Here is a 240005-nt window from a genome sequence, read left to right as displayed (position 1 = left end):
TTTCGACATCTTTCAGCTAGTGCTTTTTCCTTCGTAACTTCTTTCCTGTTGATCCCACGCTCTTTCGCTGCGTTTTCTGAGTTCCTTGGGGTCCAATTGGTCGGGAAAGAGTCATACGAATCAATTCTGAGACGAAAAATTTTTTGGTAAAAAAAAAAGGAAGGTTAACCCCTTTGTATTTTTGGCGAAAATTTTCGCGATTTTGAACAGTGCTGGAATCAATTCTTTCAGGCACTATTCCGACGTAATTTTGCGAGAGAAATCGACTGGGCGCAGTCCCAATACGCTGCGATCAACGCATCGAAAGTTACGACCAAAAAACGAAAACCTGAGTTTGTCCCATTTTTCAGCTGGTGCTTTTTCCTTCGTAACTTCTTCACTGTTGATCCCACGCTCTTTTCGCTACGTTTTCTGAGTTCCTTGGGGTCCAATTGGTCGGAAGAGAGTCATACGAATCAATTCTGAGACGAAAAATTTTTTGGTAAAAAAAAAAGGAAGGTTAACCCCTTTGTATTTTTGGCGAAAATTTTCGCGATTTTGAAAAGTGCTGGAATCAATTCTTTCAGGCACTATTCCGACGTAATTTTGCGAGAGAAATCGACTGGGCGCAGTCCCAATACGCTGCGATCAACGCATCGAAAGTTACGACCAAAAAACGAAAACCTGAGTTTGTCCCATTTTTCAGCTGGTGCTTTTTCCTTCGTAACTTCTTCACTGTTGATCCCACGCTCTTTTCGCTACGTTTTCTGAGTTCCTTGGGGTCCAATTGGTCGGGAAAGAGTCATACGAATCAATTCTGAGACGAAAAATTTTTTGGTAAAAAAAAAAGGAAGGTTAACCCCTTTGTATTTTTGGCGAAAATTTTCGCGATTTTGAAAAGTGCTGGAATCAATTCTTTCAGGCACTATTCCGACGTAATTTTGCGAGAGAAATCGACTGGGCGCAGTCCCAATACGCTGCGATCAACGCATCGAAAGTTACAGCCAAAAAACGAAAACCTGAATTTTCGACATTTTTCAGCTAGTGCTTTTTCCTTCGTAACTTTTTTCCTGTTGATCCCACGCTCTTTTCGCTGCGTTTTCTGAGTTCCTAGGGGTCCAATTGGTCACGAAAGAGTCATACGAATCAATTCTGAGACGAAAAATTTTTTGTTAGAAAAAAAAGGAAGGTTAACCCCTTTGTATTTTTGGCGAAAATTTTCGCGATTCTGAAAAGTGCTGGAATCAATTCCTTCAGGCACTATTCCGACGTAATTTTGCGAGAGAGATCGACTGGGCGCAGTCCCAATACGCTGCGATCAACGCATCGAAAGTTACGACCAAAAAACGAAAACCTGAGTTTGTCCCATTTTTCAGCTGGTGCTTTTTCCTTCGTAACTTCTTCACTGTTGATCCCACGCTCTTTTCGCTACGTTTTCTGAGTTCCTTGGGGTCCAATAGGTCGGAAGAGAGTCATACGAATCAATTCTGAGACGAAAAATTTTTTGGTAAAAAAAAAAGGAAGGTTAACCCCTTTGTATTTTTGGCGAAAATTTTCGCGATTTTGAAAAGTGCTGGAATCAATTCTTTCAGGCACTATTCCGACGTAATTTTGCGAGAGAAATCGACTGGGCGCAGTCCCAATACGCTGCGATCAACGCATCGAAAGTTACGACCAAAAAACGAAAACCTGAGTTTGTCCCATTTTTCAGCTGGTGCTTTTTCCTTCGTAACTTCTTCACTGTTGATCCCACGCTCTTTTCGCTACGTTTTCTGAGTTCCTTGGGGTCCAATTGGTCGGGAAAGAGTCATACGAATCAATTCTGAGACGAAAAATTTTTTGGTAAAAAAAAAAGGAAGGTTAACCCCTTTGTATTTTTGGCGAAAATTTTCGCGATTTTGAACAGTGCTGGAATCAATTCTTTCAGGCACTATTCCGACGTAATTTTGCGAGAGAAATCGACTGGGCGCAGTCCCAATACGCTGCGATCAACGCATCGAAAGTTACGACCAAAAAACGAAAACCTGAGTTTGTCCCATTTTTCAGCTGGTGCTTTTTCCTTCGTAACTTCTTCACTGTTGATCCCACGCTCTTTTCGCTACGTTTTCTGAGTTCCTTGGGGTCCAATTGGTCGGGAAAGAGTCATACGAATCAATTCTGAGACGAAAAATTTTTTGGTAAAAAAAAAAGGAAGGTTAACCCCTTTGTATTTTTGGCGAAAATTTTCGCGATTTTGAAAAGTGCTGGAATCAATTCTTTCAGGCACTATTCCGACGTAATTTTGCGAGAGAAATCGACTGGGCGCAGTCCCAATACGCTGCGATCAACGCATCGAAAGTTACGACCAAAAAACGAAAACCTGAGTTTATCCCATTTTTCAGCTGGTGCTTTTTCCTTCGTAACTTCTTCACTGTTGATCCCACGCTCTTTTCGCTGCGTTTCCTGAGTTCCTAGGGGTCCAATTGGTCGGGAAAGAGTCATACGAATCAATTCTGAGACGAAAAATTTTTTGGTAAAAAAAAAAGGAAGGTTAACCCCTTTGTATTTTTGGCGAAAATTTTCGCGATTCTGAAAAGTGCTGGAATCAATTCCTTCAGGCACTATTCCGACGAAATTTTGCGAGAGAAATCGACTGGGCGCAGTCCCAATACGCTGCGATCAACGCATCGAAAGTTACAGCCAAAAAACGAAAACCTGAATTTTCGACATCTTTCAGCTAGTGCTTTTTCCTTCGTAACTTCTTCACTGTTGATCCCACGCTCTTTTCGCTGCGTTTCCTGAGTTCCTAGGGGTCCAATTGGTCGGGAAAGAGTCATACGAATCAATTCTGAGACGAAAAATTTTTTGGTAAAAAAAAAAAGGAAGGTTAACCCCTTTGTATTTTTGGCGAAAATTTTCGCGATTCTGAAAAGTGCTGGAATCAATTCCTTCAGGCACTATTCCGACGAAATTTTGCGAGAGAAATCGACTGGGCGCAGTCCCAATACGCTGCGATCAACGCATCGAAAGTTACAGCCAAAAAACGAAAACCTGAATTTTCGACATCTTTCAGCTAGTGCTTTTTCCTTCGTAACTTCTTCACTGTTGATCCCACGCTCTTTTCGCTACGTTTTCTGAGTTCCTTGGGGTCCAATTGGTCGGGAAAGAGTCATACGAATCAATTCTGAGACGAAAAATTTTTTGGTAAAAAAAAAAGGAAGGTTAACCCCTTTGTATTTTTGGCGAAAATTTTCGCGATTTTGAACAGTGCTGGAATCAATTCTTTCAGGCACTATTCCGACGTAATTTTGCGAGAGAAATCGACTGGGCGCAGTCCCAATACGCTGCGATCAACGCATCGAAAGTTACGACCAAAAAACGAAAACCTGAGTTTGTCCCATTTTTCAGCTGGTGCTTTTTCCTTCGTAACTTCTTCACTGTTGATCCCACGCTCTTTTCGCTACGTTTTCTGAGTTCCTCGGGGTCCAATTGGTCGGGAAAGAGTCATACGAATCAATTCTGAGACGAAAAATTTTTTGGTAAAAAAAAAAGGAAGGTTAACCCCTTTGTATTTTTGGCGAAAATTTTCGCGATTTTGAAAAGTGCTGGAATCAATTCTTTCAGGCACTATTCCGACGTAATTTTGCGAGAGAAATCGACTGGGCGCAGTCCCAATACGCTGCGATCAACGCATCGAAAGTTACAGCCAAAAAACGAAAACCTGAATTTTCGACATTTTTCAGCTAGTGCTTTTTCCTTCGTAACTTTTTTCCTGTTGATCCCACGCTCTTTTCGCTGCGTTTTCTGAGTTCCTAGGGGTCCAATTGGTCGGGAAAGAGTCATACGAATCAATTCCGAGACGAAAAATTTTTTGGTAGAAAAAAAAGGAAGGTTAACCCCTTTGTATTTTTGGCGAAAATTTTCGCGATTTTGAAAAGTGCTGGAATCAATTCCTTCAGGCACTATTCCGACGTAATTTTGCGAGAGAAATCGACTGGGCGCAGTCCCAATACGCTGCGATCAACGCATCGAAAGTTACGACCAAAAAACGAAAACCTGAGTTTATCCCATTTTTCAGCTGGTGCTTTTTCCTTCGTAACTTCTTCACTGTTGATCCCACGCTCTTTTCGCTGCGTTTCCTGAGTTCCTAGGGGTCCAATTGGTCGGGAAAGAGTCATACGAATCAATTCTGAGACGAAAAATTTTTTGGTAAAAAAAAAAGGAAGGTTAACCCCTTTGTATTTTTGGCGAAAATTTTCGCGATTCTGAAAAGTGCTGGAATCAATTCCTTCAGGCACTATTCCGACGAAATTTTGCGAGAGAAATCGACTGGGCGCAGTCCCAATACGCTGCGATCAACGCATCGAAAGTTACAGCCAAAAAACGAAAACCTGAATTTTCGACATCTTTCAGCTAGTGCTTTTTCTGAAAAACCTGAACCTAAGTTCTTGCCATTTTTCAGCTCGTGCTCTTCTCGTCGTAGTTTATCTCCTGTTGATCCCACGCTGTTTTCGCTGCGTTTTCTGAGTTCCTGGGGGTCCAACTAGTCAGGAGACGGTCATACAAATCGAATCTGAGACCAAAAATCTTTCGATCGAAAAACGAAGAAAAAGATATACTAAAATTTTCGAGGTTTTGAAAAGTGCTGGAATAAATTCTTTCACGCACCATTTCGACGTAATTTTGTGAGAGAAACTGATTGGGCGCAGTATCAATACGCCGCGTGCAACAGATAACAAGTTCCGAACTAAAACGACAGATTTCTACTGTGATACTTCTGCTGCCGATCCTACGCCTTTATAGAACTCTCACTCGCATTCCTGAAGGCACAATTAGTGCGAAAAGAATCCCGCTCAACGATCCTGAGACGAAAAGTTCTCGAGTCCTGAAAATCGCAAACAGGTGAGGCTTGCCACAACCCAAAGCCCTTTCGAATTATTCAGTACATGTGTTGCGAATTTCAGGAAATGCTGAAACCGATTCTTGTATACCCTACGTTGACGCAAGTCTGGGAAACGAATGCATTGCGCAAAGTTCTGGTAGGTTTCGAGCATCCAAGCAAAACTCACGGCTTAAAAACGTCAAATTCGCACCTGGTTTTCAAAGCGGTGCAATAGGAAAATCACAAACCCATAGCTATAAAGGTTCAGTTCTAGTTTATTTAGTGTGCCTTAGTTCTAGTACAAGTGATTGGGTGTCAGTGTAAACTACATATACTTCACCAAGTTTTCGAATAGTTCAATTATAATATGCTATACTATTACATTATACTAATAATGATATATTATACCAATAATTTCTCTAATTTCATATCGCTGGATTTAATTAGCATAATATTTGCAAAAATATTGAAGTTCAACATAAGAAAAGTGCAATATAATGAACGTACATTACATGAGACTTCTGACGACTATGTAAGGAAAAAACACTGCGATGTACATTGCCCTGCGCAGAAAATGAACAATGTGGTATAAAATTATCATCATTGTAGTTTGTAAGCGCAGCTTATGTTTTAGCCTGCGTACAGATGCAATGCACCTCTGCAGGATTATGAGTTGTATAATATTGTATGGTTAAATAAAATGACTAATACTAACATAAATTTCTCTGTAATTTCTTTGTATCTTCTCAGGTGTTGGTCTCTCGACGCTCCAAATACCTTTTTTTCACTCTTTGAGGTCCTGTTAGCCAAGAAAGTGTCGCTTGAGTCGATTCTGAGACGAAAAGTATTTGGCTCCAAAAATAACAAAAAAAGTAGGTTAACCCCTTAGGATTTGTTCATTAGAAACTAGGCCGATTTTGAAAAATACTCAATTCAAGTCTTTGGTGCACAGCCGAAGGATAAATTTCCCTTGTAATTCTTCTGCTGTTGGCCGTAAGCTTTTTTCGATGTCGTTTTCGCATTTCTGTGGGTCCAATCAGTCGAAGAAGAGCCCTGCAAAACGATTCTGAGATAAAATGTTTCCGGGCCCTGAAAATCGCAAAAAAGCAAGGCTCACCCCTTTGAATATTTTCAGTCGGAATTTGGCCGATTTCGAAAAATAGCTTAATCTATTTTCTGATGCACTGCATGGAAGTAATTTTTCCCCGTAGGCCCTCTCGATGGTGACAAAGTATACGATTGATTATAGTGTCCTTAATTGCGATATTATACATATCAATTATTATTCCTTAGGTGCGTACGTTGTATGATAAAATGTATCTATCGATGTAACGTGCATACCCCTATTCCTCATTCTTATACCTCAGTGTTCGTCCTTCGTTTTTTGGAGCTTCTACAGCTAACTAGCCTGAGCAAATTCTCGCACAACGCGGTGTCATTTCGCTCGACTCACCCCATGACACTTTTCCTTTATCTTTCACTGCTTATCGTTAGACTGGACACATCAATGCTAGGGCATTTCACATATGATTAATAAACTTTAAAGGAGTCTCGAAAATGCGAATCCTAGACTTGTAGAAAACCTGCACCTCGCGAATCCTTACATGACGATACGAATACTCGACATTACGATCATTACACTACCAATAAGTATATTATTCCCCATTTTTGTGACTTGACCGACCAATTATCTCATTAGTAGCCGATTTTTGTTTCAATCGATAGTTTATTTGCCACATAAGATAACATTATGTTTCTTTTTTTTTGTTTGAAGTGGAGCTTTATACAATAAATAGATGAGATGAACGATTAATTTTTAGACTTTTGGAAATATCTCGACAGAGGTTCGAGGCATCCAAATTCACTCACAGATCTTTTTCGTAGATCGTAAAAAGGTACACAAATTTGCGCTCATGAATATTTACAATCAAACCCATATTTGTCGAGAAAAACGTTTATTGTTCATCAATTAGATATTCTACTCCGGAATATGTACCGTCCAACTGACCTAAGGAATTACAAGTCATCAGGTTTCTTTGTTTGTTTAAACGAATGAAATCTAGATAACAAGAAAATTCGACTTTCAAAATTCCGCATGCGAAATGGCGATACATACTTCAGTCAACGTTTTCTTACAGTATTTTATGATATCTTCAGTGTGCCTGATTGTTATGGACATTTAAATATGCCGCATTTCGAGTGCCTCTGTCGCAGCGTTGCCTGGCGGATTACTTTAGAAGTACTACCGCAAAATCGCGGTGTGTAATATAGCCAAAACCATGGCCAAAACGTATGTAAGACCGTGGAAAACACAAAGAATAAGCACAAGCTACTTTCTCACCTATTCTTACATTGTGCCCACGAGCATCTCGCTGGTAACTAGCGCCGATCTGGTGGCCACTTACTGCGTTCTCATACCTTTCAACTTTCCAAGTAATCGGAACCCCTCGCGTGATCCATGTCCTATGGTTGAGCGGCAGGAGCAGCAGCAATATCATAAATGAATATACATCCACGGATATTATGACAGATAATTTTGTGAAAAGACCAATTATTCCTTACAGATCCTGTTGCATTCAAAATTAATAAAAAAAAAAAAAAACGAACTCAAGGACAGGATTTTAAGCAAGGCTTCCGAAAGCAGACGCGCAACCGTATCTAATGGCCGGAAATGGATTGTGAAGTCACGTGTCACGTGACCCGAAGCGGTTGGCGTCGCGCGTCGCGTCGAGCGATCATCCAATGGGACGTAAGCCGGGGGCTGGACGAAGGTTACGGAGTGTAACGAGTAGGGTTGGGATTCAGTCGTCGCGTATATATCTGTTAAGTACGTGTCAGGACAACGGACGCGGCGTAAGCACCGCCGAGTTGAATGATTCGATAGTGAGTAAAAGAGTGAGTAGGATCGAACGTTTGTAACATTCAGTGGGTGTTAAAAACATACGGGTGAAAAATCAAGTAAAAAGATAGCAGGTAGTGAGAAGAGATAAATCGGTGTGCTAAGAAGTGGTCGATCCTTATCAAAAAATGTCGACGAAAGCCAGCAAGAAAACCGTTGTAACATCGTCGAGCGTCAGCTCGGTCCAGTCGCCGACGCCGAGTACATCGACGCCCGTTGGCCGCCGCCCGGGAAGCCCGCTGAGCCCGACGCGTTACTCGCGTCTCCAGGAGAAGCAGGATCTGCAAAATTTGAACGACCGTCTAGCATGTTACATAGAAAAGGTCCGTCACCTGGAGGCCGAAAACTCGCGGCTCACGCGAGAGGTGCAAACTAGTCAGGAGACGGTGACGCGGGAGGTGACCAACATCAAATCCATGTACGAACACGAACTCTCCGACGCTAGGAAACTGCTGGACGACACGTCGAGGGAAAGGGCAAAACTTGAGATCGACACGAAGCGTCTCTGGGACGATAACGAGGAATTGAAAAATAAGTACGGCTTGAACTTACGGTTTTTTTTTTTTACAGCTCATCGATTTTACAGGTGCATGCAAATATTCGTTTCGCTCTACCCACCGGCCGCTCGCTCACGGATAAATATTACTACGTCCGTGCGTCACGCGCAGTAGCGTAGCCAGTAGTGTTTCCCTGTACACTCTAAAAGAAAAAAAGGGACCAAAAATATTCAGGTTACGCGTTACGCCGATCGCATGCCGGTATCGAGTCGGCCATTGATAATAAACGAAGATCCGCATTTTTATCGTTGTTTGCTCACACTTTATGAAGCGTTAAATGTTTTCTCCCGATTACGAGTTACGAGATAGTCAATAATTCGTCTTCGGAGGCTGTCGAAGAAAACTACACTCAAATAAATAAAATCCTTAAAATTCTGGTGAGAGAAGCGCATGCGCTCCGGTGAAATGTGTGATGTATGTATGTACATACATTTAACGCGGTGTCCAATATTTCGACGATTACGCTGGCCAAACACGCAGGGCGCGTCCCAATATTTACCTGGAATTTTATCGATCCATCTCCGTGAAACGAAAAATGAAAATAACCGGTGACGTCACTGCGGCGTGTAGTTGCGTCACACCCTCAAATGAACGCGACGTTGATGTCATCTTTGTAATCTCTGATTCAAAAACATTCGCTCTCACCCGGTTCTCCGGTAGGAGACGCGCGCCTATGTTACGTGCACGCGTCTATGTATTTTCAAGAACTTTTAATACTAATATGGCTCTATGTCATAATTCTAAGAGGCATGTTCGTGCCTTCTCAATGACTTTCAAGGCGAAATAGAACCTAGGACAGAAAAGACGGAAGGAAAGAGATGGCACAACCAATGTCCGCGAATTCGCGGCATGCGCGATCGACTATTTCGAGCCGTGATGACCGAATCCGAGTTTGTTGGGCATTGAGTAGAATCGCGGGGAATCTGTCCGACCTTACGCTCGTATCGGAACATCGGCATGTGTGTATCCTGTCGGAATGCGAGCGAGGTACCGCATAAACCGTAAAGCCGTAGGCGGCTTTCCGCGGTGACATCACTGCCCACGTTGGCTCATCGTCATAGCAGCACGGCTAAGGACGCGCGAGACCCCGGGAGGCCCCGCTCGTCACATGGAAAAGTATCCATACACACACGCGGCGTGCCCTTCCTGGGACTTGGTATATTTTAAACTTGGATATAGCGAGCATAAATACGTTAGAAAAATCAACACACGCTATGATGATTATGACGATGTTGGTGAGAACCATGCACGCATACCTATACGAATAGAGAAAAAAAAACCTTGAATATTAATAACGATGATTGCATTCTTGTTTATACCAAACTTTTTTTCTGTATACCTAATAAATAAATCGTAGGCGGTTATGTGCAATAAGCTTGATGATATCTTTTTCTCCCCTCTCTTGTACATTTACAGTTTTATGTGTACAACATTGTTACGCAAACAGCAGCGACTTTTTTTTTCTGTTGTACTAAACTTTATTCAATTTTCGTTTCATCTTCTACGTATATCTTATATACGTGTCCTCCACCTAGTTGTATATATATGTAGGTCTACGCTTTCGACGCGATACGCTCACCGTATGCCTGGGTCTGGTTACAAGCCACGCTGTTGCAGCACCTGTCAATATTTCTTCAATTCTCTACACTAGTAAATATTATGTACTGATATCGACTTTGCAGTTTGTGAGCTTCTGTGTTGGAGTACATGCAAAAACAATAAACACGAATAAAAGTGAAAAGACGACGACGAATAAAGAAAAGAAGAGACGAGGAACTAACTTCACGGTCTTTGCACGATTCTTAATTTTTTCTGGAAAAGATCTTTGTTTAAAATTACGTTTCACTCTGGAATGGCTATTCAAAACATACTCGAACGCGTTAAAAATTTCAATCTATTTTTTATCGATATATGCAGGTATTTTACACTATCGGTCCATTGAGGAGTCTTCTTTATTCCACGAGATTGAAGTTAGTAACGTTATCGTAAAGAAACATTGGGAAAAAATCACTATTTTCATATTTTACAATGACTTTGAAGGAACGAAGGTTTCAAAATATGAGTATATTTCGTTTTATTAGGGTTTACCTCCTTATAGGGTCGTTACGATAACGTTACTAACTTCATCATGGCTTTTCCCCGCGTTTCTTGACCTCGTCTCAGCGGAGTGAGGCACTTGACATTACGTACGTTACGTTACGTGAATGCGTGTGCTGTAATACACTTCCCACAACGCTAAGTATTGAGTAACATACTCTTCAATGCTCCGTTAATAACTTTATTGAAATTAAAGTTGGCATGAACTTTCATTGTATATCTTATCAGCGATGAGAAAAGATATAGCTGAGGTAAGTCATTACAATCCAAACGATTAACACTGCGATTGTGTGCGGCTTATTTTAACGTTAATGGCCGTTATGCTATATCCTCAATTAATATGGAATTCCTGTTTTTTTTTTTTTTAATTTACATCTCCGTTTACGAGTGCTCCAGGGAAAAAAGACTTTAAAAAAAATACAGTGCATGTAATTTCAGTTCGTCGTGAAAGAGTGAAGCGTTACCTGAATTCTGTAACCTTGGCCTGGCTAGAAGCAGGAGAAGGAGAATGATGACGCCGATATACGAATATATGTCGACGTCTACCGGGAAACGGTCGATAAAAAGTGTTCCTTAAACTGGGTCAATCGTTCGAAATAGCAAATCACCCTCTCTTTTCTCTCCCTTCGATTATTTATTACTGTTCGTATAAATACACGAATACCCGAGAAACTTTCGGTAGCGTTGTCGCGTTTACGATCTACTTTACTACGTTGTTCCCCTTCCGCGATTTTCATAAATATAATCGACCCGCGAAAAAGGGACGACCATAATTATAATCATTAATTTTTGTCCCTCTTTTTCTTTCAGACTCGAAAAGAAAACCAAGGATCTACAAATAGTCGAGAACAACTTGATGATCTACGAATCGCGTTGCGGGGATTTGCAAACAAAGTTTAACCAGTCTGCAGCTGAGCGAAAAAAGCTCGCGGAACGAGAACGGGAACTCGAGAAGGAGGTTGAACGCCTCCAGGCGCTGCTCGATGACGCGCGAAAGCACCTCGAGGAAGAGACCCTTCAGCGAATCGACCTGGAGAACAACATACAGAGCTTGAAGGAGGACATAAGTTTCAAAGATCAAGTCTACCAGCAGGAATTGACCGAGACACGAACGCGACGTCAGGTTGGTTTCGTTGCCGCGATTTTGCTGCACCTGCTTGCAAAAAAAAAAAACACCGTTGCACTTGTTCACGCTAATTCGTTCAGTCTTCATTGCAGGTCGAGATTTCCGAGATTGACGGGCGCCTGGCCGAGCAGTACGAGGCTAAGCTGCAACAATCGTTGCAAGAATTGCGCGAACAGTATGAATCTCAGATGCGCGCCAATCGGGAGGAGATCGAATTGCTCTATGAGAACAAGATTAAGAACCTGACATCCCACGCCCAACGAAACAGCGGTGCGGCGAGCCTTGCTGTAGAGGAGCTTCGTCAGACCAGGTCCCGTATCGACGGACTAAATCAACGCATTAACGAGCTCGAGGCCACAAACAACGCGCTCAATTCTCGCATCAGGTAAAATAACGGCTCTCAGGTCGTAAACGCAATTTAGCACGTTTCAAGGTCTTTGCTCATAAAGCTTCGTACAAAAGACGACAGTGAAAATTTCTCTCACCTTGCGTTCATTTTTCGCTCTCAACCATTGTTTTAGAATTTTGTAAAGGATCGGTAAGTCCTGTAGTCATTCATTCAATTTTATAATTGAGAAAATGGATAGATCTCGTATAAAACAATTCACCGTATTTTATTACACTCCAAAGTTTCAGACTCTTTGTAAAATAAAAAAAACCTATTGAATCATCAAACTTCAAACGAAGCATATTTCACTAGCGCAATGAAAAATGGTAAATATACCTTGAAACATGATAATTTCTTTCATATTATGACAGAGATCTCGAGAACTTGCGCGAAAATGAGCGTGCTCGGCATGCTGAAGGTTTGGCCAGTCTGGAGGCTGAGCTGGCAAGAATGCGTGACGAGATGGCACAGCAGCTGCAGGAGTATCAAGATCTGATGGACATAAAGGTGGCGCTAGACCTGGAGATAGCCGCCTACCGAAAACTGCTAGAATCAGAAGAGGCAAGGTAATACGAAAAAAATTGGAAAAAGTATTTTAACGAATGAAAACCAATTCAAAACCGCAATTACCTGTATATTTTTTTCCAGGTTGAACATTACACCGATGCAATCGCCCGCTTCGTTATCCAGCGGAAGAGGAACCCCATCGCGCAACACTCCACTTAGAGGTGGTAAAAGAAAGCGTACTTTGTTGGAGGAGAGCGAAGAGCGCAGCAGTAGTGACTATAGCGTATCTGGAACTGCCAGAGGCGATATCGAGATTACTGAAGCTGATCCACAGGGACGTTATATCAAACTTACCAACAAGGGCAACAAGGTGATTAAATTTAGAAGCACGAATGTCAATATATGTGTACTGGTTGTACACTGAAATTTCAGGAAATTTCGTACTGCATTATTTACACTTGCTTCACAATTTGAAATTTCACTTAAAAGATTGTTATCTAACAGTAATGTGCAATACCGTGTGTATTCCGTACAAGAAAAAGTTCTGAAAGACCATGCAAGAATGAGTAATTGATGACATTTTCTCACCATATATTTCGTAGGAGATAGTTTTGAGTGGGTGGCAGTTGATCCGCAAAGCTGGAGCACTAGAGACGAATTTCAAATTCCATCGTAGCGCAAAGGTCGATGCAGGAGCGACTGTGACTGTTTGGTCAGCAGATATCGGAGCATCTCACGAACCTCCGACCAACCTTGTTATGAAGGGACAAAAGTGGTTTACGGCAGATAACATGACTACAACCTTACTGAACAGCGAAGGAGAGGTGAGTTATGAGCAACAACAGATGAATGATGATAAAGTAAAAAATCAATCAAATTATGTATAATTTTCCCTATTCAATTATCATATTGCTTTATTACATTTCTAGGAATTGGCAACGTCCGAACGGAAGCGGCAACAGCTGTCCAGTACCTTGTCGCGACACAGGGAAAATATTGGGTTTCGAAACTCAGAGGATCTTCACCACCAACAGGTATTACATTTTGATGATTTTGAACATGTTATACGTGCACAGAGTGTGGTGTCTCTGAAGTTTCCTTATTATTCCTTAGCTATTTATTTATTCATTTGTTTATTTATTTACCTCTCTTTTTTTCTATAATGTATATTTTTACACTTTATTTTTATTAATTTTTTTACCCTCAAAGACAATGTGGCTACGCAATTTATCAATTTTATCCGCGAATAAAAGAGAAAGAGGAGGAGAAATTTGTGAATCACGCACACACGGGATAATTCTGGCAATTATTGTTATGTTGTGTTGTGTTACAGTATGTTGATTAACTTAACTTTGAAAAGAGACATGTACATCGTACGTGAATGATTAAAAATCTTCTCGCCTTAACATTATAACAGTTAAATTTTGACGGAAGCCACTATATTAATAACTGGATTCATTCACGGAGTCTCGTAAGTTTCGCGGAAACTGGATAATCATGGATTGGTTACCCAATGATATGGCATTACCCTGGACGTATGAGGAAAGTTTTTTTTCTCACCACTTTGAAACTTTTTGCAAACTTAATTTTTACTTAATTATAACTCATACATAAACCACACGTATGACATACACACATTTACACACTTATCTTATACGTAAAACTAGTAATTATTAACGAACTGACCAAATTTTATTCGAAATATTTTCAATTATTGATAAAATGAAACACCCCTATGATACCATCCAATGAGGAGGGGTGATGTCTTATCAATGTTCAATTCTTGTTCCATAGAGAAGATATCTCTACCCGTATTAATGATCGTGAGGGCGCACAGCTCAGGCAGGCGGCCTATGTAAGTTGTTATTCTAAACTCTCAGATGTTCAGCTGTTCAGTCATTTGTCTGCAATAATAATAATAATAATATCAACAATAATGAATAATAATAATAATCCATTACCACACATTATTATTATTGTAATAATTTGCAAATAATATTAATTTTAAAGTTTGCTTAATTATTCATTATCAGTAGCTATTTTTTTGTTGGTCCATTTCTTGGCACTGCCGTCATACTTACGCCGCTCTCTCACGCTTTACTAAACCTTATCATTACATAAATGTCTTTTTCAATCTGTCAAGCTTTATTTCTATTTCATTGCGCATACGCATATTATAGTATTATTGTGATCTTATTTTTGCACTTTAATATATGACGTTCATTTTCACCGAAACATAACACGGGATAGACTTCTTTCGATGTTTTTCAGAAAAAGCGTAATTAGACTTGACCAGATACATTTTTTTCTCAATATTTTTCTTGGCGACATGCAAGTTTGAACTACTGCATTTTCACATGTAATAAACAATCTTGTCAATCGTATTTATACCCACAAACAGCCATTTAGGTATTATAAGACAGTTACTAATAATTCATACGTACTCAGGCAAATTACAAGATTTCATTCTTGGTTATAAATTGTAAAATTTTGAATGATTTTAGAAGATAAACATTGGAAGACGTTGATTCATTTCGTACTCAAATATTTCAGCGTGAAAACTTTCTCACACAGCATCTTCGCTTTAACCACATTGTCTTTAGATTAGACAGAAAATAGAAGAAGAAGGAACACTTACGTAGCTGTTGTGACAGTACCAACAATATCAGTGGAAGCAGCAGTCTACGTCGTCTTCGAATTTCTTATTTTTAATTTTTTTTTCACCCACCATTTTTGAAAATCGCTAGTGCATAGTTGTAACTAACAACATGTACGTTATTTCAATCACCATGAACGGGATAACTGTTCCTGTGCATCAATCATGCACAGCTGTACTTATGGTTATAAAAATACGGTTGTCAGGGCATGCGGGGCTGTGGTATAATTTTGCGGGTTTGAATACGTGTCAACGCGCGTTAATACACATTGATTTTTTTTATTTTCAATAATTTTGATCCAATAACTAATAGGAATGAATCTATTATTTTTCTGTTACAGGGTGACCCTCAGGGTGAAGAACGCTGCCGCATAATGTGAGAAAAAAAGGGGGACGTGTTATTGGTATAAAAAAACCGACGAAAATAAAACAAGAAAAAAAAAATTACCGCAGGGCTTTTTTAATATCTCTTTACTATAAGTTTAATTAGCCGCGACTTACCGTACCAGCTAGGACGGAATTTGCTGAAATGAAAGTGGCGCGGCGCCCTGAACCTTACCGCCTTAAAAAACAAAAATATTTTATCAACAATGCTCGTTGCCAGTGATCCTCGCTATTTCCATTATGAATGTAAATCGCGAAAAATGTTCGATTAAGTAATAACAATAATAACGCTCACGATTGTTATAATTTTTGTAGATTCATGATATCCCGAAATATAACGGGGAAAAAGAAACATTTAATTTCGTGAGAACACCGGTTTTCGCTGGCAGCGAGAACAGTTAATTTATACCTATTATATTGTATCTCATAAATACAAAACCTTAGAATAATAGTTTAAGGTGTCGGTACGAGATGATTGATTGATCAAAACAGTAAAAAATCAAATAGGTAATTTGTAACAGATTATCTTATTCATATAGGCTGTAAAACAAAATCTGTTTTCTTCGCTATCATATAATTTCTTCCTTTTATTTTCTTTTCACCGCATAACTGCACCACAATTATTAATGAAGTCCTGAAATCGTCATCTGGTATTTTACCAATCATCGTTGTGTTCAAAAGCTTGATCAATTAATTAACAAACAAAAACAACTAATCAATTGTTCTGTATTGGTTGTGTGGTTGGTGTTATCCTTATTTTTCCCCGCGCTGTGTACCACGGTTAGTCTAGTAATTAGTTTTGATTTTTTTTTTTTTTTAATCTCCCCGTCATTTGTTTTAAAGATATCTTTTTAAACCATCGACTCAATTTCCAGTTACGTCATGGAGCACTAATTATCACTATCAGTTAAAACAAAAAACTCCAGCAATTTTTCAATCTCCGAACTACGCCACTTATCCAAGTGCCACAGAGAATGAAAAATTGCACTTTCGGAAATTCAAAAGAAAAAAAAACACTAAACGCAGCACGGTTTTACAGTAAAGAAAGAGAAGAACGTATAGTTATTAAAAATGAATATATCTCTTAATTAATACAAATAATGAAAACTGAAAATAATAGTTGTACCAACGTACGAATCTCTGCTGATGTCCATTGTCTCCTTAATAGAACGTACTATGATGTAGCAAGTTTGTAAAACTATTATATGAGTATTGTTGGTTTATTGTTGATTAATTCTTCTGGCTTAGCCTTCCAACCACCATTGCCCTCCATATAAAATAATGACTCTAGTTGTAGAAGTTGCGTACTAGAAGCAGTACAGTCTATCCAAAATATGAACACCTACACCACGCACACGCAGCACATTATTGTGGTAGATACACGAGGCACAATAAACATGGAGATAACGATGAGAGTAGCAGTAATGAAGAAAGAAAAAAAATTAAGTAAATATGAATTACATATACGTTTAATGCATTTATTTAGTTTCCGATAAAACTATATAAATATATATATAGTATACAATGTATACATATATATGTATATATATAACCATAGCTTCCTTTTAAGATTTGTAGCGAGATTAGGAGTTTTCTTTGTATAACCACTTTGCAAGTTTATTAGATTTCAAAGAATAAATAAAAAAAATTAAAAAACAACTAATCCATTAACCGTACAAATATTTTCGTAATTTTTATTTTTAATAATAATAATAATAATAATAACTGTAATGATAATGTAAAGCAAAAATTATTAGTTTAATAATATATAATGTTAAGAAACTATGATTGATGAAAAAAAAAAAATTTTTAAGAATTGTATTCATATTATACTAAAAATATACGTATATAAACACTTTTACATTTGTGTTCAATGTTCAATTCTCGTTTTTGTAAGTTACCTTGATTCGAATGTTAGCTCATTTCTGTACTGAGAAAAAATGAAAAGTTATACGTCCCCGCCTCCTGTTTTTCACGTATGATAATCCCACACTCTACAGTGTATCGTGACACTTAATATCTGTGCCCGTAAGTTGTTTCTAACGTTTAGAGGTACGGCGATTATCTTTAAATTTTTATTCCTTTTCTTCGGTTTATTTTTTAATGACGTTACGCGAGCGTCATCTGCAATACTTCTTGACGTATATTCTATACTGTGAAAATCATATGCACAATAAAATTTCAACAAACTTGGAGGGATTATATGACGATTTTTTTTAATTATAATTTATTAACGAATTAACCCTGTTCCTCAACATGTACTTAAAAAATAACCGACTGCTTGAGACAAATTTTTAACAACATATCAGTGGGGAGAAGCTTTGTTAAAAAAATAATTTAACTAAAGGAATTTTTGCCAAGCTGGTTGTAAGAGTGGTTACGATAATGGAAGAAGAGTTGGTGCATGAACATAGAAATTTCGCAGACATTTGAAAGAAGAATAAAGGAGACAGAAAAAATCTGTTGCTTTTATCTGCAAAACACTTAGGTGAGTAACACAATAATTTACACAAACAATCTCTGTTCAAAATGTCGGATGGATGAATCAGGTCTGGTCTAAATATTATAGAGACCGGACACAAATCCCGTATAACATTTCGATAGGACCCGATTCTTTCATCCAACATTTTAAGCAAGGGTGCCTGTAACATGTCAACATCGTTATACTGCTTCGAGTTTGACATATATTACGTATATTCATACACACCAACTTCGATAAGAGACATATTAATTCACACGCACGCACATACACGCGCAGGCAAACAACGAGACATAATGACAGTGAAATATTCTGACTGTATTTACAAGAGGTAGTACAAAGAATAACTGGATAATATTGATATTACACGTATTCTTTTATACATACATACTCTAATAAGTAGTAGTAGTAGTAGTAGTAGTAGTAGTGGCAGTAGTAGTAAGTGTAGTAGCAGTAGTAGTTGTAGTTGTAGTAGTAGTAGTAAGCGGTGAACAGATTACACATTAATTCGAGGCACGTGATATTAAGGCATTTCTACAGAGGACAGATGATTTCTTAGACGTATAAAATATAAATCCCGAATTTTTTTTTTTTTTTTTTTTTTTCATTTCGGTTCGTTATTTTCTTTCCAAATTCTTGCATAACAATCTTCGTACGTATTTTTTTTTTTTTTTTTTGTTTTCTCATATCGATATATAATTAGAATAATTGTATTATGTGAATATAATTTAACGTGAAAATATTTCGCAAAGATGATCACGATTTTTTACGTAAATGTATAATACGTACGTGTATAAGTATTATTTATTCATCTAGTATAACAACTGCGAGCAATTTATTTTATACGTCTATAAACATTAATTATGTTAGTGGACATCACAATGAAAATTATACAGGTATAATATATCAGTTTATCGATGCAGGTACATACATTACACCGAAGGTTGGCTATTTTTTTTGGACATACCCATATTACACAACGTGTGTATATACGCGCAAACGCTCGCAATTGTATATATTATATATAATAACACAATTGTACGCGTCGGGGTATTTATATATGATTTATTATGTATTATAACAAGAATTATTTCTTTATAGTCTTTAAAATTCTATGGTCACCTCGCTAATTAAACGATATACTCTCCTCCCTGTACAATCACTGGTTAAGTATGTAATAACAATTATCTACCGTTGATTAAATTACTCTACCGCACCAATCCAACATCATTATACTTTTCAGTTTCATATTTTGTCACGTTACGTTATACGTTGTATATCAAATCCCACCCACCCCACTTTCATCAAACCTCAAATATTACTTCGATTATCAATTTGATAGGTATATTAGTATTATTGTATCGTTATATCAATTGTACGCATATCGACTACAATAATGTGCAGGATAGGCTATACGAATTACATCGTGTATTATTACGCTACGGAATTAAGCCGAGCTGTCGCAATATCGTATAAAATAAATGATGTCATAATTGTTTAATCTCATATTTCTAACTTTTCTTCGCTGCTTCATTTATCCTGGAATGCAGATTATATTACCACCGTAATTCTTACTAAACCACGTAATATGTATAATATATTGCGTAACTTTGTTAACAACAATAACAACAACATCAACAACGGCACAACAAATATATTAAACACAGACGCGTATACACGAGGTTGTATCATGTATGCGATGTAAATTCGTTTCACTGAAGAATACCGAGGGGTGCAGTTATTTTTCTCAATCGTTACGTTTTCTTTAATTCGACCGCATGTATTTATGTACCATAAAACATACCTATACACATAGGTATACATATATATATATGTTATAAAGAACCTTTGAATATATACCGGTGAAAATATATCTTGGTAATAAAAAAAATATTCCAAAAATGAGAAATTTCTGACCGTTTTCGACAGATATAGAGATAAAGAGAGAGAAAGAGAGACAAAGAAGAAACAAAGTTTCATTGTTTGACGAGTTTTTATTACCAAGAAATTCTCTCTCATTTTCTTTGATGTGTTTTATATATAACATTCCGTCTGTCTGAGCGTAGATGGACGAGATAATCTGATTCTTCCAAAAAAATTCTCCATGTGTTTTTTGCATAAAAAATTATTGTTAATATACGTAGGATAACACAACTATTTTTAACCTCGGGCTATTAGTCGAGGTAAGCCGTTCGAATTTTCATTTGCATCCAATCGTCGTGGACTTTCGATGTACGTGGCTTATACGTATGATCGTTATCGACGTTTGATTTTCACCAACTGAAAACACGCGTTCACTTACCAATCGACTCAGAACAACGAGTTTTATCGAGAAAAATTTCACATAAAATCGTGGCAAAACGTTCTGCGGGTAATAACGCAAATTAATACCGTTGAAACGAGTTCCGTTTAATTTTTCACCACCGAAAGTTGAATCGCGATGTTTCTTCAGACGGTTAAAATTCTATGATAAAAGTTTAGGTTTGTCCGATGTCTTGCATCAAATTACTCTCGATATTATGACTTTTCATTGCAGAGGTAAATATTCGCGGACGGTGAAAGGGTACAAATGACGTTGAAAATAAGCGCGGTATCACACTGTAATGACGGTATAATTATTACTATCTTCCTGCGTATCGACGTAATTGCCGAAAATTTGCAAGGTTTGAACGAACACACCCCGCATTTTTCCATTAATATCGAATGATATTAAAAGCGTTATGATCATAGCTGGAATCCTTACGTATGCATTTGTATTATCACAAAATTGCTAATTACATTTAATCTAGTATTGTGTGATATGCTTATTACATACATATGTATATATATACATATATATGTATAATAAGTAATCTATCACGTGTGTATTTCTTCTTTTACACTGAATAATTGGCTGTGCAAAAATAAAAATAATTTTGTTTTCTCTTCTTTTTTTCCATTAAATTTGCATATCGATGAGATGTTCAATGATGTTGCGTACTCGAACTGTATTTAGATATACACATATACTTGTGCATATGTACGTATTACGTATTTATATTAGTTGGTAACAAGAGAAATGAAAGAATGACCGAGAAATAAAATACTGCGTTATATAAAAACCAAGTAAAATGTATTCTATATGGGCAACATCATAATAATTATATATCATTATGCTGATACATCGAAGTATAATATAGATGATGATAATGCGTACGCGTGTTTTACATTAGTAAAATTTATAATAATTGTAGACGTGTCGTCGAGTGTGTGTGTGTCAGTGTGTGATGTTTTATACACATGTACATACACGTATATTATGTACCATATATATATATATCATATATATATAAGAAACGGATCGTATTTGCTAGTCATGCATTAATACACACACACATATATACACATACCTGCGTATGCATATTATTACATCGTTTGCCGAAACAATAGTATACCATACGTACAGGCATTATTAGTTATAATTTCTTATAAATCGAATCCTTTTTTTTTTTTTTATTCTTCGCAACTCACTCCGTATGCATATGCATAATACATGGCAGTAAAATGATTAATTCGCTGGACTGATTACGCAAATTGGCAACAATATACATATATGTACCTCTCTATCTATTACGTGTGCATATATAAATGTATTTATGTGTAATGTATATTTGTTAAATCGTGTTGATCAGTAATAATAATAATAATAATAATAATAATAATAATAATAATAATAATGATAATAATAGTAATTGGGTATAATCGAGCACCAAAATGAGATACGTACAAATAAAGAGTTGCGATCTTACAGTTACGTTACACTTATACTACAAATATTTATATACATATACATATATATATATATGGTACATATATATATGCATATATATATGCGTTTGTTTCATTAAATTCAAATAATAATAACAATAATATTACCGACGTAGTATTATATCTGAATAATAATTAATTCACCGATCAATCAGTCAACCAACTACATATAACATTCATTTAACCAATCAATCAATCAATCAACCAAAAGATTCGTCCACTATGAATTAATTAAATGACACGTGATTCTTGTATACATACATGTACATATGGTATGTAGGTACGTATTATACTATACTAGTAATCAATGCATTAGTTAATGGGGATACTTTAATCTTTTATCATCATCTCGTTCATTATTTTTTTAATATAAATCTGATAGAAAACAACGAACATTGTTCTTCACGATACAACGGCTGAGAATAATTAGATACGGTATTACATGCATTATACGCGTCACGCGGTGAAGATGTCCCGTAGTTATTGTTATAGAAAATTTAATGCATTTAGTATAATATAATACGCTATTACAACAAACAATTATTAGCTGGGATCTGCAGTTATATAATTAATAATGCGACGACGACGTCTGACATGCGTCTTTTCTGTCCGCGACGAACAATATATTATTATTATAATTATTATTTATGACAACAATGATAATAATAGTTGAAAGAATTAATAAATGACTAATGAAGAAAAAAAGAAATCTAGAAATTGAGTCTTCATCTCGAGCGACGGACGCTTGTTTCGCTTTTTTATCACCTTCCGATCTCCTGATAATAATCATTATCATTATCATCGTTACGTCGTTTTCTGCACAGTGGATATTTATTATACATATACATATATAATCTAACGGGGTGCGAAACAAAAAAAAAAAAAAAAAGAAAGCGCGAAAGAAACTACAAACGAACAAAAACTGTGTGTATCACTTAAAAACGTAAATTCATTAGACATTAATTCATTACGATGGCACTATATGAGTTGTTGTTGTTTTTTTTTCTTTTTCTTTTTTGTTTTTTTTTCTTGCGTTATTGTTTTTATTATAATTACAATAATTAATAGTAGTAATATTTTTGTTTCTCCTTTCTTACCGCGCAATTATACACTAATTTAACATGTAACTATAGTATATTTTTTCAACGTATTCATTATATATAATAAGCATCGCATCATTTATGCTTCTATCTCAAATTTTTATATGTATATATATATATATATATATATATATACATGTGTATATATATATATATATATATATATACACATATATATATATATATTGTACAACATAGTAGTGACAATAATAACATCATCATCAACAACAATAATAGTAATAATAATAGTATATCGCCAATGAACATTGACCGTGAGGAATATTAGAAAATCTTTTTTTCATCATCGTCCGCAAACTTTCCGTATGTATATAAATACGTATACATCTGTCGCGTTTTTTTATTTATGTACACACAGCTATGTAACATGACATACTGTCATTGTGATGTCGATTTTCGCAATATCAATTAATGAAATAAAACGCGCCGGTTACAGTTTTACATGTATTATAATCTATCTGTCTATCTATCTGTCTATCTATATATATATATATATATATATAGGAATCCGTGTATATGATATATTTATTTATCAACGTAACTGTCTAATCGTGTATAATAAATGTAAAACGAGTTATTTCACTACACCTTAGCATATATACCTACGTTATGTATGTACAGATATGTTTCGGGTATGTTACGCTCTGCAATTACGTACGTGCACCTAACCCAGCCAACCTACTGATACAATACCTATCGTTTCGTTTAGTTTCGTTTCTGTACATAAATTACCCCTTCGCAGTATTACATATGTGATTGTGAATGTTGAGATAAATTCCCGACTAATTGACCACGCCGTTGTTGTTTTTTGTTTTTTTTTTGTTTTGTTTTTCTTTTTATTTTTATTTTTTTTTTTCTAAATATTATTTTACCCCTTTTCTTTCTTTCCCTTTATTTCGTTCATTTAGCGCATAATTGCTGCATCATTAATTTTTCGCGTTTCTGTTTTCATTTAATTTTGCTACACGATCTTTTTTTTTTTTTCTTTCCTTCCACACCTTTCCCGTTATTCGTATGCGTAAGAAAAATATTAAACTTGTGCCGCGCGTTGCTAATTTTTAATTTTCGTCTTTATTCAATTGTTCATCATCATTATCGGCATTATTATTATTATTGTTGTTGTTGTTGTTATTATTATTATTATTATTATTATCATCATCATCATCATCATCATCATCATCATCATCATTATAACTTATGTATATTACGATGAATAAATTTGTAAACCCGAGAACAAATGACATCGGTGACGATCGATGAAAATCACACGTTTGTATCATTTTTTTTTTTTTTTTTTATATATATATATATATATATTTTTCTTTTTTCTGAGTTTTTTTAAAACTGTTTTTATAGGTATAACATTCACTAGTATTATCACAACTGTTATATAATATTGACGCCGATATTTAGACCAGGTTCATGCAGCGCTGTATACGAAGATATTGTTGCATTTGTTTATTCATATATTGTATATTATTTTGCTTTTTACTTATAAAGAATATATACAATTGTTGAATATGTATAAGGTTGGTCTCTTCGTTCGTTAATTGTTATGCGTATTGTACCTATCATTTCTTTTCTTTTCTTCTCTTGAATCTGAATATTTCACCGAAGAGAAAGAGTAAAGGCGTTTTGTTTTAGCGACTAAATGAGAATAATTACAAATATCAAATGGAATATTTCAATTTCTTTCGTTTTTCCTTTTTCCTGGATATTTTTACATACTTTTTCGATAGTTTCAAATTGTTTATTCCGAAGGTTCGAAAAAGGGTGAATTTTCGGGGAAAGTGAAACAGATGGAAAAAATGACTGTTCTATCAACGAATCCGGAAATATTAATTAAAATGTGAACGAAAAAGCACAGCAATAAGTTTGCATGCGTGTGGCAACAATTTTCGTTCAAAATGTATCTTTTTATTGTAAAATTTTGTAACATCTTCGTTTCCGTCAAAGTGGCAATAACCGTACTGTAGAAGTATAGATCGTGTGAATGTATTTGTTTGAAAGGCATAAGTTACCTAAACTGAGCTTATAGCTTAAATTATTTTACACGTTATTATATACGCAGAAAAAGTTTGCGTCAAATATAATTATATTCATGCTTGCATAAGTGAACGTTGTGTATCGTGATTGCAGTTATACTTGGTTTTCTTTTTGCTTTGTGTACACTACCATGAATATAAGTAAATTTCAAGGTGTTGGATATGAAAAAATTTGCGCAAGTTTACTTTTACAATAGATAAAGACGTATTGATGGAGTGAAAAAACGACCGTTGATATCATCTTCCACAATTTCAATCGCTGAGAAATGGTAAAGAATAGTGCAAGAATAGCGGTAATGCGAACAAAGAGAATGAAACGTTTTTCGACTTTGGCATTTGGCATGGTTTTGCGGCTGGGAAGAGATAAAGAAATAGTGAAAATAAGAAGAAACATATATAATGAAATAAAACTGCGATAATTACAAAACTCTGTATTTAATATCGTATCATTAGTGGTTCAATTTTTCACCATTGGGAAAAGATTTGTCAAACTAACGCGAACGTTGCATCTTTGTTTCGCGCGACGAACTTTTTAAATTATAGATGTTTAAACTCTGGTTTGACTTCAGAACTGCGCGAACTAGAATTATTTACAAATGATATTTTAAACTTTGCCACCAGAATATTAGTAAAAAAAAAAAAATAATAAAAAAATAGGGTTGAAAAAAACAATCCCAAGTTCCAAAATTTGTCCGAAACGATGTATTGTGTACGGACTAGACGACGAAATTTCATTCTACGCATATAATATTACACATACGTGTCGACTGTCGGTGTATTCTACATAGGAAACTTTTGTGAAGATAGAAAATTTTTTTTTAGAAACTAGACGGAGGCGTTGATTATATCTTAGATAATGTATAGACTTACTGTTACTATTATTATTATTGTTGTTGTTGTTGTTGCTATTATTATTGTTATTATTACTAATAATTAGCTTATAAATTTCATTCAATTTTTGTTTTATGAAAAATAACGATTTCTTTTATACTTGTTTTCCTTCTTTGTTTTTTTTTCCCCGCCCCCCCTTAAATTTCATGTATTACGTTCTTTTTTCTCTTTTTCTTTCACCACATGAGAGAAAAAAAAAAAGAGAAGAAAAGATAAGTAACGTTGGTTTGAGATTGCACTTTGTGATCGTCTTACAAAAATTTGCAATAAAATTTTCATTTTGTACACGACAACTCGATGACTATTTAAACCCTCTTTTCTTTCACACACCTCGTTACCTTTCACTCAATTTTTCACACTCTTGTTCTTTTTTTTTTTTTCTTTTTCCACACACCAAAATCGCTTCATTACGGTACAAAATACTTAACGTATTCTCGTAAACAAACCTCACCGTATTTTATTCACATACACGATATGGTATACCGTAATTATCTATCTAACTATATATATATATATATATGACAATATACTTATATATTTTACGATCTGTAATTCTTTAATTCTGTCATTATAATTAGATATATATATATATCTAATTATATATATATAATAATAATAATAATAATAATGTATGTATAACGTGGTTAATTTAATTTAATTTAGTAAATTTCCATCTTGTTTTTGGTTTATTTAATTTTGTTTCATCTATAATTTTTCATCACACATAGGTAATAGGACCAACGTTTTTTTGTTTTTTTTTTTTTCTCTCCAATTTTTCATCAATTACTTGGTACGTGATAATTAGTCGTTATTTCTTCTTCTTCATATCTTCTCTGTATTTTTGTTTTTTTTTTTTTTTTTTTTTTTCCATACACGATACAATATAGTATTATATATCTCTATTACGTAAACGTACGACAGGAGTCGGGAGGGCCACAAAAGGTGTCAGGCACTATTATTCAAATACCTGTGTACTCCGCATAATTACCTCAAATTTTTTTCTCTCTCTCTAACTCGACAAAAAAAAAAAAAAATATACATTTATATATATTCGTGTGTGTTACACGTATGTACAAATAAATGTATATTCTTCTCTTTTTTTCGTAACAGTAGCAATAATAATAGTAATAATAATGATAGATATATAGGTGTAAACGTAATTAAGATTTCAGAAAACAATCTCGCAAGATTATGCCAACGCTTGAGGGGAACAAATAATTTATATCTTTGGTCAAGCTGCTGCCGTAATGGGACATGCGTGGATAAATGGTAGAAATGAACGATTTCACGGGGTATTTAATTTTTCTTCACAAATGTGACAATGTATGCTGTAAAGGTATTTTCTATTTCTTTTTTCATCAGAAGATTGAATCAAGCTTGACACTTCTCCATTTAAACCATCGAATTATCTGAGGGCACCCTTAAAATGTGATCAAAAATTCAACATTGAATAATTGAAAAACGAGATAAACAATCGTAAATCAATTGCTATTCAAAAGTGAACTGAGCCCCTTGAACGTTCAACGTCGAGGCGCAATCTTGCGAAACGTGCTTCTACAAAAGTGTTTCCTTTCTGTTTGTAGTTTTACAGACATTAGAAATTACAACTGCCTAAGCAGTGGTCTGATGAGAAGAAAAACAAATTTTTCATCTTAGTAAATGACTTGTTTTTCACTTATATTTACTTTTAAACATTTTTTTTTTGTTTTTTCTTTTTTTATATTCTTTTCATCCGTTTATACTTTTTGTTTATATATGTATATATATAAAATGTGCAAAATACTCGTGGAAAATGTATAACTCTAATATATTGTATCTGTATTATATATATATATATATATATATATATATATATATATATATACACATACATACATTTATTTTAATCTTTTTTCTTCAAATTGCTAATTCAATCAATTATCTCTCTCTCTCTCTCTCTCTCTCTCTCTCGCTCACACTCTGCCTTTCTCTCTATATCCCTCTTTTCTCTTTCTTTAAACCCTTCAACAGTTCACATTGATAATGATAATCACAAAAACATATGCATATATACATATATATACATACATATACGCACGTGTACTTATCTGATAATCTAAACTCTGGTTGATTTCGATTTTGTTGAATCAATTGTTAATTGTGTAACGCGCATTTGCGTGTGTAATAATTTCGAACGATAATCATACTTATATACCAATGTCAAACAAGGTATCGAGTGTGTGATGCGAATCGTAGTTTTTGAAAACTGTCAATAACTTAATAATTATTACTATACTTATTATTTGATATGAAAACTGGACAGACGCAGGCTTTCGTGAGAAAAGAGATAAAGAACAATAATAATAATACTAATAATAATAAAAGGTAACGCATGGCACACGTATTGCACTTTTTATTTGTTTTCCGCGAAATCCATATAAAAATTATTTAAAATTTCATCTTAACCGTAGAAGCTCATTCATATCGACATTGTTCAAAACTTTCTTTCCATCTGACTGCCAAAATATCATTTCTCACACGTTTCCTTCTCTATCCGTTATTCCTTGTATTTCAAATCTCTGTATGCCAGTCTAGCAGTAATAGTAATATCAATAGTGATGATGGTAGCATACGTGATCGAATTTTTTAAAAATAAAATTCTAACGTCCTATAAGACAGATGAAATTATTTATTCTTCGTCGTTTCTTTTTTCATTATTTTCCCTTTTTCCTTTTAAACAACGAGTTCAACCGAGAATTTGAAATTCCTTTCCGGAATATAAAAACAGAATACAGGTAAATGTGTAAGACGATAGATGATCGGAAACACATTAATTGTAAACGGCGATTTAAAAGGATTTTAATTGCGATTTTGGTTCTGTTTTTATAAATTTTTCTCTTACTGTTTACATTAGCAGCGCCGTGTATTCATCTGAATCAACACCAATCAACGGAATTAACAATTACAAAAATATGTGTGAGATATTTATACAATATAAGTAGTACACATATGTATGTATATCTTATATCCGGTGTACATTGGATATCTGACTGGTTCTGTCCCCGCAACCAATTTTATCGAAAGAGAAAATAGAGAGAAAAAAGAACATACAAAAGTTTGTGCGGATATACTATATATGTATACATTGAACAACGTATTGCAAGCTTTGATAATTGGTCTACTAATCAACTCTTGGTAATTATATTTGTTGTTATTATTATTAAAACTTTCGATTCAAATTTCATTCATAAACCTACCTACACAATACGATATTCGACCATTACGATACAGGTAATAAGAGAAGAAAAAACAACGTCATTTTCCAGGATACGTTTTTGTGTGTGTGAGCCGTGATATTTTCTCGTTTGTATCTCTCTGTGCATATATCTGTATGCATGTAGGTATGTATCTATAGATATCCCGTGTACAGAGTGTGATAGCACAACGTTATGGTTGAAAGTTATACATAATTAAATGTATATAAATATATAGGTACGCCACCGTAACTATTGTCATAGTCGTCGTCGTCGTTGTCGTCGTCGTCGTCGTCGTCGTCATCGTCATCGTCGTCGCGATATTACTACTATAATATACGGCAGAACGGCGAAATTTATGTAACAACACCATCGGTAATAAATGTAACATATATACAAACAACACCTCTTATTATATACATGAAAATATAATATATATCCATCGTACATATTTCAACATTATGGCACCACAATTTCATTAGATAATCATTGTTTTTTATTTTTTATTATCTTTGTTTTTAATCCCCTTCATTTGTTCTTATGCGAATTATCTTCCCTCCTACCACCTTCTTTCTTCCCTGAAACATTTCCTCATTATCATCGTCAGACAAAACAAATTAAGGAGGTCGAGAAAGAAAGAAGAGACAAGAGAAAAGGTTAAATCTCTTTAATTTACCTTTACGTCACCATAAAAAAATCCGTGCGATTTTCACTCGGATCTCGCGGGCGCGCGATCTATACACGTCTTGTATTTTTCTGTGTATATACCGTGTTACTATAGAAAAAAAAATTTTCTTTCATTCTTCTTCTATATCATCTTTGTCATCTTTCTCTTTTAGCAATCTAACATGCGTGTGTGTGTGTGTGTGTATTCATTCATAAAAACGGAATTCCGCACCTGTCCGCATTTGCGTATAATACGCATGTATTACACATACATGTGACACGTTCTTTAGAGATAACAGCAGAAGGAAAAAAAGAAAGATAAAGAAAAGGTGAATCGCGCGTGCTAACTACAACGTACCGTCGTAGGACGATAGAGATTTGTGAGAAATAAGCCGATTACGATGCTGACGCAGCGGCTGCTGCTGCTGCAGCTGCTGCTGTTGATGTTGATGTTGATGTTGATAGTAATGATCGTGATGATGATGATGATGATGATGGTGATGGTGATGATGATTCTGCTGCTGCTGCTGCTGCTGCTGCTGCTGCTACGGGGTGTAGTACTAAGTGGCCCATCCCTCGGTGATCCTTGGCCGTTTCATTAGCGGTCCATTTTCATAGTCGGAACTATTTCCGCCACTGCCAGCACCACCTCCACCCCCACCGCCAGGATGACTCGACCTTATATCACCGACACCGCCAGCAGCGCCAGGCGATGGTAAATTCGTCGGTGTTATACTGCCAGAATGAGATGGAGGCGGGTTACTGTTAGGTCTGCTCGAAACTAAGTTCAATGTCTGTGGCACGCCCCCGTGGGGTCCGTGATGCGGCCCCCCGCCTCCACCTCCTCCACCCCCGCCGCTCGACGACGGACCAACGCCGAGACTCGAGTGGTGGATCGACCCCGGGTTACCACCGCCCGGACCTCCACCACCGTGAGGGTCCCGAGGAGGACTTATTGGCTCACTCTTTATTTTTACCGGTAGAGGCGACGTCGATGGTGGCGGTGTACTGCTAGATACCGCCAAATGCGGAAGACCACTGCAACCGACAAGAAAAGAGGGACGCACGTACGTGCGTGCGTCAGTATATGCGTTACTTGTTGTCACAAACTTTTTTTTTTTGTTTTAATTTCTTAATTTTTCTTTATTATACCAATGTCTGTTAGTGCGACTAGCTTATTCAGGATATAGAAGGGATGATTGGCCGGACCTTTTTCAACGTATGAATGGACGATTGGTGCATCGTTGGGATTGTTGAGAACTTTCACTTTTATATATTTTCGTCTTTTCGGGGGATTTTTTTTTAATTTTTCATACAAAGATTCAATTTTTTCGTACAACTTGGGAAAGGCTTGTGCTGTGCGCTGGAAATATTTTTTTTTCTTGTTTTTTTTTTACATACGATTCCCGTTTACGATGATTGTACAGAAATTATGGAAACTTTTGCAATCGGTATCAAGGAGAAATAGTTATACGAAATACTCTGTAAATCATAATTCGTACAAGTAGAACATAACAAGGAAAACATGTCTTTGTTACGGTTGACGATTTATAAAAAAAAAATATACATGTAGGTATGTACATGGGCACTAAATTATAAATTTTAAATTATTAATAAAATTTATTGATGTGACTTTCCGTTTTCGTTGTTACGTAGCAATTCCGATTATAAGATCGTTCTAATTGAAAAATAAAACATGAAGTTTTTCAATCCCTCTTGCAATGATTAATTCCATTGTTAGCTAGTTTTACAATGACTGTTACAATTTTCAAATTCTTAATATCGACGTTCACTCTATTACTATTACTACTACTGTTCCCGTGCAGAATGTTTTACAGGTGAATTATAAAATTACCGTATAGATTAATTTCATGAAAAATGTAACGAAATTTAGTAAAAATTTGTAAATTTCAATATATATGTATATTCATTCCAAATTACACGAAAAAAAAACAACCGCAATTTGAGGTCCTCGCATATAATCGAATCATTGTAAAATCCCCCGGGACAATCACTCGATTGTAACAAATAAAAATAGGTAAATGAATCGTACGTCGAGAAAAGGTAGCATGGATCATATTGAGGAAATCGTTTATGTGCGGAATTGGGAAAAATGTTGAATGTTGAATGATATTACGATAATGCATGCGAATAGATGGGTATGAAAATTTATATGTTGTTTTCCGCGTTTGTGGAGTCCACGAGCCGAAGATCAAGGATCAGTGTTAACACGGACGTGAATAAAGTAACGATGAATGATTTACCTGATGCTGGACATGGTGGCTGCCGAATACATTGACAAGTCATCAACGTACCTCTGGTGGGACCACGCCAGGCTCCCGAGATCCGACGAGTAATCGGTCGGTCCGAAACTGGAGTATCCAGCTGGTACCGAGGGTGTCTGCAACGCCACAACCGGTGTGTTTAGTGCAGATTGCGAATGCCCGCTCTGAAAAATCGTTGATATTCAATGTCACGGCCGATCGTTCAGGGCTATTCCCCGCAATTTCGATCCCTCGCGGTACTTTCTTCACCCCTCAAGATGTTCATCCCTATTCCTGTATCAATTGATATATACACACACTCACGTCGTAATTGTTGTCGTCCGACAAGGACTGTGTAAGGGGTGCAGGTATAACGACTCTCAGGTTGGCTCTGTGAGGATGAGGCGGCGGGGGAGGTTGCGGCGAATGCCTCGAGGAACTGCCTTTGCCTCCACCCCCGCCTCCGACGCCGAGCGCCGGCGATGGTCCGGGACTCGGTGAACCGCCGAGCGGCGACGCCGACGGTGGATAACCGTTGCTCATATCCAACATCCCTCCCGATGGATATACTGGAAATAAAATAAAAATACCCACCATTTTCATTTGAACGCCGAGTAAGACGCCCGATCGTTTCTTGCGCTCTATCATTTTTTTTTCACCCCCTCTCGTCTATTGTACTCAAAATTTTATCGGATTTTCTTATTGTTATGCGCAATTGATACCTTATACGCTGAAGAAAATTTCATTCGTTATGGTCGATAAAAAAATTGTAATAAAATCGGTATCGTTACAATTAACGATTTGAATATTTTTGGAATGGCAAGTAAATGCGTTACAAGTAACTATTCGGTGAAGTGATTACAATTGTTAATACTACATTTTCTCAGTTATTCAGTTTTTCAGCTAACCAACATCAATTTATCGAAATAGTTACAAGAAATTTCAATACGAAAGACTACGATAAAAGATAACAGCAACTCGTACTATGATTTTCTGATAATAGCCATCGAACTAATTTTCATTTCGTATCCTTCCTGCAAAACTATATTTTTCGCTCATGGTATGAAATGCAAATAGTTAATAACCGTACAGTAACCACAATTATGAATACCTCTCTGTGCATAAATTTACGTACATACTTTACCAATTTCCAGCTTCAATTATAAATATTTAGCCGACGCGGTCTCAATAATAAAAATGAACGACAAAAAAAAAACTCATTTCTTATTTCTTCCAACAAAGATCGACAAACCTGAATCTGTTTCAGACGACGAAGGTCTAGGTGAGATGCTGGTGTGTGCCATTTGTGGACTGGAACCCAGTAGAGATTCTCCGTAACTGTTAACCGGCACCGAGACGGGTAGCGTGTAATTAGACTGTCCCATAACCTGATTAAAATTGTAATAATTACAACAAATTGCGTGTAGAATTTATTTATTAATTTTCTTTCTTTGCTTTCGCTTCACGCTGAGAAAAATTTCATTTGTTACAGTAACTAGAAAAATTCAGCAAAACAGGTATCGTTAAAAAAGCTGTTTGAATATTGTTGTAATTACGAAAAACGAGGTACGCCTAAACATTTTGCCCTATCGTCGATCCTTTTTTGGTAATTGCAACGCAAAATCAGTTTCTGAGGTTTACTCTACTTCTTTAGACAAACAAGGCTTGAACGTTAATTTGTTGTTGCACAAGCATTAAATTTTCGCAGCAGTGACAAGAAAATATAGTAACAGTGATCGTAACGAGAAAGAATAGCAACGTATACCAGACTTTCCGGTAACAGCTAGAAAACTGATTTTCATTTTCTACCTGGAACTGTATTCTCCGATTTTGGTAAAAAATGAAAATAGTCAAGGACTGAGCGGTAACCGGAAATAAAAATTTCACTCAGTGGAGCTAATAAATTCTATTTTCCCCTCGATAATTCGAAATTAAATATTCTTCAACTGACCCTCGTGCCGTTGTGCTGATTCCTCTGCATCATCATTTGGAATTCCTCGTCAATTTTGCTGTACTTAGCCTCGGTCCGCGGCGTGAGATTATACTCGGCAGTATCGGGCTCCGGACTCTCGGGCGACATCGCTCCCTTATGCTCCTTCTTGTTGAGTGCCTGCAAGTGTCAGCAGACAGGTTCACGTGACCACACCGCCCGAGGGCACTCACCATCACATGCATGTTAATTTTCAGCACAGAAACCCCCGTCCCTCTCTGTGTCTCTTTCTCTTTCTCTCTCTTTCTCTCTCTCTCTCTCTCTCTCTCTATCTCTTGAAAAAAAACTTGCTTTCAGTTTCTTTATTATTTCTACCTCTCGAACCCCTTGGAGCGTAAATATTCATCTTATACGATTATTGTTAGTGTTCTTCTTATTTTCGATAATTAATACTTTCAACCGTGAACAATTAGACAAGTGTGTTAAGTATGTAAATACAATAAGGTGGAAAGGGACACACGCACACACGCACATTCGTAATCAAATATAATTAATGCACCCGGGTTACACCGCATGCATATTGTATATTGTTTGTTAGCCTCTCTCTCTCTGTTTATTTTCCCAGGACTTAGACAGAGAATAATGGAACTGAGTCAACTCACCTCGATTATATTCTTGTTTGTAAGCGATTCGTGGGGCTCGTTGTACTCGGTGTACTTTAGGAGGACCTTGTCCATGTCTGTGCTTGCGTACTGGTACAATTTGTTACTAGAACTGAATATTATCAGCGCTATTTCACAGTCGCAAAGTACCGAGAGTTCGTACGCCTTCTTCATAACGCCGAATTTCCTCTTATTGAACGTCACCTGCAAACCCAAAACGCGTTACATGATATTTAGTTAAATACCGAACGAATCGAGGTACGCGTTACGGGGAAAAAATGGAATCATTTCTCGATGGGTGAATAATATATAATAATAATAATAATAATAGTACGGTAGAACTATAAAAGGAAAAACCTCACCTGTCGATTCCGTTCATCCGTAATCCGGGATATCTGTATTTTCTTCCGACCCATTTTCGATATCTTCTTGGAATCGGCGGGTTATACAGACTCACGCTGTTATAATATCAGGTTTATGGATGGAATGTTGATAAAATCTGTAACAACAAAAGATCCCAAGAACGTATAGTAAAAGGTGTGAAATTTTCATCGCACAAAGTATGTAAAAATTTTTATACCATACATAATAAACCATATACGATTACAGAATCAAAAAACAACGATAATGTCTTTATCGTTTTTCAAATTGTATTTTGCCGCGATAATTATCCACCCCTGATATATTCCGTGGAACGCTACGGCGATAACACGGTGGTAGGTAGTTAGGTGTAACATACAGTCTAAACCTGGGCAATTCATTTCGCCACCTCACAGGTTACAGGGCAAGACGAACGTTTCTCGCGTTCTACGCATACTTGCATACATGCATGTAGAGAAACCAAACACACACACACACACACACAAGGATCGTACGAATGCACGTATAAAGATATTCCAAATTCAAAAACGTTGTTTATTACTTGGTTTACCTCGAGGTCGTCCGAGGAACTCTTTAATGGGTGTTAAACGACTGTATAATGCTAGCGGCAAACACACACATAGTATATACATATTATATATATAATATAATATGATGATCGTTCTCAGAGGTTCCCAACTCCTCGGATACATCCGTCAGTTTCACAAGACCGTGTAAGTACGTACGTATTATACGCGGAATTATGTATAAGCAAAGAGCTGCGAAAGTAATTAAGATGACAATTAATAAATAGACACCCTCCCCCCACCGCCCCTCGTTGGGCATTGCATTAATGAGAAAATATTAAAATTCGTCCTGAGGAAATCGTCGTGTTCGTCGTTACTCAATATGTTCCTCTTGTTTTTCATTTGACGATATTACCAAATCGTGACAAAACTTATTCAGTACGGCATAACCATGGCCGTATACTTAATTAACAGTCCTTGGCTTATACTTTTATTTCTTATTATTAATACCGAAAAAATATCGTTCTATCGTTAATATAATACAAAATGCTGAAATAAATAAAAATAAAAATAAAAAAAAAAAAAAAAGAAGAAAAACATAACAGCCAACATAATAATTCGAGCAAACTGTATCTAAGTGTTTTACAGCTATGCGAGAAAAAGTTCCACTGACAGTAATAATCACTCTATAAATAGTTGATGTTTGTACCGCATTTTATTGTCAATTTTAACATTCTTTTCACACACACACACACGCGCAGACGCATACGGACATCATTGACCAACGATATTCGATAAGTTATGCAACAATTTCCCATGAAGGTGAAAATTTTGCAAGAGAAGAATAAAGGAGAGAAAAAAAAAATGAATATCGGCATATTTTCGCGGTTCAATCAAAGCGAAATTCACCCCTCCTAGAGCTAAATAACGGATCAGCTGGAGAATATTAACAATAAGAAAAAAGCTGGGCGAAGAGAGTTTCCCAACATCCGATGCGACAGGAACGCGTCGTTTATTTCGCTCTACTGCACGTCCATTTAATAATAATTAATATTCAGGACATCATCGTCATCGCCGTCATGATTGTTTCTTTATTGATTTTGTTATATAAAGTCTCTCCGGGTAAATTTCTCCCCCTCCCCTCCCGCCGTAATCCTCTCGCTCACACACTATTTCTCTCTCTCTTTCAATCGCGTTCTCGCATGTTATTAATTCCCCTCCTCTTCATCGATAATACATCAAATTATTCGTTTCTACAATGTACATAAACGCGGTGTGTCTGGTGTATAATAAGCTTATTAAATAGGGTGAAAACGACGTAGTGCCGAGTTGCAAGCAGGTATAAGATATAGATATGTAGTATAAAATCAGAAATTCTCTCTCTCTCTCTCTCTCTCTCTCTCTATCTATCTTTCCTCCAACGATTGACCGACGACGTAACGTCGATAGGTATATGCGGAAGAGATACACTTTATTTTACATGTATGTACTCACACACACACACACATGTGGAAATTTAAATGCACACTCGGAAAAGGTATATATGATAGGTATAGAGTCCACCCATTTGCACATTAAAAGCTAGCATAGCACATATTGTAGATACGTATGTGTGTACGTGTATAATCGTCCGTACATGCAGAGGAATAGCTGGATACCGTACAGAGAATAGAGAGAGAGAGAGAGAGAGAGAGAGAGAAACTGGCGGGGTTTTGGATCGAATTTGGTTTATTATGCAGTAGGTTATAGCTATTACTAGGTATGACTTTCAGGCTCTCTCGGATATCTGGCTGCGACAACGGCGGCTGTCGGAGTGTAGGTCGGCGCAGTGACCCGGGCCTCTAGTGTCATTGGTTTTATTCAATTTTGCTTGAATAATAACTAAGTCTATACGAAACGATCGGCCGATCAGCCAGCCAGTCAACCGAACGAAGGAAGGAAAGAAGGAAGGAGGAGGGGAGGGTCTGTACGACCGATCAGCCGCCAGACGGGAATATTGAAAATTTAGGACGATCATCTCTTCTTGCGTATTATTCGTAAACGTGCGTCAATTCGCGTAAAAAACTAACCTTGCCTCCCCCCTCCCACAAAATTTAAGGCTGCATTGCAGCGAATGCGGACATTCGGAGAAGAAAAATAATTAAATGATAGTAATAGTCGCGTTAAGAGGATGCTGTGCGATCGGTTTTTACCGAACGAGTAAAACGTCGCTCGTTTCAATCGTAGTCAGAAACTGTAATTGTGCATCGCTGATCAAACAATGTCGCAGCCATTGGAGCAATTTTAGGTGCAATGAAAAAAAAAAATGTTTACTTTTCGCGGTAACAATGCCGGAAATTGATGTGTTTTATAATGGAATTACCTACCACTAATTGTTGCAGGAATACGTATTTTTCCTTTGTACACTTGCAGCGTGAAACAAAAACTGTTTACGATATCTTTGTACGGAACTCCATATGCTTGTAGAAGATACGTTTTCAGTGATAGTACGTTACGGACTTTGATAACGGAAAAAATAAGTGACGTTTAATACTCGGTCGGTAAAGATTAATTACAGGATCCTCTTAAGTAGGTATACGTATAATGTGTATGCATACATGTATGTGTACATATGTATATATATATGTGTGTATGCATACATACAATTACACATTGTATGCAAATGCAGCAGGCATGAGCAACCGTTTATAAATTAAGGAACTGTCTAATCTATATTAGTTTCAGGATTTACATTGTATAATTGATTGTCGATAAGAATCGGTTTGAATAAATTCTGCATTTTTTATACAGTCAAATTAATTGTCAGCTGATAACAGTAAAAATGCTGTTCGATCACTCGTGCCAAACTTCTAGAACGAATTATCGACCGTATAAAATTAATCATCGTCTACGAAGATTTAATTTATTCACTTTCCCCCACTCCCCGTTTTCCTTATTCCTCTATTGTTCTATTCCACCCGAATCAAATATTCAACTCTTTTCTGTGAAATCTTGGGATTTTCCTTTCCGCCGGATCGTTAGCGTCGATGATATTACCTGGTATAAGAGTTGGGAAAAAAAAATTATTATGCTTAAACGTCCGGATACTTGCTGCAGGCGATACCCGAGATACGAAGAACAAAAGAAAAATTTAGATTCACTTTCGTCGAAATATCCTGCTGTACGTACACGTATACATACACATTTATTTTACGGACATTTGCAATTCATGCCAGGGTGTGTGTGTGTGTAGTTGGTACGCCTTGCCTTGTAACGTACCGAATATCAAATCGTGTATAACCGACACACACAATTTATACACCTATGTACATATGTATGACGGAACGAGGAAAATCCCGTGCTCTGCGGCATTTTTATTATTATACACGGTGTACATGTATGTATAGATACACTCGTGTACATGCGTGCATATAACATTAATATTGCTTAAGAGTAAAAATATACGTTGTAACGTGTTAGAATTCGTCCACGCTATTCGCATAATTTCTATTCGCATTTATTTCGCCGATCGTAAAACAAATGAGCATGCGGGGGGCAAAACAGCGCTCCACGATTTCTGCCGGACCGCGGATGGCAGCGCCGAGCTTCACTCGATCGGCCGCGTGGCACCGACTCTCTCGCTATTGTCCCGTAAACAAATTAACATATTATTATAAATAAGTAAGGCTTGATTGTTTGGTCGAATCAGCGAATCAGATTTGCTCAAACTCGTTAAGGTGACGCGTCGCGGATTTATCTTTGGTCCTTTTGGCCTTTAACGTTTGAAATTTGAATTAGTGAACTCTTGTCACTGGAAAAGCATCGCGGATCGTACTTTGCGATCTTTATGCCCGTCGGGGACCCTTCAATACTACGAGATAAATTGGTAGTCGTGCAACCATTATCGGAAGTAGATCTTGAAATTTAAATTCGTGTCCTTAACTTCCTGTTTATTAGCTCAAGTAAAGTGTGATCATATAATTTCCGCGGGTAGCCCGATAAAAGTCTTGTCATAACTAACCGAGAGCCGATATAAACGTCATTGTCCCTCCTTCGTATCTTTAATACATCATTTACCGTTCGTCAGGTCCTTGTCACTAAATCACAGGGGCCAACCAATAGCTGAGGTTCGCAATTAATTATCCGTGTAACAACCATCCGACAGAGAAGATTGATTCTTTATCCTAGTATGTACGAGTATAACCATCCGGAGGTGTAGGTTCATTGTTACCAATACTTGTGTAACTATCCACCAACGGAAGTTTATTGATTATCTTTATAATTTTCCTATACCGGAAGTGACGTTGTTCCACGCACTCTCTTTTTTCAAATACACTTAAAATTTTGCCAGCTCCTAAACAGCTCCTACACCCTAACTCCTACCATAATACACATTCCTTGTTATCCTGTTAACTTGCTGAACAAACAAATATTAATTTCCCATCGCATAAAAATTGCCTGCCTTGCCTTGTCGATTTATTGCCTACGCTCACTCACCTAACCTAAGATCTATTCATATTCATGGTATAGTCCAAACGTCCTGAGAAGAATCTTGTCGCGCTTCGATTCTATATTTCCGCTTTGTTCTTTTCATTATTATCGCAGAAAGCAATTGGCACCCAACATCCATATTTTTTACAAAGCGCACGTGGCCAGAGTGTCGCAACATCTATAAAAAAAATATAACCCATCAACGTACAATTGCATATAAAACCGTTTGAATAATTATCATCCTGCGACCGTAACGAATCTATGTGAACGATGCTTTATTTACATGTCGATACATCGATTATTTTCATTATAGGTTTACTCGTTTCAAAGAAGAAAATGAAAAGTGTACGATTCGGAATTCCGCCTACAATGAACAACGAGTCATCGCCTTAATTAACGAAATATAAAGATTCATCTGATCCTACAATGTACAAAAGCATGTAATTGCGTGCGTATGTATAACCGTACATTTCCGTTACACGTAACAATCAAACAAAAGGGATGTGGTGAAGTCGAAAGCAGTAAGGAAGTTTTGAACGAAATAAGTGATACGTAGTGAAACGTTAGAATATTTTCTGTTACTTTGTTTTTCCCATTATTTTGTCGATATTTTACCAATGCGCATTCATTCGCTTAAAATACTTTCTTAAAAAATTCCTTGTACTATTTTTCGCTTTCGCGTTGTGTTTCCTGCATTTAAAAATAACAAAACACGTGCAATTCAACATTATATGGTATAAATTTAAAATCTCTGATACACAAATAGATTATACAAACACACACACACACACACACACACACACGCGCGCAGAACGAACAGAGATATTGCAGCAATTTACCACGAATACATTAGTTATTCATAAACTTGGAATACGCTGTGTAATTATGTGAGATTTTCTTACTTAATACCGCAAACTTCGGTATAATACTCGTACATGTACGAATGCCAATCTGCATCTAATACGTGGACATGCAATAATTGCGTTACATTCGCGGATTCTATACGGATACACGATACATACATCATACATACTACGACTCCCATGCATGCGTAGCAGAGTTTGTTGAAAACAAAAAAAAAAAAAAAATCATTTATCGAGAATAAATAAAAGAAAAGTAAAGAAAATTCATCGGGATGATAGTATATACGTTGTAATGTGGTATAATTGCTTAGTGAAAATAAGTAATTACTATCATTATTGTTGTTGTTATTATTATTACCAGTATTTGGGAATAATAATATTTATACAGGTTTTAGTGACGATGCCCATACGTTCTATTATTATTGTTGTTGTTGTTGTTGTTGTTGATATTACGCAATGACGCCGCGACGATGATACCATTTCACAGATAATTATTGTTCTTGTTGTTGTTCTTGTGCGTGCGTCGTATAAATTTATTTCAACATTATATTTAAGGATTTACAAAGATGCCGCATCGGCTCATCGCACCATCCTTATCACCACCCTGACCACCATCACACTATCACCATTATTACCTTCACTTGGGAATAACACGGTGTGCATCAAATACGTAAAAGAAGAAAAAATTGTTTTATATATAAATATATATATATATACATATATGTATATGTGACAGTCTCCTTTACACGCTGTTCTTTGTTGCAATTATACACGTACGCGCAGGTACATATGTATTATATACGTATATTTTTAACACCTTATCCGGTAGTTTGAAGGAATTTATTTAACACAGTGGTCAATATTGTTTATTTCTCTTTTTTTTTTTAATATATTTCAGTATAAAATATATAAATTGTTATTGGTTCTGTTTTATTATATATATATATATATTGTTATTTCCTTACTTTTTTATTCATATCTTTCTTTTCTTCTTCAGCTTTAGTTTGCGCAGCGGGAATTGGATAACTGCTGTCGACACGCTCGATGTTTTAAATCGCAATTACACGAGCGATTAATTCATTCATTGACTTGTCACACGTTACGGTTAATTCGACAATCATTACGATTGTTACCGTTATTTTTTACGCCAAAGTGTACATAAAATAGACGTTGTACAAATAGAATATCACACGTATTTGCTTTATTTTTAAATAATACGTATATTTTTTTCTCATCCCGACTAAGAACACTCGTTGGATTTAAATATGATCGATGGAAAAATTTAGTCTTGGATTATTTCGTCTTTCAAGTTTCGTTTTTTTTTTTCTTTCTTCCTCTTTTACTCTCGTTTAGCACGTGCAACACCACCAACCACCACCACCACCACCACCACTACCTCTATCCACAACCAAGGGTAGTTGTTACTCCTTTGTTTATACGTTTAAACGACATAAAACCAATAAATTGCCCACGTTTATCACGAAAGACAATCGGATAGTTTTTACACAGGTAAAAGCGACTAAAAGTCCGACGACAATGATAAAATTAAGAAACGAACAAACGATAATAAATGATATTATTATTGTCCGTAGATAAGTGTTCAGTTACACCCGCGTCGCGCACACCGCACACTTCTCGTATAAATACATGTCTATAAACCTCGTAGGTGTTTCTTTTTTTTTTTTTTTTGGATTATATATAATATCCGCTCCCGTATAACAACTGTTCTCTCGTTACCTCGACGATGCACGTTAGCTATATGTATATCTATCTCTTCTCTCTCCTCTCTTCTACATAACCGCGCTCGCGCGGTGACTAGATATGTGACTAGATGCACACTGCCGTAGCGGTTTTCTTAAAATACTTTTAACATGTGAGAGAAGTATCGGGGTAGCCCCCGGGGTTGATCCGCTGGCGATACTTGGTACCCCAAGTCGCCGCAACGCGGCGCCACAGTCGCCAATCTTCCCTCCCTCTATCCCCCCCACCTCAGCCGCCGAGGCGAACAACGCGACGATACACGTACGTACGAATCCCACGCGTCTCTCTACAATTGCATGATGCGTATACCTCGTTGTTCTTGTTTTTTTTTTTTTTTTGTTTTTTTACAAATGTATTTAAGAACAATAATTATTATTGATTTTGTTATTATTTTTGTTGCTATTGTTATTGTTAACAACGAAGGATCGGTTTTTAAAACGGGGCAAACCGCGCGCGCTCTTGTTTCTTGCCCTCCCCCCCTGAGTTCTAGTCAGGCCTGTGAAATAAAGATCTGCTTGGTTACGCTGCTGGTTTGGCCGGCGCTGCTACCGTTTGTGCTTCTGCTCTCTCGCGCCCTCCTCCTCATCCCCCCCTCGCGCCATGACCATCGCCACCGTCTTTCCGCCCGTTAGCCGCGCTCTGATTGGACGATAAGCGCCGTTACGTCACCCGCCGAACGGCCAATAAGCCGACCGGAATTATTTCCCCGTCCCGTCCCGCTCGTCCCGTTCCGTTCCGTTCCCTCGACGACCGTTTCTTCACCCGCGTGCTGTGCTTGAATGCGTGCAGCGACTTGCGCGCCTCACGACCGTTTTACGAATGTTCAACGACGCTCGCAACACAACAGCAGCAGCGCAAAGAAGACGTTTCGTTTCTAATCGCTGCAAGTTTCTGACTATCGAGAACACAGCGGCGAGAGAAAAGACGTCGACCGTCAGGCTGCAACCGGTCTCTTGTTTCTTTTTTCTTTCTTCGTTGTTTTTTCAACACCATCGCGATTTTTTCAGACACACCGATATCCGTGATACATTTACGCACATTGTATCGATTCGACAAATTTTCGGACCAATGGAGTTTCTTTCATTCATAAAATGCGTCGAGGAATTTCAGTCAAATGCCTGCCACTTTTCGGTATACACGTTCAATTGTTTTAGGTTGATACTTGCAGCGCGAAATCTAACACAATTCTATACTCTATATCTTTGTAATGTATCGGGTCTAACTTGAGGCAGAATTATTCTTGAACGAAGCGCTTGAATCATACCAAAAACTATGTATTCGAAGCATCTCATTAAGAAGATCCACGATTCTAGAAACCTATCCTACCATTTGACGCAAAGAAAAATTTCCTCTCACAATCAGCGGTACAGGCATATCTAGCACAGTGCATCCGTAAGCTATTAGTTAGGTATGCGCGAGAAATATAATTCGATTTGCAGTGGCCATTTCAAATGACTAATCACGTCGACGAGAGGTTCCGATCCTAATGCAATCGGTCATTCATAACGAGACTGTAACATCAAAAAGAAGAAATAACGCGTGAGAAACTTGTAAAACAACATACATCGAAGAAACGGTTCGAACGTCCCAACGAACGTGAATTCCGAACGGTAATTCGAACCCCTTCACGATCATTCCAATCTTCAACAATTTTCGAAATCCTTCCGAACATCAACCCCTTGATTATTTCGACGATACTTCCGGATTTCTATCATCGAATTCGACAATTAGATTGTTAAATCACAAAGTATCTCCGTCGTTATACGTCAGAGAAAGAGAGAGTTGAAAAGGCGCGTACAATTTGCAATACAGGTAATTAAGTATACGTATACACGCGTGAGCCGCCGCAAGCCTATGCAAAGGAGAGGGGTCCGAAACGCGAAAAGGGAACGGGTCGAGCGATACGCGCGCCCCCCAAGGACAGGAGTGAGAAGGAGGGAGACGGGCGGTTAGGGTAGGCGAGGGGGGAGGAGAATATCCCGAAGCTAAGGGACGGAGGGAGAGGCGACAAGGAAGATTTTCCACTTTGCGTCGTACCCAAGCGAACATTCCTTTGCCGCGAAACCTTTAACTAACCTTGGATTAACCTACGGTGTAGCGAGTCGCGCGCGTTACGAACGAGGAACGAGGAACCAACGGACGACGACACGCCTGAACCTCTGCGGCTTGCTTCGCCTCTGATCGATTCGATCGCCAGCCTTGCTCTTTGCCCGACTGCAACTGCTTCTCAATATTGCGCGGTCTTAAGGGCGGTAAAACCCGAGATGTATACGAATTTAATCTATACATATATATATGTTTCTGTCATTTGAAACGTTGAGGCTTTCTCTCCCTTTTAAATGGTATTTCGTTATTTTCTCCCTTATTTTTGAAAATACGAAAACTAATATTATAGAATACCTTTTAACGTATTTTTTTTTGTTTTGTCCTCAACAACTTTTGGTTGACATATTTGTTAATAAAGTCATTAGGTTTCGCGTTAAACGGTTTAACCCGTTTGTCTTTTTGTAACGATCTCGGGGGTTGATTGCGAAATTACTATCACCATTCGATTCAGCGTCATCGAATTATCCTTAGATCAAGTTTCCTGATTCATACACATTTACTGGCCTATAAGGTAGGAATAAAGAAATGGCACGGATTCTACGAAATCGCAATAGTAAATTCGTAGAATTCATGCTGTTTATTTATTTCTGAGTAAAACGAAAATGAAATGAAGCGTTTTTTTGTTGCTCAGAATTGGGCATAGAATGGGGCTGTCAAGTCATTTTTATACGTCGTAAACGTCGAAATCGATCGGGGCACCCCCTTAAAGGACGTTATGGATGTTACGTCGTTTCACAATCAGCCGTACAATGAAAGAAAAGCTACTTCTTGAAATTGATTTTACTGTAATTTACTTGAAAAACGAGTTATTGATAATCGAAGAAATTACTCGTATTATACTATTCTACGGAATAGGTACAACAAATAATTTCATCGAGTCGAAGTGAACTTTTCATTTTCATTTTGTGAAAATTAATCCAGCAAACCGTGCCAAAGTGAAATTGCATTAGATTTTATACACCATTATACACATGTATACATAAAATCAATAGAGAACTCTGATATATGTGTATAGTATTGTAATCCGAAAGAATTATTTACTGCTTTGTCGAAGTAACGTGACATTTCTTTCGATCGAATGAGATGAAATTATTTCGCGTAATAGAAGAATCACGGTCAATGGATGTTTTCAGTGATATCGTTTAAACGTACGCATCAGTCAGGGAAAAACTGGAAATATCCGGAAAATTGGAGAAACGTCGGAAAACTCCTATCATTGGTTAGAGTATTGTTCTTCTATGTTTGCAACGAAAAAAAACGACTTTGTTTACAAAGTAAATATTACTATTAAGCGCGCTTCGTGTTATACACTGATTCCATTTCTTTACTATTCACAAACGAAATAAGCAAAACCTGAATTGTGTAATAACAGTTCGCGATAAAACTATAAAATTTAAATAATTTATTGAATGAAACTGTTTTCAAAAAAGTATTTCAAAATCGAAAACGAAATTCCATGTTAATAAGCTTTTACTATTGTATCCAACATATTTCCGTTGTATCCAAGTTTTTCTTACCGACGTTTCCAAGTGTCAAAACCCCTAATTAATGCGCGTTATTTATTTTCTTACTTCTCAGGTGAAAAAGAAGATCAGGGAATCAGGGAAGTAGGGGAATATTTTTTTCAAAATCCATTGCGGCCATCCTTTGATATGTTTCGTGCACATATGTATATACACGGGGCGCTCGAAAGAATGAAAAATAATGGAATGTAGAAAAGAGGCATCACGCACACAGGCCGGATGGCATACGGACAGACCATATATAATATAATATATAACATACCTGTCGAGATTATACGCCACCGTACGCGTAATTATCCCGGTTAAGAAGAGAAAAATGAAAGAAGAAGTAGGAAAAAAAGGAGACCTTCAATTTGAGGTTTACAAGTATCCCGAGACTGGCAGATGCATCGGATAAACATGTATAACAGAGCGCGGAGCAATCCGGTTTGCTTCAAGTTTTCCCGAGTCCATGATCACCGCACCCGGTATACTACGATACACGCAGAGCAAAGTATTCCCATAGTTATGTATAATACATACTTCCAACATGCTTCTTCTCTGCTCAAATATTATCTACAAACACAGCGTCTAACTTCCATGATGACCAAGTCCAAATCAATGTGAAGAAGTCAGCGTTGTAATGTCATATGCAAATAGAAATATCTCAATAATGACTCTGAGTACAGAGTTACGAATCGTTGTTGTTGTTACATGCTATAGTCACATACTTGGATGTTATTTTTTTATCGATTCATGTTTTCTTTTCCTTTTCCTTTTTTTTTTTAAATGATTTTCTTCGAATATCGAAGCCGATAGAGCAAATTGGAAGCTGTTGGATTACTTGCTGCAGGTGCATCGGCACAGCGGAAAGGATGCAGAGTGAGAATATAATCGATCGATCGAGCAAATGTACCTGTACACACGCCGATACGTAGATCATATCGCGCACACACCCGGACGGAAACTAATAATTGACACTTTTGACGTTTGACCGATATCATACTTGTGAAAGCGCTATACGGTACCTATACACCCTCTACGTTATACCGCGTGCATTATACTTCGACAATAAATAATCAATACATCCGACGTATATTCCACGCACACATATATAAAACTTCGCAGCTGCAATAACGTGGATAAATAAATAAGAACGAATGTCCATTAACGTAAGGTACTTGTCCCGTGTATACACATACTAGTTGCATTCCACCAACGCACACGTGTGTGTCGCAGAAACTGCAGCTCGCGGTGAAAAGAAACAAGAAGAACGAAAGGCGAAGAGAATTAGAAAAATTAGAAGAATTGGAAGAAGCGGAAAAATCAGACCCCCGAAGGGAAAAAGTCCTCCTCCACACTACGTCAAGCGGACCCTTACGCTGCACGGTGTGAACGTTACAGTGTTTTTAGTCTCCTCCCGCGTTATCCGTGTACGTAAGAAACTCTGTCGCTTTAGGTACACTTGAGGACAATGAATCTGAGACGGATAATTTTTTACACTAGACAGTTACGTTGGCAACACGGAGAAACCTACAGCGCCACAGTCGGCCGAGCGCGAAACTAACTCAGTCTCGATAAACGTAACGCAATCCATGACCGTCGAATCTAACCTAAGAATATCGCGGGGATAATGACTTGTTGGATTGGCACGTATTCTAAGGTTAGATTCGACGGTCATGGGTTGTGTTGCGTTTATTGAGATTGAGTTTGTTTCGCGCTCGGCCGAGTATGGCGCTGTAGGTTTCTCAGTGTTGCCAACGTAACTGTCGAGTGTAAAAAATGATCCGTCTCAGATTCATTGTCCCCAAGTGTACACGAGTGTAGACGCAAGCTCGTCACGGCTAGCTGGCCACCCATCCGCACCCACGCGTCTCTACCACCCTACCACCCTACACCCATGGTGAGGTGTGGATCAACGTCGTCTCTGACCGTTAACGAGGGGTAGGTTGTACAGGCGATATCCGTCGCACACGCCTCGTTCCTTGTCCTGATCCTAATCCCGATATCCTCGCCTCCGCCAATTTGTGAGATGAGGATGAGGAGGAGGAAAGACGCTACCCTGAATTCCGGGTTGCATTTGCGCGTGTGGATGCGGGAGACGGAAAATGCCAGGTGGCCACCAAGCGGCTCGAGATCCATCCTCCTCTCTCTCTATCTCTCTCTTCCTCTCCTCCGCATCTCGCAAGAGAGAGAGAGAGAGAGAGAGAGAGACTTGGAATAAGTGTCACGCGGCGCGGCGTCTTGCGACGTATTCTCGTCTCTTTCCTTCTCTCATTCCTTCTATTCCTCTATCCCGCTCCAGACTTTGACTTCTTTCCAAAGTCGTCAACTACCACGAGTCACGGCTACGTTCGTCCTCCTCGTCCTCCTACTACACCGGATATCCGCTCATCTCACCCCCTCGACAATCTCTTCTACGCAGAGCTCCCCTGCGACAGCAGAAGCAGCGGCATAAGCATCGGCCAGGGGTCCGGGAGGAAAAAATTCTCCTACATTATACACCCGTGGTATAATAACTTTATTGAATTTTTTCACAAAACCTTCAATGATTCCTTTTCCGATATCTCACTGCTATGGGTATCAACGCATTTTGTACGGTGTCTACCTACTTGACCATTTCCCGGTTTTTTCCCCAGACGAAAATAGACATTTTTCCAGGACTCGTTTTCAACCTAATTTGACAAAAACAAATAAGAACTCACTTTTTTCACGCAAATTAGTTAAAAAGTAGACATCGTAATTTAAAACATTCCAATATTTCTTTCAGTTGAATTTTCCTTCGACTCAATTACCAAATGTATCAATAAACAGTCAAATTTCGAGATGACTATCGAAAGATTAGGATTAGCCATTCTTTAAAAAACACGAAAGTAGAAACATCGATCTAAGATTATCAACTGTTTTTAGTACTAATTTGTATTTTTCATCTATTTTGCGCAGTACTCAACGTCAATTGAAACAATTTTTAAATTTCCACAAAAAAACAATACTTTTCGTCACTTGTACCGTTTTCACGCCAAGCCCCTCGATTGCCTCGCAGATAATAATTTTCTACGTTTGAAATAATCGTACACTAGCGATGAAGAGAATAAAAAAATTTCTAGAACCAATCCTGCATTCCTTGACCTTTCCCGATTTTTCTAGACACCCTTATATCGCTAATTCTCCGTAAATTCTATGCATTGACGTACAACAAATTTTATTCTTCTTCTTCTCACTCTTCCCCTTGATCTATCTATCATCTGTTCTCACGCTCCTGCGCTAGTGACTTTAATACTGGTTAACACCACAATTATTTGAATCATATTTCTCATCCAGTGTGCGCAGGTATAACAACGTGTCAGGGTAAATAAATATCAATTTTCGCAACTCAATGTCTCTCCTTAGATTCTTCTCTCGCACGCTGCACGTCTGTGTAATATTATACCTATGTATTAATTCAGTTTACCGGTCCCCTTACTCGAGTTTGTTCATTGACGCGTTTCAACGTCGCGTCGTCGTCAACGATGTAGGGTAAAATTTTTCTACATTTTTCTTTTCCTTTTTGTTGTAATTTTTTTTTTTTCTTTTTTCTTCTTTTTTTTTACCTACGATATTTTATTTTGTTCACGCTTTGTGATATTCATTTTTATTATATAAGGGTAAAAAAATCACCTCAACAACAACACCAACAACAACAAAGAAGATACTAAAATGTAAGATGTACCTTTCAGGATGGCGTGAGAATACAAACTACGGATGAACAGGAAATTGATAATTGATGAACAGGAAATATTTCTCACACAAGTATTGCAATATATCAAATAAGTGTGAACATATGTGTATATAGTGGTTTGAATAAGGATTCTCGTATAGTGATTTTGAAGATTTAGGTGATTCTGTTTTGACGAAATTGTTCCTCTGGTACATGGTCGATGACAATGATTATGTAACGCAATAATGATTGTAATAAAAGAGAAAATTCCCGTATGATTCACGTATTTTCCAGCCTACTTACGAAATCCCTTTCAATTCCCGATTATCGAGGAAATCTACCCGTCGCTTGACACCCTGTAATATACAGGCACACGAAATTTACGAAGACATAACACGGCCGTTCGTTCGATTAATTGCCTATACAATTCACATCCGCTTTCCCTGCTCCGGGTCTCAAGCCCGCAGCGTTTTACGCGCGATACGAGAGGAGAAGTGTGGCACAGGCCATTTCGATTTTACGCTTTCAGGACGTATAGGATACATACAATATACGTATGTATTGTGTATGCGTGTATTGTACCTGAAGTGAAAGAAATATGTTAAATATGTTCAAGAAGAATGAGAAATAAAGAAAACAATCAACTAGAAACACGCTTTTGTTTTTCGGGGATGAAGTAATTGGGTATCGTACAGAGGATTAAAAACCGAGATGACGTTACCCACTGTGTTTCATTTTTAGTTGTTTTTTTTTTTTTTTTTTTTTTTTTACCTATTTGATTTGTGGTATTGACGCGTTCATTGAATATTATCAATGGGAAGCTTTAAAACCATGGGTTACGGCCAAGGGGGAAAACATCTCGTTGAATTCATGTGTCAATAGGTTTTTAAATTAGTTCTAATTCGCCTAAATAACGAAAGTTAACTGAGAAATCACCAAGTTATGAAAAATTAAGTGAAATCGATTTGAATTAGTTCGGATTTGTGTTGAAGAGAAAATATAGTTAAATAAAAATTGAAACACTGTGAAACACGCTTGAATTAGAATGGATTATCGAGAATGACGAGGAAAAAAAAAAAAAAAAAAAAAACGAAATTCATGAACTGCAATGAGTTAAGTTGAATCGAAGAAATTTATCCGAATTGAAAAAATTAATTTGAAATTAAAAAAAAAAAAAAAAAAAAAAATTAAATCGAATTAAATTTATTGAACTGAAACAAATTATCGTGTCAGTCAAATCTCGAGTTATTTCCCCCTCGGTTACGTCAATGTATTTTTCAATATATAGAAATTTCGACCTGTCCCATAGCATCGTCACCAAGTTACACATGTAAACACACACGCACACAGAGTTACAAACACAAACAGACAAATACCGAAGCGAACGTATATATTTCGCGATGAATAATCTACGAGGCACTTCGACCTAGATAACACACACACACACACACGCATATATACGAGTGTATATAATATATGTATATATATAATATAGATAATAGATATATATACACCTTGACCCGGCACCGGGAGTTCGCGCAGTTGGCTCGGTACCAGGATCTCTGAACATTGAGTGGCGAAGCGAAGCGGATGAAAACGAAGAAAGAAGAAGAAGAAGAAGAAGAAGAAGAAGAAGGCCACAACAGCAGGTCTGGTTTGCGTTACACAAATCGCGTCGTTGAGGAACGCGGGAGGACAGCACGCGTATTATACGTGTTTATACATATATACGTATATAAGGTACCCTCTGCCTGGACGATCGCATTTATATCTCCATACACACCCATATGCATAGAATATACGAGGAAAGGTAAGCGCAGCAGCAGGTTCCTACAATGTTAGAAAAAAATAGAGGAAAATTTTTAGTAAACGCCTATACCCGTTCATCTACGCACGTAATATACATATATAGTATGATAATTGAAAAAGTTTCACTACTTAAACTCCGCGTTGCAGGCATATACATGTAGACTAGCATATACATAGGAGAATAATTATACACACGCATGCTGCAGGCTAATGATTCGTAAACTGACAGTGTTAATCGAAACTTTGGTAGGTAAGTAAGAAAGTACGTGTGCATCAAATATTGCCACAGACGTATGCGTATGCGTATACAGTTAACGATCGAAGCGTTAGTGTCGAATTTGCGATAGAAAATTGGCCCCACTTATTAAACATCACTCCTAATTGGTACGCTTTCGTGAAACGGCTGATTACGGCGGTGTCGTGGAAGTAAATGCTAATCACTTTATTTCTTTCCGCAATTTCCTTGCATTTCCCGTTAGCGTACGTACGTGAGTACGTGTAATTACATCCTACCTTTAATTACACGCGTGAACTAAGTATACAACGTATGCTATATGGATGCGGGGCAATTATGCGAGTGCACTTTGCACTCCTTTCTCAAGCGAAAACTCTCCTCGTATCGCTACCAATTATCAATTTTACGATACATCTGTACGAGCCGTTACGTTTTCTTCGGTATTGTTCGTTCGGATCGTTTCAATGCGGATTCGGTTTTGTTTCTTCATTCGTTCGTACAAAGGTGGCGGCGTTTCAGCGTTCGGGCAGGTAAAAAGAAAAACAACGTTGTGTACTGTGGAACGAGTTGAATGGAATGGGGCGATTCGAAAATTGGTCAATTCGATCGTTATAATTGTTGCTTAACATCGTTCGAATGGATTTCATTGAGAATCTTCTCTTTGTCGTTGAAGTGTGGTTCTGAAAGTACGAGCGATTCGATTTTTTTTTTCTTTTTAATTAAATAAAAATCAACTTTCCGAATCATTGTTTTACAGTAACGTTGTCTTTATTTTGTTCCCCTCTTCGGCACTATCGTATCGCGAAAATTCGGCAGCGGATAATTGAAAATAAAGTATGAGAGTGAGTATGGAGGAAAAGAAACAGAGAATATCAAATAAGACGATAAAGAAGACGAAGAAGGAGGAGGACTTTGAAACTATGACGCGACGCCAATAATGCACAAAATAGAAGCGAGACTCGCGTAAAAAAACGGCGAAAAGAGAAGCACGAGTAGAGGCGGAACGACAAGGATAAGAAGAATAGGAAAAACGATTCCAGGAGGAACACCCCGTTATAATTTAATCGAAGAAAATTCACTCAATAACTGATCGATTGATGAATGCAATGCAATGTAATGTAATGTAATGTACCTATATAATGTTGTTTCACGTATACACGAATTGATGCAAGTAATAAAGTGAGAGGAAAGACGAAAACACAAATCGATGACTTGGCGAAATGAGATGAAAGAAAATGAGGCGCGAGATTTCAGAAATAATAATAAAAGAAGAAAAAAAAAAAGGAATAAAATCTTGAAAGAAAAACTAACGGAGTTGAATGTCGTGTCGTGCGCGTGGGTGTTGATTCGATGTCACACGTGTACCATGCAAGTACGTACGTGTACGTATATCGTAGGTATACGATCGAAGGATAAAGATGGTCAAGGTACGAAGAGATGACAGAGAAGAAGAAGAAGACGAAAAATATGAACACGTGGACCGCGATGTTGCAGCTACACTTGGCGTCGCGAGCATGATACTGAATCAGTGAATTTTCCTTTTGTCAACCTCTGTTTTTTTTGTCTTTTACTTGTTTGTTTGTCGGAAACGATACGTTCACGGGTGAAAAATTTAAGATAGATTGTAATAAAGCGAAGAAAAAGGGTTACAGAAGCTTTCTTTTCAATCTGTATCCGATTACGATATCGGAGTATGAAATAACGATAACCGATGTACGTATAATGAAACGTCTACGACAATACATACACGATGTAATATAAAAGTGACCATAGGTAACATGTACGATATTATCAAGTTGCGTTAGCTACGAGCGGCAAACTGAGTCTGCAGGTTCGTCGTCAAAGCTTTGATTATAAATCGTTTTCGTGTTTATCGATTCTTATCGTAAATTTTTTTCATTTTATATATATATTGAGTCTTTCGACAGAAGAAGAAGAAGAAGAAGAAGAAGAAGAAGAAGAAGAAGATGAAGATGAAGATGAAGACGACTGAAAGGGAGAGAAAGACAGATATATATATATATATATATAAAGAAGAAAGTGTAGATCAAACATACGTACATGTATTATACACGATATTTGTGTACACGCGTAGAAAGGAGAAAGAACGAGATATTGTATGCAGAGCGATGTTAAAGCGAGAGAGAGAGAGAGAGAGAGAGAGAGAGAGAGAGAGGGATTCGTGGACTACAATTTTAGCACGTATGAAGTATTAACAAACCGGGGGAAAAGGTACCAAAAATAATCCCTCTTCGATGAGAGAGTGAGAGAGGTAGGGAGAGGTTGGGGGGGGGGGGGGAGGAGGAGGAGGAGGAGGAGGAGAAATAAATCGGGGGTTTGCCCGCTACTGTGTTGCTTGCGATGCTGATGCCGATGCCGGTTATATCGCGCTACACTGTTTAACTTCTCGGTGTTGCCCCGCCGCGCTCTTCTTCTTCTTCTTCATCATCTTCTTCTTCTTCTTCTTCTTCTTCTTCCGCAGGGGGTTATATAGCTCAGACTAACGGCGGAAAACCGTCAGAGTGATTCGTTGGCTACGCACGCGGATCTCTCCCTACAAAACTTGTTACACCTCTTGCGCACGTTTCACACGGATATACATATATATATATATATATATATATATATTACACAGACGCGAGATAATCTAAAAATCGGAGAAAGGATAAATAAATAAATAAAATTCGTTAAGGGAGCGAGAGGGAGAGGGAGAGGGGGGGAAGAAACGGAAGAAAAAAACACAAAAAACAAACGAGAAGGGAAAAAAAAAAAAACACAAATATAAAGAAATCGATCGTTACAAATCATCGTCCGTCAGCATCGTTCGACAATCGTTATAACTACGTACAATTACTACATTGTATACCGAAGTGGCATGTATCTTGACGTAATGTTTCGTGATTAATAAACTTCACCTTTCGTTCACGAAGACTGTACCCGAGCACCTCGTTGTAACCGATCTCGATATCCGTTTAAGTTATTTGTTTTTTCGTTTATATGGCAAAGAGGGAAAGGGAGGGAGGGAGGGAGGGAGGGAGAGAGAGAGAGAGAGAGAGAGAGAAAGTGGCGACAAAAAAAAAAAAGAAAGCAAAAATAAAGAATGACGGAAAGAAAAGGAAGGTTGGGTGTCGTGTGATCGTACGATGTATCGAAAATCGGTATTACGTAATTCCGTCAAACGTAAACGTTGTATAATAATCGAGTGATCTCGTGGTCCCCAAGCAGCGCGGCATCGGGTAATCCGTAGAGCAGTAACGGCACGATTTTGATACGGATATAAATTTAAAAGAAATAAAAAAAAAAAAAAACCCCAAAAAACCAAAGAATAAGAAAAAAAAAAGGAATAATTCCGAAGAGAAGTTTAAGCCGCTTCGGCCGATCGTCGAATTTTAAGGCAAGACTTCTTTACGTCGCACCTAAATGGTATAATATACGATATTCCGATCGTTCGACTTTACAGTGTTATTTATGTGTTTATTGTAAAATATACGTATGCGCGTATGTGTGTGTGTGTGTGTGTGTGTGCGTGTGCGTGTTTGTACGTGCGAAATGATAATAGACGAAGAAATTCGCGAGTCGGTTATTTTTGTGGCACATCGGTATCTCGGTACACCGGACACAAGATCATGAGGAGCCCGAGATGATGTTGATGTCGATGATGACGATGATGATGCTGATGACGATGATGACGATGATGATGATGAGAAGCAAAAGCAACTGTGCGGATAGGATGGAAGTAAGTATGGAAGAGTAGCAAGTCAGGCAGGCAAGGCAGTCAGGCAGTCAGTAGTCAGTCAGTCAGTCTCAGGCAAGCTGTAGGACTTACCTCTGCTGTTTTTAGACCTCCACTCCCAGAACTGCACGGACGGAGCGCCAAGCCAAAACCAAAATACCACCAATATAGCGAGGGGGCACCGCCGCCGACTAACCTAGCTGACGCGCGCGATGGCGGCGCCCCGACGACGGACGTCGCGACGCCCCATCCCACCCCCCCCCTCCCCTTTCCACCTCCTCCACCCCTCCCCGCGAAGTTACTCGCGCTGTATCCCACCACGAAAACCTTCTTCATCTTCTTATTCTTCTTCTTTACCCCGCCCCCTATCTCACTTCTCCTTTTTTTTTTTTTTTTTTTTTCAAATATTGTACGTACACACACACATATATATATATATATATATATGATGTATGAACGGATTTTTTTAATCGTCGAAAGAATCACGGGGAGTAGATAAAAACGCAGGACAAGCTTCTGTCTTGTTTGTTTGTCCTTTTCCTTAACGTGTTTTGCTTACTTTTGTTTTTAGCAATTATTTTCTCTTTCTCTCTCTCTCTCTCTCTCTCTTTTAGAATTGGCGGAAAAACCGTGAAAATCGTATATACCTAATATACGTACTACTAGCAGACCGTTGCGGTTCTGCTAGTCTGATGTTTTCGAATGCTTCTTTGCGCAGGCAAAACTATCTGCGTAGTTTTACCTACTTCTAACATTATAGACACAGACGTGTTACACTGAGAAAAATTTCATTTTTTACAGTAACTAGAAGAATTCGGTAAAACAGGTATCGTTGAAAAAACTGTTTGAATATTGTTGGAATTAAGAAAAACGAGGTACGCCTAAACATTTTGCGCTATCGTCGATCCTTTTTTTGGTTATCCCAACGCGAAATCAGTTTCTGAGGTTTACTCTGCGTTTTTTAGTTAAACAAGGCTTTAACGTTAATTTATTGTTGCACAAGCGTTAAATTTTCGCAACAGTTGCAAGAAAATATAGCAACAGCGATCGTAATGAGAAAGAATAGCAACTGATACTAGAAATCTAATCTTCATTTTCTACCTAGAACTATATTTTTCGATAGTGGTAAAAAATGAAAATAGTCAAGGACTGAGCGGTAACCGGAACTAAAAATTTCTCTCAGCGCATGCTCTTCGCGGACAGTTTTTTGTAGAGCTCGTTGAAAACTTAAAAACTTTTGGACGTAACTTTTCACCATCTGTAAGAGTTCGTAGTAAGCGTGTCATCCCGTTCAGACTTGGTTTACAAATATCCTTATACCTCGAAAATTAATCAACTCGTAAAGGAATAAAGTCTATATCCTGGCCAGACGTTGTAGCTATCCACAGAGAAAAAAAGAATCAAAATCGGATCGGTAGTTTTGGAGTTACAAGCGAACTGAGAGACGCTGAGTTTTGTACACGTAGAGAAGAGAAGAGATTCGACAAAATCCTCATCCGGACTCGATGTGGGAACGGACACGAAAGAGTGAAAAAGAAAAAAAGAGAGAGAGAGAGAAAAGAAAATCGTACAGAAATATAAGTTAGTGTCGTTTGAGATTATAATTTTATCTATACAGATCCAAGAGTTTAGAGATTCAAGTTGATTTGATGGATTTTTATTTACAAAGAACGTAAAAAGAAATATTAAACGAACATTTATTTCTATTGTCAGTTTAATCGGAACTTTTTTTTTTACCTCTGAGTTCAAGTTAAAACAGAGATAACGTGAAATTATTCAAAGGTTTAAAATCTCAAATCTGTAGGACTCCGCGACATGTCGATGGACCGGATTTCTTGGAAAATTGTTTGAAATGTTTGACCTTTGCAAAAGAGGGTAAATAAAAGAGAAAAAAAAAAGAAGAAGAAGAGAAATTGACGATGAATATTATCCCACGTAATACCGAGATATGATAAGCTTTAGACACCATTTCCTTGAGAGGATAAAATCCCGAACTTTTCATCCTCCCTCCTCCCCTTGAGAAAATGACCAACGTATAACGCATTGAAATTTTCCAAATGAAAACATTCAAATCTCCCCATTTGCTCAAAAACTGAAGTCTAATTGATGCCTTACTTTTATTAACAAAAAAAGAATACCTCGCATCTTTAGAAATGTCCGAAATTTAGGTAAAACCATGGTAAAGAAAGCATACCTTTATTTTGAAAAGCTAACTCCTTCGAAAAACATTCTAAAATTTTGCAGTAACGATTTTTTCACCAACTTTTCGTCAAGTCAACGTTGCTAAACGAAGTAACCAACAATTTGCAGGATTATCGTGCCGCCGGAAGAAAAAAAATTTGCTTCGTTCAAAATTCAAACAATTCCGTGATTTCGAAGAGATGCGATGTTTCCTTAATTTTTTACTCTTCGTAAATCTATGATTCGTGACTTGAAACCGAATCGTGGTAAAAAAAAAAAAAAAAAAATTCAAAAAAGATCAGTAACGTTCCTTTCGATGTACAGATTCTAAAATATTGTCCAATTTCCCAAAAAAACTTGTTCAAAGAAATAATATCAAAACGCACCAGGTTTTCCTTTCATCGGCTATCGTTGATAAAGCTAATTTTTTCACTTTCAGCCATCGTAAAAAGAGAAAAAAAAAAAATTGAAAATAGTTAGACGCACGGTAAGAGAAGCGTAAGCGCAATGCAGCTTGTGGAAATTTCTCTGATTAGCGGCGAGAGCCGAGGAAAGGGAAGAGAAAACGTCGCGTTGCACCTTTTAAACCCCTGACAACGTCGGATATACACAAGGTGTACATACCGCACGACGTATCGGAAGACGGGGATTGGAAGCCCCGTGTATAATGCATTCCAGCCAGCATAACGAAGATTGAAATTGTTCGAAAATAGGATCAAGATTGATCTCAACCATCGGACATTTACAGGGTAGCCGATATCGCTGAGTGATATAAGGTATACCTATAGCTACAACTTCGTAATAATTGATGCTGCATAATCGAATGAACGGCACCGGCACCGTTATATAATACATACATATATATATATATATATATATATATACGTACATGTATGTGTATATATAGGTATGTGTAAGCTGAGCGATATGCAGTCGCGGAATCACAGCGTTGTGCTAAAAATTTCATCCAACGACGAAGACGACGATGCGGATATGCTTCGATATCCATTTTCAGGTACGTGAACGTACAGGGTGGGCCCAGCAAGAAAGAAATGGGACCGATTTGTGATGCGAATAAAACTGAAACGTGTCAAAATTAGATGAAAGAATTTAGTCATTTAGCGTTTGAAAATATGGTAAAACCTTTGTTCGTTGTTGAGATACGGCGCTCTTGAAATGTTTGGTTCTGAAACGGTTTCTGGGAGTGTGGAAAAAAAAAAAAAAAAATTAACAACGAAAAATGTTCGACTCAATTTTCTTCCGTAATTGTGATTCCAAGATTGATTCTAGCGTTTTAAAAATTCTCACGAGATCTTCTTGTAGAATTAGAATAAAAATACGAGCTTCGATGTGAAAATTCGGTGTTAGGAACGACGTCGTGAAAAAAAGTCGGGAACTTGATCGAAATTGATTCAGCCAATGACAAACCATCAACCGCCAGTCGGATGTAACGAACATTTTTGATTTTTCGAGACGGCGTTACGGCTGACATTTTTTATATCGGTTAATCAATTAGAACGTAACATTTTCAGTCGTCGGAGAGAATTTGTCAGCGATCCGTGAAAGTTTTTGCCCTTACTTCCGAGGAAAAACCGTCATTTCGCGATTTTGAAATTGTCTGAAATTTAGTAAAGCGAAATAAAGCAAAGCACAATCATATTTCTAAATCGTGCTGCCTTAAAAATCATTGTAAAGTTAAGAAAATAGTGATTTTTTCACCAACGTTTCGTTACGATAACGTTACTAACCACCTTCAACCCCGTTTCTGGTAGTAGTAACCGTAAATGGTGGACACGTTGAACCGAATAATAATTAGACAAGTTTTAAATATTAAAAATTAAAGAAATAAATGAAACGCACAGTGTTATAAATTTTTCTCAATCACTCGAACCAAAACAACTTCAATCCTTGAATCATAATTTAAGATCAAAGTTACGTCGAACATTCTTTAATATTAAATATTTCGTCAGTCTCCCAGCGACTTTTTAAAAACCCGATATTCAAGAGCGTGTATCTCGGCAGCGAATGAAGATTTTTCAGATTTTTTCACGCGATACGAAAGATCAATTCTCCTACTCTCAAGCAAAATAACGCGATCAAAAATCGGTCGACGCGTTCGTTATTTACTCACGTCGGTAAAATCGTTCCCGCTTTTTTATGCCCACCCTGTAAATGTACACACGTGAATTTGCCAAATGACGCACGATTCTCGTATTATATACGTGTATTATGACGTCTGCGGAACACTGCAAGGTGGGATAATCATCTCAATATCCCGCTTCCCGTTGAAAATTATTTCAGACTTTTATCGAACGAGGAAGAATTTTCAACCTGACGAAAATTTCATGCAGATGTAAAAAGGATTGATTAACGCGAGATAATGTGGATCGAATAATCGTGTGCGATTATACACGATATATAAGTATATAATAAATACTTAAACCTTGTTGTATCGTAATTATGTACATATTATTACGGCGATGATGTATTATAATAGGCAGCAGAGATTAAAGTGATATGACAAAGAGCGTTCGAAAATAGAAGCATCTCAAGTAGGTATCTATATAATCGCGAAAAGCATCTCCACTCTCCTTTTCCTGCTTCTTCTTCTTCTTATTCTTCTTCTTTTTCTCCTCCTCTTATATCTTATCTCGAAACTGATTCCGAGTGTTTGTTCGGTTACGACAGCTTTAATAATTTGGCGAAAAATCGTACGAATGAAAGGTATTAAAATACCGAGGTGTGATATTTTTAGACAATATCATACAAGCATATACATTATATATGTATAACCGAGTGACCTATAACCCGTTAATTCTTTCCATAACTGTACGACACCGCGTTATGTGTATATATATACTTCTATTTGACAGTTATACGATACTAGCCGCGGTTAAATTGACGTACAGGTATAACCTCTCAGCTTTACTCCGGGCATCCAGGTTATAGATATATACGTAAGCGGCGTTATTAAATCATTGAACAAATTAAATCACAAGGATGCTCGAAATAAACTTGGTTTAACCGTCGTGTCGATCTCTCTCTCTCTCTCTCTCTCTCTCTCTCTCTCTCTCTCTCTCTCTCTCTCTATATACATATATTATATATATATATATTAATAAACGAGTTAAGGGGTATTTTGTTGTACATAACATGTTATACAATCTAGATGATAATGCAGGGTTTTATAAGTTGAAATTTAAAGACTTGATTGGTATGAATAATAAGCAGAGATGATTTCAAGTGAATCAAAAAGATCAACGATCCAACATAAGTTTAACCATATTTCAACAATTTCAATAATCTTACTTCACTTCAAAACTCCAGTCCCAATCCATGTGCGGACTATTACGAAACTCGAACGATTCGAGGTATAAATTTCAAAGTTCCACGAGATATTTCGACGAGTTTGTGTAACTTCTAAGACTCCAAAGATCATCCGTGATTTGCAGAATCGAACTTTGTTTCTTTTTTTCTTTTTTTTTAGCGAATTTCGTGAGATTATTTCGCTCGTGCAACTTCAGGATTTCAATGATTCCAGGTGATTTGAATATTTCAATCATTCCGCACGTGAGTGGAAAATTGCATCGGTTTTTGCGAATTGTAAATTAAAGAAGGTCGAACGATTGCGGAAAATGATGTCTGAAATCGCAAGATATTAATTGACTTCAATATGTTATTTCGTGGTTTTGTTAACGTCTAGTCTATCAAGTGATATCCAATGATTTCTCAGCATTCCGACTAATGATCTCAAATGGCTTCCCAATCATTATTTTTTGACTAATTTCCGCGTCATTCTATCCGTTCTGATAATTCCCGCGAAAATCGCGTAGAAAATCAGTCTAAATCAATGAAAATCATTGGGAAACTGAAATGTTTCAATGAAAATCAGTAAATAAATCAAACGAAATCGATCTCAATGATTCAATGAATACAGGGTGGCGACTGAATCTCCATCACGAAATTCCCTGACTTTTTCAGGTTTTCGAGACCAAAGAAATTTTATAACCTTCCCTGAACAATTGGTATAAAATTGGCTATAGAAAATTGATGATAACAGTGAATAAAATTACACACGTTAAACGAATAAATAATTTCGGTTATATAATTCATATAATATTGTAACGTTTCAAGACGTTACGGAATAAATACAGGTCCGTGAGCTTATTCGTAGAATCAATTAAAGGCGAAAATAAGATATCGAGGAAATGCTTTTTATCGCGTAGTAAATGATTTTCGGTCTAAATTCTGAAACAGGACTGTTTTTACAATAATGGCGCTCGACGCGGCAGCAACCTTATTCGTTTCAACGCGACACAAAACGTTTATAAACTTCTTTTCATCTACGATGACTGCCAGGATCATTAAAAAGTGAGAGGTAAAACGGTCGATTTCACCCTTTGCGACAACATTATATCAACATTATATCTACATACGATATGATCCAAATGTCCGCGGGGATTATGAAACGATTTCAAAGAATGTATGAAAAAAAAAAAAAAAAAAAATATTCAATCCCGCTATGGTTTCAAAATTTTTTCGCACAATTTTGTTTTCCACCTCTCCTCCTCGTTCCTCTTCGCGCATTTTCAACATACGTACATGCATATACACATAATAATACGGCTTCAATTCGGCACGCGCCACTCAATAAATCTGTCCGCAAGCCGAGCGCGTGCTGCAGCCGGTCCAGGAGGGCCCCAGCCTCCGTTTCTCGCTGCTCTCGACCCCAGCCGCGTGCACGTCGCGTGTATGCCGAACCCCCTCTTCAATCACCCCCCCACCCCCCGCCGCCGACGCCCTTTTCAACCTCCTTCAACGTCTTCGGACTCCCGTTCCGAGGGTTTCGAAAAGCTCGCGAGGCTTCGCTTCACCTCCCCTCCCCTCCCCTCCCCTCCCTCCCTTCATTACTCGCCTCTTTCTCTCTCGCTACCTCCTGGCGGTATTTTTTTCTTCCTTTCTCTTTTCCTTTTTTTATTCCATATATATATATATATACATGTATACACAGCGTACCGTACGACGCGTATCGTACTTTTCACCTGCTCAATTCTCTGCACCCTTTTCTCATTCTTTTTTTTTTTTGTTTCGTTTTATTTAGTTTCAATCCTTTCGATCGCACGTTGCGTTTCTTAAAATAAAAAGAAAAGAAAAATTTCAATCTTCAGGCATTACGTCCGTCTGTTATCTTGTAAGGTTAGAAACAAGAATGTTATCATATTATAGATATAATTGGAACGAAATTTTATGTTGGAATAAATGTTTAAAATCTTTTTACCCAATGCTTCCCGCATTGCGGTATATTGTATAATTAATATGGTCACGGTCGCGTCCGCAGTGTATCCTGATTCAGCGGATAAGAATGCGATAAGGGACAAGTCAAAAGAAAATTAATACAAGACGGAAAGATGTAATAAATAAATAAATAAATAAATCGAAGTAGTAAAATGTATAGCGAATGATCCGCACTTTTGACAAGCTATAATACATTATTTTGGCCGAATTTATTTAGCACGTACTTGCGGAGCTTTGATATTTAGCTGCCTTACTGGCCGCACTTTATCACATAGTTATATGTATGCATATAATGTACTTGATTGTCATTTTGCCAAAATTCATTTGTCAATCGTTCGCAGTACGGATGTTACCGTATGTAGATTATGCGTCTTCTGCGCACACGTTGCTGGAGGTCGTATAATTCGCACAACGCGAAACGTGACATACTCGATGAAAAATTTGTGATATTTGAAAAAAATCAATTTTTAGACGAGATATTACGTAGAAAGCGCCAAATTGCGAATTTTTTTTTTTTTACGACGAAAGCTAAAGTAACGAAATCGCTTTACGCGCTTTCGGAACTTTTCAAATTCGGAACTTAAACACCGCACCGAGAGAAGACAATTTTTTCCTGAAACTCGACATTTTCCTCATGTAAAATAAAAATGCTGCATAGCAAGTGTGCCAATCGGATTAACCGTTGCGACTAAAAAATTTTTGTACCAAATACTCGTTTTACAGCACGTTATACTTGCAGAAGATGTTCAATCTCAGCTTTCTGCGTACAACGAATCATCGTTTCCGAATGATTAGAGTGTGCAATTTCGTAGACGTGACACAATATGCGTAGTAAAAGGTTGAAAACTTAGTTGAACACCGGTATTTTTCGTTCATCCGCATTACAGCATCGAAAACATAGGTATACAGGTTTATCTCCTGGGCCATGTGGACACGAGTATTGGAGTATGGGAGAGTATTAAACTCTTGTAAGGATAAATTGCAGAGACGCAACGAAGGTGGTGTAAACCTCGTCGAGATGAGAATGACGATGCTTCCAAGATTGTTTATGTACCCACATACGCGTACATGGATACATAATCACGAATCAATCACGTACGCTGCGAGTAGACGTTCCTTTAAAAAATTCACTTAATAACAGTGAGACGTTGAAGAACCATCGTCCGACCATCGTCACGATCGTCATTATTGTTTCCGGGGAATCCGATTCGTTCCATTGGTGTCTCGTTTCCTCTCAATATCCCCCAACGTTGCAACGCAACGCGTTTCTAACCCTAGGGAGAGAGTCTTTGTCCCATGGCAGGGAGCAGACTCGCTTCTTCCTCGGAGACGAAGGCTTGGATGCTAAATTTAAACCGGTAGCGTGGTAGGAACGGGTGCTTGTAGTCAGCGGTAGAAGAAGAGGCTGCTGCTGCTGGTGCTGCTGGTGCTGTTGCTGTTGGTTCTAGGTGGCAGAAGCAGAAGCATAAGCTGAGCTTGAGCAGCCGCCAGAAATCGGAGCACGTGCTCGAGGCGCAAATGACGCGAACCTCCGGCTCCCCGCACCCGGAACACCAGCATCGGCCGTCAGCCTTACCAGGGGGACCAGGGCTGCCTGGCCGCGCAGCCACAAACCCGGCGGTGACTATCAATTATCAAGAAGCGGCGTTTGCCCCGCCAAACCGCACCGCGCGTGCCCGGCCAACAGCCAGACTCGCGAGGAAGAACTTTCCAAGAAACTTGAACGCGTATGCAGAGACCGAAAGCTCTCGGACTTACTGGTCGACGAAAGTCGGAAATCGATGCTTTTTCGTAGTTTGAAATCGACCCGAGTTGAACTTAAGACTTAAGTCTGGTGAACGAGGGCTGGATTCTTGCATGGATATCGCTCAGAGTCCATTGAAAGTCACTCGATACTTACGGGTATTCCATGGGAACCCGGCCAACGGCTGACCCACGCCGTTTCTCATTTCGTGAACTGAGAAAAATTTCATTTGTTGTAGTAACTAGAAAAATTCCGTAAAACAGGTATCGTTGAAAAAACTGTTTGAATATTGTTGGAACTACGAAAAACGAGGCACGCGTTACCACTTTGCGCTATCGTCGATCCTTTTTTTTGGTAACCGCAACGCGAAATCAGTTTCTGAGGTTTACTTTACTTTTTTAGTCAAACAAGGCTTTAACGTCAATTTATTCTTGCACAAGCGTTAAATTTTCGCAACGGCTGCAAGAAAATATAGGCAACGGTGTTCGTAATGAGAAAGAATAGCAAGGGTTACTAGACTTTCTGGTAACATCTGCAAAACTAATTTTCATTTTTTACCTAGAACCATATTTTTCGGTTGTGGTAAAAAATGAAAATAGTTAATAATTGAGCGGTAACTCGAACGAAAAATTTCTCTCAGTGTGTTAAATTCGTTCTGCAATTGTCCCAACTCTGAAGGAGCGCCCTGAATTTTTCAAGTTTTTTTATTCAACTGCTCAATTATTTGTAAATATTTCAAGTGATTTTGAAAAGGACCTATTTTAAAATTGGCAAAAAATTATCAGCAACTCCATTTTCCATTCAAAACATTTCACGACCTGGCCCATGATGGGCCAATTTTATTCCATTTTTTTTTTTGGTCACTAAAACGTTGTTTCAACGGTCTGAAAATTACTGAAAAATTCTCAAAACTTGTATTTTTCAGTCACAATATTTCTAGACAGGTTCGATTATGGACTGAATTTTGTCCATTTTTTCGGCACATTGAACTTTCCTTATTTTATTTTTTTTTTTTTACCAACTTCATGATGAAATTGGTCTAAAAATGTTCCAAGTGAAAAATACAAGTTTTGAGAATTTTTCGGGAACTTTCAGACCGTTTGAACAACGTTTTAAAGAGTATTAAAAAAATATTTCAAAAAAATGGACCCATCACGGGCCCGATTTCGAAATGTTTGGAGAAGAAAATATAGTTGTGAAGAACTTTTTGACGATTTTAAAAACAGGTCCTTTTCAAGATCACTCTGACTATAAATAAATAATTAACCAGTTGAATAAGAAATCTGAAAAATTCAAGGTATCTACTGTTTCGAAGTTGGGACAATGGCAGAATAATTTTTTAACAAAATCAAAAAATGGTGAGGTTTAGACGTTGGATGAGTTTGTATGAAATTCCCCCTAAATACATTCGATACGGTAAAGTTTCGATCACACTGTATGATGATGAATTTCCGCATCAAGGACCAACATTGTTCTACAGTATCTCACACCGAGCAATTTCTAGAGAACACTTTTGGCACGTTACCCTGACAATGACTGTAAATCTGCACCTAAATTGCATCTTCGTTTGCTCGTACACGACGAAAATATACACGTTGCGACACCAAGAAAATCATCACCAAGAGAAGTTTATACAAGTTGAATTGAATGTGGTTCAACGCACGATGCTCAGAATCAAGTTTGGGCTCATTTGAAGTCCTCCGTACATTCAAAAAAAAAATAAAAATAAAAAATTACGTCAGAACACCTTGGAGCTTTTTTCTTCATTATCCCTTAGAAGGCCGGCATTTTTCCTTTGAAATTCGATATTTTTTAGAGGCATCATTTAGACGATTCATGTGACTTGTCACTCTTTTTGGGAACATTTCGGTCCTCCAAAGGTTAAAGCAGTCGTACTTGTATCAAGTGTGATAAAATTTCGTGAAATTCGTTCCAATGCAATCCAACCTGATGCGTCAAGTCATATTCAAGTTCTACGACCAAACTTCTTAGTTTGCATTCGTTTCCGACTCAATACACTACAATCCGTCTTAGTGGTCCAGTGCGGTCGCACCCTAGTCGCAGAAAGTGATGTCAAATCTAAACTTACATTCTCTCCTATGAAAACATTGGATTCGTTAGTGACTTGATAGTTAATGTATCAGGATTGAATCCCAATGTTTTCGCCGTTAATGACATTGATATCAAATCATATACCCAAGAACCAAAGACACAAACCGTACCACACTACGCAAATCATACGAAAGAAACTCCCGCAGTTCCCGTTGGACCGGAAACAATCCTCGATAAAAAAAAATCTACATCATCGAATCGACGAAGCAAGGATGTGACGTCAATAACATCGGTAACCAGCAGCATCTCGAGAGATTCTGCAAACGAAATCGAACCGCTCTCCCCCCGACAATTGCGGCATAAATATGAAGAGCATAACGGTTAGAGGGAAGTCTCGCAGCGATGCGTCCGTTGTCCTCGTGTCCCTTGAAGTATAATCTCAGTAGGAGGTTGAAAAACACATGTTGGGGCCACGTGTGGGGTGGAGACGTAGCAGCGCTGCATGGTCCCGGTGCAGCAAGACCATCACCGACACCGTCACCGTCACCATCGGCAACAACGGCTGGTGCCGTTTGGAATCGCCCCACTTCCATCTGCGTCCTGGTCCACCCCCGCCTTTCCTCGACCCCGGTGTACTTCTGCTCCTTCATCGTCAGCTTGACGGTAAGAAGAGTCAGTCAAAAGCACACGTTGCACCTATAAAACGACAGGGGGATTCGTCCCTTTTCCGTCTCATGGTTCGTTTCCCGTTGGGACCGATTTCCCGACTCTCGTCATCACGCGTGTAAGATAAAAATCGGTTGCGCTTCGTCGGCAGAACTTGCGTTAAAATTTTTCACCTAATGATGATTTCGGCGTTGCCTTCCTGTGCGTCTTTCACGTAGTCCACGCATCCACACACACACACACACGTACCCCTATTTCTTGTTTGTTGTTTCGACCCATCTCTGAGCCTCGCGACCGTTACCACGGGACACCAGAGGGTGATATCGACACGCGCGCATTCGGTTCGCCTTACCGGAGTTTGGTCTACTCCTTGTATTTTATAGCTTACGGCGAAGCTCAACATCGCCGCGGGGTGCAGAGATAGATGGATCAGTGATGGATGGACGAATGGATGGATATACAAGTTAAATCCACGGCTCGAGAACTTGCAAGACAAATTGTAATTCCAGCGGGTTCTTCCCCACTCCGAGTAGTAACAATCTTTTCCCTGCTTTACCACCGGTCGCGTGATTGGTGAACGATGTGTTTCATACATTCTCTCTGATCATCGTTTTCAATCGGTGGACACGGTGATTTCTTCACCGATTTCCGCAATGTCGGATCTCTGCCTTTAATTTGTTAGAATTAAAATTTTTACGACAAACAAATCTCCGCTATACATCGAGCTACGACGTGGTATATTACTCGTTGAAATTCAACAGTCAATGATATTTTTGACCATACACCTATACACTTGACTTCGCCAACGCTGCTCTAAACGCGGAATCAAGTCCTCAAAATAGTCAGTTCAGTGTCTAGGTCAGTTTTCACCGTAGTGTATAATAACCTGTACAGAAACGAAGCGTTCAAAATTCAACTCGGTTGGAAAAATTACGTAGTTGATCTTTGCTCGGTACCGCACGTAACGGACCGTATTCAAGATTCCACGTCACTGCAAAAACACGATGACGGTACAGTGAGCAGGATGACGTGACGCATCAATTGACCCCTTTCCTCTCTCAAATACACTTCAACGTTGAAGAAATAGCAACGACGGAGAAGCTTGCTAAGCACGGGATTGTATCGGAGTTTTCCGGTTCGAACCGCAGCTGAGGTTATCGCGTCATTTCACGCAGGCCACTGTACATACGTACATACACCTATGCACATACGTATACATACTCGACGTAGAATTTGCAATACCTGCGCCAGAGCACTGATTAACGTTTTAAAATATTCATATCCGTGCGAATACAATACAGCGAAGAGCAAAACGTAAAAAAATTTTAAACAGCTCTTATCGAATGAATTTCCGAACGAAGAAATATAAAAAAAAAAATATACATATATATTCTCTCTCTAAAAACCGAACGACACAACGTTCGGGGAAATGATTTTTCGTATACGTCTGTCGCGGTAAATGGTTGAAGAAAGTTCTTTACGGCGCACACACACACACACACATACATATGACTACGGTATATCTATTTCCAAGAGTCAAAAAATTCAGTCAACGTCGTATACGTAAGAAAACCGGCGTTGAATTGAGCAGGAAACTGAAAAAGCAACGGAAACGAAAGAAAGGGGCGGTGGGGGGGGGGGGGGGTGGAGAGGGGCGAGAAGTTTATTACCGCGAGGAACTTAGCACCGATATCGCAAAAGGCTAATAAAGCGGAATGGGCATCGCGAGGCAGTCCGGCGACAACAACGGCAGTTCGCACCGTCGACTCGAATCACTGGGACGGATCGGGGCGATTCGACGTTTACTTTAGGCGAATGACGACGGATAAACGGAAGGATAGACGTAAACGGAGACGAGGAATCGCAGTTTCGTACGGAAACCGTAATCCGAAACCTCGAGTAGGATATGGTGCGTGGAAGAAATAAAGAAAAGGTTTGCTTGGTAGTCGAAAAAAAAAAACAAAAAAAAAAAAAAAAAAAAAGAAACTACCGCCGAACGTATCTCTCTCCGCGCGTACGGGTGGTGTTCGGAAAATTCTTTCCTTATCCTCTCGACGCGACGCGAAGCTACCGCGATAACTATCGACGAATGGTAAATGCGTACTTGGGCATGAAATTGAGCCAAGTTTAAGCAGGGGTGGTAAGGGGGAGAAACGCGGCAGCATCAACGGCGGTGATTCAAACCTGAAGGTGACCCTCCTTGCCCCTGGGGCGGAAACTCTAGATGAGAAAAAAACCGCGAAATGCGAAACTCGGTGCTCGTGCATCTACGACTCTTCCTCTTCTCTTCTTCTCATCCTCCTCCTCCTCGTCGTCGTACGTCGTCGTCTGCTCACGCGCTAGTTTTTCTTCTCCTCTCTCTCTCTCTCTCTCTCTCTCTCTCTCTCTCTCTCTGTCTCTCTCTTTCCTTTCGGCATCTCGCGCTCTCTTCCGTCTCTTCGTCCGACGATGAAACGCGACACCCGAGAGTCCGTGTGCAGGACTGTGCCAGGAGACGCACAAGGGGTCGGCGCGGCGCGCGGGCAGACAGCTGTTGGGCGCGTGCGGCGTCGAACCTTTTAAGGCGCGATCATCGGACGCCCGGCGTCGCGGCGTCCTACCCCCTCCCCCACCCCCCCCACCAAGCCAACCAACTCCACGCGGCCACACGCCCGCCTCTCGATGTTTTCGTTCTCGTTCTCCTCGATACCGCACACCTTTTTCTCTCTCTCTCTCTCTCTCTCTCTCTTCCCTCTTCTCTCTTGCTCTCTTTCTCTCTCTCTCTCTCTCTCTCTCTCTCTCTCTTCCCTCTTCTCTCTTGCTCTCTTTCTCTCTCTCTCTCTATATACCTCTCTCCCCCGTCGAGATCAGCGACGATGACGACTCGTGAGCCGTACGTTCCTCCTCTTCGGCAGCCCGGTTCATCCGATTTTCGCTTTATACGCTCCGAAACTCGCCGACGATGAGGTGGCAGCACGTATCCGTTTACCCTAAACCGTTCGAAACCTTCTTACATCTCCGTCTTTTATGGATTATACGGTAGGTGGGTTTTGGTAGGGAGTTGCCAAGAGCCGCTGTTCATCGATATCCCCGCGTTTTCACGATGTGTATGATCTACATCGATTAACCCTACCTGGATGAAATTTTCTTTCCTCTAGGATTAATTATAAATAATATATATACATATATATATATATATATATATAGCAACTTGCGTAGCGCAAGAGATTATTATACCTATGTATCGACGTGTTACGTTGGATCATTTGATAAACCGTTTACACTGTGATGTAAAACATTCGTCTAATTATTATTCATTGTGGAGCGAAATTATTATTATTATTATAATATTATTTTTTTCCGTAAAATACACATCTACCTTCGTTTCTTCGTTTTTTTTTTTCCGCACGTCAATCGTGAAACATTATTATAAAACCGCGACAACAGAAATCGTTGCAGTTATCGAACATTATGCGATATTAGTATAAAAGACGTACATACGCAACGCGCAAAAGAAAGATAAGGGGGGGGGGGGGATCGTGAGGAAAAAAAAAACACAAGAAGAGATAAGAAATACTTGTGTTTCACTTTCGTGAGTGCACAAATGCCAGCCGAAGCTGAGAATTTAACGGTTTCCTGTGGTTCGTGGCAGGCAGCTCTTGAGATCAGGGATCACGACACATGTATGTATGTACGTGTCGTTGTGTGGGTATAGGTGTAATGCTTGAAAATGTATGCATGCGTGGAGCAGCAGCATGTCGTTTTGCTTGTCGCGAGAAGCGGCAAAAAAAATAAAAAAAAAAAAAACTGCTCGCCACCGTGATGCATAGTGAAAATAAATAAGAACGCGCAAGATAGTTCGTGTTATAAATGTACGTATAACTATGTAGTAGAAAGTAGAAGTAAACTTGCAAAAATGAGGTCGAAGTTAGTATATAATGAATTACGTAATTGTAAGGTATGTTATACATATACATGTACTTCGTAAGATCATTCGATTACCGTGCAATTACCGAAAATTTACAGAATGACAATAGTATGTGATGATATTCGAGAGAAATTCATTAATTTTCTGATCATTAAATAAATGCGATTTGTTAGAGATATGTGCGTTGTGTTTTTCTCCGTGTCATCAAAATACCCGAGAAGTTGAAAATTTTCCATTCAATATACACCACGCGGAATAATAAAATTTTAAGAGGATGCTCTACAGTCACTCTTTACCGACGGAGTAAAAATGTCGCTGTTTTTTTTTTTTTTTTTTTTTTTTACCAACTATTATCGAAGCCTACGCATCACTGACGTGAAAAAGTCTGCACTTTCCAACAAATTCTACACGATGTAACGCCGAAGAAAAATGTGCCAATGTATAAGATCGTAAGAAAATGTATTCCGGCGCGATGAATGGTAATTCGGTTACGGGAATTATAAATTTCACGTCATAAATGCTGGGTAGATTGGAAAATTTTCATTGATTATCTTATAAAAATAATTGAAAATCAACGCAGTCGGTAAAAACTGATTACACATATCGTCCTCTTAGAACATTACAACTCGACGAAGCGGGTAAAAATTTACTCTATTAATCTGACTGGGAAATCGCGAGTAAAGCGGAATACAAATATAGTCGGCGTATAACGATCCAAGGATGTACGGATACGGGAAGAGGTAATCGGGATCGAACAATCTTCCGCGCTGCTCCATATTAATTCGAATTTTGATTTTCTTCTTCCTCTTCCTTTTCTTATTCGCCTTCTTGAGCCGTTCATCCTCGTTCCTCCTCGGTCGAGCTGGTGCAACGGTAGCGGGGTATAAGACGTTGTTTTCCACCTTGCCATGGTAACGATCATGGCCACCCATGATCGATACGGGATATGCCCTGCTGGACGGCGAGAGAGAGAGCGAGAGAGAGAGCGAGAGGGAGTGAGGGAGGAAGAGAAGGGGGAGAGGAAGAGCGTGACGCACGAATGAACCGAGGCACGTGGTCCTGTCGCCACGTGCCACGCGGTGGCGGTTTAATTCTCTCTTAGTTTCTCTCTCTCTCTCTCTCTCTCTCTCTGTCTCTCCCTTTATCCCTCTCTCTTCAAAGTCGTAACAAAGCCAGCACAGCCGACATGAACAATAGCTTTTTAAACTTTGAACAATTAGGCCATTCGACCTGTGTATGAATGAAGAACAAGTTTTGCACCTTGCGGGTTGTTATTACGTAGATCGACAGGCGGGGAAAGACAACAAAAGAGGCTGAGAAAGCCGCCTGCCGAGTGCAGGTTTACGATGAATATGTTACGCAACAAAAACCCCGCCTGCCTCACCGATATTTTACTATCTCTACGACGAAAATCGCCATATTTGGATGTTTATAAAAACTTTTTTGGAATGGAATGATGACGAAAAGAGAATAAACGGCGCGAAACGAGCTTTCTTTTCCATATTCTCCGAATTCCTCGTTGCGAGGTAATTCGATCCTCTCGCGTGTCAGAATCAGAATATTCGTCAGTCGTCAGAGTATTGTCTCTTCGATTATTCCATTTATCCTCAATAATGTTCATTAACTGGTTCCCAGTGACTCACTATTGTTTCGGTATAAAAACTGAACGGGTTTTCTTTCTGTTGAAATTTCGTGTTTCTACGATCAAGGTGTCGTTTGTTTGCGCCTGTCACTTGCATAGTTAGTCATTGCCGCATAAAATTTTACTAGAAAGGAAACTCGGTCCGGTTTTGATTCTACAAAGAAAAAAAAAAAAAAAAATAGTGAGCCACTGGGAAACCATTAATAAACGTTACTGTACAGCAAAATAATGCATAAATGCCTCAACCTTCCGGCTAACTTTTTTGCGGTCCGAAATAAAATACGAGTTTTATTCTACAACATTCACTTGTTATTTGTTGCAGCCTACGCGCAGTAACATCGCCAGTCATCGTCGCATAATTCTTATAGAATTTAACTCGCATTTTGTTTTGGACCGAAAACAAGTTAGTCGGAAGAAAAAGGCATTAACGAACATTGCTATAGATGCTGGTATTCACAAAGTGTGAAAAACTCACGAATTGTCTATTTAAAGTTTTGACTATTGTGTACAGTTAAACATACCTCCCTTTCGTTCTAATAATGAATTTGTACATCTCATTGATTATTCTATTATTATTATTATTTTATATATATATATGTTTAAAATTAACCAACAGAGAAGAGAAATCGAAGCTTATGAATCTGCACGAGATTTAATCATTTAGTCACAGTTAAAATGTTTGAGTATAACTGGAATTAAAGGAGCTGATAAATCAGTTCGTTTTTAGACATGCCTCTTCTTCATTACTACTGCATTTAAAAAGGAACGGCTCTTATCTCATTTTGCATGTTGCGCACAGTCTGGCAGAGATGAAACGCGAGGGATGGATTGCTGATATTCTAAGTAATGAATGAAGCGTAAACGCATATACTTTTGCGATAATACAGCTCCTTTACAGTTGAAAACAAGAAGATAATAGACTGGAAAAAGTTTACATAGGATCAAGTCGTAGAAATTTGAAAATTGTCATTTCCTGACGTTCGCAGCCGGAAACCTTAGTCCAAATTGTTATACCTGTACTTGTCCCTCATCGTCTGCTTGCGATTGTATGTTGTAGGGGCGAAATTCCTTCAGAGTTATAAAAGCAGAAGAAGAAGAAGAAGAAGAATATGCAAATAAGAGCATCGGGCTAGTGGCGTACATTGCAATCTGTACAATCGGGTTGAACACGAAGTTAACCTGCTGTCGGTTGAAAGGTAATAAAAAAAAATCAATTTTAGGTCACGGGCTTGCCGACCGAGCTTTGTGCCGCATGTTTTCCCGTGGTTTGAATAGCGTGTGTATTCTTTTTATTCCTCTCTCTCTCTCCTCATCCTCCTCCTCCTCCTTCTTCTTCTTCTTCGTCTTCTTCTTCTTCTTCTTCATCTTCTTCGATTGTCGGAAGAGATAGAACGCCAATGCTACTGCTGTCGGTGATACTGCCGCTGCATTGTTATGGAACAAGTATTATAACCCGGTATCGCGGTATTTGATCAGCAAGGTCTAGGTTTTTTGTCAGAGAAGATCACCTAGCGCCGATGGACACACGATTATTTGATAAACGTACGTCGAGATGTTTTTATTTATTTATTTTTTCCTTCATCCTCGCACGAACGAATATACGATGTACGGTGCATAATACACAACATACAATAATTACGTAACGTGCACAAACAGCTATGAACCATCATCGCATATACCTGTACAACGCATGTGTGTACAAGTATTTTGCAACACATATATAACCAGTGTGTCCTCCTCACCCCGATTTACCAATCAACCGAAATGCGTTCGCGTGTATTTATCACGTATTATCATCGACGTGTCGTCTTTGCATCGAATACACTATACCGACACATGTGTTACACGGGAGGACGGCGATAAATCAGCTTCTTTCTTTTCTTTTCGCACGTACGCAGGTATGTGCATATCACGGGTTTTGTCCTTCTTTTTTCAATCTTACGTATCGTACGGTATAAAAACTTGAAGACCGTGAAAAAATAATAATCGTCCGTTTGAATTCGGCTCGACGATGTGAAAGTCGTCAAATTATTATCATTATTTTCATTCATCGTTAAAGTAATGATTATAAAAATCATTCGTATGCACCAAGCTAAAATGAGGCGCGACGAAAAATTATTCGACAGAATTGTTTAAGTCTTTGCTTCTTTGGAAATCTTGTAATGGATGTTTAAAAAAAATCTATATCGAGGATATTGAGTGATTTTTTTTTTCAGCATTAAAACCATACGTTGTGATAAGCAGGAGTATGAGAACCGAAAAAGGAAGCGATACATACTGTAAAAATGTAATTTTCCAACTGACGAATAACTGAAAATGTACTCAAGAAACTTCACGTAATCTATACCAATTTTAAACTTTGTCGTGAGACTGCAATTTTTTATTTCATCGAAAAATGTTATCCTACTATAACTTCCGGCTTTTTATTCACAATTTTCAACCGTTAGACCTAGATAAGATGTTTAATCTACGTTTTGTTTCCGCCAAGTTATCGCATTTGTCCGTCAAGGAACGGATATGAATTTTAAGGTATGTGCCTAAAGTAACTTAAAACAACTATCTGGTATTTGTTGTTTTCCTTATAGATACAATTGAAAGTCAAATGTAATTACGTGATAATAGACAGAGCATTGAAAGCGTTTTAAATAAGAAATAAGGAATATGAAATTTTGTTGTGATCCTGAAATGCAGAAAGAGAGGAAAGAAAAAAAAAAAACAAGAAACAATCCAGAATAACAATACACAAGAATTTTTTTGAACAAGTGACGTGAAAAAAAAGAAACAATCGTCGTATCAAAAAATCGCGGTTTTACTGTAGCGCGAATTACCCGTGAGCACATGTTCGCACTTATCTCGTAAAGTGATCGAAGACAGTGTTCTTCTTTATCGACGGATGTTTGAGTGGAGGAGCTTTCGAAAGAGCCTTGAAAGCTCGATTCTAGGTGGCGACGGCGGCCACGTTCGTTCAAAATAAATAAAGTAACGAGGAAAAAAAAATAAATAAAGAACGTATAATAATTATAATAACAATTGTAATAATTATAATAATGGCAGTAACACCAATGACAAAAAAAAGGCAAAAAAAAAAAACACAAAAAGAGAAGAAAATTAACATCTTGATTACAGATCAAACGAACAGGTAACGCAAATTTAATACCGTGTTATAAATTAACTGATAAACATCTATCCGCACATTTATCGTAAAAAAAATATTCTCAACTCCTTTCAGATCGTCACCTCTGAATCACCATAGCGCGTAAACCTTGTGCTTGCCGAACGATTAATTACGCTTCAACTTGAACTTGGAAATATTGAATTTAGTTATTCAATTGTAACTTGCAATACTCGAGAAACGTGATAAGACAGAAAAGAAAATCACTTTTCGATGCGAAAAATGTTAATGTGACCAAATAAATACTCAGATTCTAGAGACTGACACTTTTTTCCAAGTTTCCGACATCGGAACTGACTTACAGCTGAGTACAAATTGACTTCTGAAGGTGTATCGACAATCTGAACTCGACGATTGGTTCAATCGGATTCAACGCCTATCTCCACATTTCTTGCAATATGATAGAAGAGAACTTTTACAAACTGAATCGACGCCAGAGTACAAACGTAACGAATGAAAAATGTGTAACTGGTATCGACTGGCGAAGGATGGAAAAGTAAGATCGAACAAAGTTCTGAGACCGAGATGCACTCCGAGAATAAATTCGCTACGTTGGGCTGTTATTTTATCAGATAGAACGACGAAAGGGTGGGAAGTAAAAAAAAAAGGAATATAGAAACGCCATAAAATTATGGAAAAGAAGTTACGTGGGAGATAAATCATACGATGTATTGTAAACATAGTTTAGTACGGTGGCAAACAGAGGTAAGAGGCAAAGTAAACACCGTCGAGGAGTCAAGTACACGAACAAATTCGCTCTCGCAGTCATAATGACAAAACAAAATACAATCAGTCTTCAATCAACAAAACTACTATATAATAGTTGCAAAGTTACTAAGCTCGACTGCGAGTAACGGCGACGATATTGAAATTCTTCGAGACAAATGTGGAGCAAATATTGAGAAACGACGTGGGAAACGGGAGGTAAGCGACGACGATACTTTTTTGCACCAAAGTCGCGCGCGGTGTTAACAATCGATCTACACACATCGTCCGAAGTTACTCTGTTATGCGCATACGACACATGTAACTCGCAGTCGCTAGCATGTATCAACGTGTGTGAAAATAAGAGAACTTCTGCCGCTGGGTTTGTTGTTTGACTTGGTAAATTTACGACAAGCTCAGTCGTCTCCGATCCGACAATATTCACCGTCGTGAACAGGTAACTTGGGATATATTGTTCGTGAAAACTGTAATTGAAATTGTAGCGCTGCATCGATTATTGACCAATGATCGAAGCAATTTATCTTCAACTTCCATCAATTCCAGTTACCTCCTTTTTCCCGTATTTCTCATCCACCCAATAATCGACGTGTTTATAGCCGATCTGAAATTTTTCCTTATCCTCTCTCCTCTCGTATCTGGTGAGAATCATTATTTTCGCTACCTACCGAAAAGGAAACTCAATGTCATGCGTACGTATGTGTGAAGGCCATGTCGTTCCAACACGATACAACATGTCTACGACGACGACGACGACGACGGATCGGTACGCGAGCCGACGACGCCGTTGCGTGAAAAAGTCCACGGACAAATACATGCGTGTTGTAATGATTGTTACTAAGGTGTAGCAGGAGTATTGAGAAAAATTACACGGAGAACCGGACATGCGGTATCCGTGTACGAGCCGATGATATACGCGCATGTAAATATACGCGAATTTATGTACGAAGGCATAGGTAATACTGTATCATGTACATATCTTGCGAATAAAATGGGGGTCAATAATAAATAATACTCACGAATATTGAACGAGAATCGATTCTCTCCGTCGCAAGTTCCCCTCTGGTATAGGTGCACAATATTATCCTTTCGATTTTTAATCTGTCTTTCATGTATATAATAATATTTATAGTTAAAAACAGAAAACAAAAACTTAACACCAGGTTTTTTTTTATTATTATTATTATTGTTATTATTATTATTTTCTCTTAATTTTATATCACTTTGTACGTCAACATGTTGGAACCGTGTGAGTGTGTGTTTATTTATTTATTTGTTTTTAATATATTTTCAAACCTGCGTATATTATGTGTACAAATGTACCGCGTATATGTATATATACACATGTATATATATGTATATATATATATATAAATGCATATGTATGTATGCGTTTATGTGTATACCTATGTCTCCACTGTGTACACGTACGTCGTATAAATATATCGTTGTATATACACCTTGCGAATATGTGTATTATATATTATGTACGTACCTATATATATATATATATATATATATACATATACAATGTGTGTGTGTAATTTAAGATACGGAGAAGCAAAAAAATAATAAATATAATAAAAAAATAAAGAAATTAGAAGAAAAAAAAAGAACAACCATGATCAACGAGCTAGGAGTTTGATCAAAACCACAATTTTCATGACGTCATCGGGCGCGGGGCATGCGCAATTTGTTTTCGGTGATTTTCCACGTACATAACGCGCTCATAACGTACCACCACGTGTAAACTAACACAGAAAATTGTTTTCCCCTAGTCTACATAGCTGTCCCGCGAAACGACTCGCCCGCCTCTCGGTCACCTCGGTTCAGATTTTTCTTCAACTTCGAGACCGACTACGGAACGTCGACCGAAAACCAACCGTTCCCAGAGGCTACTTCCATACACTCCCACTTGTTAAGTGACGTCCACTGACGTCACCGATAGTTTACCTTGAACGCATGACATTGAGCCGCAGTCCGGCCAACCTGCCGTCGACAAATCCGTACGCGGATTTTCGTTGGACATATGTTTCGAACATACTTTTCGAATAATATTATACTCACGTTGTTGTCGGACTGGTCACGCTCAATTTGCACTATTTTCGTTTGTAAATATCCCTCGCGAATCACCTCGACAAAACTCACTGTTATAACACTCTTTTATTCCGGTTATTTACCCCCTTGTTACTTTTGAACAAATTCATTATTCTCGGGGAATTTGTAAGGCTGATGTGGGGGAATTTATTCGCGCGCGGCCGATTGCCGTATTCTAGAGATAATTGCGGTGCGGTCGATAAATGTGTATCCATTGCGCAGGCCTCGCTTAGCGCGGCAGAAATTCAAAACGTCCGATTTTTCGAACGACTCGTACGTGAACGCACGATTATTGAATTTTTTCGATACGATATTATCTTTGGCGTTGTCATTATTTAACACCACCATCAAACGATCAGAATTATATTACAGAGGGGATCTTTTGATCTCCTGTAATATACATACTCTTGTTTGTTTCTTCTATCGCCACTAAAGTTAGTCTTTATTCTTTAAATTCCAACGGGAAAAAAAGGGCAAGAAACTAACGACATACCTAAAGTCAGTTTAATATTAATCCACCTGGTTTCCAAATCGAAAGTCTATAAAATAAGAAACGTCTTAATGCCGAATATATGTGTAATACAAATTAACGACCAATCGATGGGTAGCTTTTTCTCGTAACATTTCTCAAAATTATACAGGCAGGCTAACTGTCACGATCTAATACAATATAATTTCATTTATCGAATTACAGTTATTGTCTTTTTTCAAACGATTTAACAGAGGGCCGAGAGATATAAGAAACAAATGCGAAAAAGTTGTGTGATCGTCGCGTGTATAATACCGGCGTTGTGTGAAAAAAAAAAAAAAAACACCCTGGTGAAAATATGTGAAAGATTAATTGTGCATATATACATAATAAATTTTTTTACCAAATAAATTTCTCGTGAACGAAGACGTAAGCAAGATCACAATCCAATTCTTTGACACGGAAAATCAAATGAAAACAATCAAACAAAACTGATAAGAAAAAAACCCCACAAACTACACGCATCAACATTTGCCTTAGAACCTTGTTACGCACGCACCGTTTATCACACAACTTACACCGCGATATATTTCTCAGGTATTGTAATCTCAAAAATTTGACCGGCGGAGACACAATACAGTCTGTGCTGAAAACGTCGGTCACCACGGCCTCTGCTGATGCAGGTTAGCTGACGGAGACGAATTTGTGCAGCTGTCGGTCGACCCTTTGAGGTTAGAATACTTATTTTCATCGGTGGATACCAGGGTGTCAGTTCACCGGGATAAATTTTTCAGGTGGTATCGCTATTTTTCTTTTATCCACCTCGAATGCGATGACAATTCAGGGCTCGGTGTGAGCTGGGAACATTCTTTCGTTGGCCTCTTGCGAAATGGCGAATTTGACGAACGCGACGAGCGGCGATGCCGAGTTCAAGGCAAAGGTGAAATTCGACCCTGAGGAGGACTGTTGCAGCTCGACCAGCCGCCTTGGGTTCGACCCTCAGACTATTCCTCCGCCCCTCGGATCGCTCACGATAGAAGAATGCCCCAAGAAGAAAGTACTCTTGTTGAAAACAATTTTGGAGCGAGATCTTGTCGCTGCTGACATAAAGTGGTCTCTCTTCGTCGCTGCCTCTCACAGCTACAGATATGACTCATGCCTCAGACCTTATCCCCCGATGTACGTTAGGAACGAATGCAAAGACATCGAGGCTCTGGTACGTCTCGCCTCTGGCAGAGTGCTTTTCGTTTTCCCATGCTCAACCGTCTGTCCTAATTTCTTACGCTACTTAAACTGCTTCGTCTTTCGCAGAGGGAAGCCATCCAAACCATACCTCCACTCTCCATAATCATTCGTCAATTAGACGAGCCTGATGTTTACGAGAACAACTCAGCTGCGGTCAATTTGCTGTACTGGGTTCTCGTTAGGCTTAGAGACCCGCAGATCAAGAGCGTAAACAAAGAATGCGTGAGTTCCAACTTGTAGTATTTCATTCCACCCATATGCTGTGAGATTGTTGAACATATTTATTTCTAAAGACGGCTTTTTCTAAAAATAAAAGACCTGAAATTAGATACACGAATCAAAAGCAAATTTGCAAAAAATCTAGCATTTTCAAATTTTTATGCCTCACTTCGCCGACAATGATGTTTCAGTATGACTCTGTGCTGAAGCGTGTTCCATCCGAAATGGCAGTAGCACCTCCTAATTTGATATTCCAAGTTGCGAGCACCAAGCAGTCCCTGTTTGAGGAGAGGTGGAGAACAGCTTCACAGGGACACACGACCCTCTACGCTTACCACGGCAGTCGACTTGAGAATTTCCACTCAATAATCCACCACGGCTTACAGCAGAACATGTGCAAGGTTGGCATAGTTGTTCTGCTTCAAGCACTTGCATCATTGTCGATGTTTATTTTGCTGCTTTTGTTATACTATCCAGAGATCTCTCTACGGCACAGGCATCTACTTCTCTAGCGAACTGGGTGTCAGCTTGCCTTACAGTCCTGTTGGATACGGATGGGGCGGCAGCATGCACGGCAGTCAATTGAGCTGCATCGCGTTGTGTGAGCTAATCAATCACCCTGACGTGAAAAGAGGGGATTCAGGTGAAGAATAATTTGTGTAATTCAGGGCATCTTATTTATAAACACGATAGCTTCAGTCCTAACTTTTTCTTTCTTATTTAGAGGATGCAGCAAGAAACACTGTAATCGATGCAATGAGTGGCAAAGTTCCAAACAAGTACTACCTCGTTGTAAATAGCGATTTAGTTCGTATCAGATATCTGCTGGTTTACAGCCAAGAGTTTTCTTCTTCAAGGTAAATGGGACTGATGAAAAAAACGTCAACTTCCTTTGCAGTTTAGCGCGCGAATAAAAGTCTGACTTTGGCTTTTCATCCAATCCATTTTGTTGTCTTAGCAACATTCTAATACTTGTCATTGCGTTTCGTGCATGATCAACAACAAAAATCCAAGCAGTTTCTCAGAGATGAATCAGATATTTTTTAATCACTCTTCATTGCTTTCAGGCACAAGGAAGGACGAGGGTTGGTTGCCTGGTTCAGAAGGCACAAGCTGCTCACTTTTGTTCTTGGCTATGTGGTTCTGTTGGCATCTGTCGGACTGACCCACAATAAGTACGTTGAAAAGTATTGCAGGCTGTTTATCCAAAAAGTTGGATTCCAGTAGTCGACTGGGTTGAGATTTATCACACCGTACTTTAACGATTTCCAGAGTTTATCATCCAGGCTGTCCTTAATACGAAATTCAATTTGTTTCACATACATTTATATGTACAGACCCTTAGATTGACACATCAAGGCCACCGATGGTGTCTGCTTCCCATGTTGAACAGGTAGTAGCAGATTATACTGTTGGCCTTGAATGGTTCAAAATCAATCTGAGGGTCTGTAGATACCAAAGGCAATCGAAGACTGTCATATCTACAAACTTTTCAAGAAAACTAGAAGCGAAATTTTGCTTTGTGACGTTTACACTACTTTGATATTAGTCATGATTATAAGCAACTTTCAGCAGCACTATGAATACTCACAGAGTCACACGCATCATTCAAAGCGAATTGATCAACGGTAGTTATGCGAAAATATGATTTTTTAAAGTATTATTTGAGCAGTTTTTTAATTATTTACATTGATATAATAATTATAGATGGAAATCATCAGATTCATACTGTGATAGTTGGTGACGCACGTTTAGTGCCTTGTTAGAGTGATTGGAAAGTTTTCTGTGACCAAATAGTCGTCCTCAAATACGACTATTAGGTTTACTTCGAACTCTGCAAGAATATAAATCAAATTAAGTATGATTCGTGTCTCAACACGATTATTTAAAATACCCTGTACACTTACCAACTTTGAAATTACTTGTATTCAATGTCGGGCAGGTAAACAGGCGTGGGAATATCATGTAAACTGGTATCGCTAGCCCAGTGCAAACGTTACCTTCTCCTATTTGTATATTTTGTATCTCCGTAGCTGTAGCAATAACAAGACGAATAACAAAAATTAATTTATGGAATAAACATTTTCAATAGAACCGCTAGAGGCTACCTGAACAATTCTTATTTCATTACCATCTCTAGAATATCCTTCCGCACATCCGCATGTTTCCACTCTCACCAACTGAAGCTCAATCGACTTTATGGGTACTTCGCAGTGTTCAATAATCACCTGATTTTAAAAACAAAAGAAAAGAACACATAAAATTGTGTTTTACTTGATGCAGGAAGCTCTGTATTTACCTCTCCGGTTAAGGGCTGAGTTAATTTACAGCAGACAGAGTCAAGTCTTCCAGATATCAGGAATTTTGGTACGCCAGTTCTTTCTCTGATGTTTTGAAGCGACTCTGGTGTTATTTTGTAAAATACTATTTTAGAGTGAGCTTTTTGCAACTGTAAATTCACCGGCTTATCTTCCATGATAAATTCCAAAGACTTGCTAACATCTTTTGCCAGGAAGCTTCGCTTGATATCGCAGCGAACCAAATACTGAATGCTGACGAATACCCCATGGTAAGTTTCGTACAGAGGTTTGTTGCCTCTTGGCTTCAGCGGCAACTCAAAAGGAATCTCAGTTTTGCCACTTGGTATTTTACCTGCTGGGGCTACGTCCAGCGTGTACTGCACCAGCTGGATCGGCTGTAAAGTACAAAAAACAATGTAAAAAGAAGATAAATGAAGAAAACGAAATACTAACCTTGACAGAGTTATAAAACGCCTCGAATATTCCAACATTTTTTGAGCTCAACTGAAGGTTCACCGAACCTTCCATAGTGAGGAAAATGCCATCGTGCTTAACATCAGAGTTGCATTTGAGCAGTATTATTCCCGACACAATTTCCTACGGGGTGTCACGAGAAAGAGAGAGAAGATAATGAATGTAGGCTTTTGCATGGTGTATTGCAAGTTGGAGCATAACCTAAAAATTTGTCAATTAATTATCGACTAACCCCTTCGTGATATATTTTGTTGGCTCTCTTGAGCTTGATATCCAAATTTATTGCCATTGTTAGGTGACAAAGTATCTATCACGCGTCAATTGGACCTGTATAAAATACATATGAATTAATATTTTGACAACTGTTTGGCAGCTGTTTAGATCAAAGTATTCGGCCCATTCGTAATTTATGCACGTACTTACAACTAGTAAAAAATGAAGAACTTTGCTTCATAAAAGCGAAACTACACTCTTCTATCATCATTGTAGAATTCGAAATTGTTGGCAATTGTAACTATGGTTTGTCAAATAAAAAACGAAAATATTAAATAAACTCTCGTTCTATGTGGAAATTTATTTCTTTTCTCTGTGATTCGTAACACCACTGAGATAGACACCTTAATCAAAATTGTGATGAAAAATTCCCACTAGTCAAAAATGCCAACAATTATTTAGTTTTCCAATCGTAATGTCATAATTTTCCGACGAATCGATTTGGAAAACTAATTCTCTCGTACGAAAGCACTAACCGCGATATCTTTGCGCAAAGTAGAAGTGATATTTCAATGAATTATTCGTTTTCCTACGATTTACGGAGTGCCTCGACGTTCTATAACATTTTTTCATTAAATTTTATAGAAAATCGACTTCACATCAAGGAGTACAGAATAATTTCAGCCGGTCAAAACGTAGCGTAGCATCGCCTTAGCTCAGGTGTGGCTCAGGTTAGAGGGAATATTTCCCCTTGCGAGTTTTATGTATCTCTACGCTTGCGAGGTTATTGACAGAGATAGCGTTTCTCAAAATGTAATCGTCTATCCAATGCATCGTTGTAAAAACAATGCAAAGCTTAAATCGAAAACGGAAAACGGAAACTCTGCAACAGCCAATATTATCATAAAGATATTGTTTATTTTCATGTACGGCATCATCCCCTGCCTGATATATAACGAAAAATAAAAACATCTGTTTAAGCGTTAACCTGACTCGGTGGTTCTTTTACTATTCACCCTGTTCCGGGCAGCGGACCAATCGTGTGATTTCTCCGATTATGGTCCGAGGGGTTAGAGCGAAAGGAAGGGGGAACGGAGAGTGACAGATGTATGGGACCCGAGACAGATGGAGAGGGACGAAGAAAGGAGAGAGACGATTTCCGTTAACCGCTCGCCAGTTGAAAGTTATTGGACAAACGAATTCAAACCGAAGAAGTCGTTGCTCGATTGCTCGGTGGTGTGGTGAATGCACAGCCGAGAGTTTGTTGTTTCTTGTTTGGCACAGAGCTGGATATACAGCGCAATAAAAGGCGAATTTTAACACTGTTATAGTTCGATATATAAGCTGCATTTACCATGGCGTTGAGAAGTCGACCGGCCCTTGTGGTAAGCAAAATTATTATTTACTTACTAACTCGTCCGCGCCACGTTATTACATTCTAAATATGAATCCGGCGTGCCAGTGTAACGGCCGTTTTTCATGACGACAGGGGGATTATGATTACGAAAATCTCGTCCCCTCCGACTTCGGATACTAGCGAATTTCATCCAAATCTCAACAACAGTCTAAGATTGCTTCCTCCGACTTTTATCTCACTTTTTGCAGTGGAAAATACGCCAACGGTGTAAAGAAAGTAATAACAAACAAACTCGCCCTTTGATCCCACTTTGAAATTTTTCCAAAATTCAAATAAATTTTGCAATCTCATTTCCCAATACCGAATTTTGATGACTTTAATTGTCTCGCAAAATGTATGCCCCCGAATTATCAAGCCGATTTCTGACAGGTCTTATTCATTCGTCTTTTCGATAGAATAATTTTTTAATTTCGCAGAATATTGGGAATCAGGAGAATGTCGCAAATGCTAAAGCTAAGGCCCTGGGTCTTGGACATACCAAAAGATCAGCATTGGGTGAGATAGGCAACAAAGTGAACAATTTGCGTGGCACAAGACCAATGTGCAAGGCAGGCATTCAACATGACTTGCCAAAGAAGACAACAGCGAAACCAGCCACCTTAGAAAGTCTGAAGCTGACGGAAAAGCCACACGTTGAGCTGGCCAAGCAACTCGTTAGAAATGAACCCTCATCCCCACTCGTCAGACCTTCGATTGAACAAACTCCACCGCCTGCACACCAGCAGCAAACACAACAACCGGATCAGGTTGAAAAGGTGTCGTTTTCCTCAGACCTTTTGATAGAGGACATTGACCAAGACGACAGTGGAAATCCCATACTTGTGTCAATATATAGCAATGATATATATGCACACCTCCGTGACCTTGAGCGGCAAACTCCTGTGGAACGAGAGTTCTTAACTGGGCAACAAGTCACTCCGAAAATGAGAAGTGTTCTTGTCGATTGGCTTGTTGAGGTTCATCAACAGTTCCACCTCACTCAGGAGACGCTCTATCTGACAGTTGCGATACTTGATCGATTCCTTCAGGTTTGATATTTTTTATAGTTGAAAAGTATCTGCTTTCAATTTTTTTAATCTAGAATGATGAGTGAGAGGCTTACTTTAGTTGGAAAATTTTCGGAATTTTGTTATTGTGTGAAACTGTTTGGCATCTATACTGTACAATTAATTTACCTTATTCACAGGCGTACAGGAGTATAGACAGAAAGAGGCTACAGCTGGTGGGTATAACGGCAATGTTCGTTGCAAGTAAATACGAGGAAATGTATTCCCCAGACATAAACGACTTTGTTTATGTAACGGATAATGCCTATTCAAAGCTGGAGGTCCTGCAGATGGAGATGGTGATGTTGCGAACTCTGAAATACTCTTTTGGACGGCCCCTGCCCCTGCAATTCCTGAGAAGATATAGCAAGGCGGGAAAGGTATGATAATTTCATTTGAGAGTAATTTTGTTCAATTCCATTTCAAATACCATATATTCTTCTTTTATAGGCCTTAGCAGTCCATCACACAATGGCTAAATATTTTCTGGAGCAGGGTCTAATCAATTATGACATGTGTCACTACCCGCCCAGTCTCGTTGCAGCTGCAGCGTTGTACCTCTCACTTTTGTAAGTTCATTTTTCAGTTGTATTGTTATATATTTTGCCAAAGTCAATTTGAAATTCGTTCATCCTTTATTCTGGTTTGCATAGCCTGATTGGTAGCGAAGAAGATGCAGAGGAAGGAAAACTCGTCTGGACGCCGACTCTAGTACATTACAGTACGTACAAAGAGGAGCAGGTACTACCAGTTGTCAGAGAAATAGCTTTGTATATCATAAATGTTGAAAAATCAAAGCATCAAGCTGTGAGAAAGAAGTACACCCAGTCAAAGCACATGAAAATAAGTTTGCGTTCAGAGCTAAAATCACCGACGATGTACGACCTGGCGACAACCAAGAGGCAAGACTAGACACGTGGTACTGTGTATAATGTGTGTGAGAAAATTGATAATATAATTTAAAGAAGAATTCTACATTCTTCCTTTAACGCAGGACACGGCGATATTAGTATTTGTCGAGCAACAAAATGTTGCTGAGCGTACGTCATTTCGCCTGTGCGTTATTAGATAGCTCAAAAAAAGAAACAATTTTCTTTTCAAATGCATTCGCGTTTCGATGAATGGAAAAGACTTCTTTTTAAATATCGATGGAAAGAGTGAATGAGTAATAGCAATGCTAAAATAAAGCGGACACAAGAAAAATAATTCAGAAGCCACAGACATTGATAAATTAAAATTCTTATCGCGATTAAAACAACATTGGTGATTTTTCATGCTCGAACTCTTTACAATTATTATTAATATTATTTTTCTTTGTTTTGATTATATATATATATATTATATCAGGTATTATACTATAATATTTTAGTTTTTATTAGTCTGCTATTGTAACGTAATTATCTTTTTATACGCGCACCACAATTATATTTTAATATTTTACGACAGAGAGAAATAAGAAAAACCAATCAACCAATTGGATGTTGATGTTCATGATACTAGCGCACTTTTCTCAAAAACTTGTGACCCCTAATGGTAACACGGATTTTGTGATTATAGCGATATAAGTTAGAAGAAACCATTTGAACAATACCGGTGAGTCTGTTGAAATAGTAGGTAACTAAAGCATGACATTGGAATGATTCCAGGATTTATGAATTGGCGTGATCAAACTATAACGTATCTACAGAGTGACCCAGGATTATCGCCCCATAGGCTATCAATGTATTCCTCGTGAAAATCTGCAACTGAAACATTTTTTATCTTAGTCATCGAAAATTTAACGCCTGAGAATTATAGACTCTTGAAATTTGCCGATCTGGTAGCATCTGATGACTAAATAAGGCTGGCGAAGCGTCATTTGACCATCATGTGCCCGACACCTGTCCTGAACAATCAGATGTTACCAAATTGGCTAATCTCAAACGGCTGTAAGCCGCAAATGACAAATTTCCTGTTAAATGTGAAAAATCTTTCAGTTGCAAATTTTCTTGGGGAACATATTGACAGCCTGTGGGGTGATAATCTTGGGTCAGCCTATATATGTGACGTCACGCTTACCTTGTGGATTGTTTCTAATTTTCTAGTAAAAATTACGTATTGGAATTCATTATCCGAACTGAGTCAGGTAATAAAATATTACTATCCACATCATCTAATGCTTATTTTTTTCCTACAAAATGTAATCACTTGTCTGCATGAATATTACTCAAAAATTAAATGATTGGTCGCTTGTCGCACAGTTTGAGGTCAATGAAATATGGAACTCCTTGAACCCTCCGTTGAACTTCTGCGTGTCCAGAGACGTGTCTATATTTGTACATATTATATGTGTGTTATTTTATTTCATTTATTTTTTTATTTTATTTTTTTTTTACTCACAGACTTGAAGCTAGCTATAATAGATAGGTACATACTTGTAACGGGGTTGAATCGAACCGCACAAAAATATAATAATCAGCCACAAAATTATTCTACATTAAGTATTAAATGAAATTAAATTTACTGTATGTTAGAATACGAAAACTGGTCTGTGTCTGGTAGAATAATAAATAAAAACCATACTTGTTTGAAGAGCTAACTACCCATTCATTACTTTTTCCCGATAAGATACAATATTTATGTGACCTAAAACTGCATGAAGCGAAGAAAAAAATTTTAAACGTCATCTCACTTCCCGCCATACTCAGATAATTGATACGTTAAAAATATCCTCTAAATATTTTTAAATAAGAACGATTTTATGTACAGACACGGCATGACAGAGGATATAAAAAAAGTTGAGAAACCGATCTATTGATTTCTTTGTTTCCCGACCGTTGAGCGATTAATCACGACTAATCTGTTTATTTTCTTTTACGCAATTTGTTTTTCTCTGCGTTCTAATGACAAGAGGGTGTCAAACTGGGCTGGAACAGTCTATAGCCATCGCGAAGTGATCGCGTTAAAAACTTAAAAATTGTAAGAAAAAAAAAAAAAAATGGATTTAAAGGCCGTTGTTGTTCCCGGCGAGGCACCGGAATCCGACGACGAATCTGTCAACGTGACAACGGTACGTAACCCTAAAAACCAATCGCGGATTACGGAAAATAAAAACGAAAATTACTGTTTTGCTTTTTCAGGGACCCGGTTTCCAGCCAAAACGAATTCTCAATCCGTGTGGCACGATTATTCCAGGGGAAGCGCCAGAGTCCGACGATGGTAAACAAAAACTCTGACCTAACCTTTTTCTTCCACAGCGATTAGGTCCGGATCTACGAGGCAATATCGTCTCTCACAGTGGGATGTACGTAATCGGAGTAAAAGCAACTGCAATTGTTGTTAAAGATGAGATCAATAACTGCTTCTTTTTGTCATCTTGGCTCTTTGACCGCTCTGGGAGAAAGTTTTTCTTTTTTATTCCTGCAAATATTACTTCAGTTATAAAATTCATTTTTAATTTTTTCTCAATTCTGTTTATCAAAAATTCCTTGTACTCAACTCTGAGAGGCAATATTTTGCACATTCTGGCTTTTCAATGATTGTTATTTCAAGCTCCAGTCGAACACTACAATACAAACTTGTTAATAGGAAGGTATTGAAATGTATTCCTTTCTGTTTAATTTTTCCTCCTCCTGTAACAAATAACAACTTTAATATTGAACGTGTTGAAAACATCGTAAATATTGATTTAAAAGAAGAATATACTTACCCCAGATGGAACTACCAGCTTAAGTAGCATAAGTGGAGCTGTTGAGGCGATCGTTTGCCCTCCTTATACGGAGGCCAGAGTACATAAATCAAATAGACATACATACAAGTACAACAGCTTGCTTCACAAGAAACTGAGTAAGTCTTAAAACCATTATTATCATTATTATGAAACAAAATTTGAAATTAAGAAATACCAAGGAAATAATGAGGCACCCAAAAAATCTGCGTGACTCGTTTTTTGAGTTGTCTTTGAAATTTCTGAATATCTCATTCTTATTGTAGTCACAAATTTGTATTCACATAACGATATTCCTGAATTAATGTTGCATGATTAATTGTGTATGAAATACCTGTATGCTGCAGGGGATTGTCACCAGATGCTGGACAAGGATTTGACTGAGATTTGTGAATCTGTTATTGGTAAAAATATTCAGGAGTTGACATCTGCTAATAGACAACTGCTAAGGAGTGAACTGACACTGCAAGAAGCTGCTAGCCAGCTGAGAGATGCTTCTATTCGTTCAAAGAACGTCGCGAATGCGCTTCTCAATGTTACAGAAGCAAATTTTTTTCATAGTATCAAAATCTGAGCAGTTTCTGCGATGTTTGAATGTAGTGGCGTCGCTAGATGATTGGACAGTAAATAAAATGCTTTATTAATGTTTTGTGTAGCATACACGGTATAATATAGATACACATTCATGTTTTACCCATTAAATATGTCGATTGTACAATACAATGTTTGTTTACTCACTTAAACACGGGTAACTAAGAAATGTTAAATCATTATCAGAGGCTTGATAATTGAGCATTTAAGTTTTATTATTGGCAGTTCTATTTATTCTTATTATTAACTAAGAGCGGTTTATTTTATTTACTTTTATTACTACTATTTCTTTTGAAACCAGTGTTTCCATCTAAAATTATAATTGTATTTAGCATTTTTTATTTTTACCGGTTAAATTATCGTTAGCTAAATATAAGTAATTATCGGTGTATAACGACGTGCTTGCGAAATTTAATTGTTAAATTTATAAGATTCTATCAAATATCACATACATCTAGAGTATGGTATTAACATGTGAAATGTGAAAATTTACGATAATGAAAATTACCTAATTAATCGTAGATTTATAAAAATGCTGTCTAAAAAAGAATTAGATACGAGGCTGCCAAATTCGATTTTTTAAATGCAAGAACGCCCTTATCGGGTCGGATCGATAATAATATACAGTATTGTATATATATGCATACCTATATAATTAAGTTTATTTTTTTTCTTTTCGCATTTAGTTTTCTATCAAATGTGTCTTTTTCTGGTATCAAAGGGTGCTAAGATCGGTTTATGGATCGAACAGCTAATTTTAGTGGAGCGAAAATTGTGATCTAAATGGGGGATGAAACTTTACTTACCTCTCAATATAATGAAATTCAGTCTTAAACATTTCATAAAACTTGGTATCAACTAAAACCTATCTCTTATAGAAATACAAATGTGTAATAAACATTTATAAAAATCATATATAATCCTAATCCTTGGGCCAATATCGATGTGGCTACCTTGCAAGGAAATTATTTTTACGCTCTAGCCTCGGCAGCGGTGGAATGATACTTTACTGGATATTTTGCAATGGGTCAGTACACTATAGCCGATTAATTCCTAACGCAATTCTATATAGGGTATGTTTACCTACACGATTGTGTGCAAAGTTGCAATTATTTATTCTCTCCGATAAAAGACGTACGATACCTGTAATGCAGAAGGTATGCCAAATATTATGAGCGTGTATTATAAGCTGTGATCATCCATTAATCATTATGTAGGACATAAAAATTGCCCATCATTCAGTCGGCAGATATCTATACACATATGAATCACAGAAACTTTACTCCCTTCCTTCTGCCCCATATTCATTGGGTAATTTGACGTGGAACTTCGGCTCAATTCCAGATGAAAATCATCGTTTGCTGAATGTGACGTCCCTTGTATATGAGACGTCTTCGAATGCGGTACATGTTTGCCAGTGTGAGGGTGCCGACCCCCCACATGGCCTACGCCCGCTCCATCTCTCCTCCGCTTGCATACATCTGCAATAGTGCCATTGATTCCTGCGCCTGTCGTTTCTCGGCTAAAAATCTTCCTGACGCCTCCTTCAGTTGCTCCAGGAATATCCTGCAGAAATTTTTTTCAAACACTCAACAGACTGCCCATATAATCACCCAACATGTTTTCTCTTCCCAAAAACTTCACCCATCCCTCACCTGTCAGGCACAATGTCTGCTAGACTTTCCGGATCCATATCACTTAGCAGTTCCAAGTCGTTTCCACCTAATAGCGAAATGTGGGTTGGATCTCCACGCAGTGAGGAGACCAGCGGCTTGATCTGTGCCCCATTCCCACGTTCCCTCCTTCTTGATGTTCCTTCTTTTCCACTATCCGTATCATCCAGCAGAACATAGCGTGATGTACTAGCTGAGCTTCCAGCAGCTGACCATCTTTGATGGCCACACAGGACCATCAAGCTTGTATTTCTCTCAAGCGTAGCAAAGTATTCTTCGTCGTCTACCTCGGTACCTACGCAATTCACACTTCATTAAGGTTCTCAATCACCAGATAATCGATATTTACAATCTAAAATAACAATACTTACCATCCTGTTCCAAAACAATGGTCAGGTGCTCTTCTTGTGGCAAGTCAAATCGGTTTCTAGCTATGGCAGTGAGTTCTTTTAGTGACGAGGCTGTAATGCCCTTGCGTCTTTCTCTCGCATGATCAATTATCTTATACGGGGAAGCTGTTGCTTGTACTGCCCCTGCAGTGTCTGACATCCTGAAATTAGATTGGCGTTGTATAAATGTCATGAAAATAAAATGTTCTGATAAGCCATAAGAATTCACACAGAGTTTCTTTCATTGCTTAGTCTTATTAGAAGTATAGTATAATAATTTCTTGATATATATTTGTAATGAAAAATTCAAGAATCTAGAAAGCTGTTTGGATAAAATTATATCATTGAAAAACGTGTTTGGAACATATTCTTTCAATATATCCTTATTCAAAGTGGCTCTCAATCGTTTTTTCACAAAATGTTTAATGTTGATAGATAGATTGGGTTTTATAATGGTTTTCCTTACCTTGTTTTATTTATATCACCAGAGATATGATATCAATATTAAAATTACCAAAGTGATTGTTTAGAACACAGTCCAATTATGGGTCTTTCACGTTCAACTTTTTACTCGATAATCACTTGGGTGAAATCACAGTGATAAACTGTAAATATATGTAAGGATAATATGACACTATTAGGCAATGAAACTTTCTCAATTAATTTTGAGCAAACTTCTGTTTAACAGGGTATTTTAATAGGATGACAATACACAATTTGGTGAGCACTGTATGAATACTGAATGTAGGCAAAAGAGGGTGGAATCCGAATGCAATCTCTTAAGCTGTTCGCTGGCTATGGTGGTTGTCAATGGTGTGGCAATTCAATATGATTATATCACTACTGTACAGACGTAGAGTAAAAAAGAAAGTATCATTTGTTGGCCACTGAACCGACTTTGCACCAACTGAACACTGGGTCAATGGTGTAACCACCCTTCCTATTTATACACTCAGTACTCTCCGTATATACATAGAATAACCAGACAGGCAACTCCTCCCTTTACCAACATGGCACCCAGACTGAAATCAATAATAGTGACCTCAGATCTGCAAGTGCATAGTGGAGGATCTGCTTTTTTTTTTTTTTTTTTTAAAGGCTGTTTTGCTCTCCACTTTCGTTTCAGATGTATTATCCATTTTTTCAATTTTGAACTTCATAGGTGGGACACTGGCTTCAAGATTGAGGATAATCATAAGTTTTTGTGAATAGCAAATATGAAGTTTGATTAGTTGATGGGATTTCTACGTCAATGCATTTACTATTGGAGCAGAGTCCATTTTTAATAGAATTAAATGATTCACCTATATCTACATGTATTTTGAGGAATATAAAAAACATGCTGAGGCATACTCGGGCCTTGGGTACCTACATCGCGGCAGGGGATAAATTTAGCCGAATGAGACTAGACAGCGTATCAAGTTTAAAGTTAGCCTGGGCTTAGTCCAGTTCAGGCATCTAGGTGAGCTCTGGCTAGCGTTTAGTAAACTAGTTCAATTATTAAGTATCCATATTGAAATTAAATAAGGGTGTGATGCCACAAACTTTGAATAAACCATCCGAGGACAGCCAGGCGTGGGAGTTATTAGAACGATGTCTTTTGCCATTCGTATTCTCACACGCGGTTGCAGTTATCGTTGCCACGATTCTCAACACTTTCGGCATTTCGCAGATATCTAGTTTTGTACTGTTTCTTCTATTTCTCAGCGTATCTCTCGGCTCTACTTTATTCTATCACAATCTAAAGGTAAACTATCACACTTGCCTAACAAAGAGAAATAAAGTCAATTATTCAAAGTGAAATATCCGCAAGTTTAACGATTGAGGCCATAATAGCGACATCGCTACGTATTACTAAATACAGTGATGAAGAAAATTATTATCATAGGTAACTGCGGCTGGAAAGGCAATATTGATAACAGGATGTGACTCCAGGGTAGGAAATGCTTTGGCGAAGCAGCTGGACGACTTGGTATATAAAAATAAAAACCTACAAAATATCGATATGCTCAATCATTACAATGATAACTTGATAATAATATGTCCGTTGTTAAATATCCTTCAAGGGGTTCACAGTTTTTGCGACTTTTTCAAACAAGAATGAGAACAATGAGATAGCGTGCAAATTAAAAGATCAATGCTCGGGAAGACTGCGTGTTCTGCAACTGGATGTAACAAGCGAGCGTGATATCCATTCAACTTTCCTCTACGTCAATGAGCACTTGCCCGACGGAGCTCCAGGTAAATAGACCAGCCAGAGTTACGTTACTTAGTCTGAAAAAGTCAAATCAAGCATTCCAATTTAATTATAGGTTTGTGGGGTTTGGTACATGCTGACGCCTGGGTGGCGCTAGGCGAATGTGAGTGGATTCCATCTTCGGTGCTAAAGCGTAGCGTGGAAGTTAACTTCATTGGAGTATCGAGACTGACGCAGGTAAAAACATTTGTAAAACAAGTTTGCTAAACTATGACACTTGCATATTATTATTTTTATCGTGCAATAGGTATTCCTTCCACTAGTGAGACGCTCTAAGGGACGCGTTGTACTTGTAGGAAGCCTTTTTGCAAGAATCCCAAGCCCAGTGCGAGGGATACATTGTGCAGTAAAGGTAAGAAGACCGGAGGTGACAAACTCGGTTGTGCATAATCAATTGCAATAGGTTTTTAAAATTATTACTCTGAACACCGGCTACTTTGATAAGGAAGCGCAAATTTGAAATCAGGATAAAACTGTACGCTATCTGACTAATGGAAATTCATAGTATTTTTTATTTTGGTTTATGAATCTGTAAAGGTGCTAGTTTCTGTATGTGTTCCGAGATCTCTAAAGCAGCTCAACCCCTTGCTATGCTTTTTTTTTTTTTGTGTACGTTATTCATTGAGACTAGTTTTAGTATATATTTGATGACAATATGATTGAAGCGCAATACTTGAATTTTTCCCAAATATCTTATGTAATCTGCGCAAGAGTATATCGTGGGGAACTGAAAATCAACTGATTTTGTTTATAGACCGTATATTTTCTCCGAAATGGCCTGTTCATGTTGAAAAAAACAATTTTTCTTTTTCCTAATAGTCTACAATCTTTTAATGAAAATCCCGTCCCAGGATCAATTAAACACTTGGTAAAGTCCCATTGTAAGCGGCAAAGTGATAACAAAAACTGTACTACCGCACGTAGGTCCCTAAAATATGCAAAAAACTTACAGGCAGCGGTAGAGGCATGGGGAAATTGCTTACGTTTGGAAATGCGGAGATGGGGTGTGGATGTTGTTATAGTTGAGACCGGGGAATATGTGTCGGGCAGTGCCTGGCTGAAAGACAATGCCTCTCTGCTGGAGCAGGCAAGAGATATGTGGACACAGCTCGACCCCCAAACACGGCGTGAGTATGGTCAAGAATTATTCCAAAAGGAGATGATTGCCTTAGAGAGATACACGCTTGGTCCGGAGGCGGATCTGACTCAAACTACCAGAGCTTTGACCGACGCTACAGTGAGAACATTCCCATTGAGGCGATACATGCCTGTGTCCCGTGGAGAGAGAATAAGAGCGCTGCTAAGTGATCACCTGCCAAAACCTATATACGACATACTATACACGGATTGAATGATTCGTAGATCAATTGCAGATCTGTTCCTTTAGTTTGTTGCTCATTTCTCCTATTTAATCGAAGAGAAAAAGAAATTTATGATATTCTGGCAGTCAATGAAATCCCTTGAAATGATTACTGTATATATATTGACTTGATGTATTTTCATAGTTGATCGTTCGAACACATTTCAAGGCTTTATTGGGCTTTATAAATAAATGGGCGTACCATCAAGGCATACGATTTATTGTCCCCCTCCCACGCTCGAAAAAACCGTCTGCGCAATAAATATCGTATCTCCTCCACCCGCAGTCTACACTCAGTTTTTTTGGTGAGGACGTTGTGCTCAGTTTTTGTGCTCTTGGCTAGAATGACAGGAATGACAGGTTCGTTTCAAGTTCAGTTCTCGGTCAAAGAGATTCTCGGCCTCTCCGCAGATGGCGTTATTTTTAAAACATCGTAGATGATCCCCATCGCTGAATGAAGATGTATGAAGACTGGTAGCTCAGCGTTATTTTTCGTAATGATTTACCGGATCTGAGCGGGTTTGGGGGTAAATTCTACGACTCTGCCACTTACCGACTCGTCTTGTGGGATCCCAATGTTGAATAAAATTGGTATTGCAGAATACTGCAATTTTCGGCATTCTTTAAGGATACTGACGAACTATGATGCAATCAAGGCACACTGCATTGCGGGTAACGAAGAGTTCTGTCTTATCCATTATTCGTCGAATTCGGAGGGTGAGTTAACGTGAGTCATAACCTCACCTCGTCAATCGACGTACGCATTTCAATGTAAATCCATCAGTTTTTGAATTTATATTACAATGATCGAGTCGTGTACAAAAAAGCGGATGCTCATAGCCGTCACTTTTTTAGGAGGGTCTGTTCTCATTTCTATCAATAACACTTATCAGCTTGAACATTCATACCCACGTTTTCAGTTGCTGCAAACCACTAGCGATAATAACCTAAGAGTGGATTTTCTCTTTTAATATTCCATCAGTACCCTGATTAACGATATTTTCAAAATTGTTATCGTTCGCATTGTTGACCAATAAAAATGTGTCATCATTTTTGCGCAAAGCTATGTACCGTGATCCCCATTTTTTGCTTATATATACATGTATATAACCATACTGTAACTTTTGCGAGAGATGTGTTGTACTTACATAAAAACATTTCTTACAGGTTGATGATACTCGTCTTGATTATTGAAAGCAATTGGACAGACACGGACAGCAGCAAGGCATTTGTAGAGTCTGTCGAAAAGAATTCGAGCTGTTATCTCAATGAAGAATTTGATGTGATATTAGAGTGTCATCCGTGTACAGCTTTCGAAATAGCGAGCGAAAGCATCGGCGTCTGCATTCATACAAGCAACAAGGAAGTGTTGAAATGTCGCAAGAGTGGTATAACTGTAACCAGAAGGTAAGGATTGTCATTATGATTGTTTTCATGATTTGTGATAACTTCACATTTTACTTGAACTGGTTCATTTTTCTTTATACATGTTGTACTCTTTTCAGTTGTGATAAAGTTGCTTGGCTGGAGGAGCGCAGTTTCTGGAGATTTGAAGGCCTTATGTTTGGTCTCGCTGTCTTATCTTGCATCAGCGTCTACTGGAGGGAGAACATCTTGCGGCAAAGAATAGTCAGAAAAGTGGCTAGACAACTCAGAGCTAGTGTGTAGATTGGCGGTACCGACCAGCTCAGGTTCTGAAAAAATTATAAAATTGACATAGTATAATTTGAACTGCATTTCTGTAGCATTCAGACTTTCAAGAGTTGTGAAACTATCGTACACGATATAAAAAAAAGGACTATGGAAACCAACCAGCTTTTCCTGGAGGTTCATTCCATTGCAGATTTGTGCCTCGCCCCGATAGAGACCATAATAACATTGTTCACGATAAAATACTGTGATTCTCGCGTATCGATTAACTTGGTTGTAACAAAAAAAACACGCAATGAGGAACGGTCTAATTTTATTGATCTGTCAGGGTTTACTTACACAGTTATGGAGGTAGACAAACTACCACGATATGCGAGTACGTGCAACCTTCCAAACGTAATAGTTAACGAGACGACATGTGTGGCTGGGCTCTGCGCGACCCTACGTCAAATAGTAAAAAGTAGGTGTTTTGAAACGCCATTGCACTACAGCAAAGCCTTACTAGGATTTAAGGATGCATGTTTGCTGGCCTGCTCGGAGTCGAGTATCTGGACAAAGTTTTGCGAGGTGGATTTAATCTCGACCCTGAAATCTATCCATGGTCAAACTTCAAATAGCGATACGAATGAGATTCCTGAAAGCATCGCAAGATTTGAATGTCATATGTCGCAGCCAGTGAGATTGCACAATTTGTACAAGTATACAATGTCGAAAAAATTTTCCATCAATGGCACTACGACGGGTAACAGGGATAAAATACCAGAACACATTTATGCGGAGGGATCTCAAATCACATTGGCGGATATCATAATATTTGTCTGCATCCACACATTTTTTACACTCCACGCATTGAGATGTGAATTGTTAGAACTCATACCACTGACAGCAAAGTGGTACACGAGGATGCTTTCGAGTGAAATGATATCTGAAAGTTTGAGATGTTTAAGACACTTGGAATCTCCGAGCTTTGAGAACCGGGTTACCAGCTATGTTCTTCCCGACGTTGAAAACCATAGCCTGTATAAGAGCGATCCAAAGCGATACAAGCCTCGTAATCGCATTTACACAAAGCAAGTTGACATAGATGATTCATTTGCATTAATCAGTGAGCTAGGCGTCAGCATCGAGCTTGCATCGGAACCGTTTGGATCGGAAATGACATTGAACTGGGATGAAATCCCGTTTGAAGCAACGCCAGAGGGAGGTGCATTGCCCGAAACGAGACTGAAGCGTAAGTTTGAGCAGTTAGAAAACTTGTGCAGGCCTGTAATGGCATTGGCAAAAATAGGGGATGTAGTCGTCGACTTCTGCTCTGGCGGAGGACATCTGGGGATATTGATAGCCTACTTGATGCCCAACTGCGAAGTAGTTTTGCTAGAAAATAAAGAGGAGAGTTTAAACAGAGCCAAGAAAAGGGTCGAGAAACTTCAGTTAACAAATGTTAGATTTTATCAATGTAATCTGGACTATTACAAGGGACACTTTGACATTGGTGTATCTCTCCATGCCTGCGGAGTGGCGACGGACCTTGTTATCGAACACTGCGTAAGCAGGAATGCGATCTTTGTCTGCTGTCCCTGCTGTTACGGCAGCGTACACGATTGCCATCATATAAAGTATCCAAGGAGCAATTTATTTAAGAGTAAAATTGATCCAAGGAGTTATCTGGTCTTGGGACATTCGGCAGACCAAACTCACGATGAAAATAATGCTAAAACAGATCAGGGATATAAGTGCATGTCAATTATTGACACAGATCGAAAATTACATGCCGAACAGTTCAACTATATCGTTCACCTTGCTAAACTCGTCCCGGAAAATTGTACACCAAAAAATCACCTATTAGTTGGAATCCCTGAAATAAAATCTTAGTACCTATCGACTTTTGTAACATATTTTCATATTTATATAAGTATTAAAATAAAATGGTATATTTTACCTTCCATACAATACGGTGTATTTTTTATGGCTTGCCTTAGCAAGATTAGCTTGTGTTTTAACTAAAATGTATATTGCGTGATTCTATTGTACAAATAATATGTAGACCGATATATTTATTAAAACTGAAATCTCGATATTAAACATGATAAATACACGAGTATTTTTAAATTACACTATGAATTGTCAGTATGCTGTTGACACTCCTCTACGGTATCGATTTTTTTACTGCTGCAAACATTCATCTAAATACTTGATAATACAATAATGAATGATAGTAATAATAATAACCACCAAACGTTGATGAAAATATGGTGAAGAAATCACGATACATATTCTTTTTTTTTTTAATACCTAAACACGTATGTATGTGAAAAACAATCAGTAGGAATAACTAATTCATTATTTTATCGCTGTTCAAAATTTTTTATAAATTCAATTATTATACTTTCCTCAATTATCACATCAATATAAGTTCATATTCCACATTTGTCTGCGTTTATATATTTTATCTTTGAATTTCTCTTTACTGTCTCACAATGTGCAAACTCATTCGACGTATTCGTGCACATATGTATGATTAATTCTGTACAATAGTTATTTCTTATAAAAATACGTTTGAACAGCGACGAAAAGAACAACTTTTGCCGTGTTGAACTGAAATGTTTTATTTTTTTTTTCCGCTTTATTTAAAATTAAGTCAAAAAGATGACTAAATAAATTAAATCGTTGACGTTGATATTTCATACATATTATAATATTAATTCAATTCAATATCCTATACTATTTTCACTATGTAGTTTTTTTTTTCTTCTTTTTTTTAAGTGGTTTTTAACCATTTTCTTTCCCATCTTTATTTTCATTCTCGTTAGAATCATTCCGCGAAATTATCATCGTTACCTAAATCCTTAAACTCGTTATAACATCCAACCTAGCGTTGAATGTGTACCTATTGTTTCACATTAAAGTATCCGCTAAAAAAAATTTCTTCTCTTGTTTTTCTCATTACAAATAAAAACGCGCATTTGATTACTTTGGCTCGCGCGTACGCATGATTTACGCATAACTATGTATGCACGTAATTATTTATACAGGCATATACAGTATTTTAATTTTTAATCGTAAATTATACTTTTATCGCCAAGCCGTAAGCAATTGTACAAACGAGACACCTTATATCGATGGCTAAGCACAAAGAGTATTTATGTTTTTTTTTTTCTCTTCTTTTCTTTTTTATCAAATTTGTTCTAGTTGGTTTCTTTAGGTATTCAACCGACTAGAGAATAATAACAATGTTTTGACGACGATAGTAATGACAATATTACAAACATTAATAATAATATTAATAATAATCTGGACGCAGGTTTTGTTAGCCAGAGACGAACAACTTGTCTGTTCTTCGTCGTCTTTCAATACATGATAGTGAAGAGGAAGAAATTGAAGAGAAAGAAAAACACGCAATAAATTAGGTTGTTCGAAAAATGAGAGAAACTAAAAAAAAAAAACTAATAAAAATAAATTGTACATGTATGTGTATACACCATACATGGTGTTTGAGACAGCTGATAATCGTTTTAGCATTAGTAGCAAGAAATCATAAAAGGAAAACCAGACGCATATAGTAATGATATCACAACTATTATTGTTATAATTACTGTCATCTTTTTCAGGATTGTGGTTAATGTTCCATGGATAAACGTGTAAGGTAGATTGGATGGTTTTATCTATAAAATAATTGAGAACGCTGTTGTACATAGGCACTAAGGACGAGAGGAAAGTGATGGAAACAAAATCGATAAATATCCCTGCAGAAATAAGAAAATGTGATAATTTCAACGTTTCATTGATGTATAGCATGACAGATTTTGTATTGCTCATGCAACAATTCTTAAAAAAACAAATAAGAGTACATATTCGATATTAAAATCGCACGACACACCGGGCATGACTAGTTCATTTAATGAAAAGAATAATATAGGTATATGCGTATAAGTATGTTTGTCGATTGTCTAGTTTTTCATTCAACATTTTTCTGATAACAATGATGAATGATTCATGCTTTTTAATTTTTTTCTTTTTTTCCTCAACGCGAAATAAAAATCCGTACGTCCGAGCCGCGAACGCAATCGATATTATACAACGAATTATACGAAATATTTACCACATCATTTATCTCTAGGGTAGGTATGTTTTACGTCTCTTTACACTATATCTTTTAATTTAGATATACCAAAATGTGCTTTGTCGCAACACAAGCCTAGGTGCCCTTTTCTTCTTTTTTCTTTTTTTTTTACATTTTTTACGTTTTATTTTCACAACGCATCAAACCGACGCTCAGCTTACTATAGAGATACATATACATACATATTATAGATCGCGATATTCGAGTCACGAGCGTTATAATTTTTATTTATGCGTATTTAAAAAAAGTATATTTTGTATTGTATATATCTGTATATCGACGGTTTAAACCACCACCTAGCGACCCTACATCCATTTTTATTTTTTCTCCCCTTTTCTGTTAAATATATTCACTTATTTTATTATTCATCAAACGATCTACACAGCCTTGCTTAACGTAAATTTGTAGATTTATTTATCCGAAGAAAAATAGAATAAAAGGAGAGAAAGTGATAACAAAAAAACCGACGGTGTAAAGAAAAAAAGAAAAGTGAAACTAATTTTATTTTATGACAGGATATAAAAATGAAATGTTAAGGTCGACAGGTGTTATATATGCGTGTATGTGTGTGTGTTTATATTCAATTAGATAATCAAATAATTCATTTATTCATTTACACGTCACTCTATCGTTACAATCGACGAAATCTATGTAACAAGATCATGAATGTTCTCTCGAGATCACGGCTTTATCCGCAGCGCGCATAATTTTTACATTGACGTGAAAATCATATCTTAAATTTTATTATACATTCTTTATCCGCGACAAGGATTTTATCCTTTTTTTTTTTATAACAACATATAATAATACGTAATGACTATCCGTTTTATTATCAACGTATTTCATAATGCTTCGAACGATAGAAACGGTAGGATACGAAGGAAATGAAAAAAACGAAAAAAGAACGAGACTGAAAGATGAATTTCGTAACCGACGATCGATTGAAATTGAAATAAATTTTGATGTTTGAGCGATGTAATGCTCGTTGGCGTTCGCTTTTATAATAACAATAATAATCACCGCAATACATAGCACGTATAATCTACACCCATTTCTCGCAGAGAATGGAACCTATTTTCGATCGGTATTTTATTTTTATCCGTTAATCAATAAGATATACATACGTTTTTTAAAACTTTTATTACGTGTGTGTGTTTGCGTGTTTGTGTATGTGGTTGATTTTTTTCCATCTTCTTTTTTTCATCATCTTCATAATCATTATTTATATATATATATATATGATTTTTTTTTTTTTTTTTTTAAATATATAATTGGTGTTTGGACTCTTCTTCAGATTCGTCTACTTCGTCTTCGTCTTCGTCTCCTCCTCCTTTTTCTGCTTGTTATTATTATCATTATTGTTATTATTATTCGTTTCATTATCATTATTATTGTTATTGTGATTCTTAGTCTTCAAGAGATGGATCACGACTCTCCGTTTCCGCTGTCGTCACCATCCTCATAATCGCTCGCACTCAGCTGATCGTCCTCGTCGTCGTCCAGCTCGTATTCGTCATCGTAAAAATCTGTCATGTCAAGCTGTTGTTCTGCCGGTCGTGCTCGCGTCTTAATGCAATAGTCCTCGAGCGTTAACGGCACGACTATACCCTCTTTTTCTGCCTCTGTTTTCGCCGCCTGGGCTTGTTTCCTAAAATCATGCAAAGAGTGGAAACAAGAAGAACACGTGAGACATCAAACAAAGTAAGATTGAAGAGTAAAGCAATATCATAGATGGATAGATGAATTGTTTCGCAACAATTTAGACTATCTAAAAAACTGACTATTTTTTTTTTTTTTTCAAAATTCAAGTGCAAAATATTGTTCCGTAAGGTCGAAAGGTATTTAAGGACCTTAAAATAAGTTTTGAAAGCGTAGATTCATCGTAAAACGATAGCCAGAGCGTTTTTGTAGAGCATTCAATTCTCTACAAAAATAACGTTCTGGTCTTATCAGTACACTAATGCGCCCACGAGTTATAAAACCCTATACGGTATGTATTACAAGCTTTTCGATTACATAAAACGTCAAGACATTGTACACCTTTTAATTTCGTAAAAATATTGTAAATGAATTTATAATTATACAGTATTAAAATGCGATCACGATTTTAATTAATTTGCCGTATCATCCGGAGATGACTCGACGTACCCCGCTTACCTGATAATATTTTCGTATTCTTTGTCTTTCCCTTTGGAGTCGCGCCAACGTCTGTACATCACCGAGGCGTCGACGTTTGCTGGGCTGTACGTGTTGGGTTCGTTCAGTAGTGAAATAACCGAGAGGAGGATCGTCCTGTATTGCGAAGAAGAAGAATATTCATTAATTAAACATAAACAATAACAATGAATAGTTGTGTAAAGGAATGAAACGAAAATTATAAAAAGGTAGGCAGTCGTCTAGTTCTTGTAGAGGCTCTGGGCGACCTACGGGGTAGGTAGGTAAGTATAACAGGGCTATGCGATACCTTGCATGAAAGTTGAACTATGCGCGGGGCACTAAAATGTCTATGTATAGTACGAGTATGGAGTGTGTATGAGAATAAAGGAATTCCCCGGTGTAAAGCCCACCTGACATTTTGCGTCGGGTTCCACCTTTCGCACGGTAGTTCTCCGCTCTGTGGATCGTCGACTGGCGGGTGTAGAATCGATATGCACAAATCTCCGTTCTGAAAAAATATACAGTGGTAAATATTATACGTCATTCACATACAAGATGCATATCTAGAGTTTTGATAAAAACGCGCTGGGAAATCTTACGAGGCTGGAGTTAGCAACGTTGAAACAAAAAATTACTATTTCGCACATTTGGTGTAACTGGAAAAGTTGGATTTACAAAATCTGAGTTTGTTGGTGCTGTATTAAGGGTTTGGTAAATTTTAGGTAATCCTAGAGTTGCAAAATAACGAACTTTTCTAAAGATGCATCATTGTATTAACGTTACATACTTCAGACTGATGATGTCTAAGAGACTGAAGTTAGTAACGTTAACGTAACGAAACGTGCAGAAGAAAAATCACTATTTTGCATTTGTATAGTGACTTTGATGTAGCCAAGTTTTTCAAATATGGATATATTTTTCCTTATTATAATTTACTGCATCTCAGACATTCCTGAAACTGGTAAATAATGATTTTATCAGAAACGTGAATTAAATGAATCTTTTAATGAGTCTTGTTAGTCAACGATGGAAACTTGAATTTTGTTTTCAATGTTCAAATTGCATCGTCTGTAGTAGAGGTGGATACAAACTAAGAGACAGTGGGATGTTTTTTGAGTGACACATACACTCAACGAAAGTCCGTGGTTGTTGTAGGTTTGTTTTGTTTATTTCCTATATCGATCAAACAAAACTTTGCTAATTCATTTTTTCTCGCTGTACCATTATTTTTTCTCTTCTCACCGTCTACAGTTTTTTTTTACTTACTATAAAGCTAAGTATCCGAAGATAATCTTGACCATTGCGTATCTCAACTAAACCGTTACTTTCCAGTTTTGTCTTACCGTATAAATTCCATTTTTATTTATAATGTTACGTATAGCTCTGCGTCTGGTTACTTTTCTTTTTTTTTTAGGAAACATTTTTACCGGTGGCAACTTTGACTGGAAATAGTGGCGAAAGAATTAACGGTTATATTTCTTTGTTCGTGGCAGAGCAATGCGAAAGGGAGCAAAGCTTTCAGACACCGCATGCATGCATACGCACATCATCAAATAGGTAGAACGTCATCGTCATTCTGGATGGAGGCCAAATGATGAGGAAATCACAAAGACCTTTATTCGTTCGTTACACGATGCATATAACGTATAAGGTATAGTTTTTTTTTTTTTTTTTTTACCGTACGTAAAACGTGAAATTTAATTATTTTTAGACAATTTATCAAGCGCCGTTAATTTCATTTCAATTTTTATATTTCTTGGATAATTAATCCGCATATATACGTATAATAACCTCTTTCAACTGTCATTTTTTAAGTCAACGTCTTCCCCGTCGTACTATTTACCTTATCCCTGATTACTATGTAAAATTCGAAATATTCTCGATTTTTCGAGAGATCGCAATAAGTCGTATTCAATCAGGTAGCAATTGTATCAGGTTTTTCAAAATTTTTCAGGTTTAACGTCTCAAATTTTCGTTTGGTCCTTTCTCCCACTTTGAGAAAATAAATTATAACCCAACGTAGAAATGTTTCAATTTTCTAAAAACGTAGACACGCTAAATAATATACACTGAAATCGTAATTGTTCAAGGATAATGGAGGTGTATACATATCCCTACTAAAACCTCCCCCAATCGATCGATCGATTCCTATTTAAAATTAATTTTCCTGCCACGTCGTCTCGGATCATTCTCCGCAGCGAATCACCATTTGTTAACGTAATTAAAATTACTTGACAAACGAAAAAAAAAAACAAGACTACTCTTACACAGTCATGAGCCATGAGCCGTGAAGTAAAAAAATAAATAAATAAATAAATAACAGGAGGAGTTGTGGAAGGAGAGAAGTTTGCCTTGGTTTTTCCCTGGGATCAATACAATGTATAATTAATCAATTTGTTTTTTCATTACTACGAGCAAACGACACACGAAACGCGATTGACCCCGCAACGAAGGTCGGTCTCCACTGAGAGGCAGTTTGTTTCGACCCTCGTAATAATATGTACGGCACTGGAGGGGCCATTGCCCTCTCACATGAGTATAATATAAGTTTGAACGAAGAACCACCTCGTCCGTTTCTCGTCGCCGTCGTCGTCGTCGTCGTCGTCGTCGTCAGTTCCGAAAGTGAGGGAGAGCGGTAGCAAGACAGCCTGCATAATGGAATAAGAAGAGAACTGCTCGTGCTGCTACTGTATGCGGACAAAAATTTCCTTCGAGAAACATGGCAAAGAGAAAGATGTGAAAAGCTGTAAATAAAGGAATGACAAGAAGGGAAAAGGAATACGGAGGAATCGAATTTATAGGATGGAATGGCATGACGGGCTGGCTAGCTGGTTGATGACCTGGGTTATTATAGGTACGTGGCCTCAGCGTAATCGCCTAATACATTCTATACCTTATCTGATTTCTTTGTCGAGGACGATGAGCGCGAAAAATAGAGAGAGAGAGAGAGAGAGAGATAGATGTCTGGCCTTCTGAATTGTCCAAGGATTAACTCACGTGTAAAATCGATTTTGATGGTATTTGAGACTTTGATCCTCCGCTAATCCAAAACGACCCAAAATTTTGAATCAATTGTGTTTCCTAAAAATTTGACCAACTTGAGCTTTGGACGTGATGCTCGAGATATAGATTTTTTTTTTTTTTGTAATAAAAATGAATGCGCTATGTCCGACGATGAGGAAATGAAATGATTGGGGAGTAACAAAAAAAGAGGAACATCCCAACACAAATTACAGGATTTCTTTAGTACGGAACGAGTTAAGTACGGTAAATTTTTCGTGAAGAAAAATTATGCCCTTCCAGTAAAAAAATGAAAATCAACATCTATTGGCAAATATCAAAGTTGAAACCTTTTTTTCAAAAATTTCCAATCACACGGCCTAAAAGACGAGTCCTTCGAGTTCGTAAATCAGTTTTGAAGATATTCTTCCGGATACAGGGAGCCAAGTTATACAAGTTCAAATCTCTCGGTACACGACAAACGTTCGTTTTTTTTTTTTTTTAATAATGTTGAAAGGTCAAGATCTCTCAAGCAATGCTACATCACGACCTAGGAGTCTAAAATAGTTTTTTTCAGTCAGCCAAGCACCGAAATGTCGGGTGGCGTCAAAATCGTTGACCCATGCGCAGAAAAGTGTTCCGGACGAGATGGAACTCCCAAATAATTCTTTTTTTTGATCGTCTATGGTTAGCGTGACTGCCAGACACTACAGAATTCCATAAACAGAGAAATGATTTGTTCACTTATGTTAACCAAACACGGCGGAGTATTTTTTTAAATTCTTCATCCAATGAAATCACGTCTATTCAAATATCGAAACACGTCTTTCACCATGTTTGTTAAGTTGTATAATATTAATTTGTATGATATTACTGAATGCGAAACATACGAAACGTGCAAAATTCTGTCGAAGAGTATAAAAGGAACCGTATTTAATATTCCAGAAAAAGACTTCTTTTTCATCGTCTGTAGGAAGGTGAGATTTGAACTCGTGTAAATTATATTATTCTGCCGTAATGGCGAAAGTTTCCCTTTTCCCTTTTGTGATAACGTAAATGTTGGTGAACCTCTACAAGCGTACGAAACACAAAAACAAAAAAAAAAAAATCAGCTTTCAAATCAGTGACTTCCGACTAAAGAAACCCATTAAAAGTATCGAAAACAACATCGCCACGTGACGCGTCTAACCGACGTCACGTTCACGGTTTCGTGTTGAGATCAGACACAAATTCTGATCGCCGACAGCCGACAATGTGCGAGATTTGCGCCTCGTGCGGAGGCCGGCACGTTTCAGCACTTTCCACCAATTATTGGTATTATTATTATTATTATTATTATTATTATTCACAGCATCATTATACGTTCAGGCTTTGTATCAGAGATTAATACGCCACGTGCGCTATTATCAGGATTATAAGCATGTTATGTACACGTGTAATATACATGTATACCAAGGCGTCCCTTGTTTAGGATGTTGACGAATTTTTCTCGCTAACCCCCCGCAAATCAAATTCAAATAATCCAAAAACAATTGCCTAATTTTTACAGATTTTTACGTCAACTCTAATCCGTGTTACCGACAGGGTGGATTTCTCCATTTAAAATACACGTGTTTCCGACACATTCTGGGAATATATTTTATTGTAAGAGTAATAATGTTTAGAAAGATTCGTAACTGCGTGGTTTTAGTGTGGATTAGTGCTACTATCTGAGAAAAAAAGCACATCATCATACCGGGTAATGAGGACAAATTGCACTTCTTCTAAATGAAAAAAAAGAACGTCAGATTCCGAGGGTGTGCATTTCGTGTAGATTGACTGGAATATGGATGTGAACTTTTTCTCAGATAATAGCACTTAATGCCTACTAAAACCTCGCAGTTAGGCATTTTTTTGAATATTATTACTCCTTCAATAAAATATATACTTAGAATGTGTTCGAAACACGTGTCGGAGTTGAGCTAAAAATATGATAAAATTAGGTAATTGTTTTTTAATTATTTGAAGTTGATTTGCGGGGGGGGGGGGGGGGGGGGGGTGAGGCGGAAAAAATTTGTCAACACCCGAAATGAGGGACTGCCCAATGTATACATTGGTAGCAGGTTTAACAAATTATGCAACAGATCGATCAGAAGGAAAAAAAGAACTTAAGAAGGTTACCGGCGTATATATGGAATGAACAATTTTCAGGAAAATTGCAGATCAAAAGTATTTCTTACCTCGTATACATTTGGGTGCCAGACCTTTGTCATGAATCGAATGCTCGGTGGACTGTATGGATAATCAGGTGGAAATTTCATGTGTGCCTGAAACGTGAAAATGAAAAATACAAGCGTTAAATCATCGGTCAATCACGGATGAGGAAAGAAGTCGACGAATGAAAATAAGAAATGAATTATGATAATTTTGAATCCTATAGCAAAACAATTATGGTGAGAATGCATCGTGACAAGATGCGGTCCGATTAAAGGATAGTTTGACGAATCGGCAAAGAGTGTGCAACATATTATTATACACATGCATGCATAGACGCATATGTACGAAGTCACGCGTCGTTGACATCCAGGTATAAAATTAGCCAGTGATTTAGCCTGAAACGAACGTTAACCAGCAGCGCACGTGTTGCGAACCTCGTCGCCGTAGGGATGAGAATCGGTGCTATTTTTGAATTTAACGGTCACGCAGCAGCGGCGCGGGACATTTGCAACTTAAGGAAGTTCTATCGCAAAACGAATGAGTGGTCAGAGAAAGATGAAAATTGAGAAGTGGGTAGCTAAACGTGTCAAGATGAGTCAGTTGAATTTTTACGAGACCGAAGTTAGTAGCGTTATTGTAACGATGCGTGGATTAGGAACAATCGTTACTTCGCACCTTTAGGAATGGCTGAAATTTAGTAAACCGCGATAAATAAATTATGCTCATATTCCGCAAAGCCAATTCCTTGAAAATTATTCAATTAATGATTTAAACGATACCGCGGGGATAATTACTCGTTGGATTGACACGTATTCCAAGGTTAGATTCGACGGTCATGGGTTACGTTACGTTTATTGAGATTGAGTTAGTTCCGCGCTCGGCCGACTGTGGCGCTGTAGGTTTCTCAGTGTCGCCAACGTAACTGTCCGGTGTAAAAAATGATCCGTCGCAGATTCATTGTCACCAAGTGTACATACGTAATAATTCGTATGTATGCACGTGCACGGATATTATACATATACACAAGTATTACAGTTGCCTTCATGTAACTTCGGATCGGCCAACGGGCCAAGGACCATTTCCGACCAATCGATTAGCCGCCGCTGCTGCTGCCACTGCCGCATTATAATATATATATACCCTGTGTATTGCATAGAGTGTCTGCGTATACATATTATGCCTGTGTATATACTGCGAGTTAGACGAGGCTCGTAGGTAAAAGATGTCGGACCGATACCGCATGTATACGGCATTCTTATAGGTCAGAGTCGCCTTTTTATACATCGGCCTGCAATGCACGGTCGTCTAATGTCAGCTTCGCGCATATACATGCCAATGTCACCGGACATTTGGGATGTAAGCCAGCTCGATCTAAGGTCGCTTCTTAGAAATATCGCCGTACGAAGCCACGTCTACCTCTTTTCATTTTATTCGATGGAAAAGTGGGAGTAATTTGCGAAGCTGAACTTAGGACGACGCCGTTAGTGTAAACAGGGTGGCTACAATTTTCACTCAATTGAAATTCCCCGACTTTTCCCGTAAAAAAAAAAAACATCCAAATTTTGTGATCATTTTCCACAAAACTTAGGTCATGTTGGTGGATGGCTTTTACGACCAAAGGCACCAAAAATTGTACACCTTGAATACGTGATTTTAGATTAAAAAATATATGGTATCGCTTTGTTTCACAGAAATAATTAGACATTGAACAATACCAGTTCCAAAAGTTAGCTTACCTGAATTTATGGAGCACAGTTAAAGTTTGGAAATAACTTAAAAATAATTAAATAATTAAAGAAAAAATACTGACTTCCCTGACTTTTACCGATTGACGATATTTCCTGACAGTTCCCGATCTCTCGCCCTCAATAGAAAGGGGGAGGGGAAATAAAAAAATCAGTCTTTCGCAACCTTACAGAATAGAATGACTGAATTTGTACGAGGTTGAAGTTAGTTAGGTTATCGTAACAAAACATTTGGCCAAAAATCACTATCTTCTTAATTTTACATTGCTTTTGAAGGAACTAAGGATTCAAAATATAAGTGTGTTTCGATTTATTACGGTTTACTCAATTTCAAAAAATTCAAAAATCGTAAAATAACGGTTTTTTCTCAGCATGAATCGTTACGATAACGTTATTAACTTCAATTTGCAAAATACAAGTAGATATATTCTGCTTAATTACATCGAGACTAATTTCTAGTAGTTGTGATTATTATATACAGTCCTGACGCTATTTTTGTTTTTCCCCATATTCGAAAAATACAATCCCGGATGTAAAGTGCAAATGAGTTTTTTTTAACCGTAACGAGAAAATCTAGCCTGTGCTGTTACTTTTTTTTTTATAGTGGTCACTTGTACCGTATTGCTTCGTAACGATTGCGGTAATTTGATGTTGGTGCAACAATGAATTAATGTCATAGTTTTACTTGACTAAAAAAAACGTAATAAACTAAATGAACAGATTCAACGTTGCAAGAACTAGAATTTGTAGCATTGGCAGCTGTAATCACACTAAACACAGTTAATTATAAAGCAAATTTTTTTAATAATTCCAATAATATCCAAGTCATTATTGCAACGATACTAATTTGGCGTTAAGTAACGATTTTTTAGTAACTATAAAAAATTAATTTTCTCCAAACTGAAATAAATGTATGATATTTATATTGTTACTAAAACATGTTTTAGAAACGTTGTATATACAATATATGTGTATATATATATATATATATATATATATAATTTCTTACGTCAGCGAGACGAGACTTAATATTGCATTATATATATACCGTTCGCATTATCTTGATGGTTTTAAGGTCAAAGTTCGTCCCGTAAATCGATTCGCTGGAATTATTGTGGTTCGTTTTGCTCAACGTTATTTTCTGCCACTTCACCGCCATTTATAATAAATAAATCGATACATATAATGTAGCAATAGATTACCAACATCGAACATGAATAATTTCTTCTCTTCCTTTCTGCACCCAATACAATACGTGAATATCCGCATGATTGCATCCGCTTCAAGTGCATAATACACAACGCCTGATTATTCAATGTCGAGGTTTTATAAAGGCTTTTTTTCATACAGAGAATCATGTCCTGATTATTTACCGACGTTTTCCTGACTTGTTTTTATTTTTCTTCTTATCACAGTCCGTCAACCTCAATATAATCGCGGTACGAAATTAATTAAACAATTCAACAACATGTTTTTCAATATTTTTTCTCTCTTCTCCTCGATTAAAAAAAAAAATAACTTCACATCGTGATTATCGTATACCAACACCGATGATTCAATGATACGTAATAATTGATGTAATTTATTTCAATCGCAAATCAGAAGAAAAAAAAAATTAAATAAAAAATCAAATCTATACAATAGAATGGGTGATACATACCTATATGTTAAAACATATGTACACGAAAAGTAATACCTTCTGTTCAGAGTTGTTCACACGCGACCGTGATAAGTTTCGATCGTTAAATGTACCTATACATGATATCCTACATATATATATATATATATATATATATATATATATATATATATACGCTTATTAGAGTACCTATCACAGGTTCATAATCTAGACGCGTACATACACGAAATATAAAATTGTCCACCGCTACACAATGTATGTATAATAAACATACATCATACCTAAGTATGGATAATAATAATAATAATAACAACAATAATAATTCATGTCGCGGGAATGACGCTTTCGAGTAGCAACAGCAGCGAAATGATCTCGAGGATAATCCGCGAGGCGATCGCCAATAACGCGACTTCCCAGCGATAACCTTGTACGTCTATATACCTATATATATATACGTTTGCATAAATAGTAGGTGACTGATATTGTTTTCGCCAAAGCTGTGCACAATTTTATAATCCTCGACTTTGTTTTTACTCTCAATGATTATATACGTGTATATATTTCAATGAAATGTCATTCGGAGGAGGAGCGAATTTAAAATGTCTACACGTGTGTGTGTACGATGTAATTTATTTACGCATAGACAGACGCCTGTCGGTGTGTAAACGGAGTGAGCGTGTATTGATCGCGGGTTGGCCCTGGCCCAAATATCCTTCGGGACTCCCCCACCAGGAATAGCCTACTTTCTCGACACTCCGACACACTTACTTATCATAATACCTGCAGGTCCTTTAGATCACCGTATGATGTTTTTTCTACCGCCCTAAACTGGGTATAGAATCTTGTGCAATTGAGAGTAAAGAATGAAAAATTCAATTTTTGCTGTCTTAAATATGTAGACATGTGATGATAATTGTCATTGTCAACATGCCAATGATCAAATCTCACAGCTTGTGCATGCTTAACGATCATTGGCTGTAATGCCGTATACTTTTGCATACCTACTTATACATACATATATGTATGCATACGAGCCTTGGTGCAGAGATCATTAAACCTTGCAACAATGTATAAATTAATATCCTTATTAAATTTTGCGATATGATCAGTTGGACAATTCATTGATTCGAGAATGTTTTTTTTTTCCCGCTAGAGGATTGGTTTAAAGGTTTGAACTCAAACCGAGCATTCACCGAGTTCGTGATTATAATAATCTACAGTATAATTCCGAAGGCTGATTTGTGTGTATAAATAAGGTGCAAAAAAAAAAGTAAAATAAAAATGCTCGTAACAGTGTTTTTTGATAGAAGGAAGGCCGCATTACGTAGGTGTATACGTTCGACGATATTATCCATTCGTCGACCTTACTTCTGTCGAATTTCATTCAGATACGCTCGAATTCAAATTACACGTGCGATAAACCGCTGATAAAATATTCTGAACTAAATAACCGTCGCAGTTCAATACCATAACTAACAAACGCAACAATTCCATGGGCATAAAATTCAATATTCCGCCTCTAGTCGGCGAAATTCTGAATGGTAACAAATATAAAGTGCAACGACGATGCAGGATCTATGATAATGTGATCAACAATGTTTCCGTGTGTTTTTATAGAACACATGTTGGGATATCGAATCGGAAGGGATACGTACGCGAAGTGTTTTCAACGAATCGCAACGAAAACAGAATTTAAAATGAACAATAAAAAAAAAGAAAACGCGACGCGCAACAAACAGATCAACGGGAAAAATATAAATAAAAAGAAACCAATGCTTTATAAGGTTAAGACGGGAAATTACAATACACCGCCCGACGACGAAGAGTAAAACGAACAATTGTTGAAACAAGTAACATTATCGCACATGAATATATGACCGGACATTTTTTTTTACGCTCTAAAACGTTTCTGCTAGACTGCGAAATCGTAAATGCGTAAAGGACATTAATTACATCGGACACAGGGGGTGAAAAAGACAGAGACACGCGAAGGTAGGAAAGTTGTGATAAGCATGTATTAATTAATTCGCGATAAATATACGGATGTTGCGGCCTTCTCTCGCGGCTCGTTCGCACGTTGCGTTGTAGCTCACGCAAAAGTGTGTATTTTACACATACGTGCGGCAGGGTATGTATAATAAATGGCTAGGTATATACGTAGTAGAGATATGATTATCCGGCTTCGCACCATCGAACGCTTTCTAAACCACTCCGCACTCCGCTCCGCCAGGCCTCTCGGGCTTTGCTTACTATTATACGTGTATAGGTTCAACTTTCCGATTATAACAGTGTTCTGCAATACTTTTCGAATTTACACGGAGTCCGGTGAGACGGGAACCGTACCAACGACTGGAGGATAGAAAGTGTAGCGGTGTAAAATCGCGGAAGCTTCTTGTTGCCTCCTAATTTTTTCTCTCGCGATTATAATTCCTGTATTTAAACCTCGATTCGTAAACACGAGTATATTGCACTTTCTTTTTTAAATTAACTTTATTACGAAATAGTCGTACGTTGGATATTCGTTAGATTATTATGTTTTTAAGCTAAAATGAGCTCTTTAAAAGTATGAAGATAGATAGATAAGCCGGAGTTACGGACAAAACTTGGATTATCGATGCTTCGTCACAAATCGCTGCAAAATCGTTCGAAATATGGTAAATTCGTCCGACTTTATCCTACGTTTGCCTCGTTTGATAGCAAATGAAACGAGAGGCACTGTAGAATGAAATTAAACGATCTAATGAAATTAAATATTTAACGATACCAACGTGAAGATGGAAAGAATTGTTTCAGTCAATTCTTACAATTTGAGTCATAGTGGTAAGTATTCTTACCACCTATATTATATCCATTTTTTTTTTTGTATATTTAGTGAACTTTTTAACATATTTCTTTGCGATGTTTTACTATTTCTGACAGTACACTCATAGGTTTTCAATACTCAAGAGTAATTATTGCGATATAACGTAAATGTTGATCGTTGTACACATGTTTTACATAAATCATCTATTTTCGGAAACGCTGATTACGAATCTGAAATCGGATTATAGAAATTCAAGATGGCGGGTCCAATACGGCGGACGAAAATTTCAAAATCGATCGAATCCGGAGAAAAAACTCTTTTCAAGGGTTTTCGGGGTCGCTGATTACAAATCTGAAATCAGGTTTTGATCATTCAGTCTGGCGAATTCAATCAGCGACCCCGAAAACCTCTGTATACAGTTTTTTGAACCGGATTCGATCAAATTCGAAATTCTCGTCCGCCATATTGGATCCACCATCTTGAATTTTTGAAATCTGATTGCATATTCGTAATCAGCGTACCCAACAACGAAAAAATATTATCTTGTTAATAAGTTGACGCAACGTAATAACGCATGACTCAAAGGGTTAAATTGTGAATTTTCTCTCTCAACGCAGGTGAAACACGTCACGGTTCACATTCAGCACGTTTATGTAAATCGATGACTTTCTGATTTTGGCAATTGCTCTTAGGCCGCGGTGCCGCAAAAGACACACATACATATATATACATATATATATATATATATATATATAGAAAAAGAAGACCCGTTTTACCGCGAACAGTAACGATTACGGTAAATCGCTGCACCGTTTTTTCTTTCCGAATAACGCGACTTTTCGTTTCTCTTGTTTTCGCGTCTCTCGAAGTCAACTGAAAAAAGGTAAGGAACGAAATATAAGAGAGAGAGAGAGAGAGAGAGACAGAGACAGAAAGTAAGAAACAAAAGGGTTTGCAAGATATAAATTTTGTCCTCGGAGTCTACCTGAGAAACGGTGAAAGTAAGACCCGGAAGATTCACGGGTTTCGCGTTACTTTCACCCCCCCCCCCCCCCCTCCTCCCCCCTCTCGACCCCTCTGTTTGCAACTAGTGAAAAAACAACCTGAAGCCACAATCCGCGGGGCATCTACAAGGATAGGTGAAAATCTCTGACGTTTCTGCGTTTCTCGGGGAAGGCGTATATACAGATTGTCGTTACCTATAACTTATTAATAGCTCCTAGCTTGCATGCTTCCAATCATCCAACCAGAAGGCACGGGCCTACATAAAACACCGAGATAACATCAGCGACCTAGAGCGGTATTGGCCAAAAACATGGCTGACGATGAGGTTGAACAAAAATTATGTCAAAACCATCGGTACTCGAATTTACTTTGATAATACATTACGTGGTATAGGCGAAAAAATGGGATCCCGCGTCGCGTTGTTGTCGCAGTGAATTACGGACGGATAGAATGCGTGCAATATAGCGGCGGGATCGGAAAACGAGAACGTTGCAAAGGCAAAGGCAGCGTATAATCTACCAGCACAACAGGGTATTGCAACAACAAAGCGTCGCTCCGCGCGACCGAGCGAAATACAATATATGCATATATTCATATATATGTGTATATATGTGCGGGCGGGAAAGTACACACGTGTACTTTTCATCCAGGATGGTATCGGCGTTCTAACCCGTGTGCCTAAACGGCGTATTTATCAATCCTTGCGAAACGAGCGCGCCGTTACCGTTGTTTATATTTATTTACTTATTTACTTGCATCGCCATATCGCGTCTCTTTTTCTTTCTCGCATCAAAATCGACTACGTATGGTTATTATTGCGCTGAACGTGGGTTATATTTATATTGTACGTATATGCAATATACCTGTAGCCCGTTGGCAAAGCGATGCTCCGAAGAACGGAGAATAAAAACACACGCAGCGGAGCGTGTCATCTCTTATCTTATTTTTAACCAGTATCTTAAAGGCCTCGTCGTCGCTGTTTTCGATTCGTTCGATTCCCAGCCTAAGTACGTACGATTTGCGATCGAGCACGTGAATCGATACGCATCGGTTCAGTTATATAGTACTAAAAAGTATCATTGTTTTCTGTTTTGTCTCTCAAGTGGTAGAGACACCGCGACCCTGAAAACTGGCGGGAGTCTCACGACGGTTTGTACACGCAAATGTACGTGTCGTTGATACATACGTATATACTACCCACCGATCGCATGTTTTGACGTATAAATATAGGTAAAGTGTATTTCGGACGATAGCGAAGAAAACAGTGAATCTGAGCAGGGATAAATTGGGATACACAGAGGTGGTAAAACAGAAGAGACTGCACGAACACCGCGATTTTTTTGTGTGGTACGGATCTATTTAAGTCTAAGCTGCGAGAGAGGTTCTTTGACGTTCGTTAAATTGGAAAGAAAACTGAGCTATTGGCGAAGTAAATTTCAGCATCATAAATATACGTAGGTAGACGTATAACGTAAGTACAGGAATGTGACGATTATTAATTACAATCGAAAAAAGTATTCCGCGAACGACGGTGACACGGATGCATGAAAAAATTTCGACGTCGCGATCAGCGAGCGATGCGTTCTGGGAATGGGAAAGTGTAACAGGGTTATTTAGACACCGTTACGCTTTGTTACCCTTTCGTCGAAACGAATTTAATACACAATTAATCAGGTAACGGGTGAGCGGTAAGTATCGACTCTAACGAGACGACGACGCAGAGATGCGTACTACTAACCTTGAAATAGCCTCCTTGGTAAAGTGTGTCCGGTGGTCCGAAGATCGCGACTTCCCATTCGAACATGTTGTCCTCGTTGACCAATTTCACACGAAATCCTTCGACTGGCTCTTCTTGGAGGCTTTTGTACTCGAGAGCGAGTGCCCTCAGCGCGCTACTCGTCGGTTGCGCCATTCCTGTAGAAGAGAGATTTATTTTACGTGCCGGGCTCTCTTGCCTTCCGCTCGAATCACTTTTTTTCTCAACGACCACGTATGTATTTCTATTAAACGCTACGGTTATCGGTTGTTAAAGCTATTGCAGTGTCCGGGTGAACCCAGGGGAATTTCACCGCGCGAGAATATAAAACTCCTGCCTCCGATTCCCACGAATTTTTTTGTGCCTCGTCGCGATCCGTGAGCAGAATCAGAGTCTGTCTCAATTAGTATTGTGTTCTCCCGTATTTTCCTGCTTACCTTGCGGCTTTTTTCGCGGCTGCTAGGCCACAAGCAGGTTCTTAAAAACTCTCGCGATGGCCAGCGTTTTTTTTCTTTCCTTTTTTTTCCTCTCTTTCCCTCAGGGATATCGGAAAGTTTAGGTGTCGAAACGTTTCGGCTTATCGGCTATTTGGGTTGCCACTCGTCGAAGGGACGATGTTTTTTAGCCAATTTATCTTTCCCCGATACGCAATATTATGTATGTTTTATCGACGCGTGAACAACGGGAATATATTTTTTCCCAACACTGATGCACACAAACAAACACACACACATGCACGCCGGACCACTTGAAACAAAGCAATTAACCAGTTAAAATCGAGAAATGAACGACCGTGCGCAAAATCACAACGTCTCTTTTTTAACAACGAATATATTACGCGATGTACGAGGATCGTTAACGACTCGGATGACGGATAGACGACGACGTGACTATACGAACAACAATACTGGCTAGCTAGCTAGCAGTGGTGCGCGATGTGATTCTCTCCGTTGAACAGCTGGCGTCTGCTCCTCTGGCTGGCTGTCGTTACACGATCATGGAGCATGCGCAACGCGCACCTTTTTTGGATGCTTCGTGGCTCGCAATCGGCAGACTGTCGCTATCTGCCGGAGGTTCACGGAAGCTCTCAATGACCGCGCATTGCGATGCGTGACTGTCGGTTTTCTTATTTTTTACTTTCCAAAAACAATACAGTATCCGTTTCTAAAAATGTGTAGACTGCTAGCTTTACGGACTTCTGCGTGCCGAAGGGCGGGAAGATAATTGCGGTGACTGCTATGCCGACTCGATTTTAGATCGGATCGCGTAGCAGTCCTACCCTTATCGATAATATCCCGAAAATCGTCAAAAAAATGTGTGGTTTTGGACACGTGTTAAACTATTTTATTCATTTTTAATATTTTTGTTATTACTATTTCCACATTTCTCGCATGTCGTTTGCCTAAAAGTGTATAATGGAGACACTTCCTATGATTCCGTAAAGAATGAGATGTAAAATGAGCCATCGTGAGACTGTTTTCATGCAATTTGAGGTCGCTAAACGGAAACTAGAAATCACAATAATTTCGTAAATGAAAGATGCTCACAAGTGGTGGAAAAACCATTTCCAATTACATTTGTAATTTGTAATCAGACGCAAAGTCCATACTAATTACATTCGTAATTTGTAATCGTCATTTTTCTAATTACAAATTGCAATTGTAAGTATAATAAGTCATTCTTACTTAATTTCAAATTGAAAATGTAATTAGAGTTTTCTTTCTTAATTACACAAAGTAATTAGTGGTGCCCAACACTGGAGTTGATAAACCATTACGATAAACAATTCAGGGCTAGCTATAAAGTCTTCATATATCTTCAGTCAACGACGTATCGTTAGAATTTTTTAAACCGTGTTTTATTACTTATTTTATATTGATGGACAGGGTTCGAGTACAGTCGCATGATGATCACTATAAATAATAATTTGTTATTTTATAATTTTGGCACTCGTAGGGCGCTAATTGTCTTCCTCTTCTTCTTCATCTACATTTTGGACAATACCTAGTTTGTAAAAAAGCCTATTTGATTTCAAATGCACTATAGCGTATGCGCATAAATTTGTATTGCAATTTCTCCGCATAGGCTATGGATACACATGTGTACGTATAGGTTTACATGTATTGAACAATTATTATTAATAACAGTAACGATGATGACGATGATGATAAAAACAATCATAATCTATGTGAATATTGATTGCTATTCTACCGTTACAAGGAAAAGTGTAAAAAATTAAAACTTTCTTTGTACAAAAACATAAAAAATTGTCAACATACTTGATTTAAAATATATTGATGATTTGTTCTTCTGCGTCGTGTTTGACCACATTAATTGATTTTACTTACTCCGACAGTAAGATTCCAATGATATTTCGTTGAAATTATAATTCTGTTTTCGAAATTCTCCTCAGTTAGTCTCGGACAGAGTTTGGGACACTTTTCCTTAGCTCAGGAGGTATTTTTGTATACACATAGATACTTGTTCGAAGTAAGTCTGTTTCTACCGTGTGTAGTAAAAAGATCCTATATTGTATTATAGTACATTTGAGAATTTTTAACTTACGACCAATTAATTATTTCAGTAGTATCGTCTAACAACAATTTAAATATCTCGCGATTCAAAGCCAAAACGTGCTTGGTGAACAGCTTTGCCCGCTGTCAACATTCATAAATTTATTTATAACACGCTTTAATACTGGAACACATTTACAACAATTTTAACACTCAACAGAGCTTATTACAGTCCGCTCTGCCAATGAAAACTCTTTGAAAGTAAATAACAAAATTATCGTGATATAAGAATTATAAAATATGTACTTGAATTATAATCTTTTTTTATCAGAATGAAGATATTTCGTAATTCGTATATCATGATAATTTTGTTGTTCAATTTCAAAGAAAACTATATTGTCCACAACTATTTTAGCTTGGAATATTTATTCATACGATTAATCGACTTGCCTTTTATAAACTCGTATCATGACACCTGCAGTCGTTCATTTAATGATATAGCTTTTGAAACGTTTGAAATAATTTGTTATTTGAGTCAGTTTGCACAAACCATAATACTAAGCGTGCATAAGTCAAGATTAACAAATTACTTAGTACAATTATCATTTTAGCAAAAGAATTATCGTATCAAATAGATCGACATGCATTTCGATCGGGGCACTATTGAAAGAGCGGACTGTACCATTTCTTCCCAGTTAAATCAATTTTTACCGTTAATATTAATATTTTCCATTCTCTTTTTTCCGGTTAAAGATTTTTGGTGTTAACGCGTTGCGACGCAGATATAATAATATGTTCATTAAAAAGCTACCGAATATAGATATATTATATGTATATATAACGTATATTTAATCATCATTAACGCTAACTTAGGTGTTAATTTTTAATTACATCTACCTTCGTAGGCACATTATCTAAATCTTAAATCGTAGTTTTACTTTGGTTGCTTAGCCAGTGCGTTCTTACGATACCTTTAATGTGTTTTCGTCAATTTCGAAGTACCCTCCCACCCTTTCCCTTATATCCACCCCGTGCCAGAGTACCTTTCCCTGACATTGAGAACCTTAAATGTAAATATGTGAAAGTCTATATTTCTCGTTCGGATTTACGATCAGCACCATTCGAGTGACCACAATCGTCAATCGGTCGTTCATCGAGCCGAACCAAAAGTCAAGAACAGTATCCACACGTGTATCGTGTACTTAAAAGTCTTTCCTTGAGGCACGACGTCACCGTAGGACTTCGTCTCGCTTCGCCAAAACCTCATCATGAAAGTCTCAGCTGCGTGAAAGGCAAAAACTTGTCACGTCTATGACAGTAGGCCTTGTGCTATACCCAGTACTGGTTTCTCCTAAGTAACGGATTGGCCCTAGGTGTGGTAGCCGAGGGACACGGCAGATCGGAAGTGTCAAAGCTGCTCCACTCGTCACCGTCCGGCACACCGTAAGGATACCTCGAAGAGACGTCGACCTCGGAGCCAGCGATGCTGTCCAAAGGGCTAAGAGGGATTACCTTGCATTGAGGAAGAGTGGCTGGCATGGATGGTAGGACTGGAAGTGGGGTACTACTTCCCGTAATGCCATCATGATCATTACCGAATCGTTTGAGGTGCGGAGTGGCGGGCATAAGATGATCGGGTGGTCTAGGTAGCGGCATTACACCAACCCCGGGTGATGGTTCGATCTTGTTGTCGTCGGCATGCTTGTACCGATTGTGTCTACACCTTATGGTGATTATGACGACTACGCCGAGGAGGAAAACGCCCAAGAGCATTCCCAAGATGAGGAGATAGTCGTTGCTCATGTTGGGGGCTATTGCCATTTCTCCCTCGTGCCCAACCGGGTCCATCGGACTACCTAAGGTCATATTGAAATCGTCGACGTTATATTTGATTCGGAAGTTGAAGTTGCCAGCCGCGGGCTGAAATATAGATGCTGCCAGCACAAAGCCGAAGCTGTCGGGAGTCCCTTCGATTTCCAGAGCGGGCATTTTTTTACATACAACGTATATCAGGCCCGAAATCAGCTCCTGATGGGCGAACTTGCTCACTTCTCGTTCCCGCGTGCCCTTCCTATCTCCGGAACTCCTGATGATCTTTTTAATTCGTGCATACTTCGGTTTCCTCGTCACCAGGAACACCGGGTTGCTACTTGTCAGCTTCGCCAGTGGCGTCGCGTCCATGTATCGTAGATCTAACCGATTTCTCTCCCCTGCTATAGCCACCATGGGATTCACGATCATCAATGGTTCTACAATAACGTCGATGACGACGTGTTTTGCCTCAAAATCGCTCAGCTGTGCCGCTAACTCGAGGCTATCATTCGACACGGTCATGTCGGTCTGCATGAACATCACACTCTTCGACAGAAGATCCGTGTGCCTGAAGCTAACCGCCGCAGCGTCCCTGACGTATATGGTGCCGAACTTCGGTGCCTTTGTTACATTGTAGGTGACCAAATCCTGCCTCGCGTTAGTTTCTAGTCTTATGTTGTCCTCTGATATCAGAGCTACGTTAGAGCCCTGCTGGAGGCTGACAGGGCCGACGACAGTTACGTTCAAACGGATTGGGAGAACGTGAAAGTTTAATACCCTGTAGACCGGGTTGAATCTCCCATCGGATACCCTGAAGTAAAACGAAGCCGCTTGTAACGGGCCGGAGTGCTCATAGACGAGACGATTTGAGTCAACATCGTGCTGGCTGAACTTGTTCACCTGATGAACTTCGGATGAATTTTGATCTTGGGGAAGCAGAAGAAGCCTGCCGTAAGTTGGGCCAGATATAACGTCGTAGGATAGTTCCTGAGGGTCTGTGTCCGGATCGGTCGTAAGCAAGTTTTCTCTGGTTATTGTCTGGTTCTGATTTCTTACAACAGAGACGAAAGGCGCGTTGGTTACGAGTTTGAAAGGCTCGTCATTTATCGGCGTTACAATTACTGGGACAGTCGTGTTACACAGTAGAATGTGGCCCGGAGTCAGGTACACAGAGAAGTGAATATGATCTTCCGTCGTATCCGAGTGATCATGGAAGTACGCTACCTTTCCTCCTTCAATTTCAGGCAGTGTGAATGTCGTCACATTTAAGTCTGGTAAAAGCATAACGTGGCCGTGGCTAGGATGTGTGGCAAGTCTGGTTATTACCGTGGGATTTTCAAGGCCAGCTTTTGCCTGCAGAAACTTAACAATGCCGGTAACGTTCACTATCACCTTTCCCGAACCTCCCTCCTCGACGCGAACGCTTTCGGCTGATATGTATCTGTCAAGTCCGCCGCTTGATACAGATATCTCAATTTGAAAGAGCTGAAATCATAAATCGTTGGATTGATTATATATGAAATTTTGTAACAAATCGATGTGAGTTGTAAAGTTTTGGCCATTTGCACCTAAAAATTACTGTTCTAGCATTTGTTCTTTAGTTTTTTTATAGCACAAGAGTAAAGAAAACGGGTTACCTGATTCAGTACCGGCTTAGCGAAATGTGCCTCTACGTCGAAAACGAAGGAGTCGTTGGCAGAGAGATCCATGAATTGTTTGGTGTGTTCGTAAATTACTTTGCTGTGATTTAAATCGCTCTGAGAAAACCTGTCAACCTCGAGCCATATCCCCTCGCTCGTTTCCATGATTATCCTCCCGAGATGCGGCCCGCTTCTGACAATGTATTTTATTTTACGATTGCCATCTGTACTATCAATAAAGAGTAGGTCCGCAGATATCGGTTTCCTTGTTAATGGAAACACGTTTAATGGATTATTGTTCTTCACCGAGAGACGGACTTCTCGCGTTACAACCAGCATCGTGTAGTTACTTGTAGTATGAACCCCATCGTCAATCGTGAAGATAAATTCAGCATCTGATTCGTCTGTAGAGATAAGAAAAATTGCTTTGAAGCTCACAAATGATTGATAAGTGATTATATGAGAACTGTTCTTTAAGTTGGCCCAACGATAAGTGATTATCTTTTTATTAACAAATTTCATGGTACGTACATGTTACGGAAAAGTAAAGAAATTGCGTACTTCATGTTAATGGAGAAGATTTTTCTGACAATTTTTTAATTTTGGTAGAAATTTCTAACGTACCATCTGAGTAAAATTTCCCGAGAGCTCATTCCATAATTCAACGTGAAACTATAATAATATTCTGGAGAACAATTTTAATAAATGCAATATTTCCAACTTACTCGTATGTGTGAACATTATTTCCATGTTGTTGATATGCTGTTGAGTAAAATTACGAATTTCCAATTTCTTAAACTGCTTCAGTGAGATAAATCCATTTCTGATGCTGGTTACATGATACTGTAAATTTGCCGGTTCAGTATCATTATCAAGAGTAGCAAGATTCTTGGACGTTATAAAGACAGAGCCACCTTGCCATACATTCAAAGTGGTCTTATTAACCAGAAACGGAATTTCGTCGTTAACGGGAATTACTTTGAATCCAAGCTCAAAGGGTTCGCTGGTTTTTTCACCGGCAATGGCGACAAGTCTAAGACTATCGTTCAGAGTTTCATCATCCGAATGTCGATACATTATGACACCAGCAGCAAGGTGTTTTTGCGGAAACTTCTTCACCAGTGAATTTTTCGTAGAATCAATCAGGGTACCGTGCTTTGGTTTTTCAATAACTCTGTAGTCCGTCACCTTTCCCGCATAGTATTCCGTTATCACTGGGAAATCTGACTCGTCTAAAACGACGCTCTTTCCCTCGACGACACTCAAGTTCCCGCTTGCAAGGTACATCTTGTCAGGGATGACAACGAAGTTGAGGGCGAGGTCTCGGAGCCACGTTATCCCATTTGTAACGTCAAACGTAAAGCTGTCCAGAGTTTGGTTCGGTTCCGACTGGACATAGTGCAGTTTACCCTCATTAATAGTACTTTGCTCAAAGCTGGTGACAACGTAATCGTCCCTAGCCTCGTCGCTGTGTTCCTGATCAGGAGACTGGAGTTCAAGATTTCCAAATCGAGGTCTTTCTTTAACCAGATATGTTATCTGACCCGGGGATATTTTTGGATGCATAACTTCCAGGTGTTTCTTAGACAGCAGAACACTCGTCGCTTCCTCGACGAGAACCGTTTGATTGTTGGCGACGATGAGTGGTTCCCAATAGCTCTCCGGGTAAACTTTGACGGTAAGATGGCCTTCAGCCTCAGTTTTTTTTGCGGAAACGCGAAACTTGAAGCTATCTTTGGTCAGGGAGCCACCTTGGTGTTTATAGGTAACTTCTCCGTGAGCTAGATCATCTTGAGTGAACGTAGTCGTCTCCTTGTAGCGTTTGAGCAGCACACCGTGTCTCGGTTTCTCTATCACGGTGTAAATTATCTCGCTCTCATTGGCATTCACGTTTGTCTCAATCTGAAGCACCGCTGTAGTCAGAGTCGTCGATTCGTTAAATTTGACCACCGAGCTATTGGTTGGTACAGGATTAACATACGGCGGGCTCGCCTGGACCTCGAGGACTCCAGCGGTGTAGAAATGCCCGTCGGTGACACCTAACTCGACTTTTCCCGTCTCCTCGCCATGGTGTCTGAAGAGTATTTGTTGCCGGTTAACGTCCTGCTGCGTGAATTCGTATATTTGTACCGAAGGATTGGTCACTTTGTAGAGTCCCCCGTTTGCCGCGTCCCGCCTCGAGTAGACGATGTCCGAAGGTTTCGTATCGAGATCAGCGTCAATGTACTCGAGTACTTTGTTAGTGAGAATTCGTTCGCCGTTGAGAACAACGTGGAACACTCTGGCGTTGAGTCGTGTTGGCGGATTGTCATTTCTCATTGCCACTTCAACGAGAAAATTGCCTACGTACATGAAGTTCTCTCGCTCTGAGGAAATGGCCACATACGCAAAAGTATCCTCCGGAGTCTCCGTATCATCATGAACATAGTGTACAAGCTCGGCGGCCAGTTCGCTGGACGTGAAATACGTAGCATTTCGCCTCGGGTTTGAATAAAATGTATCATTGACGACCTTTAGCCAGCCGTGTAAAGGGGTGACCGTTACGTTGTAAGTTAGCGAAGTAACGCCGTAATTTTTACCATCGAAACGCATTATCTTCAATGGTACGCTGCCTCCCTCGTTCACCCTTAATCTGTTGACCGTTTCAGGTCCGTTTCCGTTTCTCTGCAGGCTGTATCTGATAAGAAGTGAGGACGCGATCTCCACGCACTGTGGCGCCTTCACTCTGAACACCATCTCATCGTTGATGTTGGAGAAAGATTTCCTTAGGAGTTTGTATCTGTAACGAAACGTGGCATTAAGCGCATCTGAAATCAGGGTTCGTTTTTCATTCGAAATTTTCTGCCACGAAATTAAATGAAGCTGAAACGGTGGAATATTATCTACTTTGGAAGTAGACTAGAAAGGTGGTTTTCTTTCGAATTAAGTGCATGTTTCTATATACCTTAGTCTTCCTGCGTCGAGATCTTCCTGGGTGAATGTATCGCCTTTCAACACTGCTTTTTTAGTCAAAAACAGTTCCCCATACTTTGGTGATTCCTCAATGGTGAATACGATCTTATTAACTGGGGTGGTCAAGGGGTTCGTTTGAAATTTCAGATTCTGCGAGCCTACAACAACCTCGATGGAATTGGTAAAATTTACGGGCAGTCGCCTGGACTCTTTCAATTCCAGGTCAATGAACGTGATCCTGAAGTCGAAGGTATGCTGAGTTCTGACCTCCCTTACGCTTGCTTGAAACTTAAACTCATCCTGAGATGGGCTGCCTACGTTATGAAGATACCGCACCCAGTCCAGCTCAACATCCTTGCTGGTGAAGTGATCGACATTGCTCCACGAGCCGGAGACGTCCTTGAACTTTTGTATTGTCCCAAACTGTGCCGGACTAACAATGTCGTACCGTATTTCGATACTGGAATCATCGGAGTTTGTTATGAAGGATAGATTCGCCGGCGTCAGATGAGAAAACGACCGATGGACCACCACTAAGCCTGTATTATATTGAAGCTTTATTTGCAGTGGGTACGCTGAGACTCTCAAATAAGCTGGCTGACTGCTCTCGATACCGTCGCTCACCTGGAGTCCGAGCATCGCGTTCGATTTTGCTAAAATTAAAGAACGGACGGAAGTTATTAGGAACAGACTATAATTAAAATATTCTAAATTCAAAACGATTTCCAATTTCTCTCACCATTTCCTCTGTGAACATAGGCGATTAGTCCCTGTTGCAATTCCGCCTGAGAAAAGCTGTCGATCGGTTTTGTTGGATAAGTCAAACGTTCCACATGTCCTGCATCCATGTCTCCTCGAAGAACGGTGTAAACAAGGCTTTGAAGTGGCGTGTCGGCGTCTACAGCCCACACTAGTTCTTTGCTGAGTACTTTTCTTGTTCCCTGTTAGCGAATGATATGCAATTACAAATTGATCTCGTGTCTCTTCAACGTTTCATCTGTGCTGGTCTTTGAGCGGTGATGCGGAAGCTTACTTGAGCCAATCGAAGGACTTTTGCAGTAGGAATCTCCAAGAGTGGAGGATCGTTAACGGGGGTGACGTTTACGTGCAGTGGGAACCTCAGGCGACCCTGTAAATAACCTGGCAAAGTGTAGCTGGCACCAGCGAGTAGTTTCAGCTCAAGAATCATGCTGTCCTCCGTACTCTCGCTGCCGTCGTGCATGTACTGGATCTGTAACGACCATGGATTTTTTTTGAAATTCTCTGTCGCTCCAAGGAGGATCATGAAGAATTAATAGAAGTTTAAGTAGAATTGAAATTAGGTTTAGTCGAAGTGAGACGACTGAAGGTCCCTTGAGAGTGAGGTGATTTAAGAATACCAAAACCCGAGTTATAATTAGATAAGTGAAGTAAACGTTAAGAGTAGAACATTATACAATCTAACGAAGCTAGGAGGATGAAGAATAAAAAGAGACGGTAAACGAAAATACGTTGAAGTAAAATAAAAGAAGGTTGTGGAGTAAGGGTTGGTTCTCTGTCGCTAGTGATACACGATAACGGCCATTCGGTGAAAGGGAAACAGTTTAATTTTGGACGTTGTATACAGCTACCCACTTAAAGCAGAGTTTCGAGTGTCCTTTGATTAACGGCTCACTCTTTCGGCAGTAATTATCACCGTGAGCGTTGAATAAAAGAGTAATAAAATTGCGAGTAAAAAATTGATGAGAGCGAAACGAGTTTTATAACGAACGAATTCCACCGGGATTCACAGATCCGCGATGGAGGTGAAGAAAGGTGATATATTAGCATATCGTGATTCGTGAGATACGGCAGTTGTTGCCTGCAATTCGAGTAAACCGAACGAGAAAAACTTTATGCATGGAATAAACAAATTAAAAACTAATTTGGAAAACCGCTCAGCCCGGGTGAACTCGACACTCAAAGCTCGAAGCATTCTGTCGTAACATTAATTAACGAGTAACCGAAACGGGTGCCATTAAAAAATACTTTTTTTCTCCCGTGATTATCGTTTTATAAAAACGTTCTTTCAATATACGCAAGTGAGTTTATATCTGAGCAAAGGTCAAAATCACGCGAGACGAAAAATTATTAAACTAGATTCGAACCTGCAGTTCCTCCTGTAGTACAAAAAAAGAAACATGCATCCAAAGATTATGGAAAAATATTATAAAAATCGTACGCGAAAATATCTACAAGGGGCGTCTATTCCGTGTTATACATATATACGCATAAATTTATCCATCGCATGCACACGAACGCGTGTATAGGAACACGTAGAGAGATGCGCAAAAAACGTATGAATGTGTCTTAAAAAGTCGGATTGTTATAAATAGAGGAACTCGGCTGCTGGATAAAGTGGCCGTTCAAACGCAGGCATAAGCTGTGCAACGCCCGCGCCTAAAGGCGGATTTCTCGCCACGTTTCCTTACCATCTAAACATAGGCCTTACGACGCTTCGCTATCAATAGACGCAGGGTGGAAAAAGGCCCCTATGACAAACTGGGAGAACACATGACAGCATTGCCTCTTCTTTTCGAATTATTTTTGTCCTACGGTTCTGTTGCTACACCGTTAGCTACCGTAGACGAGTGAACGTCTAACGTATTATAGGTGGTCTTTTACGTTATCTCGAGCGCATATTGCAGTGTAATATGCGTGGATGGGTGTGCGTTGAACTATGTAAAATAATATTATTCGAGAAGATGACAGGGTGGAAACGGCACCACTCTGATGTACTTAATCTCAATCTCGTATATATAAGATATCGAAGAGAAATTTGACTATGAAACTCGTTAGCGAGTCTGTAAAGAAAGGGAAAACAAATTAATACAATAATTAATACACAATTTGTATACCCTCACCAGATGTTAGACGGTGTCATCTTCGTAGTGCCTGTTAATTTTCTACCTTAATATTACGCGCGTATATTTCAATATTTATTATCTCTATTTACCATAAATACTCAACCCCTCTAACGAACCCTGACTAAATTATACCGCGTCGCAATTTTCGCTTCACGTTATTTTAATTGAAAAGCATATTCGACCGACCTCGTTGAAATTAAAAGATAAAGGGACGAGGAGGACGAGACGGGGGGATTTAATCGTTTCTCGTCAGGCGGGATCTGGAAAACGACTGTTATTACACTGCGGCTTAATTCCGCCAAAAATTTATGTGAGTAATTCTTGCAATCGGATAACATTCAACTTTTAGTAAGTCTGGATTATTCTAGTCAATTTCGACGGGATAAATTTCCAGAATATTTACTAAAATCTTGCACCAAAATTCCCTCGAAATTTCAGGTTTTTCCAGAAAACTTTTACAACTCTCAAGGTGTATCGAAAGTACGATTCCTCGTTCGTAGACTACTCAAACAACGCTAACCATACTTTTCAAATTATCTTTAGTCAACAATTTTTAGTATTTTTGTTCAACGTTTACTCACTCACTCAAATTTGAAAGAAAAATTTTTTTTCACAGCCATAAATTTCTAATTTAAAGATTATTACAAAAAAAATTCCCAAAGTGAAATCAATATTCTCCGAGAATTATAGGCTCTGTAGACTTATCAGGGAAAATTCCAGTCTTGGGTATAAAATTTTTAATGAATAGAAACATGCTACACGATTCTCTTTCAGATACACTCAACCCTTAGCATTGACAGTTAAAATTTTCGCATCTTGTTTTATCAAACTTTGATAGCAAGTGACGAACCGCATCTATTCAATGCAGTCAGTGCATTTCAAATGAAATCGTTATCAGATCGGTACAAGTTTACGCCCATTTCACGACCTACCTTGTCTTGGTTTATTTCTTGCAGAGTGAAGGTATGGTCGGATTTGGTATTGAGAAGATCGAGGGCCAGGGTTCCGTGCGACGGCGGTGTGATCAGGGTAAAAATAACGCCCGTTTCTTCAACTCCGTATTTTGCTATATCTAAGATCATTGCGATGTTCTGACTTGTTACGAGAACGTGATCACCCTCGGATACCATCAAAGGGCTCAATGATAGAATTTCTAAATCCACTGGGAGGTTTGCGCTTGAGTACACCTGCATGGAAAACAACGAAGCTGTAGTTTCTGACAAGTATCGATACTCATATAATTATCAAACTATTTAAAAAGTTATGAATTTTCGAAGAAAAATCAAACACACATCTCCAAAGTCTCGTAGCGGAGATGATTCGGAGTAAATACTGTCAATCACAAAACAAAACTCAAGCTTGTCTTTGAATAGCCAGTAATTGTAACGAAATCAATGAAAGTTGTTGTAGAAAGTTCGTGGTTATAGTATTTATAGAATTATAAATAATAATTTTGAAATTCGTCGAGATAGGTCAAGTTTAAATGTTATTTTTATTTAACGACGTTTCTGTCGGGCACACGCCAAACATCTTCAGGTGAAAATCGACGACCTTCGGTCTCAGACGTTGTTGCTTAGCCCATTTCGGAGGAAGTGAGTGAAGTTCATGGCCTACCTCGACGAGTTTGTAAATTATTGAAACCATCAAACCTAACTATCGACACATTCTTATTATCTGACCTTGTAGTCCTCGGCATAGCTTGGTTTAATACACAGTGCCTGGTCACACGAGCACTTGAACGAGTTGACGCCAAGCTGGGAGCAAGAAGCGCCATCGACGCAGGGTTCGGCCTCGACGCAGGGGAATCCCCAAACACATCCGACGACGATGCCCTGGCTGACCTTGACGTCCGGAAGTCCGAGGGGTTTGTTGTCGAGTAGCATCTTCCTGATACACCCCTTGTAACTAACGTCTCCGGACTTGAGCCCTTTGCCAAGTGCCTTGGCTCTCTGATTGAGTTCCGTTCCTCCGATGTACAAGGTACCAGCTAGATCAAGGTACCTGCTGCCCTTGGGCAGCGCCAGAGTTTTCGCCGAAGAATCGACGCTGATCCCGATAACGTTCGGGTCGAATTCGACGATTACATGGTGCCACTTCCCGTCGGCCACTGTCGTGCCGTGTATCAATTCGGTCGGCCCGTTTCCGGTGTTCATCAACAGTCGTATCTTTCTCTCGTATATCTCGACTCCGAGATAATCGGCGCGAAGAGATTGCCCGGCGTTGTAGAGAAGCAGTCCGCTCTCGGTGACAGTTTTCAAGTCCAATTCCCATCTCGTACCAGTCCGAGGTATCGGTTTGGGAATCGCTGTGAATGCTCCATCCTCAACAAAACTTATCTCCGTATCTCGGCTCGCGTCAAACTCGGTTGAACACCCCCAGGCAACGCCTGTTGCCACCGACTGACCCTTCCTCAGCCTTGCAGACTCCACGACGTTCGCACCGTTGTAGTGTATGTCCGCCATGCAACCCCTTAGGTACTCCGTATGGCCTGATAAACAAATTTCACAAGGTTTAATTTGTGGATATTGTTCATTTCGATAAATCCACTCTCAAGGTTAGAAACAAGGTTTAGTTGACTGGTAATGGATTATATATGTATATTTTTTAATAACTGATATTTCTGGATGGATTTGGACGAAAATCGATAGACTATCGTTTCGGGGGTCGCTGAATCCAAATTTGGAATTAGAATTGAAAAATTTAATGTGAGGGATTCAAACTGACGGCTTCAAATACCGGTAATTACGACCAGGCTTCATCCGGAATGGAATAAGTCTTTTGAAACTTGTTACTCGGGAGTTTTTTTGGGTCGCTGATGATGAATCGGTTATTGTAATTGAATAATTGCAATATGGAGGATCCAAAATGGCGACGGCAATAATTGAAATTTTTGTAAAATTAGTCAATTGATCTGAAAATCATCATACGCAGGTTTTTTCGATTGAACCGTTCGTTGACCATGAATCCAAATTCGGAGAATAAAAGAACTGAAGAATACGCATAAAGTGATAAAAGACTCAGTTATAGTCTAAATACAACTGGACGTCTAAATTTATAACTAAAATTTAAACTAAAACTAACAAATTAACCGGCCTTTTCACCAATGCCAGTCTGATACCAATATAACACAAGGAGTGGAAGCAAATTTAGGAGTATTCTCTGATATGCTGGGAGAAATTTTGCACCCTTTAGGGACGGCAGATTCAAAGAATAACTTTCGCAATGGAATCAGAGACCTCAAAAATCGCTGTCCAATACACCAAATTTCGAATTTACACGTAACAACAAAATTCATAATAAAACTGAAAATTTACCCCGATCCACTCCTATTTTCACCCTCAAGGGGTGGGGAATTCACAAAATACACTCTGCGATGAAATCAGAGACCCACAAAAACCCCGGGTACCAATTTTGGTGTAATTTGGTCGGTTGTATACGGCTAGCAGTTTTGGTACGAAGACTGAAAAAACTCTTACTCATCAACCGGTCACGATCCTCCTTATCGTACCGAAGGTATGGATAAAACTTAAAGTTGTTATACGAGTTCGTGTCAGTCGGTAGCGAAAATTGAATTCAAAAAAAAGAAGAAAAATGCGGTTAAAACATCACCGATTATTTTACCTAAAAATAGTTCGTTGAAGTCGCCCTGCCCTCCAATGTAGACACCGTAGTGAATGTTGAGTTCGAAAAACCGGCCGGGTAGGACCGACCGGGTCGCGTGTATTACGTCTATCTGAAGGGTGATGTTAGCCTCCCTCCGCGTCAGGTTCACCTCGTGCCAGCTGAGGTCGTTCAAGGTGAGCCCTCGTGGACTGGCTATCTCACTCTCGCCAGCACCAAGGTTGATGTGAACCTGAGAAGGATAAAAGCTCGTGTCTAAATTCGTTATGGAGACGCCGATTTGATTTGGATGATACTTTGAGGATTCCAGAGGATGGATCGCGGCCGTGGAATGGAATCCCATTACCTTCAGTCGACCGGCAACCAGCTTCACCAAACAGTAGTCGGTCTTCCCAGCGGCCAGGAGCAACATTGCGTCGGGTAAATGCGTTCGAAATTTGAAACTGACGTCCGATGCGCCCCGCGCTTCCTGGACCGGGAGGTGAATGTAACTCGCTCCATAGAACGATACTGAAACATTAAAGCGATCTCTGTAGCCAGCAGATCAATAGAACCAAGAACTCGAAGCTGTAGCATGAGGTCGCGGTTTGAAATTCTCTGAATATTTCTTAGGTTCTATTCATTCCAAAGGAAGATTTTCCCATTTCTTTATCAGAGTATAATAAATGAAAACTAATTGAATATAAAATGTTAAGATTAAAATTTACGCGATGTGTCGCGGAAAATCGTTTTTGATAAGCTGTACACCTACCCAACATTCGCAAAAGCAAGTGATGGGGCACAAAAAAATTTAACAATAAACCTCAAACTCGGCTGTAGAGTGAAATTTTTAAAACATTAATTTCCCGTCAACTTATCTATAATCCTGAAATTTTCGTGAGGTCGTTCACACCAAAAATCTTATTAGTGTTGTATAAATATGATAAAAATGTCTAAATGTGAACGAATGTGAAGTAAAAAAAAAAAAAAAAAATAACAATACCTGAAATTCTGCACTACAGTTTTTACAAAAAACAAACAAACTTGAAAGATTTTTACAATAAAATAAAAGGGAATTGAATACACGTACAGTGACGCTTATCAGAACCGTAATTGAGGTTTTTCTTTTCCGTTTGCTCGTTTATTCCAGTTGATTATTTCGGTTGCCTACACCAAACGTTTTGTCCAATTAAGATCTGAATTTAATCTCGCGAGACGGTCACTATAAAAGTATCAATTATAAAGAGAACAGAACTAATGACCGAAACGATTGTGCCTACATACCATAAAATACAACGCGGGTACAAACGGCACAGTGTTTCCTCGATTGTTGTTTTAGGAAATAAAATTATACCGAGCCGGAATACCACGGGCATGGAACGACATTAAGCAGAGCCGAGAAAACATCCAAGTTATTTTTCTCCGTCAAATTACCACTGTAACCGACACATTGAAATCATCAGAGGCCAAAAGTGTAACTCGGCCGTCAAGAACCACTACCTTTTTCATCTGTTTGGCAGCATCCCAAGAGAGTGCAGGCGATGCCTGCTAGGAACACAAGCAGTCGTACGTCGTTAAAATGCATCGTATTTGTCATCGGGATTCAGCTCATCGACGTTGATCAGTAACGAAAAAACACTGCAAGCGGGGGGGGGGGGGGGGGGGGGGTAATTGGATTTTTACGACACACTTTACACCGCCACACGTGGTAGGTACGGTGGGTTACACGAATCTGGATATAACAGGTGCTGCTTGTCCAAGAACGAGATTTTTTACCATCTACGACCGGATCGCCAGCGCTGATGCCCGCCAAGCTAAGCCCTTATTGATCTCACGTGTACCCGAAACTCTCATACGACGATCCGACATGCCGGCGTAGGTCTCAAAAACCGCGGTTCGAGCACCCCGAAATCCACCCCTCGATATCGCGCCGCCTCGAATCGGCAAGAAAGCTAACCGATCCCCGAATCGAAGGTTCAGCTCTCGTTATTCCGGCGCCGAGACAACCCGTCGCTCTCATCCCCTCGTTTACGTGTGCATGACGAACTGTCGAGTCACTGACGACGGAATCTTTCCCACAGTAATTATTCATCCTCAGAATATAATGGCAGCGATAAAAAGTACCGGTGAGTGAATAATCCCGCCGGTTATTTCCTCTTCGACGGCATGTCCATCCGACCGTATCTCAACCGGTTCAACAACAACTAGGGTAGATATTTAAAAACCGCGAGTTTTACGCGGCAGGTAACGTCAGACCCGCCCAGTCGATAATCGCATTCATGAACCCGGTGCGAGGTCTTCGTCAGCGGGCGCAGGTTGGTCCTTGGAAGGTTGAGGTGCAGTTGAGTCAAGGGTGCGAAAGCGGCTCCCAGAGTTCACTGGACCCCTCGTTGTTCTCAGGGTGTCGGTGCACTGGACGCGCACGAGAAGAGCGAGGGAGGGGGAGGCCCGACTCGAGCCGGCGCCACATCGATCCACCCTTCCCGTTATTGCATTAAGCGGCGTGGCCGGGGGTTGGTTCACCCCCAGTTTTCCAGCTGATCCGCTCCTCGGCCTCGCGGAGTGATCCGATTCTCCGACGGGGATGGAAACCTGGAGTGCGACGACTACGACTACGACGACGACGACGACGACGACGACGACTGCTACCACGGAGCGCGACCTCGATCGTTACGTTCCGACCGCACAGAGCCCACTGCACTGTGCTTGGTTCATTCGTCGGGAACACAGAGATCCCGCCGCGCCGCCTAGGACCGCTTTCGACCGAGCCTCTCGCTCTCGTTTTATCTCTTTCTCTCTTTATCTCTCACCGCCGTATCCCGGCGCCGACGCTGCTAGACCTCCTCCTTCTACTGGGGGTGGGAAAAGGAGGGAGGCTGCGTGGAGTAACGAGAGGCTTGGGAGCAGAGAGGCTGCCCGAAATACAACGCGTCGTCGAAGTTTCATTTCAACCACGTTCTTTCGTGTTTGTATATATTTAATTTCTTTTTTTCTCCTTTCTTTCACCCTTCTTTTTGCGGTTAAAAGAAGCCCGCAATAATCTTACGGGAATTGGGTTTCACTGAAATTGTCTGGATTCTTTATATGCTGTAGATCATGGTATTCGGAAAAGAAGGCTCCATGGGTACGACCCTCCGCTATGAATAGTTTGGGCGCTAGAAAAATATTCATCCTATATTCAAAATTCTCTTGTACAAGAAAATCTGAGGAAAAAATTATCATTTGTAATAAATAAAACTTAGGCACGTAACCGGACATGGTCACTTTAAGTCTATGGAATCATCTCCTCCTCCAACCTCAATGACCTTACATGATGTTACCTGGTGGTAATTGGTGCAAATAGGTGTTTTTGGTTCTCTGATGGGAAAATGGAGATTAGAAAGTACTGATAACCGAAAATGCGTATCTAAAGCTTAAATAAGCATACCTAGGGATAGCGTGATCAGAAATTACTTCTTGACGACGTCACCTCGTAGGACCTGGTGCAAATAGCTGTTTTCAGTTCTTAGATGGAAAAATGGACAATCGAGTATAAAAAACGTCACCGCGTTTCAAATAAATTGATGGAGGTTTTATTTGAAATCCGGTGAAGTTTTCTATATTTCCTCATGTTCACTTTTCCATCGAAGAACTAAAAATACATATTTGCACCAGGTCCCACCAGGCGACATCGTCTACAGGTAAGATCATCGAGGTTGGAGAAAGGAATGAGTCCATAAATCTAAAGTCGCCATGTCCGGTTACGTGCCTAAGTTTTATTTATTAGAAACAATTATTTTTTTCTCAGCTTTTCTTGCACAAAGGAATTCTGGATATAGAATGAATATTTTTCTAGCGCCCAAACTATTCATAGCTCAGGATCGTACCTATGGAGACTGTTTTTCCAAATGCCGCGATCTACAACATACAAAAAATTCAGACGATTTCAGTGAAATCCAATCCCCATAAGATTATTGCGGGGTTCTATATCTTCTCCACACCGCCACCGCGTAGGCATTGTACAAAGGCATTGATGCCGGCTTTTTGATTCAGCCTATACCTACAGGAACACGAGCTGTACGGTAAAAGAGACACACGGCTAGCCGGTAGCTGTCTGCAGGCGGTAGATGGATTATGGTGTATCCGAGATTTAGGCATCTGCATATACGCTGAACTGGAGAAGGGGGTGGGATGAGTGGACGGCTGATAACAAGAACAGCTGTTCCTCCGGCGTCTAATAACAAACTGTATTCACCTCGGGCGTTTAGTATACTCGGATTTATTATACGCGTATTTGTGTATAGTCGCCGTCTGATTGACGAGCGACGCAAGGCGCGTTTCTTCCAGGGCGTTATACGAGTAAAAACGACCCTGAAAACCTTTTGCTTTATATTTCCATCTCTCTCTCTCTGCCTGAACGCGTTTCCACAAAACTACTCGGCGCGTGATCCCCGTTGTCGAAAGGATATATCACGCATTGCGTGTAATAGAATATCCCCCGAGAAGGGATGATTGGCCGCGTTTACCCCTGCTCCTGCTACTGTACTACCACTTTTGTACCTTCGGGAGCCGCTTCGCAACAATTGCCCAATTTGCCCAGAATTTCCCCCTGTCCTTCAGCGCCCTAAGTGTCCCTTGATTCCACTTATTTCATATTACTAAACTATGCCCATGTGCATGTTATACATGACAGTAGGGTGTGAAGTTACACTGTTCAACCGGCCTTCAAGAAGGTCAAACGAAACTCGCCTTCTCGCGTTGAATATCGCAGGATTGAGCCAAGAGCGTTCATTCCTACATCATCTGTTGGCATCTAACGATTTTTATTTTCTTTTTAAAATTCGGTACGATTTTACCCACATTAGATTCAATTTGATCGATAAAATACGATATTTATTTACAAAAGAAAAAACGACGAGAAAGAATCGCAGCGTTGCAGTATATAATATAAAATGAAAAAGCTTTCGGTAAATCGTGTGTAGCAGCGCATGAACGCAGCTAAGTTAGTGTAGATAATAAGAAACAGAAGAAGAAGAAGAAGAAGAAACGCTCGATTGAATTAAAATTTAGACTCCAGCGCAAGTTATACCTACATGTATGTATACATGTATATGTACGCGTATGTGCGTATAAGCGCCGGCGGCGGGAAAAGGGCAATACTGGAACGCAGTAAAAATAAGCAGCGTTGGGTTATACATATATCCGTGAATCATTCTCGGAAGACGTAATTGTCTTTCTCTTAAACGAGGCTGCGGAGGCAGCCAGTTCCATACGGCAGGCGCAGACATGAGACTTCACGGTTCTTGTATTCCGAGTGTGTGCGGTATAACGAGAGTTCACCAGCCCCAAAGAGACTCGACTGGTGAAGCAGAGCTGAGACCGGCGCCTTCCTTTCTTCGCATTATACGATCTCCGGTTGGCTTCGCGGGCCGGCGCTAGTTAACCGCCGCTTTCTATTTCAAGAAGCGATTTTTCCTCCCCTCTTGAAAACGGCGGGTAAACCCGTACCCGCGCTCTTCAAGCTTTGGCGCGTTACTCGACTCGCAACCCTCTCAGCGTGTTTACGCTCGTTATTGAATATTTCGTCGTGGAAAGAGCGCACAAAACTGCGATTTAGGACTAATTATAAATCGAGCTTTTCTGGACACGTGCACGCACGACTGTTCGCAGCGTGGAATTATTTATACCGGGTATCAAGCCCCAGCCCCCCTCGCTGACGCAAACAAAACGAGCAAAAACAATGAGAAACGAATAGAGGGGAGACTCCGAATCGGTGCGCGTGTGCGCCCGGAATAAAAACGTCGACGGGGTGCCGATGTTGGTCTCTGAAATTGCGTTTAAGAAATTCATCACTCTCTGACCACCTCGGTGAGAGGGAGGGAAATTCTTTGAAACGGGGGTGGAGAAAGAACGTGCTGTTTGAGCGCGACGGATCATGCACGGAACCAGCGCTACCGAGAACCTCACCCTTCGCGTTGATTTCCGTCGGTAAATAAACGAATGGTCGGTAAGACGGGTGTCTCTCCGCTGTCGGCAAGACGACGACCTTCGATATCCGACGAGACTAATCATCAGGGTCCGAATTACAGCGAAAAGCGTAGTAGACTGATTATCGGATCCCTTAATCCCCAGAGATTCATGTTTTCTAGTAGTTTCGGACGATGCCGAATCGATCGAAACCCAAGATTACGCACCTATAGGTATACGTGCGTATAAAAGAGAATCCTCGCAGCGGGTGAAATTACCATCAAAATTATTCGATCCACACGAAAACGAGTAAAGAGAAAAGTGGGCAGGGGGATGAAATCGAAAATTTGCAATCGAAGCGCCCTCGTCTGAAACGGTGCGATTTTCACCCGACAAAACCTCATCAATTGCGGTCTCGAAAAATACGCCGACAACTCGGATCTGCGGTTCTAATTAATCGTTCGCCCCCCTACCCGAGCCACGCAGGGCCCCGGTTAATTCTCCTTCAGACGTTGCGAGGGTGAGGGCTGTGAGGGTGTTTTGGAGCGAGCGTCGTCGCCTCGCACACCGCTGTCTAAACTCTCGGCAAAGGGGAAGAAGAAGAATCAAGGGAGCCGAGAAGCAGCGGGGGTGGACCTCCTCCACCGTCTCCAGCTCGAACCAAAACGCACTTTGGCCGCCCCGCGTTCGCACACGACGCGTCGCAGCAGGCTATCCACCCTGCAGCCCGGCCTCGTCGTCGGCGCGCGCATCGCGATTTCCCCTCCCGCCCCCACGAGGCACTCGAAGAACGCGCCCCGTCCCCCCCATCTGTACATACGGGGTGAGAATCCCGAATCCTTTCGGGAGCGAATTTAAGGCCGCCGCGGCACGGCTTACCCAATTACCTACTTACCACACGTTGAGTTATAAACTTTTCCTCGTCTCTTGGTCTTTCCCCTCTCCTTTTCACCCCGTCTCTTGTCGGTTCTCTTTTGCCTTCGGCAAATTTGTAATTCACTCCTGTTCTATGCCGGCGTTGGCGGGGGAGGGGGGGCAGGAGAACTGTTCTTAATCATCTGCACAAAAGCGCATTGTCCGTGGTGAAAATTTTTCCTCATTTACTATCGACCGTCAACGGTTCATGATTCACCGTAATTTTCTTATACGAACAGCGTGTTATCGCAGGTGAATTTACATATACCTGATAGCTGCTAGAAGTTTGAATGGGAGAACCGTGGCGTATACAAACCGGTCCCTAAATCTCGCAAGAATCAGGTCAATGTGTAAAAACGAAAATTGGCGCCCCGGTTATATGAGCGAAGAGGAAGAAATCCACTATTAATTGATTGTGTATTTAAAATTTATGCCTTAAAGTCTGAGTAAAATAACCAAAATCCCTATTCCCTAAATCGCTGATTTTTCTATTCGAGGGTGACAGAATATACAATTAATAAATCATCGCTGAGTATCAAAAAGAAACCAAAAACCAGCTCATCAACGGTAGAAAAAACGTTAACATGACAGGGTAGAAAACTTTTGCCGCATGGTTTGATGGGAGTAAAAATTTTATCAACGCACGTACGATACTCTGGACTATGGGTTAGGATAAAAAGATGGAGAATTCACTCGATAAGTTGGCTAAACCGAATCAATTATGTCACTTTTTGCCACCCCATGCTGACCTCAAGTAGTGTAATTTAGTTTTTTGCCCTAGTTTTTTATTTTCTCGGCATCCTTATACCTAGGGAGTCGAACGAAAGAGGCACAGGAACGCCTTATACTTCCGGTGAGCAGGCCGTGCTTCCCCGGGTCTCGGGTCGGTGTGGACTCGCGATACTCGTAGAGTTAAGAGCCACCCGTTAGGTGTCAGGAAACACGCGAGCCGAAAAGTCCAGTAGTTTGATATCGAACGAGAGGGCCCGAGGAGGAGCCAAACGGCGCGGGCGCGCGAGCGCAGGATTGGTCCTCCTCGGATGCCGAGGTAGTCCGAAGAGGTCCGAGGTCCCGCGGTGGTGGGATTTGGACTAGGGGTTGCAAGGGGTGACACAGGGCTGTTCCAGTGTGCAGCGGGCGGGCATCGCGGCGGACGCGCCGTTCTGCTGCTCCTGCAAAAATATATCCGTATATATACATATATATATATACATACATACACACACACACACACACATATATATATATACACGTATACAGATATATCATACATATACACATATATATATATGTGTTATATCCGTGTGTCTATATATCGTCGTTACATACATTGTTGGTTTTTTGCACTCCCTCGCCGTAGGTATATTGTAAAATTTTTGCGCCTAATAGGTACGTAAAACACACGCAGGCACCTGCGTCAGTGCATTAAAAAACGCGCGCAGTACAGAAGAAGTTCTCCGGGCCGGGAAGTTTAATTGGTGAATGAAAAAGAGAAGGAGAGTTGTAATAACAATAATAATGACAGTAATAACGACGACGACGACGACGACTAACAAATAAACAAATACCGAGTTCCGAGGAGTCCAGTATACGGTGCTGCATAATTGTTACGTAGACGTATATGTCGTATCCTGTATACACGATGACGGTTAATCCTCGGCGGCGATGGCTCGATGTCGCGGAGAAATCCGGAGGGTTGGATCGGGATCGTACCTTCGGAAGCGTGGTCGAGGATCGCAGCCGATAATTGCGCGGTACCGATCCTTAGTATCGGGGAAATAAATAGAGAGAGAAATAAAAAACGAACTTCTCGATCGAGGGTGTGGGACAGGATAACGCGGAGGTGGAGGTGGAGGTGGAGGAAAAAGAGGAGGCGACGGCGGTCGTCGGGGTGAATCGAGATACCCGAGGTATCGCTCGGGTTAGAAGAGGTAGTAAGTAGAGATCGGGAATCGGTGCGAGATGCGGCCCCTCGACGCCCGGACATGATGACTGGTCCCCGCTGAGGAAGGAGGAGGCTGCAGCCAGGAGAACTATGCGGGGTGGCAGAATCGGGGCGAGATGGTGTCTGGGGATGACGGTGGTCCTGGTACTCGGGGCGGGCGTCTCGGAGGGCCATCGTCCGGCGCCGAGCAATCCGGTGCACCTGGCGAACACGCCGTCGCCTTCGCCGGTCTCGACGACGGCTCGGGGGGCGGTAGCGGGGAACGACTCGCTGCACCATCACCACCACGCGAAGGTCGGCGATAACGGAACCGCCGAGGAGAAGGCGCCGCTGTTCCCGACGGACATATTCACCCTCGAGGAACGTCGCCGGGGCGCCGTCGTACTCCACATACTGGGTGTGATCTACATGTTCGTGGCGCTGGCGATCGTCTGCGACGAGTTCTTCGTACCGTCGCTCGACGTGATTATAGAGAAACTCGAGATCGCCGACGACGTCGCCGGGGCGACTTTCATGGCCGCCGGCGGTTCAGCGCCCGAGTTATTCACCTCGGTTATCGGGGTCTTCGTCTCGTTCGACGACGTCGGCATCGGCACCATCGTCGGCTCGGCCGTCTTTAATATTCTTTTCGTTATCGGTATGTGCGCACTGTTCTCGAGGACCGTACTCACCCTCACGTGGTGGCCCCTTTTCCGCGACTGCACATTCTACAGCGCCAGTCTTATCACTCTGATTTACTTCTTTCGCGACAACTATATCCACTGGTACGAGGCTCTCGTGCTTTTCGGATTCTACCTCGCTTACGTTAGCTTCATGAAGTGGAACCAGCCCATGGAGAAACTCGTTAAGAGGATACTTTACAGGAACAAAGTCACTCGCGTCAGGTCCACCGATCAGCTCATGCCATCCGTAAGTTATCTTTCTTCCAACCGTACATCAACAATATACGATCACTGTGTACCTTCTTCCTCTCCAACCGCCACCGACATTACCTTATACTTATGTATGTACAATCTACGCACGCCCGAGCAATTACGAAAACCATTGTAACAATATTTCCCTTCCCCACAGTCGTAAATTTGTCTGGTTTATATGGTACATACGACTCCCGATAATCGGTAACAGTCTATTGACCTACATTAACTATTCCACCCAGAAATTGGCATTGACAGACTGCGGACTGCATATTACATGATCGTGCACCGTGCAGGGGAAAATGTTGAAACCGAATACAGAGGGAGAAAAAAAAGTGACAACAGGGAGCTTTTTAATTAGACGAGTGGTACGTATATCGTAGGCATACACGTATACGAATCTATGTACGTACATATGTACGTGACACACGTGCGCGAAGAGTCTTCGATGTAGCTGATCGACGGGGTCACGTGTCGCCTTGGATTACACACCCGTGTCCGTCTATCAGTTGTTGCAAGACGATGCGAGTTGGCAGAAAAAAAAGGCAAAAATAAGAAAAAAAAAAAAAAAACAACAAACACAACGTAATCGAGAACTCGGTTTTACGATGCGCGGCCAGGTAGATAGGTAAGTGAGAGCAGGGTGGTGGTAGGCTTGTAAGGGAGGAAAGAAAAGTAGGTCGAAGCTGCTGCGATTCGATGCTCCCGACTATAGGCAACCCATCACTACGAGATACCGGCTGCTTTGGAACGCAGATCACGATCGCAACTCGCAGTGTGAGAATCGCAGTCCCTGTTACAATCGGATCATATTTTGTCATGGCGAATAGAAAAAAAAAATAAAAAAACAGCCGGAATGCACGTTGGGAGCGTTTTTTTGAATTTCGGAATTTCGGACTTTGTAAAATTTTGCGGAAAATATGGACTTGAACACAGACTGATTTTTCGTACTCCGTCAAATTACGTTTAACGAAATGGCGAACTTTGAAAATATTTTGCAAGTTGTTCAGTTTTTTTTTTTATCACGTGTTCGTCGAGCCTTCAGTTCTCATGTATTTTGGCAAAGATCTGACAAAGTTTGCATTACTTTGGATTTTTCAATTTTACTCTATTGGATTCTGGCCGTATTAAAAAAACTTGAGCAATCCGTTTTTCCTTCTTTCCCTCGTTTTTTGTGAGGAAATAAACCGACGCTGTTTTTTTTACGCTATTACGCTTTATAAGTTGCATTTTTGTCCTTTTACTATATAGATATTTAATCTTCTTCGAGGGAGGTATTGTTTTCAACATACCTATATCAGCGGCTATCGAGGCGATTAAGTTAAGCCAGACTAGCTCGTTACCGAACGGTTATAAGCTCCGCTTTTTCGTCCTAGCGCAGTGCAGCTGAGGGCTTATGCATTGAATTGAGGGATAAGAAGCGGAGTAAAATAGAGACCGCGGGGTAGAGAGAAAGCGAGAGAGAGAGAGAGAGAGAGTCATTCCAAATTTAATACCACCCCGTCCTCCATCATGGTTCTCGAAAGCGTCGCACGGCTCACATTATATCCTCGGTTGTAACATTTTAACGCGTTTCTTATAACAATAAAAAAGGAATAAAAATTGTATATTACCCCATGGATGGAAAGTGTGCACGGATAGCGAGGTACGGCCACACACACCCACACACATATGTGTGTATATATATATATATACACATATAAGCCAATTTCATATCCGGTAGGACGTTTTAGGCCAATCGTTCACACACACACACACACACGCGCGCGTCCTAAGATCCCATCTCCGGCCGGCCCGAGTAGCGGAGAATGCAGTGACCCTCTACACTCCATGCTACTACGTCCCACATTATATCGATCCCCGAACGAGTCGCAAGGCAAGGCAAAGCGAGCCAACCCTGGAAAGAAAAGACCTTCCAAAAATTGCACCTAGCAATGTGCGGAAAAAGTTACGCCGTTCAATCGTCATTGCATGTAACCCCTATTCGGTTATTTAAATTTTCACCATCTAATTATCGTTTTATACCGGAAGTTTTCTGTGAAATTCTCCGCCCAGTACCGGCAGATAGGTAACCGAAGCTACATTTTTAATACGCAGTAATACATTCGCACCTGCATTTTGAACGCGTATTAATACAATCGGACCTGTATTCGAAATGTGTAATTATACAGTCGAAGCTACATTTTGGCCATGTAGTGATACTGCTTAACCTACATTAGAATACGTAGTGATCCGGGTGAAGCTACATTAAGGATATGTGGGGATACAGTGGGAGTTACATTTTGGACATGTATTGATACGTAATGTAGCTTTGGTTGGCTGTATCTGCTGGTTTTTGGCACAGAATTGAACAGGTCACTGTACAATCTCGCTAATCTTGAGAATTGACATTCATCGTTAGGATCAATTATAATGCGGAATATGGTTGGCACATTTCTTTTTAATTCAGCATTAATTTCGGCGAGTGTCGCGATCCGGTTTGCAAAAGGAAAATGACTTCTTCTTCTCTACCCCAACGTGTAACAATATCACGTTCACTTAATTGATCTATTTCAGGGGGATTAGGGTAAGGGGGTCTTGAGACGACGGTTCGCGGCATTGAGTGTACCGTTCGTGCGGGTGATAAGGGATGCAAAGGACGAAGGGCGGGGGTAAGAGGGAGACAATCCGAGTGTACATCCACACCACCAACGGCAATGGCGAATGCTGCTGACTGCACGATTGTTCGTCGCGCGTGTATATCGTTTTAGGTTTTTTCTCTCTTCCATCCTGTACTTTGCCTTACTTTACTTTACTTTACTCTACTTTACTTTACTCTCTACTCGACTCGACCCATTGTCTTTGTTAAAATTTGCGTCAAATCGCCCGAGGGTTGGTGTGATGTACATATACATTTAGTAGTTTGGTTCACCGTCGACGGCGAGGAAGGTTCGCTTTGATGTCTCGATTCCTTGGAGCTAAGTCTCGAAAGCCTGCAAAAGTACCTATCAAGGGGTAAAGAAAGAAAGAAAAAAAAAAAAAACTGTATCCATAGTCGGAGCTTCGAAACGTTATCGAGTTATTCGGGATCTCGAATTTATGACGGGGGGGAATTATTGTCCAATTGCGGACGAATGTAGCTGCGTATTAGAAAATCTCGGGGAATAGAAAACTGCGAAATCTATGCTGGTGGTCGAGCGTATAATATAATGTAAGCAACGACGGGTGGAGAGTCTTATAACGCCCGCTGTATAACGTATATAATACGTACTAAGGCAGGCGATGTAATTTAGCGCAGGTAAAGGTTATCGAAGGAGGGATCAAAGTCGAGCTTTCATTTCTCAAGATGGCGTCCTTTGATACCCTGCAACTGCCAGAGCTCCCCCTATAAATTAGTTAAATCATGAGTTACGAGAAACGGCAACTTTTTGGCTCTCACTCACTCACTCACTTCTGCAGGACAAGCTGCACATTACGGTATAGAGGGAGGTATGTATGACTATACAGCGCGAAAGCTGCATAAGCAGCGGTAATAGTGGCAGTAAAACGACCAGCAAAGACGAAAGGCGAGAGGCGAATGCGTTTAAAATTTAAAATCGAAATTCAACTTCTACTGCACAGGTTGGATCTTCCTCCGTAGCTTGAAAGCCTTTTGATTTTCTTTTTTCTCTATGTTATTATTTCAACAATCGTCAATGCTGCTGAATGCATTTATTGTAATAAATAATTATAAAGTATTCACATGTACCTTATGTATATTACAGGTTGGTCTTTTTCAAACGCCCCAGGGAAATATCTGGAGAACTAGATGAAACGAGAAAAATTTTGATACAAAACCTGGAGGGTTTCGAAGGGAGATAGCTAATGCTGATTTGGGTTGATTTGTGAATTGCGTTACATTCCAGATTTTTTTGAGGACATCGTGATTTTAGATAGGAAACACGATTTTGACTATGAGCGGCTGATAGCAGGCTTGAGGACAAATTCAAAAACGTTAATAAAAGTTTAATTTCTTAAAAATCATCACTCAGCCATTTTTGTTGAGACAAGGTCGTAACCCCAAGGTTTAATTACTTTTTTACGCTTAAGGTGCTACAGGAGACGCTTGATCACCTCGAAAACACGATTTGCAGTTTTTTTTATCAAACCACAGAGATTGATGCACTTTTTTATAATTTAGAAAATTTTTGAATAATTATGAAATTTTGAAATCTTTTAAATAATTTCGAGACATACACTACGGGGTAGATCCTGTAGACTTCGACGAGTCGTTACCGGAACCTACTTTATCCCCAGCCATTTAGCTATTTTAGGGTTCGTATACATCGATTATGCATTTACGTGCCACTACTCCGAATGCAGGAAATGATAGAAGAACGAACGGATCGGTTTTGAGGGAAATAGACGATTTAAATGGTATAGTTGCTTCGTTATTAATGCTCAAGTAATTGAATTATAATTGCGGTTAATGTAACGGAGTTGGCTAGGGAGAAGGGCTTGGATTGGCCTCGAGAGAAATAATCAGAAGTGACTCGTGCGAAAGTTAGGATGGAAATATCTGGTCTAGAGAATGTTGGAAACTCGCTAGCTGCAGTGCAGAGATCAACCTGCTGACTCGGTCCGGGAAACGAGGCAGCTCCCAGTGAAGACGAGGAGAGGGATAAAGGGTGCGAAGTGACTATAAGACCGTGGGAAAGGAATCTGAGGGCTGGAGGATGTGAGAAATGAAGAACAGAAAAAAAAAAAAAAATTCAATCCAAGTCGTTATTCATCATAGTCAAAATATATGTTCCCTATTTAAAATCACGAACGTGGCGCAATCCAAAAATCAACGGACTTCGGCTTTATCTTTTCAAACTTTTTCTAGTATCTCTACTAATTTCTGAGATACTTTTCTGGGGCGATTAAAAAACGCCACCCAGTATATATACCGCGAGTTTTCCTAAACGCGGAAAGATGCGCGCGCCTGATTCAGGCAACCGAAGTTACAGCTATTTGTTTTGACAAGAGCTGTGATTCCGGTTGCCTGAATCAGGCGCGCGGAGCGTTTCGGGTTTAGGAAAACTCACGGTATATGTATGACAATTGTTCCTGTCCCGCAGTATAATTATAGTGAGTGTTTCGAGTATTTTAACAAATATTTTATCGGCGAAATTGCAGGCCGTTCAATGAATTTACCCTTTTCGAAATGTTGCTCGAGATATTTTGCATCAATTTCGCGGTCCAAGGCACACGATTGATTTCAATCAACTCGCAATCTCTGTTTCTTTTCGCCTTTTATTCACGTACTATTTTACCGAGCCAAAGCTATTTTGGGACATACGGCATCGAGGTGCATTTACAGTTAGGTATTACATATGATTTGAAACGAAGGTGACAGAAACTCTGAATAGGTGGAGAAAATCTGGATTTCAGTATAGCCGATTTACAAATTATGCAAATCAAGTGTACAATGACTAAATTTCTGTGTTATTTACATAAAAATCCAAAGATACAAATTGTACTACTGCGTCGAATCTACGGCATAGATGCGTGTCCGCAGAGTGTAAAAGGAGAGAATGAAACGAAAAATAATTTTCTTATCATTTAACTAATTAAGGGTAAACCGCAACGGTTCAGAAATTGTGGAACGGGGTCAGTAAGTTCGAACAATTACAACGTATCCGTAGATACACGATGCATTTAGAGTACTTACTGCGCAAAAATAACATTTCGCACAAAGTAATCATTGCCGTATAGAATATATAATTTGCCAATTTTTGCACACAGCACTTTTGCGACCGCATATAATATATCCATGATACGATATTCATTGTGAGCATATTATCTGTAACAATTATAGTCCTAATCATCATCACCCCCATAATAATATACATAAGCGCACACTATGTATAGCTGTGCTCGATACATACATGTCGAATGTCTTTTTTGTAACTGGGTGTAATTTCTTGCTTGCAGCACCAGAGCGCCGCCCAGGCATTGGTGAGTCCGCATGCCCGACAGCTCAAGTTTATTTTGCGTCGTTGTATTATGCACTTAATTGTTGTACACATACTTACTGCACACCCGTCTCCTTTCATAATATATTTATCATTCCACATGCACGAAACAAGCACTATATTTATTTACATAATTATATATATATATCTATATCACGTGTCTTTTCATAGTTGTTTAATTTTCACGATTGTGTTTATATATATCCGTATTATACATACTGTAGAGTAAAACGGAAGCTATAATAGTGAAACAGGTAAATCGTCTACATCCATCTACCATTTATATCATACGTGCACTATAACCTAATGAATTATATTAGAGCTATTATTATACTATATAAATATCAAACATGTATATTTAATATATTTATTGTATATCATTTTATTAACGGCAGGTTGCACTATTTGTGTAGTACATGTGTCGCACTTCTTTTCATTTCAATCATTGTAAAGGGATGAAGTGTTTGTAGAAAATTATTTCGACCATTAGAAGCTGACTGTACGAAACAAAATCAACTATACGGTACACTGTTAAAAATGTTTGCTGTAAGTATACCAAAGGTTTATGGGAAGCTTTTGTTTGTTTATATTACGAAGCTAATATTTAACTTCGATGTATCGTGTAGTAGTATTATACTCTGGATTTGCGTATTAATTTAAAAAAATTACGAACCACCAAAGTTACATGGGTTTTTTTTTCTAATTAGAACAGATACACATTGCCTGTTTCTTGCGAAACTTAGTTTCATAACTTATGTTGGTTTAGTATAAATTCTCATTCTCTTCTCTTTTAAAATTAGATATCGTCTGGCATTGAAGACAAGAAGGTGATTGGTGACAGGACAATTGTGAAAAAAATTACGATTACAGTAGAAATGTTGAGTGAAATTAAAAATTTTCCTAAAAGATATTTTTGGAATTGGTTCGAAAAGATTCGATTAATAATAGGAAATTCGAATGAAATATGAAGTGATTCTTTTTTTTAACCGCGGTTGTAAACTTATTATTCCTGTTATTCCATTTTCTTATGCACACATTTAGTACATTTACGAAATTGTACAGAAATTTTTGACTAATTTGTATGAAATTAACAAATAAATTGTGTTTATGCAAGTTTAGTAAATTTGAAAAGCAGTTGCATATTTTTTCGAACAAGGATTTTAAAAATTCTGATTTGGTATGAAATTTAGAAAAGATCTATGGCGATTACATTTTGCTGCACAGAAATTCTAATTTTGCTTAACCTTTGCCTACGAAAAGTGTAGTAAGATCACAAACATTTATAACAGTATACCATTAATTGTCAAAGTTTTATCAAATTCAGTAAAGTTGCGTGTGAATTTATTAATCGTCGGTTTTAGTTACCATTGATTATTGTAGAATGATTATTATATTTGCAAAAGCTGTATTCCACTGTACGAAGAGTTGTTACACCACAATAAAGTAGGTAACCGTAGTTAATTAATTCGTATAATCGACTACGATACGATAACAATTGGAACACACGTAAATCCGTGACAAAATTAACCAAACAAACGTAAACCACATTAGTTAGAACGGTCATTCTTTGATTTTTCATTACCAAAAAAAAAAAAAAAAAAGAGCGGATGAATCCAGACACGTAAATCGTACAATAAATAATATCGTGCAGAGTATAGTAACCTCATATAGTATACCTATAATTCACATAGACTGTATACAGAGTGAAATCTTAACGACTGCGCGTTCCGTCGTCTGCTAAAATTTAATGCGCATTGGCCACAATCCGAGAGCGACTGTTCGCCAGGGCGACCAGCCGTCGTAAATGTAATATGAAAAATGTCGACAATTGTCGCTGGCAGTTGTGCTCAACACCGACAACTGTCGGGATATTTGAGGTCGCATGCATCGCGGCGAACTGTCGCTTACGACGGTTGGTAGACCTGGGAAGGCTCCGCTCTCGGACTTGTTGCGCATGCGCATTAAATTCTAGCAGACGGGGTAACGTGCAGTCGTTAGAAATTCACTCTGTACAATGTGATATCGTGCTTATCTTGGTATCGTAGTATCAAATTTCGTTTATCGTTTATCGTTGGAAAACTTTACGTCTGGTTGTTGTATATGTTATTTCATACTCAGGTTATAAACGTATAGTAAATTTCTCGTATTGTAACTATTCCTGATGAATTATTATAACGCAGGTACGCCACGTCGGACTTGGGCGTTTGCAGTACAGTAAGATGGACATTATCTAACGGGCGATAATCCACATCTACATCTACATAGCTAGCTAAACCGCCACTGCTCACCGAGGCCATTACGCTTGAGCGATGTATGAAAATGCGCGAGCTCTGCTTTCTCTCAAACCCTAGCGAAAATTTTCGCGGATCGCGTTCTGCAAATGCTAGCGCCCACTTTCCGGTTGGATGATTTTGTTCGTGCCCATCGTATATACACACACACACGCACACATGTTGAAAGCCTCGTGCAAATTTTGCAGCTAGGCCCACACGCCTATCGTATTGTTACACAGAAATGCACTCTCCTGCACGCACACATTGCTCAGGACCTAGTCACGTCGGGTTCCGGGCATGCACGTTTACATGCATACTCCGCGCTATATTCGCGTGTCGTTCTTTTCTCTCTGTTTTAATTCTGAAGAGCCGCTGCAACTCGAGCTGTGGCGAGCTCTCGTGCGGTGTGCTATTTTTTATAGCGAGATTTTTAATCACACGAATTGAATTCTTCACGGTGAAACCATCTTTAAGTAAACCTGCGGCATGTCTCTCCTTGACTGGAGATTACAATGGGATGAAAATATCGACGTTTTTTTTTTCACGATTATTACAAGTTCTCTACGGTCTCAAACAGCACGTGGTGGTTCGTATTTGCTGTTTCAACATAAAAAAAACCATATTTTGCGTGCTTGACTTAGAGCGGTACATAGGTTAGCATATGGATCCATTTTTCAGCAAAACTAGTGATGGCGGGGTCGGTAAAGTGAGTTTGAAGTTTCAATGGGACAAAACGTGGTTTTCTATGTTAAAAAAGTAAACATAAACTACGAATTCATCAAAACTTGGAGGATTTATTATCATTACACCTGAGGAAATAATTGATATTTGCATACTGTGATACCTAATCAGTTTCCGCTACATAACGGTTCCCTTAATGGTCGGTATTAAAAAATAGCATTAAGAGTGGCGCGGTTCATGGAGATTATGTAATCGTGACACGAGGCTATTCAGCTATAAATCGTAACGCAACTTATTCCGCATACCATCCATCTTATACATCGTTCGTAGGTGTATACATATGTTTAACACATAATGCTCGAACTCGTTACGCTGCGGATTGACGGACTAGAAATGGCGGGAGAACGAGAGAGCGAGAGAGAGAGAGAGAGAGAGAGAGGGAGAAAAAGCTCTTGGGCTGACTGTAAGTCCTGAAACGGGATTTGTCACGTGGGGTTGTAGCCGTCCGTCCGTTCGTTCGTCCAGGGTGCTGCTTTAAGCGGCTTACCCTTAGACGACTGCTGCACGCTCGATTTACCAGACTAGACGCCGCACCGCGACCGTATCCCCTTCTCAGTTCGCTGATACATCCTGACTGCTTGCAGTGTTTTAGCTAGGCTTCGAATTGCAAATTCCCACCTCATGCCAGGTATCGACAGCCGGTATTTTAATTCCTCGTTTAATTGTCGCGAGCTTCTTTAACGATTTTTTTATTTTCTTTTTCGTTTTTATTTTGTCCTCGTTTTTATTCAACGCCCTATTCGATCCTCGTTTCTTCTTTCTTCGCTAATCACTGCCCGGCTTGTAGAATCCTGATCGACCGTTTTTGAACGGATTTCCAAACAGAGTTTGACAAGTCTTGTTACGATTTATCTTCGTTTAAAGAAACTCCAGGTGGCTTCAAGTGACTTTACATAATTTCAAGGAAATCTCGGTGTGGATCACTCCTCGTCTAAAATCTGCACGACACTTTTCCGTTCGTTTCATGATATGGGTCAAACGCAACATGACGGCTTATAAATTATCGAGTTCTGAGTAGTTCGAGATCTTCGCGAAAGCTTGAAGTTAGGTGAGAAGTCCATTCCGATCGGTAATTGGATCGAACACGGATACCGATAATTTGAGCAATATGCGTTCAACATGTAACATGCCAGGAGGCTGATTTGATATTGAATAACCAGGGTGGTAGGATTGCAGATATACTATACGTATATGTAACGTCGATTGTAATTACTTCGACATTGTTCTTCGACGATTGAATGAGCCTCAATCGCGCAATCGATGCAGGATGGTACGCAGAATGGAAATGAGGTAGGTAAATTGCTACTGTGTTCCGCATAATAATATCTTCTCGGTACTGCCAGCGAAACCTTTTTAAACGACCGGAGACACTTAATTACGAGGCTCAATGTGACGGGAACAATTATACAAGACAGCTGGTCCTTCGGTGGATATCAGTAAGCAATCGAACCCACAACGAGGTCACGATTCCATCAGCAGAACGGGGAACATTCAATCGGTCAAACGCGATATGTGGACGTGATGTAGGCGATGCGAATTTTTTTAAGCTTATAAAAAAAAGAAGTGTCAAATATTTGACGTACAGTTTTGGTAAGACTGGGACGATTGTTATTGTTAACTGACAGATGACTGATGACTACTACCAGTGATCGTAACAACATAATTTCAATTCGCCACTCAACGCGAAACGGTTTCACATCTCATTCCGCATTTCGACTAAAGTTGGCTTCCCTGCTTAGCAGACGATCTCGCCGACCAATGAAGTTCAATTATTTCGCGCATGCGCAGTCGGTAATACAGTTCACCAAGTTTCACCGTTTCATCTCGACGCGTGAAACGTACCCGTATAACGAGTTCTTTCGTTCCTCCGTTCCGAAGGTAACGACTGTGAGAAATGGCGTAAAAAAATATTGCGGAATGTCCGCAGAAGCGGATAAGCGGAAAATGAATAAATAAAACCGCAAGATGAAGGGGGCGAATAAAGGTGATGAAACGGAAGAAATTAGCCGGGGCTTGCGTCTGAGGCAAAATTAATTTAAAACCTATATAATATACGAGTGCCTAGACTTATTACTTAGCAGCTGGGTGCAGTAAGGCGAGGCGCGCGTGGCGAACACCTTATTGTCGTCTAGTGCCAAGCTCTCTCAACCCGCTCGCCTTGCACCCTGGGGAATGCAACTTTTAGGAAGCACTCGTCTCCTCCTTCCACGACCGCGCCGTGGGCAACTACTCACCCTGCAGCAGGGTAGAAACCCCAACGGCCGGTACTCGACCCAGAAATGGTGGGCGAGTCCTTGCCGCCAAGGGAGTCACATTCTTGTGTGTGCATGATTGTCGACCCTGCTGCATGTGCAAAAAGCGGTGTGCTTTGTATAATGTGTGTGGAAACTGGACAAGGTGGACATTTTATGTCCCACTTAAAATTCACACGAGCTTTTTTCACTGACCGCCCCGCAACTCAAGCTCATGCTGTTGTCAAATCGATATAAAATTGACAGATTTCCAGTATATGTATACATACTCCAAATACACTATCGCGGAAACTGATCCAGTAAAAACTCCACTCGATGCGGATAAACTTTTTTTTAACTCATTTTTCCGTCACAGACCATTCGATGTTACATCGATGATCAACTGCAACTAAACAACGAACAGAACAGTTGTACCGTCGATTATTCTAGCTTGTGAAATCATTCGGAAACAACTCAACTTTCTCTTATTCTTACTGTTAAAATTCAAACTATTCCATATGTAAACTTATTTACACAGAATCTTTAAGCTTGTGAGAATTTTTTATACCTAATTCAAGACAGTTATCCACTGTACATCTCTTTTATATTCTTCGAAGTGTATTATTGTTTAACTGATTTTAACTCAGTTGCCGATGAGAACTTGAGGTTATATCGTCTGAGTTCTGGAGCGAAATTAACTCTTGTCAAGTAGCAATTAAAAGTCGTGGACCGCGGCTGTCGACCTCTTCGCTAATTAGGAGCTAGTTCATTACCTCAAATAATAACAAGTGCAATTCGCTCCAGCTATTACGATGCGCCGGGTGGTACAAGTGTAACTTTACCTGCAGCTACTGCAATAATTGCAAATTTTTCTTAAATCATTTTTCTACCGGTGCGAAACGTCACCAAACTCTTGCTCTTCGAATTGCATAGACTGGGGTCTGTAGCGGAGAAACGTTGCAGTCCGGATTTTCCTCAATGAAAATTTCCACATTCCGGAATCATGCCACGGTCAGAATATCTGTGAACACGAAAATTTCCGGCAGTTGAAAAATTGACCGGCAGTAAAATTGATCAAAGTCACGAGGTGGAGATTTTACTCAAGTCTCATGGCAGCCATATTGGAACCTCTTTGCCCGCGTCGTGTTTTGTTTTCACGCGTCATTATTTTCGGTTAAGATTGTTCCATAGCCGTGTACATAACTTCGTATTATGCGTATATAACTTGGGACATGTGTTATATCCCGCTTAAATTAAACCACACAGCAGCTATACTGCATTCGTGGAGAAACACGTTTCGCTCGATTTCATTTCACCAAACCATCCTCTGCTGCAGTCGGTCATTCTGATTATAATCCGATTACCGTATTGGGTTACACAAGGACCGCGATACCGCCAATTACTCTACGATATTGGTGCTCTCTAATTGGTATCAATACAGAAGGACTAGGTACAGGCGCCACGTCGTATTCCAATTAATAGATACGTAGCTACTACAGAATGAATTTTCAGTCTATCTCCGCTTGCCTCTCTTCTACGTGTTTCAGGTAACCGAGTTGTTACAGCAATTTTCGTTATTTCGTACTTTTCACCGGTACGAGAAAATTTATTGATGTCTAAAAATACTGTTCAAAAATCTGCATGTATCTATTATAGTGTCACGTGACAATGACAACGTTGCCTCAATTCGGGTGAAACGACCCCCGATCGAAGCAACACCGTCCGTTGTCGACGTCGATGCTTTGCCCATAAATATAAAATTAATAGTGTCATCATTCAATAAACGAAAACATTAAAACTGCAAGAGCGTTTCACCGTCGCATCAATAATGGTTGGGAGCGATGCTCGCAAGTTGTGCCGGCATTCGATAAGGTATTCATTGTACGGGTACGGAAGATTCATCGACCTACATGACGAGTCCATAGGGTCTATCAAGCTTCCCACTCACGCCCTGCAGCAGCAGATCCTCGAAACTACCGCGTCGCGTTCTATTTTAATAAAATGAAACTGCAGTAGTAATGTGTTAATAATCGAGGCCACGTCGCGGTGTCGACGGAGGGAAAACCAGCCGCTTATCCGATCTGACACAGCGCGTTTAACGGCACCGGCAGCATCCTATATCCATGCGACTTGGCTCCGACCCCAGGGTGCAGACCCGATTTCGGATAATGTGACAACCTTCCCGAGTATTATATACGTATAAGTGGGTATTACGTAGGCACCGGGGATCACGGGACGTGAAAAAAATCGAAGATTACGCGAAATCTCAGGGAATTTAGGATACGTCTGCACGGAGATGGGAGATAATAATAAAATTCATTGATTCGTAGTTGAAAATCAGAGGTTAACTTCAAAATTTTACCTCTCAACTATTTTCACTTCACCGCAGGTGTTCACTGGTCAATAAGTCGAAGGGCAAACCGTCAATCCTGTTTAATACAGCTATACAGAGTGAATTCCTAACGACCGCACGGTCCATCGTTTGCTGAAATTTAATGCGCACATACCGGAATCATAAAGCGGTTGTTTCTCAGGCCGATCAACCGTTATATACGACAGTTCACCGCGAAGTATATAACTTGAAAAATTTTTACAGTTGTCGCTGTTGAGCACAACTGCCAGCGACAACTGTTGAAATTCTTCAGGTTCCACTTGCGACGATTCATTGCCCTGACAAACATCCGTTCCCTGATCGTAGCCCGTGCGCATTAAATTTTATCCGTCTACGGACTATGCAGTCGTTAGGAAATCACTCTGTGCAGTTAGCAAACAAATGGCGTTAATGAAAGAATTGAAAAATGGTTACCTCTAGCAAGATTTTCGACACCAGTTAATCCGCGGGTAAACGGGCCTGGTGGGCCCGTGGCCATACGAAGCCGCGTTAGCGATCCGTTCGCTTCTTTACCGGCGGAGCCGTTTAACACGCAATACCTGCGTAAGACGGACAAAAGCCCGCAAGGGTAACCGTCGTTAACAGCATACAGTCAACGTAAACGGTAAAAGTTGAAAGAATATTTCATCCTGCATGAAATTGACGAAGAATTTATTTTCCTTCAATATTTTCTTTCGCCAAGCAGAGGTTCGCCGGTACATATTTTACGAGAAGCTTCCTAACCTCGGTTTGTTTTCGAAATTGTGTTTCAGCAGCATCCAAACGCGACAAACAGCAGCGAGACCAGCGTCGGCGGCGTTTCCGGCGCCTGCGGAAGCAGCGGGGTCCCAGCCTCAGCAGCAGAGGCTGGATGCAGCAGCAGTCGCGGGGGCAGCAGCAGCGGCCACGGTGGAGACGGAACGAGCGGCATCGGAGGCGGCGTCGGGGGCGGTGGACAAACGACGGGTCACACGACGCGCGAAAGTCACGCCAAGTTTCGTCACGGTTTGCTACAGCTGATGATCCACACTATCGACCCGCTCCACGACGGTCAGTCCCGCACCGGTATATCCTCAACACTCTATCACTCTCGGCTTGCTGCTTGCGAACGAGGCTAATTTAGAGACTGAATTGTTTTATGCCGCATACGTATAGGTAGGCCTTGTTATTGTAGGTGGGTATGTACAACGTAGGTAGACGTAGCCGGTGGTAATGACCTAGGTACCACGTCCCAGTATCACTCCATTCGTCGAATAACACAGCTTCACAAAAAGAGAAGCGTCTTTTTTGGTGGACAAGACGACTATGCCGTTGTGTTTTTGGACATGCTCAATCCGAATCCGGTTTCGGAACTGCTCCATCACCCCCAGACTTCGAGTGGTTCTGCTTCGAACACGCAAGCAACTTTTCGACCCGCAAGTTAGAGTCCAATACCTCGTGTGTGACTAAAAATCTGGGAGCGATGGAGCAATTCTGGCACCGGATTCCGAATCGGCATGTCCAAAAACATACGTGATATGGTGGTCTAGTTCGACGAACAAGACACTTCTTTTATGCGGCTGTGTAATAGTTAAACGTTTGCATCAAAGGTAACAAAGATGTGACATATGTATCTCGTACAACGAATAGGCCTTAGGAAGGTAGAAAAAACCGTTCAAAAAGTTTGTAGTAAGTGTTACTCGCACCAATGGTACGGTGACAACGAATCGAGCATCATCTCAAATAAAAAATACCTACGAAACAGAAACGATTGCGAGAAAATTTGATTAACGTGAGCTAAGATGTACAAGATTTTGTAAAAGGTTTTGTAATTATAACGTTAGTAATAATTGAACTTTGTTGTATTTTATTCGATTCCAATGATTTTTAGCTTATTTCGGTGGTCACAGAAATTTTCAGAGATAGATTGAAAATTTCCTGTCAAATAGTTGTCTCCAGAGTGGATTAAAATAGATTTATTTATTTAAATACGGTACAACAGATACTCATCAACAATTGCATTTGCGCGTCATACTATACTGTAATGTCGAATTTCCCGATTGTCTTTTAGATAACTTGCGCGGATCTGGTCAGCGAGTAAAATGAGTTCAAAAACATTGGAATTGGATCAAAAACACAGGAGTTGAAGCATTTCAACCGTTTTATTTACAAAATGTTTTCTAAAATAATTGTTAACATCAATTAGCTAGTGTTATACGAATTTTTTTTTAAACGTTTCTACCGTGTAGTAGAGATGTTGTTTCGTTAATTTTCACCCTCATTTATCAAATAACACTGCTCGTCCATTTATTTTTAATTAAGGAGATCAGCATATAAACTTTATAGTCGCACGGTTAACTCTGTAGAACAATGAGGAAAGCATAGATTCAAAATTGGTAGTCACGATGTAACGAACATTCCCTCAGGAATTATATATTTTTAGCTAGTTAGCGAAGTGATTAGCTCCAGTGACATGATGGATCAAGCTTTTCAAGGTTTGTTTCAGTTAGTTGATAATCAGTAAGTGATTTTAATTGGTCACGTTAAAGTTCTAACGAAGTTCATGCAGGACTGTCTTTCAGTAAAATTATCTATACGGATAAATTCCGGTCCCGCAGTCTCCTATCACCGACATTTTTCAATACGTCTATAAAAGGAAGTGTTAAATTAAATGCCTTCCGCAATACTCGCAATGTGACGTGGACAAGTAAATTTTTTTCCACTAGGTTGTCAAAAAGCTAACTGACGTAACTGGTTCCCTTACATAACGAGATACGTATAACGGAGTTTCGAAGAACTGAGCACTCACTGGGGAACTTTTTCCATAACGCAGTTTTACATCGCACCGGTTTACATCAACTTTTTACACACTGATGAACTTTTGAAGTAGTTACGATCACGTGAAAAAGCCTTCATGAGTACCTCGGAAACGTTTCGTCTCAGGCACTTGGATGAGTACGTAAGAGATGTGTTAAAGTACGTTTATGTAACGCAAGCATGTCTGACGCGTTTTTCAGTCTTGCTTTCCGTGTACAAAGTACTCGCTGCGAATGCGCATGCGCGCAGTACAGAAAATACCACTTCTAACTCCAAGGCGTTAAAAGTGGTACTTTCTATACTCTGCGCATGCGCTGTCGCGAACAAATCTGACATTACGCGACCCTAACCTCAATTTAGAGCCTCGTAAAAATACGCGTACCGTACTCTTGTTATATAAAGAATCGTGTGCAAGAAGCAGGAAACGGCATCTTCGCCTCGCCTGTTTGCAATATTCGTCTTCGGCTCATTTACGATTCATATTGAAAACTTACGCTCGGCCTGAAAGGACCGAGTTTGCCTCATTGTTAGGCACACGATATACTATTATTGAGCAGTACGGACACTGTACCGAAGTGTAATATGAATTGACAGAATTGCTGACCCTTGAAATTTACTTTCAGAATCGATCAGCGTCATACGCAATGACGTGAAAATATTCACCTGTCGAATCTTATAATTAATCTGCTCTTTTGCAGAGGTTTTGTATGAAAAATTTCAAAAATCTCTGACGAACGACGAAGATTCTCGCCGCACATTTTTTTCACGTCAATCTCAGGAATAAAAAAATAAAAAAAAAAAAAACAAACCTCATCGACGTCTTAAAAACGTATAAAATCATTTTATGTTTGCTTTCTTTGTTTTTACTTCATTATACTTTGTAATAACGGTAAACTCATGCATGAGGTGTAATAAAACTGGGTTATAAAACATTCCCTCGAGACAAAAGTTGCCCCTTTTTTTTTATCATACGAGACATAACGTCCCATGTATGAATTCATACATTTTGCCGTTTGCAGTGAGTTTTTTTTTTTTTTTTTGCACGGGTTTTGGACTCGTCATTGATTTATTTTCACCTTGTTCGACCGGTTTTCTCGCAACTATGTATCCACGTTCGTGATAATTCATGAAACAATTTAGTATTTCACAGTGAAAGAGAAAAAAATGACAATGAGTTTAGAATACAGAAAATTCGTATCCTAAACCACCGGATCTCAAATCCAAGTAATACGTCTTGCCACAGCGTATAAAATAATCCATTTAATTAGTGTATATGAAAATTTGTTTAACGCATGCGACAATATTATAATCGGGGCATGCGTCTTTGAAATTTGTAGCGTTGAAATAGCAGCCGCGGTTCTGCAGCAGCGATAGCATTATGTATATGTAGCATGATGAATTTAAACAATACATTATTCAAATTTTGCTATAAAAATATGTACACACACACACACACAAGCATATATATATATATATACATTACACATACACAATTCGTGCACGATTATTCCGACCTAATGTACGTACATTCCAAGTACATAGACGTTGATGTTATAATATATTCTCACAGAAATATAGAAATTTCGCCTAGACCGTACATCAGTATGAGCTATAAGTACATGGAAAATCTAATTTATTACCATGCATATACATACATATACATATATATATATAGGTATGCAGGTAGCTGTGCTTTCAATTTATCACGTAGTTTGTAAATTATGTATAATATAATAATACCTGCACGTAAACTCCGACCAACGTTTTCGATTCTAGGTCCAATTCTCTGTATTATCGAAGGTATATGTACATGGAAATCACTTGTTTATAGTTGTAAGAAACAGGTACAGTTGATTCAGCGGCGAGGTATAAGCGCAGCCGTTTAAGCACGCCACTCGCGATTACATATTTACGTGTATGTAATGCGTTTAACCTGGTCACAAGCACGGAATATGGATTAAGCGTGTGCGTGTGTGTGTGTGTGTGTGTGTGTGTGTCAGTCATTCGGCCCTGCACGCGTTGATCCCGATCGACCTTTCAACCTTAGCTCAAATCCGTTCCTCTGCGTCTCGCGCATGCAAAAGCTTCGACGACGATGACAAGTTGTTCGTCTCCGCGGGCATGGCTCACCTGTACATCTCCGTTCCCCTTTGAGTAGATACGTACAACCACCGAAGCAATAGGCACCGACCAACCCTGTAACTCCTCTATAACCCCGTCCCTCGAGTAAAAAAGGCCTAGACACGCGAGCTTTTCCCTTATTATTATTTATTGCCCGAGGACTGTAAGGTCGTCCCCCTTTTTCCGTCATTTCGCATCGTCGTCTCGTTTCAACATCCCTTCGTACGTCCTTGTACATTCCATCCCCCGTTCCTAACCCCCCTCATTTTACTCACGACGCTATTCCGATTTGCGTAACTTCAAGTCGCGAATAAGGATGGATGAAGAGAAAGGAACACACATCCGAGGGATACCTTGAGCAGCCCGTTATTCCAATTGAGATTAGAAAAGCTTTTTTTATAATTACAATAATCGATAATTGAACAAAATCGATACCTGTTACGAGCAAGCGCGTAAGTGATCGAGGTGTTGAAATCTGCCTGAGCACATCTTAACCGAAATCGGAAACCCAACTCAACCCGGTCTAGCTCAGCCACGAAACCTCCCTGCCATTTCCACTCGTCAGCCTGAAGAGGCACTCGTGGGTTACTATACTTAAACCCGTTTACTGCCGGGGTTGCAAATAATTTTCTAAAGAATAATGTTTACCGAGATTTTTATCCGTTGTGTCGTATATTATTCGCCCCTTGGCTCCGTTCTCTCGGTCATTCTTTCTTTCACGTCACTTTAGATTTTAAAATTTCTGTCTAGACTCAGATTCCGCAACCCGTATATGTGTTCTTTTTTTTTTTTTTTTCTTTTTATAACGACAAATATATTGTTTAATTTTGTCTTATTCTATTTATATTTTGATTCATCAATTTAGCTAACCTCGGTGTCGTTTTACATACGCCAATGTTATACGAGAAACAGGTTAAATATTGTTACGATGCAGAAGCAATGAAGAGAAACTGACGAAAACGATCCGAGCAAGTCTTTTGAAGAAAAATAGTACAAAGAGTCGAGAATAAGCAAACGGCATGACGGGCGGATATACGAGAGATTAGGCGGCTTATGATTAGGCGGTGTAAAACGCCCCGCAGCAAGCTTCTTTCTATCGTCACACCCGAGCCTGAAAATGCCGGAGGCAGGATCCTTTTGCCGTTTGATTCAGAGTCGCTCGACCGTGTCTACGAATATAACGTGTTCTCGACGAATTATACGAGTGTGTTTGCCGGGAAAAAAACTATGCAGTAAAAAAAAAATAAAAGGTAATTTGAAATGAAATAACAACTCGTACGGTTAACCGGTGAATTTTCTTAACTGAATACGACACGAGTAGCTGTTAGATTTTTCATGCGAGTGAAATGCGCAAGAAAGAGGTGTACGGTGTTTTTAGTATAGTAGAAAATATGTTTCCGGAATGCATCGATTTTTTAAAAATTTTCCCGACTTACAACGGACGTTGTTCATTACCGACTATTACTTCCGTTCGCGTGGAAAAACCGAGCGGAATTAAAAAAAAAAAAAAAAAGTAAGAAACGAAAACCGTCGAAAAAATAAAACGGGAATTTGGTACACCGGATAAAACAAACGCCTGGAAAGCTTCGCAAGAAAGATTTGTTGATTCATTTCCAAATTCAAAAGTACTCGTACGACGAAGCTGCTGTCGCTTCGAATAAAGAATACACTGCAGTATGTAGGTACCGGCTTATACGCGCTAGTCAGTCCTTTCATACATATCCAGGTATTCATACATTTAAGATGACCGAGAAAACGAAGCTTTGTCTCTCTTCCTCCCGCGCCTTTCCATTTCTCTTTTCTCTTTCTCCGCGGAGCTGTTTTATGATTTCTCGCCTGCATTAAAACCAGCCCGTCCATCCTTTCCTCCCCCCGTTTCTGACGTTCGTATAACATACAAACATACTTTCGCGGAAAAGCGTTACGTGCGCAAGGTTTCTAACCTTGGGGTGGGGGGAGGATTCGTCGGAACGTTTTTCCCCGCCTCGTTCGCCTCTAGTATTCATTTCCATGCCCCGCGTATCTCCGTACATGTCTAAATTTGGCCGCGTGTTTGCATATCGCACAGATTGCCGAGTCGGTCTGAATGAGACGCGAGCTTTGCAGGGGCTGTTCGCTTGGAAATCGAATTGATGATTTCGATTCGTTAATGTTGATTTTTAATGGCTTCCATCGATTTCCGCTCTATCGGGTGATTTTCATTGATTCCCGAATTGAATGACGTCACGAGATATCGCAAGAAATCACTGGAGATCGTCCAGAACGCTATGAGAAATCATTGAAAATCAATAAATACTGGAAGTCAACGAATGGACGTGATAGTAGAGAAATTTAGATGAAATGTTCACGAACCGAAAGCACTTGGTATTCACCGCTAGATTTAGAACAATTTCCATGATTACCAACACCCGTCGCGTTTCCAGTGATTTCAGTTATCTCGATTGGCTGCTTGGAAATTAAACGAATGATTCGTATTGATCAAGACCGATTTCGAGTAGTTTCTGTCAATTTCTGCTTTACCGCGTGATTTCCATTGATTTCCTATCACCTTCGTGCGTTCTAGGGAATTTTCAGTGATTTCCGAATTGAACAGAATCACGGGAAAGCACAAAAAAATCACTGTAAATCACCGAGAACGCCATGAGAAATCATTGGAAATCAATAAAAACCGAAAGTGACCATACGATGGTATAAAAATTGCACTGGAATGTTCACGAATCGAAACCATTTGGGAATCATAGTAAGACTTTGAACGGTTTCCATGATTTGCCAAGTGATCAGTAATGATTTCCAATGATTTCTTGTTATATCAAAGAATATTCCAACCACCGGCGTTCCCTTCGACTTAGAATTTGATTTTCAACAGTCATCTGTTGAATTCGTAACTTTCCTCAGTGAACGGCCCCTCGACGAGACGCGTTTACACCGATTCAGCGAAGCTCGCCAGTCGGTCAGTAAGCCAGCGGGACAACTAGCGCGCGAATTCGAGTGCGGAGGACGCTGAAGAGGAGGATAAGGGTGCCGAGTTCGGGCGTCGTGTCGAACACAGCCCTGACCTAGAAACCCACGCATTGATCGCCGACGCGGCAAATCTCACCGAACTTCCCTCGAACCGTGTTTCTCCCTGTAAGCTCCTTCCCCCCTATCCTCCCCCCCCCCCATATCCACCCCCTCCCCTTCTACTTCCGTAAAGTGAAGGTAGACAGACCTCCTTTCGTGCGGCGTGCAGCTACCCCTTGATAATTTACAAAAATTCAAATTATTCCACTGTTTATTCTCAACAATTTGCGCGCGTCTTTCGTCGTAGTTGAGAAAATGATTGAAAACATTTCCTGACTCTCCCTGATTGAATTATAATTTTTCTCACAGATCAGAATTCAAACAACCCTTGCGAAAGAAAAAAAATAAAAACTCAACTCGGGGGTGAATTCGCACCCCTAACTCGTAGATAATGCGAAATTTTTAGAAGAAAAAAGTTGAGGGTACGAATTCACCCCTAAGTTGAAGGTGTGTTTTTTTTTCGTAATGGCTGTAAATACATCTCAGAATCAATCGGTATTCAAAAACACGTTCGTGATTTTGAAGAATCATTTTTTGAATTTTGCTCCTTTCTGGGAGAAGATTCATTCTTTCTCGTTCCATGTCACCGTGAAATTTCACGACTAATTGAAAATTTCCCTGACTCTTATCTGGTTTCCCCGTTTTTTCCTGAACAGTGAATACCGCGTTTTTAGACTATCTATGTGTGTTTGGAAAAAAACTGCGACACTGCGATTTTCTGAAACTTGGGGTCATCCCACGCCCAGCGGGTATCTCTTGAGTGTTTCGGGATGAATGCATCAGGCTTATACACGGTCCAGTGAAACGTGCATCGAACAAAAGAAATGATTAAGCCAGGGTTTAAAGAGTCGAGTTGAAGTCGATTGCGTTGAGTTTTATGATAAGAATCTCTCCTTGACACAAAAAACAACGAAGAAAAGAAGAAAGTTTTCAAAATCGTAAATTCAAATGAAGAATGCTGTGCTGTTATCAGGTAACGTTCAGGGTCTCAACCTCGACTTATGATTGGCCTTCCAAAAATATGTTAGTTTTATTACTTGTACACGATGACATTTTCAATGTCTCGTCTCGGCATTAGGTACTAAGTTTAACTAAAGGTCAAGGACACTTTTTACTATATTTTTATCAAAAAGCGAACGAACCGTAAATTCTTGGTGCATAAGAAAGAAACGTAACAGTGCAGCGTAATTTATCAGAAGTTAAAACTACAATCCAGCTTTCAGCTGCAGTTAAAGTTTCCAGTCTTTTGTAACATTTGTTTTGTATGCTATATAATGAGACGTTATTTTAATTAGGTACACGACCGGATTTGTTTCAATCACGCTGCGTAATCCTTAACTTTTGTTGTTTTTTGTCTTTGAATGTAGCCACTTACATCAGTTTATAATGCATCGTGACAAAACGCTGAACCACTCCAAGATTAATTGCAGGAGAATCGGAACCGAGTCCCGTCAGGTTTTTACCAACGAATAAAAAAGCTCCCTCTATTTTGAATAGACATAATTTATTCCACGAGCGAAAGCGAGTAATCTTTCTCTTCTTCCCTTCGCAAGAGCCACGTGCTCGATGTTTCACTCGATCCGCGAATCCTAGGCGCTTTCGTCCGCGGATTAAACCGATAACGGGGCTTGAGCTTTCCGGGTTAATTGGCGCTGCACCTTCCTCTGTTCGAACTTATCCGAAGCTCCCTCGACTCAACTTCTAACCGCCCCTGCACCACCACCACCACCACCGCCATCATTATCATCGCGTATCGTTCAGACCGACCAACCAACTGCAAGTTCAACAGCCGAAGGCAGGACGGAAGACTCGACGGACGAAGGAAGGAACCCTTAGGTCGATATTCTACAGAAGTTATACGTGCATGTTGCGTACATACCGATCTAGATGCAATTTATACATACATACATATTTGTTGTGTGCGCGTTCTTGCATTTAAAGCAGACTCTCATCCATCGTTTCTGCGGCACAATATTCTTTCCGTTTCTTTCATTATTTTTTCTCAGTCTGTTTATCTCTTCTTGCATCCCTTCTTTTTTTCTCTTTCATTTTCTTCTCGCTATTTTTACTCGCTATTCGCCACACGATACGTCTCCTCCCTCTCGTTCCGATGCATATTGCCATTTGTTCCCGAAGGATTCTACAACATCTCGCACGTTTCTGTACTGCAGTAGCAGATTACGATTCATTCTATATTTTTCTCCCAGACGTACCAGGTATACGTAGATGTGTGACACAAATATCGAAGAAACGAACACGCGGTAGCTTTTCATTTTTCCTCATATTCCCTGACACATTCATACGTATGTAGGTATATCTGTTCAGATTTCGTGTTTTTTTTTTTTTAAACAACATCCGACAAGTCATAGAAAATCGAACACCGTACAAGTTTTCGCTAAATATTTTACGGTGTTCTTGTTTTTCGCGGTAATTCGAAAATTTGTGTTTTCTTTTCAACGAGCAGGAACAATAAAAAGAAATGCGTTTTTCGAAATCTACTATCCTTGTAGTACTATACATATTGCAGGGAGAATAAGTTGAGCAAAAAGAGACAAGAATTTACACCCCTATGCATAGACGTGTATGAATTTCTTAATTCTCCGCGAAGGGTTGGGCATTGCTTCTTAAAAAGTGGGCGTAGTGTTCTTGCACGTATTCCCATTTCCCCATAGGTAAGAATGCGATGATGCTACTGCGGTGCACACTCGTATATATTAAAAACCCTGACACGGCGTCGTAAACGCCGGAGGTTGGCTGCATGTGCATATAAGAACTGGGGCAAATTCCTGTTATTATTTGATATCAGTAGGAAGAAGGCCGAGAAATTTTCAGCTGTCGTTACCACGCATTCCGGAACTGTGTTTATTTTTCACCATGGCCAAAAAACATCGTTTTGTGTACAGGATGAAAATGAGTTTTGTAGCTATTACGCGAAAAATCTAGTATGTGTTGCCATTCTTTTTTATTATAATTATGGTAACTTTTGAATTCGACGTTGGTGTAATAATAAATATTGATAATAAAGAGATTCATAATTTTGCAACGTCAAAAAAATGTAGTATTGACAACTGTAGTTGTACACTAAATAGTTAGTCGTACCATATCTTCTTGCAATTCGAACAAAATTATCACAGTTTTTGTAGCGTTACAAATTTTAATTGAATAATAAAGAAAATTGTTTTGAGAGTTTTTTTACACTTGTATACAGAGTGAATTCCTAATGACTGCATGGTCCGTCGTCTGCTGAAATTCAACGCGCACGCGCTACAATCCGATAGCGGCTGTTTGCCAGGGGGACCAACTGTCTCTAACCTCAAAAATTTTTATAGCTGTGCTCAATTATCTAGCTACGCAATTTACTGCTCGTGCTGGTTGTAACATCTATTATTCAGGTGCGCAGGCGCTGCTGCGATATGTAGTAAATGCTTTCTCGTTGAGTCAAGGTGTTGTAATTACTCACGTGTTATTCGACGCGTAAGTATAAACACCGAGTGTACAAATACACGTGTAATCTAAGAAAGGTGGCTGTATCTAACCTCAAAAATTTTTACGCGCCACGTTAGTGGCAGTTGTGCTCTAATGAAAATTGTCAAAGTTTTTGAGGTTAGAGAGAGTTGATTAACTCTATGGTGGCGCTGGCCTGGTGGTGAAAATCTCAACAACCCTATTTAGGATAGAACTTGAAATACAGTCAATCAGTTTTGAATTATATCCTAAATAGGACTATTCGGGTTTTCACCACCAGGTGGGCGCCACCATAGAGTTCAAAGGCCAACAGCAATGCGTGTAGTTCCTTATGTATTACACATGAATTTGTATACGCCGCGTTTATCCTTACGCATCGAGTAACACGTGAGTAATTACAATACCTTGACTCAACGAGAAAGCATTTACTGTATTTCCCAGCAGCGCCAGTGCACCTGAATAATAGATGTTACAACAAGCACGAGCAGTAACTTGTCTAACTGTGGTTGCAGTGGTGCTTCTCTAGGTACCTTAAATCTGCCGGTACTGTTCCTACCGCCATGAATCACTACGGCAATCGGGCTTCCCGTTCCTGCTCCTATTGTCTAAATAACGATTATGCTGTTCAACCGATTGTTCAACTTCCTGTTATCGACTGTTTCTGCCGGTCTAGAAGCATCGAGTTCTCCCAGCTCATTGGGCGGAGAGTTAAGAGGGAAATTATTTTCTACATATTACCGCAAGCTGTGATGAAACCGAGTAATAAATATCATAAAAATATATTTATATATTCGTAATATTAGGCTTTAAAATAATTAGTTGAAATGGTTGAATTGAAAAAATAAAACATATGAGGATTGAAGTGAGAATTGTGCGTCATCATTTGAGGAAAATCATTTGTTTCGGTACTGGCCGCCTAAAAATATCTACATCTTCTGCATCGTTAGGCACGAGCTTGCTATTCCAAGAACGAGCAATCTTTGTTATAGAGTCCAGAAATTCACCATTTTCATCAACAAAATGACAAATTCATTTTTTATTCCGCGACGGAGGCACAGAACGTATTTTCGCACAGACATTCTACGTATAATGAGTAATAATATCATCGTAGACTCCGTCGCGGAATGACAGGTGAATTTGTCATTTTTGTTGTCCGGTCGGTAAAAACGCTGTTTGGTTTATCCTCTTGCATCCTGTTAACATAACGAAACGTTGAAACAAAGACAGGAACCATACTGCAGTTTTAGAATGACTTCAAAGGCGTTTAATTAACAAAATATGAGCAAGCAGTTTCACTGTTAATGATATTACAGTTTATCGAATTTCGTAGCGTTATTATACGGCTGCAAAGCAGCAATTTTTCCCAAATTATGCCTGGGCGTTACGTTAACCTTGCAAACTCGGATCAGCTCGTTTCAACAAGACATGCACTCGTATCGCTCAATTATCCTATATTTATACATTGCTATATTTTCGCAGGCAAGGTGGACGAGAAGGCGACCCAACTTCACGCGATAGCCTCGCTCAAAGTTCTCCTCGATGCAACGAGGCCGCAAAACGGAGCGGCGACATCGACAGCCGCGCATTATTCCGGGTCCGCGTCCAAGGAAACGACCCTGCAACTGCAGCAGGGATCGCAGGGGACGACGACGACCACGACGACGACCGCCGGCACGACAGCGGGAATCCAGGAACTTCCTAATGGCGGTATCGCCTCCGGCCTCGACGCCGGCCTCGAGTCGGTAAGACCGACTACATATCGGATTTTGCATTCCGGAATATGGAATTACACGATGCTTGGGGTGTATAGACGGGTCAAAAATGTGTCGAATCAAAAACGTAACGATAGGAAAAATAAACGGAGCAGCCGAAGCTGATCAAGTTAAGTCTGAGTAAAGGGTGGGGTACAGCTTAGACGGTCTAAAAACTTACCTATTTTTAAGATTTTGAAAGAAAACAAAAATTCGTATATCAAGTTTCATTCTATTGATAATTATCCCACTTTATTTGTAACTGACAATGTTACGTGACAACGACGGATTGCGAATTTCCTACAAAAAGTCTAACAAAGAGACAGATTCTTTCTCTATTACGTCAGTTAACGAAAATTTTTGAAAAAACTCATATGTAAAATCGTTATGAATCACACATGTTAAAATTTTGATACGACAGAAGACGCATTATCGTTAATCACAATTGTGCTTTCAAGATTTTTGACAATCTTATCAAGGAATGAATAAATCAGTCCGATAGTGCACAGAATTAGAATCTTGCAATCTTTTGATATAATAATCATGAGGAATGCGAAAATAACTTACACAGTAGGAATCGAAACCCAAAAATAATCAAGAACTTTGTATATCATGATCCGGACGTAAAATATATACTAACAATTGCACCGTGCAGCAAGTCGCGAAGTGGCTTGAAAAGCTCCGCTTGCAATACATATGTACAAAAAAAAAAAGTAAATAAAAAAAAAAGGATGTATGAAATAGCTGCAGATACATAGTACAGATGTACATATGTATATATTATACAGGCCAACTGGCAGGTCTTCTTCTTTCGTTTTTCTCGTTTCATTTCCGTAATTTTTTTTTTTTTTTTCTCTTGTTTTTTACTTTAAAACGAGACGCGAACGAATTCACCAGCCAGGAAGGAAGGATGGAGCAAACGGGGAGGGGGGGGGGGGGTTTAAAGTAGAAGAGGGAGGGTGAGAATCTGCTCGGCAATCGCATCGCAGCGGATGTTCGCTAATCGATTGCCGAAAATTGGGAATCGCTTGAAGCTTTTCGTGATATTAGCTCGCTGCAGACTGCAGACTGCAGACGTCGCGATGCGGGTCGGCCTGACTTTGCCACTGCATCCGAAAAGCTTTGTCTATTCGCGAATGAAAGAGGTAGCGAGCGAGTCTTTTCATTTTTAAAGAGTGGCTTATGCACGGTATACGTAGTCAACATATATCCTTACATGCTTGTAAACGGAACTGAGTCAATGCTGACCAAACGTAACGACTGACTAAACGACCGAATGACTCGCCGTTACGTCATTTTCAAGCTTGATATAAAATTCAAGATCTTGGGACTTACATGCTGGAAGGGATGGAGAACCGGTTACCGGAATTCCTTGCCGGAGTGTCTGACTCGGGAATTTTATCTCGCAGGGTGAAGAGGACGAGTCACCAGAAGCTCTGGACATGGGGTGGCCGAGCAACAATCGGAAAAGGCTGACGTACATCTTGGTTGCACCAATTCTCTTCCCATTGTGGCTGACGTTGCCAGACACTCGCACACCTAGAGGTAAATAAAAAAAATAAAAAGCATCGACGATTTTATCAGTCTGTAGAAAACCGCTACGATTTCATCTGGATAACATTTATTCTTGACTCAACTAGATCTGACTAGATATTTAAACGATCGTATGTCGATCTGTTCGTACATTTATATCTTATAGATATATGTCTATGGTACGTGTGACTCAAACACGTATTCAGGATATCCTCACATGGAGAGACTGAGTTAACTCCTTTCAAAGAATAATTGTCGTGCATTACTTCAAGCATTTTCTCGAATTCTTACATTGCGGGATTCTTTGACTTGTATTAGAAGTCAAAGCAAATATCTCTTTCGCAAGAAGAAAAGGAGATTTTTACCGATTGCATCTTTTTGTTTTGTACCGACAAGTGGGTAAAAGTGGCAAGTTGTACAGATCGAGTATTTTTTCGAATGTGGTAAAAGAAGGAGGAATGACTGGTAGCACTGCAGTCCTCTGGAAGGATTCCAAAACCACCGAAGCTTACGGCACTTTCCAAAGCGAAGCATCCAGCCAGCCAGCCAGTCAGCCAATCAGCCAGTATAAGCGTCTGACTGATCGAACCGTCAATGGAAACAGCGATCACTTGAAAACCGCTTACCGTCCTCTCTTTCCTACTTTTGCTACCTATGTACGTTTGTAAAAAATTTACTCACCGATTCTCATCGACGCAGGTAAGAAGTTTTTTGCGGTGACGTTCATCGGTTCAATATTCTGGATCGCCGCGTACTCTTACCTGATGGTTTGGTGGGCCAACGTCGCCGGTGACACGGTACGAATACCGCCGGAAGTGATGGGCCTGACGTTCCTAGCCGCTGGTACGAGCATCCCGGACTTGATAACCAGCGTGATCGTTGCCAGGAAGGGTTTCGGTGACATGGCCGTGTCCAGTTCGGTCGGCAGCAATATATTCGACGTTACTGTCGGGTGAGCTGCTTCATTTTATCCGCACTACTGTCACTTCCTGCAGGGTGTCCAGCACCAGTAGCACCAGCAGCAGCAGCTTTCATACCTTCGTTTGCATTACGCGACGGACGTTGAATAGCTGCGACAAAAATTCACCGTCGAATTTAGTACAACGATACGGATTTCCCATGATAATTGTTTTCCGTTTTACTACGTCAATGGTTGACGATCGAGACTATTCCGTGACGATTTCGGGAAACTGAACACCTCGGTGCGCATGTTCCAAGTTTTTCGACTGTTTAGACAGGCCTGCCAACTCTGCATGTCTGATTGGGCCTCGACGAGAACTGTCAATTAAGGCAAGCGTTTCGAGGTTATGTTGACTATAATGCAGATCCGTCAAATTTTTCATCGTAATGTAACGTCGAGACACTTGCGATTTTTTATGGATCGCGTCTGGCCGCAATTGAGTTGGTCAGCCTGACAATCAGCGGACGAAAAACTCGGCTTGTATTGGTCGGATCTGCCAATGGAATCACGTGGTTTCACGCATGCGCGTTCGGGTGTTTGATTTCTTGAGTATAAGAGATTTCGGAAAGAAACCCAAACGACTATGAGAAAGGGTATTATGATAATCGTTTATGGATCCGTAAAGTTCTTTTGACAGGGTTTTCCAAAACACAGATTTTACACTGCTAAAGCTGGACGTCTTGAATAATACTTTTTACTAAATGATAAATGACAATGAACGTATTAAAATTTAACATTATAATGTTTACATATTAATATTGAAACCACCTCAACTATGAGCCTTTCATTCTTTTTCTCCTTTTTCTTCCTCTTCTTCTTCTTCTTCTTCTTCTTCTTCTTCTTCTTATTTTCTGATATGATTTATCATTCTTCTTCCCGTTCTCCGCGAAGACTTCCGGTGCCGTGGCTCCTCTACGGTCTGATATACGGTAAGCCGGTGGAGGTGAACTCGGTCGGCATGGTTTGCAGCATAGCGATCCTGTTCTGCATGCTGATATTCGTGATATTGAGCATCGCCTGTTTCCGGTGGCGGATGAACAAGGGCCTTGGTTTCACCATGTTCCTTCTGTACTTCGTATTCGTCGCGGTATCGCTGATGTTCGAATATGAGGTCTTCGTCTGCCCGGTATAGGAAACTGACGGAATCATCTCGGCCAATCAACCGAATCAACCGAATCAACCAACCAACGAACCAGCCAACCACCCAACCAACCGATCATCATCGCCAACAACCTTCCGACCCTGCTTACATAGCCGTCTTCGAAACAACCGCAATTGCTGTATGTACATATGTATAAACACGTATCGATTAATTGATTCAATTATGTATGTATATATTAATATATATACATACCTATGTGCGTGTGCTTGCGTGTGTGTGCGTGTGTGTACGTCTGTGTGCGCATGTATAGTGTGAATGGAGCACGATCCGTGGTACACTTATGTTACGTTGTGTGTGTGCGCTGACATGTGCATGCGTATATATACATATTATATATATATATCAAGGAAAAGAGAGGATAATCTAACCACACCAAACTATGATTATATATCGTGCGCATACATACGTGGTATGTTGTTGTTGTTGTTGTTGTTGTTATTATTATGAATATTATCATTAATATTCAAATCTATAACACAATCAACATAAATTATTATTATTATTGTTATTATTATTAATATTGTTGTTGTTGTTGTTATTATCATTATAATTATCGTCCATATTAGGTACATTATTTACTTGACTTGTACGATATTTGGGGCGAACCATTGCACGACATACAATCGCGCATGTAAAGATAGACAAACAGAGAGAGAGAGAGTTAGACAGACCTAGAGACACACTTGGCCGCATTCGGCATTAAGAAATCAGCCATCGCTGTTCTAACGCAGTGAATACAATTTGTACGTACCTACGTATCCCGCCTATGCGTATACCTGTAACCCAAATCGTGGATACACACAAATAGCTACAGTACGTCTGTATTAGCCAATTTATTATATGTATGTACCGTATTATCATACATATACGTAGACAAGAGGAATATAAAGCGGGGTAGAGAGAGAGAGAGAGATAGATAGAGAGAGAGAGCGCGAGAGCGAGGCGCAGTGAACCACCCCTGCAGGTATCGATTCGACGGTGCGGTGCTTTTGCCGGCGGCGGGGTGGTTCGATCGCTAGGAGTTTCCTTAACCGAGAACGAAAAAGAGAGACAGAGAGAGAGAGAGAGAGAGAGAGAGAGAATATAGAGAGAGAGGGGAGAGGGAGAGAAAATGAGGCAGCGAACCGAGGGGCGCAACCGCAGCTTTAACCTTGAATCGGAAGGTTTTGTGAGATGGCGGGGGGGGGGGGGGGGGGGGGGGTGGAACTGCTGGTAGATATACCTAACCTCTCGGGAAAAATTAAACACGTTTGTGTTTGTTGTATTTTTATGGTGTTTTTTGTTGTTTTTTTTTTTTTGTTGTTTTTTTCTTGTTGATTTTCTTTTCGAAAATTTTTCCTTTTCGAAACCTTCCGTTTCACCTTTCTCTATACGCGGTGCACGCTGCGTTGAAAAGAAATATTTGGATAATCCTGATAATGTATATTTACGAGGGATCCAGATCTTGAGGGGAGTGAATACTGTTCTGTAACTTTTATTCGTTCTTGTCAGTTTTAGTTTTTTTTCTCTCTCTCTCTCTCTCGTTTTTCCCTTAAGCGATTTTGTTACGACCTCAAAATTTTAAATTTACTTATTTGACGGCAAAGTTGTGCGGAAAAACCATTCGCATATTATTACAGCTCGGTAATTGAGATTTAGATTGATAAAAGGAATCAGCTGTTGGAATTTATGCATGGTTTTATAAACCAATATACCGCGTGCGTGTTTGAAAAATTCTATTTGGAAAATGAAACATTCGAGCGTCATGCGTTTCTATATGTATATATACGCAATAAGGCAGCCATAGTGAAAAATAAAAATTATACGAAACAAAATCTAGAGAAAAGAGAAATTCACTTTTATATCAATTATTGTACCACGTGATTAATTTTATGTAGCGTATTGTAACAATTAATACGCTTTTTTATTTTCGTTTTCTCCACGCTAGACGATTTCTATCCCGATAATAATAATAATAATGATAATAATGGTGTTAGTAATAATAGTATTAATAATAATAATAATAATAATAATAATAATAATAACTCTAATTGCCTCCAAAGTTAAAAGATTATTACTTATTAAATTCCACATTGTTTACATTGCGTTAATCTTACAATGAACACCGATGAAAATAAATTTAACAATTAACCCACGTCAGGTGCATGTATCATACTGCATTGTATACTGTAAACACCTACCTAACGTGACGTCGACGAAATAATTTTCATACGCATAGAAATGTAGAGAAGATAATACTACAATAATAATAATAATAATAATACTAACAATAATAATGATAATAAAGAAAAATTATAACCAGTGAACAAAATTACGATAGATAAAAAAGAAAAAAGCAAGAATTTACCGAACAACAAAGTTAATCACGATAAAAATACTAGTAACGGTGATAATAATAATGATAAAATCAACAACAACTACGACAAGAATAATGAAATATTTAAGTACGTTAACGCAAGTATAAAATTAAATTACAATGAAACGTTAAATCATAAAGTGTTATCGTACATTGCATAATAATTATTCTGTAGTGAAAGACACAAACACACACACACATACATATATATATATATATATATATATATATATATATATATATATATATATATATATATATATACACACACACACACACACACACATGCCTAGACGCGGCCTATTAGCTTTTCGATGTAGAGATACAAAATTTGATTAAATAACAAATAAATTAATTAAACATAGGATTAACGATATTAATAATATATACCTTACAACACCCGCGCAGACGTACGCAATACAGCCTGCATATTATGTATACATATATACACACATATATTCATTATACGTATGTATATTATTATATATCATGTATAGGTATATATCTATATATATATATATCTATATATATATATATATGTATATATAAAACAGAATGACCATAATTAAATATTAATATATCAAATTTATAATTATTAAATCGTATAATAATAATAATAATAATAATAATAATAATAATAATAATAATAATAATAATAATAATAATAATAATAATAATAATGATAACGATAACGATAGTAGTAATAACGTAGTGGACATTTCAGAGTGAAGTTATAACGTAGAACGAAAGTAAACTTAAGGTTTTAAGTACATAATTGCATCATGTATAAAAATATTCCCCAATTCTCATACTTTTCTCTAAAATAGTTTTCGGTTTTTCTCAACGTTTTGTAACGTAAGGTTGATCGCTTAATCCCCGACTATCTATTTTTTTTTTTTTTTTCTCCATACCATTAAACACGTACATCTGAAACGATTTTATCGTTTCTTTTCTGCCTGAACGTTATGTAACGCATATTACGGTATATAAACTGTTACCAAAACGATTGAAACAAAAATAAAAAAAAAAAAAAAAAGAGTCACGGGCACTCCATCGTTTCGTATTACGTAGAAAAAATACGTATATATTACTTTATTGAGTACAGTAACCATGTAATAAAGACTAACGTAGACCGTTAGACAAGTATATTATAAATAATTATAAATAATTATACACACCCTTGTAGGGTGTAATCTATAAAACGTATATTGACGGAGTATTGCGCACGTGAACGATATATATATAAATACATGTATATCAAAAGGTACCTTTGGCCGTTGGTAAGAGCGAATTTTTTTTACGCGGTGTAAATAATATGCGACAAATGGTGTGAAAAAAATTGGACATCTTGCAGATTGTATCGATTTTTACCTAAAAGTTTTTCGAACGGTTAAAACTGAGAAATGTTTTCAATTCTATGCCTCATCTATACCCACGGGATAATTTTCCTTTTACTTACGAATTGTGCGCAGCGAGTTTTTCTCACTTTCCCGAAACTAAAAAATTTTTATTGAATAAAAATCTATACTTTCCATTAATTTTCTTAAAGAGTCGCAGCCGTACATCGACTTATATAGTTTTCAGGTATCATTATGTTGACAAGTTACGAATACGTGAATTTGCAAATGAAAAAATGGATAACACTGGAATAATAAAAGAAAACATTTTTAACAGTTCAAATACTTTACCCGCAAGAGATCTTTTAATTATCGAATAATATAAAAAAAATTCACAAATATTTCATTTATAACCGCCTCTTAATAGAGTTGACAAAATTTTCGTCTCTTTGAATTCACACGTGTACTCTCACGGTAAGAAAAAAAAAAAAGAAAAAGAAAAAAACAAAATAAAATAAACAAACAAGCATCGCGTTCACGCTGTGTAAAATACTTTCTATTTTTTTATTTTTTTATTTTCTTATTTTTTCATCAAATTATCAATCGTTGAAGATGAGTACAATTTGTACATCTGTTTCACGTTCGTAATATTCCCGCATATACTTACTATATACAGGCTATAGAGATGATGCACAATACGATCTTCCCGATGTATCGATAACGAGAATATATGTAGTAAATATATGTATATATACATATAGATCCACACACTCACACACACACACACACACACACACACATGTACACAATAAAAATATGTATACATATGCATATTGTGTAAAATTGCTGCGTTATTATTATTATTATAACAGCGATTGCGAACTGTACGATAGTGCTGCTCACAGACCGAGACGCGTATCGAGGGTGAATATACGCGTGGAAACGAAAAAAAAACGGTAATATTCAGGATTTTTTGATTTTTTTTTACAGGGAAATTATCGGAATTAACGGATAGTTTAATTTTTCTCGTCGAGAATATACGTACATTTTCGAAAATATTTTCAATTGTTCCGAATCAATGAATGAACGTGACTGCAAATTCGCTGAAAATCGGTAAAAAAAAAAACTGATAACCAAAACATTTCGAAAAACCACCGAATCGGTTGGCTTGAAGTTTCTTACGGTTATTGTATACGTAATTATTCGACAAGTGTCATGAGATTTTATTTTTCCGATGCTTGGTTTTTGGTTTTCCTTTTTTTAGGCAAAATGTTGAAGAATTTTTTTGCTACGTTCGTTTCAAGCGGTTGTCATTTTGTCGGAAATCGATAGTTTTCCAAATCGGTTATGATAGTAGTATTTATTTCAATATCCAGTTTCGTTTTCTTTCTTTCTTTTTTTTTTAGTTGAAATGATTTTCGGTATCTGGCACCCTTTTGGAAAATTTTTTTACGACACTCCGTCGATATTTTTAATCAAAGAAAGTTGGAGATATTTTGGGAAACGCATATTTTTAACTAGAAAAAAACCCGGTCCGATAGTTCCAATAGTTTTGCTGAAATAAATTCCGGAATGTGATTTTTTTTTTTTTTTCGTTTCCAGGTGAATATTCCCCCTTAATATGGCTTAGAAACGGGTCGAAAGTCCGCAAATCATGTACCCTTCGTCGGATCTCCGTACGTGTTCCGTTTGATCGATTACAAATACTTTAGCAATGGTTATATACAGAGGTTAATAACACACGGCCGTAATTCTCCATGGAGAAAAATGGAAGAGGAGAATTAAAAAGGGCTGTCGGTATCTGTAACCAAAAGTTAAGAAAAACGGTTGAGAAAAAAACTGTTTCTTCCTTTGCAGCGTAGTTACTTTTGTCTAGGCCTTTTTTTAATCCCTCCTTTCAATTATTTACATAAACCTAGAAAGCCAGGTGTTAGAAAATGCGGTCTTTGTAAGACTGGTAACAATGAATACAATTTTTTTTTTTTTTTCACGCCATGACCATAGAGCTCCAAGATACGATTTGACATTTAAAAAATTCAGGATTTATCCAATAATAATCATCATAATAATTGGCAGAAGTGACATAGACGTGAATTCTGGAAAAGAAGGTTTGATCTCGATTTTTTTCATCTTCGTGCTTCTTGTCATTTTTTTGTTTTTTTTTTTGTTTTTGTTTCTTTTTTACTCCAAAATTGAAATCCGGAGAGAATCGTTGTGTACATGCGACGCGTTACAAAATAATACAACAAGCACGTACGACATACAATTTGTACTCTGTATTTTACAATTAGATAAATAAAGGAGACAAAAAGAAAATAGTCAGAGAGGTATAGAAAGAATTAATACATACTTAAAGTAATAACAATTCTAAAAATGAACGCGCGTTTAAGCTTTACATCTACATTATTATAAACATAGAATATATATATATATATATATATATATATATATATATATATATATAGACACGTAGGGACGAAGGCGCGGAATGAGAAAAAAAAAACGGGGGCGGGGTGCGTGATAAGTTGATTTATATAAAATATGTGTACGTATAATGATGTGTAAAAAACGAAAAGACGCGTGGTGGTGGTAAAAAAGAACGAGAGAAAATGAAGAAAAGAATTTATTGCTTGGAATGAATTACAAGTGAATGTAGATAACCGGCTGAAAATTACATAAAAAATAGAGAAATAATCCGCGTGAGGGTAAAGAAGATTCGAGTGTTTAAAAAATGATGGCGTGCAGTCGGGTTGAAAAATGGATAGAGATAAATCGAAGGAAAATTTAAGCAAAGAAAGAAGACGTGAAAAGTATGAACATATTGTGTTTGTATAATATATCTATCCAATATCTTATATACGGTATATTTGTACGAAGCACGAACGCACATATCAAAAAAAGCGATGCTGAGAATAATAAATTGTTCATATTATAAATAGTGTATAATTACATTATTAGGATAGATTATTAATTAATAGAAGAATAAAATGATAAACATGACGAAAACATAAATAAATTTTAGGACGAACTTTGTATGTGATTACTTTCAATATCATTACGATTTTCAATTATCGTCTCTTAATTTACGTACGTTCGACTCGTTATCTCGCACGTTGTTCTTTAACCAAAGAGTTTCCAGAGATTTTTAAAAAAATATTACAACCATTTTTTTCCTTTCATTCTTTCGAAATGGTGAAATGCGGGAGAGTCAAAAAACTTGCTGATCGGAGTGAAAGATGAGCTTGGAAACGAGAGAGAAAAAAAAAAAAAAGTGATTCGATAAAGGTGCAGAGATATATATGTAGCTCCATATAGTTGGAATACTGTATTATCATTGAATACATATTACGTATTTGTGTAATGGATAAAATGAGAGAAGGAAGAAGCGGTTCCGCCCAGTCGGCAATAATTATTATTGCAATTTGCATAAAGTGTGTGCGTTTATAGATATTAGCTGGTAGTATGATAATATACCGCTAGTCACACATTAACTAGATATTATAGACGAATGAAAGAGAAATTTACAAAATATATATGAAATGTATCGTTGAAAAAAATCTTTTATAAGTATAATACATGAATTGATGAATCGATAGAGGCTGCTGTATGATAAAAGAACGATATATCTTGCATTTAGAAAGAAAATTTCTTCCTCTTTTCATTTCACCTCAAACATGATCTGAACCAACTTCGAATATCCGGTAAATATTTATGATAAATAAATTCAGGATTACTTTTCGAGCAGTTTCTTCTTCGGTTAAAGATATTATTATCATTACTATTACTGTTATTGTTGTTATTATTGTTATTGTTATCATTATTGTCATTTTGTTTTTCAACCAATCGCTGTGAGGTCCCAAATTTATATAATAATCGCGAATAAGTATGTAAAATTTCTATAGATACGTGTTAAAAATCAAACTTTTCAACGACCACTTTTTCCATACGTATATAAATGTATATATATATAGTGGGGTGGTCCTCAAAAAGGTCATTTTTGAAATTCGGTTGTCTCTCCTTCTACATCGGCTCCAAATAATTCAAAAATAATTTCCCAATTTTTCCAGATTCTCATCTCAACTCTGACCTGTGCAGCCACAGGATTGATTTTCCTATTTAACCCTTTCGAGGGAACAATAAATATACCAAACGGATTTCGATGAAATTTTATACAGCGGGGTTTTTTTGGTCGCTCATTACGAATCTGAACTATAAATTTCGAAATTCAAAATGGCGGGTACAAGACGGCAACGTCGAGTGACTTTTAGGATTCTTGTCTGCCACATTGGATCCGCCATTTTGAATTTCGAAATTTATAGTTCAGATTCGTAATCAGCGACCCAAGAAATCATTTTGCATAAAATTTCATCGAAATTTGTTTTTTTAGATTTATTGTTCTCTTGAAAAGGATTCATTCAATTATGAAATCAAGATTCTTACGGCATGGATTCGGATAAAAATCTGAAAAAATTGGGGAATTATTTTTGAATTATTTGGACTTTTTAAGGAACGCCCTAAATTATATATACACGTATATACCTATATATATATATACAGCGCGAAGTTTGTGCTGCACTATTTCCGGGTTATGCGTGATAGACCAGCCTGTCTAGTTATATTATTCGATTCTCATCGTATAAACGACTCGCTCACGGATTGGGCAGAATAAAAGAGAGAGCCGAAAAATCGCAAAATGAAGTGAAAGAAAATTTTATATTAGCAAACTGTCGTTTAACTAAAAAACTTAAATAGTATGTGCATAATAGGTACTTATACGTGTAATATTAATAGTCGCGTTATAAGCTGTAATTGTAGAATTGAGGAGGTGATGATGAATACAAAGCAGCAAGAGAAAGAGTTGTAAAATAAATCAGTTGATAAACAAAAGCAAATAATACAGTTTAACGTGACGCGTAAGAGACAAAAAAAAAAAAAAAATATTTAAGAAAATCAATAAAATGAAACCAAAAACACGTCGCGTTAATTGTAATTCGCGGTACACCAAATATCGATCATTATTATAATCATATGATATAAACTAATCGATATATCACATATTATATACATTATATAATAAAAGAAAACCTGACGCATATATACGCAAATTTTACGACACAGGTATACATATATGTAATATATGTATGTATGACCACAATAACGGAAAACTAAATTTATATACATACATCTGTTACATATTTCCGTGTAATTATAAAGTAATAAAGAATACGATAACGTATAAATTATAAAGATTATACAGGCAGCGGAAGCAGCAGAAGCAGCAGCAGCATCATATATATATATATATATATATATAATACATGAGATAACGTAAAGCACTACAATAACATAATATTATACATACGAACGATATCATTATATACAAAACTTTTTACGAAATATAAGGATAGGTATATAGATTATATATACCTATAATACCATAATAAGAATAATAATGATAATGAGAAAAGTAGAGAATTATTGTAATAACAATGTTATTATACATATACTTATACACGTATGTGTTGAGGTCGAGAGTAAAAAATTCAAATTGATAAATGAATAAATAATAATAATAATAATAATAACAACAAAAACAACAACAACAACAAAAATAACAATAACAATAAGGCATCTATACATAAAAATAAGATTAAGGTTAAGGAATATATGAAAAAATATCTCCATATTATAACATAGCTAAATGTTGATGTCTACCCTTACATTAATCTAGAGCATTGTAGGATACTATGTAGCTATGATAGAAAATATACATAGATTCATATATTATATACACGATATGTTATACAAATTATACATGTATCTATATATAATATATACATACGTATAAGTTAATTAATTATAGAAGTTCCGAATATTACATATTAATTAGGGGGGCGCGTGCAAGTGTAGACGAGGCAAAGAAAAACAAAATTACACACACGCACACACACACACACACACACACACACACACACACACACACACACATTGTATTTACACAAAAATAATAATCAGTATATCGACCTACGTACATATTGAAATGTAAAACGAGTGCAGCGTGGCAGGGATGTAAATTATACGCATTTATGTACATACATACAATTGCAGCGTGTGTTATATGTATATACGTATCTGTTGTTGAAACTTTAGGTTTTTGAACAATTTGAGCGGTGAATATAAATGAATAAACAGAGGAGAGAAGAGGAGAAGAAAACTCGATGAGTAGAGCAAAGGAGCATTAGAGATTTGTATATATATATATATATATACATGGACGTATATATATATATATATATGTAAAGATAATAGAATTTGCATTGAATAACAGATGTTAAAAGGTAGTATGTTGTGTTGAGCACGCTATTTTTTACAACAACTGTGATGGAAAGCTTGATTTGAGAAGCATCGAAGGTGCCACTTACAGTGTGGCTGAAATTAAGGTTAGGCAATTTGCGTTCAACGAAACGGTGCGGAAAATTGAGTTGTCCGATAGTGCGCATGCGTCAAAGAAGGCCCTAGTGTGTAAAATATAGAATTCTGCTCGTGCGCATTCGCTAATCTTGTTTTGTCGCATGGGGCGCATTACGCACGCTACGCGAGCATCGAAAAACGAACTTTTCAAAGCGGGTGTTGGAAAAAAAAACATTCATACACCTAGATAATGTTTTAATAGACAGTTGCAAAACGCGTAGATACATATATACATATCCATACATATTACGTACGGTACGTTTTCTTTTTCATTCTTCCCATTTAAACTGATCAATGAACGTAGAGAAAACACTGAAACTATTTGTTTATTTATCTATATTCTACATTATTGCAGTTATATTTTCGTTTTCCAGATATCCTTTACTCTACGTACAATCGATGACGAATCTTTGCAATAATTGCTTATCCATAGTTTAAAACTGTTTCGGAAAGTTGTACTTTTGTAACAATTATTACTTGTTGCTGTTATTGTGATTATTATTATTGATGTTAATGCAATTTTTGTTGTTGTTGGTGACGCCGACGTGAATAATACGAAAATGGGAAAAGTTTCGATGATAAAGTTTAATTGGAAAAAGTTGGTGAATACGAAATTATTATTGGAAAAAATCACGATTTATATCTAGACACACACACACGCGCGCACACACACTCGCACACACATGGGACAATAATATACTTCAAGTCACCCTTGATGTTTTACGACTTTGTTTGCATACGTTAGTTCGTTTCTACATCTTCTTGTTTTTTGGTACCAAGTAAAAACAAAAAGAAAACAAGAAAAAAAAAAAAGAAAGACGAAAACGAAAATGAAAAAACAATATAACACACCTGCCGCACGAGAAGCGTGGTGTTTTTCTTTCGCGTGATAAATAACGAAAAGAGATTTTAAACAATCTACTAAAACTATCTAAGCAACCTGTATTGCATCTATTTATATATCTCTATTCGACCTATCTAATCTAGCTGCCTACCTATTCTATTTGCGTATATGAGACAAAAATAAAATAAAAAAACAAGACGAGAAATAAAGTTGAAAAAAAAAAAATTAAAACAAAAACAATAAAAATTTAAAAAAAAAAACAAAAAACATAAAAAACAAACAAACAAGAAAACGATTAATTGTTTCAATACATCGAAATGTAAATTCAGAAATTACGGCTAGTACGTAAAAACCGTACGTAGTGATTGAAGTGAAGACGACTGAATTGTCCGATAAAAACAAAATTTCCTATATTATTAATCGCGATAATTTCACAAATTATTCTTGTAGAAATAACTACATAAGTAATTGTAATCGTTATGCGTTCGAAGTCGATTTCATAGGCCGAGGAGAAAAAAAGAAAAAAATAAATAAATAAATAAAGTAAATAAACACGTATAAATACAGGGGTGATCGGTTTTAATCGCCCGAAATCGAATATCCTGAGAAACGAAAAGAGATTGTGGGAGAAAAATTTTTATGCAAAACTTTAGCGAGATCAGCTGCTGATGTCTAAATCAGCTGTTGGTTAATAAAAAAAAAAAATATCAAAAATGTGCATCATTTACCACCTTAAAACCCTCCGAGTTTTTGCATAAAGTTTTTTCGCATATCCTTCGTTTTTTTTCATGCAATATTCGTCTCGGGTGATTGAAATTAACCACCCTGTACGTTATACGCAGGCGATATTGTCGATAAAAAAAAAAAATGATGATAATATAGGAAATGTTGTTTTCATTTTTCAGGTATCGCGACAACGTTGGAATCATCGTAAGGCGAAAAATAAATAGAGAAGAAAATATACCGCAGTCACGTACTGCGCTCACGCAGGCCAACTGACTAACTAACTAACTTACTCACGTGAAATAATAAACAATAAATCGATGCTCACATCGAGATCCGAATAAGATTATCTCACGCATTACTTGCGTCACTGCAGTCTGTAGTAAAATAACGTAGAATTTTGATAAATCGAGCCAACAAACAGGCAACTTTTCCTCCTGCGGTCAAGAGCAAAACGGAATATCCATTGACGTGACGATTAGAAAGAAATTTTTAATTTTGAACAGAAAATAAAATGAAAATAAATTTAAAAAAAAAAAAAAAAAAAAAAAAAAAAACAACGTGAATAAAATTGAATGAGTTAATCATACGCGTGTATAAAAATAAAATTCTAATACTCATCTATTGTACCTATCCTAGGTATCCACATGATATGAATGATATATCGACTTCGCGACTCGCATAATGATACATGCCACTATGATTTGATTACAAAAAAAAAAAACAAAAAAACAAAAAAAAAAAGCCAATTCTTATTATACCTTGTTATACATACATCTCCTAGACATTTCGCCTAAAGTGTATATAATATACCTATATTACTATACCTACAACTGTACACGATGCAAAACTTATATTCATAATCTAAATTCACCGATTATATTCATTCTTACCCGTTACATGAGGATTATCACCGTCAGCGGTTGAATTCAAATTTATTGAGAGATGAAGGCAAAAATCGAGAACAAAAAAAATTTACTCATCATTCCGTAACATTGTCTGCTATCGCTATACGCTACAGATTTGACTAGAAGAATATTATCAACAAATACATTACGTGTTGCATAAATATACTTGATGCGTACTTAAAAAAAAAAAAAACATTATTATCATTATTATCGTTATTATTGTTGTTGTTGTCGTTATTGTTATTATTATTATTATTATTATTATTATCTCATTATTGTCAAATTATACTGCAAAGTATTATCTATCACACTCTACACATGCATGCATACGTGTGTATATATATGCTGCATAAATTCTTAACGCATATGCGTACATACATATAATATGTATATTAATTTGCTTTGGTAGGTATGTATTGTTATTACAGCTATACGTACGTACGAAGTGTATGGTAATAATAATAACAACAACAAAAATAACAATGATAGTAACACAATTGGTATATTATATGTGAACACGAAATGGATTTCGTGGATACGTATGCTCGAAATATATTTATATGCGTATAACTTTTACCTTCAACTATATCATGTTATATTATGCATTATATACTACATAGCTGTATGAATAATGTAAAGAAAATTAGTGAAGAAGGCGAGAAAGAGAGAATATGGAGAAAGGGAGTGAGAGAGTGATAAACAAGGAGCAAAAGAACCATCCTCCCCCTGTCACTTGGCTCTGTGTATAATTCCTGTATTGTTTTAGCGTCGAGATTGATTCTCGAGACGTTTAAAGAAGTTTAAAAAATTTTTAAATCTAATCCTCCGACACGAACAAACAGAAACACACAGAGACACACGTACGCGAACACAGTAAACACATAGCAAGCACACATTATACATAGCATAATATATATATATAATATATATATAATAATATATATATATATATATATATATATATATATATATGTATGTATATGTATGCAGAATCTTAAGCTCGACCTACGATTTATAGCTTTTATTATAAATACATAATATTGTTGTTATTATTGCCATTATATTATAATTGTTACTATAATTAGATTGTTGAAGCGTTGTTGCAGTTTGTTATATCAATAGATATTATTAGTATACCGAACATCTCTTGATTCATTCATTTTACTTGGTGCACGCATTTGTCACGTAACGTTTACATTCCCCCTCCCCCCTCGACTCACGACGTTTTTCATTCATCGATATTACAATTATTCTTATTACCGTTATTATCATTTCATTGGAATATTCTCTTCGAGGTCCGTTGAAAATCACTATAGCTTTTCATCTCGACCTATCCACAAATACTTGAATGCAACGCGGCAGGTACGTTTCGTGTCTTTTTCACTCACGCGTTTAAGGTTTTTTTTTTTCCTTCTCTTTCTATTACGACAACCATCCAACGAATCCCAAATATATTCGTTGACCTTCCCCTTCCTCTTGTCCTCTTACGATTGTTAGTTGTAAATGTCTAAGAAAAGAAAAGATCGAGAAAAGAGCAAATGCGATGCCGTGGTCGGCAGGAAAATCCACGAACGCGGGAAGAAAATAATGATCGAGAGAAAAACAAAGAAAAAAAAAAAAAAGGAAGACATCGACTCTAAAACTACTTACGTTCGTGAATAAAATCAAATATCTAGATGATAATAACTCGACTTACGAATGAAATTTTCCAGATCATTGTCAATCAAATATTCACTATATATTCATCGTAATGTAGAGTTTCTTTCTCTAAACGAAACACCGACACCGCATGATATATGAAAGAAAGAAGAAGTATAAAGTATGAGGAAAGTGCTTTTTTTTTTTTTTATCGAATAGTGAAATTTGCAAAGAAGAAAAGGAAGAAGAGGATGCAGGAGAAGGAGGTTGCGGTGAAACGGCAGTATTGCATACTATGAATATACATAATTATATGTATCTATGTGTGTATGCATTTATGTATATACATACGTATTGTGTATAGTCGATAATAGAAGAGTACAATTTTCAGTATTTTTTTCCATCGAAGTGCGTATTCGTTACTTTCACGATCTCCCTGTTACACGATATATAATTGTAAATGTGATTTGTACGGTTTGAATATGACGGGAGAAAAAGTAGAGATGAAAAAAAAAAACGTTTTTTACGACTTGATGTTATACTCGGTAGTTTGTCGGTATAGTAAATAAATATAGAAAGAAGTGAGAAGAAAATTTCAAAGGGATAAACTAACGTGTTAAAAGAAATGAAATTAATATTGAAAAAATAAAAATCACGGTAGTTACAATAATCGAAGAAATTAAGTAAACTCTACCACGAAAATTAACTCGTTTCGTACAATTTACGAACAACACTTTAATATAAATTCATCTAATGACGATGTTGTGCGAATCTAAAAATTTTCAATTCCAATTTATTATACAAATGTATGGTTGTATCGTTATGTTAGTTTTTTAAATTCGTTCTCGTTCCAGAAAAAATAAATAAATAAATAAAATAACATTCACGATATGAATAATAATATGTAATTAGAACATCACATACACACATTCGTACATATAATACGTATAACACATATAAACGTGTATGATTAGGAGCTGAGCAATATTTACCTAATAGATATAACCGTAGAAAATGATTCGTACAAAATATATGCGCTTATCGGTTTGTATTACAATTATATACACGGGGCGTAGAATAATACGTATCACCGAGTCGATGTTTCGTTACGTTTGTTGTTATATACAAACTATATATACATTATACTTAATACTGTAATTAATAAGAATTAAAAAATCTATATACTGCATGCTTTTTGGAAATTTAAGATCAGGGGTTGTAAAATCATAATTTATGATCGTTGGTAAATCGCAGCAGAATTATACGTACGTATGTACATGAATATGTTGAACAACGTAACATTGAATATAACATGACGCATACGGATTTAACTCGAACGGTTGAAATTTCATCGTTTTTGTTACAAGATCCGTCGACAATTGTTAGTAGAAATTTAAGTATGAAAATAAACTGAAAAGTGTTGCTTTTTTTTTAAATACATACATACATGTATAGTTATGATTTTTTCATCCACCCGAAGAATATATACACACACACATGTATATTGTGTAGATACATTAGGTTTCTAGCTTGAACTCTGAGAATACTTATATTGGTTAGGATAAACCGAAAACCAATATGCTGAATTACGAAGTATTTATACCGATAACTGTTTCGTTTTTGACTACGCATAAATCAAACAATATATATATATATATATATATACCAGTTAAATATATACATATATTATATATAATATATATGTAGATAATTAATAACGTGGTCGAGCGATTGGAGTTTAATTGATTGAAATACGATTTGAAGAAGGGGGGAAAAAAGAAACTGTACTCGGTACCGAGTACGGTTATATTATACTGTCAGATAGCGAACAATTGTATCGAGTAATTTATTACATTGAAATATCGAAATATTGAAATATATATATAAACATTTATTACTATTACATAATTATAATGGTTATTGAAAGAAGGAGAAGAAGACGGAAACGGCGAAAACAAAAGGACTCAAAGTAGGAAATGACAAAAAACAAAAAAAAAAAAAAAAAAAATCTAGAAAACAAAAACGAAGAAGATGCACGACCCAACACAAAGAAAAAAATTAAAATAAAAAAAAACCACACACGCATTGTAATCTATTGTAGATTGTTGTAGATAAATTATACGGTTAAACCATTGTTACTTTTTGTCGACAATATAAAATACACAAATATATATACACACATATAAAGGTATCCAATTTAATTCTGAATTTGAATTACGTTTCGTTCGCTGTTGCGCGATAATTATAATTATAACTAATCGTAACGAAGATGCTACTGACGCATCGATGAGTAGTTTGACGAGTTGTGAAACTCGGCAACTTTATCCGCGAATAATTGTCAGAATCACGAGTAGCGTCGGAGATAGGATTATAAATCGGAAATTAGAATGGACAATAAGTACGTGCGGATAGAAAGTCGCTTTGATTGATTGTACTCACATCGACCGTCGCTGCAGAATAACGAATAAAACCCCAAAATCTCTTCGGCTGGTCACAATTAATACGAACTGATGAATTGTCCTCCACAGTTTTCACTCACTTTGAACAGAAATTCAGCAGTAAACGACGCGTGCGGATAGGCGAAACGCTGAAACACAACTGAGGAACTAACGATAAGCTAGGTAAACCATGAAACGCTAGCGTTAGCGTTTTGTTTATCAATATCACGTTACTGCGGGCACGTGACTTCTGCAGTTCAAATTTGAATTTTCGAACGATTAATCACAACCAATGAGTACGCGTTCTGCATTGCCGACTGGCGTATCGATAGCCGGTATTGAACAAGGCTTACCATTACGCTTATTCGTGGCAGATACGTTTCTTGGTATTGTCACTCGGGAAATGAGTCTTTCTTAATAGCGGTCATCAAATTATGTACCGACAATGATATTATTGCGAAACAGAAAAGTTGAACGGCAAATTACCGACGTTTAAAACAATACTGCCGGTAAATAAGCTTTCTGCAATGTCAGTGCCGTCAACTGACTCGCACCTTGGTCGATGATGATAACTGTAGATTTATCGAGAAAATTCCAACCAACGTCTCCTTTACCCGCAGACACTAGCAAACTGTTAAAATTACCAACTACCACTTTTTTTTTTTACTCCAGAATTATTGCTACTGACTCTCTGCAAATTTTATAACAAGTTACCGTTCACGTATTTGACCTTTCTCAAGTCAATGTTTAGAGGACAATTGGAAACTTGTTTTGAACCAAATCGGTTAACTTCAAGTTTATGGTAAAAGAGATTCACTAAACACGACGAAAGTATTTTCTTGACAATTGAAACGAGTATTCATGCTCAAATTTTGAATGCTTTGCGATAACTCCATAAATGTAGGACTATTTTCGGCGAAAAGCTGAGCGTCGATTGGATAAAAAATGCGTTTCGTACAAGTTTTGTTTTGAAAAATTTATTTATTTTCGAGTAACCCCCTCCTTACTACAGCATCGAGATTTTTACTCACAAAATAAAACCATTGCTTGTTTGTACTTTTCCTCTGAATAAAATATTCTAGGCTATACAAAAAGAATAAGGGCGGCTTTCACAGATTTCAAGTAAAGATACCCTTTTTTTAAAAAAGATAACGGATGACTGACGGTTGCCGAATGTTTTAAAAATATTCAAAAAGAAACGTGTCATGATACTGAGAAATGCATAAAAATAGTGAAATTTGATTTTAACAAATTGACAGTTCAATTTTCCGGCTGGATCTTAATTTTGAATCTTGAAATTCCATATAATAAGAATTATAAAACATGACAAATTATCGTTTAGCTTATCTTTGAATAATTTGCTTGGGTCTGGTTTCTTTTTAGCGAAATTATACTCACGTCGTGTAGAAAAATAGTATTATATTGTGATAAATGAAAGAGGAAAAATATTTATTACACTAAAAATGCGTATCTGTAAACTAACTATTAATTTTTCTGCGAGTATTTGTTGTTACGAAAGTTTCGATATTTCTGTGTCAAGCCTTTTTTGCGATAGAGATACGTGGACTTTCATATCTGGAGATGTGTACGTCAGCGTCGAGATAAACCGGGGAACCACCTTAAGCCATAACATTTCTTATCGTCTCGGGGTCATGTCAGCGTTAATATTATATAGATTCGTCAAGCAATTGTGAGGTTATCGATGATTCGCTGCAGTCACGCAAGTTCAAAGAAGATTCCGCGCTTTTACTCCCGTCTTATAAAAGGCCTTGTTTTGCAAGCGAAGAGCATATTAACGATCTTGAAGCAGAGCCAGTTGAATAAGGTAAGGATTGAGCGTCATTGTACAATTCGTAACGAATTTTCCCCATGTTTCACAACGTGACAAAAAATATTAACTATCATTAACCGGTTGAAAGCAATACAATCGATTTTGAAACGTATCATCGCCGGATGAGGATCAAATTAATTGCCATGCGTTTTTCTTCGTCTTTTTATAACACTAAACATCTCGTGCACGTGAATAACATAAGTTTACCAAATAGTAGAACAGACTGCATGGTTATTTGTGACGGTGGAATAATCAACGATTTACTGAGACTAATTTTTTTTCATACAGTAGATCACCATGAAGACCGTCGTTCTAATCGTTTCTGCAATCGTTCTAACTGCGATGGTTGGATTATCTTCAGTTCAAGCCAGCGAAAGGCAGCCGGCTTCTCTCGTCGTAAGTATTTCCGTTTTCATACAATCGGTACTAGAAATAGGGCCGGTCACGGAGGTTTAGGGGGGTTTAGGGGGGGGGGGATATTTTTAAAAATTAGCATACTCCCATCAACGAGCTTGGTACGCTATTTTTTTTTCAAACATTTCACTTTTGTTGCCAGTTTTATTGCGAGAGTATCTGGAAAAATTTCGGCTACGCTTCTGAGTTTTCTTGAAAAGAAACTGCTCTATTGAGAGAGTCGACTGTAAAGATATTAGATTCTACGAAAAGTAACTCATATCGATTGAATTTATCTTACGCTTTTACTAAGATTTCTGCTAACGAGATTGCCCGTGAACTGGGTACTGGAACCGAAACATTGAATTCGATCATTTCGAGAGAATTCTAATGATACATTTATGTTCCGTATACGCGATTAGAAGAGGTGAATGTTATCATTTCCAGAAGAATCGTTTAATTTCTTTTTATTCTTCATTGGCAATCCAAAGATCCACGTCGTCTTATTCCAATTAATCTAACGGCATACTATTCATCTTTAATTGGGTATTAACCAGCAATAATGAGTCATTGACTAATTAAACAGCGTGCATGTTTCGTAATATATGTGTATTTCAGGAACGCTTGGCGAACTCTGCGAATACACGTGTTCGAAGATCAGATAGGAGTTTATCAGATATGATAATCAATGCACCCGGTATACCCTACGACAGGAAGAAAGAGATGCTCGACCAAATCCATGCGATGAATATGAAGATAATCGGTAACTTTAACTGATCGCTTAATGGACGTTAGTAGTACATCGTAAAAATTTGTGCAACTATGCATTACCGATTCGTATTTCGGTATTTTATTCTTTCTTTTGTAGCTTTAAGAATAATTTGACATAAGTTTCGAAATGAAGTTTGAAAAATTGACGAGTTGCGAAGCTATCAATGCTGTATGGCAATAATAAAGTCTTCAGAAGCTGATAACTTAATTGCTAAAAATGATGAGGCATTATGAGAGTTAAAGGAGCCGAAAGTTTTGAATTTGAAAAATGTCATTAAAACTTTTTCTTCGCGATAATATCCAAGAAATTGAAATGCAAAGACAGATTCTCCGTTCTTCGCCAATTATTGTAACCCAATCAACACAATTTGTTATTCTTTCGTTTCAAAATTGTTCCAAGTATACAAATAGGATTAGTGTTATAAAATGATTACAGAATGTTTTTAAAAAATTCTAAAAGGTCGTATCGAACTTGTGAAATTTTCGAAATACCGCATGTAATAATGACGAAGGACTTTTTTCGTCTGTAGTTCACTCGCTAACCAATATCCTAAAATGTCTGAAATTCCGAAACCAACTTGACATTGATGAAATAAAACTGGTCAACAAAATTCGTTGGAAACTTGTCACATCACCTTTTTAAACTTCTTCGGGAAGCGTTGCTTCTTGACACGAGTGACGCAGTTTGTGGCTGTTTCGGGTCTATCCGGCCCCCCCTTGTGGATTGTCCCTATATTTTTCCACTCTGGCTGTACTCTGGATATTGGCCACTGTTCCAAACGCGTTACGGGGATTACAGAGAACTCCAGAACTCTGGGTATAAGGCATTTCACAGGCTTAGCCAATGTGTAAGCGTGGCGTAACGACTTCGAGTATCGTTGTCACAGTTTACAAGGATAGCGTCCCTAACCCCGGGATCCCGAAGGGCTCCTTGTTCAGGGATTCCTAATACCTGATCCTTTCCTTGGATCCTGTAATTAGAACATAGGGTCGCGAGTACATTATCGGCTTGCCTTACTGGTTTGAGAGCGTTACGGAACCGCTGATCCGTTTTCAATATGGTTGAAACTGAAATTGATTTCAAGTCTGTTGAAATTTCGGGTAAGTTTGTAAACTGTTCGATTCCTTCGACGATCCACGACTCCGGGTTACGATTAGAGGAAGATACTTTCTAATACATCGACATATTTCTTGATCAGCGATATTTTTAGGTCGGAAATTTTCAATGTTTTGCAAAGGCATCGATAAAAACCCTCTGGACACCTATTCGATGATTTGTTGATTGATTTAGATGTCAATTGCATAAATCCGAGTACGAACCCAACAAATGATACCCACGGAAAAGTAGCTTCAAGCCAGCGATATTCCGAGATTGGATGTGAAATGTCTATTTTAAAAAGAAATACCTAGGAAAGAGAGAAGTATGATAAAATTTTTGAAACCTTAATCACTTCCAATTCAAAATACCTCGTTTATTTTGGCCACACTGGAAGCATCGAATTGTACTTCGGTGAATCACCGTAAATGATGAAGCTCTCTTGCTAATTTCACTGTTTTACGTTGTTTTTGTAAATTTCGATCCACAGCTTATAAGAATTGAAACAGACGAATTTTTTCAAACAATTTTCCGACAAAGTGACCGTCGGCAAACTACTCGCCGCGTTCTCGCGTTATTTTACCAATCAACGACCATTTCGACACCACCAAAAATTCCCACTATTCCGTGTCGACGATGCGTAGTTGACGACGAAATTCCGAAGCGATTCCAGCGATGATCTGACTCGCGATCTGTAGGTTCCGGGTCGCCGCAGCGTAAGCCGGATGTTTGCGATAGTTGACGTATTCCTGTTGTCCTGCGGTATTTGGGCCCTGGATTAGCGCACCAGGCAAGGAAACTTCACCGGGATAACCTGACGAGGCGAAGTAGGAAGTCGATGTGCCAGGTGATCCGTAAGATATCGAAATGCTTCCGGGTACGGAGTAGAACACGGTCTGGATTCCTGGTCCAGCTGCGATCCTGATTAACGAAGGTCCTGCAACTGAGACTGGAATCAAATGTTCCAGAACGTAAGGCAAACGCGGTTTCGGTTTTTATGGATTATAATTTGGTCTCAATCTAAGACTATCCGATGCCTGATTTTCTAATTAACGTAGAAATATTCTTCTAAGATAGTTGAGGGGTGGAAAGGATGAATTTGAACCTTCGTGAATCTAAAATGCAAATTCTGTTTTCCTGAAAAATTTCATAAAATTTTGATCCAACTCTCTTGTTCAAACTCGTCATAATCGGTTCTTTTCAAGTTTCGAGGTTATGTTTTTTGACCAATTCTCGAAAGGTTGAATCGAATGAGGATTTTTTAAAAAACCTTTTTCTGATTTTTTTTTAACGCATTCTCTTTCGAAAACGAGTAATTTGCGTCTCTTCTAGCTTTTTTCATTCAAACAGCTGGTATTGAATGTTATCGCTGATTGAAAATATGTTGATTATAAGTCAAAATCATCAATACTGAAAGAGTAGTTGAAATAAAACTACCCAGTGTTCTTCAAACTTGCAGAAATTGTTTTATAGCATGCTAAAAATTCAGCTAAGGGCAGATAATGATCAAGTTAGCATGGAATGCCCTGTAATTTATTTATAGCAATATAGACTTGACTATTGAAAAACGCGAAATTTGGTCCAGGACTTTGTCCAAAAACAGTCTACTGAATAAAATAAATGAAATCGAAGAAATTTACCAGATTTTTAACAATATCATAACGATTCGAAACAAGGCATCGGCATTAGGGTGGCATCTGACTTTTTCATTCGTAGGGTGTACAATTCGTTTGGATTGCCGTTTACGATGATGTGAATTCATTATCAGATAGTAGCACCAACGCCCACTAAAATCATGCAGTTACAATTTTTTTTTGTTTTCAATTATTACTACAATAAAATATGCACTAAGTTTGTACCCGAAAAATGTCCGTTTTAAATAGAAAAATCAAACCTCTTACAGGCAGGGATTATAATCGAGATAAAAATGTGAAAAAATTAAGGAACCGTTCTTTAATTAACATATTTGAAACCAATTTGTAAGAAGTCTGATAAAAAAACTCGTTCGAACCCCAATCGATATCCATTCTTTTCTTCATAATTTTGGTCCTTTTTATCTTTGCAGTCTTAAAGGGATCTTCGTAGCACAGAGTTTTAAACGTTAGACAAATATCGCGTTTGGCTTGTTAATCTCCAGTGTTCCTGGATCATACTTGAGTGAATTTTGGTCCAACGTACCCTGATTCTGCGGAGGCGGTGTATTGACAGTGTTCTTAGGAGGATTGACTTCTCGACCTCCGTGACTCCCGGGGGCGTTATTTTTCTCGGCCGACTCAACCGCTCCCATCATATCGATCGTGTTTCTAATCGCGGAGGCGTGAGAAGCGAGCAGGCTGCAGGCGACGATCAGAATAAGTACGCTCCGAAGATCGTAGCGTCTCATTTTCCTCAGGTCGACAACACACGCGTGTGGGTGCAATGTGCGTGATAAAAAAATTTTCATACCCGAATGTCTCCTTTACTGGAAGAGAAAATTTTTATACTGTGATCAGAAGAATGAAACGTTCTACGTTTATTTTAATTATTAATTGTAAGTATGACAATAAATTTCCGTAATCGTATTGGTTTAAATTTTTGAATATTTTGAATTTTTACAAGTATTTCATCCAGGGGAATGAATGGTAAGATTTTTAGAAAAGAAAGAGCGATTCGCGCATGGCGATTGGCATGAAAACTCGAAATTTCGTTTGAAAATTTACCTGCAAAGTAATAATTTGCCTATTTTCCACAACGTTTTCGTGAATTAAGAAGCATGTGATAAAATTTTTAAGAATCAAATTCGAGTTTTCGGTTTTTTTCAAGATATTATATTCTGATTATATACTTTTATGAAATTAAGTCATTCGTCATTTTACTGATGGATGAAATTATTTCAATAACTATAAACTATTTTTTAATGTCCCGTTGAATTCTTGTGGGAATTTCATTCTCGTTTAGGTTTGGATTATTTTTCATACAGTTAGCAGAATTTTTTTAACATTATTTTCATTTTTCACATAGTTTCCGCGAGTGAATTTGTAAAATTGATTAATCTTCACTGCTCTTCCTCAATTCGCATATAAGCATAATCGTTTTTCGAAGGAACACCGCAGATCTCCGAACAAGCAGTCACGATCATTTTAATGACAAGACACTTTGCATTTTGCACTGTTTGCATCACACCAGCGACGCCTAAGTTCAGGAGATATTCTTGATCCGAGAATTTTCACACACGAGATGATGCAATTCATCGCCTATAAAGACGTTGGAATATTATTGACATACCTTATGTGCGATCGCTGGAGCTGTTAGATGCAAGAAACAAGCGTTGCGGTGATGTAAACTCTCCTAAGTTCAACCTTCTACTGCAGTTCTTCAACTTCGATGAAACTGTATTTATACGAGTACAGCCGATCCCCCATAGCCAGTGTTGTATAAAATGCGAATAAGCATGGACATCATTTATCCACACCATTGTAACATCGATAGAAGCTCAAACGTTTCAATATTTTATTCGTTTTTAGAAACAAACAGGCTGAAATGAAAAAGAAAAAAATAAAATTGATCGAAGATGAGTAACAAAAATCGCAAAATCGAAACTGCGATTCAATTTCGTTACAGATTGTAAGGCTGCTCATTTTTTACATATTATTTTTGCCGGTAGACTGCAGAGGAGTGGATATCTATCAAGTATTAGGTACACGTATATTATACGGCTCTTGATCTTTCGATTCGTGACTAATCGCACCTTTCACCGTTTGCTTGAAATTAACACTGACAGAATCCTTGGTCCTTGAGTTGGCTCGTTGCAGCTGTAATTACGATGCACTCGCAACTACTTGCGAGTCTAACTATTTGTGATAACGATGACTAAGTACTTCTACGTTCGAAACTTTAACGGGTTGATAATACTGGCCGTGCAATCAAAAATCTTGGATATATTGTATCGTCTTCTTTTTTCGGCAGGATTGCGCAGGGAGAAATATAAGGAAGACTAACTAAATAAACAACAAACAATTCTCCAATGATACACATGCTACTCTGATTGCGTCATTTTCGTTTTCTTTCGACATAACGAGAAGAGATGTACTGGAGAAAAATAGTCCAAGTACCTAGTAATGTTCATTGATGCCTTACCCTTACGGCTAACTTGTTTTCCGATCCGAAATAAAATGCGAGTTCTATTCTATACGAATTATGTGACAAATGACTGGCGACGCAGCTGTCGTGAGAGATTGGGAGTCATTGTCACATAATTCGTATAGAATCGAACTCGCACCTCGTTTCGGACCGATAACAAGCCGAAGAATTGCAGGTTTTAATTCTTATTTTTCACTCGATTTACCTGTTTTATTGGCATTTCACCGCCGGTGAGTTATAATCATAAATAATCTGACAGTTTATTCCCATACTTATTAAATTTTTTGCAATAATGTTTCAAATTTAATATCGTCGTTGTATCCGTGAGTTTTATTCTCGAGTGGAGAAAATAAGTGGCCGAGTTTTCACAAATAATATACCATATGTCGAAACAAGAACAAATATTCGTCTTATCATTTTTTTCAATATTGACCCGACCCGCAGAAAGTTGAGTACACGGGACACTCCAGCTCCGGTGTACTTGAGTCTCTTCTGGCTAAGGTAAATATGAAAATAATTAGATTAACCGTCCAGACGGTAAGAAAATTTGGTTTAATAACATTTGCAGTAAATTTCATCCACACTGTAATATAAAAATGCATGGATGTAATATATTTGTGTGTGTAATCCGTGGGTTAATGAGGAATTTGTCTCGGTACCACCGTATGTAGTATCGTATAATGTGTCAGGCACAGACACTCTCATATACTAATTATCTAGTAAAGCAGCCTTGGAGGCATGGAGGATAAGATTAAACTGGGATTTCGGTACACAGTAATCAGCCACGTATTAACGTGACATTGGCGCCTTGTTTAAGTTAGGCTCATTTTACCACCCTGAAGGATGGTAATCCTAACCTTAAAAGGTGTAGGTGTATCGTGTATTTTTTTTGCCTTTGGGTTGGCAGTCCGAAATAAACATAGAAATCAAATTTCAAGGCCGAAAAAATTGAATCAATGAAACAGAATTTTACTAATTTTGATATTTTTAGTTTGGCATAGGGTGAGAAAAAATTCGTACATCCGAAATGTTTGTTATCGATACTCCGAGTTCATGGTATCGAAAGGAATCAAGAAGCAGTGACGGTAGTTATTTATTACGCGGAGAGTCGAAGTTAACGTCTGTAATAAAAAGTTGAAATACAGTATGGCTAGACTGTCGAATGCTGCAATAATCCTGATCGACTGACATTTTAAGTTCGTCAATTTTCTGAAGATTCGAGCTTCTCGGACTGCAAGAGTCGAGAAGCCGAAAACTAGAAGGCTTTACGTCTCGTTTTACGACGCTCAAAAGACAACCAAAGCCTTAAAGACGTCATTAAGACGTAAATCTTTCGGACTTCATAAAACGAGACGTAAAACCATCTGGCGACGTCATCCGGACATTTTCTCAGTGTTTGATAGTTGGGGAAGGACAATCTTGGTAGATTAGTGGTCGATCGATTCACGGCTACCACAGAGGATATGAAATACGATAGATAAAGTTACGAGTCAGCTGCGAGGCTGGCTGTCGGAAGCGAGCTTTTATCGAATATGGTAGAGACGCTTCTTCGGTACGCGAAAATGAATCTGGCGGTGCAAAAATTTTTCCGTTTCTTGATCGAAAGGAATTTTGAATCTGGAAGAAATGCAGTAAAACAAATACTATTCGCATTTACAAGTCAATTATTTCACGTCGTCTACATTCACACTTGTTCACCACAGCGGATGCTCGAAATTTTTTTTCTCGTCCAGTTAGTGAGGGAGAAGAAGAATTAAGGCTGGATAACGGGGATGCAAGGGAAAGCGGAAATAGAATAGCATTCATCCACTAGTCCGTATATTTTCTTCTCCGAGAAGGCGACGTGTGCAGAAGCGTCCCTGGGGAAGAGAGGCGATAAGTGATCCTGGCAACAGAATCAAATCGTCAGATTGCTTGAACCAATCCACGAGACAGTTTCCTCCAATAACTTTCCGCCCAACCGTATTATCGAGCGAGATGTATCTGGTGCTGGCATCTGGGATAAAGTGTCTACAGATACTGATTCACTCTCGCTTGGAATCTTATCTTCTTTTGAGATTGAGTAAAACACGTTTCCCGGTTATTAGTGCGCGTGCATTAAATCACCATTAAAATTAACTTTTCCAGGCGTCATAAAAATTGTGCAACTGTTATAGCTGTCGGTTGACAGCCTGTATGCTCCAAGTCAGGTGACCCAAAATTTCGTTAATGAATCGTCATGGGAAGATTATATAATTCCATAAAATACGGACATTTTTTGGTACACATATCTCAAATTATGACAAGTAACGTTGAACTATGCAGCTGATATGATTAAGAGAGATTTTCACCTGGTATCCAAGGTCCAAACATTCATAGATGTTGACGACGTTTCAGCCCATTGCTGGGGACCCTCCTTAGAAGTATAATATTTGTTAGAATAACTTACGTCACATATAATCATTTGACAAAACCCCGGACAAAAAATATGATGATTAATCAAACAATGCGATTAAGTTCTGTAAAATGTAAATCTTCTGCGAGAACATTCGAACGTGGCTTATTTCCTTTCGTCGGAGTTATTCCGTTTCGTAAAATAATCTCAAATAGTAAGGCGAACAAAGGTCAAATAAAAATTAAAAAAGTTAAGAAAATAACGCCTTGCCGTGATCTAATTTTTTTCCTCAATATCTTGTATCACGCAACATATACGTCATTATTCATTGCGAAAGTAATTCTTCTAGATTATCATAGCGATAATCAGGACAGTTTAAGTTTTGGCAATATCCCTACTAAATGTCAGGTGTCAGTGAAACTGTTGTACGTAACACACTCGCAAATGGTTAAACGTGTAACAGAATGGGCAGGAATTAAATTGTACACGTACATATGTCTAAATCCATGGCAATAAGAAAAATAACAACGGCCAAAGAACCGGTCGTAGTTATCAGTGCCCTGATCATCGTGAGAGTGAAATGAATTTCTAGATCGACATTCAATACTGCAACACTTTTAACAACTCACACCGGTTATTCGGTATTATTTATTATCGAGGAATTTTTTTTTTCTCTGTCTGATTATTATGGCACTTCATCATCGTTCAAAGTAAGACCAAGTACGAGCAAAAGTCAGAGTTTTTGAAACGGTGCCATTTCTCACAGATAAAGTCAAGGTAACGGTAATTATCCTGATTGGTCTAGACCGCACTGCCCATTCACGAGATCTCAAAGTTGGAGTTAGAACCTACCCATTATTTTGAAACGCTCTAGCGCGTACAGAGAAAGAGTTTATAGATCGAATTTGCCAAAAGGTATCAGTACACTCTTCTTTCGAGCTTAGATTATTTAGACGAAATTATCACGCATGTGTCAGATGGGCCCGAAATAACAGGTGCAGTAAAAATGAAATACTTCCATATTGTGTAGCGCTAACTTCACGGATATTTTGGTGAACCATATATTATATAGTTTACTCTAGCTGAAGTTAGTCCAACAACGAAAGTCACACGTCAGAAATCTGACTAATTATATCCGTTTATAAGACGGAAGGTGAAACCCCCTTCCGTACCTCAGATTTACTCTTCCAAGATGCATAAATTACATTACACCTTCTGGTGGGGGCTTGTAATGAATTTATTAGTTCAAAGTTCTGCTGAGTAATTCATCATTTTGTATGCATAGATAATGTAATTTGTTAATTGACGGGAGTAATGGTGGAAGAAAATGGAAATTATAAAAATACTAAAACGTATATGAACAGGAAAGTTTTGGTTATAGGTACTATACCGAACTTGTTTGCGCGTTTGTCCAAGCCAATCCAACTGAAATTAATTTCCTGAAGGCTGGTATCAGATTGAATGGTAAAGAATCTTATCTTTAACTAGAAGTCAGATGATTTGTTCGTCATCCTGCAGTGAAAGCTTGTTGAGAAAATACCGGTAAACCTTTTCCAACTATTTTTCTCAATCAGTTACCCGGCTCTGTCAGTAATTCAATGATTTATTTTGGAAGTACAGTTATTTGCGTGCTGTTTTTTTGTGCTGTTTCGAAAAGCTTCTTTACGAATAAGACGATAAAATAACACACCGTGTGTTTTGACGCGGGCTTGGCATGATTATACCGATATTGAAACTCTTGTTTGTCGCCAATGAGTAAACTACAGTGGCTAGGGGGTTGCGTTTGATTAGTTTTAATATCTGTCGGCACGTACAGTGATTAAAACTGTTATCGTCACGTTTCTGTTAATCAGGCACGTGCACCATTCAATATTCATGGATATAAATCAAACAGACGATCAAAATAATTCTCAAATTGCACGATTCAATATATATTTTTATTGTACTATCAAACTATTTTTCCATCGGTCATATTTTTTTAAATTTTTTGCGCGATTTCCTCAATTTTGAAATTTCAGAGACAATAAGAGGACAATGCGAGTACGACTGTCAAATTTAAATAATCAGTTCGATAATTACAAGCAGCACGCTGAGACATTTGTTAAAGGTTGCTCATTTGAGAATAAGATTAAAAATCAATTGCTCGTCTTCAGGAGTTAGAAAAAATAAACCAGGAAATGTACCTAATTTTTTCACTGTTGTTCTACGATTAAAATTTTTAGAACCGACGAGGAATCGTAAAGGCAAACACAGAACTAATTGTAAGACATAAAGAGTATTTCCAAAGTTCCAGATTATATTTTAATATTCTATGACGTAAACTTATAAAGGTGGTTTCACCTTTTGCCTTTTTATTTTATAATCAAATAGCTTCTCCTAGGAGTCCTATACTTATAATGTGATTTAAATTCACCAGGTACACGTTCGTAGACACAGCGTAAGAACTTGAGTTATAAATTATAGAATCGAAGAAATATTAGCCGAACAGTGACGAGTAAACATTTACTTGATAAACGTGCGTAGGTAACTATTCATACAAATAAAAATCCCGTGATTATTAGAGAAGAGTTTCTGTCAAGGTGGTTGTTAACCATTTGTTAGAAATCTTTCCTTTTCCAGTCGAGAAGTGAGTATGAAATGAGAAAGCAAAGTAATCAAATAATTGAATAGCACTCATTGAAATTTTATTAACGACATAAATAGTGTACAATTTATTTACATATTAAATCGACGCTAATAATGGCATCACGAGACACCCTCGACGCGTAGAACGGGTCGCGAAAATCTACCAAGCGTAGTGAGCACCAAGACCCTGGAAGGTGGCGTGGACGACGGGGGCGGCACCGGAGTATCCGTAAGCCGGGGCAACTCCGTAAGCGGCCTTAGCAACGACGGGGGCTGCGGGAGCGTAGCTGTAAGCGGGGGCGGCGTAGGCGGCCTTGGCGACGACGGGGGCAGCGTGAGAGTAAGAGTAGACCGGGGCCGGGGCGGCGTAAGCGGTCTTAGCCACTACCGGGGTAGAGATCGAGCTGTAAGATACCGACGGAGCGGACGAGTAAGCGGGCGCGGCGTGAGCGTAGCCGTAAGCCGGGGCTGCGTGAGCCGAGTAAGCGACGGCCGGAGCGGCGTGAGCGGCGTAGGCGAGAGCCGGAGCGGCGTGAGCGGAGTAGGAGACGGCCGGAGCGGCGTGAGCCGAGTAAGAGACGGCCGGAGCGGCGTGAGCCGAGTAGGAGACGACCGGAGCGGCGTGAGCGGCGTAGGAGAGAGCTGGAGCGACGGCGTGGCTGTAGAGGGCGTCGTTGGTGACACGGCTGTTGCTCACGCGGACGCTGGAGTGGGGAGAGTCGACTGACTTGCTGAAGGATGAGACGACGTTCTGTCCGGCGTAGCCCTTGTGGGTCGACTCTTGGGTGTATCCCACGCTGCCGTGGTCACCGGTTGCGGTGGCGATGTCGTAAGCCGCTGGACCACCGGCGTGAGCGACGGCGAGGAGGGCGGAGAGGGCGATAAGCTGGTGGTAATTCAATGTTGGAGAATTTAGAAAGGTGAGTTAATTCAACGTTGGTACGCAAGAAGAGCGGGAAACCCGAATTCGGGATCGAGGAGACAGGAATTACGAATTTACGTGGGGTGTGAAGAAAGTTTGGGATTTATTTGAAACTCACGATTAACGGAAATAAAGTCGATTTAACCTCAAATGATATGATACACGAAATATATGCAAATTTAACCTCTCGCATTCTAATTGATTTGTTAGGTTTTCTTTACGACATGTTGTATTACTTGTTATAAGGAAAATTGAAACCGATTCCGTTATTTGATTCATCCTCAAAAAATTACCACACGGAGAAGTGAGAGACGAATATATTCAAGAATTATCGCGAAGACGATTGAAGATGATTTGCGGTACGAAACCACTGCAAAATAGCAAAAAAAAAAAAATCTGATTTGATAAAAAAATAATAAAATTAGCATCGAGAGTAAGACTGCAGTTATTGTATTGTATTCACTGATCTGATTAAAAGAAAGAAAAAAAAAAAAACAAAATTACTGATCAAAAAGTTGAGCAATTTCTATTCTTAACCGAGAGATATTCATTTTGAGAAATTAACGTTTTTCAATCAAGTCCGGATATTCTGGATTGAATAATCATTTTGTCTTTAATAAAGCGTGAGTTTTACACGGGAAGTGACTGATCAGGTGCTGGATGTAATTTCCGCTCGTGTATCCTCCGTGTAGATTCTGGTAAGTCTACTCACCTTGAATGCCATGATGCTGGTTGTTGGTTTTCGAGAGCTGGTTCAGATCTGGCTTAGGATTAATTTGGCACGGGCTTATATACAATTTGCTCTGAGTGAGGTTTCCTCCGAGCACGGGCAGATTTCGAACCCCCTCCCCTTCATTCTCCTCCCCATCGCGTTGCTTCGCCATAGGGTACCAACACCAACATCAACAGCGGCAGCGGCAGCGGCAGCGGCAGCAGATCGCCGGCAATCGCGTTTGACACATATAATATATTCGGTAACGTGCCAGACAGAGACAATGAGGCACGAGATCATTGTGGACCAGATGGATATAACGCGTTTTCGAGGCGTGGTCCAGGTCCGGGCCTCGCGGATTTACAATCTCTTGTATCTGGAACGGTCGACACTTATTAGGAAGGCCACGCGGTGATCTCTTGCACCATGCCGCAACTTGCGCTCTCTCGCTCTCTTTGTGTTCCTTTTATTTTAACCATTATACACGCGCTTGGCCCTGGGTGACAAATATCTTTTACCTTCGTGCAGGGGTAAGGATATTCCTTGTTCAAGTAAACGCACACTGCACCACCTAACTGTAAAGGACGTGCAAGTTTGAATCGACATTCTTATTAATTTTTTCTTCGCGATTCTACGAACGTTTGCGTATCAACGAATGAATGCGAATTAAATTCCAACAGTCAAAACTATGACCCAAATCTTGTACAGAATAGTCTGATAAGCTATTCAAACACGAATCAAAGGTAACAGAAGAACTTCGTGTACGAAATTCTGCATGCAAATAATTACTATATTTTGGTGTAAGATTTTTTTTTACAACAATACTAATCAGTGCATGGAAGTAAGGGTGATATTTATTTACAATCTTAATTCATGGATTACAATTACTTGCGATCAATTTCGTCAGTCTAATTGATTTTTCTCAGTATTTGTGTTACGGGACTTACGTTGGATTAATTCCAAGACCAACGATGTTATCTGGATAAATTACATCACGAAAATCGAATTCATACGAGTATCGGGTTGGTATAATTCGATCTGAATTATCGGTCACTAAAGAAAAATATTATACACACGTTTTACTTAATTCCGCAAAACTTGGCAGTTTCACAAGTACTTTTTCATCGTTAAAGGGATTGGATAGTTTAGATGAGTCGTACACTTTGATGTACGTAATGTTTGTAACGAGTTGGAACCCAGGTAGTCGTCCATTATATTCAGAAGATCCAGATTGAACGTTAATTATTCTCAAGTTGTGAGTACAATTAACGAATTATTTACCAAGCAAATCCTCCCTCCGTCCCTCTCGCCCCCGTAATCTACTTCCATCTCTCTTCGACACAAAGGGATCCTCCTCGGAGCACGTTAGAATAATTCTAATCAAAGCCAGCCTTGTTCTAACAAGAAATGCTGAATCATCCGTAGCTTCATAGCTCACCGTTCCTTCAAGTTTTGTGTTCTTATTTCAGTTCGATTCAACGTTCACAGTCACGTACAGTAGCGAATGTTACGTTGGTACAGCGTAATTGATTTATTCATTTCCTCTCGCCAGTGTGTGTGTGTGTGTGTGTGAATGTATAGATGTGTAACGTAATATTTGCGAAGGTGGAAATACTTCGCTTCCTTTGCTTTCTCAGATACCTGCGACAGGAAATGAATGAACGCCTTTATATTCACGCGTGCATATTTACCGTATTATTCATGCATCTTCAGTTAAATTTTATTTTCACTCGTACATTCAGACTTCAGGGCATAATGATAAAAGACACGCCCGTGTCGCCTTATTTACTTCTCTGTATCTTTTGTAAATGTGCGTAACTCACTTGTGACACTCTTCAGGGAGTCCGAGACTTTCCTGACCGTGGTTCGAGGTAAATTCAAGCTTTGTTTAATGTGTAAATCGATTTTTTTTTTCAATTTTATACGGTAAAATTGAAATAGGTTAGACGGTAAATTAGGTCATGATAAAATGAACAATTTTTTTATAATTTACTCGGCAAAGTATCTGTACAACTCCAGAGAGTTTTCACAGACGTATTTTTTTTTTCTTTTACAGTTTCTATTATAATACGTACTTTGAAGCTGTTTCACTAAAATTTTCACTAGGCTAGCTGACGTAATTATTCAAACAGCAGTCAAGTCCTGTTCAATTTTTGGCTACTTTGTCATTTGACCTCGGATATTATTCACCTTTTTCCAAAAATACGGAAAATTGCAATTGACGTTTTCACTCCACTTGGCTTTTCTTAAATTATTCGCGTAATTGAATAGAAGCATGCATCCAGAAAAAATATCAAAATGTGTGGAGGGACGACATTCCCATTCTAATATCATTCACAACTGTTTCCTTTTCATTTTGAGATATCGCGATGCTGATAATGATCCTGATATTTTGCGATCAATTCGTGCAAAAAAAAAAAAAATTAGTTTTCGAATGATTAGAAATTTGTATTTCTTGAGTGATTTCCAATAAAAATTCACCAAATTCGTTGATAAAATGAACGACTGTCGAACTTGTTTAATTCGATGAATAATAAAGATACAAGAGTATAAATCTAAATTTCGACTTCAATTGTCTCACTGCTGTTCATTTCTCTCTTCTCTTGCTGTCGCTCGGGTCAATCGTCTGGGTGAAAAGGGTAACTTGCCCTGCAATTTTGAGGAGGGAAAACCGAGGGACCTTTCACGAGAAATGATTATAGGTAGAGTCGTTGGGTTAGTATCGTTATGCAAAGCAGAGGTAGGATAACAATTAGAGTCGAGAACTGGTCAGTGCTTTGTGTGTGGTGAAAATAAACAGGCATGCGGCTTTCCCACGCTGCGAGTTATACTTCGAATTCCACGAGTCGATGGAAATTAAATCACCTGTATTAAACTGCGAGACGGAAATCTTCCTCTTTATTGACGCGAGCAGTTCGCGAATCTTTATGCAACTATTTTACAGCGTCTCGTAAAGCTTTTCCAGAAGAAAAAGAGAAACATTCTGATATTTTCGGATATTTAAACGCGTCACTCAACAAGTACAACAGCTGTACGTTGTGCTAATGTGATTGAAAAGTTGAGAAGCTAATTTTCGGTTAAACATAAAATAAAAATAAGCCTGCTACAATTCGGTGTCAAATTCATTTCAAGTTGGCAAAATTAAAAGTTCAACGATAACAACGAACAAATTATAAGTTTGAAAACAGTAACAACATTTTGTAAAAATGTATTTTGAAGTAAGTGATTATTATCGATACGATAAATTACTGCTGCGTTTACGAATGAATTGAAAAATTTAATTTCGCTACTTTTTTGAATAACGTCAGATTTCAATACGGACATAGTGGTCACTGACGTATGATCGGTGCAGCGTAATTTTAAACGAAATGTCATCGTCAATTTGCCTCGGGGGTGCGAATTCTCTGATGCAACAACAACGCGGAAAGGGAAAAGAAATGCGCTTGAATAATCGAGTGATCGCGGTAAAACCGGCTCCCTCATTAGTCCGCCGAGAGAAAGGATCTGTCGAATCACCCAATATTAGATCTACGCGAAAAAAATTACGAGCAACGTGCCAAGGTTATATAATTCATCGGAGTAAAAAATTGCATCGAATGGAGCACGACAGTGAAATGATGGACTTTGGCGATCACGGTTCAAGTTTAAGTGAAATCCGATTACCTTTGAAGTGATATCCAAGCGAGCTTTATATTTCGAGCTTAAAACGTTTCATGTTTTAAATATTCCTGTAAGGATATCGCGTTAAGAGCATCAAATATCCGAGAATCCTTTGCGGATTATTCAGATCTAAAAAAACCTACTTACATAACATTTAACGGTACTATAAAAAAATGTATAATTTAATATTTGAGCAGCGCGAGTATTTGAGGAGTGACACAGCTGTAAAATTCTTTTTTTCATGGAAGAAAAAGTAATACAACAGGAATATCTAAGAAAGTTATTAGGCATAAATATTTAAGTACAATATAACAACTTATTCTCGACAAATATTAAAAAATTGCGACACCGGAGTCATTCTCGCGAGACACGTTGAGTTCTGCGGTACGCGGTTTGATTGTTGGAAATTTGAATCCAGAAAAAAAATTACTCAATCTACATGTTCATAGCTAGTGAAATGCGTAGGCGATTTTAAAAATATTGATTTTGATGTGTGATTTCAGCTTATCTAAATAAAAGTCGTTCAATATTCGATGAAGAAACGGGCAATTATTTGTCAATAAATAACGTTTAAATTAACTTATCGAAAAACACCTAGGCGCGTCGCTTCTGTGAGAGACATCGTCGCACTGTAAAATATATTGAGATTCCTCGACTTGCCTTCATCCTCTGCGATATCAGGTATACGCGATCTACACTCTATAGTACATCGTCTACTCAACTTCGTCGAAGTTATTGGAAATTGAAAGCGCCCAACTTGAGTGCGTAATTCCGTCTGAACTCGAGTCGGCGATCTTCGATACGAAGGACAGGGTGTGACGGGGTTGAGGCGTAATATAAGAACCCATAATTGGTTATAGGAAAACATATTACCACAGTCAATATTGAACAACGATACGCAAGCTCGTGCTAATATTTCTCGGGATAAACTCTGTCTTTGCGTTTAAACTTTGACTGTAAACGACGAGATGATAATTCCATTACAAAAACGTGGTTGCAGTTTTTTATTTTTATTTTCTCAATTTTGGAGATTAATAAGGAAAATAAGATTTGTTTGATTAAAATCAAGTCGAGGTGTGAAAATTATTGCAACGACTTGTTGCCAAATCCTTAAATATTGAATAATTGTATAAAATGAATGTACGAGTGGTAAAAAGTTTGTGTACGAATTGAACGAAAAGATAAATGCTCTTTTCGAAGCAACGTTCGGCAACAGAGATTAGTCTGTAAGTCATTTTACTTTACGATGCGATTATCGTGCGGGATGAATGATGGACTGATAAATACAACGACGGATAAAATATCGTTCTGTCTCGTGCCACGTCCTGATCACAATCGTGTACGCACGTCACGCCCGATTCGTGCGTATTGAAGATCTCGTGCCCATGTAACCACGTCTAAAGTAACACTTGGTGCGCGAACGGAGAAAGTCTGTCCTTGACTTAATATCAGCGAAAAGGTCCGCGAGTCTTGTTTTAATGTTGCGTCTTTTCACCGTAGGCCGCAGCTATAATATTGTCGGACGAAATGAAATTGAATAAATTATCAACGTTTCTCATGAATTATGTATAACAGCAGGTCAGCGGTTGACGGATAGTCCGATTGATTGGACATGCGTGTACAAAAGATATAATTTTATTTCGGGTTTCGTACGACGTAATTATGCGTGGCTAAACGCATGAGAAAAAAAACTTGGTTTATTTCCTGTATTTTGTCATTAGTAATTTTTTCTCTCAAATTCAGGTGATTCGTGCATACATGCATGATGCAGAAAATCGCTGTTTCCACAAGTGGAAGGAAATTCGAACAACGAAACTAGGTTTTTTTTTATTCAGAGAAAATTTTTCCAACGATAAATTGGGAATAGCCTCCGAAGGTTAATTTTTATTGGCTGAGGATTTTTAATTGATTTTTAAAAAAATGCCAACTGATCGTTCGACAAACGACGATGAATAAAAGTACGGACGAATGATAAAAATTTAAAAATCCCAGGTTTGCAAAAGAAATTGAGAGCAAATCAACGTTTCTACAAACTGAGTTTTCGGTATTTCTTTTTAATGTGTTGAAAAAAAATTAATCTAAAACGGGGATTTTCACGTTACTTTAAAATTATCAAGATTATGATCACTCCAAGTCTAGTTAGATGACAATGCGACACTCCTATTTTTTCTCTTCGTAATAATTCTCAAGCGGATAGATACCGTATCGAAATATGATCAGCGTATTTCGCCACAAGTATACAGCCGCAGGGAGCGACGTTTGCCTAATCATAAATCATAATTCCGCATTGCAAAACTCGACTTAATATATCGTTTCCCTTATACTATTCTCATAACAATTATAACAATTATAATTTCAAATAACAAAGCTGCCATTTCTACTATTTTTATTCATTTCATGTTTATCCTCGTGCTTAAAATTTTTTTTTTTTTTCGATCCAATCCGATCATAAAAAATTCACACAAATTTTATAATCATTTTTAATCATTCCAGCCATCATTATTCGCACACTTTACGATACGGTACCCTTTCACTTACAGAGTACACACACATGGTCGATTCGTGTACACAATACTCAACAGTTTCGCCACTGCAACTTGTACACTTCACAGCGAGCAAATATTGATAATACATGCATCGGTTATCAATAAATATACGGGATCGTTTGTAATAATATAATACCGAATAAATAATCCGGCAGCGATATTGACTGCGGCTGAATCAATTTCTCAGCCTAAGCGATTATGAGAATACGCGAGTGTCCGTTTGTACTATACAGGTGCTTGAATAAATTGTCGGTTATTTTCTAGGCTCGTATGCTAAACTTATTTCACGACGAATAAGATCATAGAAAATGTTACGATTTTTATTCATGGATTATTATATTATTATACGAGACAAAATATACGTTCTCAAATATTTTGCAGCATATGCGTCGTATACAGATTGATGATAGTTATTCGGTATTTGATAATTAATTAGTAATCGTAGTTGGAGAGATGAAAGTAATGATGTATTACCGACGTTTTTGAAAGTGGTTATTAATTTCCCTGATTTCCCGCTCAAGGTGGACAATTTTGTTACCAGTTCATTTGAATCTGCACATTCAGTCGTTTTTTTTTTTATTTTTTTTTTATTATTAATAAATAGGGTGGTATATTCCTGCAGCGCAAACATCGAGAGATAACGTTACTCACCTATTTGCTTTAATTGTTCCAAGTAAATAAATTGCTCGGAAATGAATGCAGACTTCGATTAACCGTCGAATCTATGTTCGATGTACGTTCTGCACTTTTGTTCGATTGAAATAAATTGTACAGGCGGTTGTATTAAATATATCAAGATGAATGTTTGAAAATAAGGTCTCTTTTAGTTATCTTCGATTTTTATACGTTTGAAGAGACTGTACCGTCAGATTAATACCTACTTTGAAAGTTTCCAATATCAGCGATGAAGTTGGTGCAAAACTGGGTCGGGGGCCTCTTAAATTATTCCTGTAACAAGAGTGCGAATAATAGAGGCGTAGGAAGTGATTTTCGAACACGAGAGAGAAACGGCGGAGAGGAAAGACTTGAATTGCAAATTATTTGTTGCACAAGGAAAGTGGATTTGGATGACGATGAACCGATGAGTGAGTAAAATCGAGGAGTAATGGTATTAACAATGGTGCAACAATACGATTTGAGGCAATTCTCACGGCCGTATTGTAAGCTTAAATTCAGGTCATTTCGCGTCTTGTGTGGAACGATACAATCGAAAATTTGTATCACATGACATGCGTGCTAAGTACGCATTGATACGCGTAGTATTTAATACCTATATACGTTATTCAATATTCAGATAATTGTCTGCAGAATGGATTATATTATGCACTATATGTTGTACGTATACTATGTCATACACCCAAGACACCAAAGGCAGCGATAAGATAGTTTGCGGCCAGATGGAAAAAAAAAAAAAGTAGTAAACGAATAAAAAAAAAACGAGGTATTAGAACACTGAGAAATAAATCGGCAAAATAAAATACATCGTGAGTTTCTCAGGTTCCAAAGTTAGCCTTGCGAAATATCGGTAGGTATAGGTGATTATCCGAGAACCGATCCCTGTATATATAACCTATGATCCAAAGTCTGCAGTCTGAATATTATCCTAGACTGTAAAAAATATTGAATTTAAATGTGGTTCGGTAAAGATGTCGGAAATTTTCAATGATTTTAGGTATTCGGTATCTGAGGCGAATCAAACATTCATTACTCGAAATGTAATCGAAAAATGAGTCGAAATATTCCACGTCAGAATAAATGAAATCTCGCAATTAGCATTGTGAGCGGAATTATTTCGTGATTGATGAAAATTATTATCTCTTTTACAATTATACGTAATTTGCAGTGATACGTAATTATTATGCATATCAAGAGTAAATAATTAGAAAATTGATTATACGTATTATTGGTTTCGCATGAGGGGTAATCAAAGAAAAGAAAATGTTGAAACAGAAGAAATTAATTGAACAGAAATTAAAAAATTAATCAGAATACAAACGTGTATGTAAATGAAATTGAAATATGACAAATTGATCATTGTTTAAAGTATACGTAAAGGTTGGAAATACTTATTAGTAAATTATTTATTTAACAGTGTAATCGACGAAGAACCGAGAAAATGGAAAACTAAGTTCATATAAGTCATTTCAAATGGGAGGCGTATTTTTCAAGTACTAAGAAAATAAATAAAGATATTGAAAAAAGGAAGAAATTTGAATGAATAATGAAGAGATAGTTGTACAAATTTTTTAAACTAATTATTATGTGAGAATTTCGCTATCTAGAATGTATAAGATGATGTTGATAACAAGATGTTATTGAAGAATAAAAATAAATCTGAGCTGCTATTAAAATTGTAAATTTGGAAAATAAAGCCGCACGCGGTGTAATTCGAATAACGAAGGTTCGGTGTCCAAGCTTTCATTTATAATTCCATCATTGTCTATTTTTAAATTACGACAGAGATATTTGTCAATTTTCTGAATACTCAACGTGCGACTATCTTCGTAACGGTATATTAATAACGAGCACGATTTTTGGCCAACTAACCTTGTTAATTAGTCGGGACGAATTTCCGCTGAACAGATTCGACGAGGGTTGTTTGCTGCCCGAAGTATACAAGACTAAGAAATGATAGCTTTGTTTTTGTCAATTTGTAAGAGACCGAGTTTGAGGTGTTCAGGGGTATCGAGTCCAGGTGTAAACGTGGTAGTGTAACCGCAGTTGCAGTGAGTACGTACAGACACAAGCAGAGCCAAGAGGGGCATTGGTGGGGTGGTGTAAAAGAGACGAATCGCGGTTTGGGAGCTCGGCAACTGCTATAAAAGCGAAAAAGTTCGCCACTAAGTCAGATAAGGCAATATAATCTCTCACGGGAAAGAGCCAACTTTACCAGGATGACGTTCAAAGTGAGTGAAACTTCTCCTAATACCTTGTATAAGACGACTAACACAACTCGCTCGCTTCGAATCCCACCGGCAGGGATTTATGTGATTCGATTGATCGAACAAAGGTTCCATTAATTTACTACTGTTTAAATTATCGAGAATTTTGAAAGTTTTACGGGATTTCAAGTGATTCTTACGAAGCTCTCGCATCCCAAGGATTTCATTTAACGATCAATGGGTCCCGTTATCGGAATCAAAAGTTACAAGAAGAGAAAAAGTTAAGGAGAATCTGATGAAAAGGCCAAAGTTTAATTGAACCGTTTCCCAAATGGTTGATATATTAGATCGTGTTCTGAAAATACAATTAGATTCACTTCTGTTACATGGTGGAAATATTGTTTCATTAATTTTCACTATGTCATGTGGGTGAAAACTACGGGTGGAGATTATTGAAACAGATCATCATCTTTTCCTCAATTCCGATTCAAATAGCATGGTCCATTAATCCCGAAAACATTTCACGCGACTTCCGAAAAATTCCAATCAATCGATTTTTTACACTCGATGACTTGTGACGCTTTATACCACTGCCAAAGAACTCAGAATCCTCCAGCCCAAATTGCACAGTATTTCTCAATCGTCCTCACATATTCCAAATCACACAAAACCAATTCAACGACTAGTATGCAGTAGAATTCAACAGTGGTCATCCCCTGCGGAATACCCACCATCGGAATTTACACGAAGAGCTTACTCACCACTTTCACCTTGTCGCCATCTAACCACCAAACCATCGATTCCAGCTCGTGGTATTCGCCGCTTTGGCAGTGGCCACTCATGCCGGTTTCATAAACAGTGGTCACCCCGTGGGACCGACGATTGGGACCTCATACGTTTCAAATCCAGGACTCCTGAGGGCCGGTTCCTCATACTCGTCTCCCTACGGCTACGGGACATCCGGTTATCCATTGTCAACTGGTCGTTCCTACTCTTCCGGAGTTCCAACGGGACACGTGGTCGTCAGACCCGCAAGTTACGGCTCTCCCTACGGCTATGGAGGAAGGAACACACCAGGGGCCGTTTCCTACCCTTCGGTTTCCGGTTTCGCCCCGAGGAGTCTGTCGTACCCAACGCCAACATTCGCATCCCCGGTACTGAGGAATGGATACTCCGGATTCTCCGGATTCAACGGCGGCTATGGCGCCGGGTATCAGGCACCCCTGAACTACCAGCATCAGCCCCTGGCCTACCAGACCTCGCCAATTGGCCACCACCCAGCACACGGGTCTTTCAGCGAACTGGGTACCGGATATGGATACTGAGGATGACGAACCCTCGGGAGATAGACGGAACACCCACCCAGTAATTTCATGGTCTACAGCATGGCTTAGAATACTATTAAAACAGTTCCTAGATTATACGTTTTGCCATGTGCAGGCTCGCTTGCAATGTGTCGACGTATCCATAAACATGTACCCAAAAGTTTTATACCTCAAGTAAACGAACCGTTTGGATCAATCTTGCGCTGTTGTCTTTTACAATGATACTCTTGTGTAGCAGTACGCTGTAGGAAAAGTATCGCGGTGAGTTCTATGGACTACAGTTTGGTGCCAGTCGAACACCGTCTGACGTCAGCTACCGAATATGCCACATAGTCCAAATCGGTTGATTTTGGTCAATTTCGATTAGCATCGCCGATTTTGACAATTTTCACTGATTGTCATAGTACCGACCACTGCTCAACGGGACAAACACAGACCACGTGGTCAGCATGATAAATTTTTATGTGGAATGGATAACGGCTACGCGAAACAACGCCTATCTGTTAATATAAAATGTTACTCAAGTCAATCTTGTGTACAACCCACTCAGGAAATTTACATTGTCACGGACACCCCGTCATGGATATGTAAATACGTCTATTAAACATTCAATTCAACCGAAATGAAGTACAATAGAGAGCTCTAGTAATGATCCAAAAGTCCGGTTGTTGTACATCTAGCAGAACTCTACTAGATGTCCACATAGATCTTCATCGGAGATATCACGGATTTGGTAGGGATGAATTTAATCCCTTTAATCGACGTTACTTTTATACCATCTAGTGCTGTTTGCGTATCACGTGCAAATTTTGTTTTGTCGCGGACAATAAGTCCCAGATCTAGGTAATATAGACTAGGCACTCAAGAACGATCAAGCACGTAGATACCGGATGTGATTCGGAGAAATGATGGGGATTTTTATAATTTGGAGCTATATTTCGTGGCGAGAGAGACCGGCGACCATTCGCCACCTGGTGGTTGTCTGTAGTACCACTATTTATGTGCATGGATAGATATCCATCACCGTCTTTAATCTGACCGTAGATATTGTGGATTTCTTTAGATATCTATTAGAGATGCACCGTGGATATGGATATTTCATGGAGCTGTCGATGCTGTTTAGACCTGCGATATATGGAGTGTTCCGTGCGGGAAGATATCATCTATTCGGTGAGATCTTATATTTTCATTCCAGCGTTCCTTCGAGCAGTAGCAATTTTTTTGAAAGTTATGAGTAATAATGAAAATTTAGCGTCGCAGTTAAAAGTTTGAAGAGTTCATTGAAACGTAACTGTCACGGTAACAGTTTACATCCGTTTTGCATACTTTAATTATTAATGAGAACGGTCAGACCGTTTTCAGGGGAATTGTCAAACGAAGGCCTCGAAGGAAAAGTATAATGCTTACCTGAATAGATTATACAAGTTCAAATTATGTCGATAACGAATTCTGCAGCTGGGATAACAGAGAGTAATGAGTTTTCCAACCAAGTTAGGAAGCTTTGGGAATCGAGGTAAGCTCACGCGGTTGAAAAATTTTCTGAAACTTTCTCATTGGGGATTCCAGTGCGGTCTCTCAAACTTGATAAATGTTCGTCAACAATACGCCTGTGTAAAAAGTAACTGGATACAGATGTGATTTCCAATGTTTGAGTTTATTTTATTACTTTCTCAATTTGTTCGAGTATGGTAAAATCCATTTCGGCAACGGTACCTTGAGATTGAATGTTACTTTAGAGTTCAAAGTCTAATGGATGAACACGGCTCTCTGAAATGTGGTATGAAATCATTTCCTTGGTCACGTCTCGTGAGGTATGATCGGAATATAAAACGGACCGTATAATTAGTACACGACTAAATTTCCAGCAGAAAATGTTTGGAGAAGTATCAGCAGTTTACTGAATAAATTTGATAGCTGAACACGTTTTTCAATATTTGTACATGCAATAACCATGTGGGTTTATGACTGCTTAAATCTTAACGTGTATGAAGAACATTAATTCCTTTTTTTATGGCAAAAAGATACATAATATCTGATGAACCGTATTGCGAGGGCATCTAATCTTTTCATTCAAAGATTATCCGCGTCTTTTTTTATCCGCACAATCACCGTCCTATCTTAACTTTAAGAATCCACAAAGAATCTTATTTTCCAAATACCGTATCGACAAATGCAAATCGGTTTAAAAAAATGACGAAACGTTGTATAATTTTTTTTACTTTATTTGCTCAAAAAACGACTTGGATAATGGCATTACCGATAATAGGACCAACTGTCTTCTTCTTCTTCGTTTCATCGGCTTCGCGTCATAGCTTTGACATCAGGGTCAATGTTACTGAAGGTTGGATTACAAAATATGCAGTATATAAGTCTCAAATCTGCAATTTGTAACATTTAAGTTTGCACGCAATTTCATAGTACAAACCGTTTCAAGGAAGAAGCTCCCACGAATACGATATTCAACCAACGATTTACATCCTGACGTAACAAAGTACAAATTTGACCAATATCATACAGGTTAGTGCGGATGATAATAAAGGAATAAATAGTGTCAAGTGAGACGTTAATTGACAAAACTATGCAACGTATAAAAAGTATTATAACGATGATATAAAGCACAAGCACTTTGGCTTGTTCGTGTACTATATACAAAAAATCCGATACTATTCACGTAATAAACGCACGCTGTTTAAAAGTCAAAATTGTATCCATTTCCGCTCACTTTCACGTGAGCGACCGAAGGGGCTGATGAATAAGCGACGCCGAGTAAGTTCTGAGTCTGCTGTTGTTGTTGCTGTTGTTGTTGTTGTTGTTCTCGCTGTTGCAGTTGTATTTGTTCGGGAATCTGGAAAAAGAGTTGATGTTAAAGTACGCAAGATTCGAGCTCTGGCGTAAAAACTTTTCCAAGTGTCAATTCAGCTGCGATTTGTTTAATAGTGCGAATTTAGTGTCAAAGGACTGAAGGAAGGATTTTTTTTTCTTTAAGTGACAATTTATAAGAAAATCTCTGATATTTCTGGGAAAAAAGTTCGAAACTAAGCTGGAGAGAAAGTTTCTATAAATTACTTTGAAAGCCTTTCCGTATTACTCAGACATTCTTCTTTCTATTTACGCAAGTTTTCAAACTCGTTTGAAATGTATCAAAAAATTTCTGAACTGTAGCTTTACTTCATCCATAAATGGTCGTGTTGCGTCATCAATCACCCACAAGTATCGATTCGGAACTTTGTTTCGTACACACGTTACCCTATTTTTTTGTTCAATGGATCGTGCTTCGTATAACCAATTTCAAATTGATATTATTATCGTTATAAATACAAGTTTGGTACAACTCCAGTAAAAATATGTACAATAATATTAAAAAATTGCGTTGCATTCAAATTAAAAATGTAGTAAGAATGAATTTCGTACAAGAACAGAGCAACGGCATAATTGGTTCGAAAAGTTGTTGAATTAAGACAAAAATCCACAGAGAAATTCAAAAACACGTTGTACCAAAGACCCCACGCGTTGTTTTTCCGAATAACTTTTTTATTTTCTACCGTGTTAAAGTTTCGCCAAAATTAAATTGCAGAGTATTTGATCAGCGATTGATTGCGAACTAGTCTAATTCGTTCCAAAAAATATGTTTCAGCCACATTAAATCGTGATAAGTCTTCCTCGCCGAAATGGCTTGCCATACCTGTTGTAATTGCTCAGAAGATTGAGCGGCCTGAGCCTGCGCTTGCGCCTGTCTAAACGCATGGATCTGTGCAAGTTGAGCTTGATAAGCCGTGGCGTCTGGCTGTGCTTGCGGTGCAGCTTGAGAATTCTGCAGCTGATGTTGTTGTTGTGCCTGCAAGTATTGTTGCTGAATCTGCTGCTGGTACTGTTGCTGGTATTGTTGCTGAAGGTAAGCGCGCAGGGCAGCCGCCTCGGATTGATCAGGAGCCGGTGCTCCTTGGTAAGCTACTTGCGTTCCGAGAGTAGGAGGATGACCTCCAGGTGCAGCCTGTACTCCGGACGAAGCGTACGCAGTTGTTATCGGGCCAGTTGGAAAGTAGCCTGGGAAAAGTTAATTGGCGGTGAAAAGTCAGGTCGGGTAAAGCGGACCAGGCGAAGACCTTGGAACTTCGTACCGAACGTGGTTTGAAACTTTTTCAGGTTTTCAAGTTACTTTTGAACGGAGTAGTACGTTCAACAACCGAAACATATTCGGAACAGTGTCTTTTCGCCATTTTATCGACAGAGCATGCAAAACGTGTTTAGTCAAGTTGTGATGATTCAATCGTTGAACTAAGCACGATGCAAGCTTCACTGTTCGGACGAATCAGATCAGATACAGAGATGATTGCATATAGTTTCTAACACTAACAGGCACTTTCATTGCCAATCTCATTTGTACTTGAAGCCTGACCGTAAGCAAACGTATAAATACTTGTCAAGTCAATAAATCATATTGTGGCACTATGAAATTTGAGAAAGGAATTGTACTACCCGTTGGATAAAGTAACCAAGATTGAAAAATGACAAGACTGGATAATCTTATTCTCCTCTGGTATATACCTAGCTTGGATAGGAAAAAGATAAATTTTTCGTTACCTAGTCCAGGGTTCCGGTAGGCCAAGGCTTGGGCCACATTGGGCAGCACTTTTTGGGCAAGTTGAGGATTGCCGATGCTGGAACTGAAGGCTTGATGTGAACTGGGCCCGTTGAAGGAGTACGAGGTCTGCGTGAGTCCGGGCCTTACGAAGCTAAAGGAGGCGTGTTGTCCCGAACCTCCAAGGACATTCGAGGCTCTGATGCCTTGTGGTACCGGAGGTTCCGCAGCGGTCGCCAAAACGCAGAACAGCCCAAGGGCGATTGCGTTTCTCTGCAGGAGGATGGAAATCAGTGGTCATTTTTACGAGTTAGCTTCGAAGTACGTGGAAAGTTGTGAAAATTGGAAAGTGCAGGAGTGCCGAGTGCCAAGAGTTGGCTTGTCGGTTCTTTTTCCCTTTGTTCGTACAGTTCGCATTGTTTGGCATTCTGCCGCTCATTTGCAAGCTTGTAGAGCTTTCGATTATTTTCAGGATTTACCGGATTTTTCACGTAAATTTTCAGGGATTATCGCCAGCCACAACTACCGTTGGCAACCTGTTCCACTGAATATTCATGCATTTCGACTAGCGGCGTGGAACGATCACGCACTACCGAGCCTTAATCATTCACCACGCTGAATCGTTTGTATATCGCCACTGGAAATCTACACGGTTTATAGCTTTCATGAACATCGCGCTAATCGCTTTCTCATGCGAGTTAATCGTCGAATTCAAGTTTCGAAATTTTTGCAAAGTCCAAGGGTTGCAAAGAATGCTAGGTCATTGTACCGTGCGCAAAAAGTAGACTCTGACGATAAGATTAATATGCCTGTAAGACATTCAATACGGAGTTATGCAGTCGGTATTCAAGAACATTTTGAATTGAAGGATGGACACTCGAAAAGTTCGCCATCTTCAACGGATCTTTTCATAACGGATTTCTCCGAGAACAATTAATTAATCATATTCCAAAGTACATGAGTACAATTAGGTTGAACTCATATCTTCTTATTCAAACAATGCGTTTATGTTAATTGTGTATGATTAATGTTGAATTAAACCCGACATGTTGAGTTGGGTAAGTTCAAGATCAAATGAGATGGGTCAAGACTGACTTGATGATCGTTACCATAATTGAAAATGAAATATACAATCTCCTTTGGATTCTTTGAGTGGGAATATTGAGAGGTTCACATCACATTTCCATTTCACTAATCAGTCAGATACCTCTGGGTAATAAAAACACTATTTAAGTGCTGCTACGGTTATCCAGTTCAACTGGATGAGATCCTGCTTTCACCAGAAGATGACTTCGCATGAGTATGTACACTCACGATTTATTGTTAACTTAAATCTGTGAAGATAATAATTTGGTTCCTTTTTTTTCAACACGGCCGATCAACTGCTAGTATGTCTCTGAAATAGGACGCTAGGTCTTTTCTTATAACCTGGGTACTTCAATAGTTTATTCTTTTCTTTTTCTTTAAATAAAATACGCCAAGATCTTTCTTCGAATTCTGAAACTGAGGTCAAAGAATTCGAATCGTTGTAATATTGTTCGTTCTGGTCAACGTGACGAAGTCACAGAACACTCCTATAGAATTACAAAGGCTTTGAATATATCGTGAAATGTCTGTGAAACACAGTTATACTTTGAGCGAACAAATCGCGTTGTGGGAAAAAATTTCTCAACTCACTCCAGTCCTTCAAAAAACGTTTCCATTTCAAGAGGTTCATTAACACTTTGCAAAGGCAAATACATCGCACCGCACATACGTGAATTATTGTATATGTATCAACCCTTCCAGTTGCACATTTTTGAACCCAATATTCTGACCTGAATTTTGTTACTCGGGGGGTTTTTGTGGTCGCTGAGCACGAATCTGAAGTCAAAATTTGATAATTTCTAAATCCAAGATGGCGGGTTCAATATTGCGGATGTAAAATCGAAAAAAACTATAAAAATTCGATGATTCTGGCAGGAACTTGTTACTCGGTGGTCCTTGGGATTGTACGAAGTAACAAGGACTATTCGAAGTTGTAAATAAACTGTGATGAGGCCGAGAAATGGAAATTTTTGAGGTGGAACGCTGAGCATTCCACTGTGACCGAAGGAGTTAATTCGATAAAAACGTGCTTAGCTCACCGTTAAATCCATGATTAAATTTGACCAGTGTCGATTTGAGCGATGCGTGTCTTCGAAGGTGCAACTGCGGTATGATCGGAATCGTTTGCTCGCAGGTAACCCTCCTGAGAGTTAAACCAGGACAACGATGTCGTGGGGAGTTATATACGTCGGAAGTGAGTCCGTCGAGACGTGATTGGCATAGTGCAGGTTACAAACGGTGATCAGAGAGGTTCACTTTCCCCGAGTAATACGACGCTGGAATCGCAATTGTCTTAGAAACTACACCGTGATTGTGCTCCTCGACTTACGTCCCTGGCGTCACGAGTCGACGAATTAACGAAGCGTTCGAAGTGGTTGCGGTAAATTATGACGGATTCCTCATTTTTCATCTCGCGGAAATACAGCGCCACTTCAACGATGTCGCTCATTTTCAATTCCCGTTCGGTATGAAACCGAATTTGCATACTTGATGCCACTCTGCACCAGTCGATCGGAAGGTAATGACTAATGACTCCAAAAAAACTGTCGCGGGGTAATTGAAATTCTGTATCGAACCTTGGGAGCTGCTGCCATTAATAACTCCTTCGATTCGACACGTTGTGTTATCTCTGTCCAGGTCAGGCAGGCGGAACTTGACTTTCATTGTCAATCGATCACGTACTGTCGAAGTACAGTTAAAATAAAATAAAATAAAATAAATAAATAAATGTGGGCGTAATGACCAAAATTCTGTTCTTTGCTACGAAATTTCTTGGTTAATATACATCCGACCGGACATTACTTTCACACAAACGAACAGTTTACGATTAGTTCATTTTACAGTGCGCAGAAGCCAAAATTTTCAGTAATGTCTGAGAAAAGGTTTGGGACCACAGTCCCATAGATTCTGTTGCAGTTGCGAAATCAGATCAACGGAATGAAATCATTTTGTACAGATTGAATAATGATTGTTGAGAAAATTATCGTTTGATTGTAATTTATGCTACATGAATTATTTGCCACATCAAGAAATGACAAAGAAACATGCCATAGCAAATTGACAGGCTGCTTCAATGGTATTAAACCACGAATAATGTAACATATTATTTTACAGTGGTAATCAATTAGTAGCTCTCGTTATTTCGTAAATTTTACTAATCTTTATCCTCTGAATAGATTTAGTGTATTTTATGAAGAAATTTAATTGAATCTACCAGAGGGTATTCAATATTTTGATGATACAATGAAGAAAAAGTATTATTTCATTAAATTAACCAAGTTAAAATCGAGATTGTGTATTTATAAGTATATTTTATTCAATTGAATTTTTTTCGTGATTTTGAAACAAATATTTCACGAATATTGATATTTACAAAAAAATATTGTGTTCCCAAGAGAAAATTTTCCACACAATGTGGCTATAAATTGATTTTTTAAAAAAAGCAAAGTGTTTCCTCTGATCGTGTATTAGGATTTGGGCCACTGAGTCCTTTCATCGAATACGTTGGAAATTCGCGTGAATTTCTACATCGCGATGGCGGTAACCTCATTTTACTTTATTTTCTATGGTTTCTCGATCAATACACGACATTATGATCGGTTAAACCGAAGGGAAATATAGTATCGATCACCCCTTCCAGAACACTCCGGTGTTGCAGGCTTGGGTTGTTTATTTATTTACTTTTCCCTCTGTTTTTCCATTCTCAACTTCCGTAATGGTCATGACGTTTATGAAACATACGCTTGAACGATGAATTATTCTGTACCGGTGTCGCCACTTCCACCCAACTTCTCCGATTTTTTTTTATTTACTCATCAAATGTACTGATTCATGCCGCGCACACCAACGCGATGGCTCTTGCCTCTTATTTCAGATTTGCGATTCAAATTTCAACGCTTCGTGCTGTGCCGTAGCCACTGATTGCGGAGATTCCGCGGTGAACTTAAATTTCATTAAATGCACCCTGCTGAAACGTTGATTAACTGTCAAGTCTTCTGACTCGTTATCCCACCAAAGAATTCTCTAAAAATCTAGCTCAACGATGTTCCAGCATCAACCCTGCTGCAATGAAGAAAAGCTCGAACATTGCTCGTTGACATTAAATGATAAACGTCGTGTAGTTTCACAAAACAAGTATCATTTCACCTGTTTGGATCTTACGCGTTCGTAAAGTTTCGAAGTGTTGGTTCAATCAATATCAGAAATTAGCGTTCTTCAAGGATTTGCGATAATCAGGGACTCAGCCAATGTAACTGCTTTTTTGTTAGAACGTCCAGTTTTCCACCGAATGACATTGCCTTTTTAAACACTGCACCTGTTCCTTAGGTACTGTTGGTGACGCATACCAATACATAGACAGAAAACGACAGCCGTAACTAGTGCTTTATGATCCATAATTTCGTAATCGACCATTGCCACAGACCATTATTGCCCCATGTGATTATTAAGTTATAATCCGACGTTTAACGCGATCTCAACCTGAGAATGTGTAAGAAATTAAGAAGTGTACTCAATGGCACTACAGTTTGGACGAGCATTACTTGAAACCATATGTAATAACAGAGAGGTATGGTAAGGCGAGGGGGTGTACGATCGCTATAGATCAGCTAGAGAGTAGCAAAGGGACGGAATGTATTAAATACTACGATGTGTGTGCGAATGAATCCAAGTACGCTAATCTCACGCACGCTACGCCGAGTGGTCAACGAGACGATACAGTCTCAAAAGTTCTCAAAATCCCCGCGAGAGCAAGTGAGAGGAGAATATGGAGCAGAATCCAAAACCAGATCAGTAGAAGTCGAAACATGGAAGAGACAACACGTGAGTCTTGTTTACAGTAGCTCGTTATGTGTGCGAGAGTGATACGGTGAACTGTGCGAACATGGGGCTATCAACTCGACGAATCGAGGCTCATAATGATCGATTTTATTATTAAATGACGTTGGAACGTGTTTCTAATGTTACCTGTGGTCGAGTAATTAGATGCGAAAGCAGAACTGGGTAGAGCCGGTTAGAGATTTTTGCGCTGGCCTTCCCGGGGCCTCATGATTCAGGTTTTGACCCGGGGTGGTTGACATGTTGGGAAACCAAGGTGGTTATTACAGTCCGCGGATCAAGAACACTTGAAAATAAATAACAAATCACACAAAATTTGTGTAGCTAAGCTACCTCGGGGTGGTTTCCGTGTCGGGAAACCGGCGCTGCTTGCAGTCCCCGGTTAAAATAATACAGGTACTGACCGATGATTTCGGGTGAGATGGTGCCTGTACGCGTCGTCTTGGGGCCTACTCAGGTTCTGCTCGCGACGAGACCCGTGTTGAACGGATAACCGCTAAAAAGTTACCCAGGTTGACACAAGCGTTGAATAACGACTGATTGAATGAACGTAAAGCCTGTCCAATAAACCCTGAAGTACGGTTTCACATCTGGTGGCTATATTATGAATCGTTAAATCGACCCCGAGCCCACTATTATTGTTTCGAGTCTATCGAGAAGGGTGACTGTGAGACCTATAGCTAGTATAAAAAGAACTTTGGGTACTTCTAGTACCCGGCTGTGAGGTCTGTCACTAACAGGTAACTTTTTACCCTTTACCTGTATAGGATAAACAAGGGAATCTTAGCCCTTCAAGATAAAAGCGTGTTACAGATAGATGAATTCCTTTGCTGCTACGCCCACCACCATTATTGTAATCTCAGTCTTTCTCCAGACGTTAACTTGAGAGAACCCATTTTCTCTGATATACGATTTTCCCCGAATTTTCTGTCTTTCGCTGCATTTGCGAAGCCCCTTTATATTCTTGTAACGCAAAGTTACAGTACCGAGGAATAGAATGGGATTCGTAAACCTAATACTGGAATGGGATGGGATTAGCTATCTTCGTCTGCGACAGACAAGGATTACGTGCTCTGCGGTAGTCAATTGGTCCAATCATCAACATCCCGTGCAAGCGAGGATTCTCTTCATCGGTATTTTAAACGTTTGAAAAATCTGAGCTAATTCCCTCCGTCGTTCGAATAATTATTCAAGCGGAATACAAATCTCCCATTCAGCGGAGTTTGTGTTTGAAATTGTTTTATCGCCTCCACCTACTGATCCCATCCGTCTCGTTATTTCTTCGTTACACTGGTTAGTCAGTCGCTGAATTACGTCTGTTCGTTTCTTTTACCCTCAAATATCACGTTGACTTTTTCCATTCATAGCGAATGCTGTGTATGATCCTTATGTAGCAACTATAGATATTGAAATAGCTAGGAGTCAGCTTCTTTTTTGCCTTCGGTTCACCAGGGTGTCGATGGCTTTGTATTTTTTCCGTATAAAGTGCCGCGGCAAGTGTTTTTATCAACTCTGTGCAACTGACGGGAAGTATAAGAACTTTGAAATGGATGTAGAAACGTTACCCTTAGAAGTCGATACTGTAATTTCTTCACAACCTGTCAACGTTGGGCGGAGGAGATTTATCAAAATCCTTTTTTTTAGATAGCTATTTACCGACGTGAAGTTTAAACATCGTACAAGCAATAAATACGCGCATTATTTGTTGAATGAACGTCATTTCGTAGAATTGATTCAACCCTTCAATAGTAACGGCCTCCCATTGCCGTAACAAAACTGACATGTCGAATGTTTTCATCGACTCGAAAAATCCTGTCAAGGTTGGTTAGATTTAAGAGTCGAGAAAATTTTCCTCTCACGTGAATAAACTTTTGTAGGTGAGGTAAGAATTAATAAAAAACAAAAAAAACAAAACTTAAAAACTCAATTATCTCTTCGATTATCTTGAAAGTGAATTGACGTTCGGCCACTTGGCGATGTTCTCGAAACGAACCGTTAAACAAACGGGTCTGGTTTTATTTACGGCTGAAGAGAGTCAGGCGAGTGCGTGACTATTGTGTTTTCATCCGGCGCGAAGGGGTGAGAAAAATTTCCATCGATAAATACCGGGATGAATGGTCGTTACGTCCACGTGTATTCATGCGGTGCGAAATGCTGCTCGGTTTGTAGTCTCGATGACAATTCCCGTCTCCAGGATTATGAACCATTTATCATTGGTGTAAAACACTGCCAGCACTCAGGGGTCCTGGAATGGATGGCTGTCGGTGAATAACCAGCCGCGTATAATGTATGCGCATGAATATCGGCCTTAAACACCGTAACGTGGGAAAATATTTACATATTATTTTTTTTTTTTCGTCGTACCTATTTTTCGGCAGCAGCTTTATTACATTGTCGCGCAAAAAGTGAGGAATTTGTGGGTATTCTGAAAACGATAGGGTGTAAATACGTTATACGTGTAGAGAACTTTTATCGTGTGAAAAAAAGTAACTTTTTAAAAATGAATTCGAGAACACGGATATCAAAACACCGATAGAAATTGAGTATTTTATATAATTTTGGAACTTCTATTTTTTATTCCTTTTATTTATCCACCATCAATTGAATTAGTCTTTTCATTTTGCAGTATAACCTACGCGTCGCAGGACTAACAAACCCAGCCTGTTGGTCTAAACACACATATAAATAAATAAGAAAAAACACACGTAGGTATAAATGAAAAGATAAAACGATGGGCGAAAATGTGATTAAAAATGATACATAACAAAGGTGATAGTTTATCTTATAGAATTGAGAGATCTGACCGTTTGCTTAGATTGCGAGGAGAAAATTGTCAGTGAAATAAAATAAAACGAGCTAGGCTTTCAACGAGGTGTATATATACAATACGGTGAAGATATTTAACAACGGATAAAACGTTGCGAGTGAGGTTTTTTCTTTTTCTCCGTACTATGCTCAGCTTAAAATTTTTACCTGATCAGGATTTGCGCTTCAACTCACTGACTTCAAACACGTCTTATCCTTTCGAAGTACGTAGATCTACCGAGCCTTTGCTCTCGTCTCTCCTTCCCTCTCTGTCTCTCATCCTATTTCAAAATATAAATCGTCACAAACTACATCTAATTTGACTTGATTTTTATAAATTTTATCACGCACGGTCGTAATTAAAAGTCGATGAGTACCCTAAACGACATCTGGAACACAAGTCACTTTTCATTAACATCATGTATCAGGCTTTAGTGTTCGACAAACACTTTTAGTCTGGCAAATAAATTCGGGTGCTCGGTCAGCCAAGTTGATATTCTAATTGCTCTCCTCGTCGCAAACGAACTTACGTATTTGACCGAATTAATCGATTGACTAACTGCCACTCGCCTCTCGAGCTCCAATCAATTATCCACGACCTCTTACTTCTCTAACGTATATACCGCATTCCGGGGAAAAATCACCGGTGTATTCGTACCACGGATTTCACTGACGTTGGAACACTTTTCAATTTGTTTGCCTCTAACGTCAGGGGGTTGAGTGATTTTGTTCCAAAGACGTTGCAGACAGTGTTTAATACGGCTACTCGAGACATCGGTTTATCTCTTGAATTACACCAGCTGAGTTTTCCTGCAGGTAATACTTTTGCGTCGTTGAGTCCATATTCACCCCTTCATCCACCTGTTTTACCTACTTTTCGCAAGCATCTATTGATCCCCTTGTGAAGTTACGTCGCATTGGGATTACGCTTGGCAAAAATCCCACGGTTATCTTTACCAATGTGGAGAACTTTACTCTGGAAGCACTCAAACGTCAGCAAAAAAACAAAAAAAAAAAAAAAAAAAAAAAACGTTAACATATTCAACACTGAAACCTACCGTGGAGGGAATAGAATGCACAAGATATCTCATCACCTCGTAATAGGAAGATCGATCTCTAACCCTAAACTCTGGGACTTGGGATCCCAACAATCTCTGATGATTCGTCAAACCTCCCAGCAAAGTTATTCGAGTAGTGCCTACTCATAGTGGTGGCCATTTTCGGAAGTGGCGATGCTTCGATATTGATTTCTCATATTTCTACGTAACGCACATTTCTCTACTCGTATAGCGACCAATCATTGGCAATACAGAATTATTGGTAGAGTTTTTTGTTCTCTTCACCTTTAGCCATCTGCAATATTTCCGAAGAGATTAAATATCTTCCAGTGAAATTTACAGGAATCGTATGGTGTTCTGGATCTTACCGCAGGTATAAAGAACCTCGCAACAACCTCACGGAAATTGGATTTCAGTGAAATCGTCTGGATTTTTATACGTTGTAGATCTAGGCATTCGGAAAAAAAGTCTCCATGGGCACGATCCTGAGCCATGAATAGTTTGGGCGTTAGAAAAATATTCATTCTATATCCAGAATTCCTTTGTGCAAGAAAAATTGACAAAAAAAATTATCATTTCTAACAAGTAAAAGTTAGGTACGTAACCGGATATGGCCACTTTTAGTCTATGGACTCATCTCCTCCGCCAACCTCAATGACCTTACATGATGTAGATGACGTTACCTGGCAGGAATTGGTGCAAATAGGTGTTTTCAAATCCGTCGAAACTCCAGATTGTTCTCATATTAGAAAGTTTCTGGAGTGAATACTCGTTCATTAAAACCATGCGAATCGCGCCTCTGGGACAATTAAATCCTTCGGGAAATTTGGTCGTCTAGAGTTTAGCATGCGGAAAACGATGAAATTCCATGTAATACTTATTCTGAAGTTAATTTGATAATCTGGCGTATTTGCCGGTTTCCCATTCATCTCCTTTTTCCTCTGATCACATTTATGATCACAAGTATTTCCTTCGGCTGTATATTTTTCATCAACCTACTTGTTTCGTCTACTTTACTCTCGAGGCTCCGAATTTCCGGAGATATTCACCTCATCTTCACCTACAACTCGCGAATTGTTTCAGGGAAGCCGAGCGGCGTTTAATCGGACCAATTTTAAGAGTCTTATTGAAAAGCCTGCAAGATCTTACTGAAAGCCTTTGGCTCACGATCATTAGAATCTTTCGAATTTTAATGAAGGCTATTCTACCACCGCTTAACGATGTCGGCTGCTTCGTATAAATTTCTGCATTTTGTCTACCCCTGTAATTAATCTGAGACGTCGATCTGGGATAATTATCGATAAATTTATCGATCGTCTGATCAGTTATTACAGGATGTCCCCGATTTTATCATTACAGAACCGAAATAAGTCGGAACGTCACATAAAGAAGAAAAAAAAAAAAAAAAAAATACACTTTGCGAAGGTCATAAAAAACTTTTCGGATTTTACGTCTAAATAAAGTTGACACATTAAAAGAGGAAACAACTTGCGTCAGAGATTTGTTTTCACCACATCGATTTTTTCGAAAGTCATTTATCTTTGTGGAATTGTGTTATAATGCATAATTGTTGCACGTTTAAAATAATGAAATTTATCGCGAATTTCCGTGAAGTTTTCTAATATCACCGTCAAATGTCACTTGGAAATTGCGAAATGTTTTCCAGGAAGCATCTTTTTGCACTATCTCATTTCCCCGAGAGCTAATTAGGTGTTTAAATGAATATCATACGACGCGTATTGTTTGTCCGAATAAGCGAGACTTCATAAGCAGCTTGCATTAACGTTGCCGCGTCAGAACTTGGAAATTTCAACGGCCTGTTTAACGACGGAAAGTTTAGGCCCGTCATAAACGACGTCTTGGCGAGAATACAACCCCTTCTTTGGCAGGTTCGCGTCTCGAAGGAAACAAACGGCGGTGAAAAAAAAAAAAAAAAAATGGTGTCATTTATCTTTCAACATACAGAGTTCGGCTATTTGTATGATTCTAATAAAGTGTTAAATGAGGATTTTACATGTGAATAAATCAACCAATTCAGCCATTTTTAATACGTCTTCAAAATATTTGTAAAAAACTGCCAGGAATTAATTCACCATATTGTTTGTTTAACCGGCAATTTTCCACGGTGTAATTTTAACCTGACCCTTCTCTCTGCTCTGATGGATTAGCGATAATCTCGGATCTCTTTGCATGCCCGCGTATAAAATCCGATGCGCGGTAAACGAGTTTAATATAACTACAATATGACGAGGGTTGAATAAAATGGGAAAAGTTTCACCATCACTCACGAACGAAACTAAATCAATTACTGTTCAAGGTTTTATGTTCGTATTTTCAGCTCGATAAGTCTTAAATTCGGACAAATTTTTTACTCAAATTCAACGAGACAACATCTTTCAATTTGGCTGCAATATCAATATTTCGTAAACAGTATTCGGAATGTATGATAAAACAGAGCTTTTATGATACGAGTTGCGGGTTTTCAAGTCTTGAATTCAAAGAAAATTTCGATTCCATTGGCTTTTTACGGGGCTCAAGGATTTAAATCGAAAATGGTTAACGGTAGATTTGGAAATAATCATTCGACGATTGATGATCATGTTGGAAATCATTTTTTTTTCACCTAATTTTTTCATTGTATTCATGCGTCCAGCGGTAGACCGGATCAAACGTAAACACATTATCTTCCGTGACGCAGCACGAAAATTTGCTTGCCGGAAACTACGCTAGGCATTATTTTCCCGCTTCGTTGCCTCTGCCGATCCTTTGTTTGGGTATAAAATAAAAGTGTCCATATTTATTGCAAAGAAACGGGTCGGAACTTTGTCTTCTCTGCCGTTCAAGAGATACTCGTATAAATTGGCTCTGAAATAAAAAATTCATCCATCACTGTTCGCTAAAACAGGAAAAATTGTAAGAGTTTGTGGTTTTCATTGTGCAATACGGTGAAAAAAATGATTATTTCATTTGTAATCGACGAAATAATACAATGAGGATAAAATCAAGATACACTTGATCCAGAAACTCGGTTAATTATACACTGTGTGACGTTTTTTCTACATTGTAAGCGAAAAATCCTCGAGCTACAAAAGTAGCTTTGAAAGTGATTTAATAATAGCATATAAGTGGAAGATTTCTGGAGAATTGGAAAAGCTGAACGTCTGAACACGATAAACAGAATCCAAAATATCGTCAATACCAAAAAATTCTCACGGAAGCATTCAAGGATAACGCCAAAACAATCTTCGCTGTGGTTGGAATATCGTCCCTTAAAATTGTTTCCAAAAAAGTGTGAAAATTATAGTCACAGATACGCGTATTTAATTTTAGTTTGCTATTTTTCAATTAGTTTTATTCGCAGCTTACATTGAAACTTCAGAATTTTACAATCAAATGATAAGCATGAAAAATTGCCGGGTTCCGCTTAATTTGAACTTCCGATTCTACCGGAAATGAATCTATTAGCAATATTTTAACGACGAATATGTACTTTTTTCTCTTTATTAATTTTTCTAAGTAAACCGTTATGGTTTTCCCAGTTGATACATTCAGGTTTAAAAAAGTATAACCTTTTTGTTTATCGAAAGATATAAAAAAAAATTTCTCTTCAAAACTTTTTCATTTCGCTGCCAAGTCCGATCGGTTTCAGATTTTTCACTCGCTCATTTTCGAGAACTCTTGCCTTTTAATCGCGATGAAAAGTATCGCGAAAAACGTGTAGACGTTATCGAATTTTTTCACCTAAAATATGATAACAATGAAGAATAATATTTTTGTCTATTTTTGCGTTACACCTTATTATTGTTACGTTGTTTGAATTACTTAAATTTAAAAAACGTTCCGAAAATAATAATCGTGGCCAGAATAAAAGAGGGATTCTCACCTCGATTTCTTCGTTGTCAATACCACGAGCCTGACACTCAATTTCGCCCAATATTTTTTCACCCTCTCTACCGAAAACAGCCGCGCAGCGGGCAAATCTAATTTCACCGTTTTACACAAGCCCTTGATATTTAATTTTCTCTACCGAGCGTCGAATGGGCTGCTAAAATGATCAGTTGATTTTCTATTCACCCTTGTGAAATTGTCGGTATTGATCTTTGAGTGATCCGGTTCGCGGACTGCGGTTATCATCGCGATTTCAAAATTTCCACAACACCCAGGCACCGTGTTTAGAAATTTTGCTTCGTTCAACGTTGATTGTAAATATAAAAATGTATTATCTTGTTACTAACAATCCAGCAAGCCGTTTTTTACCGGTACTTTTTTTTACGGTTTTTAAAAAATAAAAATTGCGAAACTGATTAATCTAATTGGAATATAGTCATGCCGTTGTGAATCTAATATGCGAAACGGTTGATTAAAGAGGTTTTAGATTTTGGGTGGAGGTCGGAATCCTGAAGGACCAAAAAGTCGAGTGATCGAAAAGCCGAAATTTTCGATGTAAGAATTTTAAAACAATGAACGAAGTTGGGATTTTCGATAAGTCACCCAGTTCAGTAATACGAATAACTGTTTTCTCGAAAGTTCATTTCACCGAACGCTCTCTTCTCCGAAAAAGTATTTTCAGAACAGTCGGTGTTCCGAATGACCGAAGCACAGAATGCGGAGGTACAGAATAATGAAAGTTTCGAAATTAAAAATTGAGAACGGCTAATACTTCGACAAACCGCAAAACCGAAAAAATTAGTTTTCCACGATTAGTTTTGGTCATTAGCAACGAAAAAAGAAAAAAAAAATGTCGGTATAAATTTATTTACACATTATTGTGCTTCAATTTTTATTTTGCCGCAAGTCATCTTTTCGTATTTATGGTCTTTCTACGTTTCGAACTGTCGGTTGTTCGACTTTCGAGATTTCGTGCCGTCGACGGTTTGGTCTTTCGCATTTTTGTACCCAACCCCAGATTTTCAGGGTATATCGGATTACCATCCAAGATGAAACCCTCTCATTTTGGACCCGACCCGACTTCCGGTTACACCGGAAGTGACTCATAGGAACGGGAGCTTCTCATCTTGCTTGAAAACCGAGAATGCCCTGAAAATGTCAGAACTCTAATCACCGCCATTTCCGGGATAGGTAATCGAGTTTTTGTGACGGACAGTGCGACAGAACGACGAACCCTAACTTCCCGAACAGCCTGATTTTTGGTCTCCAGAGTGCGCGAAAGGTGAACGTGTGTTAAAATTAACGCTACCAACTTTTCGCTTGAATTTAACACTTTTCCGTATTTTAAAGTCCTTAAAGATTACAAAAAGACAGTTCCATAGTAAGTCTACATTGATTTTTGTTTCGTCAAGTAGCGAAGATCAATTGTCAGCTGAGCAAATTATGTGTTGAAACGGATGTTGAAGTAAGTTATATAAATTTCTTTCAGAATTTCATTTGAATTATTTAAATTGGACAATACAAGACAGAAATGGCACTGTGAATATAGCGGTAATATTTGAGTAAAATTTATTTGTAAGAGCATCATAAATGGTACACGTGTATGTGTTTAAAAATTTTTATATTTACACGTTTCTCCAACAGTTGTCGTCCTCAATCTTCCATGTAAAAATAACCTGTCGTAAATAAACCAAGAGAAGAGTACCAAAAACTAAAATAATCCAAAACAAAAATAGCACATGAGAAAAATAACCCAAACGCAAAAACAACCCAAAGGAAATAACCAAAGCCAAAAATAACTTGAACAAAAATTAACTCACGAGATAAATAACCCAAAGAAAATAACCAAAGACAAAAATAACCAAAAAGCAAATAACCGAAGACCAAAACAACTCAAACAAAAATAACCCATGTGAAAAATAACCCAAGACAAGAATAATCCATGACAGAAACAACCCAGAAGAAATCGACAAGAGAGAAGAAATTGACAAAATATTTAACAAAATGAAACGAAATTAACTTTCACATGTGTTATTTTTCATACGGGATATTTTTTTTCGCGTTATTATTTTTGGGTCACTTGGCCCTCGTACCTTTTCCAGCCCTTTGTCTCCTCTCTACTAATACGGCACATCTCGCTAATCTGTAACGCAGACGCAATAACTAGCGCTTGCAATATTCGAAGCGACGTTGCAGTAGCTAACGCTGTTGTAGGACTAGCCGTGTTAATAGCGGCTGCGTTAATTGACTAATGAAATTCCACGGTTATATTAACGTCGCATGTACAGGGCGTTACGGCGAAATGCCCAACTATGAATTGATTACCCGGCACCGTTCGTTGATCAAATGGGAACGTTAATACAAGTCGCGAATTCACGTCACATAGTTGCAACCACAGAGGTAAAAGTTTACGTATTACAGGTAAAGAGGTTAGCAAGTAAACTTGTTACACCCCACGCGAATTCCACACACGGACGGCAAGTTCATCCCCCCCCCCCTACAAAGTTTCCTAAACTCTAAGCGTCGTAAAAGGTCTAAAAGGGTGTATTCGAATCGACTCGGGGACTGACAACAGCGGGGACAGAAGTTGTTACAGCAACTATGGGACCCTAGGCAAGTACGGTTCCAGCTTTGTAGCTGCTTTGGCATTGAATTGGCTCAGTAAAGTTTATTCCGTTGCCCTAGGTCTCGGTGTTACGGAGTAGAACCCACGGCCATAAAACAAGCCCCGTTTACCTAATTTCGAAACCTTCTCTTCGTCGAATATGCCGTACAATATCGGGCGTTTGCGAAGGTGGGTTAGGTACTGCAGGTGAAAAAGTAAGCATAAAAACGGTGAACTTCTTTTTTTTTTTTTTTTTTTTTTTTTTTTTTACAAACACTGAGAAAATATAATTTTAGAATAATTTTTACATCATCTAAAGCAGAGAGAACTCGGACCGAGGTGGTGTTCAATCTGTGTATCGTTTAACAAGCGATTTTGCAATTACTTCAATGATTTCATACGATTTCAAGTGAGTTCGCAGTGATTACAACTGATTTCATGTAATTGTATGCGATTTTAAAGTCACTGCATTCCAGATTTCATACGATTTCATGCGATTTCACACGGTTTCAAGGGATCTCATACTATTTCATGGGATTTCAAGTGAATTCATAGCGATTACAACTGATTTCAAGTTATTTCATGTGGTTTTATGCAATTTTAAGCGTGATTATACGTGATTTCAACTCATTTCAAGAGTTTTTAAAGCGACTGTCTTTCAAAGTAGTTTGCGATTTCAACAAGTGAATAGCTCCGCTGTTCAGACATTCGTTAAAATTTTCCGTTATCATTTTCTAACACCTAAGGTCTTATAGGACAGGTATCGATTTTGGTCGAGTATAACTTTTGCTTATTTCACTAAATATTTACGTCTTCAGACCTCTGGTATTCGAAAAACAGATGTCTATAAAAATGTTGGTCTATCACGACAAAATCCCACAATGATCTCGGAAACGATTGGATATAAGAATCTGATATTTATACGCCTTTGCATTCAAAGAATGGGTATGAAAAATTGCCTCGTCGTGTTTATTGGAATATACGCTTGGATGAAAAATAAAAATTTTGACTAACTTTGGCTGTTATCGGTTTGTTATTTTTCACTGTCAAAAAGAGAGAGAGTCGATGAAACTTCGCCAGACTAATTTTTCATTCGTAATTACGTTCGAACGAATTTTATTTGAATTCCGTATTGATCTCAGAGGTAATTAATTAGCGAATAAAATTAAGGAGAAAGAAGAAGATTCAGGCTTCAAACGATGAAAGACGATATTATTACCTATTCGTTTATTCGTTTCATTTTTACATGAAGTTTTTACATCGAGCACATGAAACACGGCTTATCCTATAACTGTCAAGAGTATATTGGCCGATTTCAGATTTATAAGAAAGATACGGGATCGAGTTTCCAAAATTGTCTGTTCTTTTTACGGAGTAGTATGACGGAGATATCTAATACTAATACAAGTAGTGTAGATACTTTTACAAGCAACATAACATCAATAATAACTTCGATACAATTTTCTCTTTGAATATTTCAAATCCTACTAGATATGAAAGTAATGAGAAATTTCATGAAACCTCTACAATGAAATACGCGATCTTGAAATAAAATGAAAAAGCAACAGCGTTACAGATTGCAAAATTCAAGAGCATATAATCGTCTCAATTTCTTACCGTAAAATTAAGTTATTCTGCATTTAAGTTGACCAAGAAACAGGTTGGGCTATAATTACCAAGTATACATGAAAAATATTTATTACACCCTTATACTTCTCCCGAAATGAATATTTATCCAGTAAACATAGAAAAGTATATTTACACTACTTGGCGAGGTATTTACTTCCTGTTTTAGCAAAATACAAAAATATATTGTAACAAAAATAGACTGGCCCGCTTTTTAAAGTTTCACCGCAGACTAATTGCAGATGATTGAGACCATGCTTATGATTTTGACAAAGTTTTGTAATATCGGCTTGTATTCACATCATTTTTAGAAATAAAATGAAAAAATTACTCTTGCTGCATTCGTATATTTATATAAATTTACTCCAACTTATGGACATCTCAATACAGTATAATGAATAAACTTCTGCGTAAAAAATTTCCCGTTTTATTCTAGATTTTGACAAATTCTACGAGAATTTTTCACGTATGCCTCAATTACTATGTTCATTATGTAAGACAGAATCGTATACTTAGCGCTCATATATTTGTTTTTCTAAGTGAACTTCTATATTCTTTCTAATACAAATTTTAAATATTTGTTTCAATCTAAAGAACAGTTTATTAAAAAATATCACTTGTCACTCTTTCTCCTCATCAACCCTTTCATACCCGTGTATCGTTATTATCTTATCCTAATACAAATTGCTTTTCTCCCGTTTTTGATATCTTGTTCATAGACAAAAGAAACCAAAAGACAACGGAATAAGAAACGTCTGACAGTTTTTCGTAGCAAAAATTACTGTACAAATTGAAATAACTGAACCAAAAGGAAGATGTTTTAAATAATTGTTATTAAAATATCAGTTTTTGAAAATTACCACTTTTCCTTATAATCTCATTACTAACAAGATACTTTCCGAGGATGAAGCGTTTCGTGAATAAAAGGGTCGAAGCATTGACATTCACCAAATTATACTCGTATAATGTAAGCATTATCAATGACACATTTTTTTTCTTTCTTCAATATCTGCTGACTTTAATGTCGTCCTATTATATTCGTACATGTAATACGATAATGCACAAATATTTGACAAATAGTAGACAATAAGCAATAAATTCTTACAGACATTCGGTTAAATATTTCTTGAATGCGTGTACTATTATTTACGTATGCATACGTTTAACGTTTATATACGCGCATATAATTCTTTCGTATTAAATAATATCATTTCTCGTACAAACATACCGGGACAATCTCTTGAAACTTGAAAATCAACCGCGCATGCGCCAAATAATTAAATCTCGTTGGTCGGCGAAATTCTTCCCGCAGCGATATTCTTGTCTGCGATGCAGGAGGGCCAACCTACGCAAAATATGTCCGTTTGAATTTTCAAAGAGCATAAGCATTAAATTCCGACCGTTCTACGAAGAATCAACTTTCCAACCCAATAACAAATGCGTCCCAAACCTTTCCGAGTCGCCGCCTCAATTATTTGAGATTCTAACCTCGAAAATTCCTATCGACTACATCGCTGGCAGAAACAGTTTGATAGCTGAAACTCGGGATGGCCAGCCTGCGCGAACAGCCGATAAAACTCGCGCATGCGCGGTTGATTTTCAAGTTTCAAGAGATTGTCCCGGTATAGATACACACAGTTAACGATATCAAATTAAATCCTAGCTCGTTTGCTACGTGTGGATAACTTTAATAGATGTCACAATATTGTCTTTCAACGATCTTTTGGTCATTTTACAGACTCATTTTATACCGTTACGTAATATTATATAATACATACAATAATTCAATACTTATTGTTTTTGTAAACACCATATATTATGAACTATTGAAAAAATCCGTATAACAGTATAGCAATATTAACAGTGATATAGTGATTACATCGATGATATATTGTGCAGTTGAGTAAACTCGACGTCACTTCACTTCCTTTGAATATTTATTATACAGAATTTATTACGTCTAACAGCTAACACGTGCAAAATATGATATCACACTCTTAAAACTTTATGTATTCGTTTTTTCCCATGCCTTAACGTCGCGAACGGATTTTCTAAGCGCAGCTCATCTTGAGGTTGTGGGATCTCTTAATTCTAGTTGTCGAAGGAACTATGTTTAAACGTCCTTCGATTATATCTTCAGCAATTCCGTTTGCATTCTAGTACAATGGCTTCAAGACTTGGGATTTTCGAGTTTGAAAATCGCCAAGTCAATACAGCCTGAACGATAATACTGACACGGAATAAAAAACAACAGCAAAAAAATAAATGTGAATGAAATATCACGATACTTTATCCAGAAGCCACTGATTGTAATAATTAATACTATTATAGGGAAATGACAGATACTTATACATATATTTGACTCACCATTTGCAATAGTCAAGATACAATTTTTTTTTTAACCTCATTATCAATTAGCTTATGATTATGTACGGTTGAATAGCTTTTAAATTTCAAATACCTT

General features: G+C 38.5%; 16 protein-coding genes and 1 long non-coding RNA gene across 51 annotated transcripts; 10 read left to right on the top strand and 7 right to left on the bottom strand.

Annotated features, from left to right (window-relative positions):
- Window positions 1-7611: 7611 nt before the first annotated feature.
- Window positions 7612-16887, top strand: LOC124304339 (lamin Dm0-like). Of its 3 annotated transcripts, XM_046762391.1 has the most exons (9): window positions 7613-8274; window positions 11204-11516; window positions 11600-11904; window positions 12279-12473; window positions 12556-12784; window positions 13017-13238; window positions 13344-13448; window positions 14209-14269; window positions 15412-16887. In XM_046762391.1, exons 1-8 carry the CDS (start codon window positions 7868-7870, stop codon window positions 14230-14232), a joined length of 1800 nt encoding a protein of 599 aa, XP_046618347.1. In that variant the 5' UTR covers window positions 7613-7867; the 3' UTR covers window positions 14233-14269; window positions 15412-16887. The 3 variants fall into 3 exon arrangements, with proteins under 3 accessions (XP_046618345.1, XP_046618347.1, XP_046618346.1); XM_046762389.1 differs by lacking the exon at window positions 14209-14269 and having other exon boundaries at window positions 7612-8274; XM_046762390.1 differs by lacking the exon at window positions 14209-14269 and having other exon boundaries at window positions 7614-8274; window positions 11612-11904.
- Window positions 16888-24162: 7275 nt separating this feature from the next.
- On the bottom strand, window positions 24163-79021 carry LOC124304341 (myocyte-specific enhancer factor 2). 10 transcript variants are annotated; one of them, XM_046762393.1, is made up of 9 exons: window positions 78615-79021; window positions 78014-78099; window positions 34912-35048; window positions 34550-34753; window positions 33909-34067; window positions 33210-33345; window positions 32282-32526; window positions 31958-32142; window positions 24163-30731 (listed from the first exon to the last, which is right to left on the bottom strand). In XM_046762393.1, the coding sequence occupies exons 3-9, from the start codon at window positions 34963-34965 to the stop codon at window positions 30254-30256; spliced, it is 1461 nt and encodes a 486-aa protein (XP_046618349.1). In that variant the 5' UTR covers window positions 34966-35048; window positions 78014-78099; window positions 78615-79021; the 3' UTR covers window positions 24163-30253. The 10 variants fall into 10 exon arrangements, with proteins under 10 accessions (XP_046618349.1, XP_046618350.1, XP_046618358.1 ...); XM_046762394.1 differs by having other exon boundaries at window positions 78014-78095; XM_046762402.1 differs by lacking the exon at window positions 78615-79021 and having other exon boundaries at window positions 32009-32142; window positions 78014-78146.
- Window positions 69976-84814, bottom strand: LOC124304345 (vacuolar protein sorting-associated protein 26C). 6 transcript variants are annotated; one of them, XR_006908157.1, is made up of 9 exons: window positions 84222-84814; window positions 84031-84125; window positions 83778-83921; window positions 83324-83719; window positions 83156-83252; window positions 82932-83057; window positions 82713-82858; window positions 81731-82316; window positions 81194-81643 (listed from the first exon to the last, which is right to left on the bottom strand). XR_006908157.1 is itself a non-coding variant. In XM_046762411.1 (8 exons), the coding sequence occupies exons 2-7, from the start codon at window positions 84085-84087 to the stop codon at window positions 82776-82778; spliced, it is 903 nt and encodes a 300-aa protein (XP_046618367.1). In that variant the 5' UTR covers window positions 84088-84125; window positions 84222-84814; the 3' UTR covers window positions 69976-69986; window positions 82754-82775. The 6 variants fall into 6 exon arrangements, 1 of the variants encoding a protein (XP_046618367.1); XR_006908158.1 differs by having other exon boundaries at window positions 82754-82858; XM_046762411.1 differs by lacking the exons at window positions 81194-81643; window positions 81731-82316 and adding an exon at window positions 69976-69986 and having other exon boundaries at window positions 82754-82858.
- Window positions 79562-83118, top strand: LOC124304343 (protein mono-ADP-ribosyltransferase PARP16). Of its 4 annotated transcripts, none has more exons than XM_046762407.1 (7): window positions 79568-79989; window positions 80355-80776; window positions 80872-81027; window positions 81216-81425; window positions 81502-81667; window positions 81749-81881; window positions 82092-83118. In XM_046762407.1, exons 2-7 carry the CDS (start codon window positions 80450-80452, stop codon window positions 82249-82251), a joined length of 1152 nt encoding a protein of 383 aa, XP_046618363.1. In that variant the 5' UTR covers window positions 79568-79989; window positions 80355-80449; the 3' UTR covers window positions 82252-83118. The 4 variants fall into 4 exon arrangements, with proteins under 4 accessions (XP_046618365.1, XP_046618363.1, XP_046618362.1 ...); XM_046762406.1 differs by having other exon boundaries at window positions 79568-80291; XM_046762405.1 differs by having other exon boundaries at window positions 79568-80776.
- Window positions 84815-85175: 361 nt separating the features above from the next.
- LOC124304342 (G2/mitotic-specific cyclin-B) lies at window positions 85176-88779 on the top strand. Its single transcript, XM_046762404.1, has 5 exons — window positions 85176-85396; window positions 85845-86456; window positions 86615-86854; window positions 86925-87043; window positions 87128-88779. Exons 1-5 carry the CDS (start codon window positions 85367-85369, stop codon window positions 87384-87386), a joined length of 1260 nt encoding a protein of 419 aa, XP_046618360.1. The 5' UTR covers window positions 85176-85366; the 3' UTR covers window positions 87387-88779.
- Window positions 88780-89198: 419 nt separating this feature from the next.
- On the top strand, window positions 89199-91259 carry LOC124304348 (uncharacterized). 2 transcript variants are annotated; one of them, XM_046762421.1, is made up of 4 exons: window positions 89199-89523; window positions 89594-89672; window positions 90168-90299; window positions 90528-91259. In XM_046762421.1, the coding sequence occupies exons 1-4, from the start codon at window positions 89452-89454 to the stop codon at window positions 90752-90754; spliced, it is 510 nt and encodes a 169-aa protein (XP_046618377.1). In that variant the 5' UTR covers window positions 89199-89451; the 3' UTR covers window positions 90755-91259. The 2 variants fall into 2 exon arrangements, with proteins under 2 accessions (XP_046618377.1, XP_046618378.1); XM_046762422.1 differs by lacking the exons at window positions 89199-89523; window positions 89594-89672 and adding an exon at window positions 89872-90045 and having other exon boundaries at window positions 90149-90299.
- A 191-nt stretch (window positions 91260-91450) lies between these two features.
- LOC124304347 (DNA fragmentation factor subunit alpha-like) lies at window positions 91451-97702 on the bottom strand. 5 transcript variants are annotated; one of them, XM_046762417.1, is made up of 5 exons: window positions 96653-96888; window positions 93300-93438; window positions 92816-92994; window positions 92427-92739; window positions 91451-92337 (listed from the first exon to the last, which is right to left on the bottom strand). In XM_046762417.1, exons 3-5 carry the CDS (start codon window positions 92991-92993, stop codon window positions 92217-92219), a joined length of 612 nt encoding a protein of 203 aa, XP_046618373.1. In that variant the 5' UTR covers window position 92994; window positions 93300-93438; window positions 96653-96888; the 3' UTR covers window positions 91451-92216. The 5 variants fall into 5 exon arrangements, with proteins under 5 accessions (XP_046618373.1, XP_046618374.1, XP_046618372.1 ...); XM_046762418.1 differs by having other exon boundaries at window positions 96666-96888; XM_046762416.1 differs by lacking the exons at window positions 93300-93438; window positions 96653-96888 and adding an exon at window positions 97599-97702.
- On the top strand, window positions 94278-96658 carry LOC124304344 (D-beta-hydroxybutyrate dehydrogenase, mitochondrial). The gene is made up of 6 exons (XM_046762410.1): window positions 94278-94580; window positions 94722-94805; window positions 94900-95074; window positions 95146-95267; window positions 95338-95442; window positions 96043-96658. Exons 1-6 carry the CDS (start codon window positions 94368-94370, stop codon window positions 96439-96441), a joined length of 1098 nt encoding a protein of 365 aa, XP_046618366.1. The 5' UTR covers window positions 94278-94367; the 3' UTR covers window positions 96442-96658.
- On the top strand, window positions 97034-98140 carry LOC124304349 (protein JTB). 3 transcript variants are annotated; one of them, XM_046762426.1, is made up of 3 exons: window positions 97034-97167; window positions 97618-97857; window positions 97956-98140. In XM_046762426.1, exons 2-3 carry the CDS (start codon window positions 97622-97624, stop codon window positions 98116-98118), a joined length of 399 nt encoding a protein of 132 aa, XP_046618382.1. In that variant the 5' UTR covers window positions 97034-97167; window positions 97618-97621; the 3' UTR covers window positions 98119-98140. The 3 variants fall into 3 exon arrangements, with proteins under 3 accessions (XP_046618382.1, XP_046618380.1, XP_046618379.1); XM_046762424.1 differs by having other exon boundaries at window positions 97162-97221; XM_046762423.1 differs by lacking the exon at window positions 97034-97167 and adding an exon at window positions 97174-97309.
- A 110-nt stretch (window positions 98141-98250) lies between these two features.
- LOC124304340 (glutathione S-transferase C-terminal domain-containing protein homolog) lies at window positions 98251-100733 on the top strand. The gene has a single exon (XM_046762392.1). It carries the CDS (start codon window positions 98251-98253, stop codon window positions 99970-99972), a length of 1722 nt encoding a protein of 573 aa, XP_046618348.1. The 3' UTR covers window positions 99973-100733.
- Window positions 100734-102325: 1592 nt separating this feature from the next.
- LOC124304346 (ubiquitin-conjugating enzyme E2 R2) lies at window positions 102326-119509 on the bottom strand. Of its 3 annotated transcripts, none has more exons than XM_046762413.1 (6): window positions 118959-119509; window positions 118504-118679; window positions 109597-109683; window positions 104788-104885; window positions 104378-104512; window positions 102326-103868 (listed from the first exon to the last, which is right to left on the bottom strand). In XM_046762413.1, exons 2-6 carry the CDS (start codon window positions 118675-118677, stop codon window positions 103646-103648), a joined length of 717 nt encoding a protein of 238 aa, XP_046618369.1. In that variant the 5' UTR covers window positions 118678-118679; window positions 118959-119509; the 3' UTR covers window positions 102326-103645. The 3 variants fall into 3 exon arrangements, with proteins under 3 accessions (XP_046618369.1, XP_046618370.1, XP_046618368.1); XM_046762414.1 differs by having other exon boundaries at window positions 119422-119441; XM_046762412.1 differs by having other exon boundaries at window positions 118504-119509.
- Window positions 119510-120357: 848 nt separating this feature from the next.
- Window positions 120358-136607, bottom strand: LOC124304337 (chondroitin sulfate proteoglycan 4). The gene is made up of 11 exons (XM_046762380.1): window positions 135424-136607; window positions 134291-134454; window positions 133945-134176; window positions 132003-132811; window positions 131256-131510; window positions 128472-128669; window positions 128178-128379; window positions 127431-128091; window positions 125212-127265; window positions 124484-124890; window positions 120358-124331 (listed from the first exon to the last, which is right to left on the bottom strand). Exons 1-11 carry the CDS (start codon window positions 135518-135520, stop codon window positions 122364-122366), a joined length of 7047 nt encoding a protein of 2348 aa, XP_046618336.1. The 5' UTR covers window positions 135521-136607; the 3' UTR covers window positions 120358-122363.
- Window positions 136608-141924: 5317 nt separating this feature from the next.
- On the top strand, window positions 141925-186527 carry LOC124304338 (sodium/potassium/calcium exchanger Nckx30C). 7 transcript variants are annotated; one of them, XM_046762382.1, is made up of 8 exons: window positions 141925-143638; window positions 149581-149604; window positions 158014-158302; window positions 170159-170421; window positions 171840-171975; window positions 172663-172915; window positions 173816-174204; window positions 186000-186527. In XM_046762382.1, the coding sequence occupies exons 1-7, from the start codon at window positions 142820-142822 to the stop codon at window positions 174054-174056; spliced, it is 2025 nt and encodes a 674-aa protein (XP_046618338.1). In that variant the 5' UTR covers window positions 141925-142819; the 3' UTR covers window positions 174057-174204; window positions 186000-186527. The 7 variants fall into 7 exon arrangements, with proteins under 7 accessions (XP_046618338.1, XP_046618339.1, XP_046618337.1 ...); XM_046762383.1 differs by having other exon boundaries at window positions 158011-158287; XM_046762381.1 differs by having other exon boundaries at window positions 158011-158302.
- A 5941-nt stretch (window positions 186528-192468) lies between these two features.
- LOC124304536 (uncharacterized) lies at window positions 192469-198370 on the top strand. Its single transcript, XR_006908215.1, has 4 exons — window positions 192469-192626; window positions 192921-193028; window positions 193644-197422; window positions 197974-198370. It is a non-coding gene; the product is annotated as an uncharacterized LOC124304536 (long non-coding RNA).
- Window positions 198371-204050: 5680 nt separating this feature from the next.
- Window positions 204051-205771, bottom strand: LOC124304534 (cuticle protein 16.5-like). The gene is made up of 2 exons (XM_046762904.1): window positions 205645-205771; window positions 204051-204896 (listed from the first exon to the last, which is right to left on the bottom strand). The coding sequence occupies exons 1-2, from the start codon at window positions 205654-205656 to the stop codon at window positions 204171-204173; spliced, it is 738 nt and encodes a 245-aa protein (XP_046618860.1). The 5' UTR covers window positions 205657-205771; the 3' UTR covers window positions 204051-204170.
- Window positions 205772-214615: 8844 nt separating this feature from the next.
- LOC124304535 (prisilkin-39-like) lies at window positions 214616-216253 on the top strand. Its single transcript, XM_046762905.1, has 2 exons — window positions 214616-214756; window positions 215539-216253. The coding sequence occupies exons 1-2, from the start codon at window positions 214745-214747 to the stop codon at window positions 216055-216057; spliced, it is 531 nt and encodes a 176-aa protein (XP_046618861.1). The 5' UTR covers window positions 214616-214744; the 3' UTR covers window positions 216058-216253.
- A 2232-nt stretch (window positions 216254-218485) lies between these two features.
- Window positions 218486-222861, bottom strand: LOC124304532 (ras-interacting protein RIP3-like). The gene is made up of 4 exons (XM_046762903.1): window positions 222763-222861; window positions 220639-220909; window positions 219740-220101; window positions 218486-218902 (listed from the first exon to the last, which is right to left on the bottom strand). Exons 1-4 carry the CDS (start codon window positions 222772-222774, stop codon window positions 218747-218749), a joined length of 801 nt encoding a protein of 266 aa, XP_046618859.1. The 5' UTR covers window positions 222775-222861; the 3' UTR covers window positions 218486-218746.
- Window positions 222862-240005: the final 17144 nt, after the last annotated feature.

The sequence above is a fragment of the Neodiprion virginianus genome, chromosome 5 (genome assembly GCF_021901495.1).
Source record: "Neodiprion virginianus isolate iyNeoVirg1 chromosome 5, iyNeoVirg1.1, whole genome shotgun sequence".
Lineage (NCBI taxonomy): Eukaryota > Metazoa > Arthropoda > Insecta > Hymenoptera > Diprionidae > Neodiprion > Neodiprion virginianus.
This window is presented reverse-complemented; position numbering and strand designations above follow the sequence as displayed.

What these genes read in the sequence shown, in the direction of transcription:
- LOC124304348 (XM_046762421.1), top strand. Translation starts at nt 89,452, where the DNA reads ATGGATTTAAAGGCCGTTGTTGTTCCCGGCGAGGCACCGGAATCCGAC. An exon ending in AATCTGTCAACGTGACAACG is followed by an intron (nt 89,524 to 89,593) that starts GTACGTAACCCT and finishes TTGCTTTTTCAG; the next exon opens with GGACCCGGTTTCCAGCCAAA. An exon ending in CTTGCTTCACAAGAAACTGA is followed by an intron (nt 90,300 to 90,527) that starts GTAAGTCTTAAA and finishes TGTATGCTGCAG; the next exon opens with GGGATTGTCACCAGATGCTG.
- LOC124304341 (XM_046762393.1), bottom strand. Translation starts at nt 34,965, where the DNA reads ATGGGTCGGAAGAAAATACAGATATCCCGGATTACGGATGAACGGAAT. An exon ending in ATCAGCACAACGGCACGAGG is followed by an intron (nt 33,346 to 33,908) that starts GTCAGTTGAAGA and finishes AATTTTAATCAG; the next exon opens with GTTATGGGACAGTCTAATTA. An exon ending in GTCGTCTGAAACAGATTCAG is followed by an intron (nt 32,527 to 33,209) that starts GTTTGTCGATCT and finishes TTTTATTTCCAG; the next exon opens with TATATCCATCGGGAGGGATG.
- LOC124304344 (XM_046762410.1), top strand. Translation starts at nt 94,368, where the DNA reads ATGCCACAAACTTTGAATAAACCATCCGAGGACAGCCAGGCGTGGGAG. An exon ending in CTTGCCCGACGGAGCTCCAG is followed by an intron (nt 95,075 to 95,145) that starts GTAAATAGACCA and finishes ATTTAATTATAG; the next exon opens with GTTTGTGGGGTTTGGTACAT. An exon ending in GGATACATTGTGCAGTAAAG is followed by an intron (nt 95,443 to 96,042) that starts GTAAGAAGACCG and finishes AAAAACTTACAG; the next exon opens with GCAGCGGTAGAGGCATGGGG.
- LOC124304338 (XM_046762381.1), top strand. Translation starts at nt 142,820, where the DNA reads ATGCGGGGTGGCAGAATCGGGGCGAGATGGTGTCTGGGGATGACGGTG. An exon ending in TCGACGCCGGCCTCGAGTCG is followed by an intron (nt 170,422 to 171,839) that starts GTAAGACCGACT and finishes TTTATCTCGCAG; the next exon opens with GGTGAAGAGGACGAGTCACC. An exon ending in AGACACTCGCACACCTAGAG is followed by an intron (nt 171,976 to 172,662) that starts GTAAATAAAAAA and finishes TCATCGACGCAG; the next exon opens with GTAAGAAGTTTTTTGCGGTG.
- LOC124304342 (XM_046762404.1), top strand. Translation starts at nt 85,367, where the DNA reads ATGGCGTTGAGAAGTCGACCGGCCCTTGTG. An exon ending in TACTTGATCGATTCCTTCAG is followed by an intron (nt 86,457 to 86,614) that starts GTTTGATATTTT and finishes CCTTATTCACAG; the next exon opens with GCGTACAGGAGTATAGACAG. An exon ending in GATATAGCAAGGCGGGAAAG is followed by an intron (nt 86,855 to 86,924) that starts GTATGATAATTT and finishes CTTCTTTTATAG; the next exon opens with GCCTTAGCAGTCCATCACAC.
- LOC124304339 (XM_046762389.1), top strand. Translation starts at nt 7,868, where the DNA reads ATGTCGACGAAAGCCAGCAAGAAAACCGTTGTAACATCGTCGAGCGTC. An exon ending in GCGCTCAATTCTCGCATCAG is followed by an intron (nt 11,905 to 12,278) that starts GTAAAATAACGG and finishes ATATTATGACAG; the next exon opens with AGATCTCGAGAACTTGCGCG. An exon ending in CTAGAATCAGAAGAGGCAAG is followed by an intron (nt 12,474 to 12,555) that starts GTAATACGAAAA and finishes ATTTTTTTCCAG; the next exon opens with GTTGAACATTACACCGATGC.
- LOC124304337 (XM_046762380.1), bottom strand. Translation starts at nt 135,520, where the DNA reads ATGACAAATACGATGCATTTTAACGACGTACGACTGCTTGTGTTCCTA. An exon ending in TGGTTGCCGGTCGACTGAAG is followed by an intron (nt 134,177 to 134,290) that starts GTAATGGGATTC and finishes TATCCTTCTCAG; the next exon opens with GTTCACATCAACCTTGGTGC. An exon ending in CTAAGCCGGTACTGAATCAG is followed by an intron (nt 124,332 to 124,483) that starts GTAACCCGTTTT and finishes TTATGATTTCAG; the next exon opens with CTCTTTCAAATTGAGATATC.
- LOC124304349 (XM_046762423.1), top strand. Translation starts at nt 97,254, where the DNA reads ATGATCGAGTCGTGTACAAAAAAGCGGATGCTCATAGCCGTCACTTTT. An exon ending in GCCGTCACTTTTTTAGGAGG is followed by an intron (nt 97,310 to 97,617) that starts GTCTGTTCTCAT and finishes CATTTCTTACAG; the next exon opens with GTTGATGATACTCGTCTTGA. An exon ending in GGTATAACTGTAACCAGAAG is followed by an intron (nt 97,858 to 97,955) that starts GTAAGGATTGTC and finishes TACTCTTTTCAG; the next exon opens with TTGTGATAAAGTTGCTTGGC.
- LOC124304340 (XM_046762392.1), top strand. Translation starts at nt 98,251, where the DNA reads ATGGAAACCAACCAGCTTTTCCTGGAGGTTCATTCCATTGCAGATTTG.
- LOC124304347 (XM_046762416.1), bottom strand. An exon ending in CATTGTTTTGGAACAGGATG is followed by an intron (nt 92,740 to 92,815) that starts GTAAGTATTGTT and finishes TGAATTGCGTAG; the next exon opens with GTACCGAGGTAGACGACGAA. An exon ending in GCAGACATTGTGCCTGACAG is followed by an intron (nt 92,338 to 92,426) that starts GTGAGGGATGGG and finishes AAATTTCTGCAG; the next exon opens with GATATTCCTGGAGCAACTGA.
- LOC124304345 (XM_046762411.1), bottom strand. Translation starts at nt 84,087, where the DNA reads ATGGCAATAAATTTGGATATCAAGCTCAAGAGAGCCAACAAAATATAT. An exon ending in CGTTTTATAACTCTGTCAAG is followed by an intron (nt 83,720 to 83,777) that starts GTTAGTATTTCG and finishes TGTACTTTACAG; the next exon opens with CCGATCCAGCTGGTGCAGTA. An exon ending in GGAAGGATATTCTAGAGATG is followed by an intron (nt 83,058 to 83,155) that starts GTAATGAAATAA and finishes TTATTGCTACAG; the next exon opens with CTACGGAGATACAAAATATA.
- LOC124304343 (XM_046762407.1), top strand. Translation starts at nt 80,450, where the DNA reads ATGGCGAATTTGACGAACGCGACGAGCGGCGATGCCGAGTTCAAGGCA. An exon ending in TACAGCAGAACATGTGCAAG is followed by an intron (nt 81,426 to 81,501) that starts GTTGGCATAGTT and finishes TATACTATCCAG; the next exon opens with AGATCTCTCTACGGCACAGG. An exon ending in CAAGAGTTTTCTTCTTCAAG is followed by an intron (nt 81,882 to 82,091) that starts GTAAATGGGACT and finishes CATTGCTTTCAG; the next exon opens with GCACAAGGAAGGACGAGGGT.
- LOC124304532 (XM_046762903.1), bottom strand. An exon ending in CTACCGGAACCCTGGACTAG is followed by an intron (nt 220,102 to 220,638) that starts GTAACGAAAAAT and finishes AACTTTTCCCAG; the next exon opens with GCTACTTTCCAACTGGCCCG. An exon ending in CTTCTGAGCAATTACAACAG is followed by an intron (nt 218,903 to 219,739) that starts GTATGGCAAGCC and finishes CTCTTTTTCCAG; the next exon opens with ATTCCCGAACAAATACAACT.
- LOC124304346 (XM_046762412.1), bottom strand. Translation starts at nt 118,677, where the DNA reads ATGGCGCAACCGACGAGTAGCGCGCTGAGGGCACTCGCTCTCGAGTAC. An exon ending in AACCCGACGCAAAATGTCAG is followed by an intron (nt 104,513 to 104,787) that starts GTGGGCTTTACA and finishes TTCGCAATACAG; the next exon opens with GACGATCCTCCTCTCGGTTA. An exon ending in GAATACGAAAATATTATCAG is followed by an intron (nt 103,869 to 104,377) that starts GTAAGCGGGGTA and finishes GCATGATTTTAG; the next exon opens with GAAACAAGCCCAGGCGGCGA.